Source organism: Furipterus horrens, unplaced genomic scaffold (assembly GCF_987537825.1).
Source record: "Furipterus horrens unplaced genomic scaffold, mFurHor1.1.pri manual_scaffold_3, whole genome shotgun sequence".
Taxonomy (NCBI): Eukaryota; Metazoa; Chordata; class Mammalia; order Chiroptera; family Furipteridae; genus Furipterus; species Furipterus horrens.
The window spans coordinates 140,189,934-140,478,291 of record NW_028327173.1 but is presented as its reverse complement, the minus strand read 5'-3'; the positions used below and the strand labels follow the sequence as shown (position 1 = coordinate 140,478,291).

Sequence of the window (288,358 nt, the reverse complement as noted above, 5' to 3'; positions counted from 1 at the left end):
ATCCAGACAGGTAGGAGGGGCAGAGTCTCAGAGACCTGAGGAGAGGCGGCATATTGAGGAAGGGTAGTCGCAGTGGAATGGATGGGAGGAATAACTTGGGAGTGAAGAGATCCCAGCTGCAAGCCAGACTGCACAGCCCAGGGTTCCAGCACCGGGAAAATAGGCCCATTACCTCTGGCTGCAAAGACCAGTGGAGTTGGAACAGCAGAACAAACCGCCCGATTTTTGCCGCTTCAAGGGCCAGGACGATATAGAATGTATGCAAATCCATCCACCACCAGACTCACCACTGCAGCAGCAGCTGAAAGGGTGCCAGTAGCACACAGGAAGCGGGTGAAATGACTGAAAATGGGGCGAGTGCCAGGCAAACTACCAGAAGCCAGGCAGTGGCACTGTCCCATCTTTGAGCCCTCACCACACAGCCACACAGCCAGAAAGCAATCAAGTGGGTTGCTCCGCTCTGGCAATTACCTAAGGCTCTGCCTCACACAATTTACAGGTGCCTTTTCTACACAGGCCACACTTCTAAGACAGGGAGTAAAAGCAGCTTTACCTAATACACAGAAACAAACACAGGAAGACTGCGAAATTGTAAAGACAAAGAAATATGGCCCAAATGAAAGAACAGAACAAAATCCCAGAAAAAATAACTAAGCGAAACAGATACCCAAGCTAACAGATGCAGAGTTCAAAACACTGGTGATCAGGATGCTCAGAAAACTCCAAGTACAGCAAAAAAATAAAGGAAGAAATGAAGGTTACACTAAGTGAAATAAAGAATAATCCACAGGAAACTAATGGAGAAGGGAAGGAAACCAGGATTCATTCAAACCAACAATTTGGAACATACGTAAGAGATAAACATTCAACCAGAACAAAAAGAACAAGAATATGTGTATATATACACACATACACACATATATATAGTTTTCCCTCACTTATCTTGGGCATTACATTCTAGACACTCCACCCCCCACGACAGGTGAAAATCCACGAAGTAGAAACCTTACATTTCTTTTAGTATTTATATATATTTTAAGGCTTTATAAACCCTTCCCACACACTTATAAACCATTCCCAGTCCCTTATTAACCTCTCCCACTCACTTATTAACCTTTTCCACACCTTTATAAACACTACTTCTGTTCTTCAACATAGTCTACACTCTTAAACCTACATAACTTTAACAACATACGTATACCGTGCCACAAAATCCCACAATATAGCAAAAAACCTGCGATAAATAATATATTTTTAAAAATCCCGCAATACACTGATAAGTGAACCATGATATAGAGAGGGACTACTGTATTTGAATATAAATATATATATAAAAGAAAACCAGGATAGGCTTAGGAATCTCTGGGACATCTCCAAATATGCCAGAAGGAGAGGAAAAGCAAATTGAAAACTTACTTGAAAAAATAATAAAAGAAAACTTCCTTACTTTGGTGAAGGAAATAGACATACAAGTCCAGGAAGCACAGAAAGCCCCAAACAAGTTGGACCCAAAGAAGACCACACCAAGACACATCATAATTAAAATGTCAAAGGTTAAAGATAAAGAGAGAATCTCAAAAGCAGCAAGAGAAAAGCAGAGTTATCTAAAAAGGAGTTCCCATAAGACTGTTTAGCTGATTTCTCAAAAAAAACAAAAACAAAAAAACCTGGCAGGCAAGAAGGGACTGGCAAGAAGTATTCAAAGTGATGAAAAGCAAGGACCTACAACCAAGATTACTCTATGCAGCAAAGCTATCATTTAGAATGGAAGGGCAGATAAAGTGCTTCCCAGAGTAAAACTAAAGGAATTTCATCACCAAGCACTTATTACATGAAATGTTAAAGGGACTTAAGAAAAAGAAGACCAAAACTATGAACATTAAAATGGCAACAAATCTACAACTGTCAACAATTGACTCTAAAGAAACAAACAAAGCAAACCACCAGAACAGGAACAGAATCATAGGTATGGAGATCATTTGGAGGGTTATCGGCAGGGGGAGGGGATGAGGGTGAATGCGGAAATAGTGCAGGGATTAAGAAGCATAATTGAGAGGGACAAAATAAACAGGGGGATGTTAATAATAATATAGGAAATGGAGAAGCCAAAGAACTTATAGGTACAACCCATGGACGTGAATAAGGGGGCAGTGGGGATTGTTGGAGGGAAGGGGATACAGGGCGAAGCGCGGGAAAAAATTGAGACAACTGTAATAGCACAATCAATAAAATACTTAAAAATACATACATATAAAATGTGTTAACTGACTTTATGTTTTCAATAAGGCATTCTATCAACAGTAGCCATCAACAGTCGCCTGTTAGTAGTTACATGAACTTCTGACTGCAAGGGCTGGGGGACCCAGTGCCCCCAACCCCTACCTTGTTCAAGGATCAACTGTACTGTTTTGTACTTAATTTTTACTTGCTTGACTTTAGCAGATGCTATTAAATGAATAATCTGACCCAGAGAAAATTATAATAATTACAATATTTGAAATATTAAGTATAGTACTGGAAAATGTACTCAGTGTACTGGGTATATGATATGTAGTATTTATTTTTATTGTTGTTGGTGCTATTATTGAATCAATAAAAATATACTACAAATTAGAAGCATACAGTGTTTAGGAAGAAATTCTTTATTCTATTCCTGTTACAGAATAAAAAAGGAGGAGAAATAGTGTGTCACAAAGTTTTATGACAATTTTCACAGCTAGAAGAACCGGAAATTAAGGGACAAAGAACAACATAGGAATAAATACCTACCAACAAATGTCCAGCAATACTTTTTCCATCTGAAGTAATCCAGAAAACAAGACTGTTTTGAAAGATAAGAAATAGTGCCTCCAAATAGATTACTCCAGTAAGTCAGCTGCTTGTGATTCTTTTTTTTCCTTTAAATCAACAAAGGCAACTGACATTTCCATCTTGTGTTTAAATAGGAAGAGCGATAACTGGGAATGACTAACAAAATATTAACTTAAATTTTGTTTTCTTTCAGATTCCTTGACCCCCTTAATTAAAGATTTAAATATGATTTCTATTATTTGTATTTAATAGCTAATATTACTCAAATTAATTACCCAGTAATGTCAGTTATATTAATAACTTGCCAAATGTAGAAATGTTCTAAGTTTGAGCAAATTACTATTTCAAAGGCTAGAAATATAGCCTGGAACCCACATAACAATTTTTAAGGTTAGAATACAACATGTACCAAGTATGTTTAGGGAACGGATGAGGATTTAATTCCTCAGTAGCCCTTAAGACTTCAGTACTGACATTAATGATTCCACCAAGTGGATATATTTATATCCATATTCTCCCATCTCAGGACTCATGTAAATAATCTGTGTTGATTACCTTTGAAATTACTGCCAAAAGATTAATTTTAAAAACTATCTGATAATGCTTGCTTCCTAACTTTTACCCCTTATTCTGATCATAATCACTTACGGCAAAAACCAGTCACTTTATTCCTAGTAGAAACAAATTACTTGATTATAACCCTCTATCACCTCAATAAACTACCTGTCCTTAGACTTGCAAAGTTTAGTACAGAAAACCTAAGAAGGTAGAAGAGGTAGTAAGACATAGAGCCACTGGGCAATGACAGACAGCAATTGTCCTTATCTAGGTCAATACAACAGCCAAAACACTTTCTTTGGCTCTTTCTGGAGATCAACACTGTTCTGATTAAACAGCATGCTAAGAGCAACAAAAGTGTTCAGTAATATTTACTTATCAAACTTTTTATCTAAAAATCTTAAAATCAACTCATACTAATAACTCAAGCCACTGAAAGAAGTAGGTACTAAGGCAAACTGCAAAGGCCAAGAACAGAAATTAGGTGTGGTACTGAATCTTTGTGAGCTAAAAACTGCTGATTTATATAGCTCCAAGTAAATTAAATGGAGCATTTACCCTCCTTCAACAAAGTTAGGCATAAGAACTCAGTGTTAAAAGGACAGTACATTTTCTTATTATGTTTCATTTATATATTTGTACTTAATTTTTACTCAGGTTTGATTTATTGAAGTTTTAATTTTTAGAAGATCCAGTTTAATCAATGATCTTACCCAGCGAAAACTGCAGTGACACAGTATTTTAGATATTATTCTTTAATATTAATTATTTTAAATATTAAATTAGATACCATACATGATTTATCTTTCTATTTGAGGTGAAGGGTTTATGCTAGGTTAAACATACCATCTTCCTTGTGACCAAAAGCTGAATTTGTGAGATGAATGCCTAAGAAAAAGTACAATTTGTAGCAATGAACAGTTCTGTGTATGTGTGTAAAGCTAATGAACCTATCCTGTCCTTAGCCTCACTAGCACCATCCTCTGAGTGAACTGGTTCAAACTGTTAGATAAAAGTGATAACTAAAGGAATAGGAACAAAGAAAGGTTATATTTCATCATCTTAAGGTTTCAGAGATGACGCAGGCTATCGATTCAAGTTCCCACCTCCTGAAAAACGACTTCTTAAATAACTCACCTCTCAAATCACAACAGTGCAGTAATCTGAAATTATCCTAATCTAAAGATTGAAAATAGCCAATTACTACAACTGATGTTCATTGTGAGGAAAACATAGCTATATGAAATACAGCTACACAAAAGGAGAACTCAGTAAAAGATAACATTTTTAATATGTTTTAAAGCAAGAAAGATGCTTGTTTGGGATTCACATCAGTAGTTGCTAATTGGGTAAATGCTAAAGACTTACATTCAAGTGCTTAAAGGATTGCTGCATAAAAATTCAATACTAAAAATCTTTGCCCAGATGCCTCTCAGGCTCATTAAAGATGAAATAATGCACGAACAAATAGTGGTATTTAAATCCCAACCACTATCAAGACAGGCTAAGATATACAGCTGTGAAGACATTCCACAAGTGGGTTCAATGACACAAAAAAAAATGATATTAAAGAAAAAAAAGACCTCATATAGTCTGCTGGCATTTCATACCAACCACTGGAAGAGGTAGTAATACAAAGTGTTGGAATTTAAAATACAAGGTCAGCACTAACTGTAAACATTTCTAAAGCAGTGTACGTAATTCTTTAAATCATAATGTAGTGAAAAAGAATTAGAATTCATACAAAACCAGATTTTTTAAAAAAGCAAAAACAAGGAATATTTAGTAAATTTACTCAAATGAAGAAAGCTTAAATGACACAGAAAATATTAGAAATCTATATACAATAGAAAGTAAATATAAATTAGCCAACTATATGAACATTCCAGCAAAAGCACTCATACAAATACATAGTCACGTTTTTCTTTTATGTAGGAACAACACATACATACATGACATGACAATTCTGGCAAAAAAAAAAAAAACAGAGATATTAAAAATATTCTCAAGTGTTAAAGATGGTATGGAATAAGTTTTAACAACATTCTCCATGAATGGAAACCCCTGATTTAATTCCATAATTTTCATGCCAGAAGCATGGTTGGTTTTAATTTTTTTAAAACAGATATTGGTATCATACACATTGGCTTATTAATAATTAAGGCATTTTGTATACACAGTATCTCAGTGTGGATAAAAACTTTTAGTATTATTTGCTATGATGTTTTAAACTTTCAAAGTGTTTTCAACATAAGAAAATAGCTGCACACATTTGAGTGTTTTCTTATAAAACACAATCTTAAAAAAAGTAATAATGATTGGTCTCTGTGGTTCCTGGTAATAAGGTCTGTCTTATTTTTTCACATAATATAAAGTGTATTCTTATGCAGGATTGCATTAAGATCCAGTAGTTCTTAAACAATGTTATCAAATAACCATATAAATTCCAAATGCAGCAAAGGTGAACAATCTTCAGAGTGCACTTTCACCTTATTGAAGTTGAAGCCGCTCCTTTCGGATATTTTTCCACTTCAATGTGAAGTAGATTGTTAGCATTTCATTAGTGGTTTCATTATGTGGTTTTTAAAAAAAGTTTTAATATCTTCCATGTTTCACAGTTCTCTGATGAGACTTTTTGGAAATGAGATAGTCCAGGGGTGTTTTGAATAACCAAATGCTCTTTAGTAGACGAAGTCTTTCAATGCAACTGTAATAAATAAGCATCTACATCCTTAGAGAATAAAACAAAAACATTTTATTAGCTAGTACAGTAAATACACACATACACAACCCGTTTTCTTCTTCCTTTTGTCATTTGATTTGCCTTAGTTTCCCTTTGTAACCTTATGAGGGCAAAAGATGTGCCTTTTAAAAAAAAATGTGCCTTTTTAATGTGTTTGTTTAGCACAGGGCCAGGCATAGAGCATGTGCTCAATAAACATTTGAGATGTGCTGAGTAAATGTTTTGGTTCCTATGATCAAGCAACTCTGCCTTTATAGCTAGGCAAGACCATTAAGTCATTTACAGCAATTCCTTCAGTTTGATGATAACCTATCTTTCTGATTTCTACCCTCAAGAAAATCACAATTGAGGGTTTAATATTCTAAAAGAGCTTTTATCATAGCTAAATGAACTTCAATAGAACTTTCAATCACTTAATATTGTCTTTATCTTAATCTTATGTTCACAATAAAATTTCTCTTTATAAAAAATTACAATCAAAAGCAAACTTCTAAGGAAACAATAATTTTTCAGTTCTATCACCAAAATATAAGACCCCTCCAGAACAATGTGATATATCATGTATGCTCTAAGAGTATTCCATTTTCTTTCAGCTTTTACACTTCATTTTTACCCCCATTATCAAAAGAAGAGCAGAAAAAAACTTCTGGAAAATTGATTTCTGTTTATAAAATTTTCATCACAAATTCTACACAGTAAAATTGTAAGTGGTAACACACATGCTTGATATATCATTTTACTTCTTTCCTTGAAAATAATCCAAGAAAATTTTTACAAATAAGTCTATAACATAAATCCTCATATTTAGAATATTATATTTTTTAAAATTAAAGAACACTTTTATATTTCTAGCTAATGCCCATTTATGAAAGCAGTATTCTCAGTAAAAGGTCAGAGACATTTAACAATGATTTCTTTTGTGTGTGCAACTATTTGTATTTTATATACCAATATTTCCTAGGGTTTAAATATTAAAATCCAATGTACCTTTTCCTTTAAGAGACAAGCAAGTGACTAAAGACCAGTACCAAATCCATACCGTCAGCTGAACAGTTTACTTTCCAAAGAGCATAATATCAGCAAAAGTCAAGTATGATACCCCAAAACCGTTGAATTGTATTCCTCCTCATCTTCAGATGCTTTCCTTACCTGGATTTTTAACTTTCTGAAATATTTTTCTCTGACTGGAACTAGATCATTAAAAAACCTCTAGCGCATTATTTCTGTGGCTATATCTGAAACACATTTAATGTCTAATTCTTGTGTTCCCTGCCAAAGTCACATTCATATCCAACAAAAGACCCTAAGCATTTGCAAATATGATATTGACTTTAGACCTTATGAAGAGTACTGAATTACTTTGCCTAAAGATTTGAAAGGGTTCATTTATAAAGTATAATACTAACATATTATTCCTAAATTTTAATTAAGCTTAAATATTGACTCTAACCTTAAAATTTTAAGCATTATTATTGATTACCTTAGCTATATTACCAGTATATCCTGGAACCAAAGTAAGATGGTTTTCTTGTTCCCACAATCCACTTAATTGTTGTTTTAAAATCTGAATATTTCTAAGAGGAAAAAAGAAGAAAATGAGAATGCAAATACATGAACTTTGGTAGTAAATACATTTAATGAAAACAATTTTAAGTTTTTCAAGTATTTATCAGAGAAAATCATACTATTTGAAGTCAAGCAACTCTTTAAAATTGTACATGCCAATCATATAAATTAAAGGTTACTTAGTTGTTAATGCAAGGAAGAAAACTAGGCATTTGAAGCATTTAGGCAACTTGTGCTTGGGTATGAAGTGGAAAACTTTGAGAGTCTGAAAAGAAAACTATAAATTTTAAGGAGACTATTTGGAGATATTTTTTGTAGCTTCATGCTAATCTGGCTCATTTGGTAAATACCTACATTATTTTCACATCAAGGCAATACTGAAATTATGATGATTATAATACAGTTCTTAAAATTGTAATAATCCACATTGGATTCTGAGGTTAATGTCTAGGTAGACAAAAGATGCCTCCATTCCTGTGCCTAACTTATTTCACTAAAGGCCCTCTTGTTTTCTCTCCGTTATTATAAAGAGGGTTAAACCACTGCTGTGCTTTTTCCTTCTAAAATGAAGAGTAGGGTTTTGCTAGAAGAATAGAGACCAGGGATACTGGGCTCTGGAATTCAACTTCTATGTGTAATTTCCACATATGAACAGTATAATGATTTAATATTTCTCTGAAAATGAAGAGACTAAATATTATATAATGACGATCATGAAATAAAATTAACACCTAGTTTAATACAGCTGCTTTTCTGGAAAAAAAGTTTTAGAACCATGAGGTTATCTTTAAAGGTATACTCACCCATCATTTATAATTTCTGTTTTGGAAGATAGTTCTGACCACCACCTTTTAATGACTGCTTGAAGCCAGTTTAAACCAACTATTATATATCTGAAATGACATTTTTTTACAAAATTCAAGTATCTTCATCCAAAAAGCCTTTACAAAAAATGATATTCCTCTACTCAAAAAACAAACAAAACACAATATATATACATACAATCTTTCCCTCTTTTAAAATTTTATTTCACTTTCACATAACTACATTTTATATAACTTGCTTATAGATGCTTTTGTAATTGTTCTTTAGTCACTTCACATTCTTTTCCTAAATGGATTCTAAGCAACTTGAAAAGAGAAACCATGTATGTTTCATGGAGCTCAATCTACTTCTAATGCACTCACAGGGCACAAAATCAAGGATGTTGAAAAAGAAAAATGAACTAAGATTCAGATTTGCACTTACTCTTCAAATTTGCTTTTAAGTAGTGACTTTACTAGAGGCAATAAGTCTACACAGCAGCCAAGTGAGATATACTGTTTTTCTTCCTGTAAACTAAAGAAATACTAAGTTATAAAAATATGAATAGGTCATAATTTGTCCTTTTTTAAACTAATTTATTTTCTGAAAAATATCCTTCTTACCTATTGGTAAGAACAGGAAGGCAATCCACCACCACACCCAGGTCTTCTATCCTGTGGGTACACAAAAGAATAGCGTTGATAACAAATTTCCTCAATTATTTTACTGTGATGACCTTCACACTGCTTCTGAGAAATTCACTCATTCAAAAAATAACCCGTGTGTCTATGATTAGCCAGAGGCTAAGGGTACAATGGTAAACAAAGAGATAGGGCTTGCATTATATTATGTATGTGAGTGTGGACTGGGTGGGAGAAGAAGGCAGACAGACAATAAACATATATACAAGTAAGATATATAGAATGTGTAGATGGTCGTAAGTGTTATGGAGAAAAATAAAACAGAAAAGATAGGGAGTAAAGAAATGTATATTTCAAAATTAGGTGGTCAAGGAAGTCCTCACTAAGGTAACATTTGAGAAGGTAATGCTTAAAAGTTTTCCATATTGGTACCTCTTAGTTTTATGGATAAGAATCTTAGAGAAGGTTAATAGCTTTGTTCAGTCTGATAAAACATGGTTTCCAATATTTTGGTTACTCTGAGACTGGTGATGAATGTTTCTGTTGACGCTAAACATAGTAGTTTAAAATTTTAGCCAGTAATAACAAAAAAGAAGAGGCACTTCTAGATAGCACACTGGAAATTACTTTTACTGAACAAAAAGCATAAAAAGTCACACTTACCTCACCAAATAAGCTACAAGTTCAGTTATACTTCTCTTTTTCCAGAAAGTTAAAGCTACATTCAATCTCAAATTCCTGCTAAACAAAACTTGTGCCATTGTTTCATGGTCCTGGGAAACCTGAAAGGCAATAATCAAATTTCTTTAAAAAGCACATTAAAACATGATATGAAATCATTGTTTCAATTAAATTATTCTGGTAGACATATTTTTAAATTACACAAAGATGATTATCAGAGGAAAAGTGGGTGGGGGAAGTAGAAGAGGGTAAGGGGGATAAATGGTGCTAGAAAGAGACTTGACTTGGGTGGTGAACACACAGTACAATATACAGATGATGTATTATAGCATTGTACACTGGAAACCTATATAATTTTATTAACCAATGTCACCCTAATAAATTCACTAAATTTTTTTAAAAGGAAAAAAATTATACAAAGGTAACTCCTTTTACTGACCCACACATGAAAAAAAGAAAATTGCAGTTGAACATAGTAAACAAATGATCTGAATAAACTTAGGACCTATTTATTTTTTACCAATACTATCTCTTATTTGCTACCATTTTTCTTCTGAATATCAGTTATTTGTAAAAATAAATTATTTTTTACAAACCTAGGATTCAATTTACAATATGAATTTTAAAAAAAGGTAAACATATAAACAAGTCTTTATCTACTGAATAGCATATAGAAGGGAACCATAAATATTCAGTTCTGGGACAAGTATTTAAATTGATTCATTTATTCATGTTTTCTACATAATAAAGTGATATAGTACTGTTGTAAAAAGCTTACAATGAGCAATACCTGCACCTTGGATAAACCTCATTGGCTATGATACTGCCACTGTGCAAAGCTAAAAAAATTTTAATTAATGCAGAACTGCCTAAAATTAAGTTACTACTCTACCTGTCCACAAAAACATCTACTGTCACTGCCCAGAAGTAATCACAGTTAACAGGCTGGTATGTATCTTTCCAAACCATTTTCTAGACAAAGACAAATTAGGTCCCTACAAGATATAAAATATTATAGTTATGCATTCAATATATTTTTGAAAACCTTGATTTTTAACGTATATATTATGAAGATATTTCAATGTCAAAACACAGATCAACCTTCTTTTTAGAAAACAATTACACATTCTCTAGTCTTTATGTTTATTTAGATTCTGGTTTTTCCCTATTAAAACTATGCATCAATTAACATTATTATATACATAAATATGTGCACTTCTACAGATACTTCTGTAGGATTAATTTTAGAACTAGAAGAGCTAGATTAAAGGTGACATGTATTTGAACTTCAACAAAATAATATGGCATCACTTTTATATTTAGGTTTTTAGAACAGGCACTCATCAATCAGGAAAAAGGGCTTGAAACAACAAGAGCAATCAACAAATCTATTAAGTGTGAGGCTAAGGAAGGTTTCTGAAAGTAATCAAAATCAGAGAGCAAAGTAAAGAGAGGGTCTTGAAAAAAATGTGGCACTAATTCAAATGCAAAACCGAAACTTTTTAAAAGGCACTTGGACTCAATATTTATTCCCTCAATTCAACTGAAGAAACAACCTAGGTCCCAATCAAGACCAGATTTCTGGGTTATGTACTGTAGATACATATGTTCCTTTTCTTCAAGGTATGTATGTAGTTTCTTCCATCCTTCCTTTCTGTCTTTCCTTTCTTTCTGTCAGTCTCTGTCTGTCTGTCTCTCTCTCTCTTTCTCCCTCCCTCCCTTCCCTTCTCCCTAAAAATAAAATCTTAAAAATAAATGTAATTCAATTATTTTAAACCAATTTATAGAGTTGTGTAACCATCATAACAATCCAGTTTTAGAATGTTTTTTATCATCCCTTCAAAATTCCCTTGAGTCTATTCAAATAACTAATTTTGCCGGAGCCAGAAGAGCAGCACACATGTTAGTAAGTTTGCCAAAATAAAGCTGCCTACTAGGTGATTTTTGAGAGCCCAGCAAAATGTGCTTGGATAACTGGTTTTTGGGGTCCACTTTTTAGGCAAGATTTCTTCCCCTTTCCTTTAAATCTCTACTGGCCAACCTGTCATTCTGGATATTTATAGTAGCTTATCAGTCTTTTCAAGCCACCTCACATATCAGTAACTTAAGAGAAAGGGAATAAACTACTGATTCAAATTTGGTTACTCAGGAAATCTTTATCAGAGAATTGTAATAATTCAAATAAATCCAAATTCAATGGATAGCAAATGATTCTGCTAGCAGAATATAGCAAAGAACAAAACCAAGAGTACAACAAGAATAAAGTTAAGTTTATAAACTTACCTCAGAAAAAAAACTACTATATTTTGATGAGGGGCTTTCTGTCTGTGAAGAACTAGAATCACTGGAGTTAAGCAAATATGTGCGACTATCATGATGTAATTTTTCAGGCAGGTGGCCTGCACAAGCCAGTTCATTTTCTTTATTTGCCATGTCACAGCCCCCACGTCTAGGGGACTGTTTCTTTTTATAACAAGGATTTGGAAACGGATGATGAACTCTCTTTCTGTGGTAGATCACCTTACGTAGTTTATCTGTGCTTTTCACAGCTTGTCCAACTGTTCTGTAACAATGAAAAATAGAACAACATGAAAATCTTTATAAGTTTTTAAACAGAGATTTAATAGGCCATATTTTGTGATGACAATCCAGTAAAATGAGAATTAAACATCTTAAATTTTAGGTAAAAGAGGGAAATTACCAACCATCTGAAAAGCAATGAAAAGGATGATACTTTATAACAAATGAAAATGAAAAGAATAATAATAGCTATATGTCTTTAAAAGGAAATATAACAGGCCATTCTGGAAGTAAGAAAATTATAACAATTTCTAGTCATCTAAACATTTTCTAACAATTATATGTGTTTGAACATATTAAAGTTGATTTTGATTAGGTTGAGTACATTTCATTTTATTTGAATAAGAAACCGCAATAGGGCACATCTCATGGTTTAGTATAGTGGTTCTCAAATGTTTTGGCCTCATTATGCTTTGCACTCTTAAACATTCTTGAGGTCCCCTAAACTTACATTTCTCTGGCCAATAGATATATAAAAAAATGCTCAATTTCACTAGCTATTAGGAAAATGCAAATCAAAATTAAAATGAGATACCACCTCATACCTGTTAGAATGGCTATTAATAAGACAAGTAATAAGAAGTGTTGGAGAGGTTGTAGAAAAAAAGGAACCCTCAGTCACTGCTGGTGGAAATGTAAACTAATATAGCCACTATGAAAAACAGTATGGAGGTTCCTAAAAAAATTAAGAATGGAATTACCATATGATCCAGCTACCCCTCTTCTGGGTATCTACCTGAAAATTTTGACTTATTCATAAAGATTTATGTACCCCCATGTTCATTGCAGAATTATTCAAAGTAGCCAAGACATGGAAACAACCAAAATGTCCTTTGATAGATGACTGAATAAAGAAGTTGTATGTATACACAATGGAATACTACTCAGCCATAAGAAAAGATGAAATACTGCCACTCATGACAACATGGGGGGATCTTGAAAGTATCATCCTATGCAAAATAAGTCAGATGGGAGAAGTCAAGAACTATATGAATTCACTCATGTGGGATATAAAACTGAAAGTAACAAATGAACAAATAAGACAAAAGAAACCTCACAGATACAGATAAAATATGGTGGTTACCAGAGAAAAAAGGGGATGGGAGTAAGGGGTAAATGGAGTCAGTTATATGGTGATAGAACAAGACTAGACTTTGGGTGGTGAGCACATAGTGCAATATACAGATGATGTATTATAACTGTACACTTTAAACCTATAATTTTATTAACCAAGGTCACACCAATAAATTTAATCAAAAAATTTTTTAAGTTCTTGAGGTCTCAAAAGAATTTTTTTTTTAATGTGTTTTATTGATTATAATATTACATTTGTCCCAATTTCCCTTCCCTCTGCTCCCCTCCACCCGGTGGCCCCCCTCCCTCCAGTTGTCCCCCCCTTTTAGATCATGTCCATTGGTTGTGCATACAGTTCTTCTCAACCTCTCTCTGTCTATTCCATTCCCTCCTACCATGATCCTTAATTCCTATATCATCTCCCTCCCTCTCCCCATTCCCCCTCCCTGTTGACCTCCCCCCAATATGTTCCCCGTACCTATGGTTCTTTTTCCACTCTCGTTGCCTGTTTAGTTTGCCTTTGTTTCAATTCCCTAGCTTCTGTTGTTTCTTTCAAAAGAATTTTTTAATGTAATATTTATCAATACTTACTGTATTAGGAATTAAAACCAAGAAAATCGGTTAGTTCATTTAACACAGAATATTTACCAAAAAATCCTATATATACATACAGAAGAATGGCACTGTTTTACATCTCTGTAAATTTCTAATATCTGCTTTAACAGAAGACAGCTGGATTCCCATTATCTGCTTCTCCAATCTATTGTGATATCAAATGTAACCCCTGGAAAAGTCTACTGTACACTTGTAAGAAAATAAAAATAAAAAAGGTAAATAATGTCTTAGTATTGATATGAATATAGTGACCTCAAAAACTCCCTGAAAGGGCTTCAAAGACCCTCAGGGTCCTCAGATTACACTTTGAGAACCCGTGGTTTAGGAGAGGTTCACCAGATCTGAGAATGAATGCCATTTTTACCACTTTCTGGGTGTATAACTCTGAACAAATCACTTAACTTCTCTATTCTTTAGTTTTCCTCATCAATTATTAGTGGGTAACAATACCTACCTAGTAGGACTGTTATAAGGATTAGAGATAATATTGATGCCTACCACAAAGGAACTGTTTGATAATAAGTTAATTATTGTTATAATAAAAGAGAAATAGTACTTACATTTTTTCCTATTTTTACTCTTACCCAACTTTCAATATTTACTGTTTCCCATAAACTTTAAAGATTACTTACCTATTTATGTAAGCAGCCAACTGTTTTGGAGATTTCTTAACCTGAAAAATTAAAATAAATAGTTGCCGCATATTTAAATTTTTAAATAAAGCCATGTAAACTCTGTGATTGATATCAACAAATCTGAAATTGTTTTCCTGTTCTAATGCTTTTGTCAATCATTAGTTACAACCACATTGTATACAGATGTTTTGATATATCCATCTCCCTCTTTTATATGCCAAAGTCACATATCATACTTACAGGGTGCTTAAATTAATAAGTTGAATTGTAATGTGGTTTAAAAGAAACTGTATCAGTGCTGATATGCCTTGCAGTGGTGAACAAAAAGTACCTCTAAGATTCCTCTTTAATATTAAACTAAAATATTAAATTATATCCTATCAAAATAGTATACTGCCTAAAAAGTTTTTAGAGCTGTAGAATATTTCATTGACTCTACTTAATTCTGACAAGTTAAGCAGAATTATTAATTCCCATTGTTTAAATAATTTAACCAAAACTATCCATAGCCCTAACAGTTTAAATTGTCTGTGATGGAATGAAAAACTGTCTCCCCAAAATTCATACGTTGAAATCCATGCCCTGGCTGGTGTGGCCCAGTGGACTGAGCACCAGCCTGTGAACGAAAAGGCTGGTTGCCAGTTCAGTCTCCAGTCAGGGTGCATGCCTGGGTTGCAGGCCATGTCCCCAGCTTGAGACGTGAGAGGCAACCAAGCGATGCTTCTCTCCCTTTTCTCCCTCCTTTCTCCTCCCCCTAAAAATAAATAAATAAATAAAATCTTTTAAAAAAGAAAGAAAAGAAACCCTAACCACCAAAATGATGTATTAGCGGGTAGGGCTTTTGGGAGATGACTGGATCATGTGAGTAGAATCTTCATGAATGAGATTAGTGCTCTTATAAAAGACACCCCAGAGAGCTCTCTCATCCCTTCCACCATGTGAAGACAAAGGGAGAAGACAGCCATCTATGAACCAGCAAGTGGGCCCTCACCAGATACCAAATCTGCCTAAGCCTTGATCTTGAACTTTCTAGACTCTAGAACTGTGAGAAATAAATTTCTGTTGCTTGAAGCTACCCAGTCTGTGGAATTCTGTTATGGTATTCTTGGCCTGACCAGACTAAAATACTGTCTTACCTGTTACCTAGAAACCATGGACTTACCTCCTTCATGTTCTTGTTAGTGAAATTAGAGTTCCTTTTTCTAGGAAGATCAATGGAATGATCCTCAATACTATTACAAAAGTTCCGTTTTTTAACATTGTGGGTTTCAGATGCCATAATCTCTTAAATACCTAGACAACAAAATAAAAATAATAAATGGAAAATACAAAAAGCAAAAGAACCTGATCATTTCCTTAACACCCATTTAAAAAGACAACAACAGTTCCACACTATATAAAACAGGATTACAAGTAAAACAGAGGACATAGTTCTAATTATACTTTTTAAAAACTTTAAACACAGAGGAAGCACAGGTAAAGTACTTTAGGAAATTAAGGCTCTTTCTGTTCTCATTCTTTTTAATTGCAACCTGTAACAATGTGGCATGGATTTTGGGCCAATGCAAAATGCCAATTTCCCCATTTTCCATATCACTAGCCATATATTAAATTTAAATTTACAGGTCATAAAATGGGGTCTGTGTGTATAGTAGTGATATTTAAGGCATCCAAATGTACAGAGGCCTAAAATTTCAGAACCAAATCACATATATCACCACAAGCAGTCAGAGGAACCAAAACCAAACCACATATATGACTTGTTTTATGTCTAATCCTTACATTTTTCTTTCATTCTTGCAACTAGCTCACCAAAGCTTTCCTCTACCTTTGAAAAAAATAACCCACTCTCCTATTCCTCCAATTATAACTGATCCATGAACAACAGTCCTTCCAGTCTTGGATGAGACTTTTTTAAAAGTAAATAAATAATTGCAGTAATACAATAAGCACTGACAGAGGGATACCCATGTGAGTGAGTAAAGCTTCACAAAGGAGAGTTAAAGGACAAACTGCACATACAGAACTGAAAGGCATGACAAAACATGATTTGTTTGCCATTATCTGAAGCAGATGCATGTGACTGGAGTTTAGGCTGGGGGTGGGTTGTAGCTAAGTGAGAGATGAGGCTGGAGAGATAGGCAGAAGCTAGATCATAAAGGGTCTTACCCACCAGGTAAGGCTTTTTTTTTTTTTTTTTTTTTTTAAAGAAAAGGAGACATTTAAACATAGCAGACTAAACATGCAATTCATTCTATCTTTCCCTGAGAGTCCATTACAATGACAGTAAGAACTTTTTAAAGACATAAAACCCATAAGGAAAAGGAAGAGGAGGTGATGACAACAACATTTTGGAAACTGCAAAGCAGAAGTGATAAATAACTTGATAGATCTGACAAAGCCAAATCCTAAATCAGCAGTGAGGAAAGGTAAAAAGCAGAATCCCTAAAAAATTCAGGAGTTGGCAATATTGAGGACCACAAGAAGTGAGGATAAAGGTGAGCTTAAGAACAAGTAGAGCCCTGGCTGGTGTGGCTCAGTGGACTGAGCACCTGCCTGCACACTGAAAGTTCACAGGTTCAAGTTCCAGTCAGGGCACATGCCTGGGTTGCAGGCCAGGTCCCCAGCTGGGGGTGCGCAAGAGCAACCACAGATTAATGTTTCTCTCCCTCTCTTTCTCCCTCACTCGCCCTCTCTCTAAAAACGAATAAAAATAAAACCTTAAAAAAAAAATACTATGCAATATAAAGGGTGAATTTTTATCAAATGTACAATATAATTCAATAAACCTGGCTTTCAAAAAATCCTTTAGAGATAAGAACAAACTGCATCCATGAAACACAAATGAGACAAAAAATAAACTAAGACTCCTGGAAATCAGTAACTATTAGAGTAAACTATTATTTCTGTCAACACATGTAATCTGATTATTAAGCAATCTATAAAAAATCAATTTTTTGGAATCCAACTCATCAATAAATAGGAAGTTGCCTCTATCACAAAAAAACTGTGAGAAATAAAAGTAATTGGAGAAAGAGGTCTCTACTGTCATTCATATTTTAACAATAAGCATAGAGTAGAATGATAATCAAAAGCATAATATTCTGAAGGTGAAGTAATGGTCCTATATTATTAAGATTATGACATTCCTAAAGCACTAGTATCTGATTTAAGATTTTACAAATTTTAAAAGATACAAAAAACAAAGATACTAAAGAATACTAGTTGGAAAACTAATTTTGAAAGCTTAAAATAGGGGTGACAATAACATTAATAATTTCTAATAAAGTAACAGCTACCACCATTTTATCAGTTAAAATGAAATCATAGATGCTTTATACTCAGTATCTCATCTACTATAATTTCTGCTGCAGAAATTATAATCCCTATTTTTCAAATAATGTAGATTTTTAAAAAGTTAAGTAAGTTGTTCTAATGTATCAAAGATGTTTTATATTTATTTAGGCCAAAATTCGCCTAATCAGTGGAAGATGGATGATAAAATTTCTCATCTCAGGGCTCTGTGTATTTCCTGTGCTCTGTATATAAGGAATGCTTTCCCTTCATATATTCTTACGGTTTGTTTCCTTGTAATATTTTTAAGTTCTTGCTCAAATACTCCCTCCTCAAAGTGGCTTTCCCTGACCCACACTCTAAAATAGCACCTACCTTCACTTTCCTATCTCTTTACCCTACCCTACCATTTTTCTTGATAATATTTGCCACTATTCTATATATAAGTTGTCTGTTTACCATATGTCTTCTCTGCAAGAATATAAGCTCCATGATGGGTAGGACCTTGCTTGATTGTTCACTCTTATAGTCCCTGGGCCTACAATACCACCTGGCACTTACAAAGTCTCTATATGTGTTATACATGTTGAATGAATTCGTAAAAATTCAATTCTGCACTATGTAGAAATAATAATTAGTTGAAACAGCTTTCGTCTTCCGTCTTTAGTTCAACCTCTTCTAGTACATACTAGAATCCTTAATCTAGTTCAACCTCTTCTAGTACATACTAGAATCCTTAATCCATAGATTAACCTAGCTTATTACATACACACACAAATGTGTATTTTAAAAGTCTATAGAATTTGAGTATTTTCATTTAAAAGATAACACTTATGTATTGATAGCCTGTCTCCATTTTATATGGAAAAAATATTCATTTTTTATTTTTATTTTTTTTATTGTTCCCTCATGGACCCCTCATATTCATTTTTTTAAAATGAACATACAATGTTGTATTTTTAAAAGAAAAATGCAACTCAAAACCACAATGAGATACTACTTCACAACCACTAAAATGGCTGTAATAATAATAATAATAATAAACAGACAATAAGAAGTGTTGGGGAAGATGCAGAAAAACCGGAATCTGAACACATTACTGTGGGAATATAAATGGTATAGTAGCTCTGGAAAACAGCTTGCCAGTTTCTTAAAATGTTAAAGACAAATTTACCATAGCATCCAGTAATTCCACTCCTACATATTTATTCATGTGAAATTAAAGTTTATGTTCACAAAATACATGTATACAAATGTTCATAACAACATTATTCAGAAAAACATGATAGATCCAAATGTTTATCAACTGGTAAATGGATAAACAATACAAGATATATCCATCTAGGATACTACTCAGCAATAAATAGGAACGAAATACTGATATATGCTATTATATGTATGACATCATGCTAAATGAAAAGAGCCAAATACAAAAGACCATATATTATATGATTGCTTTTATATAAAATGTCCATAATAAAATCTATTGATACAGAAAGTACATAATGGTTGCCTAGGGCTGGGGTGGGAGTGGGAATAACTGTGAATGGGCACAAAATATCTTTGTGGGGGATGATGATAATGCTCTAAAATATGACTGGGTTGATGATTGCACAATTCTGTATACAATTATAATCAGTAAACTACATTTAAGTCAGGTGAATTTTATGGTAAGTTATATTTCAATAAAGCTTAAAAAGGTGAAGGAAATGATCAAAATTGTAATGGTAAAGTCTCTTTACAAAGGAGTTTTACATTACAAATTGCATTTTGTTTCATGCCTTATGCATTTGGTGTACCTTTCTTGGACAATAATACAGGATTATCCTTTTCCCCCAAGAGTATTTGACAGTTTAAAGCAATTGTTGAGGCTCCTAAGTATTTGTGAAGTGCCATTTGATAATATACAAAAGGAAAATAATCAGAAATGGGATCATGCATGGTTGAAGACAGTGATTATAGAAAATAGAAAGAATCTTTTAATGAAACAAGAAAATAAAAGGAAGGCCGTGAGAGATAAAGCAAGAGCTAGGAGATATTGAGAAAAGACCAAAATACTAACTTAATACTACTCTGAACACTGGATATAGTGTCTATTTTCTTAAATAAAGACAATGGCTTCCTCAGTGCTGCCTACAGAGGTGGCAGCCATCTCCTACCTGGTGCCCTCAGACCCCCTGTGAAACCCAAGATTGTCAAAAGAGGACCAACAAGTTCATCTGGCACCGGTCAGACCAATAAGTCAAAATGAAGCGGAACTGGCAGAAACCCAGAGGCATTGACAATAGGATGTGCAGAAGATTCAAGAGCCAGATCTTGATGCCTGACATTGGTTATGGGAGCAACAATAAAACAAAGCACATGCTGCCCAATGGTTTTTTAAAGTTCCTGGTCCACAGCGTCAAGAAGCTTGAAGTGCTGCTGATGTGGAACAAATCTTACTGTGCTGAGACTGCTAACAATGTCTCCTCAAAGAATGGCAAAGCCATTGTGGAAAGAGCAGCCCAGCTAGCCATCAGAGCCACCAATCCTAATGCCAGGCTGCACAGCAAAGAAAATAAATACAGATTTTGTACATATTGTATTTGTGTTACTAAAACCATGAAATTCTGCCAAAAAAAAAAAAAAAAAAAAGACAATAAAGTAATTGTTATGGGTATTTTCTTGAGAAGAAAGGGAAACAGTGTCATGCAGAAGGAGCTGGAGGAATGAATTCCCTTTATATAGTAGTCATTTCCTACCAGACAAACGAAAAGAGATCTATTCATATAATTTACTGCAATGGCTGCCCAATAGAGATTAAACAGCTCTAAGTGTTCAGATACTCCCTGCTTACTCCCAATGAGAAAGCTCATCATACAGGAATGAAACATGTCTAGACTTTTGTCTATAATAACTTAAGCTACAGCTCAAGTTCAAATTAACTTAAGCTTTCTTTTTACATTAATATACTACAGTATATCAATTACTTATATTGTATTTAACTCTGCAATTTCACTCTTCTTGAAAATAAGGCATGGATGTGTACAAAAAATTATAATAATATTTCTGGTATCAGTGATTCTCTTCCAATCACCAACATCAGAGTAACTCTCACATTACAAAGGGTGTGTATAGTATCCTCGTCAAGAATCTTGAGGTTGAAAATTTATATTGCTAAGTTATAATAATAAAAGAAGCTTTAGAATTTAAAGCTTCAGCCTAATTTTTTTTTAACCCAGAGAAATCAAGTGACTTGCCTAAAGACAGTTATCTAGTTAGTGGTATAGCATAAGGCATAGAAAGAAACCATGTCATTCTACCATATCTTTCTTTTCATTAATTGAATCCAATTCATTCCCAACTAGAGCAGAGTCAACATTTCAATTCTGTATAGCCAAGTAAGGTGGGTGTACTATTTTTCTGGAGGGACAGGTGAGCATAAACAGTACTGGAACCTTACCTCCCATCCTTCCCTCATCTTACAAGGGTAACCTTTTCTTCTCTCTCCTAAGACCTCACAGGGAATTTTTAAGGCTTAAAGGCAAATCATTGGTTTCTCTAAGAAGCAGCTGCTACACAAAAGTAAAATAAAAGGGAAGGATGAACATGGACTTTTTTCTCAAGAATGTCAGTGAAGGGGAAAGAAACAGAAGGAAAAGATAGGAATCTTCAGAGTCTGGGGATACTGATTCCTTCCTCCTAAATTCAGCTACCAGAATCTCAATAACTGTTTTGGTATCTGTAGCACTTATGTTTAATAATGGAATTTGGATCACTTAAAAAAATAAGGAGCTCTGGCTGGTGTGGCTCAGTGCCTGTGAACCAAAGATCGCTGGTTCAATTCCTAGTCAGGGCACATGCCTGGGTGCGGGCCAGGTCCCGGGTAGGGGTCATGTGAGAAGCAACCATACATGGATGTTTCTCTCCCTCTTGTTCTTCCTCCCTTCACCTCTCTCTGAAAATAAATAAATAAAATCTTAAAAAAAAGAAAAAAAGGAGATAAAAAAGGAAATTGTGACTGCCTAGGTTTATCCAAATGGGATTAGTGCTTACAATGAAATATTAAACACACTGTTTACAAAGAATATTTTGTGAAGTGAAAGAAGCTTCAAAATAACAGTATTTTAAAAACAGGACAGAAAACAGAATATACAGTATAATCCTGGTTTTAAAAAAGAAATATATATATATAATTAATCCATTCAAAAGGGTTCTGTCAAAACATTAACTAACAGAGGCTATTACTGCTGGTGGAATTAGTGATTTTTTTTCTTTATTTACATGTTTCTTTATTTTCTACAACGAACATGAATTATTTTTATAATCTTAAGAAATATTTTAACATAATGAGGTCACTATAAATAAAAAGTAGCTTAATTATATAACTCCTTTATAGTAAAAAAGGTGTAAATGCCAACACACAGAGGTAATATTTCATAGGAAGAATCTATTTTAACTTTTCCAAAATGAGGGCAACTCCATCTAATTTTCTCAATTCTTGCCTTCTCACCTCATCTGGGATTTAGCTTCCACATACTTTTGAATCTTCAATTTCTCCCTTTGACGGACTCCTCCCCGTCTGCTTTCAAACATGATCAGGTTTCCCCTATCAACTCCTATACTCTTGCTCTACTTCTCTTTCCTGCCAAATTTCTACAATGAGTGCTTTTTAGTTTCCATTTTCTCTTTAACCCGTTACAATCTTACTTTTATTTTGCCCTCTTACTTGAAAAAAATTGCATCTTCAAGGTCACCTGAAGCTGTAAGGAAAACTCAGCCAAGCCAAGTCTCAAGACCGCTCACTCTTCACCACCATTTAGCTTTTTTACCACTTCAATGTCCCTCTCCTCTTAATCTTTCTGTTCACACGACAGCACTATCTTGACTCTCCTTGTTCCTTTACCTTCAACGACTCATTTCTCATTAAACTAAAATTGGAAAAATATTCTTTCATGGCTTCAGCTGTTTCTCTAGATCTAGTATCTCCTCTGACATCTATGTATTCAGCTTCCTGATCTGCCATTGCTAGGTCCAAGTCAACACATCTAAAACAAACTTCTTCAATCTCTTCCAATGTCAAAACAACTAGTTGCCCTTACTATCTACCACATTTTAAATTACTGGCATCAAATTTCTCTCATAGTAGAAACCTTGGAGTTAATTTGACTCTTTTTTCTTTCCTTCCAACAAATCACTAAGTCTTCTTGAATCTTCCTTCAGATTATTTCATGGATCCATCCTGACTTTCCCTTCTCCACTGTCAGATCTCTAGTGCCATCACTTTGAGCCTAAATTACTATAAGAATTATTCGATTTTCCTGTCACCATTCTGTTCCTGGTCCCTATAAATCATCCTTTACAGCCACTGCCTATAGTGTTCATAGCAAAATCCTCAAATCTCCAGTAGTTTCCTACTGAATTTCTGAGGCTCTGAGAAGGCAGCATAATTTTATTTAACCTTGAGCCCCAAACTTAGCCACCATCCTACTTCTTTAATTTTGCCAGATACGTATAAAGTTTGAAAGATGCAGATGTTCCAAGAAACATAGTTTGTGGAATGGTTTACTACACCAAGACTAAACTATTTATCTAAATGTAGAAAACTTCATAATCAGGTACCTTACAATTAGAAATTAATATTTTTTTTAATTAGAAGAGAAAAAGAACAAAACATTTCCCATTACTTTTTTTTTTAAATATGGGGAGGATGGGACATTTTTGAGAGAGGGAGATTCCACTGTATTGGTGTTAATCAAGTAGCAGTAATATTATTAAAAATAATAGCTAGTCTTTATCAAAAGCTTGCCATACACTCACCATAGGCATTGTAGATTTATTATGATCATATTATGCCCTTTTTATAGGTGAGGAAACTGAAACACAGAAAGATTACATAATTTGCCCAAGGTCAAACAGCAATAAAGCTGTAAGAGTCAGGACTAGAACCCAGGCATTCTGTCACCATTGTCTCTACTCTCAATCAATATACTATACTGCCTTCCCTGCAATTAAGATGAGAGATTAAGGGTGAATGTGTTGATAGACAATGTAGGTTTTTGTTTTTTTTTTTTAAGACTCACCATAGGATATGCTCACTGATTTTAGGGATGGGAAAGGGAGGGAGAGAGAGGGAGAGAAACACTATGTGAGAGAAACACCGACTGGCTGCCTCTCATATGCCCCCTGACTAGGGACCAAACCTTCAGCTTAGGCCTGTACTCTGGGAATTGCACCCATGTCCTTTTGGTTTATGGGACAATGTTCCAACCAACTGAGCCACACCAGCCAGAGCAACAATGAAGGTTTTATCATTTTCTAGCTTGTGATTTTTGGCAGGTCATTTATTCTATTCTTAATCTATTATCTCTAATGCAAAATGGAAATATGGTTGTAAAGATCAAAATGAGATTACATGTAAGTTATTACAGCCAGTATTACTCGTAATAGTTATATAAAATATAATTATATACAACTCTGGTATTTTGGAAGGCAAATTTGACAACATTATAGAGCAAGTAAACCATATCTTGTCACTCAGTTTACAGTTCCCATATAACTTATCATCTAAATCAAGATACTTTTGAGAGTGAAAGAAGATATTAACAATTATTATGAGTCAAGAGCATAAAGCAGGTTTGTCCCAAGCAAATTGAGGTGTCTGGTCACCCAAACTTATTTAAAATGTTTACTATCCTAGATTGATTTCAATTTTTTTTTCTATAAAAATTATCAACTACTCAACAGTACCAAGAAATGAATTACTATTACACACAGGCCATATGAGAATAACTCTCAAACACATGCTAAATGTGAGAAGCCAGAGTTAATAGGCTAAGTACTATACAACTTCATTTTTATGACACCCTAGAAAAGGCATATTATAGAGAAAGAAAATTATCAATTATTGCCAGAGTCTAGGGGAAAGTAGAAGTTGACTACAAAGGGGTAAGAGGCAACTTGTTGTGGTAAGAAACATGTTCAGTATCTTGACTGTGGTAGTGATCTTACTGTAGGTATGTCAAAACTCATGTAAATATACATCAATAAGCTGACTTCAAAAAACTGGAGTGCAGAGCACATGTTATTTACGGGTTTTCAGCAGGCTCCTTGGACACTCTGCACTCACTTGGCTGGTGGGACCATATCTGTTCTTTTTTCTCTCCAGGAAATTGGTCTAGTTCACCCTTTATTCCTCAAAGTTCCAGAACATTCCTCAAAGCATCTGGAATTTTTGTCTGTTTTGACTGGTGATTATTAAGGCTAGCCCTTCTGGCTTCATCTTTGTTTTACTCTACCATGTGGGACGAGTGTGGTCCTGAGGATGGTAGATGCACTCAGTGCCCTCTGTGTGCATCAAAGTGGGATGAGTTCTCTCCCTTGGAGACCAGTGGAAGTTAGAAACTTAATCTGCAAAAGCCTTTAGGCTCCCCGTGCCTCTCCCAGCTCTCTGGAAAGCTTTCTGCTGACTATGCAGTAGGTATCACAACTCACCATCTGGGTGAAAAACTAAAGACTCATCCAAACTTAAAGGCTGGTGTAGCTAAAAGATTAGGTCAAACTGACCCATGTTCAAATTCCCACCTTTTCCACTTAACTAGCTATGTGACCTTGGAAACAGCTGAGCCTCATTTTCCTCATCTATAAAAGTAAAGATGTGTTTTTACCCTGCCTCACTCCAAAAGAATAAGAAAACCCGCAGTCAATAAATCTTCTGTGTTTTTTTTTTCTTATTTTTATTGAATTTATTGGGGTAACATTGGTTCATAAAATTATACAGGCTTCAGGTGTACAATTCTATAATCATCGTCGGCAGCCGTCCATCTCGAGAGACGATGGTGTAGCTTCTTAAGAGTCTATCTGCACCGCCGAGAATGGCTGTGCAGTCCGACTCGGGAGTGACACGGTATCTGTCTCCTCCCGTGTTGAATCGACATCTTGCGATGACGCTGGAGTGTCCTCTCCAGTGAAGCTGAAGCTACAGAGCCTGGGCAGGGTGATATGGACGGTCTGCTGTTGCCCATGCAGCAGACCCCCCCTCTCTTCGCAGCTGAAGGGTCCAAGGGAAAGACGGAGTCAATACAGCTTGGCTTCAGGTGCGCCGCAGGAGTTGCCGGTGTTGACTACAACGTCAAACCGCCTTAGGGACTCCGGCTCCGGATTTTCTGTCGGGGTTTACTCCCTTAGCCTTTCCCCTGAAGAGGTATGCCGCAAGGCAGCGGAGGTTTTTTGGAGTCAGAGTTTTCCTTCTATAATACATCATCTGTATATTGTATTGCGTTCCCCACCCCAAGGCTCCTTCCATCAAAATTTATTCACCACCCCAAGTCAAATCGCCTTCCATCACAATTTATTCCCTCTTTACCCTCTTCTACCTACCAAGCCCCCTTTCCCTCTGGTCATCACCATACTGCTGTCTGTGTCACTAAGTTTTTTTTCTTAATCCCTTCACCTTTTTCACCCAGCCACCCCCCCCTCCAACCCCCTCTCCTCTGACAGCTGTCAATCTGTTCTCTTTATCTATGGGTGTTTCTATTTTGTTTGTTAGTTTATTTTGTTCAGTAGAGTCCACATATAAGTGAAATCATATGGTACTTGTCTTTCTCTGACTGGCTTATTTCACTTGGTGTAATACTCTCCAGGTCCATCCATGCTGTCTCAAAAGGTACAGCGAGTTTAGGAGTCCTTACCTTTCCCCGTTTCTTTTTGTGAAAGCTTTAACACGGTTAAAGTTTTTGTCATCTTATAAATTTACTCCCTCCACCTCTGTGACATTCCAATGTTAGTGCTCTATCTCTCCCCAGAATTTGCCTACTACTTTGAAATCACTTTGATCACTCAAAATATTCTTGTTATGATAATTTGGTAGTTAACTTATTTACTCCTTTCTCCGGTCTCTTTATCCAACTAAAGAGATCAAGGAAGTCTCTTTATGAGAAGATGGAAAAACTTAAAATAACCACATTAAATCTTCACAAAAAGAAACAGGGGGAAATGGCAGGAACTCCTAAACTCACTATAAGCATTCTTAAATACAGAAAGCACATTTTATATTATAACATTAGATCTCACTTTCTAAGCTTTTGCTATTAAAACTCCCTGTCTCTCCTGAACTAGAGTTCTATGGTAACAAATTGTTCCTTCTCCCTGAAAAGTCCCTCTCCCTCATTTCCATTTCATTACAGCCTCCAACTATAATGATTGAGTTCAAATCTTCCTCTCTGAAGCATTAAAATAAAACCCTTACCTGAGGATGTTTATTGATTTTAGAGAAAGGGGGGAGGGCAAGAAACATTGATCAGTTGTCTCCCGTATGCACCCTCACCTGGGATTGAACGTGCAACCTAAGTATGTGCCGTGACTGGTGATCGGACTCGGCAAACCTTCTACGCATGGGATAATGCTCCAACAGAGTAACCCGGCCAGGACACTCTCTGAAGCGTTTCTTGATTCCTATCTTCATTGATCTCTTCCTTCAACACCTTTTTATGGTCGTCGTCGTCGGCAGCCGTCCGTCTTGAGAGACGATGGTGTAGCTTCTTAAGAGTCTATCTGCACCGCCGAGAATGGCTGTGCAGTCCAACTCGGGAGTGACACGGTATCTGTCTCCTCCCGTGTTGAATCGACATCTTATGATGACGCTGGAGTGTCCTCTCCAGTGAAGCTGAAGCTACAGAGCCTGGGCACGGTGATATGGAGGGTCTGCTGTTGCCCATGCAGCAGACCCCCCCTCTCTTCGCAGCTGAAGGGTCCAAGGGAAAGACGGAGTCAATACAGCTTGGCTTCAGGTGCGCCGCAGGAGTTGCCGGTGTTGACTACAACGTCAAACCGCCTTAGGGACTCCGGCTCCGGATTTTCTGTCGGGGTTTACTCCCTTAGCCTTTCCCCTGAAGAGGTATGCCGCAAGGCAGCGGAGGTTTTTTGGAATCAGAGTTTTCCTTCTCTGCTTTTTATGGTACTTAGTTAATATCATATAGCTTAGAACTTCAACAATTAAAAAATAATTGGCACTAACTGATCCAAGTTTGTTTTCTCTTGCCAACTAGACTGCAAAACTTCTCATGGGCAGGGACTGATTTCATACCTTTATTTACACAACCTAAAAGGCAATTCAACAACTTAGTTAAGTTAAATATGTACAAAACATCTCTCTCTCTCTCTCTCCCTCTCCCTCTCTCTCTCACACACACACATAGAGTATGTCCTCTAGTGAGCACATGACTACCATAACAATCAAAGTCCTAGTATTTTAAGGGTTTTTTTTAAACGATTGAAGGAAAGAAAGCACATGTGTTCAATTCATCATGCATTTACTGAGCACCTAACAAGCATCAAGCAATGAATAAGAAGTACATGTTTTAAACAAAACAAACAAAAAACTCAGATACAGATAACAGACTGGTGATTACCAAAGGAGAAAGGGTGGAGGAAAGAAAAAAGGGAAAGGGGATCAAATATTTGGTGACAGAAGATTAAGCTTTAGGTAGTGAGCACACAATAGTCAACAGATGTTGTATTATGAAGTTGTACACCTGAAATTTATATAATGTTATTAACCAATGTTATGCCAATAAACTAATAAAAAGTAAATAGATGAAAAAAAAAGTACATGTCCCATTTCTCAAGAAGCTCACAGCCTAGTGGGGAAGAATGACAAGAAAGCCAATAAATATAAAATAAGTGCTATAAAAGAGTAGTAGATAGTATAGGTTGCTAAAAAGCAGCAGCAATGCACCTACTTTGGAAGGCACCAAAGCATCCAGGAATATATCTCAGGTCACAGTAGATTTGAGTCCTGAAAACTAAACAGGAAATTGTACAAATGAAATGAAACAAAGCTCTCTATTTCAGCAACCATAGTAAAACTCTTATGTATGCAAAAAAATCAGAATCTAGAGCTTTTCTTATTTCCGTACTTTTAGTTCTCCAGAAAATATTATTCGATTTGAGCACAAATAGAAAGCAAAACATGTATAGAAGCTGGTGGGAAATTTCATAATGCACAGATCAGGTTGACAAGATCCAAACCACTAATCAACTTTAGCCAACACAAAAGGAGATAACCAGATATTATATGCCTCCTGATGTGACACACAGGAACTATTACACAACACTACCATGAAATATTCTTGCAAAAAAATCTAACCTGAACATAATCAAGCCTCATCCATCTGTTACCAACTACAAACTTAACAGCAATACAGAACACACAAGCTAGAAAAATAGAAAATCTTTGGGACAAAATACTTAGTTTCCTCAACAAATACTTTACAAAGTAAAAATAAAGAGGAGGGCCCTGGCCAGGTGGTTCAGTTGGTTGGAGCATCATTTCCATCTCCAGTCAGGTGATCTCAATCTCACTCTCGCTCTCTGGTATGTTAGGAAGGTAACCAATCCATGCCCCCTCTCTTGCACAGATGTTTCTTTCTTTCCCTTCCTCTCTAAAAAAAGTGTCCTTGGGTGAGAATAAAAATAAATAAATAAAATAAAATAAAATAAACATATCCTCGCAAGAGGGTTAAAACAAAATAAAAATAAGAGGAGGAACCTATATGTTAAAAAAACACTGGATCAACTGAATACAATGTGTGGACATTGCCTAGATCCTAGTTTTATAAGAAAACCATTAAAAAGTGTAAGAAACAGGGAATTTTGAATAGTGGCTGGATACATGATTAAGGAGTTATTTGTTTTCAACTCTGAAATTAAACTACATATAATGAACTGTACATATTTAAAGTATATTTATATATACACCCATAAAACCATTACCATAATCTAGATTGTAAACTGTCATTTCCTGTGACTCTGTAATCCTTCCCTAAACATTTGATCTACTTTCTGTCACTACAGAATATTTTGCATTTTTTAGAATTTTATATAAACAGGATCATGTAGTACATACAGGAGGGGGTAATAGTTTCATTTGCTCAACATAATTATTTTGAGAATCACCCATGCTGTTGTATGTATCAATAGTCCACTCGTTTTTACTGCAGAACAGTATTCTACTGTGTGGACATACCACAATTTGTTTATCCATTCAGCTGCTGATGGACATCTAGGTTGTTTCCAGTTTGGGCTATTACCAATAAAACTGCTATGAACAGTCATGTACAAATTTTAGTATGAACAGACTTAATGACTCTTGAGTAAATACCTAGGAGTGGAATGGCTGGGACACATGGTAGTTGTATGTTTAACTGAAGAAAATCAACAAACTTTTAAAAGCTACGGTATCATTTTGCATTCCCATCAGCATTGTGTGAGCATAAAGTACTATTATTAGTTATTGTTAATGACTTCTAGTTGAATGGTATTGCAGCAATGTCCTTCATTTTTAAAATTCAGCTTTATTAAGGTAAAATAAGAGTTCAGTTTTGTGAATTTTAAATGTATACTTTAACCTGTTTTCCAAAGTGATTGTATCATTTTACATTCACATTAGCCATGTATAAAAGTTCAGTTGCTCCACAGACTTGCCATCATTTGATGTTATTAATATTTTAATTTTAGTCACTATAATGGATACATTATATCTAGTTATACCTCTAGTTTTAATCTGTATTTTTCTAGTGAATAATGATGCTGAGGTAATGTCCTTTTTTTAAAAAAGAAAGAAGAGTCTTAGAGATACATATAGATGAAAAGAGATGTTTAGGATTTACAGAGAGTAGGGGAAAAATCAACGAAACTAGAAATGTTGGTAACTACTGAAGCTGGTTAATTGGGATGTTCATTATACCATCCTCTTTGATTTTCTATATGATTAAGAGTTAAAAGAAATAGGTAAGATACTAGACTACTTTAATGAGCAAAGCTTATTTATGGGCTATATATATAGCAGAGTTCTGCAATGATATAGTTAAAATGACATGTCATTATTCTCTGGGCTAGAGGAAGGGCTCCCTTTAATGGCTACAGATGCAGTCAACTTTGTCTCAGCAAGAGTAATATGAAAGTCGGGGGTGGGGAAAGAGACAGAGAGAAAAACAGATGTGCGCAGGAAGACTATGTCCTGTCCTCCCTCTCACTCCTTACTCCAGGATTTGATAGTAGAAAGAAGTGTGTTGCATAAAAGAAAAAAAATCTGAAATAAATGTGGATAAAAATTATCTTTCACTTTAAAAATCTCAGCAAACACTGAATGCTTCCAGAGGTGAACAGCAAAGCTAGAAAACAGCAAAGAAATCTTTTACTTTATGTTCCCTTTACACCAAATTTTGTATTTCTAACAAGTATTACTTACTTTAAAAATAAATTAAACTTAAAAACCACCAGTACTTCAACCACCAATATTATTCTGGAGCTTTTCCTCTAACACAGTTTAGTTTTATATTCTGTATTTTGTCATTAATATTAGTTTCCTACATATTAAAAGTCCCATTGAAAGTGATTTAAATGAGTATGTTTTAACACATGGATCCATTTCTTATATATTAAAAAAACACTTAAATGGACATCAATATATTTGTAATATCTGATTATGTATTTCCTTTGGATAAACATATTACTAAATAAAAAATATGATTATAGAGCTCTTGAAATACATGGTAAAAGCCTTTTCATATATTGTGGCTAGGAGTGGTGATTGGCCACAAAATCATTTAAAATGAGGATTCATTTTTAAAAAGAGAGATGTACAAAAATCTACAAGTCATGCATATGCAATCATCTATGATTTCTATTTTTGGTTTCTTTTTTATAGTGACTCAAGAACTTAATGATACTCACAAAGCATTATCTGTGCAAAAGGCTAAATGATTATAGCTTTACTTGATTTATCTTTAGCTTTCTAACTCTCACCAAATTTGATAGGAAGTTTTTGAGTCACCTGCCTTCAACCCGTCTATCCAAGGCCATTCCACTTAGTTTTTATGAAGACAATATTCTTAAAATCCTATTTTAAATTGTTATATTTACTAAATTGGTAACAATATAAGCTTGGCAAATATGGCAGAGAGGGGCAGGTGCTCTCCATATCCAGATTTCTGCCAATAGAAATAGAGAATGACCACTATCAACACCCCTGATAACAGAAGATTCTGTATTATCAGTTTTTTTATCTTTGAAAATATGACAGACAATAAATAACATCATTACATTATACTTTTCTTATATGATTAAACTGAAAGGACTCACACTTTCTGGGTTTGGGTCCTGCTTTAACCATTTACTACTTATGTGATCTTAGGCAAGTTGCTTAACTTCCTATTTTCACAGTAGTTTTGTGAGAAATAAGTAAAACAATCTACTTACCATGATGTCTGGGTTAATAACTCTGTAAATGTTAGGTGTTACTAAGTTGTACATAAACATCACTAATGAAGCAATTTGCCTTTGGTGTAAAAAGATGATTTGTACTGTCAGTAAATTTTACTACCAGTTCCTAAATTTATGTTTCTTCTGTATCCAAGGATACAAGTTCTTTCTAAAAAGTGATTATTACAGTTGGATCTTTTTTTCCTTTTTATGTTTTTACAGTATTAGGTTGAATCATTTATTTTTCTGTATCAACTTTCTACAGTAAAATAATTACATTTTAAATAAAAGGATAACTTTTTTTTAACGTAAGACAATATACTAATAGGAAATAGTTTAAGCCTCAAAACACACAAATTCTTAAGTTATGTAAAGAAACACAAAATGATTTTAAAATTATAAAGTGCAATCATTGGAATCACTTTAAGGTAGAAGAACTCTTGGTTATATATATATATACATATATATATATATACACACATATATATATATGTATATATATCATAGCAATTAGCAGTCTCATGCCTCACTTCTGCCGGTACCCTTAAACTCCCCTTTCTTGTAAAATTCTCACCATCCAAGGTTTAAATGGGAGAAACAAAAACGAACAATTATAATGCAATATGTTAAGCATGGCATTATCTCTGATGACTTATTTAGAGAGCTTAGGAAGAAAATTGCTCTTTGAGTTAAACTACGAAGTAGAAGAGAATGGTTTAAAGCAAAGATATTCATACAGCATCATTTTACAGAGTAACAGCTTCTCGTACAGCAGGACTTGCCCAGTGATTCTCAGTGTTTCACCTCATTTTAATCAATGTGTAAAATTAATTTTCATAACAATTACCAATGTTTCTTTCTCTCTTTCCCTTTTCCTCTCTCTCTAAAATCAATTTTAAAACAAAATCAACCAAGGGAGAGAGAAAGAAACATTGATCAGTTGCCTCCCCTACATGCCACATGCCCAACAGGGGATCCGGACCCCTCAACCTAGGTATGTGCCCTGATGGGGAATCAAACCAGCAATCTTTTTGGGGTGGGGAATGGTGGGGGAGGGTACAAGACAACGCTACAACCAACTAAGCCGACCAGCCAGGGCTCATCACACCACATTCTCTTAATTCAGTTTTCCATGGAAGGCTAGTCTGAGAAATAATGTCAAATTCAAGAAGGCAGATCAAGCATGAAAGCGCAGATTTCTGAAGACTCTGTGGGTACAATATGATTACACATCATTATAATCAATTAGACCAAACTGAATTCCAACTTTCTTATAACCAAGTCACCCCGAACTAAAAATTACCAAATTGATGCTAAAGAGGAATTACCATTCCCACCACCTCTTCCTCAGTTTTAATAACTAGGTGCACCGAGCATACTACATTAAGGAATTAGGATTAATAATGGGAAAACAAAGTAAACTAAATTCTGAGTTAGGTGGTTGTTTATCATCACTTTTATCAGTGGTCTTGGACCAACAGACTTAATTTTTTCTATGACTTTATGCCTTATACTGGAAAGCAGAGGGGCAGGTACAGAACAGCAGGCTACCACTTAGATAAAAACAAAATGTGGCCCTGGCCAGGTGGCTCAGTTGGTTAGAGCATCATCCTGATGCACCAAGGTTGCAGGTTCAATCCCAGGTCAGGGTACGTACAAGAATCAATCAATGAGAGCATAGACAGATAGAACAAGTCAATGCTTCTCTTACCACCCCCTCCTCTCTCTAAAACCAATAACAATAAATTTAAAAAAATAAACTAAAAATAAAATGTGTACATGAGTGATGTCTTATATATTCACTGACTATCTTTGGAAGGATACACAAGAAACTGGAGACAAATGTCACTTTGAAAGAGAGGCTATGTGTGGCTGGGGGATGAGGTGAGAGGAAGATGAGATATTTCCCTTTTGGACTTTTAAAATTTTGTATTTAAATGCAAGTATTATGCTTTAACAAAATTAAAATGTAGTAATAGTATACTATGTATCTTAAATGACTATATAAATATCCGACTCTTTGCAAAGACTTCATTTCTTAAGCCAAGTAAATGATTATCTTATTAGCATGTTTTGATGACTAACCCTTACTCCCCCTGTTAGAACATTCCAGTATTTTTCAGGAAATATTAAACAAGAGGAAAAATAATCATTTCTAATGGTCTTAAACTCCTAAATGGAAAATTTATATACACACACACACACAAAGTCACCTTAAGAATCTCTTTTGACCCCTTGTTTAGGTACTAAAGGTATTTCTAATACTTTCAAGATAGACTCAGTGTATATGAAAGGATATACCAATAAGGTATATGACTCTCAAAAAGACAAATTAATATAAACTAATTTTAACACTCTATCTTCGTGATTTGGGACTAATCTATTACAAATCTATTAACACTTATGCCTAATATTTGCAGTACCTGGTCAGTATGCGAAGTATACCCTAAGACCTTGAAATAAGGGTAGATTGCCCTTGAAGAATTAAGAAATCGACAAAATATGATGCTCGAGTCCCTTTGTAACAATGGTTCTTAATCTTTCTTATTCTCCAATGCTTAAATTGAGAATTACTGCATATTCCTATCAGTTACAGCAATTTGTTGCCACTGATCTCCTGGGCTGAAATCAGAATATATGCTGAAGTTTGAAAATGCCCCCTTCTCTTAGGGAATACTCTCTTCTCCAGAAGAGGAGTCAAAAAAACACTACTGTAAGGAGCTATAATGACTCCCACGTCCAAGACTTAACTGTAATCAAATTTAACATATTCATTTTTTAAAAAGGAAGAAGAAAAGAAAGAACAGCTCATCTCAATGTTTCCCCCAAACTCTGGACTCATTTCTCCAAATGCCCACAAGTCAGCTCCACATGTGTGTCTAACAGTCACCTATTCTTGAACTTAATATACTGAAAATAGACCCTTAATATTCACCCCTCTCCCATTTCTACCCTCATTGTGTACCAAAAACAAAGAAGAAAATATAAGATTTGCCCAAAGTTACCGAATATTAGCTATTAGAAGATTCTTGGAGATGAGCACAAAGTCGAAAACACAGCATTTTATTCCAACAATGTAAAGTTATATCCTATCCAATTTGAAAAGTGTATGCTTCCAGTAAAAGTGCTACTTGTATTAGGTTTAAGTTTTTTTTTAAATTTACTTTCCTAAATATATTTTCCAGAAAGCACCAAATTAACTGCTACAGATCAACAAGTATAACAATTGATGAAATAACAATGTAATGTTGACTGGTGTAATGTTATAAGGCATTCTATCACTGGCCAAACATTTTTAAAGATAATTACTCCTCTCCACAAGTTACACTCACTTCTAGCTTATTAACGGTAGCAATCTATATATTTAAAAATCCCAAACTAGTCCTTTAATTGCTCAAAGTAAAATTCAACACAAACTTGAGACTAATTTAGGATTCTAAAAGAAAATGTATTTCTAAAAAACTTTCCAAGACAGACATCAAGGGCCTCATTAAAATCTCATTATGTGTCTCTGGGAATAGCAGTTTACAAACCTAAAAAAAAAAGTATTATGAGAACGCCAATTTATTTCAGTAGCTCCACCATTCTATTAGCTTCCCAGATTTAAAACCTTGGAGATACTGTAGACTTTCACTCGCATTATTTTCTATAGTTAATCAGTCATCATATTCTAATATTTCTTCCTTCAAAATGTCTCCTGTGAATACAAAACAAAATTCCCAATTTCAAAAGACAAAAGACTGTTAAAAAAATTTTTCAAAGAATGAAAAATGAGAAATACTCATGATATGCTGAGTCAAAAACAAAGCAAAACAAATATACTCATCTGCCATAAGGAGAAAAACGCATAATCCTAGTTTAATAAAAGGGAAATAGTTATCAGCATAAAAACAGATTTGAAAGGAACCACTCTACGTGAAAATGTTAACAGTTATTCTTCCTGTTTGAGGGGTTTATAACCCCCGCCCCCCCCGCCACACACTCTTTCTCCACATTTTCTAAATTCCCTACAATGAACATGCATTATTTTCAAACTTAGAAAAAATGTTATTTAAGTAATTGTCTCATTTTACCACTGCTTGTCCATTCTCACTGCTCCCATCCTATCTTCTCCAGTGTCTCCCTTCCCCAGGATTCTCAAAACAGCCTTCTTTCTTCTTGAGGTCTCTGAGCCAGCTTCTCTCCAACTTTAATATTGCTCCTAAAATCCATCATGCATACTTATCTACAGCACATGGAAGCAGAGCTGGCCATACAATCAACTTAAAACAGGATTTCCCAATCTCAGGACCACTGACATTTGGGGTAACTTTCTTACGCAGGGGCTTATCCTGTCTTAGGATGTTGAGTAGCATTCCTGGCCTCCATCCACTGGATGCCAGTAGCACCTCCCCTCCCCCCATCTCCTGACATTGCCAAATGCCGGGGGGGGAGTGGCAGAATTGCCCCCATGGAGAACCATACATTTAAAAGCCTTAAAACTTCCAAAATCATATCTCACTCTGCTAACATACATACACATCAAGCCTAAACTTCTTTGACGTATGTCTTATACAACACTCCTCATAGTTTTGCCCACATCTTATTTTTCTCAGGAGAAAACTTTCCAAATAGACCAGTTATTTACTGTTCCCTACAAAAATCATTTCATTCTCAATTCCAAGTCTCTGAACTCAGTTTCCTCACTAAAATTCCCCATTCATATTTTTCTATTCAATGGCATCTACCCACCTTTCACTGGTTAGTTCTTTGCAGAAGCTTTATTGAGTTGCTCAGTTCAGTTTAGCATACACCCACTATATTAGCATAGAGTATCACACACACACTCACACACACACGTTTGTTGATTTCATACCCCAAACTAGACTAAGCTCATTCAGGCTTGTTGCCCAGACACATCTCTGTTGCATAGTCATTGGGCTCACACTGTGATAGGCACGGAGGCAATCAAAACCTTGATAACTGATGAGTAAATGTAAATGCTCTGGTGTCAATAGCATCGACTGCTGTTCTCTTATTAAAAATGATTTTGCTTTTGAACCACGTTTCTTGTCATGGTGCTTTTAAGTATAATCATCCCAAGTCCAGAGTGACCACTCGGGAGAGTTTTCGGAATGAAAACATTAACATATAATGGCCTATTTTCAGAAACCCACTCTCTACAGTTTCAGGAAATGATACAAAGGAATTAAAATGAACTACAACACACACAGGAACTTCATGAACTCCATTCACTTTCTAATACCCAGTGCACGTTTTGCTCGGTGCATAAAACTTGAGTACGGTCAACGAGAGCAGACAACTCGATTTTCTAGTGTGTGAGTACATGTACACAAACACACCTTCCACAAATGCACACTACAGCCCATGTCGAGAGAAGTAAGTGAAATGAAACTGCTCTGTGAACTGCAAAGAGCCGCACACAAAGACGGCAACACAGGCGCACAGATAGTCGGCAGCTTGCAGCCGGCCTGCCCGGGGCCCCACCACTCTAGGCTGCGCAGACGTACACGCGCTCCTTCACTTCTCTGTGCCTCAGTTTCCTCCCGGTCAAATGGGGCCAACAGTATCCGTCCCAAAGCAAAGTTGTCCCGACAGTGTTTGCAGGGAGAAAGCACCACATACGTAGTAACCATTGTTATTATTACAATGTTAGTTATTAGCCAAGTAAAAGCCTCAATGTATAACGTTCTGACTCAAGTTTGGAGCCGGTTTTACAAAAAGCAGGATAAGCTCTTTACAAGTTGCAGAAATTATGTGGACTAGTTTCCCAGAATTTTTGCTGGTGCTAAACTGGCGATTATCACCGAATTTTTGTTACAGTTTTGTTTTTTTTTAAATCTGCAAAACAACTGACACACACAACTCTGTTTTCAAGGAACTTTACAAGCCACAAGAAAACAAATCAACTCTTTGTTATCGCCATAATTTAAGCCAATTTCAGAGGGCAGTAAAAGCCTAGGTACTTACAGAACAACTTTTCAGAAAATACAATGAAGTTTTTAAAGTTGTAATCAGCAATTCTTATGCAGTTATGTCAAGGTTTTGTCCTGCTAAACAAAAGCTCATCTGTCAGGGAGCCCAGAAGCCAGCAGAAAATAAGGAAATTCCAAGGCCGGGCCTAGGCGGCTCTCGGGAAAACCTGTGCTCACAACAGGTCGCCTCACGCGTTCCGTCCTTCCCTCGGCTCCACCCGAAGAGAAGTACGTGACAGCAGGTTCCGTCCACGCCTCTCCAGGCCCGGACCCCTCGCGTCCTCTCGCGCCTCCAGCTCCCGCAGACCACACCTTCCCCGCCGCGGCCGGGAAGGGGGTTTCACCCCGGAGACTGTGGCCTCGCCACCCCGCCCCCCGGCCCCGGCAGCCCCGCCGTGGGTCGAGCCGAGGCCCCCGTACGGCCTGCAGGTGGGCCCAGAGTGGCCAGGCCCGAGGGGAAGTCCTGCGCCGGCAGGGCAGCTGCGGGCGCCGAGCTCGCACAGGGCCGGCCGTCACTTACCGGCGCCTCATGGTACTCTGGCACCTCAGCACAGCGCCGGCGCTGACGAACTGCACCCGGAAGCCTAGAAAGTCCCTCGGCTCCCGGGCCGAGCCCCACTCAGAGCCATTCAAACGCGGCCGCGCGCGCGGCCCGCCGGGATTGCTCCCTCTTGGGCGTCTCGCAGGCTCCGCCCAACGCTGGCTCCTCCCGTCTCCAGTCGCGCAGGAAGGAGGGGGGAAAAGGACGTGTGGCCACAGTGCCCTCTGGTGGCCGCAGGGATGCGCACTATCTTGCTACTACGCGGTAATACTGCTCTAGGAATTGAGGGAGATAAAAGTCAAAGAATGACAATCTAGTGGGGCGGACCCTACCTTAAGTGTTACGCTAGGAGGTTCAAACATCTGCTATAAAAATACGGCGCAGAAAGAGATTTATTCACTCCCATTTAAGTACACTAAGGCAAAGTATTTAAAAACATGGACTGTGGAAGTACGTGACATGGGTTAAGTCATATAAATTCTTGTGTGCTTTGGTTTCCCCATCTGTAAAATGGGTTTAATAGTAGTAGCTGCGTCGTTATTGTAAGGATTAAATGAGTTAGTACATATAAAGTGCTTAGAGGAATGTATCTGGCACATGGTACGCACTATATAATTGTTAGCTATTATTTTTTTAGTTCCTAATATGACCAGACTCTGTGTCAGACCTATAGAACACAAGAAATATGTATGATGCATACCCTACCCCCAGAAAACAGACTCAGTCTCTTTAGAATAGGATACATTCAAGTATGAAGTTAAATTTGGGTCTGTCTGTGCCCTGCTTTTAATTTCTGAGGGTAATTCTCTTTATCGCAGCAGAGGCAGAGTCTACTCATTTTCAAAGTTAAGTCACTGGTCAAGGTTAACCACATTGTGACAGGAGCAATTTTGTCTTTGGTGGGCCTCTCACCCCTTGCAGAAGCCAATCAAGTAGTGCATCTGATGGAAACTTTCCTCACTGCAAAACACTACATCCTTTGATCTTTTGATTCACCTTTCTAAGGCACTCTTTACAGAACTCTCCAGGGCTTGCCTAAGAAACAAATTGGTTAAGTTTGGTCCAACAGTATTTTTGAAGGTCTACTATATGCCATGCTGACATTGTACTAAGTACTTGAGATAGCCTGCAGTAGGTCACAGTGGCTTGAGCAAACAGGGAAAGGGATCATTCCAATAGACTGTGGTGAGTGCAATGAGATGTGTATATTCTAAATGCTGTGGGAGTTCAGAGCAATGGGTGGCCTCGCAGATTAATTAGAGCTAAGATGTCATTAGGTAAAAATAACAATGTATTTTTCCTCCCTAGTAACAGGGTTCTTACTTACTGTGAAATATTAAGTAATGGTGAAAATTTCGGGCACTACTTTAGTAGTCTGTGGGAGAAATATTTTTAGGAGATGCTTTGCATAAGCAATGTCTATGAGAGACTCTCAGATTACACCAAGTGCAAGAAGGCACATATCCATGTGTGGAGCCACACCTGTTAACAGGTGGTCATGTTGAGAGAGTCCAGCAGGGTGAGTAAAGAAAGCGGGAGCCCTGGGTTCTAGGTGTGTACAACTTAGAACATTCCCTGAGCATGACTTTCACTAAGTAGGTGTGCTGTTTTGAAGAAAATAAAATCCAACACACATGGGTGAGGTCACTTTCTCTCAAGTTATTTCTTCATCACCATCATCATAAACAGGAATTTCTTGATGACCCACTATACAAAAGACATTGGACTGGGCCATCAACAGAAGGTGAAAAAAGGGTAAGATAGGACTTACTCTCAAGGGATGCTGGTTGATGAGGTAAGACAAATAACGGGAGCCCTGAGACTCAGGAAATCTGCTGTGTTAATATGGAAGTATTTCTGCTAAAATAAGACCTCAAGTGGTCTGAAGGCCGGAGGAGAATCTTGATGTTCTCATTTCTAGAGCTTCTGAGGACAGAGTGTCTGTCTCAGGCAGGTTCACCTCTCCAGTGGATGAGCTGCCCTGGCCCATAGAGCTCAGGTGCCTGCCAAGTATCAACATAATAATTTAAGGCAAAAAATTTAAAAATGGCTTTTTTATATTCCTACTTTTGAAATATATACCATTTTTTTGTGATGAAAATGCAGGTCAAGTTTCTTTCTTTCCAACTTTCTTCATTGACACTTCAGTCAACAAAGTTGAATTTTTCCCCTTAGAGTTCAGTCAATTTTTTCTTTTAATCCTCACCTGAGGATGCATTAATTGATTTGAGAGAGAGAGAGAGAGAGAGATCAGTGTGAGAGAAATATCAGTTGGCTGCCTCCCATATGCAACCCCAACCAGGGATCAAACCCGCAACGCAGGTTTGTGCCCTGACCAGGAATCGCACCCACAACCTCTTGGTGTATGGGATGATGCTCCAGACAACTGAACCACCTGGCCAGGGCAAGGTTTTTATTTTTTGATGGCTAAAAAAGTGCAGCCCAAACATAGTTTTATTATCCCTGTACCAGTCTTTCTACACAGAAAGGTGATTCACTGCTACACCTCACAGTAGACAGTCTCTGAGGGAACTTAGCCCTGGGGCCACTCCCTCATTCCTTCCTTCTCACTATCTGAAACATTCCTTCCATCTGACTGAAAAGCAGCTGAGTTAGCCTTTCTGCCCCACACCCTGTCTCTTAGGGGTAGGGGCATCATTCAGGGATGGTGTATAGAGTAACCCTAAACATAAACACCCACATGAGAAAAGGACTCTCTTGCAAAGTCACACATACATTTCTTGGAGAGTAAGGGGAGGGATCTTGGAGGAAGGTTTGAGCTAGGTCTGACAAGCTAGACAGGATTTCAACAGGCTCGGTGTTCTAAACAGTGGAGGAAAGTGCAGAGCAAGTTCTAGGACCACTGTCTATCCTGATTTGACTGGAATGGAAAGAGCTCTGGAGATTAGCAGGAGTGAAGATGGAAAAGGTACGTAGTCATCAGACAGGCTGTAAAGATCTGAAATGATCAAGTATAGGTGTTTGGGAAGGAAAACAAAATCATTAGGAGCCCTTGAAAGTCTGTTACTCATGAATAAACACTGTTTCCATTTGGAAATATATTTTCTCAGGTATTTTACTATGCAAATGACTATGCTTAAGAACAGAAATGAAATAATATCCTATCCTACTTATAATTTTGTAAACTCCTTTTAAAATAATAAATATATTATATAGGTCAATCCATGCCAGTCAGTGTAAGTGCACATAATAAAAATGGCAGTTGAAACTTATGAAACAAATGGCATAGGCATTGAGCAGGGAAGTGACAGAGTTAAATCAGGAATTTAGAAGGATTAATCTCTCACTGGGATGCAGGATGGCTAGTGGGAGGAAGGGAGGATTGATAGCAAGAACCTTAGGGATGAAAGTGTTACAGTGGAGGCCAAAGGTTTAGGGAGCCATAGCATTTACTGTGGTGTATGTCACCCTCAACTCAGACTGAGGCCAGGACCAAAGAAGGGCAATGCTTCAGGAGACCTAACAACAGCAATAGCTCAACCATTCCGTAAGCAACTACATCCACTGCTCAGCATCAGAGCCTTTGGAACGTTCCAGGCAGTTGATTTTGGCAGTAAAGGTGAGAAGTTGATCCCCTTTTTTCTGTTCTTCCCTTCCCCACCTTCCTGCGCTAACTGAGGAAGGAAGTAATTAATAGCAGAAGGGAACATTTCAGATAAGGCAATGACTAAATCTCACTGCTAGTTTACAAGAGTCATGATTTTTTAAAACACCACCACAGTACTGATGCCCTCCTTGGTGGCAGAAGCAGTTGTTGTTTTTTTCCCACCTAATATGTACATATCTTTATTATTTTAATTATAAAAAATAATACATGCTGGTTGTAAAACAAAAATAAATCAGTACAGAAACATATGTAAATAAAAAGACTACCTTGTAATTAATCTCTTCCCAACCGTCCCTCACATTGTACCAGCAATAATTCTTATTAACAAGTGGATGAATCTTTCTATACATTTGTAAATACACACACACATACACACACACACATAATGGATTCACAGTGTACATGTTGTCATGTAACTTAGTTTTATTCTCATTTCATAAATACTATACCATGTACAGATTTCCATGCCAATATATATACTGTATGTTTTTCAACAGAAGCAGCAGTTTTGCTTGGGGTTTTTTGGGGGAGTGGAAGGTAGAAGTTGGTGGGGACTGTTGGGTGTTAGGGGATCCTCCTATTAAAACAATTTGTTCCTGATGCAGCTCTGTTATATCTTAATAGCTGGCAATATTTGGTATTTATAGATCTTCAAATCTGAATCCCCAGAGAACATCCCCCCTCCCCTAAGTAGATTACCTGCAATGAGGGTACACTCACCAAGTGGAAGGTGGTACAGGCAGCATGTTAGAGTGGAAAGAACACTGGCTTTGGCGCAAGGCTCATCTCTGTCCGAAGCCTAGATCACTGCCTTTGGGCTCTTCTTTCAGGGGTTGTTGGAAAATAAGAAAACCTATGTAAAGCACCAACAAGTACCTAGCACAGTGATTTTGTCTCTCTGAAAAAATCCCCAATCCCTAACTTTATCTATTCAGTGCTGTTTTTTCCGCAACATAGAGAACACAATATGGTTGCCGCTACCTCAGAAAAAATTATCCTGAGCTGGAAAATTCAGGACCAGCTCCCAAAGCAGGGGCAATGCTGGGGAGACAGATTCACTATGATACTGATGGCCTGGAAGTCAGTGCAGGGTATCTGAAAGGTACGGCCATACCCAAAATAAGTCTAACCATGCAGTTGCTTAGGGGGTTCAATATTACCGAGACCTCATAACAAACAGAGTTAGTGAAGAGGAGTTAAGGGCAGGAGAAAGACAGGAAGGAAATGAAACGGGCAGGTCAATAATGATTAAAAGCAGGATAATGTCCTTGGGAAGAGGATTTAGAGGTACACAGCCTCAAGAGATGGGAGCAGTAGGAACATTACCAACTAGATCCACCTTGAGGCAAAACCACTTTTGCGATAACAAAATTGAGTCTGAACCTAGAACCTAAATTGGCTTGAGTTCTTACCCAAAATTAGCTGCGTTCTTCAGAACATCAGTTGTACAAGGTGTTGGCAGGTTGGAAAAAAAAGAAAGAGCAAAAGGAAAAAGAAAGACTTCCTTGGCCACAGAAGTTTGGTAACTGCTGGATCAACAAATATCTCTTTTCTATAGCACTCCCAGACCCTTTAAAATACTAACATTAACTGTGAGTATCTAAAAGAAAGATTTATCTAGTACACACATATTCTAAACAATTACTCATCTAAAAAGAGTAGCAGAACTAGCTGGGTCTTGGGGAAAGGGCGGTGGCTCCAGCTGAGGCTGGGTGGGGAGGAGGGTGGAAGTTGCACAGGGGTGGAGCCTCATGATCACAGTCAGAGCTGTAGAAAAGCAACAGAGCCCGGACATCTGGCAGAGCTTAAAGAGAAAAAAAATCAAAACACCTGAAATAAAAATTTAGCCATACTTTTGTCTTTGCCTTTATTTATTAGTTAAAAGATTCTATTTATTTACTTTTAGAGAGAGGGGAAGGGCGGGAGAGGTAGAGAAATATCAATGTGTGGTTGTATGCTCCAAACTGGGGACCTGGCCCACAACCCAGGCATGTGCCCTGACTGGGAATCGAACCAGCAGCCTTTTGGTTCGCAGGCCAGCACTTAACTGAGACACACCAGCCAGGGCCCTTTGCCTTAAAAAAAAAAAAAAAAAAAAAATATATATATATATATATATATATATGCACCTGAAGCCAAGCTGTATTGACTCCGTCTTTCCCTTGGACCCTTCAGCTGCGAAGAGAGGGGGGGTCTGCTGCATGGGCAACAGCAGACCCTCCATATCACCCTGCCCAGGCTCTGTAGCTTCAGCTTCACTGGAGAGGACACTCCAGCGTCATCGCAAGATGTCGATTCAACACGGGAGGAGACAGATACCGTGTCACTCCCGAGTCGGACTGCACAACCATTCTCGGCGGTGCAGATAGACTCTTAAGAAGCTACACCATTGTCTCTCGAGACGGACGGCTGCCGACGACGATATATATATGGATCTTCATGAAATAGTGTGTCATAAAACAGTATGCTGAATAAGTCTAAATATAAATCACAATCACCTGGAAGTATTGAAATCAAAGTGTCTGGAAAAATTTTGTGGGGGGGCATAACACGATTTGTTATTTTCTTTATTTGTATTTTATTGTATTTTCCATTTTATACAATAAATGTCCTTTTGTAATTAAACTAAAAATCACTTTATTAAATGAATCTATCATAGCAATTAGGAAATTAAACTTTTCTTACAAATATTTGAAAGTTTGGGATTTGATTTGGCAGCTTTTATTATTTTCCACTTCAGCTATCCTTGGTTAGCTTAAAATTCATTCACATGGAGTCTTTTTTAGAAACGTGTACTATTTTACTAGGGATGCTGTAACAAAGTACTAGATACTGGGTGGCTTAAAACAACAAATACATTCTCTCTTACTTCTGCAGGCTAGAAGACCAAAATCAAGGTGTTGGGAGGGCTATGCTCTCTCTCTCTGCAGGTTCTAGGGAGAATCCTTCCTTGCCTCTTCCTAGCTTCTGGTGGTTCTGGCAATCATCAGTTTATAGCATCCCTGCTGCCTCTGCCTCCCTCCATTGTCACATGGACTTCTTTGTGCATATTATCTTTCCTCTTCTAATAAGGATACCAGTCATTGGATTTAGGACCCATCATCATCCACATCATGTTAACTGATTACATCTGCAAAAACCCTATTTCTAAATAAGGTCACATGGCTCTAGGTGGATATGAATTTTTGGGAGACACTATTCAACTTAATACAAGAAATAATTTATGCCACAAACCCTTAAAAATATAAATTAGCCTATTTTGAAGGGCCTACTTGAACCTATCAGCATTGTAACTGTATAACCTCTGTAGTAAATCCTAATTGTTTGACTCTCCTACAGAGCTGTGTTGACAAGCTACCCAGGGGATGTTCACAGTAATTTTTTATAGTAGTGGCAAATGGAACAACCTAAATATCCATCAATTGTGGACTAGTTAACTAAATTATCATACACCCATGCCATATATATTCCGTAGCCTTTAAAAAGAATGAAGTAGATCTGAGTGACAGGAATGGAAGACACCTAAGATAGACTAAGTGAATAAAACAAGTCGGTGGACAGTGTTTAGTTGTGTCCATTTACAAAATAAGCTCCTACAAATTAAACAACCCTGCATTTATGTATATGTTGTAAGATATGACTTTGTCTTTCAAGTACTTAATATTCTCCTTCAATTCTTATGAATCCAACTTCATCCTTGCATTAGTCTGCTCAGGCTGCCATAACAAAACACCATAGACTTGGTGGCTTATAAAAACAGAAATTTATTCTCTTACAGTTCTGGAGGCTGGGAAGTCCAAGATCAAGGCTCTGGCTTATTCGGCCCCTGGTGACAGCTGTCTTCCTGGCTTGGAGACAGCCACCTTCTCATTGTGTGTCCTCGCTGGCTTAGTGAGACAGCAAGCTCTTGTATCTCTTCTTTTTTTTTGTAGTGACTTTAAAATTTTATCTTTCAATTAAAGTTTATATTCAATATTATGTATCAGTTACAGGTGTACAGAATAGTGGTTAGACAATAATATAAGAACACAAATCCTATTGTGAAAGCCCCACCTTCATGACCTCATGGGACCTGAAGTACCTCCCAAGGGCTCCATCTCCAAACATTAATACATTGGCAGTTAGGGCTTCAGCATGTGAATTTTGGGAGGACACAAATATTAAGTCCTTATAAATCCTCCTTCCAAAAAACAAAACAAAAAACCCAAAAAACCCAGCTGTAAAACAATGCTTTATATCTGAACCAATCGAGCTTTTAAAAATTAGCACACAGGAAAAAATGCCACAAATACCTGGATTGGTTATTTAGATACTTGATATAGAGACAGCTTAGATCTCTTCCAAGATAGCTGAAATTAATTACTAGAATGAATCCAGAGTAACCAAGCTTGAAGAAACATGTTAGGCCATCAGTAACATATCATTGTGACTCATGCTATGGTTCATTCTTATTCTTTAATGGGATCTGTGGGAATGGCAATGCTCCCAGCTTCCTAAGCAAGTGCTGGCGGGAAGTGCTATAATGGGAACTTGTTAAAACGTGAATTGCACAACAGTCCTCCTGAAATGAAAAAAAAGTTAATTGCTAAAGAGGAATGGTCGTATTACTAAACAACATCTCCCAGCACCTTTGTAGTCCATGTCACTGTTGATAGGGTGACATGATACTGCAGAGCCATGAACCAAATTGAAAAGAAAAAAATTGTAATCCACATAGAAATGATTCAGAAACCCAACAATAACTAGCAAGGTATGATCTTTAAAAAATTTTTATTTCACTGGAGATCTGAACACGCAGACAAAAAGGATAACAAATTTCCTCTTGTTAAGATCCCATTACTGACATGGAATAAATTGCATCATGAATAAAATAGTGTAAGATGATCCTTTTTCAGAAGGCAATAATAATAGTGTAGTTAAATAACAAAAATAACCAGGATTTTCAATGGAAGCCTATTTTACTGAAGCTGTCAAAAGGCTTAAAAGCTTTTAGAGCACACTATCCAGTGAGAATAGCCAAAAAGAATTATTACAGACATTGTTAAATGGAATAGATATAAAACTTAAAACATATATATAAAAGCTATTTCTCTCTCTCTCTCCCCCTTCCCCTCTATCTAGAATCAGTGGGCATGTCCTTGGGTGAGGATAAAAAAATAAAATATTTAAAATTGGTACCTGCACACTGCAGAGAACTAGGAAAAGCATGGGAAAGTACAGTTTTAAATAGCAACCTGAGCCCTGATTGGTGTGGCTCAGTTGGTTGGAGTGTCATCCCATGGACCGAAGGGCCAGTTTCAATTCCCAGTTGGGGCACATTCCTGGATTGCGAGTTCGATCCCCAGTCAGGGTGTGTACAGCAGGCAACCAATCAATGCTTCTCTCTCGTTTCCTCTCTCTCTAAAAAAAATAAACAAAATATATTTTTTAAAGTGATCTGAAATCTCATTACTCCTTTATATGTTTTTTCTGAGTCTTTTTTTCTATGAACGTATATGAAATAATGTGCAAAATGTATGAAGAAATACATTAGAGAACTAGGAGGTAGCCTTAGAAGTCATCTAGTATAAGTCTCTCACTATAAAGAAGAAGAAATTAAGACCAAGAGAGTTCCAAACTCAAAGTGCATCAGGTATTTCATTCAGAGTCAGGATTAGAATCTAGGTTTCCCTTCATTTTTCTTGCAAAACAAAATTTGTACAAAAACTGGAATCCTCAAAGGTTTAATTCCAAGTTAAAACTCCATTTCCATAATGGATTATTTCTAATGGTATTCTCATGATTTTAAAAAAAACAAGCAGGGTTTTGTAGAGTGCCTTCATTTTTTTTCTGAATTTTAGCATACAGCAAGTGTTCTATGGAACCTTGATTCTCCTGGACATCAACAGATGTGATAAGGAAAGAAGAGGGGAGGGTTCTTATTTAGGTAATTGGGAAAAAAAATTAAAGGAGATTCTATTGAACCATTTCTTGTGATTTTAATATTATACTAATAGCACTGAGAATCTCTGGGGTGTATGTGTAGAATATAACATGTAATATTTGACCTTGGAACCCTTCCTCAGCTCCGCCACAGTACCTTCATGTTCTCTGGAATACATTTTAGCAAAACACTATGAGCACTCCCAGGATAAAGGAATAAAAGACCTGGAGTACTCTATTAAGGTCAAAGCAAATTTGATTCAGGGATGGTTACTTTTTGTTTTCTTTTAAGAAGTAGGTAAGTACTTTAAAAAGGAAAGAATATAGCCCTAGCCACATGCTCAGCTGGTTAGTGTCATTCCAATATGCCAAGGTTGTGGGTTCGATCCCTGGTCAGGACACATACAAGAATCAACGAATGAATGCATAAATAAGTAGAACAAATCAATATCTCTCTCTCTCCTTTCCCTTCTGTCTCTAAAAATCAATTTTAAAAAAGGAAAGGAATATATGTTCAAGCGACTGACAATGTTTTAAAGTGTTCAAATAGCTTGAAAATCAGACAAAACTGCATGAAAATCATTACCAAAATATATATATTTTTATGTATTCCCTCCCTTCTAATTTTTTATTTTACATAATGTACTTATACTTTCAATTAATTTACTCACACTAAACATTTATTCAGTACTTATATGTGCAAGGCAATAGCCTGTAGAATAAAAAATAATTAACATATAGCTTCTACCCTCAAGGAACTTAGGGTAGGGTGTGTGTGGTGGTAGAGATAAGTGCTCAGAAGATGTCAACAAACAATTCAAGGCTGTAGGTGCTATTCTGCAGAAAATAGTGTGACAAAGGAATGCCTAATAGAGCCAAGACCTATGTGAAACTTTAGATGAATCTCAAAGGTTCATTAGAGACTATGGAATCAAGGCAGGAAAGTAAAAGAAGAAAAGCAATCTACAGGCTGAGTCTTCCTATGATCAGATAGACATACATTAAAGGACTGATTGTAAGATGAAAAGATTTTTTCATTACTGCCTTGTTCATGTGGTACTCTATGAACACATAGTATTGGGTTGGCCAAGAAGTTCGTTTAGTTCTTCTGTGATGACCATTATAATAACGAAGATGGAAAAAGATACACAACATTTTTGGTGTAATATGCTTTACTATTTCAAGAAAGGTAAAAATGCAACTGAAATGCAACAAAAGATTTGTGCAGTGTATAGAGGTGCTGTGACTGATCGAACGTGTCAAAAGTGGTTTGTGAAGTTTCTTGGTACTATTGACATTTTGGCCAAATAATTCTTTGCTGTGGGGCTGTGTTTTGCATTGGAAGATGTTTAGCAGCACCCCTGGCCTCTACCCACTAGAAGCCAACAGCAGGAGATAGTTGACATACTCAAAATATCCAAGTCAATAAACTTATTGGTGAAAATAAAAAATGTGTCTTCTATTTCATGGAAAAAAACTAAACGGACTTTTTGGCCAACCCAATATTTCTAAAATCAGAAAACAAAGTAGGGGTGGTAATCTTCAGCGTCTCCATATCCCCATCATCTTTGAGGGTCTGAACACTTCAGTTGGCCAAAGAGGCTCTTTGCAACCCTAACCTCCCAACCACTGTCACAGCACTCCTCCCCCTTGCCCTTCACCTAAGCTGTTTTGAATAATGTGGAGTCAAAGTAATTCAAATTTAAAAATAACATGGTACCATTTTCAAACTGGCAATTAAATTGTTTTTATAATTTTAGATCTAGTGAAATGTAAATTGATGCAATTTTGCTAGCAGGCATTTAAAAAGAAAATTCCTTTAAATGTACATACTCTGATCTAGCAATTACAGTTCTAGTAATTTAAGGAAATAAGAAAAAATAAGACAGAAAACAACTTAAATATCCAATAGGTGTATCACTGAATGCAAAACCCAATCAATATGAATAATGTTGTAGTTTAGTTGATGACATGAAAAAACATCATACATATGTGCCAAGCACACCACGTATCCTAATTATAAACCTCTGAAGTAGGTAGATTATCCACATTTTACATATGAAGAGGTTTGAAACATAAACAATTTAACTTGCCTAAGGTCACACAATTAAGTAATGAAGCCAGGATGCAAAAGAAGGCCATCTGACTCTCGGGCCCACGAGCTTTTCCATGCCCACTCTGCCTCCCAGCTTTTGTGCAGAACTGTGATACAACTATTTACCTCGCAGGGTTACTGTGAGAAATAATAAAACACACAGCTCCTGGCACACAGTGGACATTCAATACTCGGAAGCGTCTAAATAACTCCAGCTCACACAATCCGTGGTGAAACCAGGATTTAAAGCGACATTTGAATCTTGTCATTCTCAGGAGAGCGTAGGAACTCCAAAAGCTTTTCCTGGTATCAACTCCTAATACAAAGTCAGCGCGGACCGCTCCTCTGCCCCGCCGAGCGCACCTCAGAGGTCAGGAGACACAGAGCAGGCCCCTCGAGAAAGCAGGGAACGCGCGAGAGTCGTTTTAGGATGACTGAAGTTCTCTGAGCTTTTCTCGCAGGCCATCTTCCATATCTCGGCGCCCTCTTCCTGTCCTTCTCTGCTCCGCCCCACGCCAATTTCCGGAAGTAGTGTAATACTCACGCGCCGGAAGTGGACTTGCAGACTGCCATCTAGGAGTCGCGTACTCCCGTGGTTCTGAGGCTCCGTTGCGCCTTAGAGTAAGGACGTTAGCTGATTTGGTAGGCATCGTTTACCATGACGGCTCAGGGAAGCCTGGTGGCCAACCGAGGCCGACGCTTCAAGTGGGCCATTGAGCTGAGCGGGCCTGGAGGAGGCAGCAGGTGAGGGCCCTTTCCCCCAGAGCCATGGATCCTGGTAGGCTGGGTTGCGCAAAGACGACTCGTGGGGAGCTAGCGGCTTCTCTGCCGTGAAGGTTTTTGTGCCCAGAGGATGCTTATTGCAGTCTTCCCAATAGACAGGGGCCTGACGAACCCACAGGAGGACTTGATTTAATCAGAGTAGAGGTACAACTGAAGATCTTTACTCCCTTGAATAGAACAGGAAATGTGGGATATGAAGTGTGCGAGTCTGCAGCCTTAGTTTCTTGGTTTGGTTCTCTAGGGGCCGAAGTGACCGGGGCGGTGGCCAGGGAGACTCGCTGTATCCCGTCGGTTACTTGGATAAGCAAGTGCCTGATACCAGCGTGCAAGAGACAGACCGGATCCTGGTGGAGAAGGTACAGAGGTATAGATGTCACCGCAGTCTCTGGGCTAATCCTGACCTACACACCCGTTCTTCTCCCCCGGACAGCATATGAATATCTTTCTGGAGATGCCTGGATATTTGGTAGCTCAACTGCTTGAGATTAGTGTTACAGTAGCTTACATACCAGCTTCAAAAGTGCTTGATAATTGGAAAAAGGAAAGACCTTTGGAACATAAGGCATAAGGAAGTAGATTGAAAATTATCTATTAATGGCAATGCCTTCCAGTTGAAATCATCCTTTTCTACTGTAATTTCCTAACATGACACAACTAGGCTGTCAGGATATTCTGCTGGCTTTTCCTTCAAAATAGATTCAAAACCTTGCTACTTCTTTTTACCGTCACTTATCATTCTGGTCTAAGCCACTACCATCCTTCACCCAGATGTTTACAATAGACTAAAAGAAAATTATTTTGAGTTATAGTTTATGTGCAATAAACTGCATTCATTTAAATTATGGTTTCTCAACCTCAGCACTATTGATATTTGTGGGCTGAATAATTAATTCTTTGTTGTGGGGGCTGTCCTGTGCACTGTAGAATGTTTAGCAGCATCCCTGGCCTCTACCTATTAGATGCCACCAGTGCCCTTCCCAGTTGACATAAAGATGGCTCCAGCGTTGCCAGTTATCCTCAGGGAGGCAAAATGCCCTCCGTTGATTTTTTTTATTTTTACCCTTGAAACCTTTTATTTTTAAAGTATATTTTATTGATTATGTTGTTACAGTAGTCCCAATTTTTGTCCCTTATCTCCCCTCTGCCCAGTACCCCCCTTCCCTCCAACAATCCCACCCCCCTTAGTTAATGTTCATGGGTCATGCATATAAGTTCTTTGGCTTCACTCTTTCCTATATTATTCTTAACTTCCCCCTGTCTATTTTGTACCAACCGATTATGCTTCTTAATCCCTGCACCATTTCCCCATTTCTTCCCTTCCCCCTCCCAGCTGATAACCCTCCAAATGATCCCCATACCTGTGATTCTGTTCCTGTTCTGGTTTGCTTAGTTGGATTTTGTTTTTACTTTTTAAATTCAGTTGTTGATAGTTGTGAGTTTGTTGTCATTTTAATGTTCATAATTTTGACCTTTTTCTTAAATAAGTCCCTTTAACATTTCATATAATAATGGCTTGGTGATGAAGAACTCTTTTAGCTTTCCCCTTGTCTGGGAAGTACTTCATCTGCCCTTCCATTCTAAATGATAACTTTGCTGGATAGAGTAATCTTGGTTGTAGGTCCTTGTTTTTCATCACCTTGAATACTTCTTGCCCGTCCCTTTTTGCCTGCAGTTTCTTTTGAGAAATCAGCTGACAGTCTTATAGGCACCCCTTTGTAGGGAACTCTCTGCTTTTCTCTTGCTGCTTTTAAGATTTTCTTTATCTTGAACCTTTGGCACTTTAATTATGATGTGTCTTGGTGTGGTCCTCCCTGGGTCTAGCTTGTTTGGGACTCTGTGCTTCTTGGACTTGTATGTCTATTTCCTTTGCAGAATTTGGGAAGTTTCCCTCCATTATTTTTTCACGTAAGTTTTCAGTTTCTTGCTCTTCCTCTTCTCCCTCTGGCACCGCTGTGATTCAAATGTTGGCACGTTTAAAGTTGTCCCAGAGATTCCTAAGCCTCTCTTCATTTTTTCCAATTATTTTTCCCTAGTTCTGTACTGGTTGACTGTTTTTCTTCTCCCTTATCTTCCAAATCATTGATTTAAACCCTGGTTTCCTTCCTTTCACCATTGGTTTTGTGTGGATTTTCCTTCGTTTCACTTAGCATAGCCTTCACTTCTTCCCTTATGCATTTGCCATACTCAAGCATATCTGTCAAGCCTGTGAGCAACTTTATCTCCAGTGTTTTGAACTCTTCATCTGTTAGGTTGGCTATCTCCTCGTCACTTATTTCTCCCACTGGAACCTTGATCCATTTCCCCTTTTGGGTCATATTTCTCTGTCTCCTCCTCTTGACAGGTTCCTGTGTTTGTTTGCCTCTGTGTCTTAGGTAGAGCTGTTGTTCCTGTTACGTTGCAAGGCGCAGAGCCTTAGGTATTCATCAGTACAGGGCGACCTGTTTCACCGCGTTGTGGTGCTGTGTGTGTGGGGAGGGGTCTGAGAGGGAACAATGCCTCTTGCCCAGCACTTACCCGTTTTCCAGGCACTTCTTCCAACTCTGTATGGGACCAGTGCCCCTCTAGCTGCTGCCCTGGCCGTTGTTCCCAGAGTGGGTGGGTCTGTGGACGTTCTAGGACAGTGGGGGCCCTTTAAACAAGTGGACTCTGCTGAGAAACTGGCAGTTTTTTCCTCCACCCCAGCCCCCACTGGTTTATGCAGTCAGAAACAATGAGGCCTTATTTTCCCCGGCCTTGGGACCATGAGCTGCACCGTCTGGTCTAGTGCTGGGAGTGCTCCCCAGATGTTCCACTGGCCTGCCGCTTCCACTGCTGCCACCACCTCACTGTCCTCTCTGCCCTTGCTCCACCCTTCCTACCTGTCTGGATGAGTATTTCTTCTTTATGTCTTTGTTTGTTGGACTTCCATGCAACTTGATATTCTGGAACTTCTGGTTGTCTCTAGTTTTGAGGTAGTTGTATTCCTTCTTAGTTGTAGAGGGAGATGCAGCGTGTCTGTCTACACCTCCATCTTGGCCGGAAGTCCGTTGATTTTTTTAAAAGTACAATCTGATGAGCTTTAATAGTAGCGCTCCACCATGAAGCCACTACCATCTTGAAAAGAGAACATTTTCTTCCTCTCCAAAAGATTCCTTGTGTCCTTCTCTACAGTAGACTTCTAACTGTTCTCAAAATCCTTTTACCTTGTCCCCTGTAGTCTGTTCCCAGCACAGCAGCCAGTGTGATCCTTATTCTTTTTTTTTTTTTAATTCTCACCTGAGGACATGCTTATTGATTTTAAGAGAGAGGGGAAAGAAGGGAGAAACAGAGAGACACATCGATGTGAAAGAGAAACACCAATTGGTTGTGTCTTGTATGCACCCTGACCAGGGACAGAACCTGCTACTTAAGCATGTGCCCTGACCGGGAATTGAACCCTCCACCCCTCGGTGTATGGGATGATGTTCCAACCAACTGAGCCAACTATACAGGGTGCCAGTATGATCCTTTTAAAACATGAGTCAGATCATTCCTACTCAAAACGCTTCTGTAGCTCATTTCACTTAGTGTAAAAGCCAGTCTTTATAATGCTCTACATAATTCTGCATTGCTCAAAGCCCCTTGTAACATGTTTGACTTCATCTCCTACTACTTTACCCTTTGTTCACTGCAGTCTAATCACATTGGCCTCCTTGCTAGTCCTTAAATATGCCAGGCAAACTCCCATCTCAGGCTTTTTGTATTTGCTCTGTCTTACTGAATATTCTTCCCCCAGTCACCTTTATGATTTGCTCTCTCATCTGAAGTGTTACTTTCTTAATGAAGCCTACCCTCATGGCACTCCCTATCCTGTTTTCCCACTATATTTCCCATGTCGTTCATATACATGATATAGTTTACTTATTTTACTGTCTGTTCATTCTTGTAAGCTCCATGAGAGCAGGGTTTTGTCTCCCAAGTACCTAGAACAGTGCCTGCACTTTTTTTCCTCTCAGCTTTACTATTATTGTTCAATATTAAATGATCTTTGTTTCATGAAATTCAAGTGACTTTCACATGAAAATGACAGTTATCAATTTTCTTGATAAGTATCATTTTTCATCTTGATATCAAATTGTAACATAACACAATAGTAAAAGTATTATTAAAATGGCCTGATTTTAAAGGTCGATTATCATAAAATGCTTCCTTTAGAACAGTTTGTTGGATGGATGACTTGATATTTAAACTTCCAGACAAATGATCTATGTAGATAACACATTAGAGAACTATATACAAATATGGCCACTTATTTTAATGTAAATCCAAGTGGATAGTGGTATATTTATTTTTTTAATATAGCTAGATTTGCTTTGTTAATATTTTGTTTAGGATATTTGCTTTTAGGTTCATGTCTGATAGTGATCTGTAAACTTTTCTCATAAGGTCCTTGTCAGGTTTTGGTATTTATGAGGCCCCATATAATGAGTTGTTGAGTTGCAGAATGTTCATTTTTATTCCCTGAGTTTGTGTAAGACTGGCTTAATTTTTTCCTTAAATGTTTAGGATTTGCCAAGGAAAACCATCTGTGCTTAATTACAGATTCAGTTTCTTAAAACAGTTATAGGACTATTTATATTTCCAATTTCTTATGCCATTTAGGTAAATTGTATTTTTCTAGTAATTGAACCATTTCCTAAAATACATAATATAACCACTAATATCTTCAAAACTTATAGATATGTCCCTTTTTTCATTCCTGATGTTGAATTTTTATCTTCCATTCTTTTTTTCTTCATCAGGCTCACCAGTTTTGATGTTATTACTCTTAAAAAGAAAAAAAAAACCCTTTGGCTTTTTTTATTTAAAGACAATTACTGCTCTCATTTTTGTATCCTTTTCCTATCCTTGGATTTAATCTCTTCTTTTTACCAACTTACTGAAATTGATGCTTACTTTATTTTTAGTCTTCTAATATGTATTTGAGGTTATAAATTTCTCAGAGTTGTAGATGTGTCCACACAAGTGTTAATATGTATTTTGATCAGTTAAAAATATTTATATTTTCCATTATAATTCGTTTGATTTGTGAATTATTTAGAGTACATTTGTTAATTCCCACTCATAAGGGATTTTTGATTACTTTTTGTTACTGATTTCTAGGTTGAGTGGTAATCAAACAACATGCTTTACATAATTTGAGTTCTTTGAGAGTTATTGACACATCCTTCATGGCTCAGCAAGTGGTCAGTTTTCCCATGTATGTTTGAGAAGAATGTGAATTCTGCAGCTGTTGGGTGCAGTGTTCTATATATGTCGATTTTGGTTAAGTTTGTAATAATGTCTTTCAGATCTTCTATTTCTTGTCTCTTTTTTCTATTAGTTATTAAGGTATGCTAATCTCTGTGTAGATTTCTCTGTTTATTCAGTTGTACATAGGACAATGATAGAGCCAGACTATAAGGATTGATCCAGAAATATAAGCAGGGAAAGCTTTCTTTAGCTAGAACTGGGGGAAATGCCATCTGAAAAACCTAAAGGTAAAAATGTAACAGAGTGAGGATGCCTTATCTTTTATTTTTTTATTGTATTTTTTTCCATTACCATTTATTCTCCTTATATCCTCTTCTGTTTCCCCGCAACCCAACCCCCCACAGTCACCACACTGTTGTTCGTGTCCATTATTTCTTTTTCTTTTTTGCTCTATCCCTCCACCCCCAACTCCACCCCGCTTAGCTGCCAACCTGCTTTCTGTCTGTGAGTCTCTGTTTTGCTTGTTAGTTACGTTTGTTCATTAGAGTCCACATATACGTGAAATGATATGGTACTTGTCTTTCTCTGACTGGCTTATTTCACTTAGCATAATGTTCTCCGGGTCCTGTCCCAAAAGGTAAAATTTTCTTGTTTTTATGGCCAAGTAATATTCCATTGTGTAAATGTCCCCATAGTTGTTTCATCCACTCATCTACTGATGGGCACTTGGGCTGCTTCCATATCTAGGTGATTGTAAATAACACTGCAATAAATCTAGGGGTGCTTATGTTCTTTCGAATTAGTATTTGGGGTTTCTTTGGGTAAATTTCCAGTAGAATTGTTAGGTCATAAGGCAGTTCCATTTTTTAATTTCTTGAGGCATCTCCATACTGTTTTACACAGTGGGAGCACCAATATGCATTCCTGCCAACAGTGCAAAAGGGTTCCCCTTTCTCCACAAGTAGTAGGGGAGCAGGCTTCCTGTGGTGACATTGAGGCCCGAGGGAGTAGAATGGAGGTTTCAGCTCAGAAGCACAAATTGAGATTGTGTTCATTTGACTTTATACAATAAATGTGGGAATGAGGGTAGTGATCAGAGGTTAAAATTGTGTCTTTGTTTTAGCGCTGCTGGGACATTGCCTTGGGCCCCCTCAAACAGATTCCCATGAACCTCTTCATCATGTACATGGCAGGCAATACTATCTCCATCTTTCCTACCATGATGGTGTGTATGATGGCTTGGCGACCCATTCAGGCACTTATGGCCATTTCAGCCAGTAAGTATTTTTGAAATAATAACACTTCCCGAAGTCTCAAGAATTAGAAGCAAATTCTTAGGCAAAACTGATATTGAAAATCTTTGGCATGGCTCTTGGCTAGTAGCAGGGGGAGGGTGTTCAGGGTGGTGATGGTAACAGCGAGGGGAAAAGTGTTTATCATGGCTTTTTGTTCTTTTAATTGTCCTATTTGCTGTGTGCCTGTATTATTTATATTATTTTAATATGTGGCCTAATTCATAATTTTAAAAAATGTTACTCTGGTTTTGACACTTTGTTTCCCCAACAGCTTTCAAGATGCTGGAAAGTTCAAGTCAGAAGTTCCTTCAGGGTTTGGTGTATCTCATTGGGAACCTCATGGGTTTGGCATTGGCTGTTTATAAGTGCCAGTCCATGGGACTGTTGCCTACACATGCATCAGATTGGCTGGCCTTCATTGAACCGCCTGAGGTAAGGCGAAAGAAAAGTTAACTTTGGGGCCAGTTGTAATGGACAGTAAATAGGTGATCCATTTGATGGTGGATTAGAGGTGGTATTAGAGCTCATTCCTTTTTTTTTTTTTTTTTAAGATTTTATTTATTTATTTTTAGAGAAAGGGAAAGGGAGGGAGAAAGAGAGGGAGAGAAACACTGATGCTAGAGAAACATCAGCCAGTTGCCTCTCACATGTGCCCCAACTGGGGACCAGCCTGCAACCCAGACATGTTCCCTGACTGGGAATCAAACTGGTGACCTTTCACTTTGCGAGACAATGCCCAACCAATGGAGTCACACTGGGCCAGGGCAGAGCTCATTTCTTAAGAAATGTGATCCATTAGGGGTTTGGAAGTTACTTTTTTAAAAGATTTTATTCATTTTTAGAGAGAGGGGAAGGAAGGGAGAAAGAGAAACTTCAATTGGTTGCCTCTCACACACCTCCAATGGGGAACCTAGTCCACAGCCCAGGCAGGTGCCCCGATTGTTACCTTTTGGTTTGCGGGATGACACCTAACCCACTGAGCGACACCAGTTAGGATCGGAAGTTATTTTTTAAGGATAAAATAACTTGTGATTAAAGCATTATATTAAGTACTTGATTCAGGAAGTTATTTCATTGCTCATTCCCACTCACCTATTTTACTTTCTTATTTTAGAGGATGGAGTTCAGTGGTGGAGGATTACTTTTATGAACCTGAGAAAGAAGTATCTGGTACCTGTTGTTTTTGGATCTCATGTACAACCTTCTTTATACCCGGTGGCTGCTTCTCAGCATATTAGCCCCTAACATCATTCATGCTGAAAAGAACCAAAAACACTTTTCTCCATGGTGAAGAGACACCCCAGAAAGAATGTTGTATCACTACAAACACAAAGAAACTACCACAACCCTTGACTGAAAATAATGTAGAAAACTTTATTTATGTTTCCAGTATAGAGCAAAACAACAAATAAAACCATAACTCTATGTAAACAAAAAAATGGTTGCTGCTAAATCAAGAACCGCAGCAGCATCTCCTTTCAATAAATAAATGGTCAAGAACAGTGCTTAAAAAACAATTGTATATGTTTCCCTTAAATCTGTTTTCCTTAATATTTCACCTCTAGTTTAAACACTTGGAGACACTTGTAGAAGATGTGAGAAACTAATGCTGAATTCTGATTATACATAATGAAAAGAAAAACCAGACAAAAAGAGCAAATAAATATGCTTACAGTGTAATTGCTACTTTATCCACAATAATGGATTTTTAACACAGTTGCAGGGGAATGAGGATTGGAGGGATCGTTGGGGCCACAGGAATCTGGGGCAGGGGCAGATACAAAGTGGTCATCTTTCCGCTGCCAGGAGGAACCTGGTACTTGTCAAGCAGATGCTGCAGTTCAAACTAAAGCTTTTCAGATGGCTGTAGAAGGCAAAGGGCCAGCAACTGGGAAATGTATGTTATCATAGCCTGCCCTGATAAAGTCATAATTAAGATTTAAAAGCTGAATCTTATTCAAAAGGCAGGAGGAAGTCTTTTCTTTCTCTTCTTGAAACACAAAACCCCTTCCCCTAAGGTGCATCTCATCAACTTTTCAGTATTGCTTTATTTGCAGTGCTTAAAAGAGACAAGACACTTTGCAGACAACATAAGCAACACACAGACATGAAATGCTCTAGACAGAGATGAGTTTAAATCTGGCCTAATAGCCATGTTCCCACGCAACAGTGATTTTGTGTTTCAGGCGCTGAAGTAGTGGCTATGTTAGTAGTCACTAATTCCTTTATCCCTTTAAAAGGTTCTTATAGAGCTTCAGCCACAAAAAACTTAAAACTAATCAACTTCTGCCCGTATTTTTTCTATATGGAAAAATATATATATAAATATACCGCTTTGGCCAGAGGGTCTGTGTAAATGTAGAGGAATTCCTGGGCAGGCTGACCTTCAGAGCATGGATCTTCAAAATTTTAGGTCCCAGGGAACCTGTCTTTAAGCAATTGGAGTGTTGCAATGGAAGCTGTAAACAATGCTTCTACCCTCTGTAGGAAGGAGCAGAATAAAAGACAAAAGATTCTGTCTACTTTGCTCTCCTGACTGGGCCTGGACATTGAAAGAAAAGCAAAAGGAACAAATGGAAACTACTCAGTTTCTTAAGCCATATTGAAGGGTTTTCACCTTTTTAAGGGTCAAATGAACAGTCTTGCTGGCACCTAGGCCAGCCTGTTCCATATCCTATTGGGTAATCAAAGACTTTGTATCCTACTAGGTAACCAAAAGTGGCACTATTGATCAATAAAGTAAAATTCAAAAGCAGCCATAAATATAGGCAAATAGTTTCTCTAAAGAACCTATCCTGTAGAAGAAATGACCTCATATATTTGAAATTACCACAGTCACACAGGGTTAATGTCCCTATGCTTGAAAGCCAGGTGTTCTGTGATCAGTAAATGAGCAAATAAAAAGCTAAGCTTGCATATTTCTGTAATACACTTAAAGCTTCTGAAACAAAACTGAAATAGAGAAATTGGCCTGGACAATCTTTTGGTTTAGAGCCAAGTTTCTGCAGTCAAAATGAAGAATAAAATTGAAAATGTGCATCTCTGGGCATTTAGGTCAGTGCCTCAAGTTTTCACTATGGCTTTAGAAATGAGTCCACAGGATTCTTGGTGAAGTTTCTTGAAGTAGGCCAATGCCAACTGTATGCTACTTTAAGTGAAGCAGGTAAGCAGAGTAGCAGCATCTCAGTAACTTTGGCACTATGGAAGGAATATGGCTCAGGAACCTCAAATTCCATAGCTGGATTTCCCTGTTAAAAGATAGAAACCTTTTGGGGAAGAATTTTAGCCAGTTTTAGTGTTTGTTCCTATGATTTTTCACCTGTACCTACTAACCCAGAGGGCATAAAGGGAGAAGCAAAGGTGAACCTATTAGTCAATGTGCATCATCATCTATATTTCTTAGATAACAGCTTGTATGTTTTGCCTGTCTCACATAGGTAACCAGATTATATTTCCATAAATCTTAATAGCTATCTTTAGAATTCCCTTAATTTGGCTGTTTGAAAAGAACCCGATATAATTTTTACTCCTCTGTTTAAAAACAATTTCCATGGTAGCACTGACTATATTACAATCTTAATCAGAGTGGGTTTTGAGAAACAAACAGCTGAAATATACCACAACCCAATATGTGTACTTAAACCTGGTATTTTGGGGAAAATCTTATTTTGGAAGAAGTAGAAGCAGCCATGTTTTAGTTTTTGTACATTAGTATCCTAATATAAAATTAAGGAGTCCTGGGAAACAGTGGATACAGTCAAGAAGATAAGCACAGGAAAGGTTTTCATCTTGGCTTGCTATAGGTTATCTTCACCAAAATGTTAGGTCCCCACACACTTGACCATGAATTCCTTAGTATTTCTGTGTTATCCTCATGGTGTCATCAAGGAACCGTGACCAGAGAGTCATCTTTGATGGATTATTACTTGCTTTTTGTCTTCAGCTGAATTTTTAGTAGCCTTTCTGCCAATTCACTTTATTAGTTTAGCTTGTTTAACTTGCCTTCAATTGGTACAGACATGGCTTTAGGACTTGACCATTTTTCTAACATTGAGGGAATATTTGCTTCTATAAGGACAGCAGATCACATGGGAGCAAAGAGCAGAACTACTTTTACTTTCGTGCACAAGTTCCTGAGGCTCAGCTCATCAAGAGTTCATTCAGATGATGTGTACAGAACACAGGCCTCTAGTTGGTGGGAGTGGTAGAAAAGAGCTAGCACTTCCATGGAGGATGGAAGCCTTTTAGGAGAGATGGAGCCAAGCAGAGTCATTCAGGAGTAGATTATGAATAAATGGTGATCACTTCACTGCCACCACCTCGGACAAGAAGGACTCGTTCCAGTCCCTCAGTGAGTACTTCTAGGAACTCCATGTCTTCAGAATTAGTTAAGGAGAGAAATAGGCGAAAAGAGCACACTTTACACCCTGGTATCATCATAATCAGTTTATCTGATTACAAAGCTGTAAAATCAACATGCTTGTTTTAATTATTCTATACTCAGAATCAGAAGACTGTACTTTGTAATTCAATTTCACTCTGAATCAATCCAGGGATCTAGTCCCTTTGCATATATAAGACTCCTCCAGTGGTTCTATGAGACCCTAGTTCCCTAACTAGGTTTTGTAGGCACTTAGTCCTTTCTAGAGTGGTTTCTGTTTTCCTCACTCAGCCCTGACTGATCAAGAATTTTGTACCAGAAGCAGTTCTGGGAAACAGACTCCAAAGATGGGAATCTGGCCTACTTACATTTAAAGGGATGAATAACTGATAGTGGTAGTTCATGACATACAGTGGCAAGATATGTTTTTATCTATTTTCATTTATTTTTGCTTGGCATGGAATATTCATTGAGATATTCAGGAAACCAAGTGGTTGCTACAATTGATTGCTCTGTAGGAAGAATAATAAAAAGACTATGGCAAATTCTGACTGAATTAAAAAAGACTTTCCCATTTGGTAGATTTTTTCTTTCTTTTTTTTTTTTTTTAATGGGGAAAACCCACAACTAATGTGTTATTATGAAGCAATATAATAAAAACGATAAAAAATAAAAGAAAAAAGGGAAAAAAGGAAGCGCCACAATAGTGCAGCTTGTTAAGACTCCTAGAGAGAACCCAAGTAATTTCTAAGTGAAGCTGCTTAAGTCAAATTTTTCTGCCAGCTCTTTTTTTCCTTTTTTAAAAACCTTTTCCTTAATGGTACTGGTGGGAATGGGCCTGTCAATACCACTGCAGTACTGAAGCACTCCCATTAAAAAATTCTGGCATCAGAATATGAGAAAGAACCTTTATCTCTCTTTTTTTTTCTTTCCCCATCATAGGAGGGCCCACTCCCACTGCTTCTCCGCTAACACCATCCAAAAGAAACAGGCTTTGCAAGTGGGTAGAGCCTAAAAAGAAGAAAAGATGTGGGTATTCCATCTCTAGGAATGCCGCAAAGGGTTCTATACACAATATTAGATGTTGAAAATATCTTTAGAGTTCAGAGAGAACACATTACACTCCCAACTCTAAAAGAGGATTAATCTCACTGCTTTGTAAGAATCCTTGCCCAAGACTTTTAAGTCTTCCTCTTCAAGAAGGAAATTTTGGCAGAGAGAATGACTTTCCCAGTTACCTAGTGGTCTCATCTAAAAACCAAGCTAATATTTTCCCTACTGGTAGCTCCACTCTGGGAAAGGATACAATTTTCATCACCCTCAGGGTTTCGGGGCGGCCCTGGCATGTTCAATAAAACCAGCTTTGCCTCATGGGACTTGTTGACTATAACCTCATTGAGCTTCACTGCTGTGTGCATCCGCCTCACATTGGACTGGTCCCTGGGAGGGAAAGGGGAGAAAGGGAGGAGGAAGAAAGACAGGTGGTTAAGGCAAACAGAAAACTAGGCCTATAGCAGGCATATAGTCAACAACCTTTAAAAACTTGAGATATAGAGTATGAATAATGTAATGAACAAAGTGATTTCCTTATAATGTAAATATCTTGGGTTTTCTCATTCTATATTTGCTTGTTTTATACAAGGAACACAGCAGAGAGAAGGATGATGGTGAGCTTGTGTAAAATGTTAATTGGTACCTGATATGCAGAGGCAAACAACAGAGAGATGGCTGGATTTGGTGTGAAATGAATATCCTAGTAAAGTCACATCCGTGACACTGACCAGGATATTATGTGATAAGCTTATGAGTTGGAAAACTTACGGGCGCATGTTAAGCAGATCCTGGAATCCTTCCATTGACTTGGCCTTTTGCCCACGGGATGCCATGTACTTGTCTTTTGTCCAAGTCATGTGCACCTTCTCCTGATAGGTTTCTGTCTCTTCATCCTCATCGGAGCCAATGCTGGTCAATCGTAGCATTGAATTCCGGTCTTTCACCAACTGTGCCTGAGGAAGGCCCAGCACAGCTCTGATTCTATAACCAATTTTCTCTCACGCTTCATCTTTCAATTATTTTTAACAATAATGTGATTATAGTGGGATAACTGATAAAGCCAGAAGGAAAGAATCTGTCATCTTATAAAAACAATATAGTATCCTCCCTTTCAGTGACAGACTTCATAGGGCCAGGATTAGATTAATGCAGCAAGGTCTTACCTCTCTGTCCCGCTCTGTTTTGGATAGCCGCATGTGCCGGAGCATCTGGGACCTTTGCTCCATCATCAGAGTGCGTTCATAAGTATAAGCTGATATGTCACTGTCATGCTGCCACATATTGCAGAGTGGGCAATAAGCACAAAAGAAAAAGAAGGATGAGCCACAAATTTTCATTTCCATGCACTAAATTAAACCAGAGAAAGTATCACAATATTGATCTAAGATCCATTACTATTTCATTCAGTCATTGGGCTACATAAACACAATATTGTGAATTGCAGATCAGATCCAGAAGCCCTGAGAATCTTTTCTATAATCTAACCATTACATATGTGTTTCCTTAAAATACAGAACACGAATTCTAGCCTTTAAAAAGAATACTGCTATGTTATTAAAAAGTCTCTGTGGTTTTAGCACGAATATATTAATGAAAACAATTAAATTATATTAAGCACACAAGAATCTGGCCAAAATAAAAGGGCTATGTAACAAAGAAGAAAACTAAAATTTAAAAACCATCAAACACATATCATATACACATTCTACTTATCTAGGTCAATATATTGAGGTTGTATTGGAACTAAGGGGTTAATACACATCTGTAGCTAAGGAATCTCCCAAACCAGAAAAGGTACTAGGAAGAGAGGGCAGCAGCGGGAACCAAAGAGCAGCGTTTCTTGGATCTCAGACTCAGCTCTCTTACCATCTCCACCACTTCCACCTCTGCCTCAATGCGCAGGTGATACAGGAAGGTGGCCAGGTCCTTCTTCATCTGAATACTGTTGTCCTCTAGCTGGGCTACTGTGAAGATCCGTATGCTGCATTTTCGCCACACCTGAGAAAGTACCACATGTACATGGAAAGTTTGATGTAAGAAGGCAAAAGTGAGCTATTTCTTAAAACACAAGGCATTTTTGCCTAGAACGTCTTGCTATAGTATCAGGGTATTGATTCCTAGCTTCCTACTTGCAACATTATGGTACCAGGTCAAGAGCTTGACTAAGGAGTTCTTAATTTCATATCAAGGAAATACTTGGCAAGAAGAAACAGCTGGCATGTGATACATTAAGAAGGTGCTTTATTTGGATAGCATATTGACACCATGCATACAGACTATATTTACAATTTAAAATTTCAGTTTGCCACACACACACACATGCCCGCACACACCTGGGTTTCCAAAATTTGAGAGACCTCTGTCTTTTTTTAAAAAAATTAGTTTATACATTTATTGATTTTAGAGAGAGAGAGAGAGAGACAAAGGGACAGAACAAAAGAGAAATACTCATTTGATGTTCCACTTATCTACACATTCATTGGTTGATTATTGTTATGTGTCCTGGCTGGTGATTCAACCTACAACCTTGGTATATGAGGATAATGCTCTTAACCAACTGAAGTATCCATCCAGGGCTGGTCATTTTTATTTTTTTAAAGAATGTACTTACTTGTTAATGTTTTTTCCAAGGGCCTATTTAAAACTTTATTAAATTTATGTAATTTAATTTGGAGACAGGTAAATATCAATCACAAAGAAAATATTTCTCAGAAGGTTGAAACTGGTATCATGGGAGAGCCAAGAATAATCCCCAACTCTTCCAATTCTAAGCCCCAACACTATATAATCAAAGAGGAATAATTTACATAATAAACAGGACAGAAGTTAAGGGAAAAAGACTTTTTAAAAAGATGTGTGAAGTACCTTGTGCTGTTTAAGTAGGAATGGTAACAGCATGAGCATCCCCCCATCATGCACAATCCACCACACATCAATGTTGCCCTCAGAAAACTGCTCCACATTGCTGGGAAAGAATGAGATGTTTTTAGCCACTAGCAGGGCCAAATGGGCAGCCGTTGTCACTCGAACTGTGCCTAGGGAGGAAAAAGGGAGAATCAGGATTAGCAGAGAAGAAGCCTTAGGACTGCCCTGCTTCCTACCACGAGAGGAAAGCAAGAATAATGTTCCTTTACATTTCTTTGAGCAAGTGTCTTATTTACACAGTAGCTTATACCTCATCAAGCAACAAAAATCACTGAGAAAAAAAAAGCTAACAGAATTAGATTGAATGCCATGATGTACATCACTAGATATATTATGTTTACTACATTTCTAAGTGGGGAGATAAATAAATTTGGGAGATTTTGAAACTGAAGAACAATCCCTCCTATTCCTGAGAAAATGTCAATGTGGGAACTCACAAATGAAAACATCAATTTTAGAGATAATTTCTGACATGACTTGACAGAGATAAACAATTCATGAACATAATGTAAAGCAAGAGGGGGTGAGTAGAATAAGGTTATTGCTACTAGTAGTTCTTTAGGTGCCCTTATAACACAATGCTTCAGCAACTTAGGAAGCTAGGGGGTGGGGTTAGGGTAACAGGATTTAACTACATCCCCAGTTTGGGCCTGTGGGATTGTATGAAAAGTGTTCTGTACCAATAAAAGTCTTCCAAGCACGAGCATCTTCACTCTGGCGCCAGCCATTAGGCCATCCCATCACCACCGTGTTGTGCTTCATGCCTCCAAGGCCACATGACTGGATGAGGTGGGAAATGCCCTCTTTCAGCTTGGCAGCCACCACCAGCTGGCAGAATCCCTTCACCTTTTCTGCCTCCATTAGGTTCTTTATGGTCTGAAAGAAAGATACAACTTCATCAATGAATTGCTTCATCCTGGACCTTTTAACTTATTACTCCTTCTCTAATTCCCTTCCCCTTTCCAAACTCTGCCTAAGACCCTGTCTCCTATAGAAAAGTCCAAAAGTTAAAGTTATCATGATGAAATTTCATGATCCTTTGTCTTTTTCACTTTGTAAGTGCTTACTATATATACAGGTGGTTGTCTACATGTAGTTCCTCTGTCTTTTTTTCTATTGTTTTTTTCCCCTTTGCTAACATACCCAAAAAATTGAGAATAGGAATCTTCCCAAAATGAATCATCAATATTCTTTCTTAATTGACCAGGGTGACTGTGAACATGATCTTCCTTCCCCAGTCAGGCATGCCCTGATTTATATTACTAGAAATTTAATCTGATAATTCAGTTTTGCTTTAGAATTTTTTTAGGTATGTTTTCTTTTTTCTCTCTCCCATTTCCATATTCTTTTTGATATTTTGATGGTGATTTTTGATGATATTTTTATTTGCTTTACTATTCTTTTATTTATTAAAGTCAATTTGGAGACTGTATTTCTTTTTTTTAAATTTAATCTTTATTGTGTGTTTTTTCCATTACCATTTAGTTCTCTTGAGATAATATTTCATTTACTCTTTATCTACCCTGTTGGTGGAAAGGTGAAGGAAAGAATGATGTGGAAAATGGATATGATTTTCCCAAAGGAATAGATTAAGTTAGTAGTGTAGCTAGGATATTACACAGGGTCGCTTGATTTCCAATCCTGTACTTTCTATTTATTTTTATCATCATTCTAGACTAATATTTTTTCAGCATTTCTAGTGTTTAGGGTTTCAAAGCATTCCAAAATGAAATCCAGTAAGAGTTTTGAAATGTAATTGAAAATTTCTCTAAACAAAGAGTTAATTCCATTATTTATAAGAAGTATTAAAGTGAAAACTACTTTTTTCTTCAGAGAGAATTTTAATATTAAGTAAGATAATCAGAACTATTGCTCATGATATCATGCAGATTAGTAAAGAGCAAAAAAAGTTGCTCATTGCTCCTTGTTGACAAAAGATTGAGAAAAATCATCTCCATATTCCAAAGAACAGATTTACTTATATGACTTCTCTCAGGGCTGAGCCAATGTTTGGAATCTTCTGGAAATAGTGCTTAGCCTTGAGAATTTTATAGTTTAGTAATGTTTTAAATAAGAAGAAAGAATATACATTACTATCTTTTGGCTCATCTTATTATTTGGGAGAATATGATTGTTCAAAAGACAGCATTCAGAGGGGAATATCCTAGATCACTCAGGAAAGTAATTAATTCGAATATCTGAGGTCTTACTTCTTAACATCACAAAACCTCAAGGTAAATTCCACTGAGTCAATAGCCTTAACTCTTACCTGTTCAGCAGCTAAAGCTTCACCATAGTTCTCCAGGAAGTTCCCCACAATGACAGAGCCCACGATAGTGAGACCCTTTCCTGCTTTAAGCTGTGAAGCAAAGGTGAGGAGGCGAGGATGCTTGACGTGTAAGTCTTCATCTAGTTTCAGCAACACAAGCAACTGAGGCCTGTAAAGAAATTGGTAGGGAGGGGGAGGGCGAGTGGGCATAGGGGCGTGGGTGAGAAAACACTGGATCAGGGGAACAGAATGACAATTCTACCCCTTAATTCAGGAGGTCTGTATAAAATATGTAATCTGACAGAAGAAAGAGATTAGAAGAAATCACAAGAGTATAGAACTATTTTGAATCCTTCCAGTATTATCTCAAATTGATCAATCTTCAAGGAAGAACAAAAATGGTAGAAATCTAAATCATAAATCACATGAAGAAAAATGAATAAAGAAATCAAGGATATGGGATAGTTCAAAACAAGTCCATTTCACCAATTCCTTGAGCCGCATGATTTTATCTTGTAATCAATGACACACACATTTCTGTGTGTAGCCATGTGCCAAATACAACTAAAGCTCTGTTTCATTCTTTTTTTAAAAGTCTTTTATTTATATTAAAAAAATATTTTTTTACTCAGGTAACTGATTAATAACATCATATAAATTTCAGGTGTACTACGTTCTAATTTGATATCTGTGTACGCTATTGCATGCTCACCACCAAAAGTCTAGTTTCTACCCATTACCATATATTTGACCTCTTTTACCCACTTTGCCCTCCCCTCACCCCTTCTTTACCTCCAGTTTTTAGTGTGTGGAGGTCCTTCCTCCAGGCGAAGCAAGGCAAACCGAGCTGCACTCAGGGAGAGCCCACGGATACCATCACCCCACTCTTTCTCAGCTCTGGGAGGAAAAGGAGAGAAGAGCAGGAACAGATTTAAACCACAGCAAATATGATTTCAAAAAATAAAGTTTATTTTTTTCTGAGTCTAAAAGTAACATATGTACTAAGTAGATTAAAACTCACATGAATGATTTACATAATGCTCTTTACTAACAAAATAAACTCCCTGTAAGCAGACCACTGCTAATGTGCATCAACAGACTGTACTGAGTCCCAATTAAGAATAAAGGCTGGAAGGGTCACTCACTCATCCATCTGTGTAACTATTCAAAAGCAATAATGTAAAACAGCAATTTGAATGAGGAAATTAATACAGACCAAAAGTTCATTTTTAATATAATGGGAGAAAGTTTACTCAATGTCATCTTGTGAATCTGTTATTTATTGCTGATTTTTGGAAATTGTTCGTCAAGTCTTGGTTGTTACAAAGTTATTCAGGACTAACTTCATTTTCATTTTAGAGAAATCCTCTGACTAAACAGGTATTTATATATGTGTTATAATTTATTTAATACTCATTATTATTTGAATATGTACTTTTAGTTAATTTTTTTATCAATCCATTCATACTTTCTCATTAGGTTCCTCTTGCAATTAAAAGCTGTGTCTATAGGATGGTTTAGAGAATTATCAGGGGTACAACATTTAGTTATGAATGAATAAAGTTATCTGGATCCTAATACAATTTTCTTTGGGTTAGCTCTAACCAAACTAGACAGTTTTGATACTTTTAGCAGTGATCAAGGTCAAGTCCACACACTCACCCTTGATACTCAATGTACTTGTAGATCATACCAGCTATTACCATAGCTACGATGGCATAGTACCAGGAAGAAATGAACATCAAAGCCAGACAGATACTCATCCCCATGAAAGAAAGGGCCCTAGAAATTAAAAACAAAAACACAAACAAAAAGTATTCTAAGTCGCTAATAAAAGAAGCCTGTACTAGAGGTGCTTTTTAAATTGTGGTGAGACCAATGCAGACAGAACTTACGTATGTGCAATAACAATGAATTAGACATTTACTAAAGTTCTTCTGTGCAATGAATTTCTTAATTCTGTAATTAGTTTCAAAGAATAAATAAGAGAGGTGTTAATCTGGAGATTAGAATCTAATGAAAATATAGGATTGTTAGAGAACAAGTACATACAGGACATATTAAAGAACTATTAGCTAAGAGAGGAAAAAAAATGGGAAAGAGATGACGTGTTAGCTAAAAACATGATGGCTCCCTTAGGACTGAGGAGACTTGAGCATGACAGCAACATCTCATTGAGCACTTTACCATGTACTAAGCACTGTGCTAAGCACTTCAGAGTTATCTCAAAACAACCCTATGAGATAGGTAATACTATTAGTTCCATTTTACAAACAGGAAAAAGAAATTTTTTGGTTTTGTGCTTTGTTGAAGGTTACAAAGCTAGGAAATAGTAGAGATGACATTTCAGTTTAGGTCATTGGACTCCACAGCTCACACTTTTAACTGCTAAATGAAATTTTCATAAGGAAGAGAGTTTGACAATGAGCTAGAAAGCAATGAAGTCCAGTGCTTAGCAAGCGGGAAATGGAAAAAGAGATATGCAAAAGGAAAGCTGTTTTAACCTGAAGAATGTGGCAGAATGAACATATTTATTTCATAGTTTTGATCTTTATTCACAAGTGGGTGTTACCAATTATTATAAAGCATTATATTAAAAACATAGTAGTAGGTAGGGAATTCAGGTGAGCATTAAAAGCTGAAAAAGCTGGCCAAGAAAAAAATTATATCAAGATCCCAGAATCTCCTAGTATTCTAAGTTCAATGATAGGCTCTCTCTGAATTTAGGGGGAGAAAGAAGAAATAAAGCAGACTTACCAGTGGTAGTAGCGGAACCGGGGTCTCCAGTTGGGTGTTCGAAGTAATGTTTGCAAGGCACATGCCAAGTTCACAAAGAGATAACACATGAGAAAAAACCTGGCAGAATAAAAAAATAAGAGGCGTAATTATTACTTTAAAATGATTCCCCTAGGACTATTTTAAATAACTTTGCTCTATTGAAACCTTTGTTCTAACCCACTCACCTTTGATTAAGACTAGGAAGTAGAGAAACTTAAGTTCTCCCCACAAACCTACTGATTCCCCTATGTTCTCTCTCAGCAATGATACAACCACTCCTTACCCAGGTGTTCTTTTTATTCATCCTTGTTCCAAATTCACTTATCAAGTCCTATGAATTCTGCATATTTAAAAATCTCTACCACTATCATCTTAGTTCAGGCTCTCATTGTTTCTTTGCTAGTTAAACAAGGTTCCAATTGGCATTCCCAGCTCAATTTTAGCTTCCTTCTAATTTACTTTTTATACCAAATTGATCATTCTAAAATATAAATATAATCGTTTTGTTTTCAAAGTATTACCCCCTTCCTCCAGATGGAAGTTCCAGGTACTTTGTGATCTGGCTCTCCCTGCCTCTCTGGTCTGCTGCTTCCCAACATGTACCCTCCACTCCATCAAAGCCTAATTGCTTTCAGCTCTCTGGATGTGCCGCATTACGTATTTCATCCCTCAAGGGTCACACACATCCTCTTCATAGAATATCCTTCACCGCTTTGTTGCTTAATAACCAGTCCTCCTTCAAGATGCAAGGTTATTTCCTCCAGAATACCTTCCTTGCGTCTCAGTCCACTTAGATGCCTCACTTAAGAGCCCTTGTAGCACTCGGTGTACACTTTCACCACAGTATTCACCACACTGTGCAGGGATCATTACTTCCTTCATCTACCATCAGTTCCTTTGTCTTTGTATTCCCAGTATAATGCCCAGCACCATGTAGGTAAAGTCATCAGTAAATCACAGCTGAATGAAAAAAGCTAACAGTAGTGGTAATGCTACTACTGATTGATACTAATCAGAAATGAAGGCAAAGAACATTTGAAGTTATACAGGTAGGAAGAAACTATGGCAATGAGCCATGCATGAAACTTCTCAGGAATATTCATTATTTAGGTGAAGTCACACCTGTACTTGGCTCACTCTATTGTTATCACTACTGTTTTATGCCGGATGGAAATCAACATATTATTATACATTACACAAGCAAGAATAAGTGAAGACAACAAGTGGCTCTTACATGGAAAGAATTGGGGCCACAAGATCCAGAGAGGCAATAAGGATGCCCAGCTCTGCAATGGCAGCAGTCAGAAGTAAAGCCCAGGTAGGTTCCCCATTGGCTTTGCTGTGACCAAAAACCTGTAGAGAGAGGGGAGACATCAGACATAGGAGTGTGGGGAGTGTCTGAGTCAGTGCTACAGTTTTAGAGAGCTGAAAGATGTCTGAAGACAGTTACAACTGTACTATCTTTTAAACACCTTTATTCAACTCATATATAAGCCCATACTACAAATTTAGTGAGTCTTATACTAAAAACCTACATGTCTTCATATTATATGATCTAGTAATTTCTAAGTCTATAAAGACCACAGTGTTTCTCGTAAGACTTGAGAAAAAAAGGATGAGAGCACAAAAAGGGTCACTCACCCTGAGAAAGGGTATGATGTTATCCTTTGCTATAGCCTGTAGCAGCCGCGGTGCGCCTGTGAGACTCTGGAGTCCAGCCCCACATGTTGAGAAGAAGGAGCCAATAACAATCACCCATGGGGATGGCCAAGATAAGGTACCTACCACCAGATTACCTTTCACAGCATCTCCAAACCTGAGGGAGAAATAAGAGTGGGGAAATTTAATATAGAAATAACTTAAGACTGTTTGGTGGAAGAGACCTAGCTTTCAGCCTCTCTCAGCTTTTGACATGCCTTCCTCACTAAGCTTAATTATTTCTAGCTTTTGATTTAAAGTGAGAGACATGTGACTCTTCCTTTCACTTGAAAACTTAGAAGCCATTGTAGAGGTACTATTTGGCCTAATTACAATATTGTTGTGTCTCAGGGAATAGGGAGGCCTGAGGAGAGGGAGAGAGATGAGGGAATTGCTGGTCAATGGAGAAGTCAGAACACACAGAACATTTATCAATTAAGTTTGCAGTCTTATACGGGCACGGTTTGTGGTGCCCCCAAACAATTACAATAGTAAAATCAAAGATCACTAATCACAGATCACTATAAAAAATAATGAAAAAGTTTGAAATACTGTGAAAATTATCAAAATTACAGAGACACAAGTGAGCAAATGCCGTTGGAAAAATGGCACTGATAAGCCCTGGCTGCTATGGCTCAGTGGATTGAGCGTCGGTTGCGAGCCAAGTGTCGCTGGTTCAATTCCCAGTCAGGGTACATGACTAGGTTGCACGTCAGGTCCCCAGTTGGGGGTGCAAGTGAGAGGCAACCACACAGTGATGTTTCTCTCTCTCTTTCTCCTTTCCCCTCTCTCTAAAAATAAATAAACAAACAAGTAAATAATTTTTAAAAAATGGCACTGATTAGACTTGTTCAATACATGGTTGCCATAAACCTTCAATACATAAAATACTCGGTAACTACAAAGTACACTAAAATTAGGTATGCCTGAATTAGGGTTCCTGTCCTCAAAGAACTCAATCTAGTATCCACAGTATGGTATGGTAAGTGCGATAATACAGAATGTTCAATGCAGTAGTTGAACAGAGGGAGGAGTGGTTATCTCTGGGTGAGTTTGGAAAAGCTTCATAGCATAGGAGACACTTCGTCTACTCTTAGAGGATGAATATGAGTCTGCCATATGGGAATAACCCATTCTAAGAAAAGGAAACCACATTAATGTGTGGATGGATGGAGATCTGAAACAAGGTACATTTACATTACAGAGCATAGGGAGTTTATGATGGAATAGCAGAAAAGGGGGTTAGAAAAAGGTAAACAGGACAGATCAAATGGGTTTTAAAGGGCTTTGGTGGGCTCTGAAGCAGAAGGGTTTGTGTGATGAAATTTTGTGTTTTAGAAAAATCATTCTGGCAGCAGCATGGGAGAAGGATAATTAGAAGGTGGTAAAGCTGAAAGGGTGATTATTACAAAAGATCCTGATACCCTATACAAAATAACGGGAAAAAAGAATAGTTGAAAGAATAAGACGAAAGGTGGAATTTATAGAGCTTAGAAAATAAAATAACTAGATGAGGAAAGTGATGCGAAAAAATCTAAGATGACACCTAAGTTTCTGTGAAAGGGGTGAAATGGTGGGGCTATTAACTTCTGAAGATGGGGAAAACTGGAAAAGAATAGAGCAGGTTTCAGGGAAAGATTTTTCTAGGAACTTCCTGAAAAAAACATATCTTATACTCACAAGCAAGAGGAAGGGAAAAACAGTTAGCAGCCTTCATGAAGGAAATGAAAAAAGCTTCACGCCTTTATTTAGCATGCTGGACAGATACATACTATGTCTCAGAGAGGAGATGCTGGAGACACTCGGATGTTTTTGTACTTGTCTTCCTCTACTTTTGGCCTTGGTTTTCCAACAGCTTTTAATGTACAGGAAAGTCCTATTGTTCAGACAAATTCACTACTTCACTGAAGACCTATATTCATTGCATTTCACATATTTTTAACATGCTGGCCCTTATTATTCACTAACCTTTTTGGGAACTGTAGACTGTCCATATATTTTCTAATTGTTGGTCATGATATTAGATATCTCAGATTGGGTTTTGAGTTTTGTGTCTTGGGGCTATGTGGGATGATCAGACATAATAGAAAACAGACACATAATTATTACAAAGAAATCAACTCACTTGTCTCTGAGAACAACGCCTTCAATACATGCGCCAAAAAGGACAACATTGCTTAAATCTATCATATTGAGAGTCAAGGAAACTGACGTTCACCCTCTAAAATGGAATAGAAAGTAGACACTCGTGACATTTTTTATGTCAGTAAAATTAGTTGCTACCTTCACTAGTCCTATAAATCCTTTCTTGATTTTAAAGATGAGGTGGGCAGATTATCTGGTGAGAAGTGAAGTGGTAGAAAAAAGATCTTTATTACCAGGATAAAAACAACACATCACCCTAGTTCCTCTGGATGTTCCTATGACTAAGACTCATGCTGGATCCATGAAAAGGATACAGACAAAGGAGGTGGTCAGGATGGCGAGGATAGTGCCAATGGGAATGGACTTTTGAGCATCTTTCAGATCTCCAGATCTGTTTGATCCAGCCATGATACCTTTAGAGAAGGAAAAAAGAACAAATTAACTTCTTGAATTCCAGGACACTTTGATATTCATACTGATACTGATACAAATCAAGGAACCCCGAGAATATAATTTTGTCTCCTGAGAAAAATCACTCCTTGTTTCTGACAGCTTCTAAAATAGACAACAGCACAAATGCTTACCTGTGACAGAGGGAAAGAAGATCCCCACCAGAAGAGTAAAGGAGGTGGTAATGTCAACAAGGACATACTCGTGGTTTAAGTTGCCTAAGACATCAGAAGATTTGGCTGAGGGCTTTTCAATGATCTCTCCCTTTGGTAAATAATTACTCCAAAGATTCTCTGCAGGAAGAAAAGGGGGATATAAGCAGTAGCACTAAGGAAAGATGCTAATTAGACAAATTTTCTACCCAAATGATCTTCTAAATCACACTCCTCATTTACATAGTTTTAAAAGGTATATTTGCTTCTAATGAGCACACACATATATGCACATGCACATCATATAATAAAGCACACATAAATAAAAAAAAACAATGCCCTTTCTCATCTGGTTCAAATGTAATTTGACAAAATGCTTTGGTACAAACAAGTTTACTAATGCAAATTAGTAAAACTTAAGCAGACTAAAGCTAAATACCCTACAAAGCCTTTTTTTTTAAGTCATTGATGCTGTTTCTTAGTGTAAACTTGCTTACATGCCAGGACTCTGTGGACCAAACATTTAAAATAGAACTCACTTAAGGAAAGAGTTTCAGAAGTTTAGCTGAATTAGAAAAACACATATGTGGATATGGTGACACTAAAATAGATACATTTTAGCTGTCACGGCAGGAAGAACGTTAGCATATTTACAATAACAAAAAAATATTTTATTATCTTATTCTAGGTTAAAAGTGATTTGCTAAGCTCTGTTCTCAAAAGGAGGCAATTTTTAACAGACAACGCTGTAAGAGTGTCCTGAAAAAGGATAAATTCACTAAGAGAAAAGCAAAAAGAAGTTGAACTAAGAGTTGTGGCAGTGAGTCTCCATGGACTACAGAAGAGTCTAAGAGGGCAAAGCCCGTTTTCCTGAGAGAAAAAGAAAAAGCTTGTCCAAAAACCTCCCAAATTACCTGTAATGACACCACTAGCCAATCCAGGAATGCCCTGGATTGATGTGACATTATTGTGAATAAAGTATTCATCACAGGTGGCATTGAAAAACTGACTTGAGTTACAGAAAAAGCCCCATAACTTTGACGGTACTGTCATGTTGTTCATTTCCTTGGTCTTTGAGCAAACGTCAATGTGTCTTGATGAAAGGGTGCGGTTACCCAGCATGCAGACCCTAAGTAAAAATAAACAGGGAGAAAAATGAAGCAAAGAGAAAAGACTAAAAAAATTGGTTAGAAATGGATTAGTAAATAACATTTATTGACTAGATCTATAAACAGTGACTTACATTTTCTGCCAATTTAATCCTTCTAGCAATGTCACAAAATATGTATTATTTCGATTTTGTGGATGGAGGAACTGAAGTTTAGGGAGATAAAGTAGTCTGCATGAGATCACACAGATGGTAGGTGGTAATGACAAAATTCAAAGAGAACTGTCTGAATACACTGTGCTGACTCATCTTCCAAAATTTCTAGGTTATTATCCAATTGTTAGGTCTAAAAGAATCCGAGGGCCCTTTTGTTGTTACCAAAAAAAAATTTCCCCTAATTTTATTTTTGGCCTAGAGAAGCCTTGTGTTTATAACAAACCCCTTGAAAATATTCTGCCAAAGGTCAAACCTCTGGCTAATGTTTGGAGGAAGACAGCCTGGAAGAATTAAATAGCACATCCCTCAGCGGCCTAAGAGAAACTGTTTTTGAACTTAAGCCTGGACCCAGTGGGAGTGAGGGTATTTAAGGGTAAAACAAATGTTCATTGCTGATTTTATTTTTTCTTTAACCCGAAGATATAAATATGAACAAAGGAATAATACGCCCACAGTTAAAATACCTTTCAAGAGGAACAAAGCAACGTTTAAAATCTGCATAATGACAGCATGCATACACAATGAACCACGTACCCTTTACTCAGTTTCAGTAACTTTCAGTATTTCCCAGACCTGTTTCATGCATTCCTCTAGGTTTTTTGTCTTGTTTTGCTGGGATATTTTAAAGAAAATACCACATATTATGACCTTTTATCCACCAAAAAGAGGAGAAGCAGCAAAGGAGAATTAAAGGCAAATGGAATTTCACAAGCTACGCTGTAGCCAGAGGTAGCCTTTAGTGTTTTTATGACTCTAAACAGCTGCTCTGTAGTCCATAGATGAGCAGATTAAAAAAGTATGGTAGAACCTATTGCTGCCATCATTTAGCATAATGAAGAAATACTGGACTAGGAGTCAGAAAATCACAGCATTCTTGTTCTTGCTCTGCTATTAATTAACTTTGAGGCAGGTAATTTAATTTAATCTCTATGAAACTAATTTTTCATTTTAAAAAGTCTACTTTTCTGTAATTAGGTTAAATGAACACAGGACTGATCAATTTAATCCCTGGATGATCCAGATGCCTTTTCGAAGACAATCTCTGTAACAAGATTACAAATAATACTTAATGCTGGTTAGTCACTATGCCATTAGTTAAATGGAAAACCCATGAGCCTGTGAGTCATATTATCTATATGAATCCCTTACTACTTCCAAAAACATACTTCAAAGTACCTGAACTATTTATGGTGTATAATAAAACTTATATACTGAGAGGTGAAAATGCAAATAGGGACATTTATTTCCCCTTATTTTATGACTAGGGAGTCCATTATGATACTAATAGAATTAAAAACATAATGAATTACAAATATTTAGGTAGGAGTTTAGGTTTCCTCTGATTCTTGACTTTTCATTAATAAAAGGAATCTAACATATAAATGCTTTATAAAGGTTGCTGGCAATAACTATCCTGTTTGAAAAGCCCTTCATGAATAGTTCAAATATGTACAATCATTATCAGAGTGTTTTGGAAAAAACCTATTATCTATAGCGAAGTGATGGTTACAGCTGCCAGTTCTATGCTTGGGACATAAGAGGAGGATCCACATGAACAAACCAGGCAGTTTGCTGGGAGGCTTCCTGCCTAGATGTCAGCATGGCTTTTCCAAACGGGGAAATTTCAGAGAGACTGTAAAATTCTGACTTAAAATGATCACATCATCAGATATCAGCAACAACTACCCAACAATAACAGTTAGTTAGAGAGACAGACACATACGGGAAGTGTGGAGGGGCAAAAGACGACTTGATGGCTCCAGCATAGATGGCCAAGATGGACACGATGACACAGGCCAGAAAAAGTGAGGCGAACTTGTTCACGTAGCGCACGCCGATGAACACCACCAGCACCATGAGGACCAGGAAGGCTGTGCCGTAGACACGCATGTTATTCAGCATGGCTGCTGACTCCTTGAGTGCATCCTCGCTACGAAAGATCGCAGCCCGGGGGAAAATATATACCTGTTAAGCAAAAAAAGTAGAATTAAGTAATTTCAGAGCAATCAAGTAAAAGGATGTTGTAGTTTTATTTGTTTTCACAAAAAAAATTAAAGCCCAGACAGAAAATGGCTGGAGATTTAACCTAATTCCTATTTGGATCTAGAATGCTGAAAGAAATAGGGTATCACTGATTTTTTTAAAGTCTAGATGCTGTTCTGAATACCTGTATGTCCAAATGGAAAAAAAAAAAAACAAGGAATGCCTTAATAATTTATATTCAAAGGGCTATATAAAGTAATTGTAATGATTATCTTGAGTCCTACTTCTGCTATCACTAATTTAAATAGTAAAATATATATCCCAGTGAATAAATAAAAAGCATTCTATTTAATTGAAATAAAGATATTTTAAAAATAAACTTTATTTTACTTTCTCTCCATTGGTACAAGTCTTCCTTGGACTTCTTGGTGAGGTGATAGGGTGATGGTGATTGGGTAGAAGGGGAGGACTAGGCAGTCAAAGGAGACCCTCAACCTTTCTGCTGCATATTCACACTAGGGGACCAATGTGTGTCTCCAAAGGGCAATACAGCAAGGCACAATAAAGCGAAGCGCAATAAAATGAGGTATGCCTCTAACAATCACTTACAGCTGACCTCTCAGAAGCTTTGACATCAAAGAACAAAATATACCCAAATCTATATTATTATCTACACTGTAGAACACAATCAAGTTATTACTCACCAGAAAAATTTCAATGGCACCAAGGATATACATGGCTGCTGCGAATGTGGTACCCAGATAAAAGCAGAGGCCAACAGCTCCACCAAACTCTGGGCCCAGTGCCCGGGAAATCATAAAGTATGAGCCCCCAGCTAAAACACAAGGTAGAAAATCAGGATAAAGAAAGTACATTAGTAAGAGGTATGTAAACAAGTGAATAGTAAGAAGAATACAAATATGCATGAAGGATAAATACTTGAGGCTTTTGAAAATGCTGAATGTGATAAAAAGCAGGCTTGCTATGGGAAAGTAAAAGATAACCTCTTTATGGCAGGATATACTGCACATCTACTGCTCCACAGGAAGCAGCACAATTTGTCAGTATTAGAAAAATATCAGAGAATATTAGCTACAGGCATGAGATAGTCCAGTACAATATACTGTAATTAAGAGAAGCCAAGAATGCAATAAAAAATAAAGACTCTTGCCTAGAACATACATTTTTAAAGAGGATATCCCAAAGTTAAAGAGTATTACTGTCTATTGTTAACAGATTAAAATAGTGTTCTATTCCTCAAAAGCTTATGCTTCTGGCTTTTATATAATAAACACAGTAATCGCTGATAATCCCTGAAGTCCACACTTGGCCTACTGACCTGGCACCACTCCATTGGTCGCAATGGCACTCATAGAGATAGCAGTCAACATTGTCTGTAAAGAAAAAGAAGGGATAAGGTTGTTACTGCATAAAGAGCACCTTTCTGTACTATTTCCCATCTGTGGACCTCAGAGAACTTATGGAAAATTTACTTCTAACTACTTTTAGGGAGGGAGATACTTGCCATACCTAATGGCATGGAAATGAGATGACGTGGTTCAACTCATTACACAAGTCACACTAATGTTACCTGGAGTGTTCTGCTAAATGTCCCTACATCATAATCTGTAGGTCCAGTGCTATTAAGAACCATTAATCTCTCCCTGGATCTCCTAAACAACCTGAAAAACAGAAACTGACTAAAGGCTGGCTACAATAACAAGAGCATTATTCAGTAAGGAAGGGAACTACAAATGACTTGTGAGCCCATAAGAATTATATTTTAAAAACATTACCTGGTAGCAGAGTATAACAAGGACTGCAGATAGGGAATAGATGGAGGCAGAGAGACCTGCTAGTAGCCTGTTCTAGTAGTGCAGTGAGAGGTAAAGACTGCAGTGGTAGTAGTGGAAATATAAAGAAAGGGTTGGATGTATGAGGTTTCAGAGGGAGATGTGATTGGCCTGCGTAGCTGATTGGGTATGAGAGGCTATCAGGGAACCAAACATGGCACTGAAGTTTCAAGACTAAGAAACTAAAGAGGAAAAAAAAAGATGGAACCATTTATTTTCACTTCTTAATGATATGTACTCTCTCTGCTTACCCTGCTCTCCACTGAGCATAATGTTCATGGAGCGTACAATGGTGATAGTAATAAAAGAGGTTAGTCACTAGTTACAGAAAATCCTTTTTATAAAATAATTATCAACTTACAATAGAATTGATAGATGTGATTGGGAAACATGGGTAAAAGGAGTTTAAATTAAAGAAAGATTAAAATGTTCTTGATATTGTGGAGAGATGACCTGGAAAAAAAAAATCTCAATTTCTGGGGAAGAGAAAATTAATGAGACTTCAAAACAAAACAAACAATCCTCCCCTGTAGACAAACAACAGTTTTTTGTTTCTCAACATTCTCCTGGAGTAGTACGTTCCCTTTTCTAAGACATTTATGTCACAACTTTGGTGCTATAAGCTCAAATTGTTTGTATTCTGAATCCTTTGCAGGCTATATCTTCTACTTTCTGTAGAAGTCCTCCATTATAATATCTAGCACATCTTATTATAGATATCATTAGTGAATAACTGACACTAAATAACTGAAAATCCTTTTGATTTTAATATCAAAATAATCTCTTCTGTTGAAATGAGTCTTTCCATAGTATTCTTTGTTTTATTCCCAAAAAGGTCAAGTGCATATCTCTTGAGCACTCGACAGATTCCAGGTGATCTCCAGAAGCCACCTCTGGACTTACACAGCAGCAGCAGATAAGGACAATTGCAAAGGCCTGCAGAACTCCAGCTGTGCCCACTACCCATGTAAGGCGTAGAAACAGGATCACTCCAAAAATATTTTGTAGACATGGAAGGTAGACACCCATGAAGGTACCCATTTGGGGGCTCTGGAAAGAAAAAGAAGAAATTATATAGTCATTTAGAAAAGATGACTTTATCTTTTTACTTTTATATAAAAACTGAATTACTAATTACCACATTAATCTCTAAGCAGAGATAGTAAGTTTAATAAATACCTTAAAAGAGGCACATATAAAATCTCTGTATTACAAATGTCTATCTCCACACCCTTTACTATTCCTAGAACTATACATTTTTACCTTTCATAGATCTCCAGTGTTTATATAGGCATTTGACCACAAATAAACTTTTTATTTATTTTTTATTTTTTGGTTTTTCAATTACAGTTGTCCCATTTTTCCCCCATTGCTCTCCCCTACCCAGCCCACCCCTTCTCCCACAATCATATCCCACCCTGTTGTCCATGTCCATGAGTCATTTATACACGTTCCTTGCCTAACCCTTCCCTTACTTATCCCCCTTCCCTCCCTCCCCCTCCCCCCTATTGACTGTTATTCTGCTCCTTGTCCTATTTAGTTCGTTTGTTTATGTTGTTCTTTAGTTTCCTGTATTAGGTGATATGATATGGTATTTTTCTTTCTTTGCCTGGCTTATTTCACTAAGCATAATTCTCTCTAGTTCCATTGGAAAACAGTATGAAATTACCTCAAAAAACTAAAAATGGAACTGCCTTTTGAACCAGTGATTCCACTGCTAGCATTATACCTGAAAAATCCTAAAACCCTAATTCAAAAGAACTTATGCACCCCTATGTTCATAGCAGCACTGTTTACAATAGCTAAGTGCTGGAAACAGCCTAAGTGCCCATCTGTAGATGAGTGGATCAAAAAACTGTGGTACATTTACACAATGGAATACTACGTAGCAGAGAGAAAGAAGGAACTCCTGCCATTTGCGACAACACAAATAAAATTTTAAGTGCACCCCAACAACTTAAAAAATTTCTGTTGTTCAAAGCTGTTAGCTTTCTCTTTTCATTTAAAAGTGGACTAATGGCCCTGGCCCAGTGGCACAGCTGGTTGGAGTGTGGTCCCATATACCAAAAGGTTGTGAGTTCGACCCCTGGTCAGGACATGTATGACCAGGACAACCAATCAATGTGTTTTTTTTCTTTCTTTTCCTTTCTCTCTCTCTCTCTCAAACCAATTTTAAAAAAGCATGTCCTCAGGTAAGGATTAAATATAATAAATAAATAAATGGACTAATGGCTTGATCTTCAGAATTTGGTATTAATCCTCAATAGTAGTTGGTAAATGTAGTTGCTAACAAAGATCTCGGTGTCATTTTACCCCTAAACAACCGAAAAACTAACTTTTAATATTGTTCCATATTTTCATTTTGATCAAAAAGACTGATGGTAGGTCTTTGAAACCCAGAGAGATAGCATCAACAGATGGGTGTGGACACTTCTGAAGTGCTGTTCCTTCTCGCTGGAATACTCTTCTCCCGGCTATCACATGGCTCATTCTCTCACACTAGCTAGAGGGCCCTGCTCAAATATTACCCTAACAGAAAGGCTTCCCCTGACCAGCCTCTCTAAAATAGCAATTCCCTCTGCCTTAGCTCCCTTGCTGGCCAGCAGACTCAGTCTCTTTACCATGCTTCTATTTTTCTTAGCGCATTAAGGACTGTATCCCCACACTAAAATTTAGACTGCATGACAATGAGATGTTGTATGAACCCAGTGCCCAGGACAATGCTGGCATATATCAAGCATTTAATAAATGCCTATTACAGAGCAGAGAGTGATGCCATGGATATTCTTCCCTTCTGATATATGGGGCTCTTTTTATTTATCCTTGTTTTCTAAGGCCTCACCTTGGTGGGCTTCTTTTTTCCTTCAGTGATGTTCTCTGCCTCTTCGTGTTCCTTTGCGCCTTGAGTCAGGTTAGTGTAATTAGCCATGCGATTGAGGAGAGAAGACACCTTTGGTCTGGTGTCCATTTCTTCCTATAAAACCAAAAGTATGAAAGAAATTAGAGATGAAGGACACACTGGAAATAAGCATCAAAATGGACCGCTGTACCAGAAAATGGTAAAGTAAACGACAAAATATTTCACAGGAAATATATTATGACAATTTATCAGTGAGACTTTATCGCCCCCCAACATTAAAATAACATGCTTAATCAGGCCTACATAAATAATTATAAAATTCTTCAATTAAAAGCCTTATGATTCATTTTAATAGCCTTACTTTACAATAAAAACAAAATCATACTGGCCTCTACAGACATTTGCAACTTTGTAAAAACATTGAAATATGATAACCACAGTACCCTCTTTCTTTAGGCTACTAACATTCTATTAACATTTATGGCTATTATTTCTAACACCAAGCCTAGATAGGTCACTGAAAAACTTTTGTGATTGAACTAAATGCTCACTTCAGATCTTTTCTTAAAGGAATTTGAGAGAAAATGTCATTTAAAAATAGGCGCACTGCTAGAAGTGGCGCTCACACCATTGTCCAAAGCCAAACAAAGACAGCGGACATGAATGCTAGAATGAAACAGGTTCCTTCACAACCCGACCACAGAGTCTATGCTGTCTTGGATAAGACGTACAGATCCTCTGACTCTAATAGCCTGCTTTCTACACTGATTTTTGGTTAGTAGTTAGAAGGTAAGTGATGGTATTCCCAAACACAGAGATGAAAAATACACTATTTCATACCTAGAAAATAATTCCATGTTAACATTTAAATCCCAGCTGAATTTGGTAGCAAGGTTCTCCACATGCCTGTGATGTCAAACATTCCTCTTCCTATTTCATAGAAATTTGAATTAATGACCACTAATTAATTAGTAATAATTAGATTATATAGATTAAGTCATCCACAATGACAAGTTGTGAGTGTTATATTTTAACAATTAATTATTAAGTTATTCATCCTGTACTGTTTTAAAGCTAAATGGGGTAGAAAACAGCTGTCTTGAAATCTCTCATCCTGAAATCTGTCCTAGTTTTCTCCCAAATATTACCTCAAAGAGTGCCAAGTTTTTATCAAAATATTCATCTCCTTCTTCATAATTGGAATTACTGAGATAAGCATTTCGAGCTTTCTTATGGCCATCATCTGGAGAAAAAAGTAAATCAAGTTAGTGTCTCACTGGTATTGAAGAGCACCAGAACCAAATAACTGTACCCAATCAGCATTGCCTGGAGAATGTGGCTCCATCTCCAACAAAAGCAAAAATGGACCTCTAAGTAAACATGGGTCATTCCTTTTCTTAACAATATGAAGACTTCTGGAAATACTAGTCTTTTAGGATTCTAGATTAGTAGGATCTCTTAAAGTCACCCAAAATCTACAATGAAAAAAGAAATTGAATACTTATTGGGTACCTGCTCAATACTGTGCTACACATGGGCTACTTTTCACACTGCTGCTGTTAATAATGACAGTTAAAGCTCTCTGCCTCCAGCACTGTCCAACCTTTTGTAAATGCCATTAGATCATTTAACAAGTATTATTCATGTATAAACACTTGCCACATACAGTATTTTATATTCAAAGAGGGACCCCACAAGAATTTGGTGAACAAGCTATGAAGAAAAAAAGACTGGGTTCCCTGAGACAGTAGTGTTTGTGTTGTTTGAGCACTTCCTTAACCAATTTTTTATTGTGTAATTTATATAATTTACACTGTCTGGTAGAAGAGAAGAAAAGAAAAATTTAAAACTATGTAAATGTCATTAAGAACTAAGATTTGACTTCCGGCCAAGATGGAGGCATAGACAGACACACTGCATCTCCCTCCACAACTAAGAAGGAATACAACTACCTCAAAACTAGAAACAACCAGAAGTTCCAGAATATCAAACTGCATGGAAGTCCAGCAAACAAAGATATAAAGAAGAAATACTCATCCAGACACGTAGGAGGAGCAGAGAGGTTGTGGTGTGGTGGCAGCAGCAGCGGCGGCAGTGGCAGGCCAGCAGAGAGCGCAGTCACACATTTTAAAGAGTCAGGAGGGACACCTGGGGAGCGTTCCCAGCTCCTCACCGGACCTTGCAGCTCACTGTCCTAGCACTGGGGAAAATCAAGCCTCATTGCTTCTGACTGTACAGACCAGTGGGGGTTGGGGCGGAGGCAGAAGCTGCCGGTCTCTCAGCAGAGTCCACTTGTTTAAAGGGCCCCCATGGTCCTAGAATGTCCGCAGACCCACCCACTCTGGGAATGAATGCCAGAGCAGCAGCTAGAGGGGTGCCAGTCTGGTGCAGAAGTGGGAGAAGTGCCTGGAAAAGAGGCGAGTGCTGGGCAGGCGGTATTGTTCCCTCTCAAACCCCTACCCCACATACAGTGCCACAATGTGGTGAAAGTTTGCCCTGCACTGAAGAATCCCTAAGGCTCCGTCCCTTAAACGTAACAGGAATGACAGCTCTACCTGAGACGCAGAGGCAAACAAACGCAGGAGCCTGTCAGAATGAGGAGACAGAGAAGTATGGCCCAAAAGGGGAAACAAATCAAGGTTCCAGTGGGAGAACTAAGCGACAAGAAGATAGCCAACCTCACGGATGAGGACATAGACAACCTAACAGATGCAGAATTCAAAACACTGGTGATAAAGATACTCACAGGCTTGACAGATATGTTTGAGTATGGCAAATGCATAAGAGAAGAAGTGAAGGCTATGCTACGTGAAACAAAGGAAAATCCACACAAAACCAATGGTAAAGGGAAGGAAACCGGGGTTCAAATCAATGATTTGGAACATAAAGAAGAAAAAAACGGTCAACCAGTGCAGAATGAGGAAGCAAGAATTGAAACAAATGAGGAAAACTTCCCAAATTTTGCGAAGGAGATGGACATAAAGGCCCGGGAAGCATGGAGGGTCCCCAGTGAGCTGGACCCAGAGGGGACTACACCAGGATGCATCATGACTAAGATGCCAAAAGTGAAAGATAGAGAGTCCTGGGGGCAGCAAAAGAGAGGCAAAGAGTTGCCTACAGGGGGTGCCTATAGGACTATCAGCTGATTTCTCAGAGGACACTTTGCAGGCAGGGAGGGACTGGCAAGCAGTATTCAATGTGATGAAAGGTAGCCTGCAACCAGGATTACTCTATCCAGCAAAGCTCTCATTTGGAATGGAAGGGCAGATCAAGTGCTTCCCAGAGAAGGTGAAGCTAAGAAGTTCATCATCACCAAGCCATTATTATATGAAATGTCAAAGGGACTTAAGAAAAAGAAGATCAAAACTATGAACACTAAAATGACAACAAACTCACAACTATCAACAACTGAATCTTAAAAATAAAAACAAAATCCAACTAAGCAAACCAGAATTTGGAAGGTTATCAGCTGGGGGGCGGGGAAGAAATGGGGAAATGGTGCAGGGATTAAGAAGCATAATTGGTTAGTACAAAATAGACAGGGGGAAGTTAAGAATAATACAGGAAAAGGTGAAGCCAAAGAACTTATATGCATGACCCATGGACATGAACTAAGGGAGTTGGGATTGCTGGAGGGAAGGGTGTACTGGTCAGAGGGGAGCAAAGGGGAAAAAAATTGGAACTACTGTAACAACATAATCAATAAAATATACTTAAAAAAAAAGAACTAAGATTTTAAATACTGAGGAATAGATACAGATATAAAAAGTAAAGAAATTAAAGTTTTATAACCTTAAATACATATTAGATGAGCCTGGGAAATAGGCAACAAGCTATCAAATAACTGGGTTGCATCAAAGGACAGAAGAGCCAACCTGAAGGGGTACCCACTGGCTAAAATGGAATAATATGAGTACTAAAGATAAATAACAAAATGGATTGAAATGCAAATATAGGTCTGGCTAGATAGCTCAGTTGGTTAGAGCACTGTCCTGATATGCCAAGGTTATGGGTTCAATCCCTGGTCCGGGCACATATAAGAAACAACCAGTGAATGCATAAATAAGTAGAACAATAAATCGATGTTTCTCTCCATTCTTCTCTCTACACTCAAAAAACAAACAAGAAAATGCAAATATGTAAAATATCCAACACATTTAAAAAATCTAATCACTTTTACAAGTACCATATGATTTTACTTATATGAGGAATCTAAAGAACAAAATAAACAAACAAAGTTGAAACAGACTCAAAGACACAGAGAACAGACTGATGGTTGCTATTGGGGTGGGGGGCTGGAAGACTGAGTGAAAAAGCATAAGGAATATAGTATGTACTCTTGTAATAACTATGCATGGTGCCAGGTGGTACTAAACTTATCAGGGGATCACTTCATATATTATATAAATGTCTAAGTACTATGTTGTACACCTAAAACTAATACAAAATAATATCGAATATAAACTGTAACTGAAAAATAAAGTTAAAAATGTAATAACTTTTACAGAGTTGCTAAAGAAACATGCAATTTAAAAAAATAATAAATGAAAAGGATCAAGCAATTATCCTGCTTTTCCTATACTAACTGTATTTCAGGGTAACTAAATAAAGAAAATGTCTTCATGATAGAACTATTCCAGCTAATAAATGCAGATGAAATAATATAATTAGAAAATGAAATAACCAGTTTTCAACCCCTAATGAAATAATGGATCTAGGCAATGACCAACAATGGTTGCTAAAACCAATTAGGTGAAAGGCTGAGGCAGAACTTTATAACGGATGGATCAGGGTGATCTGGAACCTACTGATCAATCCTAACATCATTAAAAGTGGCACAACACAATCACCTATTGTAATACAATGAAAAGTGCAACCTATGATGTATCCTCACTAAAAGAATGGATGTTTAAGCAAGCCTTTAAATCTAATTGCCAGTTCACAGAAAACAGAGGAGGAACACGATACATGCAACCCCTAAGATGCAAACATAAAATTCAGAATGAGGCAAATTCTACATGACAAATAATCTGATTTCTTAAAAAATAAAAGGCATAAACTAAATTAAGGTGAACTTTTACAAATTAAAAGTGACTTAAGAGATATACCAATCAATTATAAGTTATGAAACTTGTTAGAATCTTGACTCAAACAAATAAAATGTAATAAGACATTTTGAAACAATCAGAGAAATTTGAATATGACTGGTTATTATTTTTTTAAAGGGTAACTAAAATCATATGGTGCCTGGAATTTTCTTTACAATATTCCAGGAAAAAAGTTGGGTGAGGGCTTAAAAACATTATTGAAGCTAGGTAATGGGTTCATGAAAGTTCATTATAATATTCTATCTACTTTTCTATACCTTTGGAAATTTCCATAATAAAAGTTATAAAAAAAAAAGGAAAATGAACACAGCTTAAAATTATCACCACTCCAAGTTATTCATCTATTCAATCAATTCAACAAGTATTTATGAAGGTCTTATGATATGCTGGACACTATTCTAGGCCCTTGGAATATAGTAGTGGGCAGGCAATTAAAGATGCTGCTTTCATTCTGAGTATACTGAAGTAACAGAAGACAAAATAAATAAAAACAAAACAAAAAACAAAAAAAAGCAGTAAGGTCAATGATATATGTACCGAGATGGATTATGACTGGGGAGGGGAAAGACAACTTCAGCTAAGATCGTTGGTGTGCTGGTAAGCAGGCTCTCAAAAGTTTAAAAACAAAAATTACTGATTTCTAATATTTTCCAAATTCTGAGGTATAAGTACTTGCATGCCAATTTCCAAATACACTAATGTGAAGTCACTGAACATTGTTTTGGGAGAAGATGCATACAACTGGCTCCCATGAGTGGGTATGAGCTGGCTGGGGCATACCCTTGGCATAAGATGGTCAGAAGAAGCCTGCACTTTAGGCATGAGGAATACCAATTTTAAAAGATCCTAAAGCAGGAACAGTCTTAATGGATTCATAAGACAGAACATGTAACATGGCTGACGCAGACTGAGGAAAAGAAAGAATAGCTATAAAGACAGAAAAAAGCCAGACTATATTTTAAGCAAAAGGATAGTTCCCCCAAATCTATTTATTGAACAGTCCCACCTTTTCCCATTGACCTCCTATTCTAGATAATAATGACTCAACTGATGGGGGTTAGGGCCAGGGAGAAAGTGATATAAGAGTGTGCTAATGTTAGTTCCTTTATTTGTGGTCGTCGGCAGCCGTCCGTCTCGAGAGACGATGGTGTAGCTTCTTAAGAGTCTATCTGCACCGCCGAGAATGGCTGTGCAGTCCAACTCGGGAGTGACATGGTATCTGTCTCCTCCCGTGTTGAATCGACATCTTGCGATGACACTGAAGCTACAGAGCCTGGGCAGGGTAATATGGAGGGTCTGCTGTTGCCCATGCAGCAGACCCCCCCTCTCTTCGCAGCTGAAGGGTCCAAGGGAAAGACGGAGTCGATACAGCTTGGGTTCAGGTGCGCCGCAGGAGTTGCCGGTGTTGACTACAACGTCAAACCGCCTTAGGGACTCCGGCTCCGGATTTTCTGTCGGGGTTTACTCCCTTAGCCTTTCCCCTGAAGAGGTATGCCGCAAGGCAGTGGAGGTTTTTTGGAGTCAGAGTTTTCCTTCTCTGTTTATTTGTGGTAGAGGAGTAATATAGATAGCCTTTTTTTTTTTTTGGTGAGGAGAGGTTCAAAAAAGAAGCAGAAAAAGTGGGGAAAGCTGTAATAATAATTTAGGATGACAGAATGGTTCAAATATGTCAAATATTACCAATAATTATAATAATGCAAATAGACTAAATTTACTAGTTAAAACAAAGATCGACAGATTGGACAAAAGAAAATCCAGGCATACACTGTTTTTTATAAGAGACATAATACAAAGGCACACAAGGGCCAAAAGTAAAGAAAGGAAGTATATGAGGTGAAATATTAACCAAAAGAAACCTGATATAGCTTTATTATTATCAGATGATTATCTCTTTCTTTTAACAAATTACACCCAAATTTAGTGGCTTAAACTACACAGGCTTATTATCTCCATTTGTGGGAGTTAGGAATACAGGAATGGCTTAGCTGGTGGGCCCTCTTGCTCAGTCTCCCATGAAGCACCAATCAAGAGTCTGCCAGGACTGTGGTCTCACTCAAAGGCCTTGGGAAGATCCACCTCCAACCTCACTCACATCGTTGTTGGCAGGAATCAGTTTGTTTCAGGGTTATTGGCCAAAAGCCTCTTTTGGTTCCTTGCCACATGGGCTTCTCCATAGGACAGCTCACAGCATGGCAGCTGGATTCCCCAAAGCCAGCCATCAAAAAGAGCCAGAGAGAGTGCAATACAAATGTTACAGTCTTTTTATATTCTCATTTTGAAAGTGACATCACTTCCGCCATATTCTATTAATTAGATGGAGTCAGTAAGTCCTGCCTTCACTCAAAGGGGAAAGGATTACACAAGGGCGTGAATACCAGGAAGAAAGGAGCATTGGGAGTCAATAAAAAAAGCTGCCTACAACATCCATCCATCCACCCACCCACTCACCCATCCATGCTTCAAATATTTGAGGCAAAAAATGGATGTAACTATAGCGAGAAATTGATGAATCTACCATCACACGTGGAGATTTTTAATATATTTTTCTCAATAACAGATAAAGCATACAAAATAAGCAAAGGTAAAGAGATCTGAAAATATGAATAATGGACATAGAGTTCTCTATTCATAATTAGAGAATATACATTTTAATCAAACATACATGGAAACAACCACATGAGGACAGAGTGAGAAAGTGGCCATCTACAAGCTAAGGAGAGAGGCCTTAGAAGAAACCAATCCTGCCAACACCTTGATCTTGGATTTCTAGACTTTATAACTGTGAGAAACTAAATTTCTGTTGTTAAAGCCAAAAGAAAAAAAAGAATAAGAAAAAGAATAAAAACATTTTGTACTAGATCTTAAAGACAATAAATTTCAGTTATAATATAGTCCATGACCTTGATCAATAAAAGCAATTCAGTAAGAATTTTAAAAAGGATATTGCTAAACAATTCAAAGATCAAAATAATTAAAAATTAAGTGACAATGAAAACACCATCTATTGAAACCTATAGAATCCAGCAAAAGTATAAAAAGAATAAAAATTATAAGAACCCAGTAGAAGCTAGAAAGACAGCAGAATAAATCCTAAGACAATAGAAGGAAAAAGATGGCCACTATACTGTCTTTTGGTTAACTGTCCTTTGCTGCTTTAGGTAATAGTTGTACTTTTAAAACTCTGACTATCTGTCTTAATTGTCAAATTTAGTCCAACAACCTTAAAGACTGATATATTTGGACTGGATTCTATGATCTTTTTATTTCTATTTGTTCATCTTTCTCTATGATTCATTCATTTTCATTTTCTCTCTTTGAATTTTTTTAGGTATGTTTTCCCTTATTCTATTTTTCCCTCTATCCTCTCTTGGAGTTTCCATACTCTATTTTATTCTTTTAATAATTACTCTTGAAATTTTACCACATATTTTAGTTTAAAAAACTGTTAAGTAAGTTAAACAATACCTGTCATTCCCTCAAACACCAAAGACTTTCAAACACTTCAGTTCCAACTCTCTCCTTTGGACTTACATAATATTATGGCCCAATATCTCCACAAGTAAGACACTAATATTATTTCATACAGAAAATACTGACTTGGGTCAAGGTCATGTTTACCATTCCATTTGTTCAATATTCTTTGTTGCATTTCCAAGTACTAGTCTTCTGGAATCATTTTCCTTTAGAATTCCTTTAGAGGAGGGTTTCTTAAAATCAGCACTATGAAATTCTGAACCAAATAGTTATTTTTTGTGGGGGAACTGTTTAAGAGCATCTTTGGCCTCTACTCACTGGATGCTAATAGCATATCCAGTAGCAACAATAAAATATGTCTCTAAAATTCCCAAATATCCCTTAGGGGGCAAACTTGTCCCTAGTTGAAAACCACTACTATAGAGCAAGTCTTGTCATGATAAATGTCCTCAGCTTTTATGCCTCTATTCTGCCTTTTCTCCTGAGTGTCTTGCTAAGCATAATTCTAGGATAATTTTGCAAACACTTTAAAACATTATTTGTTATCTGTTTTGCTGTAGAGAATACTTTTGTTATTGTTGTTCTTTGATAATGTCTTCTCTGTGGCTGCTTTCAAGATCTTTCTTAGGTGCTGCACAGCTTTCATTAAGATATGTCTAGATGTACTTTTTTCCTTCTGTTCACACTCTTTACCTGTTTCCAGTCCACTGTTTAATCTCTTCATATAAGTTGTATCAATAATTATATATTTTTCTCTTTAGAAGTTCAATTTGTTTTCCTTTTCCCTAAGTACTTTTTCATTGTCGAGTATGTTTATTTTCCTAATTGCATCCTTTATTGGTTTGTCATTTAATAATTTTGTATCCCGAACTCAGGACCACTTCATTCCTCTTGAGGGTTACGGGAGAAGTCTCAGCTTTAGCACACTATTTCTCTGTTGTTCAACAGCCTTACAACATTGCTGCTATAAAAATCTGACTTCGCCCTGGCTGGTGTGGCTCAGTGGATTGAATCCAGGCCTGTGAACCAAAAGGTCACCAGTTCAATTCTGGTCAGCGCACACGCCTGGGTTGCAAGCCAGGTCCCTGGTTGAGGGTGTACGAGAGGTGGCTGGTTGATGTATCTCCCTCCCTCCCCAACTCTCTAAAAGTAAATAAATAAAATCTTAAAAAACAAAATCTGGCCTCAGCACTTCCTGCCCCATCCTGTGGCCTGCTGGTCTAAGCCACCTCCTAGCAGCTCTGGCTCCCTTGGCTGTAGTCCTGGCACATCAACATTTGGGGCCATTCTAGTCTCAAGTTTCAAATGCAACCACCTTAACTTTTAGACATTCTGGCCCTGGCTGATTCTGGCCTACCTCCCATTTGCTTGCTTGGTTAATTTTTTAGAAGTGGAAGAATGTCCCTGGACACTCTGTCTACTTTTATGAGACCAATGATGCCCCCAAGAGTGTCCAGAAGTCTACTTGTAGTGTTGTTGTAAAATGGGAGGGTCCCCTGGAGCTCCTGGTCAATCAGGCAAGGAACAAAGTTCTCATTAGAAGTGGTTCATTAAAAGGCATAGAACAGCCCTGGCTAGGTGGCTCAGCTGGTTGGAGCATCATCCTGTACACCAAAAAGTTGTGGGTTCAATCCCTGGACAAGGCACTTACACCTCGGTTGTGGGTTCGATCCCTGGTTGAGTGGGTGAGAGAGGCAACAGATTGATGTTTCTCTCTCATATCGATGTTTCTCTCTCCCTCTGTGTCTCAAATCAATAAAAGCAAATCCTTAAGTGAGGATTAAAAAGAGAAAAAAGAAAGGCATAGATCAATAAGGCATAAAATCAGGAGTGATTATACTGACAGGTATTGATCAACAGCATTAATCAGTTCTTGGTGGGAAATCATGCTGTTTCAGATAAGAATGTACAGCTTTCAGAATTCTGAGTCACTATGTGACCCCAGGAAATCCCAAATGGAATAGGAGTTCTAGAGTCTGAATAGCAAATAACCTTACTGTGCAAAAACTAAGAACCAAATCCATCTACTGGGGCTGTTTTAGGATTATCCAGAATTCTAAGAAGATTCCTTTGGAGAATACCTACTGAGACTGGCCTCAGTAATGCTTGAATTAACTGGCCCATAGTATCACTACTGTGTTTCTTTTTTCTCATTTTACTATTCAAATAATGCTGGTATTACTCTGTAACTCACAGCTGGGTGTTTCCCTGTACAATTCAAATGATATGAGTACCATTGGTTCTACTGAAGATTTCAGATTTCCATTTTGTATGGCATATATGTATATATGCCATATATATATTTGCAAACTGAATGTCTTGCTCTTTATAAAAAACTTAATTTTTGTGGCGCTATTACTTTCTTAAGGTTGCTTTTGTCAGTTACCATTTACTCTACAGTTTGGGCTTACAGTGAGTCTCAGATTCTTCCCTTATCCCCTTGATCTTGTTAAAAAGCCTTTTGCTGGTCTGAGCTAAGCAGGAGGACAGTAAATGTACTTAATTTCCCTTGGCACAGGTTTGGGTTTGAATTATGTGACTATCTGAACATGAAAAGTTGTCGCAAATGTTATAAATTATGTTTTTTATTTTTTTTTCAATTACAGTCTACATTCATTATTTTGTATTAGTTTCAGATGTACAGCATAGTGGCTAGACAATCATGTACTTTATGAAGTGTTCCCCCCAATATTTCCAGTACCCATATGGCACCATACATAGTTATTACCATATTATTGTCTCCCTTATGCTGTACTTTACATCCCCATGACTATTTTGTAACTACTAATTCGTACTTCTTAATCCCTTCACCTTTTTCATCTAGCCCACTTAACTATCCTCACACCTGGCAACCCTGAGTCTGTTTTCTGTATCTATGAGTCTGTTTTGTTTGTTTATTTTGTTCTTTAGATTCCATACATAAGTGAAATCATAAGGTACAGTCAAACCTCTGTTCTTGAACATCTCAGCTCTGGAATAATTCAATTCTCGATCAGTTGTTCATGGAAAAAATGTCTCAGATATCCAACAAAATTTCAGTTTCGATTCTGCACCTGATAATACTTTCATACTGGTATCTGTCTGATTAGTCACACATCTCTCAGGTGACAAAGGAGATTTGATTTTTGAACAAACTGCTTCTCAAACAGTTTTCCAGAATAAATTAAGTTCAAGAACCAAAGTTCCATTGTATTTATCTTTCTCTATCTGACTTATTTCACTCAGCACAATACTTGTTAGGTCCGTCCATATTGTTGCAAATGGTTAGATTCCATTCTTTTGTATGGCCAAGTAATAGTCTAATGTATATATGTTCCACATTGTTTTTATCCACTCAACTACTGATGGATACTTGGGTTATTTCTGTATCTTGGCTACTACAAATAATGATAAATGAACATAGGGGTGCATATATCCTTTCAAATTAGTGTTTCAGATTTCTTCAAATATATACCCAGAAGTGGAATTGTTGGGTCACATGGTATCTCTATTTTTAACGTTTTGAGGACCCTTCATGTCATTTTCCATAGTTGTTGCACCAATTTGTAATCTCATGAACAGTGCACAAGGGTTCCCTTTTCTCCACATCCTCACCAACATTTGTTTGTTCACTTATTGATGACAGCCATTCTGACAGGTTGTGAGGTGGTATCTCATTGTGTCTTAACTTGCATTTCTTTGGTGGTTAATGACATTGAACATCTTTTCTTAAGTCTACTGGCCATCAGTGTATACTCTTTGGAGAAATGTCTGTTCAGGTCCTCTGCCCATTTTTCAATTGGATTGTTTGTTTGGTGTTGAGTTGTATGAGTTCTTCATATATTTTGAATATTAACCCCTTATCTTGTTTTTGATTTTAGAGTTTGTTAATTTGTATTTTTTTATTGGTTTTATTAGAAAGGGAGGGGGAGAAACATTGATTTGTTGGTCCACTTATTCATGCATTCATTGGTTGCTTTTTATTTTTAAAGACTTTATTTATTTTCAGAGATAGGAGAAGGGAGGGAGAAAGAGATAGGAGAAGGGAGGGAGAAAGAGACGAGGAGAAACATTGATGTGTGGTTGCCTCTTGCATGCCCCAGACTGGGGACCTGACCCATAACCCAGGCATGTGCTTTGACTGGGAATTGAACTGGCAACCCTTTGGTTCGCAGGATGGTGCTCAATCCACTGAGCCACTAGAGTTTGTTTAAATTAGTAGCCAATTAAGAAGCACATAGTATGACTGGTTTCTCTATCTCGTAAGTCTTTAACTTTCTTTCTTTGCAATTTCTTGGTTGAAGAAACTGTATTGTTTGTTTAGTAGTTTCTGATGGTCTGAATTTTGATGATGGCATCCATGTGATGTTGTTTAACATTTTTTTTGTACTTCCTATAAATTGATAGTTGGGTCTCAAGGTTTAAAATTTAGTCTTTTTAGATGGAGGAGAGAGGAAAACCCTTCATAGTGATATTCTGGTCTTCTATCAGAAGTACCTGTCATCTGGTTATCTTTCTTTTTGAGATACTAGCAATTATTGATTATTAATGCCTAGATCCATTACTTCATGAGGGGCTGAAAAATGGTGATATATTGAATATAATGTTCTTTTATTTATTAGCCAAAATACTTTTATAAAAAGACATTCCTTCTAAAATCCTATTTGGTTATCTATTGGTATAGTTAAAGGCAAGAGAAATACTTCATTTTTACCCTTTACTGCCCAATTCTCAGATTAATAAATTGATTCACTGAGATACTCCACTGGTGATCAATAAATTTTTTAAAGTACCATTATAAACTCATGAATTTAAATATTGGATATATTTAAAATCAAATGTTTTTTCCACATCTATTGAGATGATTACATAATAGTTTTCCTCTAATCTGTTAATATACCAAGTTACATAAACTGATTTTTAATGATAAACCAACCATGTCTTTCTACTAAAAACCCACCCTAGTCACAGGGACAATTTTTAAAATACATTGCTTGATTCAGATTGTAAATATTTTGTTTAGGATATTTAGATCTGTGTTCATAAGTAAAACTGGCCTATACTTTTCTCATATTGTCACTGTTAAGTTTTGGTATCAAATTTATGCAAGCCTCAAACTGAGTTGGGAGTGTTTACTTATTTTTCTATTCCTTGAGAGAAATTATAGAAAAGTGGAACTATGTTTCCTTAAACATTTGGTAAAACTTGTAAAAATGCCAAGGTCATTGCTTGCTTGCTTTTTAGATTGAAAATTACACACACACACAGATCATAAATCATAAGCGCACAGCTTGATTCTTTATGACAATAGCAGTTTCAGCCTTTTATACATCTCCTCAGCCTGACCCTGAGTTTTGCAAGAGATCTGATGAGTCAGAGGGAACAGCAGGTACATTAAAAGAGCTAAAGTCTGTTGATAGGATAAACATTTAGAAGGTCTGGAAAATGCTTTTATAAATTCCATTCAGTAGACAGGCAAGGTAAATGAGTCAGTTTTTCACCACCCAGTAGGCCAAATTATCCTAAAGGAGGTTTTTATAGAGAGCTGGCAAGATTTTCATCCAAGCTACCAGTGCCTTTTTTGAGGACTATAAGGTAATTAGAAAATATAACCAAATATCTTTCACTCTTTTTGCAAACAAAAACATTTAAAAAAAATTAATCAGTCTTTCTAAGTATTTTGAGGTTGTAGTTAAAAAAAAAAAAGATATTTAAAATGAGAGAGAGAAGATGGTAGTTAGCAAGAGCGTGAGAAAAAAAGGAAATACAATTTGACCTAATGAACCTAGATAGAGAACCCAGGATAGCAAGCAGGATGAACTTAACTTCAGAATCTGGCCAGAGGACTCCAGATAAATTCCCAGGTTTGTTTAAAACTGAATGCAATTGTAGGTTGCCAAATGTCTGGAGAAGTCTCTCTGCAAATACTATTAGGGTTTTTGGCTAAGACTAAGAAAACTTTTCCTGCACAAATCACATACTATTCCTTTTCCCCTGCAATTCATCTGCTACCTCTTACTGCAAGTGCTTAATTGGAAACAAAATCCACCTTAGTAACACTGGGACAGTGCCAACTCCCCCAACTGTACATTTGATTAGCTAAGTCCTTCCCTACCTCCATTATGCACCTGTTCCTGGTCAGATGATGAACTAAAACTCTCAAACTTCTCTACCTGTCAGCCATGTTATCAGAGACAGGAGCAATTAAAAAAAAAAAATGATTTTACTTATTTATTTTTAGAGAGAGGGGGAGGGAGGGAGAAGGAGAAGGAGAGAAACATCAATGTGTGGTTGCCTCTCGCCCACCACCACTGGGGACCTGGTCCTCAACCCAGGCATACGCCTGCCTGGGAATCGAACCAGTGACCTTTTGGTTCACAGGCCAGCACTCAATCCACTGAGCCACACCAGCCAAGGCGACAGGAGCAATTTAATAGTTTTGGGGAAAAATATACTTTTCATGGTATGACAAAATCTTTCAATGAAATCTTAACCATTCCTGACACAAATATGAAAATTTTATATACAGGCTAATCTTGAACAGTTTAAATAACTATGTAACATAAAAGTATAAAAAAGAGATTGGTGACAGCCCCAATATCATGACGCTAGAACTCTAGTGATCAGATTTCTAGCTATATGTTTATGTCAAATCATTTACTTAACAAATATCTATTTAGTGCCTAGGGTGTCAGGTACCATTTCAGCACACAAACTCACTCAAAGGAATGAGAAGACCAGAAGCTTGATCTTCTTGAAAGAGAAGAAAAGAAGTGCACCAGTGTCTTCCTTTTTTTTTTTTTTTAATCCTTACCAGAGGACAATTTTTTCATTGCTTTTAGAGTAAGAGGAAGGGGGAGGGGGGGGGGGAGGGCCTGGGGGGGGTAGCGACGGAGAGAGAGGGAGAGTGAGAGGAAAAAACATCTATGTGAGAGAGAAACATCAACTTGGTTGCTTTCTTGTATGCGCCCCGACCAGGGATTGAACCCAAAGGATCGAACCTGGAACCTGGGTATGTGCCCTGACTGGGAATCAAACCAGCAACCTTTCGGTCTAGGACCCATGCTCCAACCAGCTGATGGCTCAGGGTCCGGTTTCTTTAGCTAATACTTTGAACCTTTAATAAGCAAATAAGTCAAGCACTTTCCCTACTTCAAACATTCTGATAGCTTATATTTTTTTCACAGCTGCTTTGCACATATTCAAACAGTTAAAAGTTCAGCAATATACAAATCAAAATAGGCCTCAAACCAGGAGATACACATAGACACACAAAATAGCTGTTCATATTATTTAAAGTACTTACTCATAACTAAAGAAGTACAAATACAAACTAGAGGTGCCATTTTCACTGATTAGATGAGAAAATTTCACAACTGAAAATACCTTTTTTTTTTTTTTTTTTTTGGTCTGGTACCCTATACCTATCATATCCAGGTATTTATTTATTTAAATATGCTTTATTGATTATGCTGTTTCAGTTGTTCCAATTTCTTTTCCCTTTGTTGCCCTCTACCCAGTGACCCCCCTCCCTCCAGTTGCCCCCCTCTTAGTCCATGCCCATTGGTTGTGCATATAGTTCTTCTCAACATCTTCCTGTCTACTCCACTCCCTCCTACTATGCTTCTTAATTCCTGTACCATCTCCCTCCCTTTCCCCGCTTCCCCCTCCCCGCTGACCTCCCACCAATATGTTCCCCATACCTATAGTTCTTTTTCCACTCTCATTGCCTACTTAGTTTGCCCTTGTTTCGATTACCTAGCTTCTGTTGTTGGTTGCTGTGATACAGTTTTCATTTTAATGTTCATAGTTTTGATCCTCCTTCTTCTAAACAAGTCCCTTTAACATCTCATATAACAGTGGTTTGGATCTAATGAACTCCTTCAGTTTTACTTTGTCCTGGAAGCACTTTCTCTGCCCTTCTATTCTGAATGACAGCTTCACTGGATAGAGTAATCGTGGTTGTAGGTTTTTGCTTTTCATTACTTTGAATATTTCTTGCCAGTCCCTTCTTGCCTGAAGAGTTTCTTTTGAGCAATCAGCTGATAGTCTTATTGGGACCCCTTTGTACATAATTCTCTTCTCTCTTGCTGCTTTTAAGATTCTCTCTTTATTCTTAATTTTTGACATTTTGATGATAATGTGTCTTGGTGTGGTTCTCCCTGGGTCCAGTTTTTTTGGAACTCTCTGTGCTTCCTGGACCTGTAAGTCTATTTCCTTCCCCAAGTCAGGGAAGTGCTGCTTCATTATTTTTTCACATAATTTTTCAATTTCTAGTTCTTCTTCACCTTCTGGCAACCTTATGATTCAGATGTTGGCCTGCTTATAGCTGGGCTCATAGGTTTCTGAGCGTCTCCTCATTTTCCTAACTTTTCATTTCCTCTTTCTGCACTGGTTGACTATTTGTTCCTTCCCTAGTTCTGATTTGTTGATTTGATCCCTGGTTTTCTTGCCCTCACCACTAGTTTCATACGTGTTTTTGCTCATTTCAGCAGGACTGGCCCTCATTCCTTTGTTTAAGATCTCCTGTTAGGTCTGTATGCATTCTTATAACCAAAGTTCTGAACTGTGCCTCAGAAAGATTTCCTATCTGCTGCTTCATTAGATTACATATTTGGTGGCTGCTCAGCTGCATCACTGGGATCTCTATCATGATCTGTGCCATCCTGACAGTTTTGTGTTTACCTTTGCTTCCTGGGTGGGGCTGTCACATCTCCTATGCTATAGGGGGTGGAGCCCCATGCACTCGTCACAATAGGGTGACCCTTCTCACCATGCTGTGGTGTTTTCTGTGGGGGTGGTGGTCCAAGATGGATTCCTGCCGTTCAGTCTCTGCTGAGAGACTGGGAGCCTCCTTCTCTGTCCCCATCCCCTACGGGCCTCACAGTCCAAAGCAATGGGGATCTGCCTTCCCCGGCGTTGGAATCGCAAGCTGACGGGTCTGGTCTGCAGCCTGGGGTGTTCCCCAGGCGCTTCTCGCCTCCCCTTAAATACAGGTGTCTGTGTTTACCGCCGTTCTGCCGCCATCGCCGCTGCTGCCGTCGCCAGCACAGCTTGACCTCTCCTCTCTGGCTTAGCCCCTCCTACCTTTCCAGACAAGCTCCACTTCTTTATAACTTCATACATTGGACTTCCATTTATTTTCTGGAACTTCTGGTTATTTCTGGTTTTGCAGTAGTTGTATTCCTTCTTAGTTGTGGAGGGAGATGGAGCGTGTCAGTCTAGGCCTCCATCTTGGCCAGAAGTCTCGAGAATACCTACTTTTGATGATGGGGAGCCGAGTATGCCTCCATGCTCCTTATTGGTAGGAGATTAAGTTGATGTATCTTTTTGAAAATGTACATATCTTTTGAGCAAGGAATTCGTCCGTTAGGAACTTATTCAACAAATATACTGGCAAGGGAAATGCAAGGATATAGGTACAAGATGTTCATGACAACATAATATAACAGTGAAACAGCTGGAAATAACTCAAATACTCATGAAGAGGGAATATGCTGAGTAAAATTAGAGCACAGGAATACAATGAAATACTATTACACCCCAAAGAGAGATGTGCAAAATAAAATATTAAGTGAACAAAAGGAAGTCATTGAACAATCTGTATAATTCCATTGACAGAAAAAGTAAAGAAGGATAGTAATATATAATATGAATATTAAAAATTTCTAGAAGAATTTCCAAGAAAGAGTCAACAGCGAGTACTTTGGGGGTAGTAGAGGTGAGGTGGTGGGGAGAAGCAACTCTGGACGACTTTTACTTTCTTTAGAGTATATACTTAAATTTATCTGAGATGATGTGAAACTTTGTCAAATTATAAGTTTACTATAATTGAAATAAGTAACACCTAAAGGAAATCAACTCATTCCCATAATGTATTTCACAGAGGAGAAACCAGGACATCAATTATTATAGCTTATAGCTTGCTTAAGGCCATGTTGTTTATGAAGTACTTGCAGTAATTAAAATGAAGGTGATCAAGAGACTGTGAAAAATTATAGAAAGGGAAAAGTAGCTGCAAAATCCAAGATATTACAGAGCATTGCAATATTTTCTTTTCAAAATTTTGGGTAAAGAAGGTCTAATTCCTACAGAATTTTTAACACCACAGACCATATTAAAATTACCTTTTTTACTGAGCTATGACTGATATAAATCATTACATTAGTTTTAGATGTATAACATAATTTGTTATTTGTATTAAAATTATTTCTAGTATATCTAAATTGAGTCTTAGCAATCAATTGCAAAAGTAGTTACCTAAAACTTACCAAGTTGGGACTATAAACAGCAGGAAAAAATGCCGAGGTGTGAAAAGTAGAAGAGGAGGAGATAGAAAATAGAATTAGAGAAAGAAGTAATGTCTGTTAGTATAAACAGGAAGAGGGTAACGTTAGAGAGTCAATCCCCACAGTAATACTATACCTAACAGCTGGCTGTGTTCCCCTGTGATGGAGTTCTGACTTGGGTCTGAAAAACAAACAATTGAAAAGAAAAGAAAAAAAAAATGAATGAGCAAAACAAATAATTTCTTAAAAATAAGCAACAAAAGTTAACCAAGGAAATAAACAAAAAAAATTTTTAAGTGCTTAAGAAACATTAATGAAAGAATAATAAAAATATAATGAGCTATTATAAAAAATAATTGCATTGCTTCCTTGAAAAGTTAAACAACAGAATTACCACATGACCCAGCAATCCACTCCTAGGTACATATCTAAAAGAAATAAAAAGAGGGACTCAAAGAGATACTTCTATGACAATGTTTATAGCAGCATTATTCACAATAGCCAAAAGATGGAAACAACCCAAGTGTCCTTCAAAAGATGAACAGATGAAACAAAATGTAGTATATATACACTCACAATGGAATATTTTTAGCTATAAAAAATAAAGTTCTGATACATGTTACAACATAGATGAACCTTAAAAATACTATGCTAAGGGAAATAAGCTGCATGCAGAAGGACAAATATTGAATTATTCTATTTACATGAAATATCTGGAAAAGGCAAATTTATATATAGAGAAAGTAGATTACAGATGACCAGGCTTGGGGGGAATGGGGAATGGGATGTTATTGCTAATGAATACAGAGTTTCTGTTTGGGGTGATGAAAAATTTTGGAAATAGACAGTGGTAGAAGATGCAAAACACTGTGAATTGCAATTAATTCCAATGAATTGTGCACTTAAAAATGGTTAAAGTGGTAGATTTTGTTTTATATATATTTACTAAAATAAAAAGTAAATTTAAAAAAATAATAACATTCGATGAAACAATGCTAGTTCCATAAAGCAGAAGGATGATTCAGGGCCTACAACAGAAGTTATGTTCTCTCTTTAATGACAGTGGAACATATTACATACAACCATAGCAGCTCAAAGTCAAGACATAAGTAAAGCACTCATAACTAATAGCAGATATGGTCTAATTTGACTTTAAGATAAAATGACAAAACTGCATTTTATAAATATCTATTTCTTCAGTAATCTATCATAAAATTAGTGGCCATAAGCCAAGTTCCTAATGCAAAGAGATATTGATTATCAACATTTACCAACCAACCACTTGCTTATTTTAAAGGCTTGAAAAGCATTAAGGGCTAAACACGGAAAATACTCAGCGCCACTTTTCTCAAAGATTAAGTCTCTTGTGATACAGATGATTACGTCTGGCTTCCTCAAATATGCCTGGGTAATAAAAATTTTAGATGGGGGGGTGTGGGGTGAGGGGTCAAAGGGTGGTTTGTGAACAACAATGGGAAAAAAAGTTACACCTTTATTTTCACTGACCTCTAACTGAAGTTTTTAGTATTTTCTCCAAATACAATGTAGGTAACAAATTACATAAAAGTACCTGTCATTTTATCAACAATAAACATCTGATATTTTCATAACACATTTATAGCTGCTGCATATATTACACTATCTTTAGGTTCAATATTACTTTGAAATTTTGGTAATTATTAGAATGGATGCTAGGTCTTATTCAATACACTGATAAAAAAGCACGTATTAGATCACAGTTTAATATTTTGATTACTATAATATAATAGGTTCTTTTAAATTCTACGTATATCTATTTATGTGTGTGTTATTTGATGCAGTTAAAAACATTATTCTGAAAAGGAATTTGTAGGTTTCAGGCTGGCAATGATCCAAGATACAAAAAGATGAACAATTATTGTTTTAAACAAAATTCATCCCTGGCTGGTGTGGCTCAAAGGACTGAGTGCCAGCCTGAGAATGAGGGTTGCTGGTTTGATTCCCAGTCTGGGCACATGCCTGGGTGGCAGGCCAGGTCCCCAGTTGGGGGCACACAAGAGGCAACCACACAATGATGTTTCTCTTCCTCTCTTTCTCCCTCCCTCCCCATCTCTCTAAAAGTAAATAAATAAAGTCTTTTTAAAAATTCAAATGATATTTTCCATAGTATTTAGAAATATACTGGTAAATGTTTTATATATAACTTTAATTAAATCTATACTTTAAGCATCTCAGACAGAAATAATCAATCAGAATACCTAATAAATTCTGGTTTCTGATGTGCAATCTACATACTCTACTCAAGGAGGAAATAAAGCAGAAACCTGATTCAGACAACTAAAGTTTCTTATGCTATGTGCGCATTTTAAGATATATTTTTATTGTTCCACTTTATTTACACATTCATTGGTTGATTCTTGTATGTGCCCTGACCAGGGATCGAACCCACAACCTTGATGCTCTAACCAACTTAGCTATCAGGCCAGGGACTAAGATATATTTTTGGAAGATTTTCATTAATTTAGTTTCAAAAAAGAGAAATTCCAAAATTTTCTATTCCAGTGTATTTTCTGCAACATACTAGCAGGTGAATTCCCAGTTTTAATTTAAACTTGTCTTCCTATTTAAATAAATAATATGGTTCATTACTGAATTCTACTAAACATTCAAATAATTAATACCAATCTTTCTCAAACTCTTCCAAAGCCCTGGCTGGTGTGGCTCAGTCAGTTGAGCACCAGCCTGCAAGCCAACAGGTCACTGGTTCGATTCTCAGTCAGGGCAAAAGGAAGTGGAGGGACTACTTCCAAACTTATTATACAGGACTAGCATTTCTCTGTTATCAAAACCAGTCAAGGACACAAGAAAAGAAAATTACAGGCTAATATCCCTGGTGAAGAGATGCAATAATCCTAAATAAAATATTATCAAAACGAATTCAACAATACATTGAAAGGATCATATGCCATAATAAAATAGAATTTATCTGATCACAAGAAAAATAGTCTTCAACTACGTATGGTGACAGATGTTAACTAGACTTATGTGGTGATCATTTTGCAGTATATACAAATATGAAATAATTATGTTATACTCCTGAAACTAATATAATGTTGTATGCCTATTAGATCTCAATAAAAAATAAAGATAAAAAAGAATATGTGTTGCTTTTGCACATAGGAAACAGTAGGAATAACAGTTCCATAGTAAGTTGGTATATTAGATCTTCTCCCTCTTCCTCCCCACTTCTCTCACCCTTCTCTCTTTCATGTAGGGGAAAATTTGAGCCCCATAATCATAGAGAAGCAGAGGTATAAATAGTATGGAAGGAGTAGAGAAAGAAAATTAGAATTTTAGAACCAGAAGAACTTGGGCCAACATCTAGATCTACTCTAGTGATTCTATGGGTAAGTTGGAGAGGGGTTACCAGCATCTTCTATTTTTCTCTCTAACACCATACCAAGACCCCTCCTCAAGATTTTGATTCCCATCTACTGTGATTAATGGGAATGCCTTTCTCAGGTGTGCTAGGACAGAAGAGATTGAGAATCTCAGATTTTAATATTTATAGTGGGGAAGACAAATGAGTGGATTAATAAATGGCCAAACACACATCACACTACTATCAAAAGAGAAAAGTTAGAGGTTTCTTGAGAACTTATGTTCATGCTTCTCAATACTCTGTCATTCTGACTTTCTTGTTCTAAAACAAAGCACAATAGCCTAAGACAAGGTATCTGGAATTGCTAGGGAATGTATCTATGAATAAAAATGAAAAACATCTCAGAATACTCAGGCAGATAGGTATGATTTTAGAGGTAGGAGTATAAGTGACTTTTCTTAAAAAGAATTATGTTCTTCTGTACCACATAATATATTCCTTGTTTTCTGAGCTGGGCATACGTAATGTATGTGTATTCTCTAGTCAAGCCAGTACTCTTCCTTTGAACACCCTCGTGTAGTTCCCCACAAGTTCAAGTTAGATTTTTGTCTTCCAATTTTAATTAAAGGATGAGGGGCAATCTCTAGTTATTTGGTAAATTGAACATTAAACTTTCAGAACCTGTGAATGTTTCATTAATATATGTAAAAGCTGGAACAGGACAAATCTAGGAGTAAATAGGTGCATGAAGCCACTAGGACGAAACTAAGCATGCCTATAAAAATCACAATTGGTAACTAGTTTATGCTGAAGGGCGTTTCTGAGTATGCCATCCAAACTGTGTAGTGCAATCAACATAACATTGTTCTGGGCATCTAAGATATTTCTGGGCGTCGTTCTATTGTCTTATATCTGAACTCTCCCATTTACCATTTTTTCCTGTCTACGTCACTGGTGAGAGCACACCCAAGTTTGTCTAAGACTTGGAGTTGTCTCTTATATTACTGAAAATGAGTAACTTTAACCAAATTACTTCCTGTAATAGGAACAATTTGCCAATAATGTGTTTTTACTCTTCAATGGTCTTAATAAATTAACCTACTTCTAGGTCACAATATAACTAGTAAATACACAAAAGCCTTTGATACTCTACCAGTCAAATGGCAGTTCAAATAAAAAATAGAAACATAAACCTTCTCACACATGCAATCATAAAAATAAACAAAATATTGGGTTGGCCAAAAAGTTGGTTTTTTTTCTTGCATACTATTGCTCTACCAGTGCTTAGTTGTATTTAACTTCATTCAAAACAATTTTATTAGGTTGAATTTGACAGCTGTCATATCAGCATGAATTAGAAAAAAAAACTCATCAAAATTAGTTAAATTTTGTGCAGCCATTTTAATATTGAAGATGTAAGAAAACACACAACATTTTCAGCATATTATGATTTATTATTTCAAGAAAAAACACAACTGAAATACAAAAGAAGGGATTTGTGCAGTGTATGGAGTAGGTTCTGTGACTGACTGAACATGTTAAAAGCAGTTTGAGAAGTTTCATGCTGGAGATTTCTCACTGGCCAATGCTCCATGGTTGGGTAGACCAGTTGAAGTGGATAGTGATTATATTGAAACATTAACTGAGAGCAATCAATGTTCTGCAATGCAGGAGATAGCCGACATACTCAAAATATCCAAATCAATAAAGTTATTAGTAAAAATGAAAAATGTCTCTTTTATTTTATGGGAAAAAACATATGGATTTTTTTGCCAACCCAATATTTCCTTGTAACAGTAATGCTATAGTCATTTTACAAGTAGGCACTAGCTCCTAATATTTAATTTATATTGGGTAAATGGTAAAGAACAAAGACTTCATTCAGCGTCTTGCCACATGCCTTGGAAAGTAAAGAGAGAAAAATGATAGTGGGTGGTACTCACTTGCAAAACTGTGTCTGTCAACAGTTGTGCTGAAAAGCTTTATTATTTTCCCTACTTTGCCAACCAAAATAGCCTTTTCCGGAATTTCCTTTGATAATCACTTCATCTACGTTCTTGGTAGACAATTTGAAGCAAATAAAGGCTATCTGTATTTTGCTTCTACAACTCAGTGTAGAAGGTTTGTCTTCATTAAAGATAGAATAAGTAATTTCATTAAATAACACAATCAGTAGTAAAGACAGCTAATTGTTTATAAAAAGTAGACATGACCACATACATATATGTCAGGACAATTAGCTTACCATGCTACTGTCTGTATTATCTAGATATACTACAAAAACTATTTCAAAATGTCAGATACCTTTTTTATTTATCTATTTTTAGAGAGACAGGGGAGGGAGGGAGAAAGAGAAGGAGAGAGAAACATTGCTGTGAGGAAGAAACTTCAATCGGTTGCCTTTCCCATGTGCCCTGACCCAGATGGAAACTGCAATCCAGGCATGTGCTCTGATTGGAATCGAACTTGCAACCTTTCACTGTGCGGGACAATGCCCAACCAACTGAGCCACACTGGTCAGAGCAGAATACCAAATACCTGAAATTACCAGTCTTACCACATTTTTAATTTTCTGGATTCTGACTTTTAAAAGACCAAGAAAACATCAACATCATAGGAAATCACCTAAAATTAGGCAAAGATGATGAAAGATGGAATCAAAGGCAATTAAGCTAACATTCACATTTATTAGATTCTTCTCTATATGGGCAGGGAAACTTAAGAGAGAATCAAGTTGAAATAAGGTAAAATCTGGAAAGCCTATACTCTTCATGTAGATTTTGAACTTACTGCAATTAAATTAGATAGACCTGGAAATTTTACATGAGACTGTGTTTAGATTTAAATAAATAAATGGCTGAAAAACAGCAGGCAATTTTAGGCAAAGTAAAATTAAACAATAAGATGGAAATGTAAAACAATATATACAAAAAGTTAATAAATCATCATTTCTAGTCTTACCCCACAGAGTGGAAAGATACTTCTTTGAATTTTTAATATACTAAGAATATAATTTTTAAAAGATAAAAGGTCAATATTCAGAAATAGATAGCATTTTTGTAAACCAACAATGAATATCAGAAATAAAAACTAAGAAAAAAATCCCACTTACTACAGCAACAACAACAAAAAATAAAGTACCTAGGAATAAACTTAACCAAGGAAATGAAAGACCTCTACTTGGAAAACTACAGAACACTGAAGAAAGAAATTGAAGCAGATACAAATAAATGGAACCATATGCCCTGTTCATGGACTGGAAGAATTAATATCATTAAAATGTCCATACTACCTAAAGCAATCTATAGATTCAATGCAATTCCTATTAAAATACCAAGAGCATACTTCACAGACCTAGAACAAATATTCCAAAAATTTATATGGAACCAAAAAAGACCACTAACAGCTTCCTACTCTATCACTTTCATGCATACTGCACACCAGCTATAAAAAATGTTCCTGAATGTCTATTGTTTCCACATATTTGTTTCATATTCCTGGAATGTTCTTTCCTGCACTTACCAAGCAAACACTCTTAAGACTGAGCTCAGGCTTCCAGCCAAGATGGAGATGTAGGTAGACACGTTTTGCCTCCTTGCATAAACATAAGAAGGATCACATCTACCTACCGCAAAACAAAAAACAACCAGAACTGCCAGAAAATTGAATAGCATGGAAGTCCAGGAAACAAATATTTGAAGAATACTCAACCAGATGGGTAGGAGGGGTTGAGACTGGGAACCAGGGAGGAGAGGAAGTGGTGTGGCCGTGGCAGCGGAGGTGGCAATGCAGTGGCTGTGGCCGGCCAGCGGAACAAGACTGGCTTCTTTCACTCAGAAGGTCTTGAAGATTCATGCAAGTTGTTGCATGTCATTTAAAAAGTTTTATTGAAATCATTTACATACCATATAATTCACTCATGTAGTGTTCAAGTCAATGTTTCTTAATATATTCACAATGTTGTGCAACTATCATCACAATCTAATTTTAGAATTTGGTCCTCCTCTGTAAGTATCCCTGTACATTAGTAGCCAATCTCCATCTCACTTCTGCCACCTTGCCCAATCCAAAGCAGCCACTAATTTACTTTCTGTAGATTATATTTTCAAGGTTCATCCATATTTTAATGTATATCAGTACTTCATTTGTTTGTATTGCCAAATAATGTCCCATTATACAAATATGCCACATTTTATTAATTTATTCATCAGTTAGTGGATATTTGGGTTGTTTCTTTTTCTGGCTATTATGAATAATGTTGCTATGAACATTCCTGTAATAGTTTTTGAATGTACATTTATTCTCATTTATTTTGGGTATATACCTAGAATTGCTGGGTCATGTGGTAGCTCTCTACTTAACTTTTTGAGGAACTGCCAAACTATATTCCAAAGTGGTTATAACATTTTGTTCCTACAAGAAGTGTATGAGGGTTTCAGTTTTTCGACATCCTTGTAAACACTTGTTATTGCCCATCTTTTTGATTAAAGCCTTCCTAATTTATGTGAAGTGGTATGTCATTGTGATTTTGATGTGCATTTCCCTGATGACTAATGATTTTTGAGCAGCTTTTACATGTGCTTACTGGCACTTTTTTCTCTCCTCACCTCCATTTGAAAAGCTTTAACCTACCTCTTTTTCCTCCCACAATTTTGAGGTTTTCCATTGACTCACTGAGTATTTCAGACCATAAATATTATTGAATTGTTCCCTGAACGTGACCCTTTTGGTTAGAGTCCTCTCTACTTAGTATTTATATAACACATGCTCAGAGAGTCTGTCATTTTCCTCTGTTTCTATCCCTTTCATCTTGTGATATGTTATGGCTCACTTATTTAACTAAAAACCTTAAATATTCTCAGAGGGGTTAAGTGGTAACACACTTTCTAAATTTCAGTATGTTTGTAACATTTTCCGCCTGTGGGGGGGATGGTATCTTTACTGGGAAAGGGGATTTGGGATTGTTTTTTCTCTTGGTAATCTGTGGATACTCTTCCAGTGTCTACTAATTTCCAGTGTTGTGGATTAGAATTCTGATGACAGCCTGATACTTTATAGGCATAATAAATTCTACCTGGAGGCCTCCAAGATGAATCCTTGGAATTCAAAAATTTTACCAGGATAACTCTTAAGTGTATGTTGTCTATCAGTGATCTTCCCTGAAACTTCATTCAAGTTTTTACCTCAGGAAATGTATTTATATTTAATTATTGCTTCTCCTCCATTGTTCCTTTTTCTTGAACTTCCATTAGCTATATTAGGAGGTGTCCTGAATCTATCCTCCACGTCTCCTTTTATTTCTTTTTAAATCTCTTTCTAATTTTGCCTCTGAGTTTTGAAATATTTCTTCCACTTGATCTTCCAGGCCAATACATTATCCTACTCATTCATTTATTACTCAATAATTATGTACTGGTAGGTTACTATGTGCAAGACAGTGTTGTAGGCATTGGATATTGACAACAGATCGGCAGCTTTATAAGAGAAAAAGTTCCTGCTCTTAGTGCACTTACATTTTGGTGGAGATAGTGAAAAAAAAAAAGAGGTGTGTGCATGGACTGAGAGTCATGTGGTAATAAGTATTTAGCTGGGAAATCAATAGTTTTTTTATGCCTCACTTGAACCTCCTTAAATGTTCCTATTATTTATTATTTTTATATTCAAGCTGTTGTCTTCTCCAGCATTTCTATTTAGCTGGTCTACTGCATTGTTTATGCTATTTTTCTCTTCCTGCTTGTCTGGCTTCCCCAGATGGATTGTTTTCTTTGTTACCTCACAGGGGCTTGGGTTTCAGCGTTGAAGGACCACAAGTAGCAATAGTCTCAAGAGAACAGAAAGGCACAGCAGTCCCTACCCCAGTAGTTAGGCAATGCAGTAGGCAAGCTGCCAGCCCTGCAGAGACCCAGGAGGAAGCCTCCCAGCTCTCAGGTCTCCTCATATCTCTTAGTCTCCAGAACAAGGACACATGAGTTCCCTTGCCCTTTCCCTTTCTCCTTCACCCCAGGAGTCCATGGAACTCTACCAAACCAAGCTCTTTCCTAGATCTGGCATTCTTATTCTCACCCGAAGCTCTTCTCCAGCCCCTGAGGAACAAGACCTGGGCCAGAGCTCCAGCATAGCCCAGGCTTCAGTTGCACCGAATTGTTCATTGGTCATTTGGCTGAATAGAGGCAGACAGAGGCTGGAATCAGGAATACAGAAAGAGTGAGATTTCAGATTAACAGTGACCAGTGGGGGGTGGGGGTGGGAGAAGGGGGTTAAGTAGGGGAAGGGTCTAATCAAAGAACTAGTATAAATGACCCATGGACATGGATAACAGGGTGGAGATTGACTGTGGGAGAAGGGGTGGCCTGGGTTGGGGGGTAGCAATGGGGGAAAAAGTGGGACAACTGTAATAGAAAAACAATAAATTTTTAAAAACCTCATACAAAGAAAAGAAATACTGAGATTTCACCTTCCTAGAACCCTCTGAAAAGTCATGTTTACAGACACATCCTAAAAGCATTCAAATCTTGGCAAATAAGTAAAAAATTTAAAAAGCCTCCGTGAAGTACAAATGTCTGTGGTTTGTATCATTATCAACTACTGCCATAAATATGAAGCCCTGAGAAATAATAAAGATCTTAATATAAGTCAAATTTAATGGATATTGACTACATGGATAAATCTCAAAATAATCATGTTGTATAAAAGCAGTCAGACAAGAGAGTATGAGTCCACTCACATAAAATCCTAGGGAATGCAAACTAATGCACAGTGACAGAAAGCAGATCGGAGACCAGGGAAATAGATGAATGGCTTATAAAAGGGTACAAGGGAACTTTTGGATGTGATGGAAATATTTATTATCTTGATTATAATTGTTTCAGGGGTGTATACATATTTCAAAACTAATGAAATTGTACATACTGAATATGTGTCTTTATTTTATGTAAATTATACCTCAATAAAACGTTGAAATACTGACTGGGAAAAATATTTACAACTTACATCACAAAATATATATCCCTAAATACAGAGAATATCTAGAAATGAAGAAAAATGAACAGAAAGCCACTGAGCTTTTATAAGTTTGAAATTTTCCATAATAAAAAATATATATAATTATATATAAATATGAATATGTATAATTTTCAAAAAAAATTAAAACACTATCCCTCACCCTCAGATAGAAATGTAATTACAAAGCCATTGCAAGTTCAGGGGATACTGCAAAGCATGTTTGAGTGCCGACGGATACTTACTGATTGTTGGAATAATCAAAGGTGGGGTAGAGAATTAGGCAAGTCATCTTGGAGGAAAGGAGAATAAGCCTGGTCTTGAGGTGATATGGGTTTGTGTAATTTTTATGGTAGACAGGGAGCAGGCAGCAAAAGAAACTTCCAATGAAGAAAAATATATGATCAAAGGCAATGCGGTGGGAGAAAGATGAAGACAGCTTTTGAAAAGTACTCTTCTATAGGCTCACCATTTCTAATATAATTATTAAAATTTTTATCACAAAAACATCATATGTTATAGTGAAAAGAACACACAGGAAAGGAAATGAAGTCTAATTCACTATGTAAGGGTTTGGAATTGATCTAAATCATTTATGTTATTTATATATCATATTCAATCTTTACCAAATCTATGTTCTACCTATGTCAGTATTTTTCTCTAAATAGACTTATTACCTAGCTTCATTCTAATTAATAAGATACTTGAAATATTACAAATTTTCTAGTGCACTAAAATAAACATATCTTTAATACCTTCAGATGTATATTTATTCTTGTTATACTATATTTGAAAATATTTTACACCAAATAAGCAATCCAACAAATAAAAAGGTAGAAACAAGTAACTTGCAATTAATTTTGAGAAATCCACAAAGACCAAAGAAATAGAACCTAAAAAGAATTAGTAACTACTGAGAAAACTGAGCAGCCTAGTTCAGAAAACAAAACTAATTATGTGTGTGTTTAAAGTAAAGGGACAGCGTGGGACGGTGAAGAACGCCATAGAGACCTTAGTTTGAATTCCACACCCACCACTTCAATAACCTAATTTCTTGGCTCCTCACTTTCCCCATCTCTAAAATGGTGATAATAATGGTTACTTGTCCTGATTGTTGTGAGGATTAAATAAACCAATATTGGTAAAATGCCTCGCATATAGTGGGTGCGCAACAATTATTACTATGATATTGATGACCTTTTTAGTAAAATTGTTTCCGCTTTCAAATTGGCAAAACCAAAAAATTTTAGATTCTTTCAAGTTTACCCAGCTTAGCTATGTTTGGTGTGGTTCAGTGAATTGAGTGCCGCCCTGTGAACCAAAAGGTCACCAGTTTGATTCCCAGCTGGGTAACACACCTGGATTGCGGGCAAGGTCCCCAGATTCCCCTGATGGGGGCATGCAAGAGGCAACTGGGTGATGTATCTCTCACACGTTGATTGATGTTTCTCTCCCTCCCTTCCCATCTCTCTAAAAACAAATAAAATCTTAAAAAAAAAATTTTTACCAGCTTATAATCAATTTTGTAATCTAGGTAATATGTCTAAATTCAGTCTAAAATTTAAAAACTTTTTGAATATTTTACAATATACTAAAATTATAGTTAATTTTCTTTTTTTTCAGGAGAGAGCATGAACACAGTCCCCCACTACCACAAATTATGCAGTCGAGTTTCCTACATTTGGGGAATTCATAGGGATTAGCACATCAGGACTGTAATAGTTAATTAAGCCTCACCCTGGGAAAACCATCTTCGTGATCATGATATCTCCCCTGCCAGGTAAGAATACAGTTGAAGTTTTTATAATCCTAAACTAAAACTTGCTTTCAGTATAGAATAAAAAATGTTAAGCAATGTGCATGTATATATATTTTGGAGAAATTTTATCTTTCCAAAAACATCAGTTCCAATCTGGTTTATCTCCTGTGGGGCACAAGTAGCAGACAGTACACAGAGAGTTGGTGCACTAAGCAAGAAAATTTGAGGAGCAAGAGATTCTAAAAACCTGTTGATAACAGTATTGAAATAGGGAATGAAAATGTTCAAGATTATCAGAGCATAATATGACAGAGGGTTAATAAACTAAACAAAGTTTTAAGATGTAGAGAACTGAAAGAACTCAGGCTCAAATTTGCATTCTTGTATTGAAGTCTTTCATACATGGAAAAAAGAATTGGAAAGATATTTCCAGACAGTGTCAGACTTTCTGAACATGATAGAATATTGGGGGTGGGTTTGTTTTTTGTAGGAAAACATACCTCATTAAGACAAAAGATAAACTATGACCCTGAGATTTTAAAACATGCAGATCCAAATTTCTGTAAGTTAAAAGGACACCCACCAAAAAAAAAACCCCAAAACCTTAAATCTTTCATTACATAAAAGATATTTTATCAATATAAAGAAGCTCTGTAGCTGTTTATTTCAATCTATTTTAATGTTAGTCAATAAAAGACAGTAATTTCATATCACTTTCTTTAGAACATAAGCTTTTGTGGGTAACAAGCAGAATTAATGTTTAGTTAACACTCTAGCATCCTGTGGGTTCCTAATAAAATTTAAACTCCATTTAACACAAAATCTTTTTAATACCATTTGGATTATGTGATCATTAATGTTTGGAGATGCTGTTCAATACCACTATAGGTTCCTTTTTTTTCTATTATAGGTCCATTTCTGAAAATTTCCTAAAAACCCTATTTCAAAGGAAGAGGAAATATTCCAATCTGCAATCTGTATCAAGTGAACGCAAGTCCAGTAGTAAAAATCTCCTTAAATCATAGATACTATAAGATCTGAGGAGTGAGGGAGATTTAGAACAATTTCACAGAAATACTTAAACTCAATAAATATTTAAGTAAATAAATGAATATAGCACTTTTACCTGATTGAGTAAATGCAGTAAACAGTAAAACTCTGTTGTACTGTTCCTATTCTAAAAAAACCACCGATTTGATAATGCTCACATCAAAGTCCTGTGGTCCATGCACATTAAGATAGTAAATAACTTTGTGTTATTCTTAAAAAGCTAGGACTTGGCATCATAATGTGATGGGAAGCACATAAAACTCGTAAGGTTGAGTGAAATAAGCCAGTCAGAGAAAGACAAGTACAATATGATTTCACTTATATGAGGAATCTAATGAACAAAATAAAACAAACAATAGAAATAGACTCACAGATAGAGAAAACAGACTGACAGCTGTCAGAGGGGAGGGGGGCTGGGTGAAAAAGGTGAGAGGATTAAGCAAGAACAAGAAACTCATAGACACAGACAATATGGTGATTACTAGAGGGGGAGAGGGGGCAGGAGAAGGTAGAAGAGGGTAAAGGGGGGATAAATGGTGATGGAAGGAGACCTCACTTAGGGAGGTGAATACGTAATACAATATACAGATGATATATTATAGAACTGTACACCTGAAACATATAATTTTATTAACCAATGTCACCCCAATAAATTCAATAAGCTTTTTAAAAATTAAAAAAAAAATGCATTATGACCAAGTAAGTTCAATTTTAGGGATGTAAAAGTGGTTCAACATCAGGGACTGTATTAATATAATTCAGTATGCTAATAGATTAAAGGAAGTAAACTTTGAGAATCTCAGTAGATGTTGAAAAACTTTTGATTAAATTCAATGCCCGTTGCTATTAAAACTTCTAGTAGGTACAATAGACAAAAGCTTAGCTATTGGAACACACAGGAGACATGATACTTAGGGTGTAAAAAAAAAAAACAACTAGAAGTTTGAACACTGGCTCTGCCACTACTCAGCATGTAGTTTGAGACAAGTTACTGTTAACAGCCTCAGTTTATCTCTAAAAAGGTAAATAACACTGGGTATTCCCACAGAGTAGGAAGATGGAGTTGATAACACTTCATCTCTGAGCTCTCTTGACCACATGCCCAATGTGCCACCTTAAACCTTTGTTTCCCACATGCTCTACACCTTCCTCTCATACCTGAAGTGCTCCTTCTGCCTGTAATCTCCTTCTCTAGACCTCCCTTCAAGAATCAGCTGTGTCCTATCCTCTGCGATACCTGTCCAAGTTCCTCTCCAAGCCGTATTATTATTCCCTTCATCATCTGTTATTCAAAGCAGTTTCTTTTTGTTCTTATTAAACCACTAACCACAATGTAATAAGAGGTTGTTCTTATTTCTGAGTGTTGTGTCTCACACCGTGTTAAGTGCTTTATATTCATTTTCTCATGTAATTCTCAACCATCCTGTGAAGTAGCTAATATTATTCCCTTTTTTTCCATCAACGAAGTTAAGTAGTCCTAGAGAAGTTAAATAACTTGCCCAAAGTCATTCATGTAATAATACAAATTATCACTACTCATAATTAGTAATAATTAGTAGGACTGGGACTCAAAGCCAGGTCCCTGGCTCTAAAGCCATACTGCTGCCTTTGGTGCAGAATTTATACTTCCTATGCCTTTGTAACCTTAGGGAAAAAATACAACACCTAGCATGATATTTGCACTAAACCTGTGCTTGGTGAATACAAAAGGCAGAGAACAAATCTATCCACTGAATTGCCTATTAACGTCCAGTTCATTTGGACCTGGAGATACATAAATGATCCCACAAAGTCTCTACCCTCAAGGAGTGTATAGTCAGTCTATGTGGGAGAGGGGTAAATAGGAGATTACCATACAGTGTGATATGTGCAATTTCTGTAAACAAGTTGCTGAGAAAATAGGATGAGGCATAGAAACTGGACTGGGGAGAAGGAAAACAGCCAGGGAAGTCTGAGTTTCTGCTTTTCCCTTCAAAACCAAAATTAAGCAGAGTTCTAATAGAATAGCATTCTAGCAACTATCATGGCAGGGATTAATCTAGTTCTTTTTAAAATTAGTTTATATTATATCTATATTAATATTTATATTTTAGCTTAAATTACCTGTCTACTTCAATAAATCTCACCTTTCAAAAACACCTTTTAAAATTTATTTAAAGAATGATCTGGCCCTGGCTGTTGTGGCTCAGTGGATTGAGTGCTAGCCTGTGAACTGGGTCACCAGTTGATTCAGGGCACATGCCTGGGTTGTGGGCCACGTTCCTGACTGGGTGCATGTGAGAGGCAACCGATTGATGTCTCTCTCGCACATCAATGTTTCTCTCCCTCTCTTTCTCCCTCCCTTCCCCACTCTCTAAAAATAAAATCTCAAAAAAAAAAAAAAATGATCTGCTTTTTAAATGTGTTCAATGTATATAACAGTACATATTTTTCTCTATGTATTTTTCATTATAAAAACATTCAATGAGCAAAAACAACTGGTGGCTATACTAGCCACTTATATAGTGCTTGCAAGAAAACCATAATCAATTTAGGATTTTTAACTCAGAACGAATTGCTTTTCAAGCAATTACTCCAAAAACACCATACTATCCTCAAGAACATTCTAGTCCTAAGTAAAAAACAATAGCCCTCGGGTGGCTTGGGTGGTTGAAGTGTCATCCTGTACACCAAAAGGCTGCAGGTTCAATTCCCATAAGGGCACATGCCTACATTGCAAGTTTGATTCCTGGTTGGAATGTATATGGGAGGCAACCGATCAATGTTTCTCTCTCACATCGATGTTTTTTTCTCTGCCCCTTCCTCTCCCTCTAAAATTAATAAACATACCTTTGGGCGAGGATTTAAAACAACGACAACAAGAAAAAAACTTCTAGGTTTTTCTCATGTATGCTTCCCCCTTACTTCCCCTCTATTTTAACCCTACAATAAAAATAAATACAATTTAGGTAATATATTCCTATCACTGTTCACTTACCAAACAACAGTTGCATTCAAGTGGACACTTTCTGGGCTGTCATGGAAAATGCCAATAAAAAAACCTATTAAATCCAAGGTAGATTACACCTGTCACTTCTTCCTTGTCCAAAACAATTACTATGGGAGAAAATAAATTAAGCCTAGCAACATCACTTATTGAAAAGTTGGTTGCTGTAAAAAAGAATTTATGGCTTTTCTGGGTGACTGCTAATAGGTTAAATCATTTCAACACTGTTCTAATCCAAATACAGCAAATTTCCTCAAACATTATGGAACCAGTAAAGATGAGATAATAAAATAGAGGTGGTGAAGAAAGGAAATAAAAAACCATAAAAAGCGAAATGGGGTATAGACTCTACTTGTTTGCATTTTGTGAAATTAATGATGACAAAAGCAAAAACAAGAGCCTAAAAAGATTGAAATCTAAAGGCAGTAAACATAACCAACTAAGAAAATGCAGCTTCAAAAGAGAACCTAACTTCTTTGCACTAATGTTGTGGAAAATCAGGTTTAAGTTCAAAGTAGGTTAAATTTAACTTTCAACTTCTTAGCACCATGACAATTCAGCAAAATGAAAATAACCTGGCAGACAAAGAGTTTCCATAAAACTTTCTTTATTTTCCCTAGTAAATTCTCTCACTAGAAGGAAAAAAATAAACAAAAGTAAATTTGTTTTTGATAGCCCTTATCTTTAGTTAAGGATTCTTAAAAATTCATGAAGGAAGGCTTGATAAGACAGGAGAGAGTAAACAGCTGTTTACAGCAAGGAATTGTGATGTGTTACCTGCTAGGGAAATGTTAAAATCAAAAGAAATTTTAAGAGATTATTTATTCCCTTAGCCTTCATTAACACAGTAGAGAAGTTTTTGGCAATTTATGAAATTTATAGACTTAAGAAATAGGGCTTTAAACTATGTCTATATTTAATACCATAACATTAACCAAGCTTTTAATTGCATGCTTAAAAATTCAAAACCACAATTCCCCTAGGAAATATAACTGTTACTATTAAAAGTAATAATCACATTAATCACATTTATTAAACCCAGTGTATGCTAGTCACCATAATGATCTATTGTACTTTTGCTCTTTCATTAAAGAATTGTTAGGCCATTCACTATTAAGTTACTGTTTAACTGGTAAACTGAGGCAAAATACTAAATAACTTGAGAAGTCACAAGTGCAAAGTCCATTGTACAAAACTACTGAACCATGCGCCTTCTTTATATACTTTTCCAGATATAATTTAAACTGCCTGAGGAAAAGGTGAATTCTAAATTCCCCGTAAAATGACTTTTACTGTGCCTTTCTTTGTGCTTGAAAACTCCTTTCATACATTGCTACCGATTCAGTTTCACCTGTAGGTAATGAACACAGAACTCATTGTGGGGAAAAACAAACCAGAATGTGAAAAAAGAGAAGTTATCAGATATACGAGGGAGTGAAACAGTTGATGGATGAACACGTCAACCACAATACTTTTTCTCCAGGCTGAAGAAGGTATTTTGAATACTTGTTACCTTTTTTTTTTTTTTTTTCATGAAAAACCCTTTTAAATCCCAAAAGCTCCCAAGTTGAGTACTTACCTGGTTCTTCTGAACGCTGAATCGGGGCTTTTATTTCTGCTAAGCTGATCTCCCCTTCTTGGGAGACTGAAGCTGCTGCCCCCTCCTCAGCGTCTTCTACCTTAGTCACGGTAAAGTGTGGCATTGTTATAGAAATCCTGTGCTTTGTCCTGTATATAAACTTACTTCCAGTCTACTTTTGCCTTATCCCTTCCTTGCTATGTCCCTTTCAAACTGATCACTGCCTAGGGGAGCCCGACGCTGGGAACAGGGAAGTACTTTCAGCTCACGTGATCTACAACCCTGGGGAGTGGAACACTGGAAGACACACCTCCACTGCGTTTATCTTTCACTTAAAAGGATTAGAACTCCACCCTTTGCTTGTGATCATTAAGCTCGAGAATCCCAAGAACTGTTTAGGCTGCTTTGCAAGAGCTGCCAAACGCTGGAGAGTGGCAGAATTCATTAACTGCAGCCCACTGTGTGCTCCCCAACCTGTTTCTTTAAATTATTTCCACCCCTATGAGGAGTTATGATCTAAACCTCTGCCCTCATATTTCAGATTAGGGAACAGTTCATGCCACAGAATTCCCCTCTTTAAAGAATGACTGGCACTACATCTCAACTTAGAAAATGAAACATAAATATTTGTAAGCTTCTGTGGTTGCTTTATTTCAAAGCATATGGATAATAGTAATATAAATCAACAAACGTTTTTTTCTTATCTTTCAGATGGGAACATTCATTCATCAAGTATTTAATGAACACCTACATATTTTATACAAGGCATAGTTCCAGACCCTGTATTGTATACAAGGACATCTAAGAAGAGACATTAACTTTCCCCAAAGTCCAAAAGAGCAAAATATTTTTAAAGGGAAGAGTTCAGAATTTTTTTTTTATTGGACAGAGTTTATTTAACATATTTTCAAGAAAAAATATCCAAGAAAACCCCCCTGATTAAGTGGTGCATAGTTCCTAACAAAACATACTTAACTCTTGGTACATTCTATCTGTTAGTATCAAGTTCTCAGTGGATGACTTCAACTATGAGGCCCTATCTAATCTCTGCACTGAGAGGAGGGAGTTTAGTAATTGAGTCCAGTGTTAATTTCCATGTTGATAACATAAGGGCTTTGTTGTTAGTCACACCTGATTAGTAAGACTGCTCTAAATCTAACAGAGGAAGAATGATGGTTTATAGTCCTCATTTATTCCAATATGTACCACTTTTATCTTCTTTTTCTTAAGTTATGTACCACTTTTAAAAGGGAAGGAAATCAATAGTCGTTAAATGACCTACTTTGTGCTCTTCATTGCATTGAAACTTTTCATTATGATCTCATTTAATCATCAGGCTAAAGAACTTGCCCAAAGTCAGAGCTTATAAATGGTGAAGCCCGACTTAAAAACTTCTAATTCCTTTTTTAAAAAATATTTTATTTATTTATTTTTAGAGAGAAGGAAAGGAAGAGGGAAAGAGAGAGAGAAATATGGACATGCAAGAGATACATCAATTAGTTGTCTCTCACACGCCTCCACCTGGGGACCTGGCCTGCAACCAGACATGTGTCCTGACTGGGAATTGAACCTGCAACCTTTCAGTTTGCAGGCCGGGACTCAATCCACTGAGCCAGGGCAAAAACTTCTAGTATCCTTGTTGGTAGGCAGCATATAAGTTTCATGGGGGGAAAAAGTCATATGCTTACCTAAATTTTATTTTATGAGTTCCTGTATAGCACTGGCTTGTAATCTTGGCTGGAAACTGGAATCATCTGAGGAGATTTTAAAATTACTGATGCCTGGCTCTCATCCTAGATATTTTGATTTAATTATTCTGGAGTAGAGCCTGGGCAACAAACTTTTAAAAGCACCCCCCCTCCCCATGGTTCTAAGGTGTATGTATCCAAGGTTTAGAATTACTACTGTATGGGAAAGAGAAAAGTTTAACCTGTTAAGTCTTTGTATCTATGTTCATTGCCCACCTCCCCCTTTTTTTTGAGAAAGAGAAAGAAACATCGATGGGACAGAGAAGCATCGATTAGTTGCCTCCCTACGTGCCCAGACCAGGAACTGAACCTGCAACCTGGGAATCAAACCTGCACCACTTCTGTTACTGGAAGACACTCTAACCAAATGAGCCACACCAGCCAGGGCTGTAACCATTTTTATTGTCAAAAGGAACTACATTAGGTGTGGTAGTACACTGAGTGACTTTTCCATACTGAAACTCAGGTAGCTGTTCTACTAATTTATTCAAAGGAACTTAAAACACTATCAAATTGTCAAAGATTTCAATATTATATTATGGGTTCCAAATTCTTCAATACTTTAGTACCACTGGATATTTTGAATAGGATCTTGCCTTTCGTATTTATCTTATAAAGAGTTGAACTGTGGCTAATCTTCTATGGTTGATAGAAACAATGACTTGTGTTTATTAATTTGTGTACAGCTTATGCATACAAGCCTGTGTACAATTTTATCCTGTCACCTCTCTCCTCTGGAAGGTTCCCCAAAGTAAACAAATAGGACGGTAACAAATTCCTGTTAATCTACGACAGAGGAATTTTTAAATCAACTTGATGAGGCTTTGGTACCATAGTGGTCAGCAATTTTAAAATAGTACTCTCCTAGAGCATACTATAGGGAAAAAGTGCAGGGGCATTAAAAAATTGAGGTAGTACAGAAAAATCTGGGGGGAAGGTGGTAAAGCTGAGGTATGTGAGTGCTGTCTGTATACAGGGAATGGTTAGATAAAGGGGGGGGGGGGATTCAGAAATAGTTATTTTGAGTACAACCAACTACCACAGTGAAGTACCACTACACACCCACTGAGATGGCTAAAACTGGTAAGACTGACAACACTAAATTGGGTGAGAATGTGGAACAAAAGAACTTACACTGTTACTGGGGTGTAAATGGGTGTACCCACTTTGAGAAGGGGTCTGGTACTTCCCCCTGTAACTTATCAACTGCACTCCTAGGTATTTACCTCTAAAATGAAAACATATTCCCACAAAAGGACTTGTACAACAATGTTCATAGCAGTTTATTACTAATAGCCAATAGCTGGAAACAACCCAGGTGTACATCCACAGGAGAATGGATAAACTATGATATATTCATACAAAGAATTACTATTCAGCTTTAAAAAGGAATGATCAGTGATATATGCAACAATATGGATAAAACTCAAAAACATTAAGCTATGTGAAAAAAGCCTTAAATAAAAGAGTACACAATACAGAGTCCACTGATATAAGGTTTTAGAACAGGCGAAACTAATCTATGGTACAAAAAACCCAGGATGATGACTGCCTGTGGGGAGATGCAGGTGACTAACTGAAATAGGACATGAGAGAACTTTCCGAGTGAGGGTACTATTCTACATCTTGATAGTTTAGAGATCCATGTGTGTATGAATTTGTCAAAACTTAGCCAATGTTCACTTAAAATGTGTGTATTTCATTGTATAAAAAGTTTGCCTTAAAAGACAAAAATCTGCAAATACTGAATTCTAATTAATAATATGTATTATGGGAAACTTAGGAGCAGTGATCTGATGCCTGCAATCTATCTTTAAATGCACAAATAAGAAGACAGATAGATATGTGATAGGATAAGTACATAACTGTTAATGAGATGCTGGGTGGTAGATATAAGGGTATTTACTATAAAAGTCTTTAAACTTTCTATATATTTGGAAGTTTTCATAATAAAGTGTTGAAAAAATATAGTGAACTGACATCATTATGAAAATGAACAGGCAAGTTCGCACAGACTGGGAGAAAATATACAAAGGACTTATATCTAGAACATATAGAAAAATGCCTTAAAACTCAATAAAAAGACAACTCAATACAAAATGGACAACAGATTTAAATAGGCAATTCACAAATGAAGTTTCACAAATGGCTAACAAACACTTGAAAAAGTGTCCAACATTGCCCAGACTGGTGTGGCTCAGTGGGTTGGGCATCATCCTGCAAATGGAAAGGTCACCTGTTCGGGGCATATACCTGGGTTGTGGGTCAGGCCCCCACTTCTCTCCCTCTCTTTCTCCTTCCCTTCCCCTGTCTCTAATAAATAAATAAATAAAATCTAAAGAAAACAAAAACAAAAAAGTGCCCAACATAATTGGCCATTAGAGAAATACACATTAAAATCACAAAATTGTTGGCAAGGATATAGAACAAATGTTGGTGGCAATATAAAATGGTACAAACAATTTCGGAAAAGTTCTAGCAGTTTTTAATAAATTGAAACATTCATCTACCCTATGACCCAGCAATTCCTCATCTAGGTATTTACCCAAGAGAAATAAAAGCATATGTTCATAAAAAGATTTGAACAAGAATGTTTATAGCAGCTTTATTCATAACAGCCCAATAGGAAACAGCTCAGATACCTGTCAACAGGATAAAGAAACTGTATATTCATACAATAGACTATTGCTCAACAATAAATAGAAACAAAACTACTGATAACATTCAACAACATAGATGAATGTCAAAAACATTATGCTTTATAAATTATACGTTACACGTTATTATGTGCATACTAAAGTGTTCAGAGGTGAAGCATACTGATGTCTGTAACTTTGAAATCCTTCAAAAATAAGACGAATCAATGTAAGGGATAAATATATGCTAAAACAAATAGAGCAAAATGTTAATGGTAGCATCAGGAAGACAAGAATACGGGTGTTCACTATATAATTATTTCAATTTTTCTATATGTTTGAAAATTTTCATAATAAAATGTTGGAAAAAATACAGTGAACTGAAATCTAAAGATATTAAGATCTAAGCATAAAGCTCATCATTTATGGGTCAAATTGTTTCACATAAAATTAGGCAGTAGCATAAATGCTTTTCCAGTACTTTGATTATAGTGTTGAATGTTTGAAATTAGAGTCACCAAATAGGTTTGAAATGTTTAATTTTTTTTTAATTTATAATTTCCTTTTTTTTTAGAGAGAGAAAGGAAGAAACATCAATTTGTTGTTTCACTTGTTTTTTCTTTAGTTTTCTTTTTTCTTTTTTCAGAATACAGTGTCCTATTTTAGAAAAAAATTACACAAATACGAAAAATAAGTCTGAAACTCGGTATTCCAACATCTTAAAAGTGATTATTATTTCTAGAGAGATCATGTGTTTTTATTTTTTAATTTTCCCTGAAGTATATTTTATTATGTTATTAGAGTTGTCCCAATTTTTCCCACTTTGCCCCCCTCTGCCTGGTAAACCCCTTCCCTTCAGCAATTCCCTCCCCTTAGTTCATGTCCATGGGTCATGCATATGAGTCCTTTGGCTTCTCCATTTCCTATATTATTCTTAACATCTCCCTGTCTATTTTGTACCTACCAATTATACTTCTTAATTCCTGCACCATTTCCCCATTTCTCCCCGTTTCCCCTCCCAGCTGATAACTCTCCATATGATCTCCATATCTATGGTTCTGTTTCTGTTCTAGTTGTTTGCTTTGTTTTTGTTTTACATTCAGTTGTTGATAGTTGTAAGTTTGTTGTCATTTTACTGCTCACAGTTTTGCTCTTCTTTTTCTTAAATGCATTCCTTGAACATTACATATAATAAGGGCTTTACCTTGTCTGGGAAACACTTTATCTGCCCTTCCATTCTAAATGACAGCATTGCTGAATAGAGTAATCTTGGTTGTAGGTCCTTGTTTTTCATCACTTTGAAAACTTCTTGCCAGTCTCTTCTTCCCTGCAAAGTTCTTCTTGAGAAATCAGCTGACAGTCTTATGGGAACTCCTTTGTAGGTAACTCTCTTCTTTTCTCCTGCAGCTTTTAAGATTCTTTCTTCATCTTTAACATTTAGCATTTTAATTATGATGTCTTGGTGTGGTCCTCTTTGAGTCCAACTTGTTCGGGGCTTTCTGTGCTTCCTGGACTTGTATGTCTATTTCCTTCACCAAATTAGGGAGGTTTTCTTTATTTTTTCAAATGTTTTCAATTTTTTGTTCTTCTTCTTCTCCTTCTGGCACCAGTGATGTGGATGTTGGCATGTTTGGAGATGTGCCAGAGGTTCCTAAGCCTATCCTCATTTTTAAAAATTTGATTCTTCTTTTTGTCCTAGTTAAATGTTTATCTCTTGTGTTCCAGATCATTGATTTGAATCCCAGCTTCCTTCCTTTCTCTGTTGCTTTCCTGTGGATTATTCATTTCACTTAATGTAAACTTCATTGCTTATTATTTTTTTTGCTGTACTCAAGTAGTTCTCTGAGCATCCTGATAACCAGAGTTTTGAACTCTGCATCTGATAGGTTGGCTGTTTCACTTAGTACTTTTTCTGGGGTTTTGTTCTGTTCTTTGATCTGGGCCATATTTCTTTGTCTCCTCAATTTAGCAGCCTCCCTGCGTTTGTTTCTGTGTACTAGGTAGAGCTGCTTTTATTCCCTGAGTAGCATGGCCTCTGTAGAAAAGGCATCTGTAAACTGTGTGTGGCTGTGTGGCATGTGGCGAGGGCTCAGGAAGGGGACAATGCCACTGCCTGGCCTCTGACAATCTGCTCTTCCAGCTGCTGCCCCAGTGGTGAATCCCCAAGTGGATGGATTTGTGTATGTTCTAAGACCACACTGGCCCTTTAAGGAGTGAAATGCAGCAGTTTCTTCCACCGCTCCAACCCCACTGGTTTTTATAGCCAGAGGTAATAGGGGTCTATATTCCCGGTGCTGGAACCCTGGGCTGTGTGGTGTGGTCTGGGGCTGGGATTGCTCGGTCCCAAGTTATCCCTCCAGTTTGTTCTGCCACTGCTGCAACCTTTCCACCCATCTCTGCTGCTCTGTCCCTCCTACACATCTGGATGAATGTGTCTTCTTTAAATTCTTGGTTGTTGGACTTCCATACAGCTTGATTTTCTGATGGATCCGGCTGTTATTAGTTTTGAGATCTGGTTGTTCTTTCTATGGTTGCGTGAGGAGGCGAAGCGTGGCTACCTATGCCTCCATCTTGACTGGAAGTTCCTCTTTTTTACTGATTTTTAGAGAGAGGGGGAGGATGGGGGACAGAAAGAGAGGGAGAGAAACATCAATCAGTTCTCTCTCATTCAAACTTGGTCTGGGGACTGAACCCACAATCTAGGCATGTGCTCTTACCAGGAATCAAACCAGTGACCTTTCAGTTTATGAGACAACACTCCAACGAACTGAGTCACAGGCCAAGGCCATTGGTTTCTTCTTGGACATTCCCTAACTGGGAATCAAAGTCATAAACCTTGGCTTATTGAGATGATGCTCTAACCAACTGAGCTATCTGGCCAGGGCCTGATATTTTTAACACATTGTTGACCAGCCATGAAAAAACTCATGTTTCCAAGCCCAAATGTTATTGACCGATAATGAGTTAACTTGTGTTTGCACTTATACAATTCTTAAAACTGAGAGCAATATAGGATTTTGTAAAAGTTGGCTTAATCATGTTCGATCATGTTTACAGTATTAAAAAATATTTTTCTACATATTCCGGGTTTTATCACAATTTTAGTATTGAAAAATTTCATATACAGTGCATTGTAATGGTGAAGAATTTTTCAGTGAATTATATGGAGACACTTTTTCTGACTGATTTTGAAGTTTATAGCAGTGATGTGGAAGATAACAGTCTGTCAGAAAATAGTTATAAATCTGATATTAAACCACTAAAACAGTAAAAAAGAAATGTGGGACCAAGATGGAGGCTTACACAGACACGCTGCATCTCCCTCCACAACTAAGAAGGAACACAGCTACCTCAAAACTAGAGACAACCAGAAGTTCCAGAAAACTGAGCTGCATGGAAGTCCAAAAACAAAAATATAAAGAAGAAATACTCATCCAGACAGGTGGGAGGGGTGGAGCTGGGGAGGACAGGATGCAGTGCGGTGGCAGCAGTGGCAGAAGCAGTGGCAGGCTACTGGAAAGCACAGTCACACATTTTAAAGTCAGGAGAGACACCTGGGGAATGCTCCCAGCACCAGACCAGACCACACAGCTCATGGTCCCAGCACCGGGAAAATAAAGCCTCGTTGATTCTGACTGTTCATCCAGTGGAGGTTGGGCCGGAGGCAGAAACTGCCAGTCTCTCAGCAGAGTACACTTGTTTAAAGGGCCCCCACAGTCCTAGAACTTCCACAGATGCACCCACTCTGAAAACGACCGCCAGGGCAATAGCTAGAGGGATACCAGTCCATACAGAAGTGGGAGAAATGCCTGGAAAAGGGGTGAGAGCTGAGCAAGTGGCACTGTTCCCTCTCAGACCCATCCTCCCCAAACAGCGCCACAACATGATGAAACAGATTGCCCATACTGACAAATACTTAAGGCTCCGCCCCTTACAATGTAACAGGTGCAATAGTTCTACCTAAGACATAGAGGCAAACAAACACAAGAGCCTGTCAAGATGAGGAGACAGAGAGGTATGGCCCAAAAGAGGAAACGGATCAAGGTTCCAGTGGGAGAACTAAGCAATGAGGAGACAGCCAACTTAACAGATGCAGAGTTCAAAACACTGGTGATAAAAAAGTGCTCACAGGCTTTACAGATATGTTTAAGTACAGCAAATGCGAAAGAGAAGAAGTGAACACTATACTAAATGAAACAAAGGAAAATCCAACAAAACCAATGGTGAAGGGAAGGAAACTGGGGTTCAAATCAATGATTAGAAACATAAGGAAGAAAAAAACAGTGAACTAGTACAGAATGAGGAAACAAAAATTGAAAAAAATAAGGAGAGGCTTAGGAACCTCTGGGACAACTTTAAACGTGCCAACATCCCAATCGTGAGGGTGCTAGAAGAAGAAGAGGAAGAGCAAAACATTGAAGGCTTAAATAAAAAAAATAATGAAGAAAAACTTTCCAAATTTGGTGAAGGAAATGGACATACAAGTCCAGGAAGCACAGAGAGTCCCAAACAAGCTAGACCCAAGGAGGACACACCAAGACACATCATAATTAAAATGCCAAAGGTGAAAGATAAAGAGAGAATCTTAAAAGCAGCAAGAAAAAAGCAGAGAGTGACCTACAAAGAGGTGCCTGTAAGACTATTAGCTGATTCCTCAAAAGAAACTTTGCAGGCAAGAAGAAACTGGCAAGAAGTATTCAAGGTGATGAAAAGCAAGGACTTACAATCAAGATTACTCTATCCAGGAAAGCTATCATTTAAAATGAAGGGCAGATAAAGTGCTTCCCAAACAAGGTAAAGCTAAAGATGTTCATAATCACCAAAGCCATTATTATATGAAATGTCCAAGGGACTTTCTTAAGAAAAAAAGGTCAAAATTATGAACATAAAAATGACAACAAACTCACAACTATCAACAAATGAATCTAAAAAATACAAAAACAAAATCCAACTAAGCAAACCAGAATAGGAGCAGAATCATAGGCATGGGGATCATTCAGTTATCAGCTGGGAGGGGGAAAGGGGAGAAATGGGGAAATGGTGCAGGAATTAAGATGCATAATCGGTTGGTACTACTGTAACAACATAATCAATCAAATATACTTAAAAAAAAAAAGAAGCACAATCGGTTGGTACAAAATAGAGAGGGGAAAGTTAAGAATAATATAGGAAAGGGTGAAGCCAAAGAACTTATATGCATGACCCATGGACATGAACTAAGGGGGGTGGTATGCTGGAGGGAAGGGGGGTTCTGGGCGGAGGGGAGCAAAGGGGAAAAAATTGAGACTGCTGTAACAGCATAATCAATAAAATATACTTAAATTAAAAAGAAATGTGACAGAATCTGATAGTGAAAGTGATTTTGAAGATGAGTGGACAGAAAATGACATTACGCCAACCTTAGATTATACAATATTTCTGCTGTAACTGTTGAACTTAGTGATCCACAGAGTATCAGTGAAGTGATGGATTTACTCTTTGATGTTTTCTTTTTAATTACTTCTCAAACCAATTTATACCACCACCAAATAGAAAAACTTTATAAAACAACTGCTAAAACTTTACCATGGACAGAAGTTACCACTAGCAATATGAAGAAGTTTCTTGGTTTATTGATATTGATGGGACAAACAAAAAAATTACATTGGAGAGATTACTGGTCAATAGGCTCTTTGCTTGAAGCTCCCATATTTCCTAAAACTATGACCAGAATGAGGTTTGAACAAATCATTACTTTTTTTCATCTTAGTGATAATTCACAAGCTACATCTAATGAAGACAGACTTTACAAAATTAGGCCTCTTTTGGGTTACTTTATTGCAAAATTTCAGTCTTTGTATAGAACTAAACAAGAGTTATTCCTAGATGAAGTAATGATAACCATACATATCAGCTTCAGAACATATAATTTGGCGAAGATAACAAAATATGGAATTTTAGTGAGAATGCTTTGTGAAAGCAAGACTGGCTACATTTGCAATTTTGAAATCTATTCGAGTGAAGGCAAAATGCTACAAGAAATTATATTCTCTATCTTAGAGCTGTATCTTTATTCTTGGCATCATGTTTACCAGGATAATTACCATAACAGTGTGTCTACTGCTGAAATATTATTGGAAAAGAAAACAATGGTTGTCTACCGTTGCATGTAGGTGAATGCTAGTTTATCATATCAAAAAAAGTCATTACAAGTTATATAGAAGATATGTACAAAGTTTCATTTCAATACATTACGTATAAAGTATATTAAAGTTTATTTAGATTGTTTCATTTTCATATTCAATTACAAAAAAATAGCTGGTGATATAGGATAGCCTTTGTATAAAATTGTCAGTCAACAATGTGTTAAGTAGTAAGATATAGGCCTGGCTAGACTAAAAGGACCTTTATAATGACATTATTCCATTATACATTAGGCCAAATATTATACATTTTATACTTAGTTTAAATAACTCTAAGTAAAACACATTTTTTGTGACTGTCTGCATTTTTTTTTTTTTAAGGCAATCCTTTAGCAGAATGGGTCTACTTTGGGTAATATTTTTAAAGTACAATTTACTATACTACACTACCCAATTATGTATTTTTAATCACAGCTAACAACTCAAGATAACCAGCACTTTGTTTTATTTAACTCACCTATTAAATAAACAAAGACAAGTTAGATTTAGTGAAAAGACTGACACAATTGAGGGAAAATCAGTGGAAAATTATTTTTAACATAAAGATTCTCTATCAGATAATATATTATAATACTATATCATGAATAATCAGTCAATTTTAGAACAAATCATGTATTTGCTTTGAGAACTGTATTATACAAAAACCATACAAATAATCTCGAACCACACAATCTCATTGCTGAAATGATTCTGAAAGAGAATCTAGTAATGCATGCGAAATATGTATCTGTGATGCAAGGAAACTATAAGTGAGCAGTAAGCAAAATCCCTGATTTTTGAATACATGAATTTTACCAAATGTCATTCTGTTCATTCTTGAGAGCATCTTGTAGATATGATGTAGGTTTTAGAAACATGTTCAGTAACATTCTTTTTTCAAAATAAAAATTGTAATTAAAGTTTAATACCTGCATGCTGTTAAAAAGCTGGAAATGTAAAATAACACAAACTACATTTCATGAGCACACACACTGTAGACTTAATTCATCTTATCTGTCTATACCTTTTCACAGAATTCTCTCTCAAACTCTCTTTCACATACATCATACGACAAAAGTTTTATGCAAGTACCTTAAGCATTCATATGCATGTGCACACATGCACACACAGTGTAGTGGGAGTGCTGAGCAAAGAACAATGGATTTGATTTGGAAACAGATTCAAATCTTATGAACCTCTCCTAAACCTCTATAGTTTGAAGACACCACTCAGAGAGCTTTATCTACTATGGATATCTAGCCACACTTAACCTTTAAAATTTTAACCAGTTAATATTCATAGTTTGTGCTTACAGTATTTGGTTTATTAGAAATAGTAACAAAAGTGAAATCTACTTCCAACCAGTTGCTTCTAAAGTAGGAAGCTATTATCTCAAAATATTTATGGTGGATATTCTTATTGAATTGTTGCAACCACTAGCCAGCAACTAAATACAAGTAGAAACTAACTACATTATAATTTTCCTTTCTTTTAAAGAATATTTTATTGATTATGCTGTTACAGTTGTCCCAATTTATTTTCCCTTTGCTCCTCTCTGCCCAATACCCTCTTTCCTCCAGCAATCCCACCCCCCGTAGTTCATGTCCATGGGTCATGCATATAAGTTCTTCGGATTCACCTTTTCCTATATTATTCTTAACTTCCCCATCTATTTTGTACCAACCAATTACACTTCTTAATGTGTTAATCCCTGCACCATTTCCCCATTTCTTCCCCTTCTCCCTCCCAGCTGATAACTCTCCAAATGATCCCCATACCTATGATTCTGTTCCTGTTCTGGTTTAGTTGAATTTTGTTTTTATTTTTTAGATTCAGTTGTTGATAGTTGTAATTTTCTTGGTCATGGTAAATTTATAAAGAACTTTTAGCTACAAAGGTTAATCATGTTTTATGCTCAGCTGCAAACTCTTCATACTGTTTATTCTATAGATCTAACAATCAATCTATAATAATTCATCCTATTGAGAACAATGTGTTTGAGAGGTAAAAGATCTGAATTTCTTTAAAATATCTAACTTCAGATATGGAATTATATATATAAAGAGAGGAAAGAGATCATGTGTGCTAAAGCAGAGATTCTTTTTTTCTTTTTTTTTTAAAGATTTTATTTATCCTTAGAGGGGAAGGGAAGGAGAAAGAGAGGGAGAGAAACATCAATGTGTGGTTATCTCTCACATGCCCCCAACTGGGACCTGGCCTGCAACTCAGGCATGTGCCCTGACCGGGAATCGAACCCGCGACCTTTTGGTTCACAGGCTGGCGTTCAATCCACTGAGCCACACCAGCCAGGGCAAAGCAGAGATTCTTAAGAAACATATCAGACTTGCATGAAAGACTAACCCAGTTCCCTATCTCCTCAGATACTCATGCTTCAAAGGGCCACTGGTAGGGGAATACTACCTCACATTCCCTTGAATGTGGTATCATTCAGGTTAGGCAAACATATGAAAGGCTATGAACCATTACTTTAGAACAGTGCTTTCTGAACTATTTCTGGTAAAGGACTATTTTTCTTTAAATTTCCAGTTCCTTGAGGGTTAAAAATTTTGTAAAAAAAAAAAAAGTGATTTACTAGAAAATGAAATATATAAAACATAAATTTCAATTTTTATTACTAAGTTCAACAGACATAAAATTGCTCTACAAACTGCTATACAAGTGCCTTAAGAACTCTCAATTTCAGGGAGCGGGGAGGGAGAGAAGGGGGATAAGTAAGGGAAGGGTCTAGTCAAGGAATGAGTATAAATGACTCATGGACATGGAAAACAGGGAGGGATATGATTGTGAAAGAAGGGATGGCCTGGGTGGGGGAAGCAATGGGGGAAAAATGGGACAACTGTAATTGAAAAACCAAAAAATAAAAGAAATTAAAAAAAAAAAGAACTCTCAATTTCTGAACTTATCGCCTTACAGATAGATAATAAACAGCTCACGGACCAGCATAATCTGCATAGTACACTCTGAATAGCTCTGTGTTAGAGAATGTTGTAAACATTTTACTGAAAGAGAATGAACAGTTCACTATTTAAGTTTAGAACTATAGCTGGAGCCTGAGACAGTACACTGATTCATTCTTAAGTAGAAGTTGTATGTACATTTTCCTTATTTACCATATTCAGCAAACCCTACTTCTCCCTCAGATACTGCGATAGTAGATTAAAATATGAAAATGGTCACAAATTTTAAATTTTACTTTACTATGTAGACAATTATAGCAAGAATTAAATGAATCATTTTGGTGAGGACCAACTACCATGGATAACAAGGACTTAAAATTTCTAAATCTCAAAAGTATATAGGACCGCCTATGAAAATGGATTTTTATAAAATGGCATCAGTGATGAATATAGTATAATGTATTTGGGGGCTAATAACTGAAAGATAATACTGTTCATAAAAAACAACATTTTCTGATGGATTTATAATATTGTAGAATAAGAAAGACAAAGAGTTCTCTCCAAATCAAACATTAGGAAAATCTCATGCTTTACTGAGGCTAAAGGAATCATGCATTTAGTCAATATATATTTGAGTGCCCACTGTGTGCCAGGGAAGAGGAATGCAAAGGAGAACAAGACACTGTTCCTACCCTCAAGGAACTTGAGGTTTTGTTATCCAACAAAGCATATAATAAAACGCAATATAAAACAAGGACTATATGTACAATTCAGTATAAGCACAGAAAGAACCTTGAGAACACAACATACTAGCACCTTGACCTATAGTTGTGAGTCTTCACCAGAGGAGAGAAGGTAGGGTAGCTGATGGATAGCCACTTTGATTTGACAGCTATGTCAGCCATTTTAGCTGCTGACCCAAATGCAAAGAAAGCTAGGTACTCAGAGCCCTCAGTTTCCACTGTTATTATTATTTTTTTTATAATATTGTTACTCTCAAATAAGCCTGCCCATCTCTTTCATTAGTCTAATGTCATTATAGTCCAGGTATGACAGAACTCAAGAATCACCAACCAAAAAAAGAGGTAGAGCACTGACAGCTATTTCATTTCTAATGCATGCATTTAACTCTTTTATTATGAAATACTTGCTAGATGGGCTTTTAGTCAACACTATAAGCAGTATATAGAAAATAAAACTGATATTAAGCAACATATTGTCAAAACTTAGGACATAATTCCAAAAAAGAGAAACACAATTCAACACAAAATGTCCTGGTTAATTTTTACCTCATAGAAAATGTATCTTTATAAGTTATTACTTCCTCCTTCCCTTGCAACAACACTTCATTTTAAAATAGATCTACTGAGCCCTGGCTGGTGTGGCTCAGTGGGTTGGACATCCTCCTGCAAAGCCAAAGGTCGCCAGTTTGATTCCTGGTCAGGACATATGCCTGGGTCGCAAGCCAGATCCCTGGTTGGGGGCGTGCAAGAGGCAACAGGTCAATGTTTCTCTGACACATGATGTTTCTCTCCCTCTCCTCCTCCCTCCTTTCTCCTCTCTCTAAAAATAAATAAATAAAATATTTGAAAAAAATAAAATAGATCTACTGAGACTTGGGTCCAAACAAGAATATTCATTAACTTTAGGATGGGTGGACTAATGTAACTAACTAAATAAATGCTTAGGTAATTCAGCACTACTACACTGCCCTAGGTATTTGCACATCATCTGTGTTAAAACCAGTAAAATTCACAGTTAGGTCAGATTTCCTTTTAGGAACACAGAACCTTAAGTTACTTCGGAAACATGTCATATTATTAACTTCCCCCAGCCACTATTTCCTTTCACGCCCCAAATGCCAGACAAAATAATTACAAAAATGTACACAGGACATATAAAATGCACTTCTTTTATGCTTCCTCTACTGTACTATATAATTGAAACTTAATAAATGTTTCAACAGAGCCAACCACTGTTAGTATAGTAGAGAAAGTGTAATGACAAGAGCAATGATATTAGAATCACACACACCTGGGTTCAAATCACTGTTCTTCAATGTATTACTGGTATGATCTTGGGCAGCATACTTAACCTTATCAGCTTCAGTTTTCTTCTGGATAAGAAATCCCATATTAGTTCAAAAGAAAGTAAGTTTTTAGAATAAAAAACTATCAAAACTAATTATTTTTTTCAGGATAGAAAAGAATTAACTTTCATCTAATAAGAATGCTTTATATTTCCTTTTTTAAAAAAAAGATTTTATTTATTTATATTTTAGAGAGAGGGGAAGGGACCTGGCCTACATACAACCCAGGCATGGGCCCTAACTGGGAATCAAACCAGCGACATTTCTGTTTGCAGGCTGGCACTCCACCCACTGAGCCACACGAGCCAGGGCTAATTATTAAAATTTTATTTGGAAATTATCACACAGATAAACTGGAAAAAAAAATCAACAAAACATAATTTTACGTGCACTTTATGATGTAAATTAGCCAGCTGTAAAAAGAAGCATTACTTCTTTTTTTAAAAAAAAGCTAGATGTGAATACTCTCAAAATAGAATAAAGATTAATGTCAGTTGGATTTAATTTCTCAGAGCTTCTCAAACTGAAAATACACATGTATATACAAGAATCTTTAATTATTAGTGTCTTCTTTTTTTAAACAAGCAACATGAAAAACGGATAGCCTTACCACAAAGTAAAAGCTGACTCAGCTGCTAAAATGGAGAAAACTCACATTCTACTTTGCTGAAAATTAAAGCTATCTACCAAATGGTTCCAACTGTGAACAGATGAATGCTATCAAGTGAGTATTTGGCATGAATTTCTCAAGGCTATTAGAAATGTAATAAGGCTTAGCAATGTAGTAATAAAAATGCAAAGGAGAAGTTACCACTAATTAATTTAGCAAGAAACCTGGAGGCTGATACTAAGGTCTGAGCTAAAGTAACAGAAATTAAAAAAGCAAATAAACAAACCCAAAGTTAGAATTAAGACCTAAGCATATGTGTCATTTCCTTGTAACTTAACACAACTTTTGTTTTCCAATTTGTTGCACTTTTCAGCTACCAAAAACTCAATTTTAGAAGGAAAAAAAGCTTCAGCCCTTATATTTTTTCAGTTAAGACACCCAAAGTTAACTTCAAAATTTCAGATTTTGCATAGTCTCTCAGATTGATTTATAAACAATATTAACATGATTCTGAAATTTTGTTAACTCTAAATTCCACCAATGATTTAATGGTAGCTTAAAATTCTTCAAAAGTAAAATGAACCTGAATATCAGAAATGTTTACAATATGAAAAATGAACACCTTAGAACTGGGCGAATATGGTAGTACTCCCTATTAATCAACTATTGAGCTCCTGCAGTTAAAGTAAGGTTCTGTGTGTGTGTGTGTATTGTATTGGGTTGGCCAAAAAGTTTGTTTTGTGCTCGTATCTTTATATTTAATTGCTGGGATTGTACAAATACAACAAAGCTCTAATCATAGGGTTTTAATGGAAATATCTTGTTTTCCCATTTACTTGTAACACTTCATTAAAATACATTGTTTTACACATTCACAAAATATAATTTCTTAATTCTTACAATATAGCTCTCCAGACTTTCATACCTACTGTTAAGAAACACATCACCAAGAACTTAAAACACATATGATTTGCATTATCCTTTTTTTGTCAAGATTTCCCATTTTAAAATTTTTTTACTTATTGATTTTAGAGAGAGAAAAGGAAAGGGGGAGAGAAAGAGAGACATTAATTTGTTGTTCCCCTTATTTATGCATTCATTGGTTACTTCTTGTATGTGCTCTGACTGGAGATTGAACCCACAACCTTGGCATATCTAGATGATGCTCTAACCAAGTGACCTACCTGGCCAGGGCTAGACAATTTGCATTATTTTGAGTCAACAAACCCACCAGATACAGCTGTGCAGATTATGTCAGGCCAAAAATGGAGGGAGCTTCAGGCTGTGGGCTGAAATCCAGTATGGCCTTCTCCAGTGAAGCTTGGAAGCTTTTTAGAATCTGCACAAAGGTCTGTTAGTCCACAAGTATTTATTAGGCAGAGGGGACAAAAAGAGTTCACTATCCAAAAGTTTATGGCATAATACCACCCTCATAGGTCATTACAAATTGCCCTAAAAATCAGCATTGGAAATATTTCCATTATTCCAGCAGCCTTATAATGGGAAAGCATGATGTTCATGAGGTTCACAGGTCCCCAAGAGTGTCTTCCTTTTCCTCTTCCTCCTTTTCTATTCCAGTACAGGTAGTATCAAAACAAAGCTCATGAGAACCTGGAATTAAGAAACATGGCACCGAGAGGAAAAGAAGGAAGTGCCTGGTAGGAAGAATTAGTGAGGACATAGAAGAAATCACTAAGGATAAAAGACAAGTAGTTGAAGCAATCACTTTACCAATAATGGATATTTAATCGTATTTTCTAGAGCAGTCTATGACAGTCCTTACAAAAAATAGTAGTTTCTACTCAAGCACCTTAATTGCAGTTCAACCTTTTAAAAGTTTTTTATTACAGATCATTTTCAAATATACATAAAACCACAGAGAACAGTAAAATGTCTCTTCGTGTACTTTTAATTCCAATTCAATATATTATAAATGATTGTCAATCTTGTTTTGTCTATCTCCCTTAACTTTTGGGGGGTGGGGTGGGGTGGGGAAAATATAATTCATTTCATCTGTAAATACTTCTGTGGTAGGCAGTTAAACAGACATGATAAAGATGATGGACCAGGTACAGAAGAAGACCAGGACAGAAAGCCTCAGGTGCCTAGCAACCTGCAAAACTGAGGAAACAAGGACTTCACCTCCAGGGTAACCTTTCCTCCCCTAACACATTGCTGATGCTGTGGTTTAGAACCCCTGACCTTTTATATCACTGTTCATGCAGTTTGGACCCTCCCTTGACCTTTCCTCTCCTGGCGCATGTCGATAGTCATGTGATAGACCTCCCTTAGAGAAGGAACAAGGGGCTGAAGAGTGGCCTCATGCAACTCACATGAGAAACCTTACATGCACGACTACTCCTAAGTATTAAGCCTCCAGACAGTGAGGTTCTGACCCACATCAACTACATTTAGGCCTCAGCAGTGTTTCAGCTCTAGGCCCAGAAAATCAGACAAGCCACACCACAGATAACCTCAGGACCAGCTGCACTGATTAAGGACCCTCTGCCCTGGAAGCAACCAATCAGTGGAGACCATGACCCTGAAAGGACATGCCTGGAAAGCTGATGAATATTCTACTGAATCCTCCCCCCTACTCCAGGACCTCCCCTAAAATCCCACCCTTAAAAATCCTTAGGATAGAGGACCCAGCACAGGACTGCATCCTCTACACCCTTGCCTCTCCCTTCCCCCTCTTCTTCCCCCCAGCCCAGGTGCCTTACCATTACCTTCTTCTCTCCGAGGCTCTAAGGACCCTTCTTTTGCCTCTGTAACTTGTTGCCTGAGCCCATTTCTTCTACAGCTCTTTTCACCTACCTCTGTGACTTTCTGAAAAAAACTTTCTCTTATAGTTTGACTCTTGCTTCTGAATTCTTTCTTAGCCAGAACTCAAGTATGAAGGTTGCTGAACTATGGTCTGGTCTGACTCCACCGGTCTAGCACCTGGTGCCATTTTCGCCACAGCCAACACTTCAATATGAAACACCATAGATAAAGGCTTTAGGCTTTACATTACCACAAAATCATACATATTGTAAAAAAATTCACAGTAATTCCTTAATATCGTTCAATACCATGTACATGGTCACATTTCCCTGATTATCTCCAAGTGTCTTTTTACAGTTGTTTTGTTCATGAGGATCAAAGGTTCACACATTGCATTTGGTTGATACTCTTTATCTGTAACAGCTTTTCCTCCCTTATCACAATTCTTCCTCTACTCCATGACTTTTATTTGTTGAAGGATCTAGTTATTCAATAAAATTTCCCATATTCTGGGTCTGGCTGATTATTTATTATGGTACAAAACAGTATATTATAATCATTGGCTACGGAGTATGAAGAAAAGGGGAAAACAGCTGTGATTTATAACCAAAATATTTCAGACAAGTGATTCTGAAAACCCTTAAAAACACATCTATCAGATGATGCTATCAGATGGAGCTAGAAAGATACCAAATCCATGTATTTTTAAAAAACTATCCATCTTACTACATTGTATAATGTTCTGGTTCACTATTAGAGTGCCAATGTAAAAAGGATGGTATTCAATAACCATATGATATTAAAAGTATATTTAAAAGAAGGGTAATGATTCCTGCGATTGGCAATACAATGTAATTCACTTATTTTGGTTTGAGGCAAAAACCAGAAGTTTAAAAAAAAGTGCTTTGGTACTCTGAAACATGTTAGTGTAAAAAAAAATAGCTTTTGAAGTTTCTTAGTCAAACATTATTCTTATTAAACTCTCGCATGAGAAACTGATGAGACCTATCCATAATAGATCAGCCGAGTAAGCTAAATGTCCATGTGTAATGTAATGATTCTAAGCACAGATTAACATTTTATAAGACCTACTGACATTTAAGGAAAAGCTTGTTGTTCACCCTTTAAAGCCCAGCTCAGGTGAGAAAGTTTTTAGCATGCATGTAGCATTAATCACTTTTCCCTATGGTCTTCAACTCTGGCTTTATTTGAGAACAAGATGAAGAGCTTTTAAAAACTACTTACGCAGTTAAATCAGAATCATTGGGAATGGGGCAGAAGTTTGTTTGTTTTTTTAAAGATCACTAGATCATTCCAATATACAGCCAGATGAAGTATCACTGCTTAGTAGGCACATTGAATTTGCCTTTCTCACAGCATGTTTTTAATTTTTGTTTATATTTATCTTTTTTTTACTGTGGATCTTCAACTCAGTACATATTTGAGTACAAATTATGTGACATCACCATTATCCTAGGTGCTCGAAGATACAGAAGCAAATTTGTGGTCCTGTCCTCAAGAGAACCTTACAGCCTGAGAAAGATAATATGTAGACAAGACAAAATTAAGTGAAATAGGTGCTGCTATAGTAATAGTCTGTATAAGGGATATAGGAAAATAACTAATCTATTCTATCTGGGTATGAGGTTGAATCAGAAAAGATCTCAGAAAAGGTGACTCTTTGAAGGAGGGACTTACCTTAATTATTTTTGCATCTCTACCACCTAACATTGCTCCATAAAAACTTTGTAATAGTGAGTCTCAAAGTTGGTATACATAGAGCTCCTTGACTCACCTGGCTTTTACTTTTACTCCACTTCAGAAATCCACTCTCTAGGCTGCACAGCATATCATGTTAACACTGGAGCTGCCCATCCTCTGAAACAATTACCTCCAACTTTCAACTGTCTGAACTCAGTCCTGAATCCTGTATCTCTCACAACCACTTTGCCTCATCAATTCCTCCAGTCTGTTAGCATCTCCATGTTACCTCAGTTCATCATTTTCTGTTGCTGTATTTTCCTACTGTATTATTCTAAACTGTACTGTATTCCTCTATTTCTGTATTTTATTATATATTTCTACTGTTGCATTTATCATACAGCATTATAATTTCTATGAAGATGTGTTTCCTTTCTCTATTAGATCAACATTTTCCTCAGGACAGGTATTGGATTCTTTTTATCTGTGCTACATTCTTAGGATTCAGAACAGGGCCTGACCCATAAGTGCTCAGTAGATGTTTGGTGAAGGAATGGATAGTGTTGTGTCATTTTCAACACTGGATGAGCTCTCAAAAGGCAGAAACTATTATCTTACCTGCATATTCCTACCAGAGTGCCTCACACATACTGGAGCCTTTACTGAATTGTAAAAGGTTGAAATGTGTAAGGCATATAAAAATATGTTCCCTGCTCTTTTTTGGCATTGTTATTTTAACACTCATTTACGACAACCAAATGGTTATGAGGCAAATATAATAATAAATGTTCTTCCTAGCAGAAGCAAAATGATATAAAAGGAAAGCACTGGATAAAAGCCAGAAGGCCTGCACTCCAGTCTTGGTTTTGTCAGTCTGTGATCTATATAATAACCATCTCTGTAAGGCTTAGTTTCCTCATTCATTAAAATGAGGTCTGACGAGAATTTGATTTTTGATTATCTGAGGTTCCCTAATATGTTATGCCCCTTAAAATTTTTCTACTAAGCCTTGGTTTGTGTGGCTTAGTGGATTAAGTGCCAGTCTGCAAACCAGAGGATTGCCAGTTCAATTCACAGTCACGGCACCTGTCTGCGTTGCAGGCCAGGTCCCCAGTTGGGGGCCCACGAGAGGCAACCACACATTGATATTTCTCTCCCTCCCTTCCCTCTCTAAAAATAAACAAATAAAATCTTTTTAAAAATTTATTTACTACAAAGTGATACACTCTTAACATAAAAATTTGTACATGTCCTTCTGAATTGTTTAGACAAAGGAAAATCCCCACTCTCCATTCTATTTTCAGAACTCTCCAGAGGTAACCACTGAACAGTTCCTTCTTCATCTTTAAGACGTTCTTCATACATAAGCAAATACAGCGCTAAGAGTCTTGATTTTTTTTACAAACTGGACAGACCCATAAATTCTAATGAAAACCTGACACAATGAAAGGAGAACAAGTATTGGGTTGGACAAAAAGTCCATTATTTTTTTCCATATGATGGTTCTAATAGTGCTCAGTTTTATTAACTTCATTTGAACCAATTTAGTTAGACTATATTGTGACAGCTGTCATATCAGTGTGCCTTTGAAAAAAAACCTATCAAAATCGGTGAATTTTTGTACAGCCATTTTAATATTGAAAATGAAATAAAATACACACCATTTCTAGCATTTTATGCTTTATTATTTCGAGAAAGGTAAAAACGCAACTGAAATGCAAAAAAGATTTGTGCAGTGCATATGGAAGGTGCTGTAACTGATCAAACATATCAAAAGTGGTTTGCAAAGTTTCTTGGTACTATTGACATTTTGGCTAAATAATTATTTGCTGTGGGGCTGTCTTATGCACAGGAAGATGTTTAGCAGCAACCCTGGCCTCTATCCACTGGAAGCCAATAGTGGAAGATAGCTGACACATTCAAAATACCCGAATCAATCAAGTTATTGGTGAAAATGAAAAATGTGTCTTTTATTTTACAGAAAAAACCATAATGGACTTTAAAGCCAACCCAATATTTATACTTTGATAGCAGAAAGATAATTACCTACTTTTTTTTTAAGTATATTTTATTGATTATATTCTTACAATAGTTCCAATTTTTTCCCCTTTGCTCCCCTCTACACAGCACGTCCCTCCCCCAGCAATCCCCCCTCAAGTCCATGCCCATAGGTCGTATATACAAGTTCTCCTGCTTCACCCTTTCATATATTCTTTTTTTAAAAATAAATAAATAAATAAATAATTATTTTAACAATAAAAGATAATTACCTACTTTCAAAAGACCAACAGTAGAAAAAATTAAAACACAGAAATAAACATTTAAAACTTCCTATGTGCCCTGGCTGGTGTGACTCAGTGGATTGAGCACTGGCCTATGAACTGAAAGGTTGGTGGTTCGATTCCCAGTCAGGGCACATGCTTGGGTTGTGGGCCAGGTCCCCAGTTGGGCAAGAGATTGATATTTCTCTCCCTCTCTTTCTCTCTCCTTTCCCCTTTAAAAATAAATAAATAAAGCTTAAAGAAACCAAAAAACAATTTCCTTTGTCACCCTGCCTTGGTTGTCCAATGTAATGTGAGTAAAGGGTATATAATAAAAAAAGAAGCTGAAAGTGGTAAGTTTCTCTACAGGAAGAAACTTGGGAGGCATGGGAATTGTAGGGAAAGGATTGAGAATCATACTAATACGGTAACCAGAGAAAAATGTGTAGAAAGGGCCAAAAAAAAAAAAAAAAATTCACAGAATTCTGCATATTAAAATAGCCAACACAATTCTGAAACATACGATGAGCCTAAAGACAAAGTCAGCTGTAGAAAAGGAAGTAGTAGTTTTTCTATACTAACTCCAGCCTAGAGACAAATGTAGGTATCATATGTCCTTGATTTTCTTGACAATAGCATCCTTAGAAAATCTACGCCTAAGGGCATTACGAAACCAAAGGTGAAATAATAATATTTTTAACCAGTTCCCTCTAATGGTGGGGAAAAATATATGACAAGATGATAAATCATAAGAATTAAAAAAAAAAAAAGAAAAAATATATATATAAAGAAAGAGGAAAAGTAGGTCATCATCAAAGCAGAAAATCAGTTTTCTGAGAATATGGGGGCAACTGTGATCCAATGACTGGACAGTTAATTTCCCTTTCATCTGGTACTAGAGAGTATTTAAAAATTAAGCACTGTGTTAGATACAAAGCCAAGCTTTAACTTCTGTACCCATCTAAACAACACAGATTTCACCTAGACATGTCCCCAATTTTACCCTTATAGTATAAGATGATATAATTCTGAACTATAAAGAATGCTTACAGGTAAGAGAGCAGCCTGGACAAGGATCCAGTTCTGTAAAACTAACACATTACGGAAACAAGCCCATTTTTAAAAACAAAATACAAATATAATTCCATAACATATAAGCCACAAATATAACAACACTAAACTATAAAATTACATAGTGACAATTACAGCAATAAAAAATTAACAATGTTATAGTCTTTTCCTGGTATTTTTAAAACCTAAATACAGTACAATAAATAACTAAAGCTATAATTTAGGGTTAATTTGGGGAAAAGGCATTATATTTTATTTCATAAATTACTTGATAAATTATTTTTAATTTCATAATGTAATTTTAACACTGTGTAAAGTTAGTCAACTTGAAAATAGTTAAGTCTAGGAACCAACCTGTAGTATCTCCATTAAATAAATGATTAGTTGAGGATAAGTGAATCCTGGGACTATAAAATTTACCAGATCTACCCTGTCTCCATACATTTAAAAATACAAACAGAAAAAAGGAACTAAAATCATTCTGGTTTCCTGCACCCTTTAGGTTAGGAGGAACAATATTTCCTAATAATAGAAAGTGGCAAGTCAGCCTCGCTTTCACAAGTCAGTGGTTGAAGCCATGGTTTTCAAATTTGGTACAATATCATGTTCAGAGTCCAAGATTCTTATAAGAAATTTTCATTATCAGACATATCTACATTAGTTAGAATACAGAACTAAATATATAAAGAATATAAAACTAAATATATATAGCAGTATAGCAGTTCTCAAACTTTAGTCCTAAAAATGTTATGATCCCTCCATTCATCTCTTTTTTCCCACTAAATCCAATGAAAACTTCCAAGCTAGCCAACACAAAGTGGTTCAGGAAGCTAAAAGTCTGCAATGATCAATCCAAGTCAGAAGCGGCTTGTGTGCTACTTTCTAACTACAAAGGCTCAATACTCAATACATTCCAATTAAAGTTCAAAGTGAAAGAAATTACACAGGAATCAGGCCCTGAAAGCCTCATTAGAATTTCTCTATTTGACAGAATAGCACACTAGATGCAATCTAACCAACCTGACCCCGAGTGAACTTAGCTACCTGAACCACTCTCTGTAAAATATAAAAATTTTAAGGCCCTGGCCAGATAGCTCAGTTGGCTAGAACATCATCTCAATATGCGAAGGTTGTGGGTTCAATCCCCTGTCAGGGCACATACAAGAAGCAACCAGTGAATGTATAAGTAAGTAGAACAACAAATCAATGTTTCTCTCTAAAATCAATAAATAAAAATAAAAAACAAAAAATAATTTTCTGATACAACATCTGAAGTCTTTGTAGGAAAGTCAATAACTAATATATGAGCAATAACTACTCCTTGTAAGTGGCCTTAAAAGCAGGCTGTAAAAGTTAAAGCCCCAAAAGCTAGCTCTTCCCCTAAATTTTACAATTTAGGATTCTCTGTGCTGAAAAACTATTAAACTCTTTGTCATTCATCCTCAACCAAAATACCCATTTCAACTCTAAGAAGACAAGAAGTATGTCAAAATATAATCTTTTCTTCTTGCCATATACCTTCCCACATGCCAAATTACTACTGAAGGGAGCCACTATGCTAACCATTATTTCAAAGGGTTCCTAAGCACCTCAAAAAGAGGTACCTTGGTTCCTGATTTCTTTGTAAGAGAAAAAAAACTATCTCCCAGAAGACAGTCATCCTTGGTAAATAAGCCAGTATTGAAATAATCCTGTCATCTGTTTACACTTACCCTCAGTAATATCCTGGGGGTTAGAAGTCCGGTCACTGGCTGGATCCAGTGCCACAGTTGCCAGTGAAGTGGTGGCTCCAGACATCTCACTCATAGGCTCACTACGGCTCGTTTCAGGCACACTCTCCCGGGAGCTAAATCTTACTCGGGAACTGGACCGAGAGCTGAGGTCTGGGCTGGTGTCTGACAAACCTGGAATATCATCAATCTTTGTTGGTGTCACCATGAACCGAACTGAAGCCATCTTGGTGGTGGTTTCTGGAGGATGCATTTTTCTTTTCCTTTATAAGGGCAAAGGAAAAAAAAAAAGGAAAAACCAGCAAAATCCTTCCTCCTACCCTAGCTGCTTTTGATCGCAAAAATAGAAAACTTAAAAGAAACCATCAATTATCTTGAATTACACCACACAAAGGGCCCCAAATAACAATCTTTCTACTCAGAATGCAAGCAGACTGTCCTAGAAAGTGCACTACCAGTAGCGGAAAAATATTTTTAAAAAAGACAAAACGATGCCAATTTCATGTAACTTTGTTCCTTCAGAATGAACAGCTATCTAGCTATGTCTCCTGGTCCAGAGCTGCGGGCTCAGTGCCATGGTGTTAGAGAAGCAGGTGAAAGCTTTTCTCCCCTCGATCCCCAGGTTTTGGCCGAGATACGTAGTCCTTTATCTGGTAAATGTCCCACGGTTTTAGTTGAGCAAAGTGCGCAAAGGCCCACCCTTATCATGCAAATATAGCAGAGATTGTAAAACGGTGTACACCGGCCACTTGTTGTATATCAGGTGAATACCCCACAGGTCTGGCTGGGAGGAGGTGTGTGTAGAGTCACCCGAGGTTTTTGAGGCCGATAATCCACTTGGGTCTGGTGGGAGAGATGCGCATGCATAACGGGAAAAATATCCCACACTAGGACGGAGAATGAGGAAAGAAGGGTGAGCAGAGGAGGATGCAGGGTCAGAGCAAATTTCTGCCTCCGAGAGGTCTGCGGGGGGGTGGCCCTCCCGCTCCTCTCGCAGAAAGGTCCCTGGGATCTGGGAAGAGAGGCGAGCGGATCGAGACACCTAGGACTGCAGATCGGGGTCGTGGCAGGTCGGTGCTAGTCCATCGAGCTCAGGGTCCGCTCGCTGGGTTTCTTCTGCGTGACAGGACGGGCCACCTCCTCGCCGAGAGACGCTTTCTCCCCTACCAGGTCCCTGGCGTAGGTCACCCCCTCGTCGTTTTTCTTTCGAGTCCTAGCAGAAGAGGAGACGGCCTCGCGAACTGACCCCGGCTGTGAAGGAGGGGGCGGCAATGAGAGGAGTAGGAGGTCGCAGGCGCGGGTTCCCGACGCCAGCTGATGTGGGGTGCGCGCGCAGCTGTTGTTTACGAGCTGGTAACTGTTTCGGAACCGCAGCGCGTCCGGGAGGGCTGCGTCGCAGGGAGGGCGCCCCCTTCCCGGCGAGACAGCAGAGTAGCAGTTACGTGACCTCGCCGCTCCCGGCCCCCGATTTGGCGGGCCGTGCCGGAGCTGCTGCAGCCCCTTCCTTCCCTCCCGACTTATTCCTCATTCGAGGTTAACGGTCCAAGAGAAGCTGTGAGCAATGCCAGGGCACAACCCTCCCACAGGTGCCTAGAGCCCCGCCCAACCTCTGCCGCCCACAAACGGGACTGAATTGCTTGAACGCATGCGCTCGCTGGAGTCGCAGAGGACTGGCGGGTGAGGGGCGGGGCCGAACGTGGGAGGGCTGGAGCAGGACGGGAATTGTAGTTTGGTATTTGGACCTGAGCTTCCAGGGAGCTAGGCAAAACAAATCCTTTTCCTTCTTGGTCCTGCGTTCTTGTGCCTGCTTACTCTGGAGGCATCTCAGGGGACAGTCACTGCCCCTTGCCCTCAGAACCTCAAAACTCCCCCTTTAATAAGGAGCATCTCTGAAAGTTAATGATTTAAAAAAACAAAAATACCCCCGTCCCCCCGACACCCGCTTCCAACACCATACATCTAGGTTTGATCCATGGAATATTTTATGTAGAGGTCTATCCCAAAGCATTTCATCAGTGATTTTCAACTACTGTGCTGCAAAAGGCACAATGCTCTTTAAAAAACATGCAGTTTTCTAAACATGACTATTTAGTCGCCACTGACCTCTTTTTTCTTAGATTGTCAAATTTAAAAAATGACAAAAGCCAACACGATAGCCATCCGGTGTGAATTAATCAAAATTATACCCATCTTTTTGTCAGATTGGCAACAAATATATTTTTTGGTGTGCCACAGAATTTTAGTTATTAGTTTATACGTACCATGAGATGAAAAGGGTTGAAAATCACTGCAATGTATCCTCGAATTTATGCATTTATGTTACATTTCCCCCTTTTATCTGTACTTTAAACAAAATGCTGCCCTGGCTGGTGTGACTCAGGGGATTGAGTGGGTGGCCTGTGAACTGAAAGGTTGCTGGTTTGATTCCCAATCAGGGCACATGCCTGGGTTGCAGGCCTGGTCCCCAGTTGGAGGCGTGTGAGAGGCAACTGATATATCTCTCATATATTGATATTTCTCTCCCTTTCTCCCTCCCCTCCTAACATTATAAATGTCTCTTTAAAACATGCTGTCCTTCACAATGTATACATCTATTAAATATGTAGGTTTGTAAAATATACCTAATAAAGCTGAAAAATATGCTATATTCACTATCTAGTCAGACTGAACATTCCATTAAGAAAAACGTCTTTAATTTTAGACCTGAAGATACTTTCTCTTGAGTCCATTCCCAGTGTTTTCCCTACTGCTACCACTAGAATATTTTTACCATGTTTATTTAATGCACAAACAGAGGTGTTCAATATATTCTGATTCATCAATGTTTTGTTTGAGAATTATTTCCTATAGCTTTGTTCAAGACATTTAAATTTAACAGTCTGGGCCCTGGCTTTGTCTATGTCCTTGCTCTACACAAGTTGAAATGTTTAAGCATCATTCTTAGCAATAGATTAGAACAGTATTTAAAACCTAACAGGAAATTCCTCTTCATCAAATGACAAATGACTAAAAAGATCCAGGTAACAAAATGATAAATAATTCTTACTTAAAATGTAAACCTCCTAAAGCTAGATGCTTTATAAAACTTGTGCCTATTGATTCTAACTGATGAAACAAAAATTCACATCCCTGAATGATCAGATTTTTCTTAGACATGCTTGCTGTTCATTGAAATCTCAGACTTTCTCTTTTTAATGAAATGCTGGAATTCTACAACATCCAATTTTGTTTTATACCACAGAGTATTTTCATTGACATATATATACTGTTCCCTGGCTGGTTTGGCTCAGTGGATTGAGCGTCGGCCTGCGAGCTAAGTGTCGCTGGTTCGATCTTCCAGTCAGGGCACATCAGAGAAGGAAAACTCTGATTCCAAAAAACCTCCGCTGCCTTGCGGCATACCTCTTCAGGGGAAAGGCTAAGGGAGTAAACCCCGACAGAAAATCCGGAGCCGGAGTCCCTAAGGCGGTTTGACGTTGTAGTCAACACCGGCAACTCCTGCGGCGCACCTGAAGCCAAGCTGTATTGACTCTGTCTTTCCCTTGGACCCTTCAGCTGCGAAGAGAGGGGGGGTCTGCTGCATGGGCAACAGCAGACCCTCCATATCACCCTGCCCAGGCTCTGTAGCTTCAGCTTCACTGGAGAGGACACTCCAGCGTCATCGCAAGATGTCGATTCAACACGGGAGGAGACAGATACCGTGTCACTCCCGAGTCGGACTGCACAGCCATTCTCGGCTGTGCAGATAGACTCTTAAGAAGCTACACCATCGTCTCTCGAGACGGACGGCTGCCGAAGAAGAATATATATATACTACCTAGTAGCAATATACTAAACCTCTTAAGACTCTTCTGTTTCTAAGCATATCTCAGATGTTAATAACTAAGGGGATATTTTAAGGAAAAAAACTGTTTTGAATATACCATGAGAGAAAATGGCTGAAAACAACTGCACTGTATCCCTGAATTTATGCACTTCGTTACATTTCCCCCCTTTTTCTGTACTTTAAACAAAATGCAGTGATTTTCAACCCTTCTCATATCATGGTATATTCAAACCAGTTTGCCTTTCTCCTCTACTTCAATTCAGAATACTTCCAGGTCAAAAAGTCTTTTCAATTCAGTCTACACAGAACACAGAATGGACCAACACAGAATCCATGGAGGGGGAGGGAACAGTAAATTATAGATAGGATTACAGTCAACATATTTTTAAAAATTGGAAGATTTCATTTACTGACTTTGGTGCTTAAGAAACTTCCATAGCAGATCTTTTTTTCTAGACATTTGCAGATTTTTTAACATTTCTTCAATCATTATCCCCTCAATAGGACAGGATAACTCTTTAAAAACTGTCAGATCCATTGCTAAGAACCCTGTAATGGGCTAAAAAATTAAAAGTTGTTCAACAGAAAACAAGTATTTCATTTTTCTATTCCTATAAGTTAAAGTAATTGATCTGAAAATCATGTCTTCCATTAACTATGACCCAAGTTTAGAAATTTTTTCCTTAGCAGTCAACAACTCTCCCGAACTTTTCCACTGTGATGGTCAGACATCAGATTCCAAGAGAAACATATCTACCCTTTTTAGGGCCAGTCTTAATAAATCAAATTTGCTCTTATTTAAGTTACATCTGCTTCTGGAGTCTAGAACTTTGATGCAATAGAAAAATAGTGTATAATTAGAACACAATCTCCACAGAGCAATTTTTAAATCTGTGGCAATAAGCAAACATTCAAATCCAGTGTCAAAAGCCACAAATAAGAAGACTGGGAAATGAGTGGATTAACCTGACCACCAGAGGTACTGCAGAAAGAAAAGCAAGCTAGCACTTTTTGAATGCCTCTGTACACTACTTTGCCTCATCATCACACTAATGTAAATTAAATGAAATATTTATGATTGCCCCATGACAGCTGCTCCAATCCTTGGAAATCCCCCAGGTTTTTGCTGTTGTTGTTAACCCCCAACAGTAGCTTGAAAAACAACAAAATCCCTGCCTGAATCTCTCTATCTCATCTTTTAAATTAAGACTTGCCCTGACTGGTGGAGCTCAGGGGATTGAGTGCTGGCCTGTGAACCGAAGGGTCGCCAGCTCGATTCCCAGTCAGCGCATGTGCTTGGGCTGCAGGCCAGATCCCCAGATGGGGGTGTGTGAGAGGCAACCACGCACTGATGTTTCTCTCCCTCTCTTTCGCCCTCCCTTACCCTCTCTTCAAAAATAAATAAAATCTTTAAAAAAAAAATTAAGTTCCACGTAACAGCTACCTGCCAGCGAGAATATAAAGTTAGATGTAAGAGGGCAATTCTTGGATGGAGAGAACTAAAAGCCTGAGAATAATACCAGAGGGGCAGTAAATATGCATAAAGGCATTCCTATTCATAACAATCTGACAACACTGTAGATATATTAAGGTCCACCACTGAACCCAATCAGTTTTAGAGTTGAAAGAGAACGCAGAAATGATAAAAATAGGACTACATACGTTAAGTGGCTTAAAGTTATAAAGAGGGGAGTACAACTCCCAAATCACTGCCTTCCCTCTACAATATGGTTATTATTTGCCTAGCAAAATGTCATTTCAAGGATCAAGAAATTACTTATATTATCACAATATTTTTCAGTGAATGCTGACAATTATGTAAGTCTTTCTCAACCTTCCCTTCCCTTCCCCAGCACCCTCCTATCACTAACAGTACAGCACTAACTGCTACAGCAGCTATTTAAGATTTTCTTCCAAGCAGTAGCCCTAGGTTACTCTTCCCTTTCCTTTCCCTCGGTTTTGTTTTTTTTTAAAGCCACTTTTCTTCCCACAACATGTAACATGAGAGCTCTTTCAAATCATTTTAATAACCTGACAGTGAGTTAAATATGAAAAAGCAGATTCAAACTCGTTTCCTTTATGGGCGATGCTACCATGATGGTCTCCCCCACGCATGATCAAAGTAATGACGACACTGGATTCCAAAATGCAAGGGTGGGTTAGGAGGGCTTCAAGGCTCACAAATTGAAGAGCTTGGTTTCGGAAAGTCTCAGAGGGGCAGCAAGCGGCAGGAAAAACACGAAATTTAAGGGACCTTCAGAGTACAGGGCGCGGTTGCTGGGTCATCAGCAACTTGAAACGTTTCTTGATGGTGATGCGCTGTCGAGAGTACTTGTCGTCTGGGGAAAACCGAGCAGGATGGGCCGAGCAGGTCTGTTGTCCCACAGGGTCCAACTTCTGCTCAAGGAAGAAAGAGGACATAGTCTCGGTACAGGAGCGGTCAGAAAACTCAATCACTGGCGTCATAAGGGAGAGGGAGGTTGGGACGCGGAGGGGAACGCACGGAAAACAAAGGTAAACAAGCAGACAGGAGGCGCAAAGATCAGAACAATCACCCACTCCAGCTTCTACCGCGCCGGGCTTCTAGGCTCTCTAGTTCCCAGCTCGGTGGTTGGTCTTAACCTCTCCTCCCACCGACATTTCTCGCCATGCCAATTTACAACCTGTTCCCTCTTCTCACCTTCAGGGTATAGACCCGGTCTCCCTGTTCATTGAGGTAAAACTGGAGGAACATGATCACGCTGGAGTTGGAGGTCCCGATTCCGTCTGCAGTTCAGCCTAACTGACGCCCTCACGTGTTCCTCAACTTTCTCCCCGTATAGCCGGAAGTCTCTCTCCAGGCATGCCGGGAAAAGTAGTCCAGTGTAAGCCTGTCTCCAGCTAGGCAGATGGCGCAGTAGTGCAGGACTTGGCTCAGTTGCAACCAAGTTGCAACCTTGCAGGCCTTGGCGCCAATTGCAGCTTTGCAGGCATTTTAAGACACATGGAATGTCTCCTTTGTGTGCCAGACACTGTTAGGCTTTACAGGGGGATAGGAATGGATATGGGTTGAACTTTAGTGAATAGAATCCTATCTTATCTCAAAATGCACAACCATTTCCAGGGCGGTGGGTTTCTAGTGCATGGAAAAACAAAGGGCTCCAGGATTCAGAGCCCTTTTACCTTAGGGAAGAAATAAAGTTTTCTTTCCTCCCCTCTTTTACGTCCGGTTCCTGCGCCCTATTTCAAATATTGGCGGTAGAGTGCATGATGGGTATCCAATATTCCGTACAGCAAAAGGATCGTGAACTTTATACTATGAAACCGGTGAAGTATGCTTTAGTGGTCGAACCAAGATTCAAACTCAGGTCTCTACCACAAATTCAGCGCTCTTTCTTATAGTGGTGAGTACCTAATAATAGCATATTAAGATCTGTATCCTACGGATATTTATACTATTTTAAAGAACGGAGGCATTCTCCATATAGGACTCTAAAGAAATGAAAATTGGAACTCAGGTAACATCACAAAAATGGTTGTTGCAGTATTATTTATAATCGCAAAAACATTGCAACATATATTAATTTTAGAACTAGAAAAACCTGAAAACTCTTTAAAAAAAAAAAAGGCTATAAGTGTAATGATACAGACAGACGCATTTACTTGTAGTGCCTGAAATAGCTCTGCAAGGATTCACAATATTGGTTCCCTTGGAAAAAAGAACTCGGGTTCCTGAGGAAAAGAGTGGAAGTGAGACTGCATACTTTTACTTTAGAATGATGCTAATGTAGTACCTATAAAAAATTAAAATTATTTAACAAAAATTTTAAACAACAAAAATAACAGATAAAAAGGACTTTTTGGTCTTGATATTTTAGGATAATGCCAGTTTTTGACAGTGTGGGGCTTTTCAGCTGAGGTTTAAAACTGAGCCTTCTGTGAACTGCAGAGCTGATGGTAGTGGACTGTTTGGGAACTGCAGAACAGCTTTCCAAGGAAATGATATGTATACAGCAACCAAACACTCTGGATCTTTCCAGACAATCCTAATTTTAGATATTCCAATCCCTGGATACTTAAGCACACATACTATGTATCCTGAGTTTGGTTCAGAAAATAGCCAACATTGAATTAAAACAAGGGTCTGCCACAACTTGCTGTTGATAGGAAGTCAGTTACAGAACTGGGTGGGATTGAAGGGCACAAAACTAAATATATTGATGAAGAATTGTGAAGGGAATGGAGATGTAAACCTGTAATGTTGGGAATCTGAGCAAGAATTTACAAATTGCCCTAAAAAGGCACACAGCAATTGTGTTGCCATACTCTGGTTTGGAGGGAATTCCTGTTTACTGACAATTTACAAGAGCCCCTTGTGGAATATCTTCCTAACCCCACCTCGCATCCCCCTCTCCCCTCCCCCACTGCAGAATGCCTTGAGTCCTAGATTCTAGTTCTGTTTTGATCTGATCTTTACCCTTCCCTCCTTGGATCCCTGTGTATCTACTGGAGCTAAGTTTCTCTCTGGGCCCTGGATCTGACTTCCTCATTCTGGAGGCTTCCAGACGGCCACGGTTAGTGCCCAAACCTAAGATAATGACTTCAGATGGAGGTAAGTCTACTTGTGCCGGGGAAAGTCCTTGGAGATTCAAATTTGACATTTTACTTAGGGATGAGCACTTTGGACTGACCTAGAGGGATGTGAGAGTACTAGACCACACTAAATGCATCATACTTGGGGAGGCTGGGGAAGGAAATTGTGCCATTAAGACGGGTTTGGGGAAGGAAGAGGGTCTTCTGGGAGGCAGATCAAAGCACCTTAGAAGAGAATACTGAGGTATAAAGACGGGATGGGTAGCAGTTAGCAACTTGCTACTCTGGAAGAGGGACCCCTTCAATGTGTTTGTGTGGCAGGGATAGTGGTATGTGTGGTATGAGTGGCACAGAGATGGTTTAAAGGAAAGGTCCAAGTTCCTGTGTCTTCTTTAGGTAATTGGAGCTTGATCCAGAATTTTGTGGTGAGAGAATTGAGCTGGGGTCACTCTGAGTGTATTGGGGGGTGGAGTGGGGAGGGGTGGAGGACTTAGCTAGAAAAGCTGTTCAGTGGGGTTATCTGTTGCCAAAGAAATGTCCTCCTGAAAGCTAGCTTGGAAGGTACTATAAGTGCCTCTGTGCAGTCTCATGGCTCCTTCCAGCCCCAGTTCAGGGAGCAGTTTTCCTTGATTCCCCCAGGGCCAGGGGAGGTGGGTCACTCCATGCAGGATGAGAGCTGGGGCTTCCATGAGAAGCTCTCAATTTTTCTACCTTTTGTGGAACTCGGGCCATCAGACCCATTTCATTGTGTCCAAACTCCTGACCCCTTGCCCTATGGTCAAGACGATGAGTTTGCTCATATTCCCTGTCTCCTTCAAGGTCAGGGAGCAGAAGCTGAGTGTTAGTAGTTTGCCAGTAAAGTATTCTTTATAATGAGGATGAGAGTAGCATGAAATTAGGCAGATGACTAATTATTACAAAATGTCCTTGGAGACACATCCTGATTAATTCAGTGACGTTTATGTCTTTATCCTTGGTTTCTTTTACTAGAGCTCACATAGCTCCTCCTAAGCAGGTACTGTGTTTCAGATTTCATTGTCAGGGCCTTGTTCTTGGTGGATCCTACATTTCTGATAGCAGCTCCAAGCAGAAAGACCATAGATAGTCTGCATCGCCAAATTTTAACATGTGCAGCAGCTATTTAAGGCTCTGGAAAGCTCTCATCCCACACCACCCCACCCTCACCCATTTCCTGGCCCTTATCTCTGGTCATTCCTGGCTATTATATAACAAAATTTCTGAGAACCAAACATTCAACCCACAACCCCTCCCCTGGGAACAGTGCTTCTGTGCATGGTGTCGGGGAGCACAGAAAGCAGCATTCAGTTGGTTTGAATGGGTTTGGAATATGTTGGAATAAGAGACATACCTGTGTGCTGGGTGGGCTGTTATGGAGTATGAGCTCTTGGGGCCAAGGGTCGTTGTAGCTTCTCTAGTGCAATAATTTTCAACTGGGAGTAAGGGACATCAAAATCACTTGAGAGACATTTGCAAACTACACAAGTTCCCCCTCCATATGCCCTTCCTCACCTGTGGAGAATGAGAGCTCTGATTCTTCAAGGACTAAAGTGGAACTCTGATAACCTAGTTTCTGGTCTGCTTTTCTCCTATTCCATTCCCTCTTTTTCTTTGTCTCAACAGCACCTCCATTGCCTGGACCAGATATGGCCTTGAAACCTGGCACTGCCCTGTCTCCTTTCACAGCACTTCTCATCCCCCCATCTGCTCCTGGCCCACCAGACCAAGTACTCTGGGAGCTGCCTCCACAGCCCCCCATGCCTTCAGTTTTATCTCCAGGCAACCCTTTGATGCTCTCTGCTTTCCCTAATCCACTGGTGGTGACAGAACATGGGGGCCCTGGCCAGAGTGGGGTTGAAGCTCACAAGGTCATTGTCAAAGTCAAGAAAGGAGGGGCAGTGGAGTCCTCTCAAATTCCGAACTTTATCCTTACTCAGACCGCCCACAGTTGGATTGCTTCAGGTGCTCCCTGTGGGGGCCCCAAAGGCCCAGCCCTTCAATTTGTGACAACCTCTAACATGAAGACCCTTCTGCCCACTGAGGCTGTTGGGGTGAGCCAGGAAGGCCTCCCAGGCTTTCCTGCTCAGGCTCCACCACCGACTGCCCACCTGGTCCCCATTGTGTCTCCGGAAAAAGCTTGGCCAGGGCCACATGGAGCAACCAGAGAAGGAGGTCTGGCAGTGGCCCAGTCCAAGCCAGCACTTGGTGACCTCTCCTATACCTCCAAGGGTGTTTATGAGAACTTCCTTCGCTGGCAGCGCTACAAAGCCTTGGCTCGAAGGCACTTATCCCAAAGTCCTGATGCAGAAGCTCTTTCCTGCTTTCTTATGTAAGTGGGAAGAACTGAGATTAATTATCCTAGGGCTTTTAACTAAGGAGGGCTTTGGGATGAACAAAGGAGGTTAGGCTAGGTAGGAATACTTGAGGGCAGGTCAGGAGGGTGATGGAGAGGCTATGAGTACAAAAAGCATGATGATAATGATAATAATGATGATGATGATAATAAGAAGACTCTTTACCCACTTCCCAGTTTATAACAAGCCTTCACATGTCCTCTTTCAAGTGATGCTCACAACTCTTGAGTTCAGGCAAGCATTTTCATGGTAATCCTCATTTATAGATGAGAAGACTGAAGCTCAGAGGGGTTTCCTGTCATAAAGTGCAGAGAAATGACCGGGACACAGGTCTCCAACACCAAGTTAGGGTCCTCTGGTTCTATTTTAATACCATCAGACATTGAGTTGAGCCGTCCAAACTTGCCAGGATGAGTTGTTCCAGGCCCTGACCCATTCCTGGGGGGGCGGGGGGGGGGCAGGGGACAATGTGGTGGTCAGACGAAAGGCCTTCTGTGTGTCCCCTTCCACCATGCCCTATCTTATTCAGGGGAATTCAAGTTGAAATGGGAAGGTGGTAGAGTTTGCTTAGTGGTTGAGGGCCTAGGTGCCACCACTCAGGATTTCTGATCCTGAGCTCAACACTTCATATCTTTGCCCTAATATTTCTCATCTAGAAAGGGGATAATTATACCTACTACCTCAAGGGGTTGCTGAGAAGATGAAATGAGTGAAGTGCTTAGCAGAGTGCCAGGCGCAGAGAATGCTTCACTAAATGGTAGTAGTAGTAGTTGTTATTATTATTATAAGAAGGCAATCTAGAAGAGAAAAAGAATTCACAACAGGCCAAAATCTTTTGCTTAAGAGTATAAGTGGATGCTTAGCCAATGAGTCAGTGTCATGGACTGTCTTTTGTGTTTATAAAACAGAATCATCTGCCACTAGAGCAATTTTCTCTCTTTTTTTTTTTTCCACACGCAGACCTGCTGGCTCTCTCCACTGCACTGTACCTCAACATTTTGTAAAAACAACTACATAACACACACCACATTTTACTGCATTAAAAAAAATGTACATGTCATTCCTTCAGAGACTGACTCTTAAAGGAATCTCCCTTTCCACTCTGGCTCTGGAGTGCATAACTCAAGATGTTCCCGCACATAATTAAGTACATGTAGATCATCCTACCTACTCCCTGCTTTCTTTAGACAGTTCTGAGTTTTCTCTTGGAGGCTGGTAGGCTGAATTCCTAACTCTTGAGCCAGCACTGCTTTTGATCCTGGCCTAATCCTGCTGGCCACACCCAGGGCCTCTAGTCAGGGTCTCCCCCAACATGCAGTCCAGACCCTCTGCAACAGTCACCTGGGAAGCTGGTAAAATGCTCTCAGTTCTGGACTGCTGGGGCACTGCCATCCATATTCATAACATGCCTTGCCAGGTGATCCCAGGCACAATAATGATTGTGGACTCATTTCAGGGAGGCAAAAATGAATCACAAATAGCTTAAAGAGTATTAATATTTGATTAAGGAGGGTATCCCAGAGGCAAAACAAAAAACAAAGAAACACTTAAAAACCAACAAATAAAAACACCACACAAACTTTAGTTAAGAGATTGATTTGGGTCAGTGAGTATGCCTTCTTTAAAATGCAAGAGCCGGGTGGAGGGGAGCAAGGGGGAGAAAATTGGAACTGTTGTAACAATATAATCAATAAAAAACATTTTAAAAAAATAAAAATAAAATGCAAGAGCCTTTTGGACAGGGTTAAGCCTACTTTACAATGAAACCTGTTAATTTAATAACATGAGTACTTTCTTCCAACTGTTTGGTTAAGGAAAGCACTAACAATTAAGGGTGGTTGATTTCAAAAGATGGAGAGAAGAATCATGTTTGACTTTGTGTAAGATTTGTAAGTTTCAGTGGGAAAAGGCCAGGATGGCCAATGAATGGATGGGAGGTTGGGGGATCTGGAAGCCCAATCCGAAGTGGAGTATGTTGGAGAGTGAGGGGCATGTTAGATTTGATGAGGGGCTGGGTGTGTGTATTAGGGTGGTGTCAGGACAGGTGGATGGTGGGGGCCCACATGTAGACCGTGACTGATCCAATGGGGCTTTTAGCCCAGTGCTCCGTTCCCTGGCCCGGCTGAAGCCCACCATGACCCTAGAAGAGGGACTGTCAAAGGCTGTGCAGGAGTGGGATCGTACCAGCAACTTTGACCGGATGATGTTTTATGAGATGGCAGAAAAGTGAGTCTGGGAAACCCTCATTCTCTTGATGAGGGGCTGTGTGGCTGGGAGGGTCATGGCTCTGTCCTGAAAAACCTTACAGGCTCTGCATTGTTCATTTTCTTAACAAGCTTCCTAAGTGACATCTGCAGGTGAAGGGACTACATGGTGACCTTGTGAGGTTTCCTCAGAATTGTTCCCTGGTCATTTGTGAGCATCTCTCTTCTGGTGTCTGGGTTCCTGATGGGTCTGGCCTCAGCATTGCCTGGGCCTTCTTTCCCCTTTGCAGGTTCATGGAGTTTGAGGCCGAGGAAGAAATGCAGAATCAGAACACACAGCTGATGAATGAGTCCCAGGGTCTACCTCCTGCAGCCACCCTGCAACTCGATCCTCCAGGGCCTTGGGCCCCTGAGGTTTGCCAGCAGCCAGGTAAGGCTCCCCAGCTCTAACAAAAGCTCTGCACAAAAGTCTCAAAGGGAGGCCTACAGAAAAAGGTCGTGTGTTGGGGAAGGCATTATCCTTCTGCTGCTTTCCCTCCAGGGAGTGGCATTTGATGTTCCAAACAGGGCAAACATAGGAGGCTGGATTCTCAGGTTCCCTTGGTCCCAAACTAGGTATTGATCTTGGCCAAGTAAACCAACTATTAATACTTTTTCACTGAGGCTCTAAGTGCAGCCCATAATTCCTCAACTGCCTAAGAAATGAAGTCTGGATCAGGGGACTTCTAGGAATTCCAGGGGTTCTGAGATTCTTTATACAGTGATTCTCTGTCAGACCCTCTGGCTCATCAGTCTTTTCCCACAGCTGGTACTTTTCAGGGTGGCCTGATCCAGCCTGGAGCCATTTCAGTGTTCTCCCATGGAGTTGGGAGGCAGAAGCTGTAGTCTCTGTGCCACTTCCATTTCTCCTTTTCATTTCTTCCCTAGTATATGTTCCCAAGAAGTCGATCTCTAAGGCACGGAGCCCCCGCCGGCGGCAGCACAAAACCCAGAGGCCTCCAGTTCCTCAGGCACCCAAGGAAGTCCCAGCAGAAGCTGTGGAAGAGTATAGTGACATCATGGAAGGGCTGGTGGGGAGTCACCTGGCCACAGGGGAGTCAGATAGACAAGAGGAGGAAGAGCAGGAGCAGGAGGAAGGGATGTATCCAGATCCAGATCTCCTGAGCTACATCGATGAGCTGTGTTCTCAGGAGGTCTTTGTCTCCAAGGTGGGCTGGGCCTGGATGTCCGGTTTCTAGCAGATCCTTGGGTGGGAACTCCAGGGAACCACTAGAAACTAGGCTCTATTTTGTACTGAGAGATGTGTGTACGTGATATGTACATACATGTGTGAATGTGTGTAGCTGGTGGTGGTCATTGTTTATAACTTCAGGGAGGAGCTTATGTCTTCTCTAGAGCCTCTAGGCTCACAAGTTACCTCCTGTGAGACTCATATCTCCTTTTCTTCTGTTGCCCAGGTGGAGGCCATCATCCACCCTCAATTTCTGGCAGATCTCCTGTCCCCAGAACAGCAGAGGGACCCCTTGGCCTCAATGCAGGAACTGGAGCAAGAAGAAGGACTCAGTCTTGCCCAGGTAAACCTCAGGGGTAGGGAATATCAGAACAAGAAGCTCGGATGACTTCAGCTAGTCCTGCACTGTCTTGGATGGTATGACTTCTGGAAATGAACAGCTTCTGGACTGGGCTTCAAGTACTGAACAGTAGGCAAGGGACTGTGGACATACAGAAGGGAAGTGTAAGGGCTCAAAGCATGGGAATAAGGCCCAAGAAGGCAGCTAAAAGCTATGGTATCTGTCTTTAATACTGCCACTTCAGCCACTTGCTTGCTTGCATATTCTGCCCTGTCCAACCACTCAGCTACCTGTCCCCACAGCCATGTGTAGCTTGCTGTTTGTCCATTCTCCTTCCAGCTGGTTCAGAAGCGCATCCAGGCCTTGGAGGAGGAAGAGGGTGCGGAGGTATCTCCAAATTGCAGTGGAGCTCATCTGGACTCAAGTCCTTCTGTTTCTGATGAGGACGAAGATGGGGGTGCAGGGCTTCAAGTGGCTAGAGGCACTGTTTGCCTTGGGAACGCTGCTTCTCCAGGAAAGGGGGCAAGAATGGTGCATGGTGGGCAGGAACAGGCCCTAGATGGCCCGAGGAGGATGTGCAGGGACAGGAACAACCTGCTGTCCCCCAGGAGCTGGGACTTGCACATAGAACTTGCAGCTCCACAGGGAACTGGAGGTCCCGTAGATACAGAGAGAAGAGGGCCTGGGAAGGTTACAAACCAGATACCCCCTTGTCAGGATGACTACTCGGGAGGCGCTATGTCCCCTGGGCACTCCCTGGTAGGTGATGGGACTTGTGAGGCCCTGTCCCTATGCTGGCCCAAAGGCTCCGAGCTGGAGATAGTTCCGGGTTTGGATGTTGGACTTGTAGAACTAGCTGCTCTGCAAGGAGAGGGGTTAGAAAAGCAGGCCCTGGAGTTGCAGACAGAACAACAGATAGGGGGTCTTGGAATGCTGCCTCAAGGGCAAGAGTTGTTAGTAACACCCCAGGAAGGCTGTTCAGGAGTCATGTGGGGAGGTAACAGTGGTCCTCCTATGTTCCTGAGTTATGAGCAGAGCTTTTCTCCTAGAGCAACTGAGGACAAAGATGAGGATGAAGCCTCTTTCAGTCCAGGACTTTGGCTCAGCAGTGAGATGGATGATGTATGCTTAGAGTTGCCCTTACAGATTGAGGAGGTGATGGAGAACTTCCATGATGGGGAATACGCCCTTGAGCACCAGGGAGGCTGCCAGGCTCTGGGCTCTGGAAGCAACCTTTTTCTGGGTCCTGGACAAACCACAGCACCTGGGGATGTGGGGAGCAGTGCAATTCCTTGTGGAGGCACAGATGCTATAGCTGCCCTTGAAAAGGGAAACTACAGCCGGACCTTGAGGCTTAAGGAACAGAGTCCTGAGAAGATACAGGACCCCAGTGATCTGTGGGCTGCAGGTTGCCCCCGGTTGCGGGAAAGCAGTACTGATGCCTCCACACTGTTTTCCAAAGAAACTCTCTTGCCTGCTTGTAAAGATAATATCTTTATACTGGGGACCCAGGATGCCTCCTCTTTCCCTGAGGCCAGCCAGGAGGCAGGGAACAGAGGCAGTTCCCTTTCTCTATGGGAAACCACAGATCACAGCAACATACTAGATGTCAGAGATGGCTGTGGCCTCCAGTTAGGGGCCAGTGAAGACACCTGCCCACTAATTTTTAATTCTTATGTCCCCCAACAAGAGGGCAAGGAGGACACTTTTTTGTTGAATCCTAAAGACCTTGCCCCTTTACCAGGGAAGCGAGAGTCTTATGCACACAGGACCCCCCAATCAGCATCTCCCCAGGGCCTTGGGAAAACTCCCCGTCGTCGATGGGGAACCGGGGATGTCGTAGTTCCGGAAGCCTCTCCTGTTAGCGGAACGTGCAGTTCAGCAGGTAGGGCTGAAGAGGAGGAGGATGAGGGACTCTCTAGATTTTCCAAATATTTGGCCTGTAAACTGAACCTGTGGCCAAAGAAGACTCCTCTCAGCCCTCAGGCTGACCCAGACTTGTCCTCCACAGGAGGGCAGGGGGTCCTGAGTGCATCCTGGTCCCTCTCTGCCGAGGAAGGAGGCCCCAGCCAATCTCCGTATCCTGCTGCTGAGTTTAGGAATCAAGCTCCCGTTGCAGGTCCAGTCCCTGCTGAAAACAGGCCCTACCCAGGAGCTGAACATGCGGTTTCTGAGGAGAAATCTCTGGCTCAACCCTCCCAGCCTCGAAGAAGGCAGTGTGACAGTTTGGGCACTGGGGGAATGGAGAACCGCCGTCACAACCAGGAGGGAGAAGGGCTTTCCCATCCTTCCTGCCAGTTCCCAAAGCCAGGGCACCTTGAATAGATTTCACCCCAGCTCCACATAAACCAGACTTGGTCTCAGTTCTGTTTTGTAGTTCACAGCAGATAGGTTGGAGGTGGTGCCCTAGTGGGAGGTTGAAGTACCTCTGGAAGGAGTTGTATGGAAAAAAAAAAAAAAAAAAAACGAATAAAGATTTTTTTGTTGTTGGAAAATACTCTCAAGATCTGATTTGTATTCACTCCTTGGCTCCTAGATAGGGTAAAGAAAGGAGGTGGGGTGACCTTGGATTCTACAGACTGATACCTTTCCAGCCTTTAGCCTTATTCGGGTTCCCTGATAAGCCTCAGTGCTCAGAAGTCCCCAGTGAGACTTCATCCCTCCTCTCATCGAAGGCCAGGACTTGGTGTTGGGAGTGCTCTCTGGACAGCCTGTCATTCTCTGTCTCCCTTTAAAAGTCTATATGGAAAGATGCTTTTTTTTTAAATTACCTGGGATAGGTATCTAATTTTCCATAATTGTGTCTAGACACAGCACCTTTCTTTAAGTGGGACCTTGTTTTCTTCTTCCTTGAAAAGAGACTGGAAGAGACAGAAGAGATTGAAATGTCCTCAATTCATCCCATGGCAGGAAAACCCTGCTCTGTGGCTAGTCTGAACTGGAGAGGAGGCATTACTCTCAGTAGATTATTAAATATGGAATGGTAGTTAGCTATTTTTTAATCGCTAGTGAGGACAGAACAAGAGGGAATAGGCTGAAAAGAGGTTCATGAGTAAGCCTGTTAAAATGTGCATATATAGGGCATGACAACAGGAGGAAAGGACATGAGAATTGCAGGATTTCTGTGCGGAAAAGCACCCCATGCTACTAGAGATGAGGAGGATTCATCCTGCTCTGGCCAAGAGGGCTGGCCTCAGGAACCTTCAGGATCATCCAGTGGGCAGCTGGCAACCATTAATCCCTTTCCTTCCCAGCTAATGATACCATTAATGTGATTGAGCTTCATATTTTTTAAATAGATTATAGATATATATTTATATTTATATATAAAATAGTTTCTTACAAAAAAACCCCAAACAAAAATGAAAATCAACTTAAAAAACAAACAAACGATAACAGAAAAGCAGGAGCAGAGAGGGCGTGAGGCCCGGGGTCAGCCCCTGGCGCTGCCCTGAGTCTGCAGGCTGGATGCTAGCTGGGGAGGTCAAGGCGCTCAGTCGCCCTTCTGCTTGGGCATGTGCACAGTCCCATTGGCCAGAGCAGTAGGGCTGCCTAGGGATGAGGCATTTGGTGTCTGGGAGGGGCGCAGGTAGGTGCTGAAGAGCTTCCTGTGGATTGGGTCACGGAGGGAGAAGTCCTGGAACTGACCTGGACAGATAAGAGTGAGATGGGGAAAAGTAAAATGATGTAAGGAGAGGAAGTGAGTGCCCTGCAAGTTTTCTCAGAAATGGTATGTCTTGTCCCTCTCATCCCTGCTTCACTTCTCAAATCCAAATTTATGTCCTTTCTGCCTTCCTAGCCAGTTCCTCCCATCATCCCCTCTCCAATGTTCCAATGCCTGGCACTGGCCACCAGCCCTTGGTCCCTCCCAGTCCAGTGCTGAAGGTGCCCCGAATGCCCACGTGGACTGAAGACAGCAGTGACTCACAGAGGGAGAGGCCCTGGCGGGGTTCCGCCTGGCATAGCTCAGCATGCAAGGTCTCGGCAGCAGGGCGGGGTGAACCCAGCAGCAGGTGCAGGATGGTGCTGAAGCCGTCTTTGCACAGTAAGTAGCCAGGCCCCTCTGCTTGCTCCTTGGCAAACAGCTGGGGGAGAAGAAGACACAATCAAGCCCTCTCCTCATGCCCTTGCCCCACTCTCTCCCGGAGGGTCTGCCTGACAGGCTCCTCCTCTCCCAACGATGCAAAGCACAGGCCCTCCCTCCACACCCCCTGCAGGTCCGTTGGGCAGGAGAATTCTAACTGCAGAGCTGCTGCCCTCTTCCTGCTCCCAGCACGTCTCAGCATTAAGACACTGGAGCTCTGCAGTTTACAGTGTGGTACCGGGGTGGATACCAAGCACTTGCTATCTAGAAGCTACTGATAACAGTGCACCACATGGGCTTCTGGGTGGGGTGAGCAGAGCTACCACGTCCCCTCTCTCCCCAACCCCTGGTACCTCAAAGGCCAGGCGAGTCAACTCCTCTAGGCCTGTGCCACCATCCAGAGCTGCCAATGCAAGGGCCACATCTCGGAAGTCCACCAAACCGTTGGCATCCTGGAGTGTGAGAGAAACCGGGCAATGTGGGGGACCAACCCAGCATCCTCCCTCTTGCTCTGGATTTTGGCTCCTGCTTCTCCTGAGCAGACTGGGGGTGACTCCTGTGTCTGCTTCCCTCAACTCTCCAGGATCCCTGATAGTTGTCTCAGGTCATGGGTTTGCCCAAGCTATAGCCCCAAGTCACCTGGTGACAAAGCTCTTCGAAAGGTGTCTGGTAGCAATGTTAGGAAATCCCTCAGGAATGCTGCAGTTACCATTAAGTGTCTGACCTACCACTGAGGGCATTCCTGGCCTCCAGGCTGGAAAAACTTGTTCTCTTTCAACTCATCCTATGTGGGAGAACTGGTCCTACAGACTAAATGGGGGCCACTGGCATAATTTCTCACAAAAAAGCCCAAGAAGTATGTCTGCCAGCTCTATGGGGGAACCATGGCGTTCAGGTTTTGTCTCTGTTTTGCTACAGGATAAGTGGAGGAGCTCCTTTTAGGGATGGTCTGCCTCAACCTAAGAAATCAGCACACCTGCTTACTCTGTCCCTTCAGAGAATGTCAAGAGCCACAATCTGCATCTTAGATAAAAAAAAAAAACAACTGCTTCTTGGGGCCACTGGTGGTTGTTCATAAACATTAAGAATCTTCTGGGATAATCTTATTATAATTTGACAGGAAATAATAAGGTATGCCAAGATTCTTGAGAAAGTTCAGGAATTCCCCAGGGAAGCTATGGGATATTTTTTAGAATCTGCAGATACTTCTGGGTTTCAAATTCTTAACCATTGAACCTGTCCAGCATCATCTCCACGTCACCTTCCCACTAACCTTCACGCCTCTTCTCTGAAACCCTCACGCAGCGTCTCCACAAGGTCATATGATCCCTCATCTCTGCCAATCTCTAAAGTGGCTTTGGATATTTATGGACCTTACTGACCAATTACTTCTCCATTGTGCCACCCCGCAATGATTAAAACATTACTCTGTGATGCACTGGATACTCTATAAAAAAATGAACTCTTCAGGGGACCTCAGAAGTTGGCCATCTGACAACAGCTGTTAGAACATCCAGCACAGACTCCAAATTGGCCCTCTAATGCTACTGACATGGCCCTTCGGATACCTTCCTGAAATGCTGAGCTCTGTGTTCTTCATCCCAGCTCCTTTACCTTCTGGAAGTAGCTAAAAGCACTAGCCACGGTCTGAGGGTCAGAGAGCTGCAGCTGCCTGGCAAACTCGTCCTGGGTGATCATTCGACTCCGGCCTGGCTCTGCCCCAGCGTCCACATAGCCTGGGGACAGCCTACAATGGAATTGTTGAAGGCAGAGAGCTGACTCAGTTTCTTTCTGGAGTTTCTTTCTGGGCACACCACCCAGCAGGACCTTGGCCCCACTCCCAAGAGTTTTCCAGTGCAGGTACAGCTGGTGTTTTTCTAAGATATACTCTGACTCATAGTCCCTTGAGAGCCATTCTTACTTTATTCACTGGGGTAATTACATATCTTTCCCTCTTCTCCCTTCCCCCTTCCCTTTCCTCCATGATCTCTTTAAAAATTCTTCTATTTTCCCACCTTTTTTTTTTTTTTTTTTTTTTTAAAGACTTTCCTTCTTCCTTCCCACTCTCCCTTTTCTTCTCATTCTTTTTCTGGTCTATACACGACACTGCCCATTCGCTAATCTTCAAGGTCACTTACCCAGCCTTGCGAAGAATCTTTCCCAGTTCCCAGAGCTGTGGCTCCAATGCCACCTTCAGTTGGCCCACCACAATCACGGGCAAGCTCCCTACAAACTCACACTCCGTGGCTGGAATGCCCAGGGCCCTACAGGATGAAGAGGGATGGAATGGAGGGGGAACAAGGCAGAAGAATCTTCTGTGGGTCCATTACTGTCTCACCTGCTGATTAGAGAGAGGACTCTGGCCCCTTTAACCCGCCTCCATCCCAGTCTCAAGCTCTCCAACGACCCTTCCCACTGCATAGTGCCCCATCTTTGCCTGAAAACCTCAGCCCTTCACCTGCTCCTGTGGTCCCTCTGCCCTGTATATCGGCCCCAGGAAATACTTTGTGGAACACTCACTGTGCCATAACCCTTTGGACATTGTTGGCATACAGGGTGGGGTCCCTGCTCTCCTCCAGGCTGGGGTGATACACAGGGAGGAACTGAAACACACGCACATACTTCTCATCAGGACCTCAAAGCCAGGGTGAGCACTCCCAACCTCTTCTCCCAAAGCTTCAGGGGCCAGCAGATGCCCACTTCCTCCCCCTGCCCCCATGAGGTCATACCTCCACATCCACGATGCTACAGGGCTGAGAGGCTGTAAGCCAGAGGACTTTGAGTCTAAGAGAAGAGAGACTTCAGATGCTTACTTATTTCTCACTTTGAGCTCCTCTCATACAGAACACTGATATAAAAATGAACTCCTAGCCATAAAGTCAGCTGGGTAAATATGCAGTTTGGAGACAGAGGGGAAGGACCAGGAAGGTGGGAGGGATGGGCCAGAAAGGTGGAAAGAAATGTGAGACGCTTTGCAGGGATGTGCCAGAGGAAGAACTGCAGGGGAGAAGAGGTCTGAGTAACTGGGAAAAGGGCAAGAGGAAAGTCTGACGGTGGTGGTTCTCAGAGACTGAGTGAGAAAATCACTTAGAGACAGGGAAGAAGGTTAAAGCGGAGCTATAATCACAGCAGGAATGATTAGGTGGGAGAGGTCAAAGCACTTTCAGATCACAATGGGAGATCAGAATAAAACAGTGGGAAATAGACAGCTCCTTCTCTAGAGTTCTCTCCTTCATGAATGAAGGGCCGCTGGCATTGTCTAGAGATTGGAAGATGTGCCAGGAATTCTCTGATGAACCCTGCTCTCCACCCTCACCAGAACTCACACTCCAGGGCCCCTCCAAGCCCAGCTGGTGGTGTCCTATGGGAGAAAAAGAGATAAAGGGAGAAAGGCATTACTTTTCTTCCTTGGAACTGCCCAATATTCTTTGAGCAGAGGGCCTAATCTGCCCTGGCCCCACCCCCACATGCACATCCCATCACAGCACTAATGGTTTTCACCCATTAGGGTGAATTCATGCTCCCCTTCCTCCCTCTCTTGGACTACGACTCACCAGACTGTTGGGGTAGCGGATGAGGACGGGCTGCACAGGAACCCCTGCGATGAAGGCGCCTAAATCCCATTTCCACCCCCACCCCCACCCCCCAGCAGAGGTTAGTACAAGGAGGTAAGAGAGGGCATGAAGTATAGGAGTCTGGGACAGTTCTCAAATGAGATCTGGCCTTGCTCCATTTCATTTATAATTTTCTGACTTTCGAGACTTTTCATTGTTGTCCACCCCCACCCCACCCCAACTTCTTGGGTTATTCCTGAATCCCTCTTCAAATCTGAGGCTCCTTTTTCCTACAGCCCTACCACCCACTATCGTTTTATTCACCTGGTTTGAATTTAAGCAAAGCCTTCTTATTGGAACAAGTGCCCTCAGGAAAGAATAGTACCTGGGGAAAAAAAACCAAGGGAGCATAATGAAGTTGGGTAGGCTGAAGGAGAGGACAGAGGAAAGAGAAGCCTCTTTAGCAGCACATAAAAGGTGAGGAGAGAGTCTTAATACCCTTACCCACCTGGGGCCACTTGCCTCCTGAGGTTGCTCGCCTTCGGACTTCCTCCACCACTCTGCGCCGAGAAGCTGGGTCATGCCGGGATACGAGGATGGCTTGGTTGAAGCGAAGAAGGGCTGGAGTCCAGAGAGGAAACAAGGAGTCACTTGGTTCCTACCAGGGGGCACGAACACCTGCAGCCTCCCCTCCTTCAACAGTAGGTGATGCTTCTCAGTTATCATCTCTTTGTCCTGGGGACCCTCCTTTTATTGTACGTTGTCCTTTTAGGGAATTGATGAGAGATCTCTCCAACACCCTCTCTAAGCCCCAGCCCTCAGAGTCTAAGAGGTGGGGTCACTAATGATGTTAATTTGCATTTCATTTGCCCACATCAGTCAATCTCTTTTAACATCTCCCTGCAACCTTGAGGTCAGTTATCTCCAGAGCCTGTCCATCTGATTCCTGTCTTTTGTGTCCAAAGTTTTCATCTTTCCCCTTCACCTCTCTTAAAATTCTCTCACCTCCAATGACAGGCACAGAAAGGTTCTCAGCTCGGGACACAACCTTGGGTAGGTCACAGGGCAGAAGAACAATGGGGTCAAAGAAAGTAGAGTGGGGGGCGGCAACAAGGACAGGGGCTTGGAGACAAGAGGCCCGCTGGCCCCGAACACGAATCCGGAGGAAGCCCAGGAGGAAAAAGAGCAGGCGGCTGAGGCCCAGCACCCCGTTGTGGCACACAGTCCTGCAGAGCAAGGTGGGTGGTCAGTGGAGGCAGGAAGTCTGATCCTCACTGCCCCCCCCCCCCCATGTGCTTAGGCACCTGGAAAGCAAGTGCCCTTTGGCCTTCTATTTCTCTGGCCAAGGGGTGGGGTGGGGAAGGGGAGTCTCTGGCTACTTTGGGACATATCAGGGCACAGCACTTAGTGCCCAGGTCCTGGGTATCAGGTCTGAGCCTGGCTGACTTAGCTCACCTTGCCAGGCTGGGTACCAGCGCTTCAGCACCCTCCCTTCTGTTCTTCTCAAAGAGGGAGAATACACGGCAGCAAATAAAGATGAGAAATAGGGTGTCTGGGGACTGATCCCCCACTTACTTCCTCCATCCTGTAAGTGGCTCCTGAAGCTGCTCCTCAGAAAGACCAGCTACTTGCAGCCAGGCAAAGGGCCAGAGGAGAAAGAGGACAATAAAGGCCAGAAGCACTCGGATGGGGGCCAGTAATGCCCCTAGGAGACAGAACTGCAGAGGGTGGGAAAGAAGGTCACTTCAGGGCTGGGAGAGGCTTCCTCCAAGTCTTCCCCTTTCCCACAGGGATGGACCCAGGAGTAGAGAGCCCCCACCCACTGTAGATCAGGTGGTGTGGGAACAGGAGACTGAGTTGGCCTCCATGGTGGGATGAAGATATCAATGAAAAAAGCAGATAAAAGATTAATTGGGTCAGGGCCTCATTTTCTTATCTTTCAGTTGGTCCCCATCCCACCTATAAAATCGAATGTCATAAAATGCATCTAGACCTTGGAGAGGCTGTTAGGAGCATTTAATGATAATCCATGGGAATCTCCCAGCACAGTGCTTTATGCGCAGTAGGCTAGAGATAGTTCTTCCTCACCCACGTCCCATCCATAAATAGCTCCCAGGTCCAACAGAAACCAGGAGAATGGTTCTTTCCACTTTGGGCCTGGGAGGCAGAGGGCTGGGACACACAGAGTTCCACTTTTCAGGCCGCCGGCCAGTTTCTGGGTCTGCCCAACCGCACTCACCGAGTACTGGGGGACGGGGGAAGAGAAGAGTTCTGCCCTCCTCTGAAGGGTAGGGGTTTCCTGGAGCCTGGGTGACTCCAAGGGCTGCCCAGGGGAGAGTGCAGGTAAACAAACCGAGCCCCAGTAGCTCGCCTGTGGGGAGGTTATGGCAGCAGAAGCCTTGGGCACTCACCGCACCACCCATCAGTTCCGCAAGGCTGGTGCGACCCTGCCCTTCCTGTGGCCAACCCCCTTCTCAGCCTCCCCCCGCCCCAGGAGGTGCTGCAGTGCGGGGCTGGCGGGGGCGGGGCCGAGTGGAAAGAGGGGGCGTCGGAAGGACACAGGGGCGCAGAGGCCGGGCCCAGAAACCCGTTTCCTCTCATTCAGGGCCGCAGAGAAGCGTTCAGCACGCCCCTGTCCCCACCCCCGGCTTTCCGTAGCCTTCAACTCCATCCTAGCCCATCGGCCTCGCAAGATGTAATTCGCCTTCCCCGGCGTCCTCCTCCATCTCTCTCCCAGCCCTCGCTCCCCCGCAGTCCTCCGTCCTCACCTAGCCAATCCTTCCACACCTTGGAGCTTGTCTGTCGCCCAAGCCCGCGTCCTCTCCAGGACTCCCATCCCCACGTGTGCACCCCCGGACTCCCGCCCGCAAGCCTCCTTTCCGGACCCTCACCCCTATTTTTGTCAGGGCTCTAAACGGCTTCTTTTTCCTGCCCGCAGGAGTCCTCCCGACGTCCCCCGCCCACACCTTACCTTAATCCTTTGGAGGCGAGTGAGATGTAGCTCATGCACGAACGGGTTGGGGGGCGCTGCGGCTGCGGAGGTGGGTTCCAGGGGGACGCAGTCCCCCGGACTTCCCTGGCTCATAGCGGCGGTAGAGGGTGGGAGGGACGGCGTCCCGGCCGCTGCCCCCGGCCCCGCTCTGCAGAGCAGCAGCTGCGGCAGCAGCGGCGCGGCGGCCTCACTCCGGCCCCGGCCCCGGCCCCGCCTGGTGCTGGGGGGCGGGGAGCAGGCGACGCGACCCGGCCCGCGTTGTTAGGGAGCCGGCCGAGGGGCGGGGCTTCCAACGCCCCAGCACCCGGGCTCCCTTGCAGGCGCCTCTGCGCCCGCAGCCCCTCCGGCCATTGTTACGCGGCGGCCGGATGCTGGGGTGCGGCGCCCGCCTGGGGAATGTCCTGCGGCTTGGCCCTCCGGACGTTCCTCTCTGAAGATCCGGCCGCCGCCTCCCCGCAGGATTCCGGTTGGGAGCGGGTTTGAGACTTTGAGGTGGGCGCAGAGCCAAGACAGCCCTCCGGCCGGACTCGCGCGCCGAGGTCACCCTGCGGACGCAGACCAGGGTGGGGTTCTTTGGCGGATGGGAATGGAAGGGCGGGTGCACCGCGCGCGGAGGCCCGCAGCTCGGGAGCGAGGCGGGGTCCAGCTCTCTTGCTCCCGGCAGCTGCTACCCCTCGGAGGCCGACCACCCTGCCTCCCCAGTCTGGGCGTTGCCTCCGCGCGAGGACTTGAGGCACTCGCGCCCTCTGGCGGCCACGGTGTGCCTCCCACCTCTCCGCCTTCGCGTCCTGACCGCACAAGGCAGGGTCACTTTTTCTGGTGTGAGGACTTCTTGAATCCACGAGTCGCCAGTAACTCTGAAGACGTTGGCCCACTTGCTTTCCACAAACCGACCACCCAGGGTCGAGAGGGGCAGTGGGAACCGGGAAAACTGGGATTATTCCAGAGACAACCCTGTTTTTCCTTTTAGTGTCTGTTTTCTATTCTGGTCTGCCTCCACTGTATGAGTGAGAGGACAAATGCTCTTCACCCCCAAACTCCAAACTATCCTAGAAAAGTCATAAACCAGTTAGCCCCTGGTTGCCAGATGACGGTGAGATCACGGAATTGGGTGGACCTCGAGACACACAGCCCGGGGAAAGAAGCTGTCCTGGGTTCACCTTGTTTTCTTTCTTCTGCAACCCTGTCAATCACCACTTAGTGAGCGCGGTGAGGACAGTGGCCGATCCAAGGACAGCTGGGTCAATTGGGTACCGTTAATCTTTTATTGGAAGCGGGGGAGTCAGGCAAAACCCAGAAGTCACTCTACTTCTTTCCAGATCTCCGTAACCGACCCACTTACACTCCCGCGTATATCCTTGAGAGCAGTCAGCATTCTCTGAGAAATAAAAGGATATCCTAGTCAAGATTTATTTCTTAAATATTTTTAGATAAGATTCCATAGCTCTCTTTTACCTATTTTTAAGTTAATAGTAATTTCCAGCTTTGAGATATTGACATAATATAAGTTTAAGGTGTACAATGTGATGATTAGATACATCTTTTATCTACAATTTATGGGAGGGCAGAATTCTGTATATCTTGGGTTTTCCAAGGTAGTTACAATAGTTTTATAATTTTTAAAAAGGCAATTCATTAAATGCATTATGACATAATTTACTTTTTATGCCTTGAATATTTTACATAAATTAAAACCATATCAAGAGGGGTTATTTAGGACTCAAACCCATAGAGTAATAATTATATGCAAATTACTATGTTATTAAATTATGGATGACCACATACTATCAGTATATAGTTTTTTTTCTTTTTCTGTTCTCACACGAGGATATGCCCATTGATTCCAGAGAGAGAGGAGGAGGGAGAGAGGGAAAAAGAGGAAAAGAGAAACATCGATGTGAGAGAGAAACATCAATAGGTTGCCTCACATACAGGCCCCAACCTGACAGGGAACCCACAACCTAGGTACATGCTCTGACTGGGAATCAAACCCACAACCTTTTGATGTAGGGGATGACGCTCTAACCAACTGAGCTGCCTGACCAGGGCTAGAGAAAGTTGTTTTTTTTTTAAAGTGTATTTTATAGATTCTGTTGTTACAGTAGTTCCAATTTTTACCCCTTGCTCCTCTCTGCCCATTACCCCCCTTCCCTCAAGCAATCCCACCCCCCTTAGTTCATGTCCATGGATCATGCATATAAGTTCTTTGACTTCATCCTTTCCTATATTATTCTTAACTCCCCCGTCTATTTTGTACTAACCAATTATGCTTCTTTTTCTAAGTATATTTTATTGATTATGTTGTTACAGTAGTTCCAGTTTTTTTCCCCTTTTCTCCCCTCTGCCCAGTAACCCCCTTCCTTCCAGCAATCCGCCCCCCACTTAGTTCATGTCCATGGCTCGTGCATATAGGTTCTTTGGCTTCACCCTTTCCTATATTATTCTTAACTTCCCCCTGTCTATTTTGTACCAACTGATTATGCTTCTTAGTTCCTGCACCATTTCCCCATTTCTCCCCCTCCCCACTCCCAGCTGATAACCCTCCGAATAACCCGTACCTATGATTCTGTTCCTATTCTGGTTGTTTGCTTAGTTGGATTTTGTTTTTATTTTTTAGATTCAGTTGTTGAGACTTGTGAGTTTGTTGTCATTAGTTTTGATGCTACTAATTCTTTCTCTCTCTGGACCTGATAAAAATCCTTAGGCAGTATGCCTTGTGTGGATTTCTATTTCTCCATCATTTGTTCATCTTTCATGTCAATTGCAATGTTGTTGCTCCTCGCTACTCTCTACCAGGTTGTAACGTCATTGTCTCAGCTTTTTTTATCATTGATTGCAGAGCAATCTCAACCTTTGTGGTAATTCTTAATATTTTAAATGTCTTCATTAACTTTTTGCTAAAATATGCTATTAGCTGCTTATTGCCATGGACCAGTTTCTTTGTTTTTGCCCCTCTATTTGCCTTTTTCTAATTTAGAGGCTCTAGTATAATTCATTCTGCCAGTGCTGATGGGCCAGAGGTTTCATACATTTTGTCTTCTTTGTAGAGGCACTCTTTGGATTTGTAGTGGACATGCTTTTTTTTCTCCCCTTTCCTCTTTAACAGAATCCTGATTTAGTATATAGCTGCCTCCACGCCCATTTGCCTCAGGGGCAACCAGATTGGGTGGAACCCATCTGAGGTCATTATTTCTCCTGGTCAGGGACTGATTTGAAATGGATGTGTGACTCTGGACAGTGAGACAGGAAGAAAAATCTGCCAAAGAGCTCCTGGATAGTTTCTTCACTCTTCATGAGAATGCCTTACAAATGAACAATCTCTTTTTATCCTCTGGCTGTTTCTGAATGTGACACCTATGACTTCTGGAGCCATTTTGCAACCACCCTGAGGCTCAGCTATCACTGGGATGGAGTGTGAGATGCGAAGAGTCTGGACCTTTCATGACAGAATTGAGTCTCTGAACAAACCAGTTTAAAGTCTGAAGTAGTTCTGGAATTCCTGTTATATGAGAAAATAAATTTTCTTGCTCGTTAAACCAATGTGAGTCAGAGATTTTCTTATGTGCAGCAACCTACTGTATTAGATTTCTATTACTGTGTAACAAATTACGATACAATTAACAGGTCAAAACAGCCTTCACTTATTATCACAGTTTCTCTAGGTCAGAAGTTCAGACACAGCTTAGCTAGGTCCTCTGCTCGGAGTCTCACAAGGCTGAAATCAAGGTATTGGCAGGGACATGTTTTCTGGCAGCTTGAGTAGAGAAGGATCTGCTCCCAAGTGTTCTTAGTTGTTGGCAGAATTCATTTCCTTGAGGCTGTAGAACTCATGGGAGCTCGATTCTTACAGCCAGCATGAGAGAGTGTGGCTCCTTTGAGTCTCTGACACCCGCACTCTCTTTTAAAGGCTTCACGTGATTAGCTCAGGCCCATCCAGGGTAATAATGCTTTTGATTAACTCAAAGTCAACTAATTAGGGATCAAGGATCTTAGCTGCATCTAAAAAACCCAGTCACCTTTGCCATGTGATCACGTTAGTGACAGCACCTTTGCCATGTTCTATTGTTGTAACAGAACCCCTGGGCTGCTCTGATTTGAAACAGAACCCACAGGCTGTTTAGTTAGGGGCCCGATTGCCCGCTGCCAGAATTATAACTCTCAATACCAGAGTTTAGTGAAAAGAAAAAGAATTGTTTATTTAATAGTTATATAGATTTAGATTATTTGTGGATTTCTGCCATTAAGTCTTATGTTCTTTAAAACACCCATAAACACATAGTTCTGCCTCCCCCTACCAAACCAGGCTAGTTTTAGAAAAGTTAGAGATACCATTTCCCTACTTCCTAGACACAGTTCAGCTTTACTATCAGCTGCCAATTATTCAATTCTGATTGGGGATGTCTTTCTGTGTTGTGGTGCCCTCAACTTTCAATCCAAAAGCACGTGGATTCTCAGCCTCCTTGTAAACTGCCTTCTCAAAGCCGCATGGTGTTTCCCTCTCAAAACAGCATGGAGAACTCAGCTTCTTTAATCCGCACGGAGAACCTAGCTTCTCAACCACATGGAGAGAGCCTCGCTAAAATGTCTGCAGCTGCGTTTTAAATCCCTGACTGTGTCCTCTGACACAGTGGGTATGGTAACCAGTTCTGACCATTCACAGAACCTTACGCGGGCTCTGTAAATTCTTTCAGTGCCATCCCATGGTCCAAGACCCCTCGCATCTTCTTGGGCCTTGGAAGTATCAAATCCATTTGCATAACAAAGACACTAGCCACTAGCCCCAAGCATGCAAAGGCATCTTAAAAGCTGCTTCCTTTTCCCCATCCCCCAGCCGCAAGCTCTGGGGGTTTTTGGACACCCCATTCTGTAACATTGTTACAAGCAAGTCAAGGGGAAAGAGTTCTACAAAAGCATGCATACTAAGCAAGCAGGAATCATAAGGCCACCCTGCAGTGTGTCCACTATGGACACTAACTGATTCAGGGTTCAGGATGAAGATTGTTGCCCCATTGTGGCGATATACACTATTTTTCCTGAGTAAAATTAAATTCCTTTCTAGAGTTTATTGTTCAGCCATTTCACACTCACAATGACATCAGCAATACTGAAAGGCAGATAGGAATAAATAGTCTTAGAGTATAACAAAGGGAACAACTAAGTAGATCATGGTATCTCAAGGGAGACTTTCCTAAAGAGGGTCATTTGAATTAGATCTTGATGAAAAAGTAGTTGTAAAGAAGTCAAGGAGGAACAAGTTAGACAAAAATAGCACTTAGTCACAGGAAAAAGTTAATGAGGGTATGAATGCACCCATGTGGTCGGGTTGCTGCAAAGAGAATGAGAGGCATTGTGCAAAACCTTTAAAGTATTCTATAAATAAGTTGTACTTGTCCCTACCTCTAGAAAAGAGTAAGCCAAAGTCCATCAAAGATATGGCAGTGTTCTGTGGAAGTTCCATATACATTTGTATAGTAATATATATAGTGATACATTTTGTGGTTATATAGATAATGTGAGTTCTATTATTTATTCAGCTTGCAGATAATATTTGGTGTTTCTATGGATTTCTAGACTCCTTAGAATTACTCCATGCAGTAGTATACCTAGCATATTGGACCCCTGGGTGGGGCCCTTTTTATGATAGGATTGTGCCCTCATAAGAGTGGCCAAAGGGCTTGTCTCTTTTGGGACATGTGAGCACACAGTGAGAGACTACCATCTGCAAGCCAGGAAGAAAACCTTCACTATAAATGGACCGTGACCTCATACTTTCAGCCTCCAGAATTGTGAGAAAATAAATTCTGATTTCTCGGTCACCCATGGTATTTTGCTATGGCAGCCAGAGCTAAGACACTATTGCTATGCTGTCATTGTTTATCTCAAATGTACTGTTTAAACATAGGCATATGGAGTACCTCAGGGGCTGGAGACAGGAGGGTTACACGTTATCTGAAATGATTCCATATATTTGCAAACTTACTCTCTAAATGAGTGGCAATAGCTACTGAGTCTGCTTGTGTCTGGGTCCATTGTATAACTGAGAATTCTTCAGTTAAATTCCATATAGCATACAATGTTTACTAAAAGGTGTGTACTCAGAAGGTCCAACTTGAAGCTTAGATAAATCTTATTAAAACACAAAAGTAACTAGAGCAATTGTTTAAAACTTGGGCTCATTTTTTTGAGAAGTGTTTTATCACTGACATTGTTCAGAATTGCTGGTGCATAGTGATAATTAAATGCTGATTGATTTTTATAGAGTTTTATTGTTTTTATATTCTCTATAGACAATGCACATGCTTATCGTCTGCACCTGGTGCTGACTCCCTCCATCAACTTGCCCTTGGTACCCTACTGACTCCATGATAATTTAGGTACTTGGCAAACACTGGTCTAGCTTGGAAGACTAGGAAGATTTGGGGTTGACTTGATTTAAACATATTCACTGGGAGGCACCAGCCAGATCTAGGTGGCATAGTCTAGTAGGACTTTAAAAATGTGGATCTGGGACTTCGGATGCAGATAGAGATTTTGGAGGAGTCTATGCCTATGGTAGAGAAATCAGGAGTGTGTTTTTCACATACTTTTGGAATTAGATGTATTTTTATTTGTTTCAGAGGTGCCTTAAGTCAGGAGGGAATTCTTCTGACAAACCATCTTGTCTGTTTTCAATTTGATTAACAAATATTTTTTGAGCAACATATATGTACCAGACACCATGCTAAGTGCTGGGAGTATACATACATGGGTGAGTTGGACATAATTTATTGTGATTGTGAAACTTGAATTTCAGCTGCTTCATCCCATCTTATTCTTGAGGCAGGATTTATAGTGGACTGTTTTTTTGAAATCTCAATAAGCAAGAAGTTCATTTAATACCAAGCCAGATTCTTTCTTCAAGAGCTAACAGGTTGGACTACTTTTTGGTAGGGTGAGAAAATGCTTGATGCCTTCATTCTAGGTTCACCAGGAATGTCTTTGGAGAGATACAAGACTGGGGAAATAAAGACCACAAACTTTAACATATCCAAAAATATTCAAGATAGGCTTGAAATGAGAAAAAAAAAACACCCTTTTAAACAGGGAACTTACTGCATAGAGGCATGCGTGAGCAAGGGAAGGAGTGATTCCATCCCCATGGTTCTGAATGTACCACAGTGCTGAATGTACTTATGTTTAATAAATATTTTCTGGTGTTGGAGAGTCTCAGATTTTTTTTTTTTAATCCTCACCCAAGGACATTTTTTTTCACTATTGTTTACCTCACCCAGGGACATTTTTTTAATTGCTTTTAGAGAGAGAGGAAGGGAGCAAAAGAAATATCATGTGAGAGGGAAGCACCGATTGGTTGCCTTCTGCACGTGCCTGGACCGGTGATTAAACCCACAACCTGGGTATGTGCCCTGAGTGGGAATGAAACAGCAACCTTTCAGTTATGGATGACACTCCAACCAACTGAGCCACACTGGCCAGGGCGAGAGTCTTAGATTTTTAAAAAAGCAATAACTGATGTAGATTCTTGGACATCCTTTGTCCTCTGAGTGTCACCCAACTCCCAAGTCCAGGAGCCTGGAATAATGGTCATTGATCACTGTACCTTAGTGACCGCTCTGAGATCTGCGTTCACAGTGAACTTGATAGAATACCATGCCACTAACTAAAGGATATCTTTCATATTCACAAAGATACCACTGCTGTCTGAGTGATATTTTCCAGCCTTGGTGTCAGATTTTTCATTAATCCTTCCTGGGAATAATGGTATAAATTTGAGTTGCCTGAGTAGGGTGAGAATAAAATAAATGGTCTTGAATCTGGCACTACAAAATAGTTCATGGGACTTCTCTGCTTGGGGCACACACCCACCCACCCTTCTCCATACCTCCCGTCTTGTGTTAGCTCCCTCTGTAGCTACTCCCTCCTACCACCTTCTTGTCCTGAGCCTTAGTGTTTCCTGGTGGCAACTAAAGAGTTCTGTTTCCTGCCTTCTTTTTCTCAAAGAAATTCAATTTAAGTTTTGATAAAAGATCCAAGAACAAGTAATGAAGTGTGGGAGAGAACTAGGTTAGGGAGTGTGTGTGAAGAGGGGAAGGAGTGGAGTGGAGGTGGTGGGATGTGCCCAGAGGCAAAGCAAAGCCTGAGTTCAGGTACTAGTCATATGGCAGGGTCTAGCACAGTGCCTGGGGGACAGTAAGGGCTTCATAATTATTGGCTAAATGCAAAGTAATACTTATTGTTTTTTTATACAATATTCACAAAAGTGCTTTTGTTGGCTCACAATCAGAACACATAAAATAGAATATGAACACCCCTGGCTGGTGTGGCTAGGTGAATTGAGCATGCACCTGTGAACCAAAAGGTTGCTGGTTCGATTTCAGCAAGGGTATATGCCTGGGTTGTGGGCCAGGTCTTCAGTTGAGGGTATGCGAGAGGCAACGTTTCTCTTCTTCTCTTTCTCCCTCCCCATCTCTCTGAAAATAAATAAATAAAATTTTTAAAAAATAAAATAGAACATAAACAAGATCAAAGACTTAGAACCAAGGGAAATGTAAGTAATAATAAATAAGTGATTAATTGATTTCCTCTCAGTATTTTTTTTAAAGATTTTACTTATTCCTTTTTAGAGAGAGGGGAAGGGAGGGAGAAAGAAAGGGAGAGAAACATTGCCTCTAACATGCCCCCAACTGTGAACTTGGCCCACAACCCAGGCATGTGCCCTGAATGGGAATTGAACCAGTGACCCTTTGGTTTGCAGGCTGGCATTCAATCCACTGAGCCACACCAACCAGGGATCCTCTTAGTAGTTTTAGAGTCAACTTCATTGAGGTATATTTTACCCTGTAATTTTTTTTTACCTTTTTATTTTGAAACAATTATTAATTCATAGTAAGTTTCAAAAATAGTACAGAGAGGTCCATGTTCCCTTCTCCCAGTTTCTCTCAATGTTTACACCTTTTATGACTATAGTGCAATTATCAAAACTATTTAGAAAATTGGCATTGATAGAACATGTGTGTATAGTTCTATGCCATTTTATTTCATTTGTAGATTAGGGTAGCTACCGTCACAATCAATATTCAGAACAATTCCATTGTCACAAAGATCTTTTTGTTATCTCTTTACAGCCAGACCGGCGCCTTTTCTCCCCACCATTTCTCATCCATGGCAACACCACTAACTAATCTGTTTTCCATCACTGCAATTTTGTCAGATCAAGAATGTTATATAAATGGAATCACACGGCATGTGACTTTTCTTTAACCTTTTCAGATTGGCATTTTTTACTCAGCATATGCCTCTTGAGATCCATCCAGGATGCTGTGTGTTTCAATACTGCAATCCTACTTATTGCTGATTAGTATTCCATTTCATGCAATGGAGGTACCACAGTTTATTGAACCATTTGCTCATTGAAGGACATTCTGGTTGTTTCCAGATTTTGGCTTTTACAAATAAAGCTGCTATGAACATTCACATGCAGGTTTTTGTGTAGACATACATTTTCACTTCTCTGGCATAAATGCCTGGGAGTGTGATTGCTGGGTTGTATAGGAATTGCATGTTTAGCTTTATAAGAAAGTGTCAAACTAAGGCTGTCTTTTACATTTGCACAAGTGATGTGTAAGAGATCCAGTTCCACCTCCTTGCCAGCATTGGGCATTGTCACTATTTTTAATTTTAGTTGTTTTAGTAGGTACGTGATTATATCTCATTTTAATCTTAATTTGCATTTCTCTAATGACTAGTGATGTTGAACATCTTTTTCATCATTGGTTTTTTAATCTTTCTTCAAAGACTTCTTTCTCTTGCCATGATAACCCACTGAGTCCACATGTTAGTGTTCATGCTTGGTCTTAATTAATATCTTTCCTCCCTTTGCTCTCTGTGAGAGGGTTTTTTTTGTTTGTTTGTTTTTTGTTTTTGTTGTTGTTATAAAAGTTTCTGTGTTCCCTGACACTCTAGCATTGCCTGGGATGAACCTTAATAAGGCTGTTTATAACAGTATTTTCTAAATAGAAAGAAACCCTGTGTTAGGAGATACTGCCTCCAGGTGACAAAAAGGTTATAGTGAAGATGTTTGTTCCTTCATGGTCTGAGTACATTATCTCTAGATCTTCTTGACTGTAAACTGGATTTTATACTTTATTTTATGTCTTAGGGCACAGATTAGCCTTAGTCAGAAGCTCTGTAATGTAATACTTAGGAGTTAGGCTCTTGTATCAGACCAATGCAGATTTTAATTCTGGCTTTACCACTTCTGAATTCTATGACCTTGGACAAGTTATGTAAACTCTCTAAGTATTAGTTTTCTCATATACAAGAGGAGGATAATAATGGGAATTACCTCATAGGGTTTTTGTGAAGATTATCTGTGTTTTAGTTATCTATTGCTGTTACATGTCATCCTAAAGCTTAATGGCTTCAAACAAGAACTATTCCTCTTGATTCTGTGGGTTGACTGGTGCTACAGACTGAATGTATTTTTCCAAAAACTCATAGATCAAAACCTAACCCACAATGTGATCTTAGTAGGAGGTAGGGCCTTTAGAGGTGATCAGGTCATGATGGTTGAGGCCTCATGAGTGGGATTTGCGCTCTTATAAGAGCTCCCTGCCCCTCCCATCATGTGAGGCCCAAGGACCTACGATCCAGGAAGCGGGCTCTTACCAAACACCGAATTTACCAGTGACTTGATCTTGGGCTTCCCAGTCTCTAGAAATGTAATGTCTCTTTTGCATTTATTTTTTTTAAATTATATTTTATTGATTATGCTGTTGCAGTTACTTCCTTATGTTCCAAATCATTGATTTGATTATTGGCTTCATCCACTCTACTCTTCTTACCCTGTAAATTGTTCTTTGTTTCAATTAGTGAATCCTTTGTTTCTGATTGGATCTTTTTTGCTGCTGAGGTCCTCACTAAGTTCCTTGAGCATCCTTGTAACCAGCGTTCTGAATTCTGAGTCTGATAGATTGCTTATCTCCATTTCTTTTAGTCCTTTTTCTGGAGTTTTGAACTGTTCTTTCATGTGGGCCATGTTTCATTGTCTCTTGTTTTGGAAGCCTCCCTGTGTTTGTTTCTATGTATTAGGTAGAGCAGCTTTGACTCTGTGTCTTGGTAGTGTGGCCTAATGTAGTAAGTGTCCTGTAGCGTCCAGTGGCACAGCCTCCTCTATCACTCAAGCTGGGTACTTGAGATGTGCACTTCGTTGGGCTAATTACACCCTCCTTTTAGTTGAGCCTTGCTTTCTGTTAGCAGATCAATGGAAGGGATTTACCCAGGCCAGTCAGCTGCAAGGACTGGCTGTGACCACTGAGCACCAACCTCTGCCCTCTGTGGAGGATCAGCTGTGCAGGGGCAGGATAGTAGTGCTCTATGTGGTCTGTAGCTGTCCACTGGGTGTTGCAGCCCTGGAGTTTCCCAGGTGTTGCAGGCCAAGGTCAGCCCCTGCCTGTGTTTTGTCTGGGACCACCCTGCTTGAGCTATAAAGCAATCTGAGGTGGCTGCTACTTGTGCTGGGCTTAGAGATTCCTGGGTGAAGCCAAGCTGTAAATCTAGGCTGGCTGCTGCTAGTGCTGGGCCTGGGGTTCAATGAGGCCAGCTCTTGTCTGTTTGATAGGATTTAGGAAGTTGTGAAGCATGAACCAAGACCAGCCATTCATATAGAAAAGCAGCTTGGGTGAGCCCATGAGATGAGAGGGGCAGAATCTCTGGGGCTATCCAAGGCAGATCAAACAGTGTTAGCCAGTTTGATGGAGTCTCAGATATGGGATCAGCTTGCTGCTCTGTGTGGGGAGGGTTTAGAAAAGAGACAATGGCCTCTGCTCACCTTGATGCCAGACACTTCAGTTTCTACCTATATATCACTGATGCCTTTTAAGCTGCTTCCCCCGTGCTGTAGTTCAGAGGGAGTATTTGAGTAGGTGAGTCCATGTGTAGATTCTTTAAGAGGAATTGCTTGGAGCTCCAGAAGTTCCTTCCACTGACTCAATCCCCAGTGGTTTTTGCAGCCAGATGTTATGGGACTCATCTTTCCAACACTGGAACTCTTGGCTGGGGGGCCCAGTGTGGGCCTGGGACTCCTCACTCCTGAGATATCTCTGCTAAATTTTTATCCACCACATGTGGGTAAAGGACCAATCTGTGCCTGCACCCCTCCTACCAGTCTGGAGGAATGTGATTTCTTTAATTTTGTAGTTGTCAGACTTCCATTCAACTTGATCTCTGATGGCTCTGAGTGATGGTTGTTTATATATATATTTTAAGTATATTTTATTGATTATGTTGTTACAGTAGTTCTAGTTTTTTCCCCTTTGCTCCCCTCTTCCCAGTACCCTGCTTCCTTCCAGCAATCCTACCCCCCTTAGTTCATGTCCATGGGTCATGCATATAAGTTCTTTGGCTTTATCCTTTCCTATATTCTTAACATTCCCCTGTCTATTTTGTACCAACTGATTATGCTTCCTAATCCCTGCACCATTTCCCCATTTTCCCCCTCGCCCCTCCTATCTGATAACCCTCCAAATGATCCCCATACCTATGATTCTGTTTTTATTCTGGTTTGCTTAGTTGGAGTTTGTTTTTATTTTTTAGATTCAGTTGTTGATAGTTGTGAGTTTGTTGTAAATTTAGTGTTCATAGTTTTTATCTTCTTTTTCTTAAGTAAGTCCCTTTGACATTTCATATAATAATGGCTTGGTGATGATGAACTCCTTTAGCTTCACCTTGCCTGGAAAGCACTTCATCTGTCCTTCCATTCCAAATGATAGCTTTACTGGATAGAGTAATCTTGGTTGTAAGTTGCTTTTCATCACACTGAATACTGCTTGCCAGTCCCTTCCTGCCTGCAAAGTGTCCTCCGAGAAATCAGCTGATAGTCCTATAGGCACCTCCCTGTAGGCAACTCTCTGCCTCTCTCTTGCTGCCCCAGGACTCTGTCTTTATCTTTCACCTTTGGCATCTCAATCACAATGCATCCTGGTGTGGTCCCCTCTGGGTCCAGCTCGCCCGGGACCCTCCGTGCTTCCCGGACCTGTATGTCCATCTCTTTCACAAAATTTGGGAAGTTTTCCTCATTTGTTTCAATTCTTGCTTCCTTATTCTGTATTGGTTGACTGTTTTTTTCTTCTTTATGTTCCAAATCATTGATTTGAACCCTGGTTTCCTTCCCTTCACCATTGGTTTTGTGTGGATTTTCCTTTGTTTCACTTAGCATAGCTTTCACTTCTTCTCTTATGCATTTGCCGTACTCGAGCATATCTGTCAAGCCTGTGAGCATCTTTATCACCAGAGGTTTGCATTCTGCGTCTGTTAGGTTGTCTAACTCTTCATCTGTTAGGTTGGTTATCTCCTCGTCCCTTAGTTTTCCCACTGGAATCTTGATTTGTTTCCCTTTTGGACCATACTTCTCTGTCTCCTCATCTTGACAGGCTCCTGTGTTTGTTTGCCTCCACGTCCCAGGTAGAGCTGTTGCTCTTGTTACCTTGGAAGGGGCAGAGCCTTAGGGATTTGTCAGTACAGGGTGACCTGTTTCACCACGTTGTGGCGCTGTATGTGGGGAGGGGTCCAAGAGGGAACAATGCCGCCTGCCCAGCACTCGCCCCTTTTCTGGGCACTTCTCCCACTTCTGCACCAGACTGGCACCCCTCTAGCAGTTTCTTTGGCTGTCGTTCCCAGAGTGGGTGGGTCTGCAGACGTTCTAGGACTGTGGGGGCCCTTTAAACAAGCAGACTCTGCTGAGACCGGCAGTTTCTGCCTCCACCCCAACCCCCACTGGTCTGCACAATCAGAAGCAATGAGGCTTGATTTTCCCTGGTGCTGGGATTTTCCCTGAGCTGCAAGGTCGGGTGAGAAGCTGGGAATGCTCCCCAGGTGTCCTTCCTGACTTTTTAAAATGCATGACTGTACTTTGTGCTGGCCTGCCACTGCTGCCGCTGCTGCTGCTGCTGCCGCCACCACACTGAGTTCTCTCTGCCCTGGATCCGCCCCTCCTACCTGTCTGGATGAATATTTCTTCTTTATATCTTTGTTTGCTGGCCTTTCATGCAGCTTGATTTTCTGGAACTTTTGGTTGTTTCTAATTTTGAGGTAGTTGAATTCCTTCTTAGTTGTGGAGGGAGACGCAGTGTGTCTGTCTACGCCTCCATCTTGGCCGGAAGTCGTTCTATATTTTTGCTGTAATTTTGTTGTTGTTGTGCAAAGAGGTAAGCCATGTCTGCTTTTGTTGCCATCTTGATTAGAAGTCTTTTGCATTTATTTATTTATTTATTTATTTATTTATTTATTTATTTATTATAAGGTTTTTTTTTAAAGGTTTTATTTTTATTTATTTTTAGAGAGAGGGGAAAGGAGGGAGAAAGAAAGGGAGAGAAACATCAATGTGTGGTTTCCTCTTGCACACCCCCAACTGGGGACCTGGGCCACAACCCAGGCATGTGCCCTGACTGGGAATCATACTGGCTACCCTTTGGCTCACAGGCCAGTACTCAATCCACTGGGCCGCACCACCCAGGGCCTCTTGCCTTTATTGTACTTTCCTAAAAGACCCCAGCCAAGCATCTTATAAAATTCCCAGGCTTTTGATTCGTTTATTATTTCATGCTACCTTATTGCTTTTTTTCTCCCCTGTATATTTTGTATACATGATTGGAGGTGTAGAGACTTCATTAGTTTGAAGAATTTTGGCAATAATATATTAGTGTTCATGTTGTATATTTAATATTGTGTCGGCAGCCGTCCGTCTCGAGAGACGATGGTGTAGCTTCTTAAGAGTCTATCTGCACCGCCGAGAATGGCTGTGCAGTCCGACTCGGGAGTGACACGGTATCTGTCTCCTCCCGTGTTGAATCGACATCTTGCGATGACGCTGGAGTGTCCTCTCCAGTGAAGCTGAAGCTACAGAGCCTGGGCAGGGTGATATGGAGGGTCTGCTGTTGCCCATGCAGCAGACCCCCCCTCTCTTCGCAGCTGAAGGGTCCAAGGGAAAGACGGAGTCAATACAGCTTGGCTTCAGGTGCGCCGCAGGAGTTGCCGGTGTTGACTACAATGTCAAACCGCCTTAGGGACTCCGGCTCCGGATTTGCTGTCGGGGTTTACTCCCTTAGCCTTTCCCCTGAAGAGGTATGCCGCAAGGCAGCGGAGGTTTTTTGGAGTCAGAGTTTTCCTTCTCTGATGTGCCCTGACTGGAAGATCGAACCAGCGACACTTAGCTCGCAGGCCGACGCTCAATCCACTGAGCCAAACCAGCCAGGGGGATTTAATATTGCATACCTAAGGAAACAATAATATCAGGTTGTTCCAGTATTAGTGAGGGTTAAGGTGGTGATACTGGGTCACTCCATTGAATGACACATATTTTTTACTTCTGCAATTAGTGAGTAATCTGTGTGGTTTTAGATTAGTTAGCTAATGCTGTATAACAAACCATCTCAATTCTGAGTGGCTTAAAACAATGATTTATTTAGCTCGTGATTTTGAAGGTTGGCAATTCCAGTTGAGTTCTTTTGGCTTCAGCTGAACTTTTTAATGCCTCTATGGCCAACTGTAGATTGATTAGGTGGCTCTTCTCCTGGGTGTTGACCAATTATTGCCTGTGGCACCTTGAATCTCCTTGGCAGGCTAGCCTGTGTTTATTCTCATGACAATGGTAGGGTTTCAAGAGAGGAAATGAGAGTCAGTGAGGCCTAAGCTAGGAACTGACACACTATCAGTTCTTCCACATTCCATAGGTCAAAACAAATCACAAGGCCAGTTAAGATCCAGGGGAAAATACATTTCATCTCTTGATTAGGGAGCTATGGAATCATAGTGCAAGAAGCATGGCTACAGGGATAGGAGAACTAGGACTATTTAGTACAATCAATCTCCCATAGGCATCATGTTTTCTACCCATCTCTCCTAATGATTTTGGCATTTATTGATGATTCCCATTTGAATCAATGATCACATTGTGGTGACAAAAGTATGATTTCTTAATTCAATCATTTTTTCTATATTTTCTAGCTAACATCTCTAAAGAAGGCCTTCTTTTATTTCCCTTTCCTCTTTTTTTGAGTATTATGATAGGCAACATTTTAATAATTATATAGAAAATACATGCTCATAAAAATACAAACAATACTGATATATGCAAAGTCAGGAGCAAAAACCTTTGACAGTCCGACTTCCTAGAGGGACCCATTGTTATGGTTTTGTACATATATAAAAATGCATGTCTTATATATATATCTATGAAACAAAATGGTGTCTTTAAATAACAGATTTCAGAGGTTTTGAAATATCAAAATAGCATCTTGCACTAATAAAAATACTAATATTTCAAAACAGAACAAAGTGGCAAAATACTTTCCCTAAAACTTGTTCTTACATTTTTAATTTTTTCTTAGAAATATGTATTGTAAGTCCAAGCACCATGTTCACATCTAATTAACTACCAAGTTCTATTGAAATCTCATTATTGTCCTTAGATTGCAATATATCATTCTTAACTTGGCCCACTAGCTGTTTCACTCACTGCCATCATCACCAACATCACCTCTTCCCACTCACTCTTTCTGTTTCAGTCATGCAAGATTTCCTTCAGTTCTATGAACTCATTACACTCTTTCTGCTGTCTGGCCTTTGAACATGAGGTTCCATCTCCTGAAACACTCCCTCTTTACCTTCCCCCTAATCCAGCCTATGCCTGACTAGATCCTAGTCTCCCTTCAGCCTCAGCTTAGATACCACTTCTGCAGGGAGGTCTTTTCTGACTCTCAAACTTGTAATTGTTCCCCTGTTCTGTGTCTTATAGTGCTTGATATTAATTTAGTGTTTCTATTCGTGGTCAGACTATAGGTGCCAAGAAGACACAGTAATGGCGTCCTAGTTGTCCATTACTGTGTCCTCAGGGCTGGCATAGTATTTCACACATCATAGGTACTCAATAAATGTTTATTAAATGAAAAAAAAAAAAAAAAAAAAGACACCCCAACAACCCAACAACAGTGTTCTGGAATGCTGGAAACCAGTATCACAATGCTATTTCTAACAATTTTCCTCCTTCCTAGAATTTTAGTTCCTGAATATACTGTAGTGTACTCTGTCAATGTTCTGCCTAGATCCTCTTGGACTCCTTAGTAAAAGATTTCTGTGTGCTTTTTAATGGCTAGTACCTGCAACTCTCTTAGGAGATTTGTCCTTGGGTTGCTAGAACCTGCCCACCAAACCTATATATTTAGGGTATACAATGTGATAATTTAATATATGTATACTTTTTAGAAAATTATTGATTTTAGAGAGAGCAGAAGGGAGAGCTGGAGAGAGAGAGAGAGAGAGAGAGAGAGAGAGAGAGAGAGAGAGAGAGAATCATTGATGTGTTGTTCCACTTACGCATTTATTGGTTGCTCTCTTGTATGTGCACTGACTGGAAATCAAACCCATAGCCTTGGCATATCAAGACAGTCAATGCTCTAACCAAATGAATACATTGGGAAATGATTACCTCAATCAAGTTAATTAACCCATCCATCAACTCACCAAGTTAACTTTTCTTTGTTTCTTTCTTTTTATTTATTTATTTTTTCCTGGTGAAAACACTCAAGATTTACTTTCTTAACAAATTTCAAGTATATCATACAGTACTGTTAACTGTAGTCACCATGCTTTATAGTATATCCGCAGAATTTATTCATCTTATAAGTGAAAGTTTGTTTCCTTTTACCAACATCTGCCCATCTCCAGCCCCCAACCCCTGGCAACCACTGTTCCACTCTCTGGTTCTGAGTTCAACTTTTTAAAGATTCCACATATAAGTGAGATCACATAGTTTGCTTTTCTGTGTCTGGCTTATTTCACTTAGTGTAACTTGTGGGTTTATAGCCAAAGGAAAGGAAATCAGTATTGGAACCGCTTTGCTCAGGCAAAGACAAAAGGAAATGACCCAGAGTTTACATTCCTCCTGCACCAACCGTCCCAGGCCTTAGCTTTTGCAGAAGTATGAAAGCCCAGATCCTTTGACTCCAGTTGAGATAAACTCTGAACTCTGAGCTATAACCTACATTCCACAGGTCCCTGAAGGGTGCAGCTGAGGCCTGGACTTTGTAGGAGATTGTACCATTTCTTGGCTTTCCCCCTCCTGGTCTTGCTTCCCTAAGTCCCTTACTAGTTTCTTTTGGGAGCATTTTCTTTACTTCTTTTTAAAATAGGAACTCAGGAAATATTGCTCTCATGAGCCACTAAATAAATGAATGTTTTAATTGAGATATAATTGACATATACTATTGTATTAGTTTTAGATGTACAACAATGTTTTTTTTAAATTGAGGTATATTTTACATATAACATTATATAGGTTTCAGGTGTACAATATAATGATTTGATGTTTGTGTACATTGCAGAAAGATCACCACAATAAGTATAGTTCACATCTACAGCACAATAATTAGATACTTTGTATACATTGCAGTATGATCACCAGAATCAGTTTAGTTAAGATCTATCACCACACAGTTACAATTTTTTTCTTGTGATAAGAACTTTTAATATTTATTCTCTTAATAACTTTCAAATATATAATATTGTATTACTAACTATAGCCTACCATGCTGTACCTTACATCCTCATGATTTACATTAAAAACATTTTTTTTAGGCCTGACTGCTGTGGCTCAGTGGATTGAGCGTTAGCCTGCTAGCCAAGAGTCGCTGGTTCGATTCCCAGTCAGGGCACATGACTAGGTTGCACATCAGGTCCCCAGTTGGGGGCGCGAGTGAGAGGCAGCCACACAGTGATGTTTCTCTTCCTCTCTTTCTCCTTTCCCCTCTCTCTAAAAATAAAATAAACAACCAAATAAATAATAAAAAAACACTTTTTTTTATCCTCACCCAAGGATATTTTTTCATTGCTTTTAGAGAGACAGGAAGGGAGAGAAGAAGGAAGAGAGAACATCAGTGAGAGAGAGAAGTATTGGTTGGTTGTCTCCCTTACACGCTGGGACTGGGGATTATACGCACCTGGGCCTGGGATTAAACCCTCAATCTAGATGTGTGCCCTGACCAGGAATTGAACCTGCAGCCTTTCAGTTACAGGACGATGTTCCAACCAACTGAGCCACAAGCGCCAGGGCTCCTCATGATTTATTTATTTCATAGCTGGAAATTTGTACCTTTTGACTACCCTTACTCATTTTCCCAGCCCCAACCAACAGACTGGCAACCATCAATCTGTTTTCTATATCTAAGCATTCAATTTTTATTTTTAGATTTCACATATAAGAAGGTTCTTATAGTATTTATCTTTTGTGTGTGTGTGTGTGTGTGTGTGTGTGGTTGCCTCTCACTCACACCCCCAACTGGGGACCTGACGTGCAACCTAGTAATGTGCCCTGACTGGGAATCGAACCAGCGACACTTGGCTCGCAGGCCGATGCTCAATCCACTGAGCCATAGCAGCCAGGGCTAGTATTTATCTTTCTCTGACTTATTTTACTTAGCATGTGTCCTCAAGGTCTATCCATGTTGTGTAAATGGCAAGATTTCTCTTTTTACGGCTGCATAATATTCCATTGTATACATACTTACTATATTTTGTTTATCTATTCATCTGTTGATGGACACAGCTTGTTTCCATGTCTTCAGGTTTTGTAAAAAATTCTTCTATGAACATGGGGTAAGATATCTTTTTGAGATAGTGATATTATTACTTCAGATAAATACCCAGAAGTGGCACTGATGAATAATATGATAGTTCTGTTTTTAATTTTCTGCAGAACCTCTATACTGTTTTCCATAGTAGCTACACAAATTTACATTCCCACCAACAGGTCTCAGTGTTTCCTTTTCTCCACATCCTTGCCAACACTTGAGGAGAATTTTCTTTCTTTCTTTCTTTCTTTCTTTCTTTCTTTCTTTCTTTCTTTCTTTCTTTCTTTCTTAAAAAAATAAATTTATTTTTAGAGTGAGGGGAAGGGAGGAAGAAAAGGAGGGAGAGAAACATCAATGTGTGGTTGTCTCTTGTGCACCCCCAACTGGGGACCTGGCCTGCAATCCAGGCATGTGCCCTGACTGGGAATTGAACTGGAGACCCTTTGATTCTCAGGCCGGTGCTCAATCTACTGAGCCACACCAGCCAGGGTGGGATAATTTTCTTAATAAATCACCCACAAACTGATCTTTGTCTCAGTCTGCTGCTGGAGTACCTGACCCAAGACCCACAACAAGCTTACTTCTGACTCAGGGCACTTGACCTTGCTTTGGCTTTTTTCCTTCATTTGAGTCTCTGTTAATTTATTTTATTTTATTTAAATTATTTATTTATTTATTTTTAGAGAGAAGGGAAGGGAGGGAGAAAGAGGGAGAAAAATATCAATGTGTGGTTCTCTTGCGCGCTTCCAACTGGGGACCTGACCCACAACCCAGGCATGTATCTGCCCTGACTGGGAATTGATCCAACAACCCTTTCGTTAATAAGCCAGCACTCAATACACTGAGCCACACCAGCCAGAGTCTCTGTTTAAATGCTTCAAAGAGCCCTTCCTGGATCCCCAATGTGAAATAGCACCCCTCTTCCCTTTCCGGACTGCTGTGATTGCCTACTATCTCAGTAACTTGTTTTATCTTTCTTTCATAGCACTAGTGCCTCTGAATTCTGTACTCATTTTTTTGTGAACTTACTATTTCCCTGGTGTCTGCTCCATGGTGGCAGGGACTTGGTCTCTTGTTACTGCTGCTCTAGAGCAGACCACCTAGAAGCATTGCATTAAAATCACTTACATGAATGATTACTCTTTAGTACAGGAAGGAAATGTAGTAGTGGAAAATTTGGGTCAAAAGAATAAAATAAAATTCCATTATTAAAGCTTATATTTTCCTGAACATTGTATATAATCTTTAGAACTATTCATATCTTTTTGCTTACTTTTTTCATTTTGCAACTATTTGTCTGAAATAAATGTTTCATTTTTTAAAGATCTTATTATTTATTTATTTATGTTTATTTATTTATTTAAAGAGAGAGGGGATGGGAGGGAGAATAAGAGGGAGAGGAACATCGATGTGAGAAACATCAGTTAGTTGCCTCTTGCCCACACTGCAACTGGTTATCAGGCCTGCACTCAGGCATGTGCCCTGACTGGGAATCAAGCCAATGACCTTTTGCTTTGTGGGATGATGCTCAGCCAACTGAGCCACACTGGTCAGGATGAAATACATATTTTCATTAGTGTTGTATTGTGTCTCTGTAGGAATTCCAAAGGCTAGCTAGTATCATTTTCCAAGTTCCTCCAGATGGAAATAAATTGCAGTGGAAATAACATGGAATGGTAGTTATAGTGTGTTTTCTGCAAATTAGCTCGTAATCTTGGCCTTCCTGTGAAATTACTGGTTGGGCTGGATCAGTAGGTCTCAACGTTCTGTGTGCTTCCAGGTAAATGAAAATTTCCTGGCCCAGCCTGACAGATTTTAATTCAGGAAGTCTGGGGTGGGCCTCAGAATCTGCATTTCCCCAAAAGGATACCAGATGACTCAATAAACAGATGATCTGTAGACTTTTAGAAAACTGGTCAGGATGTTCATTTATTATGTTAGTTATTCCACACACTTTTATTGAGCATGAGCTCTGTTGTGTATTCTAGAGTATGGGAATACAGCCATGAACACAATAAACCAATCTGCTCTGTTAGAGCTTCATTCAAAAGTTGTGTGTGAGTGTGTTTGCTGTGATGGGAGACACAGACAAAAAACCCATGACAAATATATCTATAATGTCAGATGGTGCTGTGTGCTAAAGGGATAATTGAAACGAGGGTGGGATATAAGGAGTTATGAGCACGTTCAGGTGGTGGTAATTGGGGTTGTAATCAGACAAGACCCATTGAGACAGTGATGTGAGGAGAGAGGGAGTGAGTGTGTAGCTAGCTATATGGCAGAAGAACATTCCAAACCAAGGGAAGAGTGAGTGCAAAAGACTGAGGAGGGAGCCTGCTGGGCATGCTGGAGGATAGACAAACAGTGGAGTGAAGAGGGGAGAATAATAGGAAATGTGAAGAAGGTCAGAAAAGCCAGATAACACAGGGCTTTGTAGGTCATTTTATAGTCTTGGATTTTACTATGAGCAGAGTCAGAAGCCAATGATAGATTTTGAGTGGAGAAGGAATAGTCTATTCTACTCTTTAAAAGATTGTCTTCACAAAGAGTGGAAACAGGTGTGTGCTAAGTGCTTTCTCTGTGTTAGCTAATTTAATTCTCACAACAAAGAGATTTAACATTCTCTTACCTATCTGTGTAGGTGAAAAATAAAAACAAAAACAATTTTATTTAGTTCTTGTCATTGTTTCTACTACTGTTTGTGTGAGTTATTTATTCTTAACAATTTACAATTTCCTGATGTTTTTAAGGGAGAGCTGTCACAGGATGGGAGTGGGGAGGATCATTCTTCCTGACATTTCCTTCCTTCTAGATGGACACACATTCACTCCACACTGTGGGTGGATAATGGTGCACTGTATATGATTGGTGAGTTTGGAGGGAGAAAGTGGACGTTTTTCCCTCCTTCCTGCTCTCGGGCAGCATTTGTTCTTCTCCGTTCCTTCAGGCACTAAGTTTTATAAGGACAGGCTTCCATGCGGAAAGGTCTGTGGTGATTCAGCACTGCTTGCACCTAGGTGGGTCTAATTTGGGGGTCAGCATTGAGAGCATAATTTAGCTCTGATACTCTATATAACATGTTTTAACATCAGCTTTATCAATAATAAAAGTGATGTTTGGCCTCCAACCACCTTATTTACTGGTCACAAGGTAGAAAAGGGGTGTAATTTTGGATCATCTTAAACCCTCCAGTATTCTTTGCAGCACTTCCCTTAGTTCTCAGAACAGTGTTAGTGTAATTTTATTCCAGGTTTTTCTTAGCTAAAAGAACATTGTTGGCTGGTAATTCACAAAAATTACAGTAGGTGGCAGACACACTCTATCAAAATTAACCACCATAGTAGTTCTAAGCAAGCTAATTTTTTAGAAACCAGACTGTCTGTTCAAGCTGACCTAACAAAGTAGCATAGTCTAGGTGACTTTTATTTTTATTTTTTTAATGTGTTTTATTGATTATAATATTACATTTGTGTCAATTTCCCTTCCCTCTGCTCCCCTCCACCCGGTGGCCCCCCTCCCTCCAGTTGTCCCCCCCTTTTAGATCATGTCCATTAGTTGTGCATACAGTTCTTCTCAACCTCTCTCTGTCTATTCCATTCCCTCCTACCATGATCCTTAATGCCTATATCATCTCCCTCCCTCTCCCCATTCCCCCTCCCCGTTGACCTCCCCCCAACATGTTCCCCATACCCATAGCTCTCTTTCCAGTCTTGTTGCCTGTTTAGTTTGCCTTTGTTTCAATTCCCTAGCTTCTCTTGTTTCTTGTGATGCAGTTTTCATTTTAGATTTCATTGTCTTGATCCTCCTTTTTCTAAACCAGTCCCTTTAACATCTCATACAACAGTGGTTTGGATCTAACGAACTCTTTCAGTTTTATTTTGTCCTGGAAACACTTTCTCTGTCCCTCTACTCTGAATGACAATTTCGCTGGATAGAGTATTCGTGGTTGTAGGTTTTGGATTTTCATTACTTTGAATATTTCTTGCCAGTCCCTTCTTGCCTGCAGGGTCTCCCTTGAGAAGTCAGCTGATAGTCTAATTGGGACCCCTTTGTACATAATTCTTTTCTTCTCTCTTGCTGCTTTTAAGATTCTCTCCTTATCTTTAATCCTCGACATTTTGATTATAATGTGTCTTGGAGTGGTTCTCCCTGGGTCCAGTTTTTTTGGAACTCTCTGTGCCCCCTGGACCTGCAAGTCCATTTCCCTCCCCAAGTCTGGGAAGTTCTCCTTTATTATATTTTCACTCAATTTTTCAACTTCTAGTTCATCTTCCTCGCTCTCTGGCAAACCAATGATTCTTATGTTGGGCCTTTTATAGCTGTCCCAGAGGTTTCTGATCCTCTCATCGTTGCTTCCCATTTCCTCTCGCTGCATTGGTTGACTGCTTGTTCCTTCTCCATATTCCGGTTTGTTGAAATGAACTCTGGATTTTATTTCCTCACCATCTGTCTCGTATGTGGTTTTGTTCCTTTCGTTATGAGTGTTTTTCGCTTCTTTCTCATCTTTTTCCAAATCTTTTGTGAATTCTGTAAGCCACCTGATAACAATGGCCCAGAACTGATCATCTGACAGGTTTCTTATCTGTTCATCTGTCAGGTTCTCCATCTGTTGCCTGGTGAGCTGTGCCACCGGGATTTCTATAGTTGTCTGCCTCATTTTGACAGATGCGTTTTGTTTTCTTGGGCCGGCTGTAGGGGGCAGTGCCTGTGTACACGTCACAATCCAGCGACCGGCGCCTGTCCGCGACCTATTTCGCAGCCCTGTGGCGCTTTCTTTGGGGGCGGGGGTCCAAGATGGATTCACACAGTTATTCCGCTAGGAGACCGGGATCCGTCCTCCCGCCCCCCTGGGCCTCACTGTTCAAGGCGATGTGGTGGCTGCTTTCCCCAGCGTTGGGGTCGCGAGCTGCCGGGGGTTCGACTGCAGCCGGGGTTGTTCTCCCCGCCGCTGTCCCAGGTGCGACCGCAAACAGCTCCGCCCCCTTTCTCTCATCCTACCTGCCCAAAGAGCGCCGCTGGTTTATAACTTCATATGTTGGGCTTCCGTGTAGTTTTATTTTCTGGAATTTCTAGTTATCCTTTGTTTTGAAGTAGTTGTATTCCTCTCTAGTTGTAGAGGGAGACCTAGCGCGTCCGTCTAAGCCTCCATCTTGGCCGGAAGTCCTAGGTGACTTTTAAATGACAGAAATTTACTCCTCATGGTTCTGGGAGCTGGAAGTCCAAGACCAGGGTTGAATTCCGATGAGTGCCCTTTTCTGGGTTGTAGTCTGCTGACTTTTTATTTTATTGTCATATGGTGGAAAGAGAGTGAGAGAGCTCTCTGGCCTCTTCTTATAAAAGTCACTAATCCTATTCATAAAGGCCCCACCTTTATGATCTCGTTACCTTTCAAAGGGTCTGCCATCTCCAAATACCATCACATTGGGATTAGGGTTTCAATATCTGAATTTGCGGGTACATAATCTTTCCATAAACACAGATCCATTAGACGAAGCATCTAGGTTAGGCTACTTTCTGTGACATTGCATCATGCTGAGGTCAGAAATCATATTGTGTAGGTCATTCTGTACATGTTGGTTTCCCTTTGAGCAGGGAAGAGTTTGTAGTGTTAAACTTGAGGTGTTAGGAGTAACAATCACAATCAAAACAGCTAACAGTTATTAAGCACTTCATAATTGCCAGGCAGGTGCTAAGCACTTTACATGTGTTATCTAAATTAATACAACAGTCCTATAATCTAGGAATTACTATTATATTTGCTTTGCAGGTGAGGCATCTGAGGCCTAGAGAGTTTAGGAAAGTTGTTCAGATGTTCCAGCTAGTAAGTGGAGGTTTCCCAAATACATGCACAGAACTGCTGCCCTCAGTTGCCTCAGTGGGCACTAACCTGCTGGAATTAAAGAAACCAATGGATGAAAGCAAGACTCAAGAGAGATGTGAAAACTGCATTTAGGGGCTTGAGGGGCTGCCATGTGAAAGCAGACAAACTCTGCAGCTCCAGAGAGAAGAACCCAAGCCAGTGAGCAGGCAGTTCCCTCACAGAGGTAGATTATACCTCAAAACAAGGAAGATTCAGAGCAGCCATGGAATGGGAGCAGTTGGTGAAATAGTGAGCATACGTGCTTAGAGAAAGATTCTATCTTTTCTGATTGCTTTCTGGAATTCTCAGTATAACATATTGTTAAAAAAAAAAAAAAAAAAAAGGAAGAAAAGAAAAAGCCATGCTGATTGCTGTCTCTGATGATGTTCAATTTGGGTTCACACTATGGCTTTCTACTTGCCAGACTGTGAACTGGAGTGGCACCACTAGGTGGGGTTGATGGGACAGACTTGGCACCTAGACCCTAACGAAACATGACTTGGGACAAATTGCTTGTTTGTGACTCAGCTTCCTCATCTGTAAATAGAGATAGTTATGGGGTTTATCTCATAAAATTGTGAGAATTTTAAGAGTTGATTGAAATGGCCTCTAGTAAGTATATAGCAAACATGAGCTATTATTTTTTCACTTGTGATTATCACTGTTATGGACTGAGTACTTTGTGTTCCCCCAAATTCATATGTTGATGTGATAGTATTAGGAGGTGGAGCCTTTGGGAGGTGGTTAGGTCATGAAGGTGGAATCCTCATGAATGAGATTAGTGTCCTTGTAAAAGAGACTCCAGAGAGCTCTCTGATTCTTTTTGTCATGTACGTACACAGCAAGAAGATGGTCATCTGTGAACCAGGAACTGGGGTCTCACCAGACACATCTGCTGGTGACTTAATCTTGGACTTACAGCCACCAGAATTATGAGAAATGTTTGTTGTTTAAGCCAACCAGCCTGCGGTAATGTGTTATAGCAGCCAGAACTAAGACAGTCACTTGTAAAATAAAAAGTGTGTTTTCATAGTTCTAAGTCAACATTATTTCTTGTCATTTAAAAATGAATCCTCGAGAGACGATGGCAGAGGAGTGAGGGGAGGCTGCACTGTCAGGCACCTGAGACCCGTCTGTAGTTTGGACTAATTGCAGACAGAACATCTCAGTGAGCAGCTGGACACTGGCAGGAGTCAAGCCTTGGCACTGCCGGATTAGAGAAAAACCATCTGGGAACAACCTGTTTAGTGAGGATAGTGGAGGAAAAAGGGACAAGATGGGATTCCTGACTGGGGCGGCTGCCCGAGCTGTGGCCGGAAGTACACAAAGGCTTTTTGGTGACCACAGGCTTCCCCAGAGAGGAGTCGAGAAGAGAGCGGATCTCTGCCCACTGGCAGAGACAGGACTCGACCAGATGGCACTGACGCTGAAGGACTGGAGACAGCATACTGCTGTGTAAGTGAGAACATAATTTTTCTTTATATTTTCCTCTTGTGGACTGCGGAAAGGGGTGGGAAGTTTGGGGGTGGTAGGATATTCATGAGGAGTGCAGGCGCAGAGGCGATATCGTCTACTCCCCAACCCTCCCCTTGGGTTGCTAGGGTGTGCATAGGGAAGTGCCCTCATTCACTGGCCCAGGTGCGCAGGGCTGCGAGTCCAGGTGCGCCTTGGACACACTGCAACAGACATAAGATCAGTGTCCCAGTGGGCACAGGGAGGGCCCACTGGACAAGCAGAAGACCATGCGCAGACACCCCTGGCCAGCTCCAGTGAGTGCCAGGCTGGAGCTCAGACCACTTGCTCAGGCTCTGCCCGTGCCCACCCAGGCGGGTGTGGGAATGACGGGCGGCAGCAGCGCGGGAACAGCGGGTGGCAGCGACTCACAGACGCTCACTTCCACTGAGCACAAGTGTCCGTGGCCCTGCCCTAAGAGGTGAGAAACCAACTCCGGGAGCGCAGCTCGGCAGGACTGAGGCTAGCTCTCAGGCTGCCTTGCGCTTGCACGGGCACGCGAGCGCAAAAACACTTCGGCTGGCTTCAATAGGCGCCAACCTCTCACCTACACTGTGCCCAAGTGTCTGGGGCCCCGCCCTAAGAGGTGAGAAACGGCAGGCCTGAGGCAAGCTCTCTGGCCGCCTTGCGTGTGCAGGGGCACGCGCGCAAAGGCACCTCAGCTAGCTCCAACAGGCGCCAAAGGAATGCGCCGTGCCAGGCACCGCGGGTGCACACCGCTGTTGCAAGGAAAAGGAACCTCTGACCCACCTCATTAGACCAGCTGTGGACGCAGAAAAAGAAGACGATACACAAAGGCTGAACTGAGTAAAAACATTCCTTTTTTATTTTTTTTCTTCCTTAAAGGGAAAGGGAAAAAAAAAACTATATCTCTAATTTGTTTCATACAATCTCTCTTTCTCATCCTTTCTCTTTAATTGCTGTTTATTTGTTTGTGTGTCTAGTTTAGCCTTCCTTTTGCTCTAAATAGAATATAACTACTATATAAATCCAATACTATGCAATCCCACTTTCTTACTATATTCTGCATTCTTCCCTCCTTTTCTTCTATTGTTATTAACACACAATGTAAATATTACCTACTATCTTGCATAGTCTCAACTATTATTAATCTATCATCTCCTCTCTCAAAAATCATATTTTTCCTCCCTAAAAACAACTTTTATCTATTCTTCCTATAGTATAAAAGCTCTAATCTCTCTACATATATATTAATACTGGCTCGTTGGCTGACAATAGCGGGATAGAGGGTGGGGGATATTTTTGAGGGTGTGGGTCTCCTGCCTGGGCTGTGTGTTTATGTTTTTAACAGCATCTCCACAAAAGAACTCAAGACAAAGTGGATAGAGTGACTCTCAATCAACTAGCCAGAAGGAAGATCCTACCAAAGAACATTTGAAATATAACCAGACAGCATAAACAAACGACATAAAGGGTAACCCAAGAACATCAGGCTCAGGAGATCAAAGAGACTGCGCCACTGAAACCCCCAGATCTCCGATAAAGAATCTCACACCACAAAGGAGGGAAGTCAAAGCAGACCATCACCCAAAAAATAAAAACAAACAAGAAGAATCCAACATGGTAAGACGCAAAAATAACCCCTCAATGAAAAGAAAAGAGGAATCCCCAGAAAGAGAGGTAGATGGAATAGACATAGCCCAAATGTCAGCCATGGAATTCAAAACGATGGTGGTGAAGAAGCTCAATATACTCGACAACTTTAAAAACAACTATGACAACCTCCAAGGAAGTTACCAACAGCTCCAAGAAAATTACAGGGAACTTGCAGAGAACTACACCAACATAAAAAAAGACATAGAAGCTATTAACAAGAACCAGGAAGAAATGAAGAATTCAATCTCTGAACTGAAAAACACAGTAGAATCAGTCAAAGACTAAACGAAGCAGAGGATCGGATTAGTGAGTTAGAAGATAATGTAGAGAAGAACTCCCAGACAATACAGCAAAATGAAAAAATATTGAAGAAATATGAACAAGGTGTAAGGGAATTACAGCATAGCATGAAAAGAAATAATATCAGGATCATTGGAATAAGAGAGGGAGAAGAAAAGGAGCATGGAATTGAAAAGCTGATAGGAGAAATAGTGACAGAAAATTTTCCGAACCTGATGAGAGAAATAGTTATACAAGTTCAGGAAGCACAGAGAGTTCCAATGAAGAGGAACCCCCAAAAACCCACTCCAAGGCACATCATAATTAAAATGGCAACATTCCAAGACAAAGAGAGAATCCTAAAAGCAGCAAGAGAAAAACAGCAAATAACATACAAGGGAGCTCTGATAAGGCTATCGACCAATTTCTCAACAGAAACGCTACAAGCCAGAGGGGAATGGTCAAAAATATTTCAAGCAGTGAAAAACAAAGGCCTATAACCAAGAATACTCTACCCAGCAAGGCTCTCATTCAAAATAGAAGGTGAAATAAGGAGTTTCTCAGACAAAGGAAGACTAAAAGAATACATCTCCACCAAACCAGCATTGCAAGAGATGCTAAAGGGAATGTTGTAAGAAAAATAAAAAATAAAAATAAAAAGAGGAGAGGAACAGAGGTACAAAGGGAAATAAATAAATACACGTCAATAATAACCTTAAACGTAAATGGATTAAATGCTGCAATTAAAAGACATAGGGTAACGGAATGGATAAGAAAACAGGACCCACATATTTGCTGTCTATAAGAAACACACCTCAAAACAAAAGATTTACATAGACTGAAAGTAAAGGGATATAAAAAAATATTCCAAGCAAATGGACCTGAAAAAAAAGCTGGGGTAGCAGTCCTCATATCAGACAAAACGGATTTCAAAGCAAGGGCAATAAAAAGAGACAAAGAAGGACATTTCATAATACTTAAAGGAACAATCCATCAAGAAGATATAGCATTGATAAACATATATACACCCAACATAGGAACACCCAAATACATAAAGCAAATACTAGAAGACCACAAGAAGGATATTAACAACAACACACTCATAGTAGGGGGCTTCAACACTCCATTATCAACAATAGACAGATCATCAAAGCAAAGAAACACCAAGGATATACAGGCATTGAACAACACACTAAACCACATGGACCTAACTGATATATATATATATATAACTTTTCACCCCAAAGAAGCAAAATATACATTCTTTTCAAATGCACATGGGACATTTTCAAACATAGACCACATGATAGGACACTAAACAAGCCTCAACAAATTCAAGAAAATCGAAATCATATCAAGCATCTTTTCAGACCACAATGCCTTGAAACTAAAAATCAACTTCAGAGAAAAAAATCAAAGACACCCAAACTCATGGAGAATGAATAACATGCTATTAAACAATGAATGGATTAACAATGACATCAAAGAAGAAATCAAGAAATTTCTAGAAACTAATGCTAATGAGCACACAACAGCCCAAAACCTATGGGACACAACAAAAGCAGTCCTAAGAGGGAAGTTCGTAGCAATACGGGCATATCTGAAAAGGATAGAAGAATCTCAAATAAAAAATCTAACCCTAAAGCTACAAGAACTAGAACAACAACAACAAACAAAGCCTAGGGCGAGAAGAAGGAAGGAAATCAAGATCAGAGCACAATTAAATGACATAGAGACTAAACAAACAATCCAAAAGATCAACAAAACTAGGAGCTGGTTCTTCGAAAAAATAAACAAAATCGACAAGCCTCTAGCCAGGCTCATGAAGAAAAAAAGAGAGAAGACCCAAATAAACAAAATCAGAAATGAAAGAGGAGAAATCACGACTGATACCACAGAAATACAAACGATAGTAAGAAATTACTACAAACAACTGTATGGCAAGAAATTTGACAACCTAGAAGAAATGGACAAATTTCTAGAGACATATAACCTTCCAAAACTGAATCTAGAAGAAGTAGAAAGTCTCAACAGACCAATAACAAAGAAGGAAACTGAAACAGTAATCCAAAATCTCCCTGCACACAAAAGCCCTGGACCGGATGGCTTCACAGGCAAATTTTACAAAACATTTAGGGAAGAACTAACTCCTACCCTCCTCAAACTATTTCAAAAAATCCAAGAAGAGGGAAAAATCCAAAACTCTTTCTATTAAACCAGTGTTACCCTAATCCCAAAACCAGGTCAAGACACAACAAAGAAAGAAAATTACAGGCCGATATCACTGATGAACATAGATGCCAAAATCCTCAATAAAATATTGAGAAACAGGATCCAGCAATACATCAAAAAGATCATACATCACGGTCAAGTGGGATTCATCCCAGGGATGCAAGGATGGTTTAATATTCGCAAATTAATAAATATAATACATAACCTAATCAAAACGAAAGGCAAAAATCACATGATCATATCAATAGATGCAGAAAAAGCATTTGATAAAGTACAACACCCATTTATGATGAAAACACTCAGCAAAATGGGAATAGAGGGAGCATACCTTAACATAATTAAGGCTATATATGAGAAGCCTGAAGCCAACATCATACTCAATGGACAAAAACTGAAAGCATTCCCCCTGAAATCAGGAACAAGACAAGGCTGTCCACTCTCTCCACTCCTATTCAACATAGTGTTGGAAGTCCTAGCCACAGCAATCAGACAAGACAAAGAAATAAAAGGCATCCAAATTGGGAAAGAAGAAGTAAAACTATCATTATATGCAGATGACATGCTACAAAATAAATATACAGAAATCTAAGGCAGTTCTGTATGTCAACAATGAAATATCTGAGACAGAGACAAAAAAGAAAATACCACTTACTATAGCAACAAGAAAAATAAAGTACCTAGGAATAAACTTAACCAAAGAGATAAAAGACCTGTACTCTGAAAATTATGTAACATTGAAGAAAGAAATTAAGGAAGATACAAATAAATGGAAGCAAATACCATGTTCTTGGATGGGAAGAATCAACATCATCAAAATGGCCATACTACCCAAAGCAATATACGGATTCAGTGCAATCCCTATTAAAATACCAATGACATATTTCACAGACCTAGAACAAATACTCCAAAAATTCATATGGAACCAAAAAAGACCCCGAATAGCAAAAGCAATCTTGAGACAGAAGAACACAGCAGGAAGAATCACAACACCAGATATCAAACAACACTACAAAGCCACTGTGATCAAAACAGTCTGGTACTGGCATAAGAATAGACATATAGATCAGTGGAACAGAATAGAGAGTCCAGAAATAAACCCCCGCCTCTATGGTCAACTAATATTTGATAAAGGAGGAAGGAACATAAAATAGAGAAGAGCCTCTTTAACAAATGTTGCTGGGAGAACTGGACAGGGACTTGCAAAAAAATGAAACTAGACCACCAACTTACACCACACACGAGAATAAACTCAAGATGGATCAAAGACTTAAATGTAAGCCATGACACCATAAAAGTTCTAGAGGAAAACATAGGCAGGAAAATTTCAGATATCACATGTAACAATATCTTCACGGATACATCTCCTAAGGCAAGAGAAATAAAGGAAAAAATAAACAAACGGGACTACATCAAACTAAAGAGTTTCTGCTCAGCAAAAGAAAACATCAACAAGATGAAAAGGAAACCAACCATATGGGAAAACATATTTGCCAATGACATCACAGACAGGGGACTGACCTCCAAAATATATAAAGAGCTTATACGACTCAACATCAAGAAAACAAACAACCCAATTAAAAAATGGTCAAAGGACCTGAACAAACACTTCTCCGAAGAGGACATACAGAAGGTCCATAGACACATAAAAATATGCTCAACATCATTAGCCATCAGGGAAATGCAAATAAAAACCACAATGAGATACCATTTTACACCAGTCAGAATGGCCATCATCAACAAATCAACAAACAACAAGTGCTGGCGAGGATGTGGAGAAACGGGAACCCTACTGCACTGCTGGTGGGAATGCAGACTGGTGCAGCCACTATGGAAAACAGTATGGAATTACCTCAAAAAATTAAAAATGGAACTGCCTTTTGAACCAGTGATTCCACTACTAGGATTATACCCGAAGAATCTTAAAACACCAATTCAAAAGAACTTATGCACCCCTATGTTCATTGCAGCACTGTTTACAATAGCTAAGTGCTGGAAACAACCTAAGTGCCCATCTGTAGATGAGTGGATCAAAAAACTGTGGTACATTTACACAATGGAATACTATGTAGCAGAGAGAAAGAAGGAACTCCTGCCATTTGCAACAACATGGATGGAACTAGAAAGAATTTTGCTTAGTGAAATAAGCCAGGCTAAGAAAGAAAAATACCATATGATATCACCTAAGACAGGAAACTAAAGAACAATACAAAGAAAAGAACTAAATAGAACAAAGAGCAGAATAGCAGTCAATAGGGGGGAGGGGGGAGGGAGAGAAAGGGGATAAGTAAGGGAAGGGTTTAGTCAAAGAACATTTATAAATGACTCATGGACATGGACAACGGGGAGGGATATGATTGCGGGAGAGGGGGTGGGTTGTGTGGGGGAGAGAAATTGGGATAAAAGGGGACAACTGTAATTGAAAAACCAAAAATAAAAAAAAATAAAAAAATAAAACTAGGCATGGGCTCAATACCATGGAGTTGCCCTGAACAAAGCTAGTCTGTCTACTACCATTGCTGAGTCCTTATCTGCCAATGGCTGAAACAAATTTGGCATCATTTCTTGGGGAGATTAGCGAGGTACCTGGTGGCACACTGATTACGTTGGACTTCTTTTTATCATATAAGAGGCAGTGAATTTTCCTAGCAGGAATAGATAAATATTTCATAATGTATTTTACTAGTCCACAGTCATGGCTTCCTACTATATCAATTAGCTAAACCAGAACTATATTTCCATAATTTCCTTCCACGCATGTCTCCATGTTAGGGATCACCACAAGTAAAGTGTGAGATTTGGAAGATGGAAGTGAAGCACTAGTCATTGCGGAGTAGGGCAATTATAGGGCATGTACCATTACAGCTCATGCCTGCTGCTGCTCAACTTCCTGTCATGAAACAACTTGGACCTGCAGCTCTTCTAACTCCTACTGAGCCTCTACCTTTAGTTCCTCCAACTCCCAGTCCATGCTGTCACAAAGGGTAAAATCTCCTTTATTTTTTAAAGTATATTTTATTGATTATGTTGTTACAGTAGTCCCAGTTTTTTCTCGTTTGCTCCCCTCTGCCCAGTACCCCCTTCCCTCCAACAATCTCACCCTCTTAGTTCGTGTCCATGGGTCATGCATGTAAGTTCTTTGGCTTTACCCTTTCTTATATTATTCTTAACTTCCCCCTGTCTATTTAGTATCAACTGGTTATGGCTTCTTAATCCCTACACCATTTCCCCATTTTTCCTCCTTTCCCCTCCCAGCTGAACACCCTCCAAATGATCTCCATACCTATGATTCCTTTCCCATTCTGGTTTGCTTAGTTGAATTTTGTTTTTATTTTTTAGATTTAGTTGTTGATAGTTGTGAGTTTGTTGTCATTTTAATGTTCATAATTTTGATCTTCTTTTTCTTAAGTAAGTCCCTTTGACATTTCATGTAAGAATAGCTTGGTGATGATGAGCTCCTTTAGCTTTACCTTGTCTGGGAAGCACTTTATCTGCCTTTCCATTCTAAATGATAGCTTTGTTTAATAGGGTAATCTTGGTTTAAGTCTTTGCTTTTCATTTCATTGAATACTTCTTGTCAGTCCCTTCTTGCCTGCAAAGTTTCTTTTGAGAAATCAGCTGATAGTCTTATAGGCACCCCTTTGTAGGCAACTCTCTGCTTTTCTCTTGCTGCTTTTAAGATTCTCTCTGTATCTTTAACCTTTGGCATTTTAATGATGATGTGTCTTGGTGTGGTCCTTTTTGGGTCTAGCTTTTTTGGGACTCTTCTGTGCTTCCTGAACTTGTATGTCTATTTCCTTCGCCAAATTTGGAGTTTTCCTTCATTATTTTCTCACATAAGTTTTCAATTTCTTTTTATTTATTTATTTATTTATTTATTTATTTTTATTTTAAATGTTTTTTATTGATTATATTGTTACAACAGTTCCAATTTTCTCCCCCTTGTTCCCCTCCACCCAGCACCCTCCTCCCCCAGCAATCCCCCCCAAGTCCATACCCCTGGTTCGTAAAAATTAACTGTCCCCCCTCTCTCAAATATTAGGACCCTTTGTAATCTTGTAAAGGACAATGGGCGAAGGTCTCAAGCTCCTCTAGCTGCTTCAAGCTGGACATGGTCGTCGTCCTACCTACCCTTGGGTCCAGAAAACCCTAATAAGAGTGGGGGTGTGGAGGGGAGGGTGGCCTTCCCACATGGGGAAGGATCGTGCAGACTCCAGGTCAGTTGGCTGTCTCCGGTCAACGGCGTGCTTGGTTTAACAGGCTGGTGTCCTTGTTGTGTTCTGGGGGCAACAGATTTGGCGAAAAGGGTTAAAAGACATCATTCAATCCATAACTACTAGATGACAAAAGGCAGGGATTAATTTTTCAATGTTCCATATTAAGTTTTCAATTTCTTGCTCTTCCTCTTCTCTTTCTGGCACCCATGTGGTTTGGATGATGGCATGTTTAAAGTTGTCCCAGGGGTTTCTAAGCCTCTTTTCATTTGTTTCAATTCTCGTTTTCTCATTTTGTACTGGTTGACTTTTTTTTCTTTCTTATGTTCCAAATCATTGATTTTAGCTCCAGTTTTCTTCCTTTCACCATTGGGTTTGTGTGGATTTTCCTTCGTTTCATTTAGCATAGTCTTCACTTCTTCCCTTATGCGTTTGCTGAACTTAAGCATATCTGTCAAGCCTGTGAGCACCTTTATCACCAGTGTTTTCAACGTTGTGTCTGTTAGGTTGGCTATCTCCTCGTTTGTTAGATTAGCTATCTCCTCATTGCTTAGTTCTCCCACTGGAACCTTGATCCATTCCCTCTTTTGGGCCATACTTCTCTGTCTCCTCATCTTGACAGGCTCCTGTGTTTGTTTGACTCTGTGTCTTAGGTAGAGCTGTCACTCCTGTTATGTTGTAAGGGGTGGAGCCTTAGGTATTCATCAATACAGGGCGACATGTTTCACCATGCTGTGGTGCTGTTTGTGGGGGAGGGGTCTGAGAGGGGACAATGCCACCTGCCCAGCACTCACCCCTTTTCCAGTCACCTCTCCCACCTCTGCATGGGACTGACGTCTCTTTGGCTGTTGCCCTGGCCATTGTTCCCACAGTGGGTGGGTCGGCGGATGTTCTAGGATTGTGGGGCCCCTTTAAACAAGTGGTCTCTGCTGAGAGATGAGCAGTTTCTTCCTCCACCCCAACCCCTACTTGTTTTCACAGTCTAAAGCAATGGGGCTCTATTTTCCCTGGAGCTGGGATCATGAGATGTGCAGTCTGGTCTGGTGGTGGGAGTGCCCCCCAGGTGTCCTTCCTGACTTTTTAAAATGTGTGACTGTACTTTCTATTGGCCTGCTGCTGCCACCACACTGCATCCTCTCTGCCCCAGCTCTGCCCCTCTTACCTGTCTGGATAAGTATTTCTTCTTTATATCTTTGTTCGTTGGCCTTCCACGCAGCTCAGTTATCTGGAACTTCTGGTTGTCTCTAGTTTTGAGGTAGTTGTATTCCTTCTTGGTCGTGGAGGGAGACTCAGCATATCTGTCTAGGCCTCCATCTTGGCCAGAAGTCCTTATGTGCCAGTTCTTAGGATTGTACCAGACTGTTTTGAGTACAGTGGCCTTGTAGTATAGTTTAATATCAGGCATTGTGATTCCTCCTATTTTGTTTTTCTTTCTCAAGATTACTGAGGTTCTTTGGAGTCTTTCTTGGTTTTATATAAAATTTTGAAATATTTGTTCTATATCTGTGAAATATGCCATTGGTATTTTAATAGGGATTGCATTGAATCTATAGATTGCTTTCGGTAGTATGGACATTTTAATGATGTTAATTCTTCCCATCAATGAACACAGTATATACTTCCATGTATTTGTGTCTTCCTTAATTTCTTTCTTCAGTGTTTTATAGTTTCCTGACTACAGATCTTTTACCTCTGTGGTTTATTCTTAGGTACTTTATTTTTTTTGTTTCTGTAGCAAGTGGGATTATTTTCCCTAGTTTCTCTTTCTGATATTTCATTGTTGGTGTACAAAAATGCCCTCGATTTCTGAACATTAACTTTGAATCTTGCTATTTCACCAAATTCACTTATTAGGTCGAGTAGTTTTTTGGTGGAGACTATATGGTTTTCTACATACATTGTCTGCAACTAATGACAGTTTTACTTCCTTCTTTCCAAGCTGGATGCTGATTTCAGTGGATCTGGGCCTGAGGAACAGTGTTACTCATAATGTCTGGCTGAAGTTCTGAAGTTCTGAAACAGCCCTTTGAGAGCTTTTCTTTCTTTCCCCTGTAGGCTCCTGAGCCTGGCCTCACCGATCTACAGATCCAGTAATCCCACAGGTGGGGTTCTGGCATGTCTTCCCATGATGAGGCTTCCCAGACAAGGTAAAGCTAAAGGAGTACATCATTACTAAGCCATTATGACATGAAATAGTAAAGGGACTTATTTAGGAATAAGAATATCAAAACTATGAATATTAAAATGACAACAAACTCAAAGCTATCAATAACAGAATCTAAAAAATAAAAACAAAAACAAACTAAGCAGACAACCAGAGTGGGAACAGAATCATAGGTATGGAGAGCATTTGGAGGGATTTCAGCTGGGAGGGGGAAGAGAGAAAGGGGGTGAAATGATGCATGGATTAGGAAGCATAATAGACAGGGGTAAGTTAAGAATAATATAGAAAACGGTAAAGCCAAAGAACTTATATGCATGACCCATGGACATGAACTAAGGAGAGTGAGATGGCTGGAAGGAGGAGGGGTGCTGGGCAGAAGGGAGCAAAGGGAAAATAAATTTGGACAACTCTAACAGTATAATCAATAAAATATACTTAAAATAAATAAGAGTTTCTATGTGGCCCCCACAATGCAGCACCAAGCCTTAGGGGGCTTTTACTCCACACTCTCTGCCTCCCAAGAAAAACCTGTCACTGCCTCTGTCAGTTTTACATAGAGTTTCTCTCTGACTCTCTCCCAGCTGGCACTGGGAAGTGTCTGTCAGTAATACTGTAACATGGAGCAGTGACAGGGTGCTTGAGCTGCTCCTTCCCATTAGTTTCAGCCTCAAGCTCCTGCCACTGCACTGCTGCACTCCGACCATGCTCCTGGTCTCTGCAGCCAGCATGGCCCTGGACACCTCTCTCCATCCCTGGCACTCAGTACTAGAGATTCCTGGGCCTATCTGCAGCCTTAGTCAGACTTGTCCAGTCCCTGGTTCCCATGGTGCCCCAGGCAGAGTGAGGGAAGGGCAATGGGAAGTAACAGCCTCCTCCCCATTAAGTACTATAGTCTCCAGACTATGGCTCCTGGCAGTTGTGGGGTGCGTGGCCTTACCCGGACAGAGGACCCAGAGACACACCTGGGTGCCAAGGTGTAGGCACTCTGGCACTTCTCAAGGAGGATATTTTCAATTCCTCAAAATGGTTCCTTCCCCAAAGTGCTGGGATGGGCTGGGCAGCAGCCATGGTAGCTGCTCTACCGGGAGACCCCAGGCCACCTGCTCCCAAGTGCCCTGCAGGCGGGCAGGCTCTCACCCCATCGCACTCACTTTTGTATACTCATCCTCATACATGCTCGCTCACACACACTCACTGTCACTCACATTCAGCTGCGTTTTCAAGTTGATTGTCCCGTGGTTTAGCTGTAAGACCAGTTGGAGGTGGGAGCAAATGGGCAGAGCATCCAGCTGCTCTGTAGCTATCTTGGATCTTTCCTCTTAACATTTATTATGTTTTTATTTCTTTTTTCATCCTTAATAAAACTATAACTGTCCATTTTGTAGATTTTAAATATACTTATTTGATGTACTTTATTTTATTAGTTTATATTGCTATCTTGTTTTTTCCCTTGTAGTTTCTTTTTTTAAGTATATTTTATTGATTACATCGTTACAATAGTTCCAATTTTTTCCCCTTTGCTCCCCTCTGCCGAGCACCACACCTGCCCGAGCAATCCCACCCCTCAGTCCATGCCCATGGGTTGTACATACAAGTTCTCTGACTTCACTCTTTTTTATATTATTCTTTAAAAATCAATCAATTAATTAATTATTTTAACAATAAAAAATAATCCCCACCCCCTCAGACTTAAGACCCTTCATAATCTTATAAAGGACAATGGGTGAAGTTCTTGGGCTCCTCTATCTGCTTCAAGCTGGACATGGTCATCATCCTACCTACCCTTGGGTCCAAAAATCCTTAATAAGAGTTGGGGTGTGGAGGGGAGGTTGGCCTTCCCACATGGGGAAGGATCTTGCAGACTCCAGGTCAGTTGGCTGTCCCAGGACAACGACATGCTTCGTTTAACAGGCTGGCATCCTTGTTGTATTCTGGGGGCAACAGATTTTGCAACAGGGTTAAAAGACATCATTCAATCCATAAGCACTAGATGACAAAAGGCAGGGATTAATTTTTCAATGTCCCACATTAGGGGAAAAAGGGCTTCGTTGGAGGAAGGTGTGCCAGGCACATCTCACCTGTCCAAAACCCTTTTGTCCATTATACTTAGTTTGGGCTGAGGGGAATATTTTAGGTTTCCCCGCTCTCAGACCTCTGGGCCCTTTCTGTCCAAACCATTAAAATAGAAAAGAGAAACCAGTTTTAAAGTGAAGCCCACAGACCACCCCATTCACCACCAACCCAGCCACTTAGTTCAGCCAAACCATTGAGTCTCAGGAGGCAGCAATGCAGATAGGATTAAGTGAGACCTATACGTACAATCATTCAGGTAATGAGATCTTAGGCTTATGCCCTTTGAAAACAGAAAAAACATGTTAATTTATGCAACATAACCCACAAACAAGTCTCTAAATCTGTAAGACTGTCTTATTGGAAAGACATCCAGTTGCAAGGCATTTGGCATTCTTGCCTGTAAATTAAACATCTTTGATGATGCCACAGACATAGTTTAACTTTCTAATCAAAACAAACTTTAAATGAAAAGAAACTTTAAACATGTTTAGCTGCACTACTTTATAGTCTACCACTGAGCATTGTGATTTTCCTTGAATCATGATTTTTCTCCTTAAGATTCTCCTCCTTGTCATTAAAGCGACTGCATTAATCCATTTTTAATTTATCCTTTTCATTTGCATAAACACGACAAGAGCAGCAAATGATCACTTATGATCTTTAGTTCTGCTTTGCTGGAACTTACACAAGGAATGTTTAGGATAACCTTCAGTCTGAACTTCAGGGCACAGAAGCTGAGCCACTTACCTGGCATTCATCCTTGCCTGTACACACCTGTTTTTTCCAAGTCCTTCTGGTTTTCCATTGTGCCTTAAGGTCCAGCCATCTTTCAGGAAAACAACCTCATTCCTAGGTTGACGTGGACTGCACAACCAACCAAGATACCAGGCCTCTTTTCTCGTGGATTTTTATCACCTTCGAAAGCCAATCCTAGTTTCTCAGGGCTTTTTGGTAACAACCAGAGCCCAAGCTTGTCTCCTTTAGGCATGACATTCCAGTCAAAGTCTTGGTCAACAGAACCTCTATTGACAACTGGTCTTATTAGTTTTATGCAAAGAACCTTATGTCATTACTTATTTCTTCAGGGTACCATTTCTGGAGGGATCAGGTAGGGAGAAAAATATATAGCGTGAAGAAAAATCTTTGTCCTTCTAATTTTCACTGGGGTTGTGTTTCCATTCTTTATATTTTCTTTTTTTTCTCTGTCCTCCCTCCTCCCCCCACTAGAGAGGGAAAGAGGAAAGAAAGAAGAAAAAAAAATTGTTTATCTATTAAATTTGTCCCACATTTTTTTTCCTATTGCTTCCCCACTCCCTGCCCACCCCTTATCCTAGTCAGTCCCCACCCAATTGTCCATATCCATGTGTCATTTATACATGTTCTTTGACTAAACCCTTCCCCATCTTACCCCCTTCTCTCCCTCCCCTCTTCCCCCTTGTCATTGTTAGTCTACACCTTGTTCACATACCTGTGTTTCAATTTTGCTCATTTGTTTATGTTGTTCATTAGTGTCCTGTAATAGGTGATAGCATAAGGTATTTTTCTCTCATTGCCTGGCTTATTTCGCTAAGCATAATTCTCTCCAGTTCCATCCATGTTGTTGCAAATGGTAGGAGTTCCTTCTTTCTTTCTGCTACGTAGTACTCCATTGTGTAAATGTACCACAGTGTTTTGATCCACTCATCTACAGACGGGCACTTAGGTTGTTTCCAGTACTTGGCTATTGTGAATTGTGCTGCTATGAACATAGGAGTGCATAGATTCTTTTGGATTGGTGTTTCAGGATTTTTCGGATATAGTCCGAGCAATGGAATTGTTGGTTCGAAAGGCAGTTCCATTTTATTTTTTTTAGGAAGTTCCAAACTGTTTTCCATAGTGGCTGCACCAGTCTGTATTCCCACCAGCAATGCACCAGGGTTCCCTTCTCTCTGCATCCTTGCCAGCACACGTTGTTTGTTGATTTGTTGATGTTAGCCATTCTGACTGGTGTGAGGTGGTATCTAATTGTGGTTTTTATTTGCATCTCTCTGATGGTTAGTGATGTTGAGCATCCTTTCATATGTCTATGAACCTTCTGTATGTTCTCTTTGGAGAAATGTTTGCTCAGGTCCTTTGCCCATTTTTTAATTGGGTTGTCTGTCTTCTTGGTGTTGAGTTGTATAAGTTCTTTATATATTTTGGAGATCAACCCCTTGTCTGAGTTATCATTGGCAAATATATTATCCCATATGGTTGGTTCCCTTTTCATCTTGCTGGTGATTTCTTTTGCTGAGCAGAAACTCTTTAGTTTGATGTAGTCCCATTTGTTTATTCTTTCCTTTATTTCCCTTGCCTTAGGAGATATATCAGTGAAAATGTTGCTAAGTGGGATATCTGAAATTTTCCTGCCTATGTTTTCTTCTAGGACTTTTATGGTGCCATGGCTTACCTTTAAGTCTTTGATACATCTTGAGTTTATTCTGGTATACTCTGTAAGTTGGAGGTCTAGTTTCATTTTTTTGCATGTTCCTGTCCAGTTTTCCCAGCACCCTTTGTTGAAGAGGCTCTTCTCACTCCATTTTATGTTCCTACACCCTTTGTCGAATATTAGTTGACCATATAGACCTGAGATTATTTTTGGGCTCTCTATCCTGTTCTATTGATCTATATGTCTGTTCTTATGCCAGTACCAGACTGCTTTGATTATCGTGGCCTTGTAGTATAGTTTGATATCAGGTATTGTGTTACCTCCTACTGTGTTCTTCTTCCTCAAGATTGCTGTGGCTATTCGGGCTCTTTTTTGGTTCCATATAAATTTTTGAAGTATTTGTTCTAGGTCTGAGAAATATGTCGTTGGTATTTTAATAGGGATTGCATTGAATCTATAAATTGCTTTGGGTAGTATGGACATTTTTTTTTTCAGATTTAATGTGTTTTATTGATTAAAATATTACATTTGTGCCAATTTCCCTTCCCTCTGCTCCCCTCCACCCGGTGGCCCCCCTCCCTCCAGTTGTCCCCCCCTTTTAGATTATGTCCATTAGTTGTGTATACAGTTCCTCCCAACCTCTCTCCGTCTATTCCATTCCCTCCTACCATGATCCCCAATTCCTATATCATCTCCCTCCCTCTCCCCACTCCCCCTCCCTGTTGACCTCCCCCCAATATGCTTCCCGTACCCACAGTTCCTTTTCCACTCTCGTTGCCTGTTTAGTTTGCCTTTGTTTCATCTCCCTAGCTTCTGTTTTTTTTTTTAAACCAGTCCCTTTAACATCTCATATAACAGTGGTTTGGATCTAATGAACTCTTTCAGTTTTATTTTGTCCTGGAAACACTTTCTCTGTCCTTCTATTCTGAATGACAATTTCGCTGGATAGAGTATTCGTGGTTGTAGGTTTTGGATTTTCATTACTTTGTATATTTCTTGCCAGTCCCTTCTTGCCTGTAGGGTCTCCCTTGAGAAGTCAGCTGATAGTCTAATTGGGACCCCTTTGTACATAATTCTTTTCTTCTCTCTTGCTGCTTTTAAGATTCTCTCTTTATCTTTAATTTTTGACATTTTGATTATAATGTGTCTTGGAGTGGTTCTCCCTGGGTCCAGTCTCTTGGGAACTCTCCTTGCTTCCTGGACCTGCAAGTCTATTCCCTTCCCCAAGTCTGGGAAGTTCTCCTTTATTATATTTTCACTCAATTTTTCAACTTCTAGTTCATCTTCCTCACTCTCTGGCAAACCAATGATTCTTATGTTGGGCCTTTTATAGCTGTCCCAGAGGTTTCTGATCCTCTCATCATTGCTTCCCATTTCCTCTCTCTGCATTGGTTGACTGCTTGTTCCTTCTCCATATTCCAGTTTGTTGAAATGAACTCTGGATTTTTTTTCCTCACCATCTGTCTCGTATGTGGTTTTGTTCCTTTCGTTATGAATGTTTTTCGCTTCTTTCTTATCCTTTTCCTGCTCTTTTGTGAATTCTGTAAGCCACCTGATAACAATGGCCCAGAACTGAGCCTCTGACAGGTTTCTTATCTGTTCATCTGTCAGGTTCTCTATCTGTTGCCTGGTGAGCTGTGTCACCGGGATTTCTATAGTTGTCTGCCTCATTTTGACAGATGCGTTTTGTTTTCTTGGGCCGGCTGTAGGGGGCAGTGCCTGTGTACGCGTCACAATTCAGCGACCGGCGCCTGTCGGCGACCTATTTCGCAGCCCTGTGGCACTTTCTTTGGGGGCTGGGGTCCAAGATGGATTCACGCAGTCATTCAGCTAGGAGACCGGGATCCGTCCTCCCGCCCCCCTGGGTCTCACTGTTCAAGGCGATGCGGTGGCTGCCCTCCCCAGCGCTGGGGTCGCGCACCGCCAGGGGCTTGACCGCAGCCGGGATCTTTCGCCACCCCCGCCGCCGCAAACAGCACTGCCCTCTTTAACTCTTACCTGCCCAAATGGCACCGCTGGTTTATAACTTCATATGTTGGGCTTCCGTGTAGTTTTATTTTCTGGAATTTCTAGTTATCCTTTGTTTTGAAGTAGTTGTATTCCTCTCTAGTTGTAGAGGGAGACCTAGCGTGTCCGTCTAAGCCTCCATCTTGGCCGGAAGTCCCGGTAGTATGGACATTTTAATGATGTTGATTCTTCCCATCCATGAACATGGTATATGTTTCCATTTATTTATATGTTCCTTAATTTCTTTCTTCAGTGTTATGTAGTTTTGTGGGTAAAGGTCTTTTACCTCCTTGGTTAAGTTTATTCCTAGGTACTTTATTTTTCTTGTTGCTATGGTAAATGGGATTTTCCTTTTAGTTTCTATTTGTGATGTTTTATTGTTGGTGTACAGAAATGCCTTCAATTTCTGAACATTAACTTTATACCCTGCTGTTTTGCCGAATTCACTTATTAGGTCGAGTAGTTTTTTGTGGAGTCTATAGGGTTTTCTATGTACACTATCATGTCGTCTGCAAATAATGACTATTTTACTTTCTCTTTTCCAATTTGGATGCCTTTTATTTCTCTTTCTTGTCTGATTGCTGTGGCTAGAACTTCCAAGACTATGTTGAATAGGTGTGGAGAGAGTGGACATCTTTGTCTTGTTCCTGATCTTAGGGGGAATGCTTTCAGTTTTTGGCCATTGAGTATGATGTTGGCTTCTGGTTTCTCATATATGGCCTTTATTATGTTGAGGTATGCTCCCTCTATTCCCATTTTGCTGAGTTTTTTTTTATCATAAATGGGTGTTGCACTTTGTCAAATGCTTTTTCTGCATCTATTGATATTACCATTTGTTTTTTTCTTTCATTTTGTTTATGTGGTATATTACGTTTATTGATTTGTGATTATTAAACCATCCTTGCATCCCTGGGATGAATCCCACTTGATCATGGTGTATAATCTTTTAAATGTGTTGTTGGATCTGGTTTGCTAATATTTTGTTGAGGATTTTAGCATCAATATTCATCAGCGATATTGGCCGGTAGTTTTCTTTCTTTGTTGTGTCTTGACCTGGTTTTGGAATTAGGGTAATGTTGGCTTCATAGAGCAAGTTTGGGAGTTTTCCCTCTTTTTTGATTTTTTTGAATAATCTGACAAGGATAGGCATTATTTCTTTCTTAAATGTTTTGTAAAATTCACCTGTGAAGCCATCTGGTCCAGGGCTTTTGTGTGCTGTGAATTTTTTGATTACTGTTGCAATTTTGCTGGTTGTTATTGGTCTATTCAGGCTTTCTGCTTCTTCTTGATTCAGTTTTGGCAGATTATATGTTTCCAGAAATTTGTCCATTTCCTCTAGGTTGTCAAATTTCTTGCCATACAGTTGTTCATAATAGTTTCTTACAATTGTTAATATTTCTATGGTATCAGTTGTGATTTATCCTCTTTAATTTCTGATTTTATTTATTTGGGTCCTCTCTCTTTTTTTCTTGATGAGCCTGGTTAAAGGCTTGTCAATTTTGTTTATCTTTTTAAAGAACCAGCTCCTACTTATGTTGATTTTTGAATTGTTAGTTTAGTCTCTATGTCATTTAATTGTGCTCTGATCTTGACGATTTCCTTTCTTCCACTTGCTCTGGGCTTTGTTTGTTGTTGTTCCTCTAGTTCTTGTAGCTGTAGGGTTAAATTTTTTGTTAGAGATTCTTCTGTCCTTTTTAGGTAGGCCTTAGTGCTATGAACTTTCCTCTCAGGAGTGCTTTCGCTGTATCTCTTAGGTTTTGGGCTGTTGTGTGTTCATTATCATTCGTTTCCAGAAATTTTTTGATTTCTTCCTTGATGTCATTGTTAACCCGTTCATTATTTAATAGCATGTTATTCATTCTCCATGAGTTTGAATGTTTTTCAGTTTTTCCTTGAGGTTGAGTTACAATTTTAGGCCATTGTGATTTGAGAAGATGCCTGATATAATTTCAATTTTCTTGAATTTGTTGAGGCTTGTTTTGTGTCCTACCATGTGGTCTATCTTTTAAAATATTCCATGTGTACTAGAAAAGAAAGTATATTTTGCTTCTTTGGGGTGAAAAGTTCTATATATATTGACTAAGTCCATTTGATCTAGAGTGTTGTTCAATGCCTCAATATCTTTGGTGTTTCTTTGCTTCGAAGATCTGTCCATTGTTGACAATGGGGTGTTAAAGTCCCCTACTATGAGTGTGTTGCTGTCTATATTCTTCCTGAAGTCTTTCAAAAATTTCCTTCCATATTTGGGTGTTCCTAAGATGGGTGCATATATGTTTACAAGGGTTATATTTTCTTGATGGATTTTTCCCTTAAGTATTATGAAATGTCCTTCTTTGTCTCTTTTTATGGCCTTTGCTGTGAAATATGTTTTTCTGATATAAGTATTGCTACCCCAGCTTTTTTCCATGTTCATTTGCTTGAAATACTTTTTTCCATCCCTTCACTTTCAGTCTGTGTAGATCTTTTGTTCTAAGGTGGGTCTCTTGTAGACAGCATATATGTGGGTCATTCTTTCTAATCCATTTAGCTACCCTATGTCTTTTTGTTGTTTATTTGTTTGTTTATTTTATTTTTAGAGAGAGGGGAAAGGAGAAAGAGAGGGAGAGAAACATAACTGTGTGGTTGCCTTTCACTCGCGCCCCCTACTGAGGACCTGATGTGCAACCTACTAATGTGCTCTGACAAGGAATCGAACCAGCGACACTTGGCTCGCAGGCCGTACCCTATGTCTTTTGATTGGAGCATTTAGTCCATTTACGTTTAAGGTTATTATTGATAGGTACTTATTCATTTTCATTTTCTTCCTTTTTACTTGTGTTCCTCTCTCTGTTTTTTCATCTTCTTAAAGCAGACCCTTTTGTATCTCTTGCAATGTTGGTTTGGTGGAGATGTATTCTTTTAGCCTTCTTTCATCTTGGAAACTCCTTATTTCACCTTCCATTTTGAATGAGAGCCTTGCTGGGTAGAATATTCTTGGTTGTAGGTCTTTGTTTTTCATTCTTGAAATTCTTTTTGCCATTTCCTTCTGGCTTGTAGTGTTTCTGCTGAGAAATGTGATGATAGCCTTATTGGAGCTCCCTTGTATGTTATTAGTTGTTTCTCTCTTGCTGCTTTTAGGATTCTCTCTTTGTGTTTGAATGTTGTCATTTTAATTATGATGTGTCTTGAAGTGGGCCTGTTAGTGTTTATCTACATTGGGACCCTCTGTGCTTCCTGGACTTGTGTGACTCTTTCTCTCATCATGTAAGGGAAGTTTTCTATTATTAGTTTTTCAAACAGGTTTTCTAACCTTTGCTCCTCCTCTTCTCTTCCTGGAATTCCTATGATACAAACATTGTTATGTTTCATGTTGTCCTGCAGCTGTCTTAAAACCTCTTCATTCTTGTTCAGTCTTTTTTTCATTTTATTGCACTGTCTGGAAGTTTTTTTTTTTTTTTTTCCTATGTTGTTCTTCAGCTTGCTGATGCAATCTTCTGCTTCCTCAAGCCTGCTTTTAATTCCTTCTACTGTGTTCTTCAATTCATAAATTGTATTCTTCACTTCCTCCTGGCTCTTATTGATAGCTTCTATGTCCTTTTTCATGCTGGTGTAAGTTCCTTGTAGTTTCCCTGGAGTTCCTTATAGTTTCCTTGGAGTTCTTTGTAGTTTTCCTTGAGCTAGCTGAGCTCATTGAGCTTCCCCATAATCCATGCTTTGAATTCCATATCTGATAGTTTGCTTCCATTTCATTTAGCACTCTTTCTGGGAATCCTTCCTTTCCTTTCAATGAGGGGTTGTTTCTCTGTCTCCCCATTTTTGTGACTCTTGTTGTTTGTTGATGCTTCTTAGATTGATCTTCACTTCCTGGATCTGCCCCTGGTGGCGTCAGATTGTGTACCAGTCTGGGTCTAGGCACCTGTTGGAGACTACCAGAGATCTACTGCTTTTGTCTGTCTCTTTTAGTTGTTAATCTATTCAATCTGTGATTAGCCATTAGGCTTAAGGTCCTTGGGTGTGTCAGCTAAATTCCTGTAGTCAGGGCTCTTGCTTCCCCTCAGGCTGATGCCACTTGGAGGGGAATGGTCTGCCTGCAGTATGAGGAGTGAGTCAGCACTGGGACCCAGTCAGCTGCTCCCCCAGTTTTCCCCTCGAAGCCACCGCACCAAATTCTCCCCAAGCGTTTCTAGTCCTCTCTGCCTTCCCTCTGCTTGAGCCCAGGGTAAGTGGGGGCCAACATATTTTTGTACATGATCTGCTTATGAGCTCTTTTTCTCCAGCTCTTTCTCTCTGGCTAGCAAGAAACCCTATGGCTTTTCGCTTTTCTCAGGTGGATACTATTTTACTTTCTGCTCTGTTGCTGTAGGCTGGGAAGCCCAGCTGGGGGTTTAGACCCTGCCCTTCTCAAGGGGAACCCCAGGCTGCTGAGCTGTTTCTTAGTCCTTTCAGCTGCCACCTGTGGGAGCCCAGCTAGCCCTTTTGCATCTCTGCACTCCCTACCAGTCACGTTGTGATGTAGCAGCCTTTTCTGTCTCTCCATGGTTTTAAGACTTCTTTCCAGCTAGTGTTCGGTTGGTTATTCCAGATGATTTTTCCACAATTAAGTTGTAAATCCAGACTGGTCCTGGGAGGAGGTTAGTGTAGCTTCCACTTAGTCCTCCACCATCTTGGATCTCCTTTAATTTCTTTTTATTTACTTTTTTTAAATTTCTTTATCCATTTTGAAATAGATAATTTAATTCATTTATTTAATTCTTTCATTTTTAAATTAATACTTGTGTTTAAGGCTATAGGTTTTTCTTTGATAAATACTTTATCATATCAGATATCTTGATATGCACTGCTCTATTATCAGTATTCATAAAATTTATATTTTTCTCTGTATTTCCACTTTCATCCTGGTTTTGAGAACTGGCTTCTGAATTTCAAGATTGATGGGTTCTTTGTTTGTTTCTTTCTCTCTCTTTTTATTTTCTTTTGGTTTTTTATTGGTGTTTATTATTCCCATGCATGTCTTTTTATAATTTTATTATTTATTATATTTTTATTTATTCTTTATTGTATTTTTTCCATTACCAATTAATCCCTTTATGCTTTCTCCATCCAGCATTGGACAACATTGTGGAGATTGCTGGGGGCCCTTTGTTTCTAAATTTTATTTTCAACTTATAGTTTTATTACATTGCTATCAGAAAACATTTTGTGTAGTTTTATGTTGTGACACTGATGTTTTCTTTGAGAATTAATAAATAAAATTTTGTGATTGTTCATGTATACTTAAGAAAGTATATTTTGTGTACTAAATACACAAAAGATAAAGAGAAAGAAATCAAAGCAAAACACTACAAAAATCATCAAGTCACAAAGACAACAAGAGAAGAAGAAAGGAAATGAAACTATGAAACAGTCAGAAAACATTGAATAAAATGGGAATAGTATTCACCTATTCAATGTAAAAGAATAAAATTATCCAATCAAAAGACACAGAGTGACTGAATGAATTAAAAAACCACTAGACTGTTAATATTTTTGTCTTAAGCACCTTTAGCATCTCTTCAAATTCACTGTGTAAACTTGGACATGTCATTCAAAATCTCTGAGTTTGTTATTAAAATGAGTCCACTGTATCAAAAGCTCTCCAAAAAAATTTCCAGAACTCTGAGTATGATTTTCACCTTATGTGAAAGAAATGTCCCAAATTAGGTTTCATTGGGGTTGAAAGAAGGAAAGAAAGAAGTATGTAAGAAGATGGGCATGGGGGAAGTATAGGGAATAAGATCCTCAAGTAGAAGGGAAAGAATAGATTAGCTCAGAAGCCTCTGGAGAAAGACTTAATCCTTATAACCCTGGGTTCACACAACTCTTCTAAATTTATGCTGACCTCATGGAATTCTTCCATTTTTTTCTTAAAGACACACAGTTGAATTATGTTGACTGGATTCTTACTAATAGAAACATCTCTATCAATAAAATGCTATAATTTGTTTAGTTCTGCTAATATATTCCACTTTTGTCATTCCATTTAACTTCATAACTACAAGAAACTATAGCAATTTGCAGGGCAAAGAAAAGAACAAATTTTCTTTTATTTGCATGTTCTCTTGTAGCATAAAATTTCTAAGAATAAAATCTATACAAGTTTTCTTCCTTCGTAAGCCACTTGCTAAGTTAAGAGTCATTTATGAAAGTGATCAGGGACAGGTGAAGATATCTAGAAATAGCCAGCTTAAAGTTTGAGTACTGAGACTAATTCTTATAGTTTCAGTAGAGAATTCTCAAAATAATCTTCTTGAGTTAAGGGTTATTGTCACAATTTCCTGGCTCAATTAGCTATTTTTGCTACCTCATTGAGTCTAAAAGTGAATTTTTTAAAGAATCATAGTAAAATAAGTAAGATAAAGTTGTAAAATCAAAATCTGAATGGGTTAACAAGACAATAATTATACTTTAGATTTTATAAAAGGGGAATAGCTTATGACATTGATGACCAGTTTTGGAAAAAAATACAGGAGAAATACCTTTATCAAAATTAAAGTCTTAGTTCTTATCACTTATCATTTTATTGGGCATCTTTAATAACCATGTAGAACTTAAAACTGAACTGAGTTTTCACAATTCATGTTTCTTCAGTTACTCACATCCAGGTGATTTCCAGTTGTGCTTCTTGACCACTAGACTTTCCAGGTTTTACTTGAAAGATGTCAATTATTTTCTTTGTCCTGAGCACCTAGCTTAAGAACAAGCATATTAGATAAGCTGAGATTTGAGTGGGGCACCTTCCTCTAGGTAATAAGTTCCTTCAAATACGTTTAGAATTGTAGATACTTTTTTAAAGTGAATCAAGAGATGTTTTAAGGAAGACTGCAAAGGCAACAAAAACTTGATGTTGGGGAAAATAGAACACGGGAAAATTTTACATAACATAAAATAACATTGTCCAAAACACATTGACAATCAAAGACTGAACAAATTCTCAAGAGTTGTTACAGAGTGTTGCTTTCCTATTATCTAACTTAAAGTACAGTTAAGATAAAAATTGTTTCTTTCTTGATGTTAATGTCTGCTGGTTTATCTAAACTTATATTTTATCCATTGGATCCACATAATTTCCATAAGAAATATTAATTTCCAGTGATACTTTTCATCACTATAAACATAGTGATAAATAAAGGGAAATCATATGTATGTACATGTATATATTTATATACACATTTAAAACTGAATAGTCATTGATGCTAACTGGAATTTAGGTTTGTAGGTTAGATTGAAATACATAACACTATATAACTAAAAAAATTGCTGTAACTCTATCTGAAAATTAAATCCTTTGATTTAATGCCTTTTTCCCTATAGACTTTTCAGTTTTTCAAAGGTAATAATGAAATTGTACACATTCCATAGTGTTTATGGTGGTGGTGAAGGTTCTTTTGGTTTATGACATTCATCTTATGCTCTTGTCAATAAAATCTGTCACATCTCCCTAGAACTTACAACTTGTCCAGTCAGTCTTCTCATTGCCACTTTCATATCTCTGTTTCTTAGTGTATAGATGGTAGGATTTAAGACAGGAGTGACAACAAAGTCCACAATGGAAAAAAATGTATCCAATGACTTGGTAGGGAAAGGCCACACATAGAGAAACATGCATGGAGTGAAAAATAAAACCACTACAGTGATGTGAGCTGACAGAGTAAAGAATGCTTTGGGCAAATCCTTTGAGGAATGTTTTCTGACAGTGACCAGGATAAAAATGTATGACATAATTAAGAAAAAGAAGGTTCCCATCGATATGAAGCCACTGTTGCCAGTGACCACAAATTCTACTCTATAAGTGTCCATGCATGCAAGTTTAATAACCCTAGGAAAATCACAATAAAAGCTCCCCACATAATTAGGGCCACAAAAAGGTAAATTTATGACAAAAACAAATTGAAACACAGCATGAATCACTCCAGTAGTCCAAGCAGCCACTATCAAAAGCACGCACATTTTGGGACTCATAATAGTTAGATAGTGGAGAGGTTTGCAGATTGCAGTGTACCTGTCATATGCCATGTCTATGAGCAGCACCATCTCCACTCCTCCCATGACATGAATAAAGAACATTTGTATCATACAATTGTGGAAAGAAATGATTTTACAATCACTTAAAAGGTCAGATATCATCCTAGGAACTGTGGTAGTTGAAAGGCCCAGGTCAATGAGTGATAGGTTGGCCAGTAGAATATACATGGGGGAATGGAAATGAGAATCAAAAATTACTGTGAACACAACGAAGAGGTTTCCCAGGATAATTCCCACATAGAATAAAGAAAAGAAAAAGAAAAGAAAGAACTGCATTCCCAAGGATTGTGCCAGTCCCAGTAACACAAATTCAGTTACCACAGAGCCATTTCCTAGGTCCACTGAATCATTAAGGGAAGACTCTGAAGTGACCTGAAGGAAAAGAAAAAAGCAATCAATTTTTAGGTACTGAAAATAATGTATTAAATGTTGATAATTTGAAATTGGTTAGTAAGGGGAACCAAGATGGCAGGGAAGCCAAGAGGCAGAGGATTTTATATTCCCCTCCTCTCAGAACCAAACTGAAATTACAACTAAAATATAGAGCAATTAACCTGAATAACCAACTGGGACTAGCTGAAGAGTAGTCTTATAACCAAGGATTTATAGAAGAAGCCACATCAAGACTGGTAGGAAGGATGGAGATGTGAAAAGGGCTGGCACCACACACATGGCTCCTATGGGCAGCTACTGAGATTCTGGAGAGTTCCTGCAAAGGGTCCCTTTGAGAAGCATGGGGTCTCCACAACACGCTGGGCTCCCCACCCAGAGCATCAGAGCCAGGATCAGGTATCCACATATTTGACTGAAAATCAGTGGGGATTTTGTTCCCTAGGGAGAGACAAGAGTCTACTAGAGATGCAAGCACTCTCTTACAGGGCAAGTGCACAAAATCTTGTTCACAGCTACTTACTCTGGGCTCCAGAAGAGGAGATGCAGAGCAGACTACAGTTGTGTGAGGAGAAACTGGGGTTTATGGCTCTGGGGAGAGAGCTGAAGAGAGCTAAAGGGAAAGTCACTAGAATCCCTGTACCTAGTCCGTAGCATAGACTGAAGATTGCATCTTTCTTGGGTGGAGCACTCTCCTCCTTATGCCATCAGCCTTGAGGAATGCAATAACCTCACCCACTGGACTCCCAGTTGCCCCACCCTGGGGAGTTTGCCCTGACTGAGGAGTCTTCTGTCTGTGCTGTACAGGTCTGGATACTTATAGACTCAGAGGGTGTCAGTGACTGAGTTGTGTGGCTTTGGAGCAGGGTGTCCTTTGCCCCACTTTCCCATAAACCTGACTGGTGCCGCCACCTCATGGGAGATCCATTTGCCCCACCCAAAATAAAAACTGCTAGAATGGATAAATAAATTCAGTAAGGTAACAGGGTACAAAAGAAATATTCAGAAGTCAGTTGCATTTTTATACACCAATAATGAACTATAAGAAAGGGAAATTAAGAAAACAATTTCATTTACAATTGTATCCAAAACACTAAAATACCTAGGAATAAATTTAACCAAAGTTGTAAAAGATGTGTACTCAGAAAATTATAAGACACTGAAGAGAGAAACAGAAGAAGATAAAAATAAGTGGAAGCATTATATCATATTCATGAATTGGAAGAATTAACATCATTAAAATGTCCATACTACCCAAAGCAACCTATGTATTCAATACAATTCCTATCAAGATACCAATGGTGCACTTCACAAAATTAGAATATTCCAAAAATTAATATGGAACCACAAAAGACCCCAAGTAGCCACAGTAATCTAGAGAAAGCAGAACAAAGTTAGAGGAATTATGCTACCTGATATCAAACTATGCTCCAAGGATACAGTAATCATGGCACTGACCATTGTGGCTCAGCTGTTTGAGTATAGTCCTGTGAAGTGAAAAGTCTGTGGTTTGATTGCAAGTCACGGTGTATCCAAGAGGCAACTGATCAATGTTTCTCTCTCACATTGATGTTTCTCTCCCCCTCTATTCCTTCCTGACCCTCTCTCTAAAACAGATAAACAAACAAACAAATAAAATCTTTTTAAGAAGCATGGCACCAGCTTAAAAACACATATAGATTGATGGAATAGAAGAGAGAGCTCAGAATAAAACACTTTATTGCCTTTATAGTTACTTAATATTTGACAAAGGAGGCAAGAGCATACAATGAAGTAAAGATAGTCTCTTCAATAAATTGTGTTGGGAAAATTGGACAAGATGACATGCAAATATACCATATGGAACAATAAACTCAAAATGGATTAAAGACAAATGTAAGATTCAAAACCATAAAGATCTTAGAAGAAATCATAGGCAGTAAAATCCTTGACATTTCTCATAGCAATTTCTTTTTAGATATAGCTCCTCAGGCAAGGAAAACAACAGAAAAAAAATAGGACTCTATTAAAAAGTTTTGCACAGCAAAGGAAACTATCAACAAAATGAAAAGACAACTCACTGTGTGGAAGAACATATTTGCCAATGATACCTCTGATTATGGCTTAATATTTAACATTTATAAAGAACTTATAAAACTAAACAGCAACAACAAAAAAACCCCAAACAATCCAATTTTAAAAAGGGTCAAAAGACCTGAATAGATGCTTCTCCAAAAAGGACGTACAAATGGCCTATAGACATATAAAAAGATGATTAATGTAACTAATAATCAGAAATGCAAAAAAAAAAAAAAAAACCATAATAAGATATCACATCATGCCTGTCAGGATAGCTATCATCAATAAATCAAGAAAAGGGAACCCTCATGCACTGTTTGTGGGAATGAAGATTGGTGCGACCACTGTGAAAACAGTATAGAGTTACCTGAAAAAATTAAAAATGGAACTACCTTTTGACACAGTGATTCCACTTCTGGAAATATGTCCAAAGGAAAAATATATGCATCCCTATGTTCATTGCAGCGTTATTTACAATAGCCAAGATTTGGAAGCAGCCCAAATGTCCATCGGTAGATGAGTTGATAAAAAAACTTTGGTACGTTTACACTATGGAATACTACTCAGCCATAATAAAGAAGGAAATTTTACCTTTTGCAACAGCATGGATGGACTTGGAGAACATCATGCTAAGTGAAATAAGCCAGTCAGAGAAAGACAAGTACCATATACTATCACTCATATGTGGAATCTAATGAACAAAATGAACAAAATATATGAAATAGAAACAGACTCATTTTTACAGAAAGCAAACTGACAGCTGTCTGAGGGGTGGGGGTGTTGTGAGGCTGGGTAAAAAACGTGAAGGGATTAAGGAAAAAAAAAACCCTCATAGATACCAGGGGGAAAGGCAGGTGGTGGGAGGTAGAAGAGGGTAAAGATGGGATAAATGGTGATGGAAGAAGATGACTTGGGTGGTGAACACAATATAACGTACAGATGATATATGATAAATTACAGAACCATAGCCCTGAAAACTATATAATTTTATTAATCATTGTTACCTCAATTCAATAAATAAATAGTTTCTATAAAAGAAAAGAACATTGGTTATTAACAAGTATTTTATTTAATTGGTAGTAAACTATTTACAAAACAATGAGAACTCAGGTTATAAAAAATTAATGTGGTATGATCAAAGCTGCACTTAGAGGCAATCTATTACTTTAAAAGTTCTAATTTATTTAAATACATGAACTAATTAGGCAACTTAAGAAGTTAAAAAATGCAAAAACTAAATTTATAATTCAAGAGAATAAAAATAATAAATATTAAAAACAACATAAACATTGAATCCAAGAATATTGGAGGAGTGTATATGAGATTATAAAAACAGTTTTTAAAAAATAAAAAGACAAACTTTAAAAATATAATCAAGGATAATAAAATTTAATGACAATTAGAAATGAGTTTAAGAATGCACAATAACAGTCAAAACACCTCTGAAGACTGTTTCCTATATGAGCTTAAAAACAATCTACCCCAAGCTAACAACTGAATTTAATAATATCTTTTCTACAAGCTTACACTTCCTGGTAATAACCCAGTTATATGTATATATATGAGTATTTAGATAAATGAAGAAAGTCTTACCCTTTCTGTTACAAACATCTGGAATTAATATATATCATTATTGAAGAAATCCTGATGACATGAGAGAGCTTGTTTGGAGAAAAAGACAGCACCTGTGGAAACACTGGTGACTTTGTGAGGCTCCCAGGAGTGTTTTAGAGTTGGGCCCTTATAGAATTTGCCATCTCTCCTGTTGGAGGTTTAAATTTTGTCAGTCATTCATGACCTGGAAATACACATCTTTAAACAGAATGTGTAGATACCTATTAAACAAAAAAGATGACCAGAACTGTAGGTTTGTACAGAAGTGGAAAAGAACCTTGAGATTACCCCAAAGTGACTTCATTCTACAGGTAAAGAAATAACCCAGTGAGGTTAAATGGCTAGCCAGTGTGCTTACAGCAAAATATTCACAGCACCAGAACTAGCAGTTTCCAGTCCAATGGTCTGCTTCAATAATACTCTACATCTAATTAATAGAGAAAGTCATGAAAAAAAGTTAGAATTACTTATATTTGATAGGATCACCATCACCTAATTGGAAGGGCCCTACTTATGCCTGAGTTCTTATTTCATTAAAAATGAAATTGGCCTTCTATTGCTAAATATATTGTATTTCTTTTATATTGAATATTGCTCTTTCCTATGCCCTTGCCTGTTTCTTTAAACCACCTGGCCAATTCTTGAACAGTTCCATTTCAGAACTATAGTCACCAGCTTCTCTGTACCATCCCCTGGCATGGGGCCAGAATATTTTTGAACCCGACCATATTCTCTCAGACTTAGCATTGGCTGGAGCCTTTAAAGGTGGAGGAAAATAATACTGAAGGGGAGGGAACTACATCAGAATCCTGGAGGTCACAGACTGAGATTCTTTTATTTTTTTTATTTTTATTTTATTTTTTGTTATTCAATTAAAGTTGTCTCATTTTCCTCCGTTGCTCCCCCCTCCCAGCCCATCCCTTCTCCCACAATTATATCCCTCCCCATTGTCCATGCCCATGAGTCATTCATACATCTTTTCCTCTGATTTAAAACAGAATTTGGTCCTCAGATAGGGTGGGAATAACTGAGGCCAGATGGCTGTTTTACACAATAAAAAATAAAGTTTAAAATTAGTTGGAGAGTACAGAAGTCAGAAACATGTGAATCTTGAAAAATATTTACATTAAGGAGATAAATTGAAACTATCAAAAGTGTGTGTGTGTGTAGAATTTTACAAGACAATGCAATTTAATGACTGAAATTCTAAAATAGGAGAGAGATGGTATAGAATAAAAGGACAAAACTATTTTAAAAAGGAGAAAATTTCTGACGCAAATATTTTACAGAAGACCAGAAATTAAAGGGGAGTTGAAGGGGATAGAGGGGAGCAAAAAGAACAGGAGCAGTTTTTCAATTTAAAAGCATCTTTCCTACCTACCTGTTCAGTCACAGGATATGCATTTTTAGGAGAAGAGAAATTCAGAGAGCTTAGTCTTCATTTCTGTAACTAATACATCCCCTGTCCAAAACAAAGCTATATATGAGATTCTTGATTATAAAAAAGAAGCTAATTAGGGGTACAAGAGAGTGACCCACTGCTCTCATAGTGACAACCAATACCCAGCCCATTATTAGTTTCTCTTGAGAGTGAAATCTTTGAATCACATTGATTTCCCCAAGAGAAAAATATTCAAAGAATTGCTTGGTACCCTTGATACATATGGTTTGTGGATGAGAAAAATAAATCCCAGAAAGCTGAGTGATTTTTTTCAGCATTGGGTAGACATGAATGCATAAGTTTCATTCTTTTTTACCTCTATTTTAAAAAATATTTTATTTTTTATGCTATTATAGTTGTCTCACTTTTCCCCCCTTTGCTCCCCTCCACCCAACCCAATCTCCATTTCCATAATCAGTCCTCACACCATTGTCCATGTCCATGGGTCCTTCATTTATGTTCTTTGACTAATCTCTTCACCTTCTTTCAATAAGTCACCACCTTCACCTTCCCCTCTTACAGCTGTCAGTCTATTTCATGATTCTATGCCTCTGGTCCTATAAGTGCGATCATATGGTATTTGTCTTTTACCCCCTGGCTTATTTCACTTAGCATAATAGTCTCCAGTTCCATCTATGCTGTCACAAAAGGCAGGAATTCCTTCTTTTCTCTGCTGTGTAGTATACCCTATTCTTTAAAAAAAAATATTTTATTTATTTATTTTTAGAGAGAGGGGGAGGGAGAAAGAGAGGGAGAGAAATAATGTGTGGTTGCCTCTCATGCACCCCCCAACTGGAGACCTTGTCCACAACCCAGGCATGTGTTCTGAATGGGAACTGAACTGGTGACCCTTTGGTTCACAGGCCAGTGCTCAGTCCACTGAGCCACACCAGCCAGGGTCCTACTCTTATTTAGTACTCCCCACATTTATTCATTACTTAAATTTCTCTCTTATTGATTCAGTGAATTTTCAGACTGTTGTGAAGCCAGCAGTTCTGTATTCAATTTTTATATCTACATTCTAGTGAACAACTCTAAAAGAGAAGGATGGAGTAATTAACAACTAATATTCTAAAGTAAAATTGAAATCATCAACACTGACAACAGTATGTTGGTTACCAGAGTGGGGGTGGGGTAGCGGGAGAGTGGGCAGTGATAAAAGGTAAAGGACGCCAATTATGGTGATAGGAGATGATTTGACTTTGGGCTGTGAGCACACAATGCAATATACAGATAATGTACTACATAGAATTGTACACTTGAAACCTGTATGCTCTTATTAACCAATGTCACCCTGAGAATATTTAATTTAAAAAAAGAGATTATGTTGAGAAGAAATAGTTTTCTGCTTAACAGATTTAATTTTGAAGTTGAAAGGATATATCAGAAAAGCATGAGTTTATTAAAAAATGAGAAAGCCACTTGAGTAGTATTTATTATTATATGAAATTCTAAGGCTGAATTTATATAGAAACTTAAAACTTAAAATTGATAAAAATAAGAAAAAAGAATTGCTAGTGATGAATCAGAGTGGGAGAGGGACGGTTTTGAGGTTAATATGTTGGTTAATATAACATAATCTCTATTCAGAGTGGATGATATTGGGTATGAATTGCTTGAAATGACTGAGATAAGGGTGTGAAAAAAAAATATCCTGAATGGAAAGACATAGCTTCACTCATAGTACCATAAATGAAAATTGAAGAAATAAGTCTAAAAGCCCTGATATGTTAAGATAATTCTTATAATTTTTTTTTATTTTGGTTTTTCAATTACAGTTGTCCCCTTTTCCCCTAATTTCTCTCCCCCACCCAACCCACCCCCTCTCCCGCAATCATATCCCTCCCCGTTGTCCATGTCCATGAGTCTTTTATATGGGTTCTTTGACTAATCCCTTCCCTTACTTATCCCCCTTCTCTCCCTCTCCCCTCCCCCCTATTGACTGCTATTCTGCTCTTTGTTCTATTTAGTTCCTTTGTTTGTGTTGTTCTTTAGTTTCCTGTATTAGGTGATATCATATGGTATTTTTCTTTCTTTGCCTGGCTTATTTCACTAAGCATAATTCTCTCTAGTTCCATCCATGTTGTTGCAAATGGCAGGAGTTCCTTCTTTCTTTCTGCTGCATAGTATTCCATTGTGTAAATGTACCACAGTTTTTTGATCCATTCATCTACAGATGGGCACTTAGGTTGTTTCCAGCACTTAGCTATTGTAAACAGTGCTGCAATGAACATAGGAGTGCATAAGTTCTTTTGAACTGGTGTTTCAAGATTCTTCGGGTATAATCCTAGTAGTGGAGTCGCTGGTTCAAAAGGCAGTTCCATTTTTAATCTTTTGAGGTAATTCCATACTGTTCTCCATAGTGGCTGCACCAGTCTGCATTCCCACCAACAGTGCAGTAGGGTTCCCATTTCTCCACATCCTCGCCAGCACTTGTTGCTTGTTGATTTGTTGATGATGGCCATTCTGACTGGTGTAAAATGGTATCTCATTGTGGTTTTTATTTGCATCTCCCTGATGGCTAATGATGTTGAGCATTTTTTCATGTGTCTATGGACCTTCTGTATGTCCTCTTCGGAGAAGTGTTTGTTCAGGTCCCTTGCCCATTTTTTAATTGGGTTGTTTGTTTTCTTGATGTTTAGTCGTATCAGCTCTTTGATAACAGGAGAATAAATTAATTATTTTCCTATTATCAATTATAGCAAATCATTACTTGTGAACAGCTACCTGTGCTCTCAAAATTTTTAGTGTTGGGATGAAGGTCTTATTGAATATATTTGCCCTTTATCCTTCCTGAGTTGCCTGCATACAAGAAAATTTTGTATTTTTTTGATCAATTTCTTATGAGACCATGTGAAAATGGATACAAATATAAAAGAAAAAAATGTTGGAGGTCATTTTGAATCGCCTGGCTTTATATTTGATTTGTAGATACAAAGAATCTGATCTTCAGGTTATCATGGAGGTCTCAAACTTTCAAGGCTCTATTTTTATTTAGAATTATATTTTTTTAGAGCTGTATTTCATTATCTCTTGTCAGAAACAAGAGAAAATCATATTCTCCAGAAGTAGTAAAATAATGTTTGGTCTCAAATTAATTTTTGAAAAATAGTGACACTCCAAAAATTTATAAGCAAGGATAAAAACTGGAGAGTAATGAACGGAAATGTTTAAAAAACAGATAGGGATGCATGGCCAGTTACATAAAGCATAATGTATATATGTTGAAGTAAAACAATTTAGTTGCTTAGAAGAAACACAACTACTCTGAGATTAGAGGAAAATTTCTCTTGTTTGCCCTCCCAGAGGGCTCTCCTACAACACAATGAAAAGTACATAGCCCCATAAATTATTCTATCATCCAGTGTCCTCCTGTCCTGATATGCCTTTGTAGGATACTAAAGTACCAGGCAGCTTATTAAGATGAATATGGGAGAATATATGCAGAAATAAAGTCCTAGGGAGTGAGGAAACCAGGCACAGAGCCTGCTGTGATTTGAGGTCTATCTCCTGGGTCATGGATCATGGGTTTGCTCAGCAGTAGAGAAGGCTCCTGAGCCAACAGAGGAGTAGGAATTGTAGTGTAGACTTCATGAGACCTAGGAGTATCAGAGAGGGCTGAAACCAGGGATTTACAGGTTGCCTCAGCTAAGATTGGCTCAAGGTTTGAATTAGTCCAAGCCTATAAAAGGAACTCATCAGTAGACTTTATTGTAGAGAATTAAGGAGGTACACAAAGATAAAATTAATTGAGAAGAGGAAAAGAGAAAGAAAAGGGAAGTTCTTTAATCCTATGACCTTGATTGAATGTAAAAAAGAATGCTCAGATACTATTCACTAAATTTTGCCTGTTGCTGATTTATTTTACTCTTGTTAACTTTATTAATTTCTTTTAAAAATATTTTATTTATTTTTTGAGAGAAGGGAGGGGAGGGAGAAAGAGGGAGAGAAACATTGATGTGAGAGACAAACATTGATCAATTGCCTCTCATATGTGACCTGATGGGGGATTGAACCCGCAACCCAGGCATGTGCCTCAACTGGGAATCTAACTGGTGACCTTTTGCTTTGTGGAATGGTGCCCAACCATGTGAGCCACACCACTCAGGGCTACTTATTTATTTAATGCTAAATATTTATTGAGCATTCTCTACACAGTTGTTATTGATGTTATAGTCATAAACATGAGGGACACAGCCCCTCCTCACATGGAACTTAGACTGTAAAGAGGAAGACATACACTTAATAAGATATTTCACTGAATTCTTGCAAGTACCTTGTGATGAAATAACACCTATGTATGGCTCAGAAAGAGTCAAACAAATATTGCTTATTTTAATTATCCAAAATTAATGCATTTATACTATAACAAACAGTGATTATTGTTTGTTAATTGATATAAACCATACTGGAATGATATGTCTACATAGCATTTGTAGTTGTATGTTAACTACTAAGGTTAGTAATTAATAGGATATTCTTATTAGGATGGTAGTCAATGCTTTGGCCATGAGTAACTGTACTTCCTCTACTGGAGAGTTTCCTGAGTCCTCTGGTGTGCAACCTCTGTACCCTGCCTGACCAGCTGGTCATATGGCATCATAAGTGAAGATTCTAATATTAGCCAGCCTTGACCTAGACACAGTGGTATATATAAAGAAGAAGAAAAAAAAAGATGCCATTCTGCCATCAAGGTGCTTATGAGAAAAACATGTCAACTCTTCACAAAATGCAGTGTAATAAAATGTTATATGTGAAACAAACAAAAATGAATAAGATATTATGAGTGTGATTATGTTACAAAATGGTAACAGAGAGTGTTATAATAATATACAATGAAAAGAACTCTCCTGGATCCAGATTCTGGGCAGTCTTCTCTGGTAAATGATACTGAAACCGAGATTTGAAGAACAGGTGTTAATAGACAAAGTATGCAGAACAAATGTTTTAGGCAGAATAATTAGCCAGTGCAAAGCCTCAGAGATGAGACAGTCTGAAGTTTTCAGGCAAATAAAAGAAAACAAAATTGGCTTTGGAATTGCAAAGAGAGAGCATGTTCTCTGAGTCTGGGGAGGGGGATGAGAGCCATGTCTCAGATGGCATAATAAGCCTTGAAAAGGAGTTAGTATTTAAGAGCAGTGGCAAGTATGTGAAAAGTTAAGCAAAATAATCACATGCTTTTATTTATATTTTAAACATGTTACTAAAATGTAGATAATGAGACAAGATGTGAAGTTGGAAGACCACATAGATGACTTAATATCTATTCCTAAAATGATATGTGAAGCCATAGACAGTAATGATGCTATTATAGAATTTAAAAGGGGACATATTTAAGAGGTGTTCACAATGTGATATTAATAGGACTTGCTGACTGATTGAATATTGGGGATTAGGGGGAAGAAGGAGTTTATTATTACTCCCAGATGTGGGTTTGAGCAACTGAATAAATATTGGTGCCACTTCATGTGACTGGGGACTTGAAAGAAGAACAGATTTGGGGAGAAGATGACTGGTTTAGTTTTAGACTTGTTTAGTGGGAGATGCCTGTGAAGCATCCAAGTAGGTGGGCAGTTAGATTTGTGGATTAGGAACTCAGGAAATAGTACCTTAGCTTGAAAGTACATAGATCTTAAATGGTAATTTAAGCCACAGGAATGGATGCCACCTAGGGACAAAATATGGAGTGAGAATAGGTCACAGATGGAATTGTGAGGAAAACTGTGTGGCTGAGCAAAGGAAACTCAGGAAACTGATACTGGGAAGGGATTACCCAAGAATATGAGAAAAACCAGGAGACTGTGGTGTTGCAGTAGCCCAATAGAGTATTTAATAGAGGGAGTGGTTAGCAGCCATTAAGTAAAAAAGAAATTCTGTGCTACCTGTTATGGCTCAGTTGGTTCAAGCATCGGCTAGTAGCTGAAATGTTGTGGGTTTGATTCTGGCCAGGGCACATAACTGAGTTGCGGGTTTGACCCCAGGCTCTGGTACATGTGGGAAGTGACCAATCCATGTTTCTCTCTTACATCAATCTTCCTCTCTTCCTCTCTCCTTTACTCTCTCTCTAAAAGCAATGAAAAAAGTATCCTCAGGTGAAGATATGAATAAGAAGAAGAAGAAGAGGAAGGAGAAGGGGAAGAAGGAGAAATGCCCACTCAGGTGATAACAAAACATTAGAAAGAAGTGTTATTGATTTGTTTATACAGAGAAAGCTAGAGCTCTTATTGGAAAGGTTTCTGGGGGACCACAGGACAAAATAACATAGGCATTAGTTTCTTTTAACTGAGCAGATGTTATTTACAGAACAGTTGAAACGAATATATGAAAAAGTTGTGTATAACTTCAATAATGTTTTTCATTCCAAACATAGTAATTCTCAAGTAAATTGAATATGCCTCACCATCTTTGGCTTTGTATTTATTGAAGACTATCAAACACAGATGTATAAACTCTTGGGGGAATCTTTTGCCTGGCCAAGAAACCATATTCAAGGAAAACAGGACCTCTGAATACACCTTCTGGGTGATTTTTCTTGTGTAAAACAGCTGTTATCTCTATGCCTTCTTTTGAGAATACACCAAATCATTGAATGTTGAAAGGTCTTCATTTTTAGAATAACAAAGAGGCAGAGAAAAGTGTAAAAATCTCTGGTTGATATTGAAATAAAGTATTAATGGTGTTAAAGAAATTCTCTCATTGCAGTTTTAATTTGCATCTCTCTGATGGCTAGTAACATTGAGCATCTTTTCATATGTCTATGGGCCATTTGTATGTCCTCCTTGGATAAATGTCTATTCAGGTCCTTTGCTCATTTTTTAATTGTATTGCTTGTCTTCCTGGTGTTGAGTTGGATGAGTTCTTTATATATTTTGAAGGTCAAACACTTGTTCAATGTATTATTGGCAAATATGTTCTCCCATATGGTCGCTTATCTTTTCATTTTAATTATGGTTTCTTTAGCCATGCAGAAGCTTTTTAATTTGATGCAGCCCCATTTGCTTATTTTTCCCTTTATTTCCCTTGCCCTAGGAGATATAGCGGCAAAAATATTGCCACGTGGAATATCTGAAATTTTACTGCCTATGTTTTCCTCTAGGGCCTTTATGCTGTCATGACATATTTAAGTTTTTTATCCATTTGGAGTTTATTCTGGTGTATGGTGTAAGTTGTTGGTGGGAATACAGGCTGGTGCAGCCACTATGGAAAACAATATGGAATTTCCTCAGATAACTAAAAATGGAACTGCTTTTTGACCCAGTGATTCTGCTGCTGGGAATATACACTAAGAATCCCGAATCACCAACTCAGAAGAAGTTATACATCACTATGTTCATAGCAGTGCTATTTATAGTAGAGAAGTGCTGGAAATAGTCTACATGCCAGTCAGTAGATGAGTGAATCAGAAACTGGTACATTTACACAATGGCATACTATGTAGTAGAAAGGAAGAAGGAACTGCTACCTTTTGTGACAGCATGGATTGAACTGGAGAATATTATGGTAAATGAAATAAGCTAGTTGGTGAAAGACAAATACCATATGATCTCACCTATAAAAGAAATCTAATGAATAAAATAAACTAATGAACAAAATAGAACTACAGTCATGGAAACAGGGAACAGACTCACAATGAGCAGAGGGCAGATGGAGGGGATAATGGTAGAAAGAAGGGGAAGGGACTAGTTAAAGAGCATGCATGGATGACCCATGGACATGGATAACAATGTGGAAATTGACTGTGGAAGTGGGGAGTGGACTGGGTGGAGGAGGGTAAAGGGGGAAAAGTTGGGACAATTGTAATAGAATAGCAATTTTAAAATCTTAAAAAAAATAAAACTCACTTAATGTAGAAAAAGAAAGAAAGAAATTCTCTTTTTAACTGCAGTCACTCAGATCTAACACAAAATTAAAACAGGATTCTAAACTGACAAAGTTTGGACTACCAGTAAAGATGGCAGCATAGGCAGACATGGCTCCCCTCATCACACAACCACATTAAAATTACAAATAAAATATAGAAGAACCATCACTCAGAAGCATCAGAAGTCTAGTGGAAAGGAAGTCTGACAACTACAGAATTAAGGAAACTACATCCGTCCAGACTGGTAGGAGGGGCACAGATTCAGAATGAGCTGGTCCCTCATTCATGTGCGGTAGATAAAAACTCGGGAGTGATATCTCAGAAGCAAGGAGTCCCAGCCCCACACCAGGTCCCCCAGCCCAGGGTTCCAGTGCCAGGAAGATAAGTCCCCACAACTTTTATCTGCAAAAAACAGTGGGGATTGAGTCAGTGGAAGAAATTTCTGGAACCCTAAGCAGTTCATCTTAAAGAACCCACACAGAGTCTAGTATAGCCTTCCTTTTACTCTAAATAAATATAACATAATTACCATATAAATCCAATACAATACAATCCTACTTTCTTACTACATTCTGCATTCTTACATCCTTTTCTTCTATTCTTATTAATATATAATGTAAATATTACCTACTGGCTTGCATAATCTCAACTATTATTAATCTATCATCCCCTCTCTCAAAAATCATATTTTTCCTCCCTAAAAACAACTTTTATCTATTCTTCCTATAGTATAAAAGCTCTAATCTCTCTACATATATATTAATACTGGCTCGTTGGCTGACAATAGCGGGATAGAGGGTGGGGGATATTTTTGAGGGTGTGGGTCTCCTGCCTGGGCTGTGTGTTTATGTTTTTAACAGCATCTCCACAAAAGAACTCAAGACAAAGTGGATAGAGTGACTCTCAATCAACTAGCCAGAAGGAAGATCCTACCAAAGAACATTTGAAATATAACCAGACAGCATAAACAAACGACATAAAGGGTAACCCAAGAACATCAGGCTCAGGAGATCAAAGAGACTGCGCCACTGAAACCCCCAGATCTCCGATAAAGAATCTCACACCACAAAGGAGGGAAGTCAAAGCAGACCATCACCCAAAAAATAAAAACAAACAAGAAGAATCCAACATGGTAAGACGCAAAAATAACCCCTCAATGAAAAGAAAAGAGGAATCCTCATAAAGAGAGGTAGATGAAATAGACATAGCCCAAATGTCAGACATAGAATTCAAAACAATGGTGGTAAAGAAGCTCAATATACTCGACAACCTTAAAAACAACTATGACAGCTTCCAAGGAAGTTACCAGCAGCTCCAATAAAATTACAGGGAACTTGCAGAGAACTACACCAGCATAAAAAAAGACATAGAAACTGTTAACAAGAACCAGGAAGAAATGAAGAATACAATCTCTGAACTGAAAAACACAGTAGAATCAGTCAAAAGTAGAATAAATGAAGCAGAGGATCGGATTAGTGAGTTAGAAGATAATGTAGAGAAAAACTCCCAGACAATACAGCAAAATGAAAAAAGATTGAAAAAGTATGAACAAGATGTAAGGGAATTACAGCATAGCATGATAAGAAATAATATCAGGATCATCGGAATTAGAGAGGAGAAGAAAAGGAGCATGGAATTGAAAAACTGATAGGAGAAATAGTGACAGAAAATTTTCTGAACCTGATGAGAGAAAAAGTTATACAAGTTCAGGAAGCACAGAGAGTTCCAAAGAAGAGGAACCCCCAAAAACCCACTCCAAGGCACATCATAATTAAAATGGCAACATTCCAAGACAAAGAGAGAATCCTAAAAGCAGCAAGAGAAAAACAGCAAATAACATACAAGGGAGCTCTGATAAGGCTATCAACTGATTTCTCAACAGAAACATTACAAGCCAGAAGGGAATGGTCAAAAATATTTCAAGCAATGAAAAACAAAGGCCTATAACCAAGAATACTCTACCCAGCAAGGCTCTCATTCAAAATAGAAGGTGAAATAAGGAGTTTCTCAGACAAAGGAAGACTAAAAGAATACATCTCCACCAAACCAGCATTGCAAGAGATGCTAAAGAGAGAGTTCTAAGAAAAAAGAAGAAGAAAAAAAAAAAGAGAGAGGAGAGGAACAGAGGTACAAAGGGAAATGAATAAATACACGTCAATAATAACCTTAAATGTAAATGGATTAAATGCTGCAATTAAAAGACATAGGGTAACGGAATGGATAAGAAAACAGGACCCACATATTTTCTGTCTACAAGAAACACACCTCAGAACAAAAGATGTACACAGACTGAAAGTAAAGGGATATAAAAAAATATTCCAAGCAAATGGACCGGAAAAAAAAGCTGGGGTAGCAGTCTTGATATCAGACAAAACGGACTTCAAAGCAAGGGCAATAAAAAGAGACAAAGAAGGACATTTCATAATACTTAAAGGAACAATCCATCAAGAAGATATAACATTGATAAACATATATGCACCCAACATAGGAGCACCCAAATACATAAAGCAAATACTAGAAGACCACGAGAAGGATATCAACAACACACTCATAGTAGGGGACTTCAACACTCCATTATCAACAATAGACAGATCATCAAAGCAAAGAAACACCAAGGATATACAGGCATTGAAGAACACACTAAACCACATGGACTTAACTGATATATATATAGAACTTTCCACCCCAAAGAAGCAAAATACACATTCTTTTCAAATGCACATGGGACATTTTCAAACATAGACCACATGATAGGACACAAAACAAGCCCCAACAAATTCAAGAAAATTGAAATCATATCAAGCATCTTTTCAGACCACAATGCCTTGAAACTAAAAACCAACCTCAGAGAAAAAAATCAAAGACACCCAAACTCATGGAGAATGAATAACATGCTACTAAATAATGAATGGGTTAACAATGACATCAAAGAAGAAATCAAGAAATTTCTAGAAACTAATGCTAATGAGCACACAATAGCCCAAAACCTGTGGGACACAACAAAAGCAGTCCTGAGAGGGAAGTTCATAGCAATACAGGCATATATGAAAAGGTTAGAAGAATCTCAAATAAAAAACCTAACCATAAAGCTACAAGAACTAGAACAACAACAACAAACAAAGCCTAGGGCAAGAAGAAGGAAGGAAATTATCAAGCTCAGAGCAGAACTAAATGACATAGAGACTAAACAAACAATCCAAAAGATCAACAAAACTAGGAGCTGGTTCTTCGAAAAAATAAACAAAATTGACAAGCCTTTAGCCAGTCTAATCAAGAAAAAAAGAGAGAAGACCCAAATAAACATAATCAGAAATGAAAGAGGAGAAATCACGACTGATACCACAGAAATACAAATGATAGTTAGAAATTACTACAGACAACTGTATGGCAAGAAATTTGACAATCTAGAAGAAATGGACAAATTTCTAGAAACATACAACCTTCCAAAACTGAATCAAGAAGAAGTAGAAAGTCTCAACAGACCAATAACAAAGAAGGAAATTGAAACAGTAATCCAAAATCTCCCTGCACACAAAAGCCCTGGACCGGATGGCTTCACAGGCAAATTCTACAAAACATTTAGGGAAGAACTAACACCTATCCTCCTCAAACTATTCCAAAAAATCCAAGAAGAGGGGAAAATCCCAAACTCTTTCTATGAAGCCAGTATTATCCTAATACCCAAACCAGGTCAAGACACAACAAAGAAAGAAAACTACAGGCCAATATCACTGATGAACATAGATGCCAAAATCCTCAATAAAATATTGGCAAACAGGATCCAGCAATACATCAAAAAGATCATACATCACGATCAAGTGGGATTCATCCCAGGGATGCAAAGATGGTTTAATATTCGCAAATCAATAAATATAATACATCACCTAAACAAAATGAAAGACAAAAATCACATGATCATATCAATAGATGCAGAAAAAGCATTTGATAAAGTACAACACCCATTTATGATGAAAACACTCAGCAAAATGGGAATAGAGTGAGCATACCTTAACATAATCAAGGCTATATATGAGAAGCCTGAGGTCAACATCATACTCAATGGACAAAAACTGAAAGCATTACCCCTGAATTCAGGAACTAGACAAGGTTGTCCGCTCTCTCCAGTCCTATTCAACATAGTGTTGGAAGTCCTAGCCACAGCAATCAGACAAGAAAAAGAAATAAAAGGCATCCAAATTGGGAAATAAGAAGTAAAACTATCATTATATGCAGATGACATGATAGTATACCTAGAAAATCCTATAAACTCCACTAAAAGACTACTCGATATAATAAGTGAATTTGGCAAAATAGCAGGGTACAATGTAAATATACAGAAATCTAAGGCATTTCTGTACGCCAAAATTAAATATCAGAGACAGAGACAAAAAAGAAAATACCATTTACTATAGCAACAAGAAAAATAAAGTACCTAGGAGTAAACTTAACCAAAGAGATAAAAGACCTCTGCTCTGAAAATTATGTAACATTGAAGAAAGAAATTAAGGAAGATACAGATAAATGGAAGCAAATACCATGCTCTTGGATGGGAAGAATCAACATCATTAAAATGGTCATCCTACCCAAAGCAATATACGGATTCAATGCAATCCCTATTAAAATACCAATGACATATTTCACAGACCTAGAACAAATACTCCATAAATTCATATGGAACCAAAAAAGACCCCGAATAGCAAAAGCAATCTTGAGACAGAAGAGGAAAAAATAAACAAATGGGATTACATCAAACTAAAAAGTTTCTGCTCAGCTAAAGAAAACATCAGCAAGATGAAAAGGAAACCAACCATATGGGAAAACATATTTGCCAATGACATCACAGACACGGGACTGATTTCCAAAATATATAAAGAGCTAATATGACTCAACATCAAGAAAACAAACAACCCAATTAAAAAATGAGCAAAGGACCTGAACAAACACTTCTCTGAAGAGGACATACAGAAGGTCCATAGACACATGAAAAAATGCTCAACATCATTAGCCATCAGGGAGATGTAAATAAAAACCACAATGAGTTACCATTTTACACCAGTCAGAATGGCCATCATCAACAAATCAACAAACAACAAGTGCTGATGAGGATAGGGAGAAACGGGAACCCTACTGCACTGTTGGTGGGAATGCAGACTGGTACAGCCACTATGGAAAACAGTATGGAATTACCTCAAAAAATTAAAAATGGAACTGCCTTTTGAACCAGTGATTCCACTACTAGGATTATACCCGAAGAATCTTGAAACACCAGTTCAAAAGAACCTGTGCACCCCTATGTTCATTGCAGCACTGTTTACAATAGCTAAGTGCTGGATACAACCTAAGTGCCCATCTGTAGATGAATGGATCAAAAAACTGTGGTACATTTACACAATGGAATACTATGTAGCAGAGAGAAAGAAGGAACTCCTGCCATTTGCAACAACATGGATGGAACTAGAGAGAATTATGCTTGGTGAAATAAGCCAGGCAAAGAAAGAAAAATACCATATGATATCACCTAAGACAGGAAACTAAAGAACAACACAAACAAAAGAACTAAATAGAACAAAGAGCAGAATAGCAGTTGGAAAACGGGGAGGGATATGATTGTGGGAGAAGGGGTGGGCTCGGGGGGTGGGGGGAGCAATGGGGGAAAAGTGGGACAACTGTAATTGAAAAACCAAAAAAAAAAAAGAACCCGCACACAGACTTACCTACTTAGACTCACTCCCTCTGAGCTCCAGCACTGGGGTAGCATTTTGACAGGCACTGATAGTATACAGGGAAGAACTGAAGTGTCTGGCATCAAGGTGAGCAGAGGCCATTGTCCCTTTTCTAAACCCTCCTCATGTAGAGCCAGCAGGCTGGTGCCATATATGAGATTCCATAAACCTGGCTAACATTGTTTGCTCCACTCTGGATATCCCCAGAGACTTTGCCCCATCCAACTTATGGGCTCAGGCAAGATGCTTTTCCATATGAATGGCTGGTCTTGGCTCATGCTTCACAGCTTCCGAAATCTTATCAAACAAGACATAGCTGTCCTCAGTGAGTCCCAGGCCCAGCTCTAGGAGTAGTCAGCTTAGATTCACAGTTTGGCTTCCCTTAGGAATCTCCAAGCCCAGCAGAAGTAGCAGCCATTTCAGATTGCTTTATACTTCAGGCAGGGTGGCCCCGGGCAAAACACAGGTGGGGGCTGACCTTGGCCTGCAACACCTGGGAAACTCCAGGACCAGCACACCCAGTGGACAGCTACATACCAAATTTTATACTTCCTAATTTTCCCTTATATTTTGCTAAAATAGAGGAGATTGAAAAAACCTGTGTAAAAAGAAAAGCTAAAAAGGCATAGTGAAATCAGATTTACTCACGACTCTACATACTACTAAAGTTATGATGATTACCATCTTTTAAAGGAAATCGCATCTTTGTTCAAGACTTATCAGGAGGTGGTTCTAACATTTAGTTAGTTAATTCTGAAATAATGAGTGGATCTAAAAACTGTGGTACATTTACACAATGGAATACTATGCAGCAGAAAGGAAGAAGGAACTCCTACATTTCCTGACAGTATGGATGGAAATAAAGAGTATTATGCTAAGTGAAACAAGCCAGTCAGTGAAACACAAATACCATATGATCTCACAAGTGGAACCTAATGAACAAAACAAACAAATGACTCAAATAGAACCAGAGACATGGAAATAAGGATCAAACTGACAGTGACCAGAGGGGAGGGGGTGGGGGAAAGAAGAGGAAGGGTTTAGTCAGGAAACAAGTTTAAAGGACCCATGGACATGGACAATAGGGTGAGATTGACTGTGGGAGCACATGGAGGGTGGGGGAGTGTGGGTGGGACAGGGGAGAGCAATGGGGGAAAATTTGGACAACTTTAATTGAACAACAATAAAATAAAATAAGTAAAAGTAATATTTTATTATTAATGTTTTCCACTGGTTATGATTTTAACATGAGAAGAGTAAAACCATGTATTGCATATAACCTATTCAAGTTCTATTAGCATAGTATTTTAAAGTTGTGTTAATTATATAGTGCTTAAATCTAGAAGTTCTGCTTGGAGCTAACAAGTAGGAACCATAATTTTCTCATGGCCCCTTGCATTTTCTGATTTCTCAGGGTGTAAATAATAGGATTCAATAAGGGTGTAATAACAGTGTAAAATACAGAAAGGATATTATTGCCTGCAAAACTATTGAATGGCCAGGCATAGATAAAGATACAAGGTCCAAAGAACAGAGTAACTACAATGATGTGTGCAGACAATATGGACAGAGCCTTGGAGAGCCCTCCAGATGATCTTTGCCATACAGTGACCATGATGACAGTGTAGGAGACAAGCAGAAGAGTGAAACAGATAAGTGAGAGTAGCCCACTGTCAGCAATGACAAATAATTCCTGAGTATATGTTTTGGCACAAGCAAGCTTAATCACAAGGGGAAGGTCACAAAATATATTATTTATAACATTGGGGCCACAGAAAGGCAAGTTCACTATTAATAACATTTGGCTCATGGTATGTGTAAAACCAATTACCCATGAAAGTATCACAAACCCATTAAGCAACCTGTGGCTCATGATTGTCCTGTAGTGCAGGGGTTTACATATGGCTATATATCTGTCAAAGGCCATGGCTATCAAAAGAGTCATCTCAGCACCACCGAAGAAGTGCACAAAGAATATCTGGGCCACGCAGCCCCATATGGAGATGGTCTTGTGTTCAGCGAGCAAGTCTGTGATCATCTTGGGTGTGGTGACAGTGGAGAGACACATGTCCAAAAAAGAGAGGTTTCCAAGTAGGAAATACATGGGAGAATGAAGGGTGGAGTTCAATGTTACTGTAACCATAATGAGGATGTTTCCCAACACGGTAGCACTATAGACCAAGGAGAATATCAAAAAGAAGAAAATTTGAAGTTCCCATTGTCCAGAAAATCCGAGTAAAATAAACTAATTCACTACAGATTCATTTTTAAGATCCATTTACTCAACTGAAAAAAGTCCCTGAAGAATTTTGGACATAAAATAAATTATATTCCTCTGACTTGTCCCAAATATGTATTTCCTTAAGTCTTTAGAAATCTTCATTGAAATGTAAATGTGTTACCTGTTAGGGTAAAAGAAAAAAAAAAAAGGAGAAAAGAAGTCCCAGAAGTTATTTTATACAAAAAAAATTTTTTAAAAGTTCAGCCACAGTTAGCACCAATGTTTTTCTATTTCTACTTAATGAATAATAGCTGGTGATGTGAAAGCACATAATCTTAACTACATCAACACATCGCTATTTATAATTTGAAATTATGTTATGACTCACATGACTTGGAAACAATATTCTTATAGTTATGCAGTAATTAAAGATCATTTGAAGAAGTGAAATTTTGTTTTCTTCTGTATTTTATCAAATGATATTGTTAGCAATTGATCACGACTTTGTCACTAATGTGCTCATGTAAAATAATTATATAACTAGTTAGATTAGTATTTATCTTGCCTTTTATTATTATTATTTTTTGTATGTGTCACCCTTTGAGATGTTATCACTAAATATAAAATATTAGGATTTGGAAGATGAGAGAATTGTATTGTCCTATATCTCTGAAGTAATTTACAAAGGTCATGCTATAGGTTCTAAAACAAACAACTGTACACACACAAAAAATTAGAGTCTAATTTATACATGTAAAAGAGACTTTGAATTCATTAAAAATAATTTTGCTTTTAGTGCTGTGTGGCCAACTGAGTATTTCAGATGGACTGAGCCTCAGATCATTTTGAGCTTGTTTTTTAAAATCTTTGTGTTACCATTGTTCACATGAGAAATGTGTCTATTATTATGTGTGATTGTATGTATGTGATACTTTAGATATAAGTAATGAAATAATTCAATCCTAACACATAGTTTTTCGGGATGTAATATATCATACTAAATCAACTTTACTCTGTTTTTTAGAGATTGTTCATAGAATCCAGAGTGATCAAAACTGATCAATAACAATTAAATGATTATGTGCTAAGCTCTCTTCTAAGTGTTTCACATACATTAACATATTTAACTTTCATAACAACCACAAGTATTATTATTATTATCCTAATTTTTGCAAATAAGGAAACTATGGCATAGAAGTATTTAATGACTTACTCATGGTTATGTAGCAAACAAAGATCAAAACTGGTATCAAGCCCAGTCTGACAACAGAATCTGTGCTCATATCAATATACCATGTTGCCTGCAAAATTAAAGAAATATATATTTATGTTTAAGTTATTAAATACTTATTGAATTCACATGTTCCATGTGAATACCTTACGAGATATGAATCAATAAGTATGTTGGAATCCCCAATGTTGTAATTAACTGCATTTTTTTCTTATACAGAATAAATCTATGCTCTATGTCTAGAAAGTTCACAATCTAGAGAGATGTAATTATCAAAGAAATAGCAATAAGCCATATAAGAAAATACTAAATTTAGTTTAGGATGTACATAATGTATTGAAAGAATTTTAAAAGAATGGAAACCAATTCCAAGTGGCACTTTCAGATATGGCTTTAGGCTATTATCTTCAAAATATTTTAAAAGTAAAAGCAATTCTCATGTTCAGTAAAAAAAAAACAAAAAAAAAACAGGCTTAGAGAATGTGTGATAATTTATAGAAAGAGCAATGAAAAAAAGTGGTGTATTTAGAAAATGGTCTGAATTAAGATATGATGATGAATAGGAAGTGTCTGTACTCTTTTCTCCAATCACCTGTAATTCTTCACTTTATCTTCATTTCTACTCATGCTCTTGTCAAAAAGATCCAACGCCATTTCCTCAACTTAATTTCCTCAATTGCTTTCCTTACTCAGATATTTTAAAGAGATAGATAATACTTATAAATTAGGGAAAATAAAGATAAAAGTGATGTAGTTTCGGTAGGTCAACCTTCAAGAGTACATGGAGTGGGTGCTGAATGATTGACTGTGTACTTGGAGGAGCACAGAGAGGACTGCCATCACTCCGTGTCTCCTTTGTAGGGCTGTGGTATACAATTATTATGTGACTGGGCAGAAATTTTGCTGTTGAGATGTTGTGTTAAAGATTGCAATAATTAGATGCACTTTAGAGAATGACAAGTCTTGATAACTATTAGATGGAATGAATATGTCAGCTACAATTTGAGAATGAATACCTTTGCTACATGGACTTCCGTTCTCATGATACAACAGAAAAAATATGGATACAAAATTAATACAATTAAGCATGAATTGATCTTAAAAGCCTTTATTTTGTCCTTTTATTTCAGAGGGAAAACTGGTATTCATTGATGTGATGGCCTTTCCAGTGTTTGCTTCTCTTATTCCTCTCCTTCCTTTTCCAAGCAAGTTTTCTAAAAATATTTCTTTAGTTCTACACTTCACATATCTATTTTTATATTATGAGCATATGAAGGCAATATAAATAAAAGAAATTATCATACAGTTAAGATAAAAATACTATTAGTGAAGAAAAGTTTCTTTCTCTTGAATAATTATTTGCACATTTTGTTATAATTACTTTTATTCAATTTGTGATGTACTTTGGATAATAATATTAGAGCTAGGAAAGAAATTTGTAATATTTGTTCCCCACATTTTATTGAGTAAGTGAAAGCTCAAGATCCATGTAATTAAGTAAATCTTCACAAGTCTTAGAGGCAGGACTACCCTAAAGAGATGTGGTGAGTATTAGGCAAAATAGTAGATGTATCAGCTCCTAGTCAGGCACAGAATGAACACTGGGAGGGCATGTGTGGAATCTGAGTCATTCATGGAATTCCAAGATTACAGTCCTGAGAATTTTCCATATAAATCCCTTTTAGGAAAGAAACAAGCTAAGACTTGTTTTCTTAGGTAGTGGATATAAACATTACTGCTCTTGCTTGTGTATTAATATAATACAAAGTATGTTAATATAAAAAAAAATTCAAGTAAGTATTTCTTTCCTCTTCCATTGTGGGTATTTTAAGAAAATAAACATAATTTAAATCTTGATTGATTTCATGTTTTCAAAAATTATAAATATGCTAAAATACAGATGGACCTAAAAAATTACAGTAAGTAAAAGAAACCTGATGCAAATGACCACATGTAGTATAATTTCGTTCATGTGAAGTGACTAGGTAACACAAAATCACAGAGACCCGAGTATATTGGTGTAAATGAGAACAAGTTTTCTTTTTGTAATGATGAAAATGATTAAAAATAAGATTGTGGTGATAGTTGCATAACTATGAAAATATAATCATCATTAAAATGTATATTTAAAATAGGTGAATTTTATACTATGTGAATTGTATTCAATAAAACATAAACCATTATATATGTTCACTTATTCTTGTTAAAATTATTATTATTTTTTATTGTTTTTCAATTACAGTTGTCCCGTTTTCCCCCCATTGCTCCTCCCCACCAGCCCACCCCTTCTCCCACAGTCATTCTCCACCCCGTTGTCCATGTCTATGTGTCGTTTATACATGTTCTCTAACTAGACCCTTCCCTTACTTCTCTCCCTTCTCCCCCTTTCCCCTCCCCCCTGATAACTGTTATTCTGTTCCTTGTTCAATTTTATTCATTTGTTTGTATTGTTCATTAGTCTCCTGTATCAGGTGATATCATATGGTATTTTTCTTTCATTGCCTGGCTTATTAAAATTATTTTTAATATATTAATTTAGTATTTTAAAATACAGCTTTCTATTACTATTTAGCTGCTTGGGCTCAAAGATCTTTTACTACAGGACAATTGGTGACATACTGCAAATCCAATTCAATTTAGTTTTAAAATTTCTTCCTGTCTCCTATTTGAATTTATATTTTTGACTGTCTTATATATTTGGAAACTTGCTATTCTCTGTTTTCATTTTAAAAGTTTTCTTGATACTTTCCCAACTGTGTAAAATACTCATCATGAGTTTCCTGAATTGTTTACATTTTCTTTTATTCCCTTGAATATGAATATCTTATAAGGACTTCTCCCTCTTTACTCCTTTAAGATCTCATTTATCTTTATGGTCTAATGGTAAGTTTTATACAGAGATTTTCCAAATATCTAGTTTTGGTCACTAATTCTCTGACACCAGCTCCTTCTCCAACTGTCATTATTTACATGTTCTGTCAACACCTGAAACTTCGTGAAAAGAAAAATATTTATTTTTCTGCAAAAAATTATGAGTTTCTAGCTTTCCATTGTTTCTGATTGTAGTATGAGTTATCTGGATGTTCAGGATTTACTTTTCTTAATTTATCATTCTTAATCACTTAACCATCTACTGTCAAATTTTACTTAGCTATATCATTTTAGGAGCGTATAACCTTTAATTTTTTATAGCAATTGTTGATTATAGTTCATTGTGAAATAGTTATGTGACCTCCCAGTGAGAGAGGATATGATTTCTCAAAAGCCACATCCTTTCCTTCCAGCAAACACAAAACTAAAACACCATCATCAGTATATTAAACTTCTAATGAATTAGCTCTCTAATATTTTCTCTTACCTGCTGTAAAGGCACAGTATAAGGCATAACATATTCATGGAATTATTCAATATTGAAAATCTTCTTTTCACTCTCTGCCATGCTTGGTCTATGACTCTGCATACCGTTTTCTTCCTCTTTTATAAAGATATGAAACACTTTGGAGGCAGATTTGTTGGGGCTCTGGGAATCCAAATTTCAGTGGGAGTTGTTAAAACACTGAGGCTGCTGCCCTAGCATGATCAGGAGAGAGGTTAACATTTAATTTTGGGCTCTGTAATTTACTGTTGTTGTCTTTGAGCATTGGCATGATTAAAATTGACATGAGAGTATTGGTTGATCTGTTGTGCTATAATGTTACACCAGAAACCTCACAGATAGAATATATATTTCCAAGTCACAGCTCTGATCTTATTTGGATATTGGTCCTTCTAACTCCAACATAAGTTATACACATATACCTTGAAGGAATAACCAATAGCATTAAAAATAATTTACAACAAAATGTATACTGATTTTTGTAAAATTAATCATAATGACAAAAGTATACAAACTGAAAGGTTATCAGATTGCTCAGTGGATTTTATTGGAGTCGGATTACATTCAAAGAGCTCACGTGAATTCAATTTCCATGCTTGTTTGCCCGTCTGTTTTTCAATCCAAATATCATCATGCAAAACAGTAAGAGAATATACAGGGAGAGAAGAGTGTTATTCCACCTCTCATCAACTTTGCTTAACTGTTTTTTCTAAAGTCTTATTTGAAAAGCTTTAACATTTCAAAACCCTTCTGTACAAAGTCTGAATATTTTCAAGTGAAAACATCTACCAAGAATGTCTTTGTTTGGCAAAAGAATTCAGTAATCACATTATTTCATGCCCTTATCAATACACAAAAATACTTCATATGAGGCAGTTCATATCATACAAAATTTTATTTATCTACCTTAGTAATTATTAACTTATCAATGCATCTACCTATATATTTGCCTTTTTTAAAAAGTGTGTTTTATTGATTATACTGTTACAGTTGTTCCAATTTCCCTTCCCTCTGCTCCCCTCCACCCGGTGGCCCCACTCCCTCCAGTTGTCCCCCCCTTTTAGTCCATGTCCATTGGTTGTGCATATAGTTCTTCTCAGCTTCTTCCTATCTTCTCCATTCCCTCCTGCTATACTTCTTAATTCCTGTACCATCTCCCTCCCTTTCCCTCTTACCTTCCCTGCTGACCTCCCCCCAATATGCTCCCCATACCTATAGTTCTTTTTCCATTCCTGTTGCCTATTTAGTTTGCCTTTGTTTCAATTCCCTAGCTTCTGTTGTTCTTTCTTGTGATGCACTTTTCATTTTAGTGTTCATAGTTTTGATCCTCCTTTTTCTAAACCAGTCCCTTTAACATCTCATATAATAGTGGTTTGGATCTAATGAACTCTCAGTTTTATTTTGTCCTGGAAGCACTTTCTCTGCCCTTCTATCCTGAAAGACAGCTTCGCTGGATAGAGTATTCGTGGTTGTAGGTTTTGGATTTTCATTACTTTGAATATTTCTTGCCAGTCCCTTCTTGCCTGCAGGATCTCCCTTGAGAAGTCAGCTGATAGTCTAATTGAGACCCCTTTGTACATGATTCTTTTCTTCTCTCTTGCTGCTTTTAAGATTCTCTCTTTATCTTTAACTTTTGACATTTTGATTATAATGTGTCTTGGTGTGGTTCTCCCTGGGTCCAGTTTTTCTGGAACTCTCTGTGCTTCTTGGACCTGTAAGTCTATTTCCTTCCCCAAGTTTGGGAAGTTCTGCTTTATTATATTTTCACTTAATTTTTCAATTTCTAGTTCTTCTTCTTCACCCTCTGGCAATCCTATTATTCTTATGTTCGGTCTTTTATAGCTATCCCAGAGGTTTCTGATGCTCTCCTCATTTTCCTTGCTTCCTGTTTCCTCTCTCTGCACTAGTCGACTGTTTGTTCCTTCTCTATGTTCTGGTTTGTTGATTTGAACTCTGGATTTTATTTCCTCACCATCTGTATCATATGTGGTTTTGTTCCTTTCAGTATGAGTGTTTTTCAATTCTTTCTCATCTTTTTCCAGATCTTTTGTTAATTCTGTAAGTCACCTGATAACAATGGCCCTGAACTGAGCCTCTGACAGGTTTCTTATTTGTTCATCTGTCAGATTCTTCATCTGTTGCCTGGTGAGCTGCGCCACCGGGATTTTTATAGTTGTCTGCCTCATTTTGACAGATGCATTTTGCTTTCTTGGGCCCGCTATAGAGGGTAGTGCCTGTGCACTCATCACAACCCAGCGACCTGCGGTGATCTGCAACCTTTTATGCCGTGCTGTGGCCCTTTGTCGTCACTGCCCAGCAACCGGGCATGTCCGTCTAAGCCTCCATCTTGGCTGGAAGTCTATCTTTGCCTTAATAATATGGGGAGTCAAACATCATTTTTATTCTGACTAAAATTATATTGAAAATCCATTCCAAAATCAATAAGAAGTGGTCACATACTGACTAAACAACAATTTGAAATTTCTCAATTCATAAGAATTATGAGAAGTGGGGAAAAGAAATTTCTAGAAGCTTAAATTAATATAGAACCAGTGTAGTTTTCTAGCAAATGTTACTTTTAATTTTCTTTTTTAATTTTAATTTTATTCTTGTTTATTCTATTATAGTTATCCAAATTTTCTGCCCTTTGCCCTTCTCCATCCCACCCCACCCCCCACTCCCACAGTTTATCCCACCTCATTGTCTATGTCCATGGGTCATTCATACATGTTTTTTGACTACTCCCTTCCCCTTCTTTCCACCTTTACTCTCCTCCCCACTTTTGTCTGGCAGCTGTCAGTCTATTCCCTGTTTCCATATCTCTGGTTCTGTTTTGCTCATTAGTTTACTTAGTTTATTAGAATCCTCTTATAAGTAATATCATATAGTGTTTGTCTTTCACTGACTGGCTGATTTCACTTAGTATAATAGTCACCAGTTCCATTCATACTGTCACAAAGTGTGGAAATTCCTTCTTTCTTTCTGCTGCATAGTATTCCACAAACCACAGTTTTTTATTACTCTCATCTACTGATGAGCACTTAACCTGTTTCCAGCATTTGGCTATTGTAAATAGTGCTGTTATAAATATCGGGGTGTATAGTTCTTTTGAATTGGTGTTTCATGGTTTTTAGGGTATATTCCCAGCAGTGGAATTGCTGGGTCAAAAGGCAGTTCCATTTTAAATTTTTTGAGGAAATTCCATTTTGTTTTCCACAGTGGCTGCACCAGTCTGCATTCCCACCAACAGTGCACTAGGATTCCCTTTTCTCCACATCCTCACCAGCACTTGTTTGTTGATTTGTTAATGATGGCCATTATGACAGGCATGAGGTGATATCTCATTGTGATTTTAATTTGCATGTCTCTGATGGCTAGTGACATTGAGCATTTTTGTATGTCTATGGGCCACCCGTACGTCCTCCTTGGAGGGTGTGTATTTGGGTCCTCTGCCTTTTTGGCTTTTTTTGCCCATTTTTTATTGGATTTTGTCTTCGTGGTGTTGTGTGAGTTCTTTATATATTTTGGAGATCAAACCTTTGCCCGATGTATCTTTGGCAAATATGTTCTTCCATACAGTTGGTTCCCTTTTTATTTTGATGATGGTTTCTTTAGCCGTGCAGAAGCTTTTAATTTTTATGTAATCCCATTTGTTTATTTCTTTTTCTTTATTTCCCTTGCCTTAGGAAATAAATGGCAAAAATATTGCTATGTGGGATATATGAAATTTTACTGCCTATGTTTTTTCCTCTAGGGCTTTTATGATATTGTGGTATGGTATATTTGATTTGAGTCTTTTATCCATTTTGAATTTATTCTGCTGTATGGTATAAGTTGGTGGTCTAGTTTTATTTATTTTTTGCATATACCATTCCAGTTTTCCCAACATCATTTATCAAACACTATTTTTACTCCATTGTATGTTTGCGCCCCCTTTGTCAAATATTAATAAACCATAGCGACCTGGATTTATTTCTGGGCTCTCTGTTCTGTTCCATTGATCTTTGTGTCTGTTTTTATGCTAGTACCAGACTGTTTTTATTACAATGGATCTGTAGTATAGTTTGATATCAAGTATTGTGATTCCTCTTACTCCATTCTGTTTCTCAAGATTGCTGTGGCTATTTGGGATCTTTTTTGGTTCCATATAAATTTTTGAAATATTTGTTCTAAGTCTGTGAAATATGTTATTGGTATTTTAATAGGAATTGCATTGAATCTATAGATTGCTTTAGGTAGTATGGACATTTTAATAATGTTAATTCTTCCAATCCATGAACGCAATATTTGCTTCCATTTACGTATATCTTCCTTAATTTCTTTCTTCTCTCTTCTATAGTTTTCCAAGTACAAGTCTTTTACCTCCTAGGTTAAGTTTATTCCTAGGTACTTTATTTTTCTTGTTGCTATAGTAAATGGGATTTTTTTCTTGGTTAATCTTTCTGATAGTTCATTATTGGTTTACAAAAATGCCACAGATTTCTGAATATTGACTTTGTATCCCACTACTTTGCCAGATTCACTCATTAGGTTAAGTAGTTTTCTAAATTAATCCTGAAACACATTAATTTAATGCAAATATATACAGATAAAAATATTTTAAATTTACTAAATAAAACGTACTTTTCACATTAAACATGTCAATTGTTAGTTGAGGAAAATACCAAGCTCCTGAAACAAAGATATACAGAATTGGTTAGAATGGTATTAAAACAATTAACATTTATAAACATATATTATGCCCTTTATATGAATGACTGTATTCCTCAATCAATTTTGTGGTGTAGGTACCATTATTATGTCCTTTACAGGTGTAGAAACTGAAGCTACAAGACATTAAGTGTCTTGCCCAAGTATACATCATTAACAAACTGTAGGGACTGGGTTTAAACACTGGTATAAGGACACATGGGTCTAAGACCTTACTGCTACACTCAGAGTGCATCATGGTTCTGCAGAGCCTACAACTTATAAATTCTGATGGAACTTCTGTAAGAAAAAAATAATGAATTTTCCAAATTAATCCTGATACACATTAATTTTATGCAAATATATACAGATAGAAACTGAGTGGGTATGAAACTGAGGCTTTAATGTAAATCTACCATCATTACACTGTATAGTATTCTAAAAAATTTTTTCAAGTATTTTTAGGAGTATACATTATTTGTGGATTGAGCGTCGGCCTGCGAGCTAAGTGTCGCTGGTTCGATCTTCCAGTCAGGGTACATCAGAGAAGGAAAACTCTGACTCCAAAAAACCTCCGCTGCCTTGCGGCATACCTCTTCAGGGGAAAGGCTAAGGGAGTAAACCCCGACAGAAAATCCGGAGCCGGAGTCCCTAAGGCGGTTTGACGTTGTAGTCAACACCGGCAACTCCTGCGGCGCACCTGAAGCCAAGCTGTATTGACTCCGTCTTTCCCTTGGACCCTTCAGCTGCGAAGAGAGGGGGGGTCTGCTGCATGGGCAACAGCAGACCCTCCATATCACCCTGCCCAGGCTCTGTAGCTTCAGCGTCATCGCAAGATGTCGATTCAACACGGGAGGAGACAGATACCATGTCACTCCCGAGTCGGACTGCACAGCCATTCTCGGCGGTGCAGATAGACTCTTAAGAAGCTACACCATCGTCTCTCGAGACGGACGGCTGCCGACATTATTTGTAGTTTTTATTTCCTTTACAATTACATAATTCCCTCACATATTACAATTTACATTTTATCTGTTTTTATCTATACCTGATTTTTAATAGTTTTTTTCCCATCTCTGTCAATTATTCTGCTTAATTTTACAAGACAGCTTTTCACAGTTTTAAAAAGCTCATAGGTTTGGCATTACCAAACTTCATGGCTCCTCAAACACCTGAAAGAAGATGAAGTTGCTTGTCAACATAGTCTTCTTGTAAGTTCTTAGGGTCTCATTACTCTTTTAATTGTGTTAACTGGGAATTTTGACCAATTAAAGCTTTCCTCAACCTGGTATGTTTAGATTAACTGGTTTATACTCATCTAGCATGCTTTGCAAAACATTATTCTACCTTTGGATGTCCTGGTGGCAAATGGCACCTTTTTTACTACTGCTTATGTAGCCTATGGCCATGTCACTGATTTATCCTTGGTAAAAAGAGTATCAACAGCATGTTGAGATGACATTGTGATAAAAGTCATCTGTCTGTAGCTCCTAATTTAAATTTGGGTGTTTATTTAATATGTAGTGCTAGCTTGTATGTTCACTCTCCGCCCTGAGCCCTCGTGAAGCTGGTAGGTAGTTTGCTTTATAAATGGAGGTCCGCTAGAGAGGCTGTCTCTTGCCCTTTTCATTCTCAGCTACAGAGCCTTATTATGAATCTAATTACTCAGTCTCATTGCGGACTTGCTTTACAGAGTTGTCTGCTGATCACTTACACCTTTGAGGGTTTCGGCAAAAATGTCCTTAACTTTTAGAATTCTCCACACAAGCACTGAAGGTTGATGATATCCCTTTAAAAGGCTTCAGTTTTATATTGCAAAACACAATTCAATTAAAAATATATCCTTTTGAAATAAAGATGTTATTTGAAAGAATTACTTGGGGCTTTTATTACATACCTGATCAACATTTTCTACATAGATGAGTTCCTTGACCCTGAACATTTGCACATGTAACTAAAACTGAGAGAATGTTCATACACTCAGCCTAAATTGGTCCATTTATATCACTTTTAAATAGAATTATGCTTTTATTTTGAGGATGTAAACACATTTTACTCAACAATTAATACTGTAGACCTTTTATCTAACAATTTCAGACTTGACTAGCTTTGAAATACAATATCACAAACTTTTAAATTATAAAGTTGTTCCCTTGTTAGCTTAATACATTAATGAAGAAAATACACACCAATAAAGATAAAACACATTTTTATCATTTGGTTTAAAATTAATAATTATGAATTTCCTTTTCTTAACTTCTTTCTCATCAATGACAATTCATGCATTTATACTTCTTGTTTTTCGCTTTTTACTCAATAATGCCAGGAAATAATAACAATTTGATATTTATCAAATACTGTGGTTGCAATAGATCTTTACTCTTGTTGATACAAGTTGTATCTCTAAATAAGAGTTCATTCTTTTATGGTTATCATTTAAAGAAGATGATTTACAAAGCAAGGTTTAGAAAGCAAGGCATCCAGGAGAGGTATGTCTCTTGACCTTCAATGGTTGCTATTCCAGTACTGAACAGCAGGTGGTAGTAATAACTTGTGCACCTTAAAGCTTATCTTGAATGCAGACTGACAGTGACAAAAGGGGAGGGGGAGGGAGAGGGAAAAAACGGGAAGGGTCTAGTCAAGGAACATGTATAAATGACCCATGGACGGGGAAACGGGGCAGACATTGACTGTGGGAGCAGGGCGTGGGTAGGACAGTGGTGAGCAATTGGGGGGGTGGAAGGGAAATTGGGGCCACTGTAATAGAACAAGAAAATAAGTTAAAAAATAAAACAGTATAACATTTTTAAAAAACTCTTTGTATACAGAAACATGCTTACTACCTTGAGAGTGTATTACTAAGCACAAAATTCTTATCTTTGCAACAAAATATTAAAAGGAAATGTAATTTAACCAAAGTGTAAAGCAATATAATACTTTTAAATGAAAGCACAGGCTCTCCACAAATTCACTTATTATTAACAGTATCTCTTAATTTAAGTCTAGTTTTAACTTCCCAGACATTAAGTTGCCATTGTTTTTGTATAAAACGAATTGTACTGCTTTGAAACTTATTTCATAATATTTTCTGATTTGCTGAATTATCCAGGCTCTTACTCATTATGCACTATCAGAAAGAGTTATGGTTGTTTCTTTCCTTACTAGCTGAAACTGAGTAGTGAAGAATCCTCAAGTTATAGCATTTTCTTTGGAACTCATGAACATTTATAATAAAACATATCCAGGATTTTCTTTAATAAAAGAGATCACAAATTGATTTAAATGTTAAGTAGTAATGACTCAGAGATACTCGTCGACAATGGTTGCTTATTTGTCAGAGGCTAATGCTATAACAGTATTGAGTTTCTAGGCTTTTAGATATAGAAATCTTACTAACTCATCATACTTTAGCGACAACTTTTTGAGTAACTCAGTTGCTAATGTTATCTCCTAGTTTTCTTTTAATGGATACTTCCTCTTTTCATTTCTTTCCTTTTTTCAGTGAACAGGATATTAATCTTGAATTTCCTAACTGGAACAATCAGTCACTCTTGGAATTTTTATAGATATTCTTTGCTTCTAGAAGAAATTGCTTTCGTCAAATTGCTTTCCTAAAATTTAAATTTATTTTCAACATATGCATAGAATAGTTTTAAAAATAAATTTACCTTGTATTTTTACAAATTTAAGTAATTACAGTTTGATAAGAAATAAGAGCCTAGTATATGCTGTGTACTCAAAAGCTGTGGTACTTAATGCCTAGGATGTTAAAACAAGAAGTTAACTAAAGCTAGATGTTAATTAAAAATAATGCAAAGGAGTTGCCCTGTTGGAATTTAGAAGCCTACTTTTTAATTTCCTCATGGCTGTCTTCACTTCTTGATTTCTCAAAGTATAGATTACTGGATTCAGAATTGGAGTAAAGATGGTATAAAACACAGAAAGTGTCTTGTCTACTAAAAAACTACTTAGTGGCCACATATAGATGAAGATGCAGGGTCCAAAGAACATGAAGACAACAATGAAATGAGCTGTGCAGGTAGAAAGAGCCTTAGATGACCCTCTTGAAGAATGATTCTTGATAGTAACCAGGACAATAACGTAAGAATTAAATAAAAGAATAAAGCAGGATAAGGCAATTATGCCACTTGTTGAGATCATAAAGAGGCCCAGGACATAAGTATCCACACAAGACAACTGGAACACCACAGGAAGGTCACAGAAAAAGCTGTCTACATCATTAGGACCACAAAATGGTAAAGTGAGAGCAAATATGACCTGGCTCATTGAATGCATGACTCCCACAACCCAAGAAGCCACCACAAGGGCAACACACACCTGGGGACTTATGATTGAAGCATAGCGGAGAGGCTTACATATTGCAACATACCTATCAAAGGACATAGCCATAAGTAAAATTATCTCCGTACCCGTAAAAAGATGTAGAAAAAATATCTGAGTGATGCAGCCATCAAAGGAGATGCTTTTCTGTCCAGTAAGGTAGTCTGTAATCATCTTAGGGGTGGCAAAAGAAGCAAGAGACATATCAATGATGGAAAGATTGGTAAGCAGGACATACATAGGTGAGTGTAGATGAGTGTCAGCTATAACTGTGATGACTATGAGGCTATTACCCACCATTGTTGCCACATAAAACAATGAAAACAGTGTGAAAAAAAACATCTGTAGTTCCCAAGAATCAGAGAGTCCCAGCAAGACAAATTCAGAAACAGTAGATTTATTGTCCACATTCATTGTCTTGAATGATAGGTAGAACCCTATATTTTTTAAAAAATCAAGAGAAAGTATGATTTTATTAAAGCAAAACTCCATTTTCAAGAATTCATATTCATAGCTTTGTTTCCTCTATTAAAACTTATCTTTACTATTCTTTACAACCTTATCTGTTATATTTGTTTGAAAGACAAACAAATATATTATGAATCACAGTGGAATGCCACTTCAGTCATAGATGTTGAAAATAACACTTTCCTTTCTGGTACTAATGGGCAATCAAATGGAGATTATATCATCATGAGTAGATCTACATATCTATATATTTGTCCATCCATTTGTTTATATAATCCTAAAGATAAAAGCTAGCATTATGTAAGCACTTACCCTGAGCTGACAATATGCTAAACACACACATTTAGATATTTACAATTCATTCATAACAGTATCCTTACTAAAAGGACATTTAAAAATTATATCACATATAAGCAACATGGTCTCTTAAGCAACATTATAGACAGACTTCAATGAACAGTTACAGAACTCTTATAAATTTCTAGAGAAGAATTGTTAACATATTCACAGATAGAAGTTATATGGCTGAAACCTATCAGAAACACACACACAAAAATAGTTTTTCTCATATTTACCTAGCAGAAAAAGATTGATTTATTATCAAGTTTACTATTATATAGCCAACCATACAACCCAGGGAATGACATTTAACTTTTCTTCTCAATTTCTGTTTTGTTAAAATAAAAGTCTGTTCCTCATGCAAGTATTTATAATTCTATGACTTAAAATTTTACCTTGTCTCCTAAAAAATATATAATTTTTATGGGAAAGAACTTGAAGATCAATCTCTTTAGTCTCAGACCTGTTTGAATTCTCCTTTCATATACACCAACATATGTAAACTATTTTATTGATCCTAGCTCCATAGAAAAGGGGTTAGGAGATGGAAGTAAGCAGGAAGGGCAGGCATTCAAAATCTTTTAGTAGAAATCATTGATAGAATACCTTTACTTTCCAGATCTACAACAGAATCAGGCCTTCAGATTATTCAGTGTTATGCAGACTCTGACAGAGCACATATAAGAGACAATTTTAAATATAAATGACCTGATTGAATCATTAGTTGTCTAGCAGCTATAGATAAAATGGATGTGGTAGGCACTTGGGAATTGACCAAGAAATAGTTTTGCAAAGGGATTTATTAAATAACAAACATGGTATTATTTGGTTTTCAACAGGAAGATGTTCAAGAATCTTAGGGGAATTTACAGTGATTGTTTTCACCTTGCGGCATACCTCTTCAGGGGAAAGGCTAAGGAGAAGGGAAACTCTGACTCCAAAAAACCTCTGCTGCCTTGCGGCATACCTCCTCAGGGGAAAGGCTAAGGGAGTAAACCCCAACAGAAAATCCGGAGCCGGAGTCCCTAAGGCGGTTTGACGTTGTAGTCAACACCAGCAACTCCTGTGGTGCACCCGAAGCCAAGCTGTATTGACTCTGTCTTTCCCCCTGGATCCTTCAGCTGCGAAGAGAGGGGGGGTCTGCTGCATGGGCAACAGCTGGCCCTCCATATCACCCTGCCCAGGCTTTGTAGCTTCACTGGAGAGGACACTCCAGCGTCATCGCAAGATGACTCAACACGGGAGGAGACAGATACTGGTTATAAGCTCATCCGATTGGCGAAGGAAACGAGCGCCAGGGGTCTCCTCTGACAGTGGGAGAGGTCATCGCACCTCACTGGATAGCTACCGCCCGCCTCAAGCTGGGCAGCCCCCAGCCAATTAGGTGCCGTCTCGCCATGGCTCACCTGCCCCACTGGGTGCGTGGGGATCAGAGAGGCGCCTCTCGAAAAGTGGGCCACAAAACACTTGCACCAGGCAATTCCAAGCAAACAACAAGAAAGAAGCCTCCAGCTCTTCGCCTCGCTAGCTGGAACATCAGGACCATGTGTCCCGGACTTACTGCAGACCTTCCGTGGATCAATGGTGCCAGGAAAACCGCCGTCATCGACAGGGAACTGGCACGACTAAACATTGACATTGCGGCTCTACAGGAGACCCGGTTGGCCGACAACGGAACTATCAGAGAAACCAACTACACCTTCTACTGGCAAGGGAAATCTCCGGACCAACCAAGACAGCACAGTGTTGGGTTCGCTGTGAAGAACACGCTTGTTAACTCCATAGAGCCACCCACAGGAGGCACAGAGAGATTACTTACCCTCCGATTGTCAACAACTTTCGGCCCAGTCAGCATTCTTAGCGCGTATGCCCCAACCCTCTGCTCCACCACCGAAGAGAAAGAACAGTTCTACCATGCACTGGACGAAGCGTTATCCAAGATCCCCAGAAGTAACGCTCTTTATCTCCTTGGAGACTTCAACGCAAGAGTAGGAGCCGACCACATGGCCTGGCCCACCTGCCTCGGAAACTTTGGGAGAGGAAAGATCAATGAGAATGGTCAGCGACTGCTTGAGCTTTCGTGTCACCACGGCCTGTGCGTGACAAACACATTCTTCAAGTGCAAAGAGATCCACCAGGTGTCATGGAGGCACCCCCGCTCCCGCCACTGGCACCAGCTTGACCTCGTCATCACCAGAAGAACGGATATTGGCAGCACCCTCCTCACCCGCAGCTACCACAGTGCAGACTGCGACACGGACCATGCCCTCGTGGTAAGCAAGGTGCGCATAATGCCGAAGAGGTTGCACCACTCCAAGATGAAGGGTCGCCCACGCATCAACACCAGTTGTGCCAGCAACCCAGTTAAGACCCAGCAATTCATCAACAGGATGGAAGATGCACTCGGCAAGGGAATGGCGGCAGATGACATTATCGAATCCAATTGGCCACGTCTCCGCGACGCCATATACAACTCCGCCATTATTGCTTACGGGAAGAAAGAGCGGAAGAACGCTGACTGGTACGAGGCTCACTGGGAAGAAATGGAACCCGTGATCGAGGCTAAGAGGAAGGCCCTACTGGCTTACAAGGCCACGCCCACTCCCAGTACACTTCGAGCTCTACGGGCTGCCAGGAACAAAGTCCAGAAGACCGCCCGCCACTGTGCCAACACCTATTGGCTAAACCTGTGCAGAAGCATCCAGGAAGCCACCGATATAGGCAACGCACGAGGAATGTATGAGGGTATCAAGAAGGCAACAGGCCCAATCCCCTCCAAGATCGCCCCCCTTAAGTCCAAGACAGGTGAGGTCATCACTGACCAGGAACAGCAAATGCGGCGGTGGACCGAGCACTACCTCGAGCTGTACGCGACGAGGAACACCGTAACAGACACTGCTCTTAACGCCATCCCAGACCTACCAGTCATGGAGGAGCTAGACACCCCACCTACTGTGGCAGAGCTCGGCAAAGCCATCAACCGCCTCACTTGCGGGAAAGCACCAGGAAGCGACGGAATCCCTCCAGAAATCCTAAAGAGCGGGAAACCAGTCCTGCTACAGCCGCTCCACCATCTACTCTGTCTCTGCTGGAAGGAGGGTTACATCCCCCAGGATATGAGAGACGCCAACATTATCACCATGTACAAGAACAAAGGAGACCGCAGCGACTGCAACAACTACCGGGGCATCTCTCTCCTCAGCGTCGTCGGCAAAGTATTCGCCCGGGTCGCTCTTGCCCGCCTGCAGACCCTTGCTTCCCGCGTCTACCCAGAGTCCCAGTGTGGCTTCAGAGCTGGCCGATCAACAGTGGACATGATCTTCTCCCTACACCAGCTGCAGGAGAAGTGTCACGAGCAGCATAAACCACTCTACCTCGCCTTTATCGACCTCACGAAGGCGTTTGATCTGGTCAGTCGAAGCGGACTCTTCAGCTTGCTACGGAAGATTGGCTGTCCACCACATCTGTTTGCTGTGGTCATGTCCTTTCACGACAACATGCACAGCACGGTGTCCTACAACGGCGCAACCTCTGAGGCCTTCCCAGTCAGCAGCGGAGTAAAGCAGGGCTGTGTCCTCGCGCCTACGCTGTTCAGAATCTTCTTCTCCATGCTCCTCCAATACGCCTTTAAGGACTGCAGCGAGGGTGTCTTCATTCACACCAGATCCGATGGCAAGCTCTACAACCTGGCCCGTCTACGAGCCAAGACCAAAGTCAAAGAGGTGCTCATCCGTGAGATGCTCTTCGCCGACGACGCAGCCTTGACATCACACTCCGAAGAGGGACTCCAGCAGCTAGTCACTTGCCTTTCCCACGCATGCAAGGAGTTCGGACTAGCCATCAGCCTGACGAAGACGAATGTTATGGCTCAAGGCACGGGGACTCCCCCATGCATCACCATCGACGGATACACCCTGGAGGTTGTCAACGACTTCACTTACCTCGGGTCCACCATCTCGAGCTCTCTGTCAGTTGACTTGGAGGTCAACCGGAGAATCGCCAGGGCAGCCACAGTTATGGCTAAACTGAACCGGCGAGTGTGGAACAATTCCAGCCTCACTGAGAAAACCAGACTGCGCATCTACCAAGCCTGCGTACTCAGCACTCTCCTCTATGGCAGCGAGACGTGGACCACCTACGCAAGGCACGAAAGGAAACTCAACAGCTTCCACATGAGGTGCCTGCGACACGTCCTGCATGTCGCCTGGCAGGATAAGGTCCCCAACACCGAGGTGCTGAAGCGAGCCAACATGAGCAGTTTGCATGCAGTTCTTAGTGAGAGACGCCTCAGGTGGCTCGGCCATGTCAAAAGAATGGATGCAGGCCGTATTCCCAAAGACCTCCTCTACGGCGAGCTAGCAGAAGGCCAGAGGATGACAGGGCGCCGAAAACTGCGGTTCAAAGACATCTGCAAAAAGGATATGACACAATGCTCCATCAATCTCAACACATGGGAAGTTCAAGCAGATGACCGCCTAGCCTGGAGGCTCGCGGTCAGGCAAGGTATGTCACGCGCAGAGGCTGCGTGCAACGAGGAGGCGGTCCAGAAAAGATCGAGGCGGAAGCAGTGTCAACAGCAGCAACAACAGCCATCTGCCTTCACCTGTAACAAGTGCGGCAGGGATTGTCACTCCTGAGTCGGACTGCACAGCCATTCTCGGCGGTGCAGATAGACTCTCAAGAAGCTACGCCACCATCTCTCGAGATGGACGGCTGCCGATATATTTCACCTGGACCTGAGAGATTCAGGGAACAGAAGTTAGGAAAGCCATCATTTAAGAAGTAGCATGAAATATTAAGTCGATAAATTTTAATAAGCATTCTTGGTTGTCCAAACCTGTTCTAGAAGCAGTGGAGAATAAAATCCAGAAATATTCTTTATGCTTCAAGTAATTTATAGTTTCTTAGAAGATATTTAACACCCATAAATAAAACAAATGGTAAAAAATAACAAAAACAACCAAATTAGTTAAGTGTTTGACAGATTCTCAGAGATAGTGAATTGAAATTTAAATAAAGAAAAATGTGTAATGTGCCTAATTAATCAAAAAATTTTTCTTGCAAGACAAATGTCATGAACTTTTAATGAAAACTAAAATTTTTATTGGCAGGAAAAATATGTAGGTAATAAAATAGTGGAACTTATTTGCAGTAGTAAAATATTTAGTTAGCAGGTTAGAAGAACAAGAATGTTGCTCTAGAATATAACTTGATATAAAGGACAACAAAGACCTAGTATAAGATTTTAGGCAGGGTTATGGTGATGTGAAATCAGTATTTTGTAAGGGTACAGATGGTTTGGAGAAGAAACTTAAGGCAGGAGATTTTTCCTCCTTTTTATTGAATTTATTGGAGTGACAATTGTTAACAAAATTACAGAGGTTTCAGGTGCACAATTCTACAACACATTATCTGTACACTGTAATGTATTGTCCGTTCACCACCCTGAGTCAAGTCTCCATCCATCACCGTTTATCTCCCTTATACCCTCTTCCAGAGCCCCTCTTCCCCTGTCCCTGACAATCACTGTTGTCCCTGTCCATGAGTTGTTTTTCTTTTTTGCTCTACCCCTCTACCCCCTGTATGCTCCCCTTCCCCCAGACAATTGTTAGCCTGTTCTCTATCTATGAGTCTGTCTCTAGTTTGCTTAAGCTGTGGTACATTTACACAATAGAATAATACTCAGCTGTGAAAAAGCAAGTTATCCTACCTTTTGCTACAGCATGGGTAAATCAGGAGAGTATTATGCTAAGTGAAATAAGCCAGTCAGAGAAAGGCAAGTATCCTATGATCTCACTTATATGTGGAAACTAATGAACAAAAAAACTAACAAGGAGATTGTTTTTAAAAACAGGTATAAGGAAATTACTTTGACTCTTTAGGTATCAGCAATGTATATGTGATTAATAAAATTAGAATTCCAATTAACTGTCATTATTAATTATTTATTCATTGAACAATTGAGTATTTTATTCTACCTAGACCAAAGGACCTCCTTTGCTGTGGGAGGAGTGGAACTCCCACTTCATTTACCAAAGCCTTGGAAACATGACTTGCTTTTTCAATGTAATATGAACAGAAGTTTCATGTATCACATATGAGCAGAAGTTAAGTGCATGAATCCACAATTACTCTATTTCCATCTGCCTGGGTCCCAGGACAAAATGATGAAAGGAAGGGTGGTGGGCAGGTTCTGTTCATGGATAGAAACACACAGCATTTTGAAGGTATCAGTTATCTATAATTGTTGCATACATTTAACATCATGCTAATCAATATCTCAGCAGGTTTTTGTAGAATCAACAAATTGATTATAAATTTTGTATAGAATTGTGAAAGACCTCAAATTGTCAAAAAAAAAATTCTTAGAATAGATTTGTTAGAGTCACATTGTTTGTAACAAGTTAATTGAAAAATTAAAGTCCATAGTAATTTATACAGTGTGGTGTTTACCTAAAAGCAAGTAAGTAAATTAATAAAACAGAATGGATGGTCAAAAAAAAATACACATATATGGTAACTGATTTTCAATAAAACTGCCAAAATAATTCAATAGAAAAGAATAGCTTTTTTAACACAGAACAATTAAATATCCACATGCAAAAACAAATAAATACCCTCAATTCTTCTCTATACCTTATGCAAAATTATTTTGAAATGGATATAGACCTAATTATAACAGATTAAACTATAACACTTCTAGACTAATACAGGGAAAAACTGTGACCTCAAGTTAGGAAAAACTTCCTAAGAAAGAACAAAACATTAAAATTAATAATTTGGGCTAAATCAAAATTTAAAGCTTCTGATCTTTTAAGAGGCAGTGTTAAGTAAATGAAAAGTTATGCCATTGACTGGAAGGAAATATGTATATCAAGATAAAACAGAATGAAGCTTACATATATTGCTGGTTGGAATACAAAATGGTACAATTGTTTTAGAAAACAGCCTGACAATTTAATAAAGTGAAACATACAATTACCATAAAACTCAGTAAAACTTCTCTTAGGTATTTACCAAAGGAAATGAATCCATTATCCACAAAAAGACCTGTTCATGAAGGTTCATAGCAACTTTGTTCATGGTAATCCAAAGGGGGTTTGGGGGAGGGGGAGAACAAAGACAAAAACAAATATTCACCAATTGGTAGATGAATAATTTAATTGTTATATACCCATATACTAAAATACTACCCAGCGTGTATTGATACATGCCAAAACATGAATAAACCTTGAAAGCTTTATGTCAACCAAGGTTTCTCACTTTCAGCACTACTGTTATTTTGGAGAAGATTATTGCTTGTTGTATAGGTTGTCTTGTGTATAATAAAAGAAATGCCACCTCTTTGGCCTTTACCCAACAGAATCAACTCTAGCACATTGGAGGAAAAGGAAAATCGGTGTTCAAAGGGGAGAGGAATGCAAAAGAGGGCTGAAGAGGTAAGCAACATCCAGATGATTCAAGTCCTACTATCGTCGGCAGCCGTCCGTCTCGAGAGACGATGGTGTAGCTTCTTAAGAGTCTATCTGCACCGCCGAGAATGGCTGTGCAGTCCGACTCGGGAGTGACACAGTATCTGTCTCCTCCCGTGTTGAATCGACATCTTGCGATGACGCTGGAGTGTCCTCTCCAGTAAAGCTGAAGCTACAGAGCCTGGGCAGGGTGATATGGAGGGTCTGCTGTTGCCCATGCAGCAGACCCCCCCTCTCTTCGCAGCTGAAGGGTCCAAGGGAAAGACTAAGTCAATACAGCTTGGCTTCAGGTGCGCTGCAGGAGTTGCCGGTGTTGACTACAACGTCAAACCGCCTTAGGGACTCCGGCTCCGGATTTTCTGTCGGGGTTTACTCCCTTAGCCTTTCCCCTGAAGAGGTATGCCGCAAGGCAGCGGAGGTTTTTTGGAGTCAGAGTTTTCCTTCTCTGAATCAGAGTAATAATTTGATAATAAAATACATACACATATATAATTTTTTAATCTGCCCATGTGTTTACCACAGATTAAATCACTGTCTCTGAAATTTAACACATTTAAAATTAAGGCATCTAGTACTATACTTGAATCCTTCAGCTTTTAAGCTCATTCCTATCTAAACAGCACCATCTTGTGGCGAATACATGTAAAATCAATGGTTTCTTTGTCAATAAATTTTCATGTTATGAATAAATGTGTTAAAAACTCACTGTGCACCAAGGCCTGCTAGGTTTTAGGGCTGTGAAGCCGGACTAAATAGACAACTAGAACTCACTGCACAGGTGCTTCATTCAGGATAACAGGTGCTAGGAAAGACCTGCAGCAGGGAATACTACGCATTAGTAGGGCTGAGGGGAGTGCACGTTTTCCAGGAAGTGGAACCAGCATTTGCAAAAACACTGAGGCACCAGAGGGCAAATTCTGTTAGGATAATTTTGCACTAGGTGTTTAAAGGGCTTCATTCCATGAATAAAAAAGCAAGAGGAAGATAGTGGTAAGAGATAAGAATGGAGAGATATACAGGATTAGAGCGCATAAGGGGTCTAAATCTATGATATTCAGGACTTTGAATTTGATCCTGTTGGCAGACAGATAGCCCCTGGTAGGTATTAAATCATGAAGTGACATGATCTGACTCATTTAGACAGGCTAAAATATTTGCAGTAAAAAGACTAGGCTAGAAGACTGGAAGCCCTTAGACTGGGAGATCAGTGGAGAGGCAATAACCTGGGTGAGAAAGCAGAGTCCAGACCTAAGGAAGTGATAATGGAGACAAAGGTATGTAGTAGGTATCAGAGGCAGGTAGGTGGTAGAGAGAAGAATCAAGTATGCTTCCCAGGCCTGAGCCTTGTGTACCTTGGTGGTGTTGCCATTTGCCAAGATGAATGGGGTGGGGGATAAAGGTAGGTGTGACCAATTAATCCAGTTGGGGATATAAGGAGCTTGGGGTCCACATAACCTAGAAGAGGAGCTGTCCAGTAGAAGTTACACAGGTGGGTCCAATGCTTGGGAGAGCATCTTCATGGAAGATAAAAGTCTGGTGCTAGCTCAAATCTGTGAGTAACTTAAGACTAGATAGAAAGAAAGGAGAGCAGAGACAGAACCAATGCCTGCCAGGCATCCAGAGGAGGAGGGACCCAGAAAGGAGAGGGAGGAGTGGCTCTGGAGCAGGAGGAGGATCAGATGCAGATGGGTATCTGGAGCCAAGGGAAGAGGGTGCTTGGAGCAGTGGTCAGTGTCCACTGCGTTCAGCACCAGCAGGATGGTGGGAGTCACCACATCAGACTGCAGGGTACTGAAGAATCTACAGAAGTGAGGGCAAGAGGAGAGGGGAAAGCTTAGCTGAGAAGGAAGGGAGAAGCAGGCCAACTGCTACAAAGGAACGCAGGGTCAGGGGAGGATTTCACTGAGAAGTGATACATGGACTGCCTAAAAACTGAGGGAATTTGTTAGTGGAGAGAAAGAGGATGAAAAATATGGGTGGAGGTATCTTAGAGCGGAGCTGTTATCCTCTTAGTCATTGGGCAGTTCTCTCTTTCTTCAACTTCCCCCTTTCCCTAGGAGAGCAGAGAGAAGCCGCTTAACTCCCAAGTGGGCTGGGTTGTGGGATAATACCCGTGACGAACACTGCAGATAACAAGGTGACCTACAGGACTAGGGGGTTTACCTTCTGGGAAGAAGGTGAGTGCACTTTTGTTTGTATGAGGGACAGATGCATTATCTTGAAAGAGATATTGCTATTACCATTATTGTCTGGAAGTTTAGGTGTGGAAAGAAGGAGAGGTAAGGATGTGAAACGGACAGAGTAGTATTCTGTAGCAGATACTGCAAATTTGCTCATCCAAAATTTATTCCGACTTTCTTTCAGTGTACCTTCCTGGACTTCCTGTATTTCCTACACTACCTAGAAGCCAGTGTTCAAGATGTAATTTAACTTCTGCCAATCAGATGTACTTGCATGTCTGAGTTAAATAAAGGCAGGCAGAGCATGAGGCACATATTTTGCTGGTTAAGACTCCAGCAGAGTTAGCATGATTCAGGAGTTGGCAGCTTCCTGATTTGGAAGGTTTCCTGATGGTAGCAAAAGCTCCAGAAACACTAGATTGACGCTGTTAGGTGGTGCCAGGAGGTGTCCTTAGACCCCTAGACACTCAACCTACAGTCTAGCTCTAGCTAGAAGATTATGTTCTCTGCAACTAAACTATGATTGGTACAACATCCAAATTCAGATCAAGGAGCTACAGCAGAGGTCAGCAGCAAAACATGGCCTGCCACCTGTTTTTTTTTAATTTTTTTATTTATTGATTTGAGAGAGGAGGGGAGGAAGAGGAAGAGAGAAAGGGAGAGACAAAGAGCGACTTGTTGTTCCACTTACTTATGCATTCACTGGCTGATTCCTGTATGCGCCCTGACAAGGGATGGAACCTGCAACCCTGGCTTATCGGGACAACACTAACCAACTGAGCTACCTGGTTAGGGCCCACCTGTTTTTGTAAATAAGGTTGTATTGGAAGACAGCCATGCCCACTTACTTATGTACTTTCTGTAGCTAATTTCCTGCTACAGAGGTAGAGTTGAGTGGTTACAATAGAAAAAACATGGCCCATAAAGCTTATAGTATTTATTTATTCTCTGACCCTTGCCAGAAAAAATTTGTCGACCGCAGGAAGACAGCATGGCAGTGTCAGGATACCAGGACACATCACAACAGATCTGTGTCAACCTGACAAGGAACATGTGGACAGTTTTTTCACTTTATCATGCTGAAAATATTTTTAAAATCTCAACTAGAGTAATTAATACTTTCAGGAATATGTAAAATTTAAATCCATTCTGACCTTATACTGAAATAACATTATTAAGAATCAGCTGTCATCCCTGGCCAGGTGGCTCAATTGGTTGGAGCATCATCCTGGTCAGGATGCGGGTTTGATTCCTGGTCAGGACACATAATCAGGTTGTGGGTTTGATTCCCAGGCTGGGTGCATACAGGAAGAAACCAATCAATGTTTCTTTCTCTTTCTCTAAAGAAAAAAAATAAAAAAACTTAAAAAAAAATGAATCAGTTGTCATTTATTTTCTTCTCTTGGTGGATGCACAGAATCCATAAGGCTGGCAAAGGCCCAGTATAAATAAAAGATCAAATATTACTTACTGATACTTATTTATAGTCCAAATAAACCAGTGCCTATATTTTTCATATGAGGTACCAGGGGCTTGCATTAGAACGGTTAGAATTATGGGCTCTATAGGAGTATAGCATCCTGTATCTTTCCTTCATGGCACTAATCATAACTACAATTAATTAATGATGTGCATGATTATCTGCTTAGTTTCTCATTTTTCCCCCATTTTGATTGTAAGCTAGTAGACTGTAAAGTATACCAGAACCATGATCAAATCTGTCTTGTTCACCACTGTATCTCCAGTCCCACACATGGTTACCACTCAAGAATACCTTTTGAATGAATTAATGAGACAGTTTTTTAGGTTTAGAAAGATAGCCAAACAGATAGCTCTTCATCATCTGCATTATGTAAATTACTGACTCAATCAGAAAGTCCTACTATACACTGTAATAATTTCTTGTTGTATATTTCCCAACCATATTGGTATTTCTTTCTGAGATCTATAGATATGAAGCATGTCATATTATAAGGTTTTAGTAATAAACATTTGAGAATAAATGCATATATGATCTTCATCAACAGTGTAATGAGCAATGCCAAAGCCAGCATTAAATCAGAATATTTCAGGAGAGTGGAAAATGCTGGCTAAATGGAAGCTTAGCCCATTTGCTTGCGCCCCCAGCATGGGTTTTTGACTGATCTTCCAACAATTGACCAGAGCAATCATCAGAACCTTAGCTGATATGAACTTTTGAAAGCAAATAGTACAGAGCATGCTTTGCACTATCCAGTAAGAGATTGTATACATTGAGAAATGCCCTGTGTGAGGTGCCTGCAACAGAGGAGAGAAGAGAGAGAAAATGCAGCTTAGTAGATCCCTCCCCTCTCAGAGCAGGACCATGGTCCAACACAGGGAAACCACCAACCCTAATTGGGAGAAACTTGGGAGGATATACGAAGTCTGGGAGACACACACACACAGCAAGCAGCACGTTCATAGCTGTAGCACCATCAAGGAGAGCTCCAGAGAGAAATTCTATCTAAAACTGTTGGAGGCACTGGCAGGCTGTGGTCAGCCCTGACTGAGAGAGACTTAGTGCTTTTCGGGGAGGTGGAACATGCAGAGAACTGGCCCAGTGCTTGGTGCTGCAGTGAGGGGGCCACACAGGGACTCTTTTAAAAGAAGAGGTGAGGCCACACTCGAGACTTGAGACTTGGCAGAGACCCTTTGCTCACGTACACTTGCGCAGCGGCTCTGTCAACAAAAAAAAACCAGAGTGAAAACACAGTTCAGTCCCACTGAGTCCAGCTGCACAGGAAGCACAGAAAGTGTCATGCTGACGGGGGTGTGGGACCTGACACAGTGTGGCTGATGAGCAGGGAGCTGAGTAGAGTGGAGAGTTCAGGCCTGAGTTTCCTGTGAGAGTGGCAGGTTGGGGACTGGATGGCCAGGAGCTGAACGCCTGCCTGCAAGGTGTTCCCAGCCCCCACCTATGGAGTTGCAGGCTCCAGAGATCAGTGAGGCCAGGCTCAGGAACCCTCTGCTTGGCGCATATCCACAGGGGAAAGAAGTTCTGAAAGGACCCTTTCTGAACTTGTATTAGACACTACAAGCTAGACTGATTCCTGGCCCTGATCCACTGAAACCAGCTGAGCAGAGATTACATAGAGGCACAAGATGTGTTCAGGCCCTGCCCAGTCTCCGCTCTTAGTCAGAGCTGCTGTCAGAGCCAAACAGGAAAGAGCTGTCCCTTTTACACAGTTTGTCCCCTCACAGGAAACAAACATCCAATTCACTAGAAACCATACATTATTGGAAAGAATCTGGGACAGACCAAGATATGTGGCGAGAGGGTGGGGAAACACTCCCACCATCTTCTTTGAAGACTAAAGAGTGCCCCTCAGGGGTGACCCAGGGATTCTATTCTACTGATCGCAGCAGGGGCCCCCTCTGGAGGCAGGCGGAGGTGGTACTGGCAGTGCTCTTGGGCGTTAGATGAATCACTCCTGGGCGTTAGATGAATAACTCCTGGGCCTTGTGCTGATGGAAAGCTGGCAGGGCAAAACAGTGGGGACCAGCCAAGCCTGAAGGAGACAGCCAAAGACTGGATCACTTGTAGTCTTGAACAGGCTGTCTAGGGCCAGACAAAGAAACCATCTGACATCTCCAGGGGTGGTGCAGAAAGAAAATACAGTGGCAAACACTAGACTCTGCTGAGATGAACTCCACTGCGGTCTTCTTCATTATTTACATTATCTTTTCTCTTGCACAGCTTTCTAACCTTTCTTCTTTTTCTTCAAGTTTGTTCCTATTTCACTATTTTTTATTTTAGTTTATTTCAAATCTCCTATTTTACTCCTCCCGTCTCTTATTATATCTTGCTTTCTTCTTTCCTCTTATTATTGTTTTAGATTTTATTTTCTCTTTCTATGGTTTGTTTCTATTCCACACTCTTATTATTTTTCCTCCCTCCAGCCTCTCAAAACCATTTTTATTGTCATTAGTTATCTCACACTCTTTTTTTCATTCTTATCCTTATTCTCTCTTCACTTTTATTAATCTTTGCTTGTTGGTTGTTGATATAGTGGTTGTTGTTGCATTTATTCAATTTTATTCCTAGATGTTCACTATTTTTGTATTTCAAATGTCAAATTTTACTGTTCCCCTCTCCTATTCCATTTGCTTTCCTCTTGCCCTTTGTTTCACTTTAAATTTTACTTTTTTTCTCTTTTAGCCTGGTTTTCATACTTATTATTTCTTCTCCATCATCTCAAAATCAATTTTCTTTCCTTTAGAGATCTCATAAGCTTTCTTTTTTCCTTTTTTCCTTGTTTCTTGGGTTGTACTGCTTTGTTCTAGCAGCACCTATACAGTAGCACATAAGATGTAGTGGGTGATGTGACTCTGAGTCAGCCAGCTGGAGGAAAGAATGCACCAAAGAATAACCTGGCAATAGCCAAAATTCAATTATGACAAGACAGCTCAAATAAGTGGCATAAAAGGCAACCAAAGAGCATCCAACACAGGATATCAAAAAGAATGTACCACTGAGTCCCACAGGTCTTATTACAGGAGACCATCCCATGAGGACAGAGTCAAAGCAATCAATCTAATGTGCAGAAACAAACCAAGAGTCACCTAAAATGGGGAGAAAAAGAAACAACCTCTAAACAAAAGGAAAAAAGGGAGTCCCTGGAAAGGGTGCTAAATAAAATTGAGGAAAGCAATCTATGAGATATAGAATTCAAAATAATGATTATAAGGATGCTCAAGGATCTCTGTGAGAAATACAAGGAACATACTGGAAACTACATCAGCATGAAAAAGGACATAGAAACCATGAATAAAAACAGGAGGAAATAAAGAATACAAGATATGAAATGAAGAACACAGTAAAAGGAATTAAAAGCAGGCTAGATGAAGCAGAGGATTGAATCAGTGAGTTGGAGGACAAGGTAGAAAAAAATATCAGATGCAGAAACAAAACAAGAAGACTAAAAAAGAATGAAGATAGTTTAAGGGAGCTGAAGGACAACATGAAATATAATAATATTCACATCATAAGGTTACAAGATGGAGAAGAAGAAGAGCAAGAGATAGAAAAGCTGTTTGAAAAAGTAATGACAAAAAATTTCCCTTACATGATGAGGGAAAAAAATCATGCAAGTTCAGGAAGTACAGAGGATCCCAATCAAGATGAACCCAAAAGGCCCTCTCCAAGATACATCATAATTAAAATGTCAACATTTAGAGACAAAGAGAAAATCTAAAGGCAGTAAGGGAGAAATAATTAGTAACATACAAGGGTGCTCTGATTTCTCAACAGAATTATCACAAGCCTGATGGGAATGGCATGAAATATTCCAAGTAATGAAAAGCAAAGGCCTACAACCAAAACTACTCTACCCAGCAAGGCTCTTAGTTAAAATGGAAGGTGATATCCGGAGTTCCCAGACAAAATAAATAAATAAATAAATAAATAAATAAATAAATAAAAAGGTTATGAGAATACATTTCCACCAAACCAGCATTGTAAAATGCCAAATGAACTGCTTTAAAAAATATGAAGAGAGAGAAGAGGAACAGAGCTACAAAGGGAAAAAATGGCAACGAATAACTACCTATCAATAATAACCTTAAGTGTAAATGGATTAAATGCTCCAATCAAAAGACATAGTGTAGCTATGTGGATAAGAAAACACAGCCTAACTGTTAGGACTTCCGACCAAGATGGAGGCCTGGACACACACGCCGTGTCTTCCTTCACAACTATGAAGGGTTACAACTACCTTAAAACTAGAAACAACCAGAAGTTCCAGAAAATCAAACTGCATGGAAGTCCAGCAAACAAAGATATAAAGAAGAAATACTCATCCAGACAGGTAGGAGGGGCGGAGCCGGGGCAGGAAGGATGTGGTGTGGTGGCGGAGGCAGTGGCAAAAGCAGCAGGCTGGCAGAAAGCACAGTCACACATTTTATTACTTATTTTTATTTTTTAAATATGTTTTATTGATTATACTGTTACAGTTGTCCCAATTTCCCTTCCCTCTGCTCCCCTCCACCCGGTGGTCCCCCTCCCTCCATTTGTCTAGTTGTCCCTCCCTTTTAGTCCATGTCCATTGGTTGTGCATATAGTTCTTCTCAACCTCTTCCTGTCTACTCCATTCCCTCCTACTATGCTTCTTAATTCTCGTACCATCTCCCTCCCTTACCCCCTTACCCCTCCCTGCTGACCTCCCTCCAATATGTTCCCCATACCTATAGTTCTTTTTCCGCTCTCGTTGCTTATTTAGTTTGCCTTTGTTTCAACTCCCTAGCTTCTGTTGTTGTTTCTTGTGATACAGTTTCCATTTTAATGTTCATAGTTTTGATCCTCCTTTTTCTAAACCAGTCCCTTTAACATCTCATATAATAGTGGTTTGGATCTAGTGAACTCCTTCAGTTTTATTTTGTCCTGGAAACACTTTCTCTGCCCTTCTATTCTGAATGACAATTTCACTGGGTAGAGTACTCGTGGTTGTAGGTTTTGGATTTTCATTACTTTGAATATTTCTTGCCAGTCCCTTCTTGCCTGCAGGATCTCCCTTGAGAAGTCAGCTGATAGTCTAATTGAGACCCCTTTGTACATGATTCTTTTCTTCTCTCTTGCTGCTTTTAAGATTCTCTCTTTATCTTTAACTTTTGACATTTTGATTATAATGTGTCTTGGTGTGGTTCTCCCTGGGTCCAGTTTTTCTGGAACTCTCTGTGCTTCCTGGACCTGTAAGTCTATTTCCTTCCCCAAGTTTGGGAAGTTCTGCTTTATTATATTTTCACTTAATTTTTCAATTTCTAGTTCTTCTTCTTCACCCTCTGGCAATCCTATAATTCTTATATTCAATCTCTTATAGCTGTCCCACAGGTTTCTGATCCTCTTCTCACTTTCCTTGCTTCCTGTTTCCTCTCTCCTCATTGGTTGACTATTTGTTCCTTCTCTATGTTCCGGTTTGTTGATTTGAACTCTGGATTTTATTTCCTCACCATCTGTATCATATGTGGTTTTGTTCCTTTCAGTATGAGTGTTTTTCAATTCTTTCTCATCTTTTTCCAGATCTTTTGTTAATTCTGTAAGTCACCTGATAACAATGGCCCTGAACTGAGCCTCTGACAGGTTTCTTATTTGTTCATCTGTCAGATTCTTCAGCTGAGCCACCGGGATTTCTATAGTTGCCTGCCTCATTTTGACAGATTTGTTTTGCTTTCTTGGGTCGGCTACAGGGGGTGAAGCCTGTGTACTCATCACAACCCAGTGACCCGCGGTGATCCGCTACCTTTTTTGCTGCGTTGTGGCCCTTTGTTGTCACTACTCAGCTACTGGTGGCGATCTACAACTTATTTTGCGGCACTGCGGCATTTTGTTGTCACTACCCAGCAACCAGTGGCGATCCAGCAACCTTTTTTGCCGCCCTGTGGCACTTTGTCGTCACTACCCAGTGACCGGTGGTGATCCGCAACCTATTTTGCGGCGCTGTGGCGCTTTGTGTGGGGGCGGGGTTCCAAGATGGATTGCAAACAGCACCGTCCACTTTCCCTCTTCTTACCTGCCTGACTAGCGCCGCTGGTTTATAACTTCGTACATTGGGCTTCCATGTAGTTTTATTTTCTGGAATTTCTAATTATCTTTTGTTTTGAGGTAGTTGTATTCCTTTCTAGTTATAGAGGGAGACCGAGCATGTCCGTCTAAGCCTCCATCTTGGCCGGAAGTCTATTTTTGCTTTTTTAATATGCTTTATTGACTATGCTGTTACAGTTGTCCCAACTTCTTTTCCCTTTGTTCCCCTCCACCTAGTGACCCCCCTCTCTTTAGTTGTCCCTGCCCCTTAGTCCATGCCCATTGGTTGTGCATATAGTTCTTCTCAACATCTTCCGATCTACTCCGCTCCCTCCTACTATGCTTCTTAATTCCTGTACCATCTCCATCCCTCTCCCCTCTTCCCCCTCCCTGCTGACAATCCCCATAATATTCCCCATAACTATAATTCTTTTCCCACTCTTGTTGCCTACTTAGTTTGCCTTTATTTCAGTTTCTTAGCTTCTGTTGGTTGTTGTGATCCAGTTTTCATTTTAATGTTCATAGTTTTGACCCTCTTTCTCCTAAACAAGTCCCTTTAACATTTCATATTATACTGGTTTGGATCTGATTAATTCTTTCAGTTTTACTTTGTCCTGGAAGCACTTTCTCTGCCCTTCTATTCTGAATGACAGTTTCACTGGATAGAGTAATTGTGGTTGTAGGTTTTTGCTTTTCATTATTTTGAATATTTCTTGTCAGTCCCTTCTTGCCTGCAAAGTTTCTTTTGAGAAATCAGCTAGTAGCCCTATTGGGACCCCTTTGTGTGTAATTCTTTTCTTCTCTCTTGCTGCTTTTAAGATTCTCTCTTTATCCTTAATTTTTGACATTTTTATTATAATGTGTCTGGGAGTGGCTCTCCCTGGGTCCAGTTTTTCTTTTGAACTCTCTGTGGTTCCTGAACCTGTAACTCTATTTCCTTCCCCAAGTTAGGGAAGTTCTGCTTCATTATTTTTTCAGATAATTTTCAATTTCTAGTTATTCCTCTTCACCTTCTGACAACCCTATGATTTAGATGTTGGCCCACTTATAGTTATCCCATATGCTTCTGAGCATCTCCTCATTTTCCTCACTTTTTGTTTCCTCTTTCTGCACTGGTTGACTATTTGTTCCCTCCCAATGTTCCGATTTGTTGATTTGATCCCTGTTTTTTTTTCTCTCACCACTAGTTTCATATGTGTTTTTGTTAATTTCAGCAGAACTATCCTTCATTCCTTTCCTGTCTTAAGACCTGCTGTTAGGTCTGTAAGCATTTTTGTAACCCAAGCTCTGAGCTGTGCCTCAGAAAGATTTCATATCTGCTGCTTCATTAGATTAGATATTTACTGTCTGGTCAACTGTGTGATTGGGATCTCTATCATGATCTGTGCCATCCTGACAGTTTTGTGTTTATCTTTGCTTCCTCAGCAGGGCTATCCACTTCCTATGCTATAGGGGGCAGAGCCCCATGCACTCATCACAACCAGGTGACCCTTCTCATCACGCTGTGGCATTTTCTGTGGGCGTGGGTGTCCAGGATGAATTCCTGCTGTTTACTCTCTGATGAGAGACCAAGAGCCTCCTCCTCTGTCCCCACGACCTCCAGCCCTCACAGTCCAAGGCAATGAGGGTCTGCCTTCCCTGGCATTGCAATTGCAAGCTGACGGGTTTGGTCTGCTCATGAGGTGCTTCTAACCGCCCCTTAAATATGGGTGTCTGTGCTTACAGCTGTCCCACTGCCATCACCGCAGCTGCTGCCGCCAACACAGCTTGACCCCTCTGCCCTGGCTTCACCCCTCCTAACTGTCTGGATGAGCACCACTTCTTTTTTTTTTTTTTTTTATAATGTTTTTTATTGATTATATTGTTACAACAGTTCCAATTTTCTCCCCTTTGCTCCCCTCCACCCAGCATCTCCCTCCCCCAGCAATCCCCCCCCAAATCCATACCCCTGGTTCGTAAAAAATAACTATCCCCCCCCAAATATTAGGACCCTTTGTAATCTTGTAAAGGACAATGGGCGAAGGTCTCAAGCTCCTCTAGCTGCTTCAAGCTGGACATGGTCATCGTCCTATCTACCCTTGGGTCCAGAAAACCCTAATAAGAGTGGGGGTGTGGAGGGGAGGGTGGCCTTCCCACATGGGGCAGGATTGTGCAGACTCCAGGTCAGTTGGCTGTCTCCGGTCAACGGTGTGCTTGGTTTAACAGGCTGGCATCCTTGTTGTGTTCCAGCCATTTAGTTCAGCCAAACCGTTGAGTCTCAGGAGGCAGCGCTGCAGAGAGGATTAAGTGAGGCTTATGCGTACAGACAATCACTCAGGTAATGCGATCATAGGCTTATGTCCTTTGAAAACAGAAAACACGTGTTAATTTATGTAACATAACCCACAAACAAGTCTCTAAATCTGTAAGACTGTCTTATTGGGAAGACATCCAGTTGCAAGGCACTTGAAATTCTATTTGCCTGCAACTTGAATATCTTTGATGATATCTTAGACATGGTTTAATTTTCAAGTGAAACCATATTTTAAATGAGAAGAAACTTTTAAGACGGTTAGTTGCCCTATTTTATACTCTACTACTGATCATTGTGATTTTCCTTGAATAATGATTTTTCTCCCTAAGATTACCCTCCTTGTCTTTAAAGGGACTACATTAAGTCCATTTTTAATTTATCCTGTTCATTTGCATAAACATAACAAGAGCAGCAAATGATCACTTATGCTCTTTAGTTCTGCTTTGCTGGAACTTACCCAAGGAATATTTGGGGTGACCCTCAGTCTGTTCTTCAGGGCACAGAAGCTGAGCCACATATCTGGCATTCATCCTTGCCTGTACACACCTGTTTTTTCCAAGTCCTTCTGGTTTTTCATTGTGCCTTAAGGTCCCTTCTAGCCATCTTTCAGGAAAACAACCTTCGTTCCTTCCCTGGAAAGATTGCTCTGGACCGCACAACCAACCATGGTACCAGGCCTTTTATCTCATGGGCTTTTATTACCTTTGAAAGTCATTCCCAGTTCCTTAGGGCTTTTTGGTAACAACCTGAGCCCAAGTATGTTTCCTTTAGGCTTGACATTCCAGTCAACGACTTGGTCAAAAAAAAAAAAAAAAAAAAAAAAAAGGAACCTCTATTAACAACCGGTCTTATTAGTTCTATTCAAAGGAACTTACGTCATTACTTACTTGTTTAGAATGCCAAACTCTGGAGGGAACAAATAGGGAGAAAAATATACAACGTGAAGGAAAATCTTTGTCCTAATATTCACTGAACTGGCATTTCCATTCTTCATATTTTCATTTTTTAACCACTAAAAAAATTTTTTTTGTTTGTTTTTCCATAACAGTTGTCTCACTTTTTTACCCCTCTTGCTTCCCTACACTCTGCCCCTCCCTTCCCCCACATTCAGTCTCCACTCAGTTGCCCATGTCCGTGGGCCATTCATACATGTTTTTTTTTTTTACTTGACCCTTCCCCTTCTTACACCCTTCTCTTCCTCCCCCCTTCCCCCTTGTTACTGTTAGTCTACTTCTTGTTTACATACCTCTGGTTCAATTTTGCTCATTTGTTTGTGTTGTTCATTAGTTTCCTGTAATAGGTGACAGCATAAGGTATTTTTCTTTTGTTGCCTGGCTTATTTCACTAAGCATAATTTTCTCTAGTTCCATCCATGTTGTTGCAAATGGTAGAAGTTCCTTCTTTCTTTCTGCTACATAGAACTCCATTGTGTAAATGTACCACAGTTTTTTGATCCACTCATCTACAGATGGGCATTTAGGTTGTTTCCAGCACTTGGCTATTGTAAATAGTGCTGCTATGAACATTGGAGTGCATAGGTTCTTTTGAATTGGTGTTTCGGGATTTTTTGGATATAATCCTAGCAATGGAATTGCTGGTTCAAAAGGCAGTTCCATTTTTACTTTTTTGAGGAAATTCCAAACTGTTTTCCACAGTGGCTGCACCAGTCTGCATTCCCACCAGCAATGCACCAGGGTTCCCATTTCTCCGCATCCTCTCCAGCACAAGTTGTTTGTTGATTTGTTGATGATGACGATTCTGACTGGTGTGAGGTGGTATCTCATTGTGGTTTTTATTTGCATCTCTCTGATGGCTAGTGATGTTGAGCATACTTTCATATGTCTATGGGCCCTCTGTATGTCTTCTTTGGAGAAGTGTTTGTTCAGGTCCATTGCCCATTTTTTAATTGGGTTGTCTGTCTTCTTGGTGTTGAGTCGTATGAGTTCTTTATATATTTTTGAGATGAATCCCTTGTCTGAGATGTCATTGGCAAATGTATTTTCCCATATGGTTGGTTTCCTTTGCATCTTGCTGATGTTTTCTTTAGCTGAGCAGAAACTTTTTAGTTTGATGTAGTCCCATTTGTTTATTCTTTCCTTTATTTCTCTTGCCTTAGGAGATATATCAGTGAAAATGTTGCTACGTGGGATATCTGAAATTTTCCTGCCTAGTTTTTCCTCTAGGACTTTTATGGTATCACCGCTTACATTTAAGTCTTTGATCCTTTTTGAGTTTATTCTGGTGTATGGTGTGAGTTGGTGGTCTAGTTTCATTTTTTTGCATGTCCCTGTTCAGTTCTCCAAACACCATTTGTTAAAGAGGCTCTTTTCACTCCATTTGATGTTCTTTCCCCCTTTGTCAAATATTAGTTGACCATATGAACCTGGGTTTATTTCTGGGCTCTCTATTCTGTTCCATTGCTCTATATGTCTGTTTTTATGCCAGTACCAGACTGTTTTGATTACCGTGGCCTTGTAGTATAGTTTGATATCAAGAATTGTGATTCCTCCTACTGTGTTCTTCCTCAAAATTGCTGTGGCTATTCGGGCTCTTTTTTTGGTTCCATATAAATTTTTGAAGTATTTGTTCTGGGTCTGTGAAATATGTTGCTGGTATTTTAATAGGGATTGCATTGAATCTATAAATTGCTTTGGGTAGTATGGACATTTTAATGATGTTGATTCTTCCCATCCATGAGCATGGTATATGCTTCCATTTATTTGTATCTTCTTTAATTTCTTTCTTCAGTGTTATGTAGTTTTCTGTGTACAGGTCTTTTACCTCCTTGGTTAAGTTTATTCCTAAGTATTTTATTTTTCTTGTTGCTATGGTAAATGAGATTTTTCTTTCAGTTTCTATCTCTGAGTTTTTATTGTTGGTGTATAAAAATGCCTTTGATTTCTTAATATTGACTTTGTATCCTGCTATTTTGCCAAATTCACTTATTAGGTTGAGTAGTATTTTTGTGGCGTCTAAAGGATTTTCTATGTACACTATCATGTCATCTGCAAATAATGACAGTTTTACTTCCTCTTTTCCAATTTGGATGCCTTTTATTTCTCTTTCTTGTCTGATTGCTGTGGCTAGAACTTCCAAGACTATGTTGAATAGGAGTGGAGAGAGCAGACATCCTTGTCTTGTTCCTGATCTCAGGGGGAATGCTCTCAGTTTTTGCCCATTGAGTATGATGTTCGCTTCAGGTTTCTCATATATGGCCTTTATTATGTTGAGGTATGCTCCCTCTATTCCCATTTTGCTGAGAGTTTTCATCATAAATGGGTGTTGTACTTTATCAAATTCTTTTTCTGCATCTATTGATATGATCATGTGGTTTTTGTCTTTCATTTTGTTTATGTGGTGTATTACGTTTATTGATTTGCGATTATTAAACCATCCTTGCATCCCTGGGATGAATCCTACTTGATCGTGGTGTATGATCTTTCTAATGGGTTGCTGGATCCAGTTTCCCAATATTTTGTTGAGGATTTTAGCATCTATGTTCATCAGTGATATTGGCCTGTAGTTTTCTTTCTTTGTTGTGTCTTGACCTGGTTTTGGAATTACGGTTATACTGGCTTCATAGAACAAGTTTGGGAGTCTTCCCTCTTCTTGGATTTTTTGGAATAGTTTGAGGAGGATAGGAGTTAGTTCTTTCCTAAATGTTTTGTAGAATTCACTAGTGAAGCAATCCGGTCCTGGGCTTCTGTGTGTTGGGAGTTTTTTGATTACTACTTCAATTTCACTAGCTGTTATTGGTCTATTCAGACTTTCTGCTTCTTCTTGATTCAGTTTGGGAAGACTATAGTTTTCCAGGAATTTGTCCATTTCCTCTAGGTTATCAAATTTCTTGCCATACAGTTGTTCGTAATAATTTCTTATAATCCTTTGTATTTCTGTTGTATCAGTTGTGATTTCTCCTCTTTCATTTCTAATTTTATTTATTTGGGTCCTCTCTCTTGTTTTCTTGATGAGCCTGGTTAAAGGTTTGTCAATTTTGTTTATCTTTTCAAAGAACCAGCTCCTACTTTTGTTGATCTTTTGAATTGTTACTTTAGACTCTATATTATTTAATTGTGCTCTGATCTTGATGATTTCCTTCCTTCTACTTGATCTGGGTTTTGTTTGTTGTTCTTCCTCTAGTTCTTGTAGCTGTAGGGTTAAATTTTTTATTAGAGATTCTTCTAGCTTTTTTAGGTAGGCTTGTATTGCTATGAACTTTCTTCTTAGGATTGCTTTCGCTGTATCCCATAGCTTTTGGGTTGTTGTGTGTTCATTATCATTTGTTTCCAGGAACTTTTTGATTTCTTCCTTGATGTCATTGTTAATCCATTCATTATTTAATAGCATGTTATTAATTCTCCATGAGTTTGAATGTTTTTGAGTTTTTTCCTTGAGGTTGATTTCCAATTTTAAGCCATTGTGATCTGAGAAGATGCTTGATATAATTTCAATTTTCTTGAATTTATTGAGGCTTGTTTTGTGTCCTACCATGTGGTCCATCTTTGAAAATGTGCCATGTGCACTTGAGAAATATGTATATTTTGCTTCCTTGGGATGAAAACTTCTATATATATCGACTAAGTCCATTAGATCTAAAGTGTTGTTCAGTGCCCCAATATCTTTGGTGTTTCTTTGCTTTGAAGATCTGTCCATTGTTGACAATGGGGTGTTAAAGTCCCCTACGATGAGTGTGTTGCTGTCTATATCTTTCTTGGAGTCTTTCAAAATTTTCCTTATATATTTTGGTGCTCCTAAGTTGGGTGCATATATATTTATAAGAGTTATATCTTCTTGATAGATTTTTCCCTTAAGTATTATGAAATGCCCTTCTTTGTCTCTTTTTATGGCCTTTGCTGTGAAATCTGTTTTGTCTGATATAAGTATTGCTACCCTGGCTTTTTTTTCATGTCCATTTGCTGGAAATACTTTTTTCCATCCTTTTACTTTCAGTCTGTGTAGATCTTTTGTTCTAAGGTGTGTCTCTTGTAGACAGCATATATGTGGGTCATTCTTTCTAATCCATTCAGCTACCCTATGTCTTTTAATTGGAGCATTTAATCCATTTACATTTAAGGTTATTACTGATAAGTACTTATTCATTGTCATTTTTCCCCTTTGTACTCGTGTTCTTCTGTGTCTCTCTCTGTTTCTTTATCTTCTTAAAGCAGACCCTTTAGCATCTCTTGCATTTCTGGTTTGGTGGAGATGTATTCTTTTAGCCATCTTTTGTCTTGGAAGCTCCTTATTTCACCCTCCATTTTGAATGAGAGCTTTGCTGGGTTGAGTATTCTAGGTTGTAGGCCTTTGTTTTGCATTGCTTGGAATATTTTTTGCCATTCCCCTCTGGCTTGTAGTGTTTCTGCTGAGAAATCTGATGATAGTCTTATTGGAGCTCCCTTGTATGTTATTAGTTGTTTTTCTCTTGCTGCTTTTAGGATTCTCTCTTTGTCTTTGATGTTGCCATTTTAATTATGATGTGTCTTGAGGTGGGCCTGTTGGGGTTCATCTTCATTGGGACCCTCTGTGCTTCCTTGACTTGCGTGACTCTTTCTCTCCTCATGTGAGGGAAGTTTTCTGTCATTAGTTTTTCAAAGAGGTTTTCTATCCCTTGCTCTTCTTCTTCTCCTTCTGGAATTCCTATGGTATGAATATTATTACGTTTCATGTTGTCCTGCGGCTGTCTTAGAACCTCTTCAGTCTTGTTCAGTCTTTTTTCATTTTGTTGCATTGTTTGGGAGTTTTTGTGTACGTTGTACTCCAGCTCGCTGATCCGACCTTCTGCTTCTTCTAGCCTGCTTTTAATTCCTTCTACTGTATTTTTCAGTTCAGAGATCGTATTCTTCATTTGCTCCTGGCTCTTATTGATAGCTTCTATGTCTTTTTCATGCTCGTGTAATTCTCTGTGAGTTCCTTGTAGTTTTTCTGGAGTTCCTTGTAGTTTTTCTGGAGTTCCTTGTAGTTTCCCTGGAGTTCTTTGTAGTTTCCGCTGAGCTCATTCAACTTCTCCATAATCCATATTTTGAATTTCGTATCTGATATTTTTCTCCCCTCTATTTCATTTAGCACTCTCTCTGGGGATTCTACCTTTCCTTTTGATGGAGGGTTCTCTGTCTCCCCATTTTTGTGATTCCTATTGTTTGTTGGTGCTTCTTAGAATGATCTGCTCTTCCTGGATCTGCCTCTGGTATCATCAGATCATGTACCAGACTGGCCCTAGGCAGCCTTTTGAAGACTTCCAGTGATCTACTGCCTTTGTCTGTCTTCTTTAGTTTTTAATCTACTCAATCTGTGATTAGCCATCAGGCTTAAGGACTGTCGGTGTGGCAACTTAATTCTTGTAGGCAGGACTTTAATTTCCCCTTAGTCTGAAGCCACTTGGAGGGGAATGCCTGTCTGTTGTACTGGGGCTGAGTCAGCACTGACTGGTCCTGGGAGGAGGTTAGTGTAGCTTCCACTTACTCCTCCGCCATCTTGCATCTCCATCTGTGTTGTCCTTGATGTTATTTCTTTGATCTGTCTGGTTGTATTTCAGCTACTCTTTGGTGGATCTTTTTCTCTGGTTAGTTGATTGAGAGTCACTCTGCCCACCTTGTCTTGAGATCTTTTTTGGAGGTGCTGCTAAAACATAATCACACAACCCAGGCAAGAAACCCACACCCTCCAATATCTCCCCCAACTACAATCTCACTATAGGTTGCAAATGAGCCCGTATTAATATACTTGTGGAGATATTGGGACTCGTATTTCGTAGGAGAAACAGATAGGCATTGTTTTAATTGAAGGAAGGGTAATTTTTGAGCTGGAAGTTGATAGAGTAATAATATTAGCAATTGGGATCAAGGTTATGTAAGACAGCAATTAACATTTACACTGTATGTTTGAAAAGGAGAAGAGGGTTACCGTGTGGAGTGAGAAAGTGGAAGTGTGTAGTATTGGGATTATATAATCGGTATATGCTATATGATTAGCGTGTAAGGGAGGATAGACACAATAGACATCAAGGCAGACAGACAGCCAGAAATTGAAGGAGAGGGCTGAGGAGGTTAGAAGGTAGGAAAGAGATTGAGAAAGAATTTTTCAAGAATAAAAATACAGAGTAGAAAATAGCAAGACAGGAAGGGAGAGAGGAAAGAGAGAGAGAAAGTAGTGAAGAGAAGGGTAGGAGAGAGAACAGAAGAAGAAGGGGAGGGAGAAGAGGGGGGACTGGATTAAAATTTTTAAAAATTATATAATATAAAAAAAGATTAGGAGATTAAAACATGATATAAAATTGCAAGATAGAGAGAAAGAGAGAATATATAGAGAGAGGAATATGAGATGGAAAAGCAAGAGGATGGGGGAGGGAAAGAACACGGAGGAGGGAAGGAAATCAAGAGGAAGAGGAGACATTAGGGAGGGAAAGATTGAAATTGAAGAGTTGACAAAAGATAGAATGAAGGAGAGAAATACAAGAGGGAGAGAGAGAAATGAGGGGATGGGGTGGAAAGAGAGAAGGGGTAAGAATGGGAGGGTTAATGGAGAGGGGAATAGATTAGAATTATAATTTGACTATTAAAAGATTAGAATATAAAGTGGAACAGGGAGAGAGAAAGAGAGAGAGAATACTTATAGGGAGAGAAGGAAAATAAGGACAAGGGATGAAAGAAAAACAAATGTAGACTGAAGGGGGACAAAATAAAGAAATAAATTTAATAAAATTGAAGGTGTGTAGCGCAGAGAAAGGAGAGAGAGAGAAAGGAAACAAAGGGAGGATGAGGATGGGGGAGGGAAGGGGGTTGGAAGAAGGGAATAGGAAGGAAAGGGAGAGAACTGAAAATTAAAAAATTAACAAAGAATAGGATGCAGGGGAGACATGCTAAGGGGAGAGAAGGGAGGGAAGAGGAGGGGAGTCGGCAGCTGTCCGTCTCGAGAGACGATGGTGTAGCTTCTTAAGAGTCTATCTGCACTGCTGAGAATGGCTGTGCAGTCCAACTCGGGAGTGACACGGTATCTGTCTCCTCCCGTGTTAAATCGACATCTTGCGATGACGCTGGAGTGTCCTCTCCAGTGAAGCTGAAGCTACAGAGCCTGGGCAGGGTGATATGGAGGGTCTGCTGTTGCCCATGCAGCAGACCCCCCCCTCTCTTCGCAGCTGAAGGGTCCAAGGGAAAGACGGAGTCAATACAGCTTGGCTTCAGGTGCGCCGCAGGAGTTGCCGGTGTTGACTACAAAGTCAAACCGCCTTAGGGACTCCGGTTCCGGATTTTCTGTCAGGGTTTACTCCCTTAGCCTTTCCCCTGAAGAGGTATGCTGCAAGGCAGCGGAGGTTTTTTGAAGTCAGAGTTTTCCTTCTCTGATGTGCCCTGACTGGAAGATCGAACCAGTGACACTTAGCTCACAGGCCGACGCTCAATCCACTGAGCCAAACCATCCAGGGGCAGAGGTGGGGAGTAAAGGAGAGAGAATAAGAAAGGACGGGAGTGGCAGTTAGAGAGAGAGAAATAAAAGAATGAGATGATTTTAACTCAATTCAACTTTTCGGCACAGTCTCTGGGTATTTTTGGTTTGTTTTTTTGTTTTTCCTTCCTTCCTTCCTTCCTGAGTCTGCCCCTATTCAAAATGCCATGAGTTTCAAATCTTTTCTGGTTGGTTGGCTGGCTGTGAGAGGGTTCTGCTTGATTCTGGGATTGCTAGTCTTTTATTCGTGGGCCTACTGCCGCTCTGCTGGGAGCTGCGTTTAGTTGTCCCCTCCTGAGGCAGCCTCAGCCCTCCTCAGGCTTGTCCAGCTACTCCTTCCCCCTGTTGGTCCAGCCTGTGCCTGCCAGCAATCCCCGCCCTGCCTCCAGTCATGTGTCTATTCCCAGGCTACAGCTTCTGCTCTCTTCCCTGTCTATATGCTTGCGCACCCTACCTCTCTCCCTGTCTCAAGATCGTCCCTTTGTTTTGCAGGACTCTGGCACACCCGGTCAAAGCACTGGGCCCAGTGGCACTTTCCTTCCCAGGGCCTCTCCCCTAGTCTGGAGCTCTGCAGCGCGTTTCCTGCGTGGGCTCTTCTCCTTAACCCAAAACTGTCTCTATTCCGAGCTACAGCTTCCGCTGGCTTCCTTGTCTATAGGCCTTCACACTCTATCTTTCTTCCCTCCTCAGTACTGTCCCTTTGTTCTGCAGGACTCTAGTGTGGTCGGTCAGGGCAGCGCTCTCCTACCCAGGAGTTCTCCCCAAGTCTGGAGCTCTGCAGCAGCCTTTCCCCATGGGCCCTTCTCCCCGACCTAAAACCGTCTCCACTCCAGAACCACCGCCTCCGCTCTCTTCCCTACTCACACACCCTGCGCGTCCTATTTCTCTCCTAGCCCTAAACCCGCCCTTTGTTCTGTGGGATTCTAGCGCGATTGCTCAAAGCGCCGGGGGCATGCACTTTACTCTTGCTTAGGAGCTCTCCACCGGTCCGGAGTTTCACAGCAGCTTTTGTGTGCGGCCGGTCTTCTTGCCCCAAAACTGTCCCTTTGTTCTGTAGGGCCCTAGCGCAAGTACTGCGCGTGCCCGGAATGCCGAGCTTTTGGTAGGAGGTTGCAGCTGAGGAGGTTTCCCTCTAGACTCAGATCACACAGTTTCTCCCAGTCCTGGTTGTTCACTGTTCTCTCCCTCCTCTGGCTTTTTCGGCCAAATCCTCTCCCTAACTCCCTACAAGAATTCACTTATCGGTGTGCCCCTAGCAGGGGGAGCCTCCAAGCTAGTGAGCTCTCCAGCTTGGTACTGCAGACACAGCGAATCCCGGAATGACTCAGCCCGCAGTGTGTGGTAAACCCCTCCACCCCCCTCCACGCTGCTCCCATGCCCTCCTCCCTGTTCACGCTATCAGAGATCCACACTCACTCAGTCACTCCTCTCCGCATTCGTTCCTGGAGTCTCTCCTTAACAGGAGCGAGCTGAGAACACTGTCCCTACTGCGCGGCCATCTTCGAGGAAGTTTTTGCTTTTTTAAATGACTAGTATAGTTAGTAAGAGGCTACCCAGGACAGGTTTCCAGCAATTCAGACCCTATACGTTACTGGAAATAAACTGGGACAGACCAAGATTGGGTGGAGCCAAGATACAGGCCTCTCTGTCAGA

General features: G+C 39.0%; 9 protein-coding genes, 2 long non-coding RNA genes and 2 other non-coding genes across 15 annotated transcripts; 3 read left to right on the top strand and 10 right to left on the bottom strand.

Moving 5' to 3' along the window:
- Nucleotides 1-5,330: 5,330 nt before the first annotated feature.
- KATNBL1 (katanin regulatory subunit B1 like 1) lies at nt 5,331-38,864 on the bottom strand. Its single transcript, XM_090271937.1, has 10 exons — nt 38,739-38,864; nt 15,871-16,001; nt 14,706-14,746; nt 12,088-12,367; nt 9,787-9,905; nt 9,106-9,156; nt 8,927-9,016; nt 8,482-8,571; nt 7,593-7,686; nt 5,331-6,100 (listed from the first exon to the last, which is right to left on the bottom strand). The coding sequence occupies exons 2-10, from the start codon at nt 15,985-15,987 to the stop codon at nt 6,068-6,070; spliced, it is 915 nt and encodes a 304-aa protein (XP_090128063.1). The 5' UTR covers nt 15,988-16,001; nt 38,739-38,864; the 3' UTR covers nt 5,331-6,067.
- Nucleotides 10,510-10,645, bottom strand: LOC150016212 (U4 spliceosomal RNA). Its single transcript, XR_016510254.1, has one exon. It is a non-coding gene; the product is annotated as a U4 spliceosomal RNA (small nuclear RNA).
- Nucleotides 38,865-47,138: 8,274 nt separating the features above from the next.
- Nucleotides 47,139-50,899, bottom strand: LOC150016210 (uncharacterized). Its single transcript, XR_016509781.1, has 2 exons — nt 50,531-50,899; nt 47,139-47,787 (listed from the first exon to the last, which is right to left on the bottom strand). It is a non-coding gene; the product is annotated as an uncharacterized LOC150016210 (long non-coding RNA).
- Nucleotides 50,900-50,949: 50 nt separating this feature from the next.
- Nucleotides 50,950-58,901, top strand: EMC4 (ER membrane protein complex subunit 4). Of its 2 annotated transcripts, XM_090270372.1 has the most exons (5): nt 50,950-51,148; nt 51,429-51,543; nt 57,522-57,675; nt 57,965-58,125; nt 58,808-58,901. In XM_090270372.1, exons 1-5 carry the CDS (start codon nt 51,063-51,065, stop codon nt 58,841-58,843), a joined length of 552 nt encoding a protein of 183 aa, XP_090126498.1. In that variant the 5' UTR covers nt 50,950-51,062; the 3' UTR covers nt 58,844-58,901. The 2 variants fall into 2 exon arrangements, with proteins under 2 accessions (XP_090126498.1, XP_090126499.1); XM_090270373.1 differs by lacking the exon at nt 50,950-51,148 and having other exon boundaries at nt 51,500-51,551.
- A 2,710-nt stretch (nt 58,902-61,611) lies between these two features.
- On the bottom strand, nt 61,612-147,396 carry SLC12A6 (solute carrier family 12 member 6). 2 transcript variants are annotated; one of them, XM_090270374.1, is made up of 25 exons: nt 145,822-147,396; nt 102,551-102,595; nt 84,713-84,807; nt 83,547-83,678; nt 81,608-81,754; nt 80,191-80,245; nt 79,556-79,686; nt 78,592-78,833; nt 76,459-76,673; nt 75,527-75,685; nt 75,257-75,355; nt 74,923-74,980; nt 72,741-72,915; nt 72,334-72,452; nt 71,079-71,177; nt 69,984-70,103; nt 69,114-69,218; nt 68,322-68,490; nt 66,733-66,928; nt 65,993-66,162; nt 64,994-65,125; nt 64,291-64,398; nt 63,896-64,080; nt 63,381-63,514; nt 61,612-62,069 (listed from the first exon to the last, which is right to left on the bottom strand). In XM_090270374.1, exons 1-25 carry the CDS (start codon nt 146,090-146,092, stop codon nt 61,978-61,980), a joined length of 3,453 nt encoding a protein of 1,150 aa, XP_090126500.1. In that variant the 5' UTR covers nt 146,093-147,396; the 3' UTR covers nt 61,612-61,977. The 2 variants fall into 2 exon arrangements, with proteins under 2 accessions (XP_090126500.1, XP_090126501.1); XM_090270375.1 differs by lacking the exon at nt 145,822-147,396 and adding an exon at nt 120,149-120,372.
- On the bottom strand, nt 114,395-114,562 carry LOC150016208 (U1 spliceosomal RNA). The gene has a single exon (XR_016510385.1). It is a non-coding gene; the product is annotated as a U1 spliceosomal RNA (small nuclear RNA).
- A 4,277-nt stretch (nt 147,397-151,673) lies between the features above and the next one.
- Nucleotides 151,674-152,483, bottom strand: NOP10 (NOP10 ribonucleoprotein). Its single transcript, XM_090271936.1, has 2 exons — nt 152,346-152,483; nt 151,674-152,062 (listed from the first exon to the last, which is right to left on the bottom strand). The coding sequence occupies exons 1-2, from the start codon at nt 152,397-152,399 to the stop codon at nt 151,922-151,924; spliced, it is 195 nt and encodes a 64-aa protein (XP_090128062.1). The 5' UTR covers nt 152,400-152,483; the 3' UTR covers nt 151,674-151,921.
- A 1,742-nt stretch (nt 152,484-154,225) lies between these two features.
- Nucleotides 154,226-162,709, top strand: NUTM1 (NUT midline carcinoma family member 1). Its single transcript, XM_090268333.1, has 7 exons — nt 154,226-154,256; nt 155,879-156,584; nt 158,707-158,835; nt 159,104-159,243; nt 159,741-160,021; nt 160,271-160,387; nt 160,724-162,709. The coding sequence occupies exons 1-7, from the start codon at nt 154,241-154,243 to the stop codon at nt 162,707-162,709; spliced, it is 3,375 nt and encodes a 1,124-aa protein (XP_090124459.1). The 5' UTR covers nt 154,226-154,240.
- Nucleotides 162,710-163,684: 975 nt separating this feature from the next.
- LPCAT4 (lysophosphatidylcholine acyltransferase 4) lies at nt 163,685-171,720 on the bottom strand. The gene is made up of 14 exons (XM_090270371.1): nt 170,994-171,720; nt 169,598-169,740; nt 169,028-169,248; nt 168,531-168,643; nt 168,347-168,407; nt 168,023-168,081; nt 167,795-167,829; nt 167,198-167,252; nt 166,989-167,071; nt 166,607-166,732; nt 166,083-166,215; nt 164,822-164,920; nt 164,313-164,469; nt 163,685-164,032 (listed from the first exon to the last, which is right to left on the bottom strand). Exons 1-14 carry the CDS (start codon nt 171,105-171,107, stop codon nt 163,878-163,880), a joined length of 1,554 nt encoding a protein of 517 aa, XP_090126497.1. The 5' UTR covers nt 171,108-171,720; the 3' UTR covers nt 163,685-163,877.
- Nucleotides 171,305-174,539, top strand: LOC150016203 (uncharacterized). The gene is made up of 3 exons (XR_016509780.1): nt 171,305-171,577; nt 172,862-172,979; nt 174,121-174,539. It is a non-coding gene; the product is annotated as an uncharacterized LOC150016203 (long non-coding RNA).
- Nucleotides 174,540-222,441: 47,902 nt separating this feature from the next.
- Nucleotides 222,442-224,886, bottom strand: LOC150016202 (olfactory receptor 4F6-like). Its single transcript, XM_090268332.1, has 2 exons — nt 224,866-224,886; nt 222,442-223,407 (listed from the first exon to the last, which is right to left on the bottom strand). Exons 1-2 carry the CDS (start codon nt 224,884-224,886, stop codon nt 222,442-222,444), a joined length of 987 nt encoding a protein of 328 aa, XP_090124458.1.
- Nucleotides 224,887-243,461: 18,575 nt separating this feature from the next.
- LOC150016201 (olfactory receptor 4L1-like) lies at nt 243,462-244,400 on the bottom strand. Its single transcript, XM_090271935.1, is given in 1 exon segment — nt 243,462-244,400. A coding segment is annotated over 1 exon segment (939 nt).
- Nucleotides 244,401-257,440: 13,040 nt separating this feature from the next.
- Nucleotides 257,441-258,394, bottom strand: LOC150016200 (olfactory receptor 4K2). The gene has a single exon (XM_090271934.1). It carries the CDS (start codon nt 258,392-258,394, stop codon nt 257,441-257,443), a length of 954 nt encoding a protein of 317 aa, XP_090128060.1.
- Nucleotides 258,395-288,358: the final 29,964 nt, after the last annotated feature.

What these genes read in the sequence shown, in the direction of transcription:
- KATNBL1 (XM_090271937.1), bottom strand. Translation starts at nt 15,987, where the DNA reads ATGGCATCTGAAACCCACAATGTTAAAAAACGGAACTTTTGTAATAGT. An exon ending in CTTAAAAGCAAATTTGAAGA is followed by an intron (nt 8,572 to 8,926) that starts GTAAGTGCAAAT and finishes ATGTCATTTCAG; the next exon opens with ATATATAATAGTTGGTTTAA. An exon ending in ACAGAAATTATAAATGATGG is followed by an intron (nt 7,687 to 8,481) that starts GTGAGTATACCT and finishes TTTTCCTCTTAG; the next exon opens with AAATATTCAGATTTTAAAAC.
- EMC4 (XM_090270372.1), top strand. Translation starts at nt 51,063, where the DNA reads ATGACGGCTCAGGGAAGCCTGGTGGCCAACCGAGGCCGACGCTTCAAG. An exon ending in ACCGGATCCTGGTGGAGAAG is followed by an intron (nt 51,544 to 57,521) that starts GTACAGAGGTAT and finishes TCTTTGTTTTAG; the next exon opens with CGCTGCTGGGACATTGCCTT. An exon ending in ACTTATGGCCATTTCAGCCA is followed by an intron (nt 57,676 to 57,964) that starts GTAAGTATTTTT and finishes TTTCCCCAACAG; the next exon opens with CTTTCAAGATGCTGGAAAGT.
- SLC12A6 (XM_090270374.1), bottom strand. Translation starts at nt 146,092, where the DNA reads ATGCATCCTCCAGAAACCACCACCAAGATGGCTTCAGTTCGGTTCATG. An exon ending in TTTGCCCCTCCACACTTCCC is followed by an intron (nt 76,674 to 78,591) that starts GTATGTGTCTGT and finishes ATTTTTACTTAG; the next exon opens with GGTCTGCATGCTGGGTAACC. An exon ending in GATCTGCTTAACATGCGCCC is followed by an intron (nt 63,515 to 63,895) that starts GTAAGTTTTCCA and finishes TTTCCCTCCCAG; the next exon opens with GGACCAGTCCAATGTGAGGC.
- NOP10 (XM_090271936.1), bottom strand. Translation starts at nt 152,399, where the DNA reads ATGTTCCTCCAGTTTTACCTCAATGAACAGGGAGACCGGGTCTATACC. An exon ending in ACCGGGTCTATACCCTGAAG is followed by an intron (nt 152,063 to 152,345) that starts GTGAGAAGAGGG and finishes TTCCTTGAGCAG; the next exon opens with AAGTTGGACCCTGTGGGACA.
- NUTM1 (XM_090268333.1), top strand. An exon ending in AGGAGGTCTTTGTCTCCAAG is followed by an intron (nt 160,022 to 160,270) that starts GTGGGCTGGGCC and finishes TCTGTTGCCCAG; the next exon opens with GTGGAGGCCATCATCCACCC. An exon ending in AAGGACTCAGTCTTGCCCAG is followed by an intron (nt 160,388 to 160,723) that starts GTAAACCTCAGG and finishes TTCTCCTTCCAG; the next exon opens with CTGGTTCAGAAGCGCATCCA.
- LPCAT4 (XM_090270371.1), bottom strand. Translation starts at nt 171,107, where the DNA reads ATGAGCCAGGGAAGTCCGGGGGACTGCGTCCCCCTGGAACCCACCTCC. An exon ending in GTCCAAAGGGTTATGGCACA is followed by an intron (nt 166,733 to 166,988) that starts GTGAGTGTTCCA and finishes TTCATCCTGTAG; the next exon opens with GGCCCTGGGCATTCCAGCCA. An exon ending in AAGATTCTTCGCAAGGCTGG is followed by an intron (nt 166,216 to 166,606) that starts GTAAGTGACCTT and finishes ATTCCATTGTAG; the next exon opens with GCTGTCCCCAGGCTATGTGG.
- LOC150016202 (XM_090268332.1), bottom strand. Translation starts at nt 224,886, where the DNA reads ATGGTCAGTGCCATGATTACT. An exon ending in TGGTCAGTGCCATGATTACT is followed by an intron (nt 223,408 to 224,865) that starts GTATCCTTGGAG and finishes CTTTTCCTTCAG; the next exon opens with GTCACTTCAGAGTCTTCCCT.
- LOC150016200 (XM_090271934.1), bottom strand. Translation starts at nt 258,394, where the DNA reads ATGAATGTGGACAATAAATCTACTGTTTCTGAATTTGTCTTGCTGGGA.